This window comes from Rhinolophus hipposideros, assembly GCF_964194185.1.
Source record: "Rhinolophus hipposideros genome assembly, chromosome: 8".
NCBI classification, from domain to species: Eukaryota; Metazoa; Chordata; class Mammalia; order Chiroptera; family Rhinolophidae; genus Rhinolophus; species Rhinolophus hipposideros.
Genome location: NC_138054.1, coordinates 31,742,847 through 32,019,486, shown reverse-complemented (window position 1 = coordinate 32,019,486; position 276,640 = coordinate 31,742,847). Strand labels below are relative to the sequence as shown.

The window sequence follows — 276,640 nt, the reverse complement described above, 5'->3', positions numbered from 1 at the left end:
TTACGTATGCTGCTGACAAGAGACTCACTTCAGATCAAAAGACACACACAAATGGAAAGTAAAGGGAATGAAAAAGATATTTCATGAAAATGAAAACAAACAAACAAAAAGCTGGGTGTCGTGCGGGGCGTCCGGCGGGGTCTCTGCTCCCGCTCCCCACATAAGAACGCAGGACATGGTGAGGCCAAAAAGGAACACCCACGGAGCCATAGATAGGGGAGTCAAACCAATATACTCTCGCTGGCGGCTGGGCTGGAGACACAGGAAGCAGGATCTACATAATCTGCCTAACAGCAGTCTGTGCTTGCCAGCCACCATCTTCTTGCTAGCCCCCATTCTTTATTCTGCTAGCATAGCCACAGCAGTTATATTAGTGGCCAATGGCTTACGGGTTACAGCTGACGGCCAACTAGCCACAGCTGATGGCCATCTGATCACAGTTAATGGCCATTTACTACCCGAGTCAGCACCTTTCTATGTGAGGCCGAGAGCCCGGAAACCGCTTTTTGGGGCTTTGTCCCCACACTGGGATAGCAATACTTACACTAGACAAAATAAACTTTAAAGCAAAGATTATAACAGGAGACAAAGAAGGACCTAGTAATCCCACTCCTGGGTATTTATCCAAAGAAAGCCCAAATACTACTTCAAGGGGATGTGCTCATCTATATGTTCATTGCAGCATTATTTACAATAGCCAAGGTGTGAAAGCAACCTGGGTGTCCCTGAGTGGATGAATAGATAAAAAAAGAGGTGATACAAAGACAGCTCCAAGATGGCGAAGTAGATAAACATGGTGCCTGCTTCCTTCCATGAACACATTAAAATTACAACTAAATTATAGAACAATCAATTCTATTATCTGGCAGAACAGAGGTTTTATAACTGAGGATATAAAGAGGCCATGTTGAGACTTATACGAGGGGTGAAGATGCAAAACAGGCTAGCCCCAAACCTCCGTGTGGTGGTTGAGAATCTGGAGGGATATCTCAGACATGGAGGTTCCCCCTGGAGAAGCCCCACACCAGCCTCCCCAGCCCAGAGTACTGCCAGGAAAAGGGGTCCCCACAATATCTGGCTGTGAAAAACAGTGGGGATACCAACATCCTGGTGGGACAGAAAACTGCAGGAAACCCAGACATCCTCTTAAATAGCCGGTGCAGAAACTCTCTCACCCCAAGGCACTCACCCTGGGCTCCGGCCGAGGAATGGTGACTCTGGAGGCATTGGAGGCGTACGAGGGACAGACTGAGGTGTCTGGCTTTGAGGCAGGGCTGGAAAACAGTCACCATTTTCCCTGTGTGGGTTCCCTTCCCCTGCAGCTGGCAGACGGGTGCCATGTTTTCTGTGTTGAGCCCACCCCCACAGGCCAAATGTGAATCTGATTGGTCTGGTGAGCTCCAATGCTCCACCCTGCTGACTCACTGGGAACCCTCCCCACTCAACTCCCCCAATGCCGAGGCACTTTCTCCTGAGCAGCAAGCTGCCCACATTGCACTCTTTCTTGGAAAATTATCAGAGCTCCCAGGCCCCAGGTGGGCAGCAACGGCCTCATTGTGCTCTGAGACTTTTGCTGAGTAGCTCCAGGCTCAGCACTAGCACTAAACCAGAGAAACCTGGTGACCACAACTCTTCCCACTCTAGTGACTCCCTGAGACTTTGCTTCATCCCATCATGTACCACACAAGGCTTTATCCATGGCTGAACCTTAAGGGAGCTGGCAGGTGGCAGCCGGCCTCAGGGTGTCTTGGCTTTTTGTAGAGTACCAGGCCTGGTACTGGTGGTAGCCGTCCTTGGTTTGCAGCGTGGCCTCTCCTACGTGCCTCCAACTTCAGCACAGGCAGCGAACAACTGCAGATAGCTTTATAGCTCCTACCAGGTAGTCCCTGGCCAATCACAGGTAATGGATGACCTAGGCCTGCACCAGAGTCCCTCCCAAGAGGCCCCAGAACCAACATACTTGGAGGTTGGCTGCAGACCACAGCAGAGCACTGCTCAATTAGCTCTCAAGTGGCACACACAAAGGGTGGTCTCAACAGGCACCAGAGCTTGCTGGGGCAAATCCTACTCAGTGGGGTAAGACCCCCCACACACAGCAGCCTGTAAACCGTGGATGTAGCCAAACCTCACAGCCAATCAGCCTGAGAGCCAATCCCACCCACTGACATGCCAATAGCAATCAAGGCTCAACTATAACAGGAGGGCACCCACAACCCATACAAAGAACACTCCTGGGACACCTGGAGCAGATCAGCAGGGAGACTGTGCCAGGGCCCCACAGGGCACCTACTACATAAGGCCACCCAGCCAAGACTGGGAGACATAACCTATCTACCTAATAAATAGAAACAAACATAAAGAGGCAGTCAAAAAGAGGAAACAAAGAAATATGTCCCAAATAAAACTCCAGAAAAAGAACTAAACAAAATGGAGGCAAGCAATCTACCAGACACAGAGTTCAAAGCAATGGTTATAAGGATTCTCAAGTTGAAGGAAATAGACATACAAGTACAGGAAGTGCAGAGAGTCCCAAACAAGATGAACCCAAATAGGCCCACACCAAGATACAATATAATTAGAATGGCAAATCTTAAAGAGAGAATCCTGAAAGCAAAAAGAGAAATGCAATTAGTAGCTTATAAGGCAGCTCTCATTAAACTGTCAGCTGAGTTCCCAACAGAAATTTTGTAGGCCAGAAGGGATTGGCACAAAATATTCAACGTGATGAAAAGCAAGGACCTACAACCAAGGGTTCTCTACACAGCAAAGCTATCATTTAAAATCAAAGGACAGGTAAAGAGCTCCCAGGTAAGAAAAAGCTAAAAGTGTTCATCATCACCAAACCAGTATTATAAGGAATGTTAGAGGAACTTCTTTAGGATGGAAAAAAAAAAAAGATCAAAATTATGAATAATAAAATGGCAATAACTACATATCTATCAATAATTATTTTCATTGTAAATGGATTAAGTACTCCAATCAAGACATATGTATACATAGTATACAATGGAATATTGCTCAGCCATGGAAGGTAATGGGGTTCTTGCCGTCTGAGGCATCATGAATGGATGGACCTAGAAGGTACTGTGCTGAATGGAGTGTCAGACAGAGAAAGACAGATGCAATGTGATTTTGCTTACTTACATATGGAATCTAAAGATGAAAACAAACCAAAAAGAAAAAACCCAAACAAACAAACCTGAAACACTCAGCTACAGAACACATTTTGATGGTTGCCAGAATGGACAGGAGTTGGGGGTATGGATGAAAAAAGAGAAAGGGATTAAAAAGTATGAATTGGTCGTTACAAAGTAGATATGCGGATGTAGGGTACAGCATAAGGAATATAGTCAACAATATTGTAATAACTATGTATGGTGCAGATGGGTACTAGATTTGTTGGGGTGTTGATGGAAGGGAGTTGGGGGAAAGGGTGAAAAAAAGGTGAAGGGATTGAAATGTACAAACTGGTAGTTACAAAATAGTCATGGGGAAGTAAAGTAAAGCTTAGGACATATATTCAATGATATGGTAATAACTATATATACTGCCAGGTGGGTACCAGACTAGTCAGGGGGATCACTTCTTAAATGTTTAACCACTATGCTGTACACCTGAAATTAATATAAAATAACATTGAATGTCTAAATAAATAAATAAATAAACCATATAAGTAAAAAAGAAACTCCTATATACATATGATTGTAACTTGGGAAATATTGTATATTCATATACTACAGGAATTTGAATTCTTAAACATTTTTTGGACAATATGATAATATGTTTAAAGTGAAATATGAGCTAAATTTTTTTTTTTAAATAATATGGAACGCTTCACGAATTTGCATGTCTTCCTTGCGCAGGGGCCATGTTAATCTTCTCTGTATCATTTCAATTTTAGTATATGTGCTGCCGACGCGAGCACGTTAAAAATTTTTTTAAATAAAATAAAGTACAAATAAATGCTACCATCATTAACACCCTAGCATTTTACTGGGACGAGGAGACTGCATACTCACAAGAGAGACTGTAGAACCAAATGGAAGGCAAGTTTTCCTGCAGACAGAGAAGGAGGCAGACCCTGCTGAGCATGGGAGGGAAAGGCAAGACTGGCTGGAATACTGAGACTCAAGGTGCCAGAGGTGGCGCCTGACCACGGGGGCTTGAGGAGGACGGGATTTATTAAGAGAAAGGAGAATTGCTGAATTTTGGCCACTTTGTAGATTAAACGAGGTGCCCAATGGCAGCAATTGCCTAGCGATTACCTGGGCAATCTTTGCACGTTGTTTTTGGCCAGCACTACACAGTTCATAGCTCAGCATTGCCATTTCCTGCTCCGTTTGACAAAGGACCCCAAAGTTCATCCTGTGACATTTGGTCACTATAGGAGGAAGCAATAGGAGGTAATTGTTAGGAGATAACATCCTGTACTTCTGATGTTTCCATAAAAGGGAGGGAATTCTTCTCCCTCCACCTCTCTTAAGAGGAAAGAATATGGAAGGATCATTTCCAGCTTCTTGCTGCCTCCCTCATTTACTGTTCCCCAAGTCACAAAGCTGACTCAACTGAGTGGCGAACTGAGCAGGACTTAAGCATGCTTGGCTGGGTGCCTTCTGTGTTCTCTCACCCACAGTGCCAGCACGTTTTGTTTGGTTGGTTTTTGTAGCACTGACGGGCTTTACCCCTACCAGGAGAAGCTTGGTTTTAAATCAACTCTGCCAGGGACTGGGTGGAAATGATCAGATTACAGGGGAAGAAGGAAGAAGCACCCTTGGCCATAGGTCCAAGCCATATTCTTGAGTTTACTTTTATTGGTAGTAAACCTGATCTTTTGACCTCCCTACGTCTGGCTCCTGTATCTTGGTTCTCATTTCAAAAGGGAAAGATAGGTGTGTTGTTGGTCTCCTACCACACCTATGTTATCATAGAGGTATACTTTGGAGGAAGATATGCTGGTAGGAGATAAAAGAATAAGAGGAAACAAAATGAAAATGTGGTCAGGGCCGTACCTCTGCGAAGTCCCCAAAGTAGAAACTCAGGATGTGGGGATTGGGCTTTGGCTCTGTTCCTGCCAGAGTGGGGCCTTCAAAGCAGCTGGGGTTGACAAGAGAAGGCTCATGGGCCCCACTTGGGACACAATTTCAGACAGGCTGCAGCCTTGCTGTAGGAAACACTTTACCTCTCTCCATTGCCAACTCAAGGTGAGGCTTAGGCAACTCTGGGTGTGGGGCTTTTGTCTCTTGAAAAGAGAACAGTCTGGTGTCATCTGTGTGTCCAGACTTTTCTTATGTCCCAATATTTGTGATAGAAGAAGGGGACTATAACGCAGTATTTCCCAAAGTATGGTATGCATGCCAAGGTGTACGTTATGAATATATTTTAGTATATAGGAAGAAAATATGGTTATCTTGGTAATGACAAATGATACTGCTTTTCCACTTATGGTATCAATATGAAGTTTGACTCTAAAGATTAATTTAAAATATATATTTTAGAGAAAATAAGAAAATATTTCACGTGGTACTTGAATATGGTAGAAATTGTGAAGATCGTCTGTGAGTGATGGAAGTCTGAGATAGCTAAAAGTAATGTGGGAAGGATCACTAGATAGCCAAAATACACTTTGCTTTTTAGACATTATTAAGAGCAATGTTGGATCTTTCTAACCGTGATGAAATATAGGATTTGTGAATTCATATATTATGTAACTCTTTTAGAAGTTAATTATAATCACACAAAGTTCATCTCCAAATCAATTTTTTGGCTTCCAAAATGACACGTAGTGAAGTGGACTGAAGTCTAACTGGCTTTAAAATGTACCCAAAATTACATATACAAATGGAATATTACTCGGCCACAAGATGAAGTACTGCTATTTGTAACAACATGGATGGATATTGAGATTATCATGCTAAGAAAAATAAATCAGACAAAAAAAGTCGAGAACCATATAAAACTGAAAGCAACAAACCAACAAGACAAAGAAACAAAAACTCATATACACGGATAGCAGTTTAGTTGTTACCATAGTGTAATGGGGAGTGGGAGGTGATAAAAGAGGGAAAAGGGGATCAAAGGTGATGGAAGAACCGACTCCGCGTGGTGAACACATAGGGCAATACAGAGATGATGTATTATAGAATTGTATACTTGAAACCTATATAATTGTACTAAGCAATGTTACCCCAATAAATGTAATTTAAAAATGAAACTAGAAAAAAAATGTACCATAAGTTAAAACACAATGATGGATAGATATATGATCAAATACGGCAAAATATTTACAATTATAGACTCTAACTGGTAGATATATCGGTGTTCACTGTATACTTTTCACCTTTTCTTTATATTTAAAAATGTTCAGAATAAAATGTTGATGGAAAAAGACACGAAGGCACCTTCTTTTATGTATTGTGTGGTTGGCTTTACAGCTAAGTTTTGACATTGAGCACAGATCAAACAGTCATAACCTTCGACAGACTGCACATTATGCTCTGACATTTCTTATCTGCCAGTTTAGACAAGCTGTTTTCACTTACCTAATGATTCAATCTTGCTCGTAGGTTAAAATGTGGGTTTTACAATGGCTACAGGGAGGAAAAGTTAGGCAAGAACAGATTCAAACAGGCTGGCAACCTGCATCCCTTTTCTTGAAAAAAGGTCAAGAACAAGGGGTCACTGTTCAATATCTGCAGCTGTGAAAAAATGTGAGTTGAGGGCTTGCTATCTCATAACTTTCACAAAAACATCTTGAATGTGAGAGACTGTCCCTTTTCTTGATTTAATATCCATTGTACTTTTCTAAAGTTGGAATTTTAAACTTTCCTTGAAAGAGTTTAGTTTGAAGAGTAGAATTTCCAACGAATGTAGCATATTGAGGCCAACACCAAGTTTGCATTACATAAATACCTCCATTAAGCAAAAAAAAGAAAGATGAACTCAAATGACTTAAAAGCATGCCAATGGCCTTATCAAACAAATAAGGATTCAGTTCACCCAACTCAGGGGCTATATTTAGGCATTTTTCTCACTTGCTTAAAACAAACACTTGACATTGAGAAAAATAAAAACATTAAATGTAGCATCAGTTTCCAAAAGTGGCCTCCGCTATTCTATTAAGAATTCTATTTACAAGGTTTGTTCAACTTGATGAAAATATTTTCTTTTAATAAGATGAAAAATAGGTTTTCCCAGTGCTGGCAAAAAGTGCACACTAGAGTGAATTAGACCAAAATTAAGAGGACATTTTTTGGCTCACAATCTTTGTAAAGAAACAAATGATACATTTTAACAAAAGTATTTTAGAGATGCACTTCTTTCTTATGGTAAGGTGCACTTTTTCATACACATGTTTAAATAATTGTTTCTACTGAACTCTGCGGCAAAAAATTACCACAAAAAAATTACCCAAAATTTACCAACCCACTAACATTTTGTCAGTTATTTTCCTAAGTCCACTCTAGGTCCAAAAGAAACACATCATTAAAATAAATAAATATATATACATATATGATAATATATGTATATATATGTATATATGTATGTATATATGTGTATAATAAGTATAGTATTATAGTATAATAAGACCGGGTCTTTATAATACCAGGTCTTATATTAATTTTTGCTCCAAAAGATGCATTAGAGCTGATTGTCCGTCCGGCTAGGTCTTATTTTGGGGAAAACATGGTACATATATACACCGGGATGCCGAAAAATGTATACAAGTGAACACTTTGGTGAACGTTGCTCAAGCAGTAGTTCGCCGTAAACAGAAGTCAATTGGACGCTGGTGGTAACCACTTTGAGCACCTCTTGTAATTGCGGAAGTCAAACGTGACTTGTATTCATCTTTTGTTATTGGTATATATTGAGTATTACAATTTTAATAGTTTTTTCCTTTCTTAAAATGTGTATATACTTTTTTGCCACCCTGTGTGTGTTTATATATATAAATATGATTTTATATATATATATATATATATATATATATAATCGTTACTTACTTAACCACAGATAATTTATTGCTCATGAGTGAATATTTGAAAAATTAAAGACGTTGCATCTCCTAATTCTTAGTCTTTTCCTGAGAAAGACACCCATTCTCTGAGAATCCCTTTACATTTATTCATTTATTAATAAGCTGACTGTCTGTCTTCTATGTTATAGTTCGTAGGCATATGGCAACAAACTAGATATACAAGGTCTCCACTGCCATGGAGATTACATTCTAGAAGGGTGTTTATGGATAATAAACAAATCAACAAGGTCGTTTCAGATAGTGATAAATATCTTGTGAAAATAAACTAGGGTGATATGACAAACAGTGACAATGGGTGTTGATATTTTTTTTAAAGTTTTTCTCCATAAATTTAGTTTAAATGTAAACATTTTCCAAAGTTATAAATGTTTAGAGTTTAATCAAACAGTACTGTAACGATTTGGTACTTGTTAGGAGAAACAGAACTCCTCATGTTCTTCCCCTCTCCCTCACCCCATTCTCAAAGCAGGTTACTGATTGAGTTTTCAGAGGCAGCCTCTGAACTGATGTTTGAGCAGAAAAGTGAAATGATAGAGAAAGAGCTACCTAAGTAAAACTGTACGAGCATTGTAGACAGAAGGAACGGCAGATGCAAATATCCTTAGACAGGGGTGAGGTCCTCAGTGTTGCTAGAGCACACGTAGGGAACAAAGGGAAAAGGGCTAGGAAGTGATGTGGTTTATCTTTTTATAAGATTACTTTAGCTTCTATGGATAGAATGGATTGTGGGTGTGCGGAGAAGAGAGTATGAGAAAAAAGATGAAACAGGAAGAGATTGAGATGTTAGTGGTTTGGACTAGAGAGTAGTGACCAAGTTAATGCACAGAATCAGGATAGAGATTAGTGAGAACTGTTGATGGGTATGGGGAGTGAGAGACATACTCCAATTTCGGAGCAACAGGATGAGATGGAGACTAGGGTAGTGTTGTGAATATTTTTCACTGCAAAGCCTGCCCAGTATCTGAATCCTCTTCTTATATCCATAGAATTTACGGTTGTGTAAGTTTTGGAGAAAGGATACTAGGTGATTGTTCTATGACTCCTGGAAGTCGGGACCCAATCTGATGCTTCCATCAGGGACTTTGAATCCAGAATGATGCAGAAGAGCAGATATGTTTTAGAATTAATTTCAGGGGTGCATATGGAGTGGGGGCGCTGTGCTTGGTGGCAGTGGCAACAGCAGCGACACCCTAATAAGGCATAGCCTTGGTTGCTGTCATTCTGATCACCTAACCTCTTTGTTCTACTTGTTTTCCAAATCCATTTCTGTAGCTCTCCCATTAAAAAAAAAAATTACTTTAAAAAAATTGAAGATTGACTTATGTAAGACACAAATCTTCCATATGCAACTTATATGCAAATACCTATGAAACTTCCCACTTTGATTAAGAGATAAAACATTTTAGCACCCTAAAACAGCCTTCCCTCTGATACAGTATTTTTTTTTTTAAAGAAATTCAATTTCTGCCTGAGTTAACCAGGCAATGTTTAGCTGAGTCAGAATGCAATCAAGAACTGATTTCTGGAATTTCAATTTTTATCAAATATGAGCCTTAAATATGAGGATTAAAAATGAACATTAAGGAAGGAAAAGAGTGAAAGCTCATTCCTTTTTGCACCACAGTCCTCGGGTCCATAAGACTCAAATAAGCACCTATTATTATTATTAAACATGATACAATTTTATCACTATCCAAGGACCTAAAAATTGTTTTCAAATTATAAAATCCTAAGACTCAGTCATTGTGTGGTCTGGAACTAAATTCTTTTCAGGAACCATACCACTGCCCCTACCTGTTTCTTTAGGGTCCCTAATATAAAGCTACACAATCTGAAATTTTCCAAGGACAGTTATGAGACTTTGCTTAATATATATATGAAGTCTTCTTGCTTTCTTATTCTTGCAATGATTCTATCGCCAGCATTACCAGGTACTGAAGCATTAGTACGATGGTTAACAGGAGTTTATAAGACATTTTAATAACTACTATGTTAAGACAGCAACACAGTCTAAGGAGCTCATTTAAAAAACACAGTGAAATTATCTCCATCTCATTTGATGGTAGCTCCATCCTTTGCTTAGGCCTTATTCCTTTCTCTCACAGTCCATTGGCAGATTCTTCTGGCTCCTACTTCCAAAGTATATCCAGAATGCAACCATTTCTCATCGCCTCCATTGCTTCTTCCCTGGTCTGAATCACCATCTTTCTTGCCTGGATTACTGCAAAACTGGACGCTAGAAGAAAATAGAGAAACTCTTCAAAGTTCTAAAGGAAAAATGAGTTTGAACCTAGAACTGTAAGTCCAATCAAAATGAAGTATGAAGACATAAAGTCTTTGTCAGACAGGCAAGGACTCAAAGCTTACCTCCCATGAACCATTTGTGTGTGTGTGGTGGTGTGTGAGGGTGGTTAGGGAGGGGGTTCTTATAAATACACTTCAAATCAAGAAAGAGTGGGATACAAACAATAAAAAGAAGAAAGGCGTGCAAAGAAAACATATCCCAGGATGATAGCTAAAAATCACTTTGTCCAAGTTTGATAAAGTTGATTAAGAAACTTAAAATAATTTTCGGTTTATAGTGAAAATATTTTTCTTCTGTTAAATAAAAGGCAAGAAAATACTTCAGGAATCCCAGGATGAGAGCTGTAACACTCTGAACAAACTTGTAATTCAATAGTATGATAAAAGAAGTGTTTACTGAAGAAAGCATTTTTCTTCTGACCAAAAAAGAAAAAATAGCAATTACTCCAGGGAAAAACAAAAATCTCCAAAAGCCATGACCCAATTATGAAGCAAATAACACATAGCATGATTTGGAGAAGTTGATGGCTATAAGATAAAATAACCCATTTGACCTTTGGCATGGAAATTCTGCTTAAATCAGCATAGACTTTAGGACATAAGATTGGATATGTAGGAGATAAAATCACCTGGCTTACTTCTGAATACTTTTGCATAACCTAGCACATAGCTGCTAATCATTGATTTCTAGTGTTTAGAATCAATACATAAAGGAAAAACCTAAGTTTTTATATATCTATTCTTGTCGATTATATAAACTAACAGTATAACTTAAAGAAGTTAGGAGGTAAAGGGCAGTAATGAGTTGGAAACAAAGTACAGGGTTGGTCATTTCCACAGTGGGAGTCAACAGATAGTTTAAACCTGGTGGATCAAGAAATAAACATTACTAGTTGAAGTTATAAAGGAAACCAAAAGAAGACCTAAAAACAAAATGGGGAGAAGAAATGGAGTGAGCTAAATTGCTTGTCATTCATAATGAACAATCAACAGACTCTGCTTAAATTGCAAATGAAGAAACAGCAGCAAAAACCTCAAGTGATGGAGGTAGTACCTGAAGAATAAAAAAATGTTGTACACCTGAAATTTATATTATGTTAATGTTACCTCAACAAGTTTTTTTTAAAAGTGGTTGTTACTCTGAGAAATGGGACTGGTGTAGACGGTAGGGAGGAATACTTTTACTTTTTAGTTTCTATCCACCTGAATTATTTAAAATTTTTATTCAGGTACATGCATGAAAATTAAAATCGTTCGTAATCCTAAAAAAAACATTAGGGCTGGCAGGCTTTGAAAAAAATGACAAGAGACAGTCTAACAGTGTAGCAAGATCCTAGAAGATTATAAAAAGCAGGTACAAAAACTCAAAAAAGATGAACTAAAAAGCCATTTAAAATAAAGGCACAAACTTATTGAGCTCTCTACTGAATACAGCAGAGTCAATCAAAGAGGTTTGTATTTATGACTCTGATTTAGACAATAAAAATGCTTAGTATTTTCTATGTAAAATGGCAGAGATTAACTTTAAAACTATTCCCATCCAAAATAATATAACAAAATAAGTGTGGCCCATAAAGTATATCAGACTCTGGAAAATTCAATTTTGGACCAAAAAAAGGTGATTACATATACTTATGGATAACATATGATGGTCCATACTTTCCATGTTTGTTTAAAAAGAATGACCATAAAATAAGTGACCCTTAAAATCATTATAATTAATAGCATTACACCAAGGTAATAATATTTTAATAAAACTGTTACATTTCTGGAACAGCTTATTCAATTCATACAATATACATGATATAACAAACAAAAGACTGAGACAGTATTCTTACAAATTATTTAAAGTATATTTCTTTTGACTGTTTACTCAATATATATACCTGTCACAAATTCTTTTGGTAGTCTTCTGAACTGTTATACAAAGCTTTAAAAAATGAAAATTTCATATAAAAATAGTTATTTATCTGTTTTTTTAACAATTGAATTTTCAAATTAAATAACAAGGTATTCTGTTTACCAATGTATATTGCATGGAAATAGTTAAATACTTTAATATTTAGAAAAACATCAAGAAGTCAGGTTTTTTAATGGCTGCTACATCTTTAAGTTGGTAATTGAAATTTTATTTATAATTTTAAAATTACACGTTCTGTAGGTATAAAAGTTTTAAAAAATACATTCCAATTTTATAAAAAAGGCTTCTAAATGTACATTTTCAAACACTGCTGTGATTGCTATAATGACTACCTTGTAAATATACTTAGCCAAAATAAGTTAAAAATTAATAATGTAGTATGCTGGCAAGATTTCTTTAGAAACAAATGACGGTAATTATAAAGTCAATGTTATAAATGTATTACTACAAATAAATATGCTTTATGTATAATTACTTTTTTTAAAAAAGCAGAACATAAAAATGCATAGAATACGTAAAGATTTTTATAATCTGTCACCAGTGCAGAAATCTGGGCACTTAATCCTCTAAAAAGTTAGAGAATTTCAATTTAAAAGATGATTTCTCACATATTGTGTGTTTCTGTAAATCAAAAAAAGAAAATCTATTATTTCTATTCAGATGCGTCTAGCATTTTGGTTCTTGTGTTCCTATGCAACTCCTTTAACTTAAATGTTCTTTCCCTGAAAAAGACATTTTTAAGCTAATGATTTTGGCCTCATGACATATATACTTTAAAGATACATGTGATTCTGCAGCCAATTGCTCCCCCCATTCTAATACCAATACATATATGTACTTATAAATATATACATATTTTCAGGATTATAAAAATACTTAGTTTTTATAAGCTTAAATAATTACTGAATGTTAATACAGAATACATTAAATCACTTTTATTTATAAAAAGGTTTTCTTATAGCAGCATTTGCATTGCAAATGAATGTGAACAAATGATGTTGCAGCGTACGTGGCCTCATACTGCAAATCTAATTGAGCAGCTGCAATGCTCCTCTAAAAAGAACATGTGTTGCAGCTACAGAAGAGCAATTCCTATAAAATACAAAAATCTTAAGAGGCTAATAACTTATCTGAACCTTATAAGTGCATTTAAAGTTATCTCCATAGAATTGGCAAGACTTATTAAAACATTCACAAACAGTACAGGTGATTTTTACCCCAAGTAAAATTTTCTAATGAGATAAGTAAAAATTATATTAATGAGTAGTATTTTTAATTGAATCACATTAACTTATTAGAAATTAACTGGAAGTTTCAAGAATAAAAAAATAAAAACATTACTGTGAGAGTTATAAGAAAGTGAGAAAGATTTGAAACTTAAAAACATTATGAAAAATCAAATAAAAAATCTCAATCTCAAACACTCATAGTAAGCTTGTTTTTGTTGAGCTCACGCTCCAGATTTCCAATCAAAGTATCAATACTGTCTTGTAGATCTTTGAGATTGACTTTTCGATCCACTGTAGACTCAATTGTCTGCATTGTCAAATATGTCTGAAATGTGCACTCTTTGGACATGGGAACTGGCTGTTCAATCATTATATCTGGTCCATACATTTTGCTGCAATTTTCTCCATTTTCTTTATCTTCTGAAGGGACGTCATCATAATCCACATCACTTAAATTTTCTTTTGTATTTAAAAAGTAATTTTCTCCACAGCTGCTCCAGTCTCCTGCATAACGATTACTAAGTGGACTGTCTAATCTGGTTTGCCGTGGCCTAACTACTCTTGATGAATCAGTACCACTCAAATTTAACATGTAAGGTGGTTCTTTCTTCCTCCTCAAATAATTTAGGGAAGACTTGTGCTCTGGGAACAAATCATCTGTTGATTCTCTGACAGTTAAACGTTGCACTAGAAACAAACAATAAATTTGCTTTGTGAGAGTAATCCAACTGGTCTTAAAAAAACAGAGCTAAAGATAAGCTATTTCATAATCAACTATAAAACATGCATTAAAACAAAAACATGCACACTATCAAAAGAAAGCATTCCATAATTATTTTTTTCTATCACCAGACATAATCAAGATTAGGGACAGAAGCAAGTAGAATGCTCAGTGATGGTAATTCATGCTATATCATAACATCCCCAAACAAATCAAATTTCCACTGTTGATTAACTTTCTGTGCAAGTTAATTATTATCTAGCTGTAATTCAAATGGTAGCTAGACTGGTAGCTTCTAAATTAAAAGCTACAGCAAAAAGCAGGCAAGGTATGTTGGTGTACAAACAAAACAAAACAAAAAGTTCCTTTGTCTGCAAACATCCAAATGAGGCAAAGGCATCTAAAGTGCTCACTCTAAAAGTTCTGACCTTTGTGGGGTGTTTTTGCAGTTCTATTAGCAGCAGTGTCATAATTTACTAAGCAGCCCAAATTTCACTTTGATAAAATGCACAAATACTAGACTTGATCACTTGTTACCTGAGTTCGATTACACAGCATTAGCTACTAATAGTCTTCATTTATTGCCTGAAAATAGTACAGATATTTTATTTTCCCATTCTGGTTAGGTATCTAACAATCTCAAATAACATTCCTCATATCAAGACTATTTCTTCTAAGAGTATGCATTGTGCTGGCCACACAGATTACCATCGAGACACACATTATTTCTTAACCAGGCTTCACCATTTACTCTTTCTGTATATTGAACAAAACACTTGTCTAAGGCTCTTCTGTATATAAAACAAACTTAATCTAAATATTGAGACATAGCTATTAAAACCTGTCCATAATACCTTTCTCTTTCTGTTTGTTTAGTCTCTGTTAATAAGTAGCTCTCCATTTATGCTTCCCTTTTCTAAGATAAAGGGAACTTATTTTCAGATAACCCACCAACTTTGCTCTCTCCAAGATACACTGAATGCTTGTTTCCTATTGCACAAAATCAAATAATTGAAAAATAATACAAACATGTACACGGTTCTAGTTTTCCAGACTTACAGTGATATTCATAGTATTTTTCAGAAATCACATAATTTTTTACATAGATTTTAAAATACTTGATAACTCTATATAGGTATGTTTTTAACATTTCTACTTATCTGCATTTTCATAATGGTTGTCATATAACATTATGAATAGCTAAAAGCTCTTAACTTAAAATTTTGTACAAAATAAAGGTCTGGTATTACTTTAACTTGACCTTTAATAACAGTATTAATACAGACTGTCCCATGCCATTAATTGATGTAACTACAGAATGGATACCTAAATTTTTGCACTGTTTAATTACTTATGTTCCTTTTTCTCCTCTAGCTGATCTCTACTAACTCTCCTTGCTTTTCTCCCTTCATTTTCTGGCTTTTCTTGTTCTTCTTAGTGCTTAAGTGTCCTGCCTGTTGTTTTTGCCAACCCAGCTCTGCTAACCTTGAGGTCACCTGTTTTGTGATCCAAAGTAAAACATTTTTGACTCTGTTTAAGCTTGTCTAACTGTGCCTTCATTCTCTGCCATTTACCTGCAAAACTCAGGTTTATTTTGTTGCCACATGCTTAAAGTCATTTAACCAAGTCCTTATCAAACATTACTTTGTATCATTTTCTTGGAAATTATTTACAAAACCAATTATAATGATATTTGTACCTTTTAGACTAAAAATTCAATTCTGAAAAATTAACTTCACTCTTTAAACTACTGATGGTGGAATAGTTTCCTATTAATTATGCAGAGAAAATGGCTAATTTTAACCTTAAAAGAAAAGTCCCAGTTTCCAGCACCGCTGACTACCCACCTTCAACAAAATAAAATGAAAAATGCACTCTACAAGGCTGCTGAAAAACTTTCAAAATATAATGGTAAGTACTAAGAAACTTACTTTTCTTATCTTGTTTTCTGCCAATAGATTTATATTGTTAATCACCATAAAAATATAAAATAGTTCAGAGTATAATTGCCCTATTTAACAGAACATATCGTCTAGTTAGTGACAAGTACTCTGTTAGGACTGGCAGATAAGGGTAAGTGTAGTCCCTGATCTCAGGAAGTTTAGTTTAGTGAGAAAAATGAAACAAAAAGGATTAGGGAAAATTAATAGCTTTTCCAAAAAACTTGCCCCAAATCTACTCATCACAGAAAATGTGATATAGCAAACAGTTGGTCTGGAGGTACACTCTCTCTAAAGTTATTTCCCCATCTATAAAGATGGCCTGTGGTGGCCTATCAGTAAGTTTCAATATTCTTCTTAATACAGCAAACCTATTTTTCAAAAAGCAAAACTTTGTAAAAACCTACTACATGAAAAAGATGAAAAGACTGGGTCAAAAGGAAAGTGTGTCTCCATTTTGATCCCCCACCTGTTGCCAATCTGGCCCCAGCGTTGCCTCCAAAAAACCTTAGGGCTTTGGCAAAAGGCAATCTGGAAAACCACTGGGAGGATGATTTTTAACTTCCAGTGCCAATAGGCTAGAGTTCTAACTTATCACTTTGAAAACAAGATTTATCAAAGGGAAAGCTCAAAGCAAGGTATAAGCTTGCCCAAAAGTAAACGAAACAAAACAAAAAATTAAGAAAGTAAAAAGGAAGTGGGGGGTGGGGGATGGAACCAACTGTTTTTACCTCTGGAGTTCCAAAAAGAAAAATAAGTAAGGTATGTATATCAAGGAAAGCCAAAACCTTCTATAATGCATGAGATAGGCATTTACCAAGTCAATATGCCATGGCCCGATCTCTATGTCCCTTTTCTCAGGCTCAGTAACTACTTTACATCTACTTGATTTCTGCCTTTTCTTGAATTCAAAAATCAAATGATAAAGGGCAAAACTAACCGCTGTTTCCTCTCATCTTTCTGTTCTGTTCTGTCCTTTGTCTGAGGTACTATATAACTAAAGAAAAATAAAAGGTTATATAAAAGGGGGCGATTATTTTTAAATCCAACAACACAAATCTTTGGAATAAAGTATTAATAAACTAGGAGCAAGTTGTTTAAGGTTGTCATTGAAATACAGTGAATCTGAAATCTAAACCTGCTTTTTCTACAAGATAGGACATAGGTTAATTTTTGCTCCTATCCCCACAACTAAGGTGGCTATTACAAAATAATGAAATGACATTAACCTCTGGTATAGAATTAATGATAAAGGACTCAGGTACTGATAGTAAACTTCATGCTATCTCCAGGGAAGAAAGTTTTCATTTGTGATTAGAATGACAGGATGGCTCCTCTCCCAATTCCTGATGTTTTTAAGAATTAAAGCAGTTTTAGGAAAAGCTAGGAAACACACATTGAAAACTTCAACCTGAGAGATCCCTTATGTTGGGTACCACATGATGAAATCAGACCAATTATCCAGAGAATCTTGATTCTGAATTTTTGAATAACTGACTCTGCCTCTGGATTTTGGATAATTAATAATATATACTAATTCTGTTAAAATATAAATTAGAAATGATTTTTCAGCCGGTGTTTAAAAGAAAGTAAAAATTTCAACTTTCCAAAGTTGAAAGCTGAAAATTTTTATTAGCTTAATTTTTAAGTCACTTTTAAAAACTAGATTTATTTTAAAAGACTAAATCAATCATTATGCAGGGGAAATGGCTAATTTTAACCTTTGTACTTTGATCTACCCTCATATATATCTATAAAAGAGTAACAAAGCACATTTACTGGAGACTAACTCTATGCTGAACACACTGTTCATTGTTTTAGATGCTTTAACTCAGTCTTCACGACAACCCTGAGGTAGGCACTATTTATAGAGAAACAAACTGAGGTTTCAGGAAACCTAAGTATTTGCCTGAGCCCACCTGTTGATGCGTGACACAATCTGGATCCAAATCCAAGTCTGACTCCAGGGCCAAAGCACTTTTACCACTGTGCGGGCCACTAAACATGAGTACTTTCATGTTTGGTCTTTTGCAGGGTGAGAGTAGGAGCAGGGGTTACTTCAGGATAAGGAACTTTTGGAACTTAAATACAGGATCCTTTATAGAACATCTAATTAAATTAAATACATATTCCTGTTAGCTCTGAATCTATATAAGAGCTATATTAGGAAAATAACTGTCAGCCTTTTGTTACCGACTAGAACAGGGATGGATAAGAAAGATGAAAAGATTAGAGATCACTGTCAATTCAAGCCTGGATAATTTCACGAATACAGTAAAGATGTCAGGAAGAACCGATTTAAGGAGAAATACAAATTTTGCTTCATAGCAATTGAACTGAAAATGGGAGTACAGAAAATAATATTTACTGAGTACTTATTTGCCAAGAGCTGTGCTGAGCACCTTACATACAAAATTTTTTCTTTAATCCTCCTATAAATTCTATAAGCATATTATTAAATCCACATGACAGAAGATAATACTGAGGCTCTAAGATGTTAAGGAACTTACCCAAGGTCAGAATGCTAATTAGTCATACATCCAGGATTCAAATCCAGGTCTGACCAAGTCCAAAATGTGTACATTGATCTACATGTCTATATTATTATCAGCAAAAGCAGAAAATTTAAATGGAGAAAGCTAAAGGGTACGTATCAATTCATAACTATTTCTAAAAGCAAAATCTAGAAAAAATTTCCTTCAATCATATATGGGCATATTAATGGTTAGCTAACTCAAAGACCAATCACTGAAAGAGAAAAATATTTCTACAGAATCATTTACCTGGCCAGAGTTGAAGTAAGTAATGTAGAACTTCAATATGTTTCTTAAAATCCAAAGCACTTGCAAGTTCTTCTGAATCAGTAAAGACTCTGTTGTTATGGTTGGAAGTCTCTTGCCTCTGACTTAATAATACGGGTCCAAAGCACACGGCCAAATTCTGGCAAGTCATCTTATTTACTTCATGATAAGAAGCCACCAATTTCAAATGATCCAACAACATCTTGAGGGTTGCCTACATTTAATTTCAATTAATATAGTTATATAAGGGTAAATTCAAGAACACGATTTATAGTAGAAAATACAGATAGTCATGTTGTCACTTTTTAAAAGGTTATTTCAAAGACTTGTTTGAAGTTGGATGTTTGGAACTTGAAACACATTTTATTATAGAAATGTTACAAAGGGTCCATGTTTCCAATGACATATTTTGATTCACTAAATGGTTAAAATACACGCTATTTATAAAATGCCCATGAATGCATTCCAAATTTCAGCTGGAGTTCCTAGGTAAACATACCATTCATGTTTTCCTCTCTTCCCTCCCCTAAAATGACAACAGCAAAGGTTATGATGAAAAGGAGATTAGGCTAAGAGTGTTCATTTTGAAGTACAGGTAATTCTGTAGTCATAAGTAAGGGACCAGCATCCTTAAATGTAGGAAGCTAACCATTTCAGAACATGGCCAAGTTCTATCATGATCCAGTTTAGGAAAAAAAACAATGTCCTTCTTAACCAATAAATATTTTAAGTAGACACACCATGGAAAAGGGAAGCATAGTATAGTTAGAAAAGCAAATTTATTGAAAAAATATTTAATCCTTAGAGAAACTAGGAAGAGGAGCTTGATCAAGAAGTGGAATCGTTATTTAGGCTTAAGGAATTATGGAAAGAAATGTTATTTTGAAGTAGTGGCATATGATCAATCATTTAATAAATAAAATGAATGTGTAATTTCTTGTTCATAATGGTATTAAAGAAATGAATGAAAACTGAAACTGTAATTTACAAAGAGCATGAGAAAAAACAAAATGACACAGTAGTTCTGGAGCCAAAAGAGACAACTGGATTTGGTGACGAGAAGGTCATTAGTGACCTTGGCAAGAACAAGTCCAGAGAGATGGGGTAGGAAGCCAGATTACAATGTGTTGAGCAGTACATGAGTGGTAAAGAAGTGATGACAGCTGGAATAAACATCAGTTCAATGTTTGGCTGTGCAGGGAAGAAATGAAGATGAAATGAAAGCTAGAGAAGAATATAATTAATATTTTGAAATCAAAACTAGTCACACACTGGTTAACACACACACACACACACACACACACACACACACACACACAACTGTTTATATTAGGTTCACTCTGAATACAAAACCAAAAAGTGCAACTTAAAGTAAGAAATCTTTTTTTGTGTACTAAAGATGAGCCAGAATATGAAATTGTTTTGCCCATTTCAAAAAGTAATATAAAAATATGCATTAAGAGCCTTAAAATGTTCACATCATTTAAATCAGCAATTCCACTGAGATTCTTATATAAATAAGTAATTCTAGATGAAAAGAAATTTGTGAACAAATACATACATATACGTTCACCACTCAAATACACAAAAGAAAATAGTGATATGGCACATCCACTCAATGAAATATTACGTAGCCTTTTAGAAAGGATGTTAATACATATATAAGATTTCAGGCCAGAAAGACCTAAATACATGTTACAGACATAACACTCAGAAAAGCTACACAACCTTGGGCAAGAGATTTCAGTTCCCTGATTCTCATTTTTCCACTTACATGTAAAATGACACTTACAATTATACCTTTTATTGGTGAAGGAATATGTCTACCCTTTCACCTCACCCTTCTGCATCTGCCCACCTCCTTATAGCTGTCCTCTTCCCCCTACCCAAAGGAGTAGTAATGTCTAATCACAGGACGTTCAGAAAAACTACAGTAAACTACTGAATGAAACTATTGGCTTTAAATTTCTACCCACTAACTCTTGCCCTTTCTGCCCTCACATTGTAAGAAATATAGGTAAAGTTGGCTTTATCTGGACAAGCCCAACCATATCTTTTCCCCTTATTTTTTCCCTTTTGTTTTAAGAAACAACAGATAAAAGTTAGGCTAGGACTGGTTCTACAGACACTGGTCCCAAGATTTAGGTTGTGGGAAGGAGACTAATGGGAAGAGGCAAGGAGGAAGGAAATGGTGGTGGTAAGGGTTGCTTAAGTCTTGAGGCTAAGCCATGTGCACCAAAACAGTTACCATATTTTTAAAATGCTAAAAGGAAATAAACCAAAATGTTAATTATAGTTGCCTTTCGATTTTGATAATTATAATTTCCATTCTTCTTTTCTATACATTCCCAGTTATTCTATAATAAACACATGATTTTAATAATAGAATACTCTTTAAAAACTTATGGGAGTATTCATGCCTACGTTAAAATCATATACAGAAAAGATAAAAAAATTTTCTCAATTTATTCTGTTTAAGAAGCAGTTTCTAGACTTACAGTGTTTAAGAAGCCTTTAGTAAAGAGAGCTAAAACTCATGAGTGCCACAAATGTCAAAATAGCCAAACAATTATTTGTAGCTCTGGAGCTAAGTACAAAATGCATTAGCTGGCTTTCAGGAAAGAGGTATACCGGTTGTACTTACCTTCTCAACATCAGGAAGGCAATCCAGCAGGTCAACAGTATACTTAGAGTCACTTGGGTCATTCTTACAGCCATTGGATGACATTTTCAAGGGATTTTTTGCCATTGCATCTAACACAGCTTCATAAAGCTGCTTTGTTATCAGAGGAGAAGGAAGTTCTCTTAAATAATCCTTAAGAACACCTTTAAAAATAAATAAACCAGAGACAGTTGGCAGTTGGGTTTTCAAAGTGAAATAAAAAACTGTGGTGAATTTCTTTTCAATTTAAGTATTACTACAGCCAACTTTTAATATTCTGAAAATAATGCAATCAACAACATAAAAGTAAGTTTAATAAAACACTAGCATTTTGTATTCTTACAAATTGTCTCACTAATTGACTGTTTTGAAAGCATGATAAAAACGCACATACATAATTTCCAGTTATCAGACATATGGGTTTACGGCTCATAAAGTAAGTCATTTTTTATATATATACCCTATCGATCCTGCCCCCCATAAAAAACTCCTCTAAGTGCATGTAAACAAAAGTTAAGAAAGCAAGACATATTGTTATTAATTTTAAATTATTCCAATTATATGAATTTTAAATTTATAGACTTTTAATTGATAGTGAAAGAGTACCAAAGGTCCAAAGCCCTTGCAAATAAGTGACCTATATAAATATATTTCCTCTTTAATACTGGAGATGCATCTTAAACATATGCAGTATACTGGATGGTTGGATTATCTCTAATGCTACACTATAGAAGAAAACATTCCTAAAAATAAACAAATGAAACCAAAAGCCAAGAACAGAAAACATCAAACTTGTCACTATCCTAGGAGTGAGGGAACTCAATCCCAAATCCATCACAAGTAGTTATGAACTAAGAGATACCACCTATAATAGAGCAAACAGGAAAGGTAATTAATGGTCATTACACATAAGCAAGGCAGGTAAGATACTAGCTAAAGACTAGAATGTGATCACAAGAACAAATAGGCAATATTTGTGACACCAAAAACCAAAATATAGACAATATTGATTCAGAACATGTTTTCAGCTTAGAACTTAGTTTGAAAGCTCAGTTTGAACTTAAACGTGATCATATAGGAAGTTTCCCATCTGATAATCTTTTAAATTTTCATAGTAACATGGTTCATTAGTTTCTTATGCATCCTTCGAGGATTTGTTTATGAAAATATACATACATTATCACCTATTTATGAAAATTTAAATTATATATTACTATATCCCCCTTTGTTTCATAAAAGGTAGCATATATGTCCTATTCTGTTTCTTGCTTTTGTATTTACCATCATAGTCTTTCCAGCACATAGAGAGCTTCCTTTGTATGTATGAAGGTATATCGGTAGGATAAATTCCCAAAACAGGACCACTAAGTAAAAAGTACATTTGTAATTTTGAGGGAAAAGAAGGAGAAAGGTGTTTCCTAAGTTTGGGGCTTCAGAATCTAGTAGTGCCATTATTTGAAACAGAGAAAAAGGAGGAAACCCATGTTTTAGAAGGTAGAAAGGAGTTTTATTTTGAACATATTAAGCTTAAAGTATCTATGGGACATTGGAGACTGCTGGATATAAAAATCTGAGGCTCAGGAAAGAGATGGCTGGAGATACAGATCTGAGAACAAACTTAGAAGATGATAACTGGAAACTTGGGAGTGATTGAGATGATCAGGGAGGCTTGCAGACTGATGTGAGAAGGCCTAGTGCTAAGAAAACGCCCTGAAGTACGTCCACTCTTGAAGGGTTGTCAGGAAGATCTTCCAAAGGTGACTAAGGAAGAATGGCTAAATTAGTGTGAGTCGTAAGAAGAGGTGAGGTGGGGGGAGAGGGAAACTGACAAATATGCTGCTAAGGAAGGAAAGAACGGCTCAATAAAGAGTCTACAGTATTAATTCACACCCACACTAGCTAGGTTAGATAACAACTATGTTAAACACTATGGAGAACAGTGTTTCCTAATCCTGGCTGCCCGTTGAAATAACCTGAGGAACTTTAAAATCAATAGATTCCAGAACCCCATGTTAGTCCTGCTAAATCAGAATCTCCAGGGGTCAGGCCTCATGTCCCTGCATTTTTAACAAATTCCTGTTGTTGTTCTAAGGCAGAACGGGTTTTAACTAGGTATAAGAAACAATGATAGAAATTAAAATAAGGACCAAAAAATGTACACCAGTAAAGGAAATCAGCAACTTTCGTAAGCATAGTTTCAGGAGAATAAAGGACACAGAAGTCAAGTTGCAGTTGGTTAGGAAGCAAATGAGTGTTAAAGAAACAGAGAGATAAAAAAAAGATAGGCAACCTGCTCCAGAAATCTGGCTTTGAGAGATGATAACCACAGAAGAGCAGGAAAGGCAGGAATGAAGCAGAATCAAAGTAGAGATTTTTTTTTTTTTTAAGATGGAAGAAACTTCAACATTTAAATGCAAATGTAAGGAAGATATTAAAATGGACCTAAAAAGATATTTTAAGGTCCAGGAGAGAGAAATACAATCAGTTGAGCAAAGCCTGCAAAAAGGAAGGAAGAAGAGACTCCTGAGAACATATGAAATAATTAAAATTATCCCAAAATGTGAGGAAGATCATTTCTATACTATTACAGAAAGAATAATGGAAAAGTGAAAAAGAACGTATGCCAAAGAAGGCAGGTTGGTAGGTTGGGTCACAAAAAGTAGAGGAAGTTCCCATCTGATAGCTTCTATTTTCTCTGTGAAGTTAGGAGGCAAGGTTCATCACTAAGAGTGACATGGGTAAAATGAGATTTGAGGAGAGTGAGAAAATATTAAATAGACACTCTGGAAAGAGGGAAGGAGGGAGGCACAGAGGGAGGGGGGAGGGAAAGAGAGAGAGAAAGAGAGAGAGAAAGAGAGAGAGAGAGAGAGAGAGAGAGAGAGAGAGAATGAGAAAAAGAAACATAATAATTAGCTAATTATTAGCTACTTCTGTCTATTGTGTTCACTTTCATCCTCCCTCTACTCCCCCACCACTAGAATGTAGGCTCCATGAAAACAGAAACCTTTTCTGTCTTCTCGACCCCTATATTCACAGCACCTAGAACACTCTCTGGTGCATGGTCAACTCTCAATTAACCAAATCAATGACCTCAGTTTCTTTCTTAAGAAACTAGAAAAAGAAGAGCATATTATACTCAAAGTAAATAGAAGAAAGGAAAATATAAAGATCAGAGTAGACATTAATGAAATAGGTAATAGAAACAATAAAGAAAATCAACAAGACCAAAAATTGTTTCTTTGAAAAGATGAACAAAAATGACAAACCTTCAACTAGGCTAAGAAAAAAAGAGAAGACTCAACTAAAATCACGAATGAAAGAGGGACATCACTACCAACATCACAGAAATAAAAAGGATTATAAGTTAATACTATGAACAGCTGTATGCCAATAAATTAGGTAACTCAGATGAAAGTAGAACTCATATAGAGATATAAGCTACTGAAAATGACTCAAGAAGAAATAGAAAATCTGAATAGATGTATAACAAGAAATTGAATTAGTAATTTTTAAACGTCCCACAAAAGAAAGCCAGACCCAGCTTGTTCTACTGATAAATACTACCAAATATTAAAAAAAGATTAATATTAATTTTTCACAGACTCTTCCCAAAAATAGAAGAGGAAAGAATACTTCCCAACTCATTCTACAAGGCCAGTATTACCCTGCTACCAGAACCAGACAAAGACATCACAAGAAAACTACGGACCCCTGTTTAGAAATACAGACAGAAAATTCTTCAGCAAAGCACTAAAACACTAAATCCAGCAACATATTTAAAAAAAAGACACATAAAAAGTATACATCATGACCAAGTGGAACTTATCTCAGGAATACAAGGTTGGCTTAGGATCTGAAAAACAATTAATGTTTTTATACCATATCAATAGAATAAAGGACAAAAACCACATGATTATTTCAACAGACTCAGAAAAGCCACTGAAAAAAGTCCCACAACTTTTCATGATAAAAACACTCAACAGACTTGGGCTAGAAGAGAACTTCCTCAACTTGATAAAGGGGACTCATGAAAACCCCAGGTAACATCATAACTAATGGTTAAAGACTGACTGCTTTTCTCCTAAAATCAGGAACAAAATAAGGATGTTCACTCTTGCCCCCAGTGTTCAACAGTACACTGGAAGTCATAGCAAGGCAATTTGGAAAGAAAATGAGATAAAAAGAATCCATTTTGTAAAGAGAGAAATCAAAACTATATTTGCCAATGACATAATCTCATATATAGAAAATACGAAGGAATCCACTAAAAAACTAATAGAACTAATAAACGAGTTTAGCAAAGTACAAGATCAATACGCAAAGATCAATTGTATTTTTATACACTAAAGATGAACAATCCAAAAATAAAATTAAGATAATTTCATTTACAATAGCATCAAAAAATCAAATATTTAGGAATAAATTTAACAAAAGAAGTACAAAACTCGCATTCTGAAAACAAAAAATGACTTATAAAAGAAGTTAAAGATCTAAATAAATGGAAAGCTATTCCGTGTTCATAGATCAGAAGACTTAATACTGTTAACAGGGCAATAGTCCCCAAATTGATTACAGATTCAGTGTAAAACCTATCAAAACCCTAGCTAGCTTTTTCACAGAAATTTACAAGCTGTTTCTAAAATTCATATGAAAATGCAAGAGACCCCAAATAGACAAAAAATCTTCATAAAGAAGAACATGGGAGGACCAACACCTCCAAACTTCAAAATTTACTAAAAGCTTCAGAAATCAAAACAGTGTGGTACTGGCATAAGGGCAGACATATAGATCAATGAAATAGAATTTAGATTCCAGAAATAAACCCTCACATTTATGGTTAATTGATTCTTGAAAAGGTACAAAAACAATTCAATGAGGGGAAAAATGGTCTTTTAACAAATGGATTCTGGATTGGTCATTTGTATGTTAAAATCTCTTAGGATGATGGCATGACTTTGGTTGGAAATATGACAATAGTTGAGATATCAGTCTTTACTGAATAAATAGGAATGCCCAAGAGCTCTGTAGATGATGTTAAATAAGAAAGGCAGAGGTGGCATAGGAATGTGCCATGTGCTTCAAGAGAGCCTTATTCCTCAAGAGAGCGTGAGTTGTTTTTTATTTTCTTTTAAGGAGGGCGCACCTCAGTGGCCCATGCGGGGACCGAACCAGCAACCTTGGTGTTATTAGCACCACCCTCTAACCAACTGAGCTAACCGGCCACCCCAAGAGCATAAGTTTTAGCAGTGAAAAGGTAATAATAATCTAGAAGAAGCATTAGGGAACGAGGAGAATATTGACCAAACTTCTTTGACATATACGAAGATATGAAGCGCTTGGCATTTCATAACAATCAATACATGTGGATGCAGTGATAACAATGACAAAGCATTCTGTACACAGTAGGCATGCAATAATTGCTCATTCCCATTCCTTAACTTATATCATGTGATCTTTACTACCATCATTAGTTTTGCAGTCTACACCGACCTACAATGAATAGCAACATTCAATGTAAAGAAAACAACTGAGTTACAATTAGTGGAAATAAAATTTTCTGTAGCTTCCAAATAAAGAGACTATTAATGCTCTCGGGTATAATTTTTTTTTAAAAAAGGCCCCACGTGTTCCTTGACAAAGCAAGACTTGTTAGTTCTAACAGAACTCAATATGTCCTGGTAGTTTGACACTTGCCCTATAATGCAATTATATTAAATTAAAACCTAAAAGATCTCCAAAAAAGATAACTTTATAACTTGGTGAAACATACATTTCAAATATCATTATCCTTTATATAATTAATATATTAAACAATCATTAACATAAATGGAATTTTAAATTAATCCAAGTTCAAGATAACTTACTTTACTACAATTTGAGGGCAAATAAGGGAGAATTATTATTAACAAATATTAAGCATTTAAAGTATGCTCAATGTAAATTATGTTCAATGAAGTAAAAGTTATAGTTCCTTTTCTATAAGCAGACAAGAAGTTCATAGGAAGACCAATAAAAGATTTTATAAAATAATAGCGAGAGGAGGTATTGACGTGAGTATATGTTATGACACATACAATGCAACTACTCGATCTAGAAATTAGCTTATGGCCTTATCCCAAAAACTAAGTGACGCACAGGAACATCTCAGGCCATATTGCCTTCTTTATATCTTTCAAACACTTTGGGGACATGAAAATCTTAAGATAATAAGTTTGTGGTGCCAATCTTTAATGCTACAGGAGCTACTTAAGAAAGACTTGAGAAAAACTTCTGATGGAGAAGTTTATTTAGTACAACACAGTAAATATTTTACTATGTACTTGAAAATGCAGGCAATTATATGTAAATACGTAAACGGTTCTCACCACATCTCTGAAGCTGCTCTGTAATAGTTAGATACCATGAAACCACATGCCTCTCACCTTCATTCAGGCACAAGGACTAACTACACAGGAAAATTTCCCATGATGAGATATAGGTATCATTACATGAGGGGGGAAAAAAGGCATTCTAATCACTAAAATTACTTCTACCTTTCAGGTTGGTTTGTAGGACCTGTTTTATTGTCAATCACAAAATTCACCCTGTTCTCGCTGCTGAGAACTCTGGCCTCAGATACTCCGGTGATTAACTCCATTGCATATAGATCTCAGCTCAAAATGCACTTCTTAGAGAGACTTTCTTCTCTGACTTTCTTCTCCTAGTTACAGAAGTCAGCTGACTCCTACCCCCAATCTGTCTCGTTCCTATTGCCCTACCTACCTTACCAGTCACCGGCTTGATTACGGACAGCCATCTCTCACCACTCACCTGCCTGGCGCTTTCCTCTTTACCGAGTGCCACAAGTCATGCAGTTTCCCACCTCCAGATTTATTGCTAACAGAGTGCCCTCCTCCAACCTTGACCTGGCTAAGTCCAACTCACCTTTTAAGTTAGCTGAGGAGTCACCTCTCACAGGAAGTTGTCCCTAGTTTTCCCAGGATAAGACTTCAGAATACAACCAAATTAAATTTAGGCTACAAAATAGTATCTCAATTCTCTTTCTTGCAGATGCAGTCTTTCCAGATTGTGTACATAAAATAAAATCTATTTATTACCTGTTATTACATTTATATCTGGGTACTGGTTTTCACACAGAACAACAGCTTTGCTATCCCTCTCAAAAGCCTCTCGAAGTTCTTTCTTGACTGCTGCCGACCCACATAATCGGTACAGGCCTACTACCTAGAAATAAAATTATGGCCACATTATGGTAAATTGGATAAAGAGAAAATATAATAGTAGTACAGTATGTATAAATCACACAAACGTGACAATCAAATATGTTCTGATGGCATTTAATTAAAAATACCTCAAAAACAGCTTTTAAAATTTCCTCATAGACTATGTTGATTAGTTTAATAGAAACATTCTATTCTTTCATTTAAATTCAAACAATATACTATCATTTCTATAGTGCTGATTATCTTACCTTAGGAAAAGATATAATCCCTTCCCTTTAGTTTTATATGCTCCATGCCCCAGGGTCGTGCCCTTTCACATCTTTTGCTCTAGACTGAAATATTACATTCAGCACAGTGGTTACACAAGGGTTTGGAATTCATAAAGCCTCATTCTATCATTCTTTCCTTTGTGAATTTGGGCAAGTTATTTAATCTCTTTAAAACTCAATTTACTTATCCATAAAAAAGTATATAACTAAAATAAGGTTCCAATATACTATTTGTATAAAATTATCTTTTTAGGAAAAAAGAAAAAAGATTCTCAGAAAGAAATAAAAGCAAATCTAGGATTTTTTTTTTAACTTATCCAGTTAATTGTGATCACAAAATAAAGTGATGGAGGAAATTCAATTAAATTAACATATAGAAGGTAAAATAAAACCGCTAATTCAAAAGGTATATAAGATGTAGATACTCTCGTCCTCCCCTCAATATAGATTTTAAAAATTTGTTTTTTAAACACTGTTAGTTCATACAGGTTCTAAAATATTAGTCTTAAGAAGTTCACTATAAATTCACTGAGAGGAAATCAACATGGTTTATGTCAAGAGAAAGCATTCTTGATTAAGCAACTGAAGTTTTTTAAAACAATAAACCTTCCAGAAAACTAAAGAAAACAAGTGGTTGTAACCTATACCTTCTACATCAAAGACTATTTAGCAAGTTTAATCACCTTGAAATGAAGTTATGGACAAAGAAATTGTCAAGACAGAAATAAAGCAAAAACAAACAATGGAGATCCCCATGAGTTTGGACTAGAAATCACTTTTAAATGTTATAAATGATCTACAGAAAGAAGTCCACAAATGAAATTTCCAGGTTTATTTATGACACTAACCTGTTCTGAGTCACTAACTAATGGACAGAATACACTACAGAAGGTGGGTCTCAATAGGAAAGTATCAAGAATGAATACAGAGAAATGTTATCCAAAACATTTAAGATAAGCTAGTAAGTATTAATTAAAAGATAGTAAGGAACCTACAACTATTTCTAAGAGAAGGTAATGCAAGGTGCTGTTATATTTCAAAGGATCAACATAATGTGGGAAACCAAGTAATGTACTGGGAAGAAAATTCAAATTTGCTCTCTCATCCACATTCATGGTGCATTCACACTGAGAATAGCATGTGTATGCTGGTCACAACACTTCAAGAAAGACAGAGAGAACTATATAGATGGATGGAACAGAAAATTAAACTAAAATGTTGAATAGGATCAAAGGAAACGTCATTACATTAGAAGAAACTAACTTGAACAGAGCCCTTCTTGTGTAGGCACAGGTAAGTGTCTCAAAATCCCATAAGGATGTAACCCCTTGAACTTGAGAAGGAGATAAACCTAGAACAAATTAAGGAAAGTAATACTTCAATAGTAAGTAATAAATTAATCGAACATGTTATCCCAAAAGCTGAAATTACAAACATATTTTTACAGGTGGATAAAGGGGGGGAAAATCTAATATAGATATTTCAAGGAAAACATTTTAGAATACATCCCTAACTTCAGAGGCCGACTTCTTGAACCAAACACTTGAAGTACATTCTTGATACCTCTATCAGAGATGGAATCTGTACTGGATGGACCGTGAGTATGATTTCTATAGTAATTGTTCCCAGTGGAAGCAAGAGATGGGTGATAGTAGCCTTCACGGCATTTGAAAGATGCCATAAACTATTTTTAAGTGACTATCAAAACCTGATTTTCATGGTGAAAAAACAAGATCAATTACTGGCTAAAAATATAAACAAAATTTAAACAGTATGCTAGTCTGTAAAATGCAGACAGAATAAGCCTCTTTCTGTGGGAGTGGGGTTAAAGTAAAAGAGATAAAACAAGAAAAAGGTGTTTAAAAAGTACAGTTCCAAATGTACAATTGCAAAATTTACTTTTCACTTCTTAGAAAATAGTTCTTTATTAAAATAAGTCTTTCTAAACTTTAAGTATTAAAATAAAAAGCACTGCTAAAAATGCTTTGACATTTAAAATAAGTTAAAACAGTCTCATATAACTATTCTTTATAAAATATTTCAGCAAATAGACTATAAAAGTACAGGACGATTTGAGTTACTTATTTTAATATTCAATTGTAAAAGTTTGTTTAATAATTAGCTTTGAAGTCTGCCTAATCTCTCTGACCTTTCTACATGCTGCCTGAAATAAAATGGAGGAAAAACAGAGCAACTTAAGAAAAAAGTAACTGGACCAAAATTTGGATTGGAAACTAAAAGCCACATGCCCACATTGGCAACATAAACTCAACTTGATAGATCAGATATCCAAGAAGAGGTTTCAAAAGTTCAGATGTCCTACCTTTTAGCTTCAGGAAGCTGCTGCATCTATTTTGTAGAGATAAGCAAATAATAAGACCCACAGAGATTAATTGACTTGCCCAACATCACACAGCAAATAATGGAAGAGAAACCAGAACCCAAGTTTCCTGTATCTTAATACAAACGTCCATGAACTTACGCTGTTTCTATAGTTTCCATCTTAAGTTCATGGTGGGTTATTTTAAAGTCCTTTCTATATATAAAGAAATCATATTTCAGATTTTGTGATATTTACCTTTGATGTTTTTAATCAATGTTACAAATTCTCATAGCACTAAAGTAGAAATACCTCAGAGCATAATGATTTTCCAGCTTAATTTGTGTTGCAAAAATGAGTATAAACAATTTCTTATACTTCAGAATAATATCCTCAGTGATATGCTGTTTCTCACTGTCACAGTCTCCATGTATTAATGAAAATAAAGAAAGATGATTTCTACTAACTGGTTAACATTTACATATCTTGTTACAAATAACACCAGGTTGTTTGTTTAATGAGCTGCTTTCACCTTCTTATTTAAAAGAAAAGAGAATGAAATGTGTTTTTATTAGTTGGAGCTCTCCTCATCGTCCATGCTATCCCCACCAGAGACAGATAAATTTAGGCTTTCCAAAGAGTGGGACTGAAGGTGAGTAGGAACTAAGGGCAGGGAGCTAAAGAAAAAGGAGTGAAGCAGGGTTGTAAGATTCACTGTTAGATCTTTCTACCTGAGGAATCAAACCATGGAGAAACATTCCTTAAATTGGTTAATTATTTGCCCATGTTATCAGCTCTGGCTTATCCTAGGAATGACACTGTAAAGCAATTTTGATCTCTAGGTATAAGGCCAATGCAGCTCTGATCACAGCATAAATTGTGGACCCATCAAGCATGTTCTCAGTCATACACAACATACATTAAGGCATGAATTATACTCTAAATAGTAATAAAATATAAATAAAGCATAGGAGAGAGAAATGTCTAGATTTTTTTTGCCTTACTTTTAATTCCTTCCCTCAAGACTTATTATAAATAAATTTAATTAACTGATTAATTAATTTATTTAGATCGATAGATAAAGGGATAGTAGAGAAACACAGTGAAATAATACCTGACAGCCTCTTTTTACAATTTCCATAATACATTTCTGTATCAGGAGTGGCACCATCAATCCCGTATTTTCTTTCTCTACAACTTTTCGAATATCAACACCAAATATTACTGGTTCTCGATTTATATCTAATCCATGAAGAGAATTCTCCCACTGTTCCAAAAGAGTCACTTTCACATAAATAAGACCTCTAGGTTCAAGTTTGACAGCCAATTGATGTGTCTTTGTCACTCTGAATAAGGTGGGGAGAACAACAGTTCCATGACAACACACTCGATTTTTTCTTGGAGTGGGTTCCCAACTGAATACTACTAATTTCAAATGCTGAGCATTTTCAATTTCTATGTTGAAAGTGTGATCCATGTCTAAAAATGTCGTCCGACATGTGAGCAAAGCGGTTCTTGCTTTATTTACTGAATCTACCTGAATTGCACAAAAGACATCTTTTGAATCTATCCGAGGTGGCTTTAAATCCTCAGCACCATAGAAATGCACACTCATGAGCCCAGATATGTACTGTGAACACTTAGGTTGATCAGAAAAGCTGTAATGTCTAAAAGCATCAATGTCAATTTCATTCTTGCTACAACTGTTGGGAATTATTTCTTTTCCCTTTCCAATTTTGTTTTCAGATCCATGTTTGCTGGACTTAGATATAAGTTCAGGAGAATCTCCATCACTGAGGTAACCACCTTTGCAGGAATACTTAGAACTCATAGAAATTTTCTTCTGGTAGCTGTGCTGAGAAGATACACTGGTATCAAGATGGTACCGACTTATAACGTTCCTCTTAGCAGCTGTGCTTGTGCTCCCAGAAGGTAAAATAACAGTATGATGAATTTCTTGACAGTTACATTTAGACAAGGAAGGAGTATTATCTGGACTGTTTATATAATTCAAGGCTCCTTTAACACTCCGTTTTCGGCTAAGTTCTGGCAACTTTTTCATTTTCATGGAAAGTTTCCTCACAGTTCGTGGAGATTTTATTTTATCCGGGAAAGACCAATTAATTGAACTGCCTTTTTTCACAGGGCTAGGGCTTGGAGAAGATGGTTCTATAATTCCCAGTTCAGTCTTATTTGTAGCAGCAAGGATTCCAGGACCTTAAAAAAAAAAAAGATATTGTAAGATGGTATGTTTTGATTCCTATTTTGATTCCTACTTTATAAACCACTAACTTAACGAGCTTTCAAGTAAACAGAAATTCTTCCCTTGTCTCTTCTCAATGGGGATATTTAGTTATATGTGTAGGTTAATATCCATTATCATGTTCAAGCAGAATAAGGATATCCAAATGGCTTACAGGGAAAGAAGAATCTCCCTCTCCATCTGCTTTTCTATTCTGAGGGTTTGGAGAAAGGGCCACATAGGTTCCTTTTAGATCTTTCCCACTGCAACATTCTTCAGTGAGTATGTTAGTTTACAACTATAAAGAATGGATATCAGAGGAAACCAGGAAAGCTTCATATTTTAATATATTAAAACATTTATTTTAACATACTTCCTATTTTGGTGTGTTTATTTAGAAATCCTACACTAATATAAGAATGTTACTTCTATAATTATAATTCTCTAAAAATTAAAAATTTACCACATAACAGTGCTAGTTTAAAAAAGTCGTTAAAAACCAAACAAGTTTATAATTTTGACAACTAAGAACCCCCTCCTTATTCTAAAGTTCTACTAGAAGATATCACCAAATCTTATGTAGAATGAACTCTAGTCAATCAAGAACTGAATATTGAATATCACAAATCTAACTGAATAATTTTCAAAATTGTAAACACATTTTCTTTCTTGTATTGTTTCTATATAATAATTCCTTAGAACTTCAAAAGCTATACTAGGGCCTTTCCTCACAATTTCAACATACTCAACAGACAACACAGAGATATAAATACGTTTTCTTATAATTTTAAGTTTTCATAAAGAGTAAAACATTGAAACATTTTTGAATTTTTCTCCACACAAAAATAGCTTTATTTTTTTCTGCATGTCAAAATTATCCAGATTTACAATAAAGTTTTAAAAAGATACAAAGGAGTACAAGTAAGTAACAGCCTAAATTGTACTACCCAAGAGATTAACCATTTAAATATTGTGGTGAAAATAATATTAAAAGTAGTTTAATATGAAATTAATATTTAATTATTAAAAATAATACCTGCCAACATTTATTGAGCTAGGCAAAATATGACAAATTAATTTAATAGTATGCACAGGCCCTCGCTTAATTCTCATAATAACCCTATTAGTTAAGACACAACTAGCATCACATTCTCCAGATAAGGAACCCCATGCACAGAACTGTCTACTTTGTCTGAAACAGCACAGCTGGTAAGTGACAGAACCAGGATTCAAACCAAGGCAGAGGCCGTCGGAGCTCATGGGCTTCACTACTAGGCTTTCAACCTCTCCATCCTCCTAAACATTTTTCTGTCCACATATTTTATACATATATAATATATACATATATATTATATCTATAATAAATATATACATTAAATTGATTTTTAAATACTTTCTCAGGTTTTAAGAAGTTGAAGTGTTCTAGTTAACCTTAAATTTTCAATACCCCAGTTTAAAAAAAATATACAGACTAATCCATTTTATTTTTAAATTTGAACCTGTTTCTAGTAAGTTTTCAGACTAATAGAGCAAATTAAAATAGCATCTACAACCTAATATTATATAAATATAAACTGTTCTGTTAAAGAAACAATCAAGTATTATTTCAATTATTTAAAATTTAAATTAACTTTTCATACTTGATCTAACTATTCCTTATAAAAAAAATCCCTAATAACCCTAATATAAAAGGCTAGTCTATGTAATACTAAAAATGAGACAAAAAGTATTTATTCATTTTAAAAATCAATAAATTAAATGACCTTTCTTTAAAGTATTAATATACCATTCTCCCTCCACCCCTCTTTCTGTGTCCTAATGACAAAGAAGTGGTTTCTTTATAGAGAAAGGACTATTTTTAAGTATGCCTGCTGGGCTTTTCTGGTACGCAACTAATAAGAAATGGAGTGTTTGATAAACTAGACAAAGCATTCCCTTGTACTGTAAATTGTAGTATGATTCTCCTGGTTTACTGGTCTGAAACTTTCTATAGTAATTGGAGTCCTGTTTTAGTCTACATTCTATTTTGTCATGGCATAAAAAAGCTACCCAGTATATTATACTGCTCTATGTTTTATTAAGTTATTAAGGAGTTACATTCTGCCTTTTTTAATCCATTGTGCATTAAATATTTCCTCCTGAAGTCTTTAACTAATTATTAAAATGAAATACTATGTATGTTAGCAATTTCTATTGCAGACAAGACTGAATTTATTAAAACAAAAATGCTTTGTTTTTATAAAATCCAAAAGTGGAAATATCACTAAATTTAACAATCACTTTAAAATTAAACCACAAGTGTATGTACTAATCAAATCACAGACTGACAATAAGGAGAAAAAACAAAATGAATACATTTAAATATAAATTTATGAAAACGGCTAGAATCAAGTGAAATTGGAATATTCCTTCAGCACCTAGATCAGTAACTATCACACAGCAGAAACTCAATGTTTATTGAATAAATGAATTAATCAACCAACCAATTGTCAGTTGCGTATAAATTAGTAAAGTTTTTAGGAAATGCAATATAGGAATTACCTATTGTAGTTATCAGCTGTAAAGACCCAGTAATGATACTAGTAATTGATCCTAATGAAGCAAAAGATCGTGATGAAAATCTCTGCAATAGTAGTGGAAACAATCTGTTAACACCCAACATCAGGGAACCAGTCACATAGATTAGGGAACATCTACCCAATTAAATACTATAAAGATTGGGGGTAAATAATGTTAAAAAAACACAGCAACAATGTTAAACATGTACAATACAAGATGAGAACACGAAGTGAAAATAACAGAAACCAAAAATAGTCCACTATGATTGCAACTATATAAAAAACACATAGACATCTAGAAGTTAATAAGCAAAAAACAAATCATAATTGGGGTAAGATAATTAAAAAATTGTCATTCATATTCAGATACATCAGCTTTCCTATTCCTTGATAAAAATTTATTTTGAAATTCAACCATTCTCTTTGCCTACTTCTCAACCTCCTCCTGGCAATATTGTTCAAGAAAACAGGTCACTTTAGGCAACTTTTCTAATCAAACTAAAACAAAAAAGATGGCATATAAATAAACTCTCTAAATATTTCCTTTGGTCAATTTGGGATTGTGCTTATTATGTTTTAATATTATGTTAAAGGGAAGAAAGACACTAAGAAAGGAGATAAATGACAGTTCTACTGTACTTTTTACAATGTCTGTCAGCCTTTCCAGGCTCACAATTTGCCACAAACAGACAAAAATAATATTTAAAGACAATAACTTAAGTTAAAGTGTATAACACTTTACAGACACTGACTTTCTAACTTTGCTCTCATCCTTATGCCCTGTTGCCTTTCCTGCCCCATTCCATACCCATCACTATTTGCCATCCAAGGAAGGAGGGAGTGAGGTAGTCCTACGCCACCTCCCTGTCAGCACTTGTTAAGGGGCATTCTCAGGGTGTCCTGCAGAGACTCCCCAACACTTCAGAGAGAGCCTCAAGCACAGATGCAGATACTGATGGTTAGAAGAAGCAGGCTGCCCCCATTTAAATAAGTAATAAAACCCAAGTGATATGGATGAGTTACTGACTGCATCTGCTACACCTCACATCTTTGAATATTCTGTACCATTTGAAATCTTATAAATTAAAATGATGATATAAAACAGAATTGTTTTCTAGTCAACATTTGATATTTGCAACTAAACATGCCTTATGCTCTGTTTCCCGGGTAGTGTAGCTGTCACTAAATTTGAAAAGAAGCACATCAGAAAATCAAAGGCAATCAAGGAAGTATGAAACCATTAGGTTAAACTATATAAAATATTGGGGTTTTTTGCAGATGAAAAATGGTTGAATATCAGCGATTTCATATGGTTCAATCTAATCTAATATGTATCAAACTTCAATTATTTCCTTTCTGGATTCCATATCCATTGTAGAACCTATTTGCAAGGTCTTTACTTCTACCTTTTATTTCCTTTTCTCCCCTTCCTTTGTTCACGGGGAAACATAGGCATAAAAGTGCAAACTAATGACTACTGAAAATACAAATTTTCAGCTGTGGCCATGCTAGGTATGGATGGATGAATGGATGAATGAATGATTGCATGAATGAAGCAAAATGAGATTTAAATAAAGAATATAGCTTTCTCTTCTAGTCCCCATGATTCCATTCTTTCAACTAAAAGAATAATTACTGTCTCAAAAGATCGACACACTAAAAGCACATCAGATTACAAAACCAAGTCTGATGAACATAATCAACCACCATGTATATAAAAATATTTATAAACCTTTTTGAGTTTATTGTCATGAAAATGCATTCACTTAGCAAGGAAAAGTACATGGCCACAACAGACATCTATATTTAGTTTCAGCTACCGCCAAGAATTGAAAAAATGGAAGAAGAAAGAAAAGGCAGCTGTATGCTCATCCTTACCTGTAAAAGGAGATTTCAACATGGGACTGTCCTCCACCATTATACCTTCTTGTGTCTTGTGTCCAACCTTTTGCTTATACTGTTGCACCAACTCTGTGGAATGGATAGAATCTACAGGATTCATTTCATTTGACTGTGTGCTCTGAACATTGCCTGTGTGCTCAGAAGAGCACAGCAAGTCTTCAGGACGCTGCTCGGCTTTCATTAGGTCACTACTAGATGGTACTCTCAAACTGACAGCAGGAAACTTCAGAACAGCAGAGTTTGCCTCACGGAAACTCAAAGAATGTGCCATGCCCAGGTCGTCCTCCTCGGGAATGGGGTTGTACCATATTTCCCCTTCGTCATCCGCATCATTTTCCTCACTGAGGTCTAAAGAACAGTTTCTTGATAATGAAGAATCTGCAGCAGTACACACCACACACGTGCAATATTCTTCAGATGGTCTAAGAGGTTGTGATAGCTGATGTTTAGGCAGAGAAACAGGTGAGATGGATAAATGACTTACATCTTGGCATTTCTTATTTTCTTCTTCCAAATTAAAAGATCTCAGAGGGCTCTGATACAGCCAATTGCGTTTCTTTGACACGGTGATGCTGTTCAGTGGCTTACGACCTCTGAGCCCAATATTACCCTTCAGATTTTCAAGTTCTCTTCTCTTCATCGTAGAACCATAAACATTTTCAAATAAATCTGTTTTAAAGAAAAAAAGAAGGTAGAATATAATGGCTGGTATACCAAGAAAAACATGTCCCTTGAGACTATTTAAATACTATTTTTTAAAAGATAAAAAGAAAGAAAAGTAATATTAATCACATTCAGAAACTAAAACTGAACAAGAAAATTTAGGATTTTCTACCTAAAAATCATTTCTATTATTTAAAAATCAGACTGTGAGTATTAGTGTCATAGAAAAAGGATAGACAAACTCTGAGATTGCCTTTATAAACATGACAGTGCTAACAAAACTTTACCCTAAGGAAAACATAATTTATAAAAAGCTTACATAGAATGGTTTGTACACAGTATGCCTTTAATTAACATTTGAATATTTTCAACTCACTACAAGGACGAAAAATCTTAAAAAAAAAACCAAAAGTAATATTCCTACTTTTATGAAGATTAACTTTGAATAAATCTTTCAAAATAAGTGAGCATTACTCATTAGTAAATGCCTTACTGATAATTAAGATTTCAACATTTGATTGCTAACCATATAATGCAGCATCTTATGAAGAGTATAAATTATAACTACCTAAGCCAAAATAAAAATAAAAATCCCTTAAGAAGGCCCCAGATTAGAACCAAGTATACTGTCTCACAGTGAGCACAACACAGCTGTTATTATTGGCCAGGCACAAACTTAAGCAGCAAGAAAAACAAAAAAGTCCCCGCCCTAGGAATTCATAGTCCAATGGGGAACATCAAATAACTAGATATATGTACATGCTAACATGATGCGATAAGACTCTAAAAGTGTATATATAACATTAATTCCATATGAAGAAGAAAAATTGTTGTACTTCCAAAGAGTTGCATAAAGCAGGCTTTACTGACAATTAATATGTTAAATATATATCCATCATAATAAGAATTCACTGTACACAATTAAAACAAAACCATGTATCTAAAAATTTAAAGTCATGCCAGGTTTGTAAATTATGCAATTGTGTTCTTATGCTCATTTGAATGTGAATATGTTGATTCATCTTAGTATTACTGCAAGTAAAATATAACAGTCTAATAACAGACACTGATAAAAACACACTAAACTATGTGAAATTTATTAACAACCAAAAGATTAGGTTTGCGTATAATGACGGTGGTACGTAACCTCCCTTCAACTGAAAAAATTCTTTAAAAATGTAAATTTGTCATTTTTTAATCGTAAAGATTACCCAACCAAACAGATTAATGATAAACAAATAAATAAACAAATAATTTTAAACCATAAACAAATAGGGTTTCAAGTTCAATTAGTTCCAGAGGCATGAACAGAGTAGGAATTAGAAGGGAACAAACCTCCCATGAATAACTTACTACACCAGACATTTATTTACTCAACACATTTATTGAGTGCCTATTATGTGCCAAGTGCAAGAGATAAAGCAGTAAGAAAGTCCTTAACCTCATTTAACTTTCACAACGATCTTATGACATAGGTATGGTTATTTCCATGAGCCTCACAAAATATATGAGGAATATGGTCAAGGTGCTAGCCCTAGAATGCAAAGGTAAGCCTGTCTAATCCTAAAACCCATGCTCTCACCAGTCTCCCTGGCACTACACTACCGCTGAAAGGAGGGAAATAGGCAACCCTCCCTCAGCATGGTGATAATATCAACCCAGAGCCTTATAGGGTGGCTGCTGGAAAGATTAAGTGCGATAATGTTAGAAAACTATATAGTACTATTCAAAAAAGTCAACCAACCTGCCCAAGATCAGCTAGTTGGTAAATGGAAGAGGCACCACTCACAAACTTCCCTGATTCCCAAGTTTGTAGTAGTACACCTGGGCTACTGGAAGGGATAGTCATCTCCAACTTCCAGAATTTAATATGCAAACACGTTCAGTAAATAACTTGAATTGGTTTAGTTTAATTTAAATCACAAAAACCTGAAGATTCAAGACTCTTTCTTTGGTTCTGTCTCCCTTACACTTAAAATTCAGAACTGAAAATCAACACATACTCAAGAATCACTGGGGCTTCTGGGCTTTCAGTGACTATATCCTTATGCTGACTGCACTAAAATATAGATCTATTTCACATCTAAGCCCAAATCCCATATGATTTAATAGCATTTCAGACCTTCACAGGATATTTTATATGTAGTTCTGACACCATCATAAAATTGAAGCACAAAGTACAGTTATACTCGTATAACTCATGGTAGCTATGAGCCACACATCTCACTTTACGTTTTTCTCAGATGTCTCTAAAAACATGCAAAATTTTATATCGTTTGACATGATTTTGAGTCCTATTGGAGTTTTTGACATACACTATAAACACGCTGCTACTTGTACTACATTCCAAGGAACTGCAATGAGAAAAATAAAGCTACCAGCATCCCGTATTTAAGCAAACTTGATACTTCTACTGATATAAGCATTTAATGAATGTGTAATATTAAAAGGAATAATTACACCGTGAGACGCAATTATTTTTCATGAAACCATAAACTATAAAAACTTGAAACTAAATAGTTTGATTGCTATTGCTGAATAATTCACAATACGTGATGCTGAAGTTTAAATTTAGATAACATTACTCTAAATTCTGATAAAGGCCACATTTAGTTATTAAAACTAAATATAAGCAACACAGTGTTCAGGATAACAAATTTTACTTGAGCAATTATGAGTATTTATAAATAATTTAAACCATTTCATTTGTATCTCAGTTAATTAAATGGATGCATATGAATGTCCATTACACAGAAAGGAAAAAGTATTTGCAATCTTCCCTTCACTCCCTGCTTATGCTAAAATTAATGTTAAACCTATTGGCATAAACTTAAAAGTTATCTTTAGCTTCAGAACACATATATATGCTAAAAAACATAAAGCACAAGTAAAAACTATAAAAATAAGTGTGCAAAGTTACAAGGCAAAAAAGATTTTATTCTCTTGCAAATACACGTTATGTTATAATTGAATTTTAATTAAAGTCATTTTACTTTAAATACCTATAAGAGAATGCAGAAGTGGCAATTAATATTTTCTTCTCAGAAAAATATCTACATAGTGGTGAACTACTCAAGCCAATTTTGTGTTCTTAACTATTATTTCATAATAAATCTAGATGACTTACTATGACTGAACTAGTACCCCAGCTCAAAATCATCAGCAAACTTTTTGAGAAATTATGTATTTCAATCCGCATTGAAATGTACAATATTTACAGATATCTTTGCATCATTTTAAAATTTCTACTACAGAAACAAACTCTGTTGCTTTTCCTTACTTCTCTTTATTAAAAAATCCTGAGTAAAAGTATTGTTATGAACATAGCATTCGAGTTTAAAAATAAGCAGCACTGCTTATTGACTCAAGTCAGGCAGCCAGAAGAAATTACTAGAGTAAACTTAAGCCTTAGCCTTTGGGATGTGTGTGTGTGTGTGTGTGTGTGTGTGTATACACATTTTTTCCCCAGATAAATCTAAATGGGAAAGTGGTACAATGAAAAGGAGAGAAATGCTTTTTCTATCCTTTATTTTTCCTTCCTTGTGACTAACAATAAAAAAAAAAAAAAAAAAACCCTAAGAAACAGGCTGTGTGTTAGCTTTGGGGACAGGAAAGTAAAGAAAACATCAAGACTGTTTTCAGTTCCACAAAAGTAATGAGGAGGAGCAAGAAAAAAGAAGCACAAAGAAAAGATGAGTAGAATAAACAGCGCCCCTAACAGGGTACACTCCAGCTCAGTTCCCAGTGCTCCTCACGGCAGTGCTCCTCAACCTCTGATCATTTCACTCTCCATCCAGAATTCTAATGATCTGGGGCAAGACAGTATTCTCACAAAGCCTGCTTGCCTTTCTCTTGATAACAGCTCAGCAGCAGGCATGGTACCAAATGGATTATCTCTTTTCATCCTCACAGCAGCCTGAGGACTGAGGCTCTGCAGGGTTGGGTAACTTGTCCAGGGTCAAACCCTGAAGTGGCGGATCTGCTCAGAAACCCAGAATCTCTGTTCTGTTAGACATTATACTATATCCTTTCTTGTAGATTCCAAAATCTATTTAATTGATGCAAGATGAGACCAATATGGAGAAAATTGCTTAAACTTGTCATATATAAGTACTAAGTATAAATTCATGCGGTACAAAACTAAAGCAGAAAGAGCTCAAGTGCTTTTCTCTAATAGGGATTAGTATCAAGTATCAGAATAAAGTATAATGCTTTTTCAAAACTTTAACAAATGTATCAAGATAGGTGTTTGGGGAGACTGATAATTCTAGAAGCTTACTACTTAGTGTACCAAATGGCAACATCCTTACTGGGAGTTTGTTAAAATGCAGAATCTCAGGTGTCCCACCCCCACACATATTAAACCTGTATTTTAACAAGACTTTCAGGGAATTCATACAAACTTTAAACTTGAAGAGCCCTGTAGGAGCTCTATAACTGTGAACCACACACACAGAATGGCAAATATCCTTAGTGATTCTCAAAATATAAACACCACTTAGCAATGTAGGACTTTGAAATCAACACATGACTTTCTGCTGAATTTGTAATTGTCAGAGTTTTCCTACCCGCAGCACCTCCAATGTTCTGTGGCACAATTCCCCCCTACCTTTCCACCCCTGCAAAAAAACACACACAAGAAAACAAAAAAATGGACTTGCTTCTAGGGCCACAATGGCAGAATTTCTCACAGAGGGATTTAAAGCTAGAAGATAGTCAAAAATTATATGCTTACAGTTACTAATCTTGAAAGGGCTAATGCATAAAATAATTTATTGGAAAAAATTCATAAAGATAATATATCTCATATAGGTAAGAAATTAGAGATATTACCATAAATACTTTAGAGAAAAAGAATAGATGGAAATTTGCATTAAAAGTGTCAACTTAAAAAAACAATGTGTCAACTTCACTTTAAGATATAATGCACAAGATCATATCAGCTAATTAATACTATTTTAAAAGAACTGTCTAAAGATATTAGACAAAATATCAACAAGTTATATGTCCTAAATTTTTTCTTTCACAGATCATGGAACAAGAAAAGTAGAGTTAAATCCAAATTATTTTCTAAAGCAGTAAAATAACAAAATAGTTCATGCTGGTGCTTTTAAATTTATTTCTGAGTACTATATGCTAATTAAAACTTATTTATAAAGATTTGTAATGAAGTATAGTTGGCAAATAGATTAAAATTCCTTCTTAATCTTAAGGCTTGCAGAAACTTGACAATATTTACCATGTGTAATCACTTTAGATTTCTTAAATAATCATCTCAATTAGGAACAAATTGGCCAATCTGTGAACACTACATACCCAACTGCATCAAAACATTGGCATTATTATACTATCAAAAGTTTTAGTGGTTCCGAGTAAGAGCCAGAAGTCAAAATAGAAAATCATTTTGCCTTCCATTTGTCATATGGTCTAAAGAATTTCCAAAATACCTATATAGGTTAGAGATCTCTACCCCATTATGTTGTTATTCTGTTATAAATTCTAACCATAACTTTATTTTTAAAGAAAATATATTCATAAGTAATACTTTATAGAAAAATGGGTTTAAACCTTTTAGGATATTTATCTGACCTGCCCAATTAATTTTTTAGAAAACATGATTTAAAAGTAGAATCCAAGTAACATCATTTGAACTAAGTAAACATTTAAAGGCAAAGGTTTAAAATGTATACAGCAGTTGATTTTTAAAAAGTCTTAAAATCTATTCTAGAATTCCATCTTCTTTACAACTTTGTGGAAGTCACCCCTCTAAACCTTGTTGAAATTCCATCCATGTCCTCAATCTAAGCAATTTAACAGAATTGAATCAAACCTCTAAAGAACTTTAGAGTCTCTTTGACCTTATATAAATAGGGATTTTAGAGTCATAAAGACCTGAGTTTGAATCCGTATACTAGCATATACAAACCATATACGAGATTGAGAGACCTTGGGCAAACTAGTTAATCTCTGTTTCTTTGGTTGTTGTTAAATGAGTTGTCATACCTGCATGGGGGGGCAAGGGGTGGGGTGATGATAAAGATTATATGCAAACCACATAAAGTATCCAAAATGGTTTTAATACCTTCAACTAACCTTCATGAAAAAGTTATAAAAAAAAAAAATGAACTCTCCAAATCTATACTAGATATAATAACATTGCACAAATTATTTTTATCTTTCCTAAAAGACGAAATGATGATTTGAAAGGAAGTAACATCTGAGAAAGTTGTTTAAACCAGATTGTTTGTGCTTAGATTTCTTGTAAAATACCTAAAAATATTATCACATAGTAATTCTAATATTTCATTTCAATTTTTTAATAATTAGTTTCATTTAGTTTCTTGATGGAAAAAAATCAATAAATTCATTCTTAAACATTACTACATTCATTATTGCTCTTAAAATCCTGGAATGTTTACACTATAACTGAAAGCATTAAAAGTCATCAAATGGTAAATATTTAACCCTTGCAACAAAGCATTAAAAAATACTTGGAAGTTTTATACAGATTTTTGTTATAGCTGAAATTTAACTGTGTTAAAAGAGTTAACTGAACCAAACAAAATCAGAGGAGCTATCATGGCAATAAAATGTAATAAATGATTACAAATACTTTACTCCTGGAAATGCATATTTTAATTTGAACTTAGCATAAAGTACACCTCTCTTGACAAAAATATTACATTCTACTATCCTTTTACTCAAGTGAAATGGAATAAATTTGAGGGGAAATTTTTGACAGGTGTGGATTAGAGATTTATAGATTCAATAAAACTTTTCAAGTTTCTATACATTTTAAATGAATCATTTGATTTGTTCTCATCGTGCGATTAGTAGCTTTCTGAACTCTTGTTTCTCCCGACCGGTTTATGTTTATTGGTTAAACAAAGTTAATGTGTATAAACCCAGTCCTGTAGGAGTTGTCATTTTTACCTGAGAAACTGCCAAGTACTGTGAACTTTTTACATTTCAGCATTTAATATTTTTTAAAATCATTACTGATAATATGTTATTATGTTAACTAAAAGTCTTTATATTTAGGATTCAAAAGATCATGGTTTTGGCTCAGTCTGAAGGTATCATACTTCTTTCAGAAGAGAAGATTTGCTATTTACAACATAATTAAGAGATTTCTAGTATTGATAACCTAAACCTTCAGTGAAAATAAAAAAACACACACATACAAAATAGGCAGCAAAATCCTATTATAAGGATAAGTATACTCAAGTAAAATGACTGTAAATGTCTACACTTTCTTATTTTGATTAAAATACTAGTGCCCTTGTTTTTCCACAATAAAAAGATTACTTGCTTTGTTGGGTTTTTTTGTGGGAACGTTAGGGGAGGGAAAGGTGGAGAGAAGTAGGTGAAATCCTACCTGACTAAAGAGAAATTTTACTACGGTAGTTTGTTTGGTTTGGTTTGGTTTTGGTTTTTGGTTGTATGTGTCTGTGTGCATGGCACACGCGCCTGGGAGAGGAGGGGAAAGAACGGTGTAATGAGTAAAATGACAGCTATGAAGCCCGTTGGATCAAATTCAAATGCACAAACTCCACAAAAGTCTATGATTTGCCTAAAGCTACAAAGAATAAAAATGAAGGAAGCACCGCCCAACCCTAAACGTACTAAAAGTCTGTAGTGAACTTAACCTTTACTCACTGTTGTGCTTAGGTGTAGGCACAAAGGTTCGTAGAGAAGGAAAAAAAGCAAAACCCCCAAGTTCCTCATGCCACTGTCTTAAAAAAGAAAAGAAAGCAAAACGAATGAATGCATTTTACTAAGTAACCTCGAAATCGCATTAAGCTGCCACTTACATGACACTTACTTTGGCACTGGCACGTACCTGTACCTGTCTGCGAAAACAGACCTTATTCTTCCTCTTAAGACAGAAGCTCAGTTAATAAACATTAAGGCTCGAGGTGTTAGTATTTGGATTGCAAAGTATTCTACCTGTCAGCGTAATTCTTTCGTCGGGAGGCACCGAGAGGACTTGGCTTTCACGCATTTTCAACCCGCCCAAATTTGGAGAGGTGGCCTGCGCTCCCGTGACTTTGGGGGATGGCCCACCGGAGCGACCCTTCATTCCCAGGGACAGCAGGCGTCCTTTGTACATCCACTTCTGCAGCTTCTTGACTGTCACCGCGGGCGGCCTGAGGAAGGGGAGCCCCTCCTGGCCTTCTTTGCCGCTGCATATCACAGGGGGGCCCGCAGGATCTCGGAAAGTGCTTCCCGGGGAGCGGCGGGGGTCCTTGGCATCGGGAGCCTGGAGGCCGGAGGGGGCCGCGGCCGGGACGCTGCCTCGGCTCCAGCCGTCCATCCCGCCTCCACGTGGCGGGGGTTCGTCCAGGTCCCCGCGCGCACTGCACCTGATCCAGCTGTCGCTCGGCCACCGCTGCAAGGGAGGCGGCTTGGCACTCACCCGGAGGCTCTCGAGGCTTCTGCTGCAGGACAGCCGCATCCGAGGAGTCCGCAGGCGGCCTCCCCCTGACTCCCTCGGAGGCGACCGGGGCGGGGACACCTGCCGCCAAGGGCGGCCCCCGCCTCCCCGCGCCCAGTGGCGGGGGCAGGCTGCACAGTCCGCAGAGCCGCAGGGGGAGGTGGGCTGGCTCAGAGCCCCGGCTCCCTCCGGGCAGCCGCGATCCGCCCAGCCCCGCCGCGCGCCGGAGTCAGGGGGCAGGTCGTGCATGGCCTGGATCAGCAGATAATAGGCCTCTCGCAACTGGGTCTGCAGCCTGCCCGTCTCCAGGCGGCCGCCCTCCGCCCCCGGGGAGGAGCCCGCCGCCGGGGGAGGCGGGGGCCACCGCTCCGCCCCCGCCCCCTCGGGCCCCGCCGCGCCGCGGGAGCCGCCGGGCAGGTTCTCGTAGTAGTCCGCGCCGTCCCCGTCGTCGTCGTCGTCCTCTGCGCTGCCCTCGGAGTCCCGCGGGGCGTGCGCGGGGGCGCGAGGGAGCCCGGGGCTCCGAGCGGGGGCCTCCTTCCCGCCTCGCAGCTGCGGCCCCAGCGCCCCCGACTGCTCCGGACGCCCGCCGGGGACCCGCGCCTCGGGACCCCGCGCCGGAGGGCTCGGCGGGGCTCCGTCCGCGTGCCGGCGGGGAGGCGCGCCCGGAGCACCCCGGGGGTCCCCCTCGGCGGTGGGGGAGGCCGCCCGGAGCCCGAGTCCCCCGGCTGCGCGGGGACCTGGCCTCCCCCGGAGCCTGGACAGCGTCCTCCTCAGGGGGTCCGCCATCCCCTGCAGCTCAGGAGGCGGGCTCGCCCCCGCCGCGGGGAGTGCTCGGAGCCCCGCTCGGGAGCAGGCGGCGCTCGCGGAGGCGGCGGCGGCTCCCCATGACCGGCCGCGGGCCCTCGCGGGCTGCTCGCATACTTGGCATAACTCTGCCGCGGGAAGGGGGGGGAGGGCGGCGGCGCCGCACAGCGCATGCCCCGAAGCCCCCGGGGCGACGGGCGATGGGGCGCGCGGGCTGCGGGCTGCGGGCTGCGTCCCCGGGCGCGGGAGGCGAGGGGCAGACGGAGGGTCTGGCGGGGAGCTGGGTGACAGTGAGCTAAGGGAGACGGGGGGACGGAAGCGAGCGCACCGAGCGTGGGGTTGCGGTGAGAGTAGAGGCGGGAGGAAGAACTAGCGGGAAGGTGAGTCTGGGCTGCAGGCTGCAAAGTTTGAGTGAGGGACACAGAAAGGGAAAGTGCCCTCCTGGCTGCCACGCATCGCTGTCACCACCCATCACCGCCATGGCACGAGGCGTGTCTAGTATAGCAAGCCCTAGCTTGAGGGAAAACAAAGATTGCTTTGATGGACAAAGTATGTGTGCAGGTGTATCTCATTTAGTACCATGTGTTCTAGAAACGTTCCGAATCATTTTAGTTGCACAATGAGCTAGCTGTTTAAAGGAAATTTGCAGCGATTCCTTTCCAATGAAGAAGAATCCTTTTGTCCAACAACAACAACAAAAATCAACACTGATGTCTCTCTTTAAAGTTCTTTTTTCTTTTTTTTTTTTTTCAGTCAGTGCATGCTAACAGAATTAATTCTGACAGCAACCAAAACTTGTAAAATGGAGCCCAAATGTAGTGCCCCCTCCATCACCCAAATAGCACTTCATTTTTTTTACAACTGGGCTGAGGAACAGTTGGATTGAAATTGAGAAACAATGTTTTTTAAAAATACCAATTAAAACTAAAGTACCTCGTGTTGTAATCAAGTGTTGCCATCATCCCTGATTTCAGTTAACATTTTTTAGTGTTTACATATGAGAAAGGGCCTTTGCATAGCTCGTGAATGTACTCCTAACTCCTAGCACAGTACTCACACATAGTAAATACCCAGGAAATATTTGTTGAATAAATGCTTGCATAACAATAAGAGAATTTAGATCTAACTTACCCACCCTTTCCAGCTATATTTCTCTGTGTAAATTCTTTTTCTTTCCCCACCAGTCAAATGCTCCAGTCTCTAAATGTGCTTTGATCTATACTACTTTTGTTAATATGGTCTCTGCCTGCTGGAATATTTTTACCTGCATCTCTATTTGCAGAAATCTTACACTTTAAGACTCCACCCAACTGCCTTCTCTATGAAGTCACCTCTGATTGCCCAGATGGGCACGATCTTCCATTCTTCCAAACCCCAATAATACTTTATTCATACCCACACATAGTATATGTGTTGTTCTTTGTTTTATACAAGACATGCCCTATCTCCCCTACAAGAAAATGCATAAACTCCTTAAGAGCAGAAACTATTTATAATTTACTTGTGTATTCTCCACAGAGTGTAAGTATAGTATCTTATATACTGGACATGATGAAAAAATATTTTTTAATCAATGTTAAGTTTAAAGGAAAGAAATGGCTTTAATTTCCAGTCGATTGCCTAACTCTCCACTAGACCATACTGTTGTTTAGTGTTGTTTTAAAATTCTTTCAGTGATGCGTTAGAATACAGTTTGTTCAATTATCTTAATTCTCATCTAGGAAAACACCATGAAATGTTACACTATAATTTGCGTACATTACTATTTATAGTTATACACTATTTTTATTCCATGGAACCAAGGCTATTTAATAAACAGTCAAATCATAAAATTAGGTCCCAGTGAAATATTCCCACAGGAAATGACTGAGAGTAAATTTGCCAGTAGTGGTATCTATAAACACAATTTGATCTCTATCTCAGAAATTGTTTCCATTCCAACTCTTGGTTGCAAAATCTTCTTATTCTTTGTGGTTAACATAGTTGTTAAGGATAACATAAATTGCATATATATATGGAAAAATGAATAGAAAAATATAACCTTGAAGGTCTAGGTTGAACTTCATTTTTTTTTTTTTTTAATATTTTATTGGGGAGGGGGAACAGGACTTTATTGGGGAACAGTGTGTACTTCCAGGCCTTTTTTTCCAAGTCAAGTTGTTGTCCTTTCAGTCTTAGTTGTGGAGGGCGCAGCTCAGCTCCAGGTCCAGTTGCCGTTGCTAGTTGCAGGGGGCACAGCTCACCATCCTTTGTGCGAGTGGAACTGGCAACCTTGTGGTTGAGAGCCCACTGGCCCATGTGGGAATCGAACTGGCAGCCTTCGGAGTTAGGAGCACAGAGCTCTAACCGCCTGAGCCACCGGCCCCTGAACTTCATTCTTAATTCAACTGGTCAACCTGTTGAGCTCAGGAGTTCTAAAACCTACTGGCCAATGTCAAGTACTGTGTATCTTCTAGGCATGACTCAGAGCTAAGTCTGACGCTGCACAGCACAGCTGAACTTAATGCCACTTTAAAGCTGGGAATGTTCTGTGGCATAAATTCACAAGTTTTAAGAAGTATGTGGGGTTACAACAGAAGTTAATCTGGCAGCCATGGCTAAGTGACACTACTTAATGACCTTAAAAATGCGAATCCCACTTTTTTTGTATGTATGCTTCAATAAATAACTTATTAAAATGTCATTCTAAGAAGACAATGCCCACAGAACTTACATTATATATATATGATTAAGGCAATGACAAGATATGAACATAAACTGCTTTGTAAAATCCTTTTTGTGTTTTAACAATTTATACCCTATTCCCCCAGTTCGCTCAATTTTCATGTTTCTAATCGACAGATTCCTCTGAAGATTAGGGGGTGGGGATACATTTTCCAGTGTTTGTACTTGTTTCTCACTGACTTGGAAATCATTTTAACTCCCCATGAATTAACAATTATGTGTTGGCACTGTCACAAAAGATGAAACAACGTTGGGATAACACCGCTCCAGTAAGGCAGGGAGCCAAACTGGATAGAGATGGGGCAGTATTGACTCAATCTGGGAGAAGGGGGTAGGGGAGGGAGGGCAGGTTCAGGCAGAGGGCTAAGTTTAACAGTAATAGAAGGAAAATGTCTAGGTATGTTACGGTTATTTTCTAGGCAATTAGAGGGCATTTGTGTCTCACTGCTGCTCAGTCTTCCATTGTACTCTTAGTAAAGCCAACTGCAAGTTTCACTTTGCAAATGTCCAATTTTGTCTAAACTGCCTTCTAGGGACCCATCCTCTGGGGTAGACCTCCCTGGTCTGCCATGCAGTTCCATCAATATTGAGTAAAAAGTGCTTCAGTGCTTCAGCCTAAAGCTGACTACATTACCACTGCCCTGAGAATCAAAGATGGCATGTTCTCAATATAGCAATTTTTACTGTTATTATTGTTATAATTAGCAATATTTGGCCATAGGCAACATTCCTTACCTCAACCCCACCCCTAACCAAAGTGATTAAAAAGGAGGCTTTTGCTAATGGCATATTTATTTTTTAACTTTGAAGAAATGTATAATGTTTGGGATATTCACTGATATTTCAGATTCTCTTATTATATATTTATAATATAGAGAGTAACTTGCTCAAGGTCACTATAATAAGTGAAGGGGAATTCAAATCCTCTCTATCTGATTCCAAAGCCACTATACCCCTGGCACATTTCCTTGAATAGAAAAAGAGAATAGACACTTGTTATAATAGCACTTGCCCTGACTTGAACCTTTGTTTTTATAGATTAGTTAGTTGGTCACCTATCAGAAAAGAGTTTAATATTTTATGAGCTTTTGTGAAATGCAGCTGAACATTGGAAAGCTGCTTGTTGAACCTCTGAATGCTCTCAGCACAGTCCTCTTCAAGGGTGTTAGAATTAAATCCTATAATATATTCCCATTTAACGGTAAATCTATTCATATTTAAGCCACAATGTGAAACTACATCCTGTAAATGTAGTCTAATTTTAAAAGTAGGACAAGCTACAATTAAATACTTTAAAGGCAAAATATACACATCCTTAAAACCACAGGAGCTCTCAGATAAGCCTCTTTCAAAAGTGAACTGATGGTCTAGCCTCTTTCCTAAATGACTTGTACCCATGGTTGATGAAGGGAAGTTGCTCTCTGTCAAGAATTGTCAATCTAATAAAAAATTTGATAGAATATCACTGTTTTGCACCTTAATGATGTAATGACTCTAATAGTGGATATAGGCAAAAACTGCCAATGGCTAATAACATCACAAAGAGTGAAAGACAATCTGATGGTATATGGCCTCTCTGATCAAGCACACACCACTACCTATGAAGTATTCCTAACCAAAAAATGAACCCGAGTCTGATCAGCCTCAAGAGCTAATTACCAATTTCCAGGAATTACAGAGAACAGAGGAGCACATTAAATAACACCACGGGAGTGCAATAAGCAAATCCAGACTATGGGGGAGGGGGGGAAGGTCAGAAGATCCAGTTTCTTCAACTTATTAGCAATCTATGGACTTTCCTTAGAGCCTGATTTAAACAAATTTCTGTTTAAAAATAATTATGACCCAATCAAGGAGGTCTGAACGCTGACTAGATATTTGATGATACTGAAAAACTGTAATTTTAGTTGTAATTAAACAATAGTTCTTTATCCTTTAGACGTAAATACTGAAGTACTGATAAAATGATATGCAATCAGAGATTTGTTTCAAAATAATTGGGGAAAAAGATTGGGGATGTAGAAAAATGAAGATGAGCTTTAGGTTTATAATTGTGGAAACTAGGTGATGCGTACATGGGGGTTATTATACTAGTGCCTCTACTTCTGTACATGTTTGAAATTTTCCATAATATATTTTTTTATTTTAAAAGGAGTCAGACTTTTAAAATATATCCTGTCAACTGTTTAAAGTAACACAACTCTGAGGGCAGCCAAATGGTTTACACTGCAGGAATGGCAAGAGAATATTGGAATCTAGATCCAAGAACTTTAATCCCAATCCAAATCTCAGGTGGTATGATGGATTTGAAATCAGATTGAACTAGTTCAAATCCTAACTTGATCCATCATGCCCCCCAAACCACTTATCATGGTAAGCTCTTGTTCATCTTTGCCAATTCCAAATAATTATTCTTTCTTTCTAAAAATCCAGTTAAAAAAAAAATACACGGCATTAAACTATCCCACCTGCTGCCTCTGCCTTTTGTAGTCATCTGTCAACTTCCCTTTCATTCATTCTACCATCTGCTTCACTATCTCTGTGCCATTTTTCTTGTCATCATTCTTGGTGATTTCATTATTCACAAAAAGGGTCCTGATACCCTGGCTTATTATTTCCTTGAACTCCTCTTTTCCTCCACTCACCTCAACCACCCAATTCCAGAGCCATACATTAGACATTCTCATAACCAATAACTGCACACTCTCCAGACACTGGTTCTTATTTTCCAGCCGACTCCCTCCAGCACCCAAACTCCAACAACACTTTGATCCCGCCATCCCTCCAGTCTATTACTGCCCTTCTGTCCTTTCTTCCATGTTTTCCAGTTTAGATTGCAGGGTCCTCATAGATCCTGAGGATGCCTCCTTAATTGCCTTGTCCCTCTTACCCATTGTCCTACCCACTGGCCATAACTTCAGCTCTGGTTCAGACTAACTTTCCCCACATTAGTTTGCATGGACACATGGGCGGCTTAATGTGGCTGGAGAAAAAACACATCACAAACTTCCAGTGGTTCCTTAGTGCTGCCCGACGATGATACGAAATTTCCTTAGCCTGCTCATTCTCGTCTGTCTCAACTTTTGGACACCACCACCCACTCCTCACTCACAATTATAACTTTTTTTTTTTATTACACTGAGATAAGAGCAAATTCAGGCGAGAACTTCCTCATCCTTCCACCACCAAACCTACCAGCTGGCATTATTTGTTCTCTGACATTCTACCTCCCCCCACTCTTACAATAGATGAGCTGACCTATCCCTACCTGAGGCCAACTCTCTGCCTGGCTACCTCCCTCCTTCCAACCTGTCATTGCCCTACAGTCATATGGCTGCCTGGTTCCTCCAACACGTCCAACACAGTCCTGCCTCCCAGTCTTCACATCTGCTTTTCCCTCTGCCTGAAATGGTTTCTGCATGACTTCCTCCCTCCATCAGGTCTCACTTCAAATGTTACCTCCTCAGAGAGCCCTTCCCTGACCTCCCTATCTAAAAGGATACCCCTGACACTTCCGCTTCTTTTGAAGTATATTTCTTCACTGTACTTATTACTGTTTAATATTATATTAGATGTCTATTTATTTGTTTATGGGACACCACCACTACTTTGCTCTGAGGTTAAATCCCATAACCTCACCTTGTAAAATAGTTCTGGCATGTATAGGTACTCCATACATAGTTGTATGTACGTGAATGAATGTGATTTTCATGCCCAAGAGCAAATATATGTTTCCACTTCCTCTGTGGTGAAATCAGTTTGCTATTGTTTCAGGGAATATTAATAAGAGGATTAAAAGAAGTAACAGATGAATCTTGAAAACTATGCTAAGTGAAAGAAGCAAGACACAAAGGCCACATATTGTATGATTACATTTGTATGAACTATCCAGAATAAGCAAATGCATAGACACAGAAAGTAGATTAGTCGTTACCAGGGGCTGGGAGAAGGAGAGAATAAGGACTGATTGCTAAAGGGAATGGGTTTCTTTTAATTTTTTCCTTTCTTTCTTTTAGGGTGATGAGAATGTTCTAGAATTAGACTGTAGTGATGGTTGCACAGTCTTGTAAATATACTAGAATCCACTGAATTGTACAATTTAAAAAATGGTAAATTTTATGGTAAGCAAATTAAATCTCAATATTTTTTAAAAAGGAACACCATTTTTTTTAACCTTTTATCTTTAGCTCTACTTCCAGCTAATATTCATGAAAAAAATCTCAATGAAAAAGAAAATGTTTTATAAGAACCTTTAAGAGAGGGTTGGAGATGCAAATAAAAACAACTTTAAAGCTGTTTCACTAAGCAATTGCTGTCAGAAATCCTTTTACATACCACATCCTCATTTTTTAATAGAGCTTTCTATTTGAACTCTATGTGTGCAACAAATAGATACCAGTGGCTTCTTAAAGTTGACTTTTCTCTATCAATTACCAAATGAATTTAAATAAAAAGACTTTTCTGATCCCCCTCAACCTTTCACTATCAAGAAAACAGAAAGAAAATCATTTTTAGCATTTAGAAATAACAACTTTCTTTCATTTCCTAACGAAAACTTGTCGTTCCTTTATGTAAATAAAACCAAAAAGCATTACTTACACTTAAAAGAAACTACTGAGGAAATCCATAATTACACTGAAAGAAATAAGTAAACACATCTTTAGCCTTTTGTATTCTTTTACTGGAGGGTTTTCTCTAAGGAACAGGGTAAGGAGCTACATATTACCTAACATGTTGGAAAAGCAGGGAACCAACCACCTTAGGGGAAAAACAAACCAAAAACTTCCTCATAACTCTCTCCTGATTAATATCATCTTCTGATTATTCAATTATATGTAAAAAGAGAACTCCAAATAAGCACTTATTTATTAACTATTTCAGGTAATCTAGAAAAGAACGTTGGACTTTTTTTACTATATAAAACCAGCTATTCTCCCAAAGCTCATTTTTGTTAGAGTGCATATAACTATTAATACTTCTTTAGTTTTACTTTAGAAAAAAATCTCAATTTCATTTGAGTTGCTATTTTATATTGTAGTACACCCATCAATTACGACACATACAAGAAAGAGGGAAGTAGTATAGGCAAGGCCAGAAATGTCTGTTCAGTATAGCAATGGCAGATTCCAAGAAACACGTTCAGGTGGTGTTACGGACTGAATATTTGTGTCTGCCCAAATTTAATATGTTGAAGCCCCAATATGACGGTATCTGGAGATGGGGCTCTTGGAAGGTAATTAAGTTATGAGAGTGGAGCCCTGGCCTGATGGAATTAGTGTCCTTATAAGAAGAGATGCCAGGTAGCTTGATCCCTTCATTAAGATAAGAGCCTTTATCGACAATGTGATGATAAACAGAGCCATTATCAACACTGTGATGGACAACAGAGGGGTCAGAACCCTATGAAAACTCCGTCATTGCTCTGAAAAAAAACTAAAGAAGACCTTCATGCAAAGACAGCTTGATCTCACATATCTACAAGAGTCCAAACTCAGTGCCTACTGGGATCAGGCAGGTCCTGCTAATGAGTGTAACAGCCCAGGAGGGCAACCAGAGAAGGGGGAAGCCATGTAGTAATGGTTACTCAGGCCTGAGGAGGATCCAAGCCCAGTTTTCCAAGCTTCTAACACAAATCCTTTCATTTTTAAAAGCATTTTTTATCTGATGAAAGGGGTAATTTCTTTAAAACCAAAGATAACTTGAAAATATAGAAAAGCAAAAATAAGTGGGATAAAATCTCATATAACTTCTCCCCCCGCCCCCACACACATAAACCCACTACTATTAAAGTGGAGTTCAACCTCACATAAAGGATAGTTGTTTCTGGGAAACTATGATTTTCAATATTTCAACATCATTAGTAGTATTAAAATAATATTCTGGTAGTACAGAACAATTACCTTAGAGTGTGATGCTTGATTATAAATGTTGACATGGTATTTGCTAGTGTATTTGATTTAACATGTCTTGAGGAAGTAAAAAGTAAAAGCTTATTTTACAATAAGAATTTTCAATGACCCAATAGGGAATGTCATTTTTACCAGAATCTCTGAAATTACATTGGAAAAAAAAAAGTTTTTCTTTAAATGCAGAAGAATTTCATTAATCCAAACACCTTTTTTTTACTATACACACCAGTTGGCAACTGCATAATTACATACCTAAAGGTTGTCCAAATAAAAAGGGAACAAAGCTCCTAAACAAAGTTCAATGCATAACTTTTCAATGCCTGGAGGTATGAGAAGTTTTATGTCTCTGTTTACCCCAGGAGTAAATTAAGTAAATGCATATTTAATAAGTGAATCACAGTTATATTTGGTTCACGTACTATAGGCAGGGAGAAGCAAGAGAATTCTTGCTCAGAAGTTATTAACAAAAACTGAACGTACACAGGTCCAGGTAGTTCCTCCTAGAATGCAGTCATGACAAATACAGTAAAACATCTGCAAAGCCAAAAGACAAACAAGAGTTTTGGATAAAATGCACACTCTATCTCTTAATTCTAAAACATGGACAGAATGCATGCAACACCTATTCGAGGACTCTGGAAAGTAAACAGTAGCAGGTGGATTGGGGAAGACCAGAATTCAAAGGACCACCAAACTGTGAGTTTACCTTGTTATCTCCCCAGTATCCCTTGACTTGAATGCAGTGCTGCCTCAAACCTGGAAGTGGCCACTGGGGCCCCCAAAAGAGAGAGCTCCAGGAGAAGCCCTCTCTAGTCTCTCTCATGAAAGAGGAAGGGAACGCCTAATGCGCATAGAAAGTGCAGAGTCCTGCAGCAGTGATGGTGCAGCTAACACTCTAAGGGAGGAAAACCTTTCTCTGAATGTTGGAGCTATGCGCCCAAGAGGGCGGGATAACTCCTCCCCCCCCTCCCCCCCCCCCCCCCCCCCCCCCGCCTCCCGTTGCCTTTTTCCTCTTTTTTCATCCTTCTGCTGCTTGGCCTTGGAGGCAAGCACAGTCATAGAAGTATGCAGCAGAGAGAGGTGACTTACATCTCAGCGTGGTGACCTAAGCTGAGCCCCAGGGAACTGAAAAGAACCTGAGAGACTGTGCCATGAACTGACTGGATATTTATGTCTCCCCCAAATTCATATGTTGAAACATAACCCCCAGTGTGATGGTATTAGGATGTGGAGCCTTTGGGTGATAATTAGGTCATGAGAGTGGATCCCTCATGAATGGGATAAGTGTCCCTATAAAAGAGTCTCCAGAGAGCTCCCTCGCCCCTTCCCTTCCACCATGCAAGATACACAGAAAAAAGACAGCTATCTGTGAACCAGGAAGTGGGCCCTCATCAGACACCAAGTCTGCTAGTGCCTTGACCTTACACTTCCCAGTCTCCAGAACTGTGAGAAATAAACTGTTGTTTAAGGCACCCAGCCTATGGTATTCCTGTTATAGCAGCTCGAACAGACTAAGACAGATTATTTATGAGCGCCTGGAGTCACCAATGAGTTATGTGTATGTGCATCTGATCCTGACTAGCACCAATGATTTTGAGAACTGAACTAACAAATGCACCACCACCCATGTCCCAGCTGACCCCCCAATAACCCATATATGGGACAAATCTGAACAGTGCTGCCAAGGCTTGAAGACCTCAGCTGACATTGAACCACAGCCCATAGAAAATGGGTTGAAACTTGCAGCCTTGACTCAGTCATTTCAATTGTCTATTAAAAAAAAAAAATCGATATTCTCTATAGGGTTTAAATAAGATCCAGAGTCATAATATCCAATATGTCCAGGATACAATCCAAAATGACTCAGGTTACCAAGAACTAGGAAAATTTCAACTTGTATGGGAAAATCAATAGATGCCCATACAATGGTGACAGAGATATTAGAATTATCTGACAAAGACTTTAAAACAGCTATAAAAGAAATTCTTAAACAATTATAAACACTCTTAAAACAGATGGAAAAATTGAAAGATTCAGCAAATAAACAGAACCAAGCAGAAATTTTAGAAATGAAAAACACAAAGGTCAAAATAAAAAACTTCACAGGGTAGGCTCAAAAGATTGGAGATAACAGAGAAAGAATCGTGTACTTGAAGATATATCAATAGGAATTTTCCAAGTTGAGCAACAGAGAAAAAAGATTTTTAGAAAAGTGAACAGAGCCTCAGGGGCCTGTGAGTTAATAACAGAAGGTCTAAGATTCACATCATTAGAGTCCCAGGAGAGAAGAGTGTGGTGCTGAAAAAATATTTGCAGATGTAATGACTAAAAACATGACAAAAAACATAAACATAGAGAGTTAAGAAATTCAGCTAACTCCAAACAAAGCCAAAAAAAATCCATGCCCAGACATCATAATCAGTCTGCTGAAAACAACAAAGGAAAAATTCTTAAAAGCAGCCAGAGAAAAATTATGCACCTATCATCACACAATGATTCAAGTGACAGCAGATTTCTCATCGAGCCATGGAGATCAGAAAAAAGTGGCACACGTTTTTCAAATGTAGAAAGAACTGTTAATTCAGATGTATGTATATACGTACCTAGGTATCCTTTAGGAATAAAGGTGAAATAAAATATTCCCAGGTGAAGGATAATTCATTGCCAATAGACTTGCTCTAAAAAAATATATTTTTTAAGTTATTCAGACAGAAGAGAAATGATACCACAAAGAAACTTCAGAGTTTCTTTAAAAAGGAAGATTATTCATTCCATTTATATTTAATTAAATGATTTCTATATTTGAATTTAGGTTTACCATTTTATTACTTGTTTTCTGTGTGTTCCCTCTGTTTTCCTTTCTCTCCCTTCTTTTAGGTTTTTGAACACTCTTTAGTATTCCATTCTAAATTATCTATGGTGACTTTGACTCTCTTTGTATACATTTTTTTTAATAGTTGGTTTCTCTAGGGATATAATTTTCACAGTCCACTTAAAATCAGTATTTTACCATTTCAAGTGGAATGTAGAAATATATATATTATTATACATATATTATATATATTTATATATATTCTCTTATATATATATTCTCATATCTATATATATTCTCTTACCCTCTCCTTTTATAACTGTCTTATCTCTTACATCTAGATATGTTGAAACCTATCAGAAAATGTTATAATTTTTGCTTTCAACCATCAAACATATTTTGAAGAATTTAAGAGGAAAAGAATAGTCTATTATATTTACCTAGACATATACCAATTCTGTTGCTTCTTCATTCCTTCAATGAAAACATCTAGAAAAATGAAGCGGATGTTTTCCCCTCAGCAAGGCTGAGTTGGTTACCAACTGCTGAGAGTCCAATCTGCCTCCCCGCTAGCTAGTGGAACAGCATGAGCAAAGGCACAGAGGTGGGAAAGTACAGAATGTACTTGGAAATACCAAGGGGTCTGTTTCAGTAAGAATGTGGGGTTAGCTGCTGGGTAAAAAGGAAGAGGGAGAAAAGGTTTAAGATCCTATCAGGAGAAATGTCTGAGGCAAGGCTGGGTATGCAAAGAGAAGTGAGGGCTTTTTCCCCAAATGGAAATCACAACGAAGTAAGGAGCAGTTACTGCCAAGACCTGTCAAAGCTGAAGGGAAGCAAAGATTTCCTTCCCTAGCATTATGTTAACAAAAGAATGAGCCAAACTATAAACTAGTTCTCTGAGCAAACATTCCAAAACTGCTCTTGGAGAAACACAAGGAACTCGGTATGCTCAAGGACCCAAGAAAAAGTGTGAATGAGGTCAGTTACAGGTCAAGACAGAATGGAAGGGGAATTAGGAAGATGAGTTATCACTGAAGAGGCCACCAGAAATCTCCTTTTGGGAAGATGTGGAGAAGGTATTCATCAACATCAGTAAGAAAATTCACAGTAAGAGCAAAGGCTGAAATTGAACTCATAATTTAATGAAAGGTTTTTAGAAAAAACAAAGGATTTCTCTCCAAATACTTAAATATCCTAGAAATATAAAATTCTGTCCTGGAAATACCATTATGACACATAGCAATAGATACTTTCACCAAAAATTATCTCTTGCACCCTTTCGAGAGACAGACATTTCTGCACCAATACAAATACGAAAGGTCAGTAATGATTTCTGATTATCTGTGGCCAGAGAAAAGAAAAGGAATTATATTGTTCTGTGTCCTTTGAAAGACTAGCAATGGACCAAAGCTGCTTACTTGGTTCATTTAATATATCCTCTGAGCATGATGAATTGATTTCAGAAATATAGGTTTGGTCATGGGGATGTAAAGTAAAGCATAGGGAATATAGTCAATAATGTGGTAATAACGATGTATAGTGTCAGGTAGGTACTAGACTTATTGGGGAAATCACTTTGTAAGTTATATAAATGTCTAACCAATATGCTGCACACCTGAAATTAATATAATATTGAATGTCAACTGTAACTGAAAAATTTTTTAAATTAGAAAAAAGAAATATATATATATATATATATATATACACACACATATCTATGTATATATATATACGTATATATATATATGTGGGTTTGGTTCTACTGGCATAGTACAATGCCCCAAACAAAGCTTTAGACTTAAGGGACTGTCATTTCATTTTTGACTAGTGACAGAATTTTGGTGTAGAAAGCTGTTTGATTTAATCATCATATCCACTGCCACACAGATTTTTAATGTAGAGCTCTTTCCTGAATTTTAACAGTTTTAGCACTTTTTCATATCTCCACATCTTTGCATGTGACCCTTAACTCTGAAAACTTTCCTCCTACACGTTCACCTGACTTAAGCCTTCAGGGTCTTATTGCTCATAGAATATATTCCAAACTTTCTTCCTCAGGTGATAAAGGCCTGCGCTATGTGGCTTCTGCCAGCCTTTCCATCCTCACCTCATACCACTCTCCCCCTCACCCTCCAGTCATACTGGCCACCTTTCTGTTTCTCTGACTTGCAAACCATTTCCTGCTCAGGAACATTGCACAAGAATTCCTCTTTGCAGAGAACACATGGCTGGCTCTGGCTCACCTTCAGGTCTCAGCTCAAATGTCACTGCAACAAAGGCTCTCTGGTCATAACAGATATCACAAACCGTAATTATCTTTTTAATTGATATATTTTATTTGTTTACTGTCTACCTTCCTGATGAGGATGTAAGCTCCATGGGAGCAGGGAACAAGCACAAATAGAACCCAAATTATTCTCCAAGTTTCAGCTCAAATATTTTTTCTATTCTCGAAGATGGCTTGTGGTCAATAGTTGGGGAATAAATGAGTGAATGAATGAATGAATGAATGAATGAATGAAAAAATGGGTTAAGAGTGAAGCAAAAGGCAGTGGTCTTAACATAGACATATAAATTAGACTGAGACTGAGAAAAAAAGGATTTCTGGAATAGCGACAACACTGCAGGAAATGTGTGATGCGAATACTATGGTCTCATTTCTGAACCTTGTAGTTATTTGTTGTAGGATAAATCATCAGGGTACCTATTGGTTCAGGTTGTTACAAAATAAATTTCAAAGCTGTTCACTCAATATTAAAATTGTGTCAATTTTTTAAATCTGAAAACCTGACAATACTTGCCATCTACCTCCATCACAAACCTAATATGGAAGCAAATAATTGAAAAATTCTTCCAGCTTGAATAAGAGCCTCTAAATAATAATATCTTCAAAAAGACTGTCTTAAAAAAAAGGAGGGGTAAATAAGTCATTGTTTGACATTGAATCGTTAACTATTTCTACCATAGGGAATCCAGTTCTATTAGAGTATATCTCTAAAGGAGAAGGTACCTTGCTATACATATTCAATGTTCAATATTTTAAAAATAACTTGTAAATATAACTTCTATTTTTGCTTTATAGAATATTAACATTAATAAATAATCAATAAAATGCACATTAAGGAATATAATGCTTTAATAGTTTATATCATTCGTAGAAATAAACTGAGACTGCAGTGTAGAATGACCCAGTTGTTATTCTCTCCACTTCAGAAGAACGCTATCCTGATAAGGGCTTTCGTTAATAGAAAGTGCTGACTTCCAATGGACTCACCAAAGAAGCTGAGCCCATCCTCCACCCCGGAGTCTCCTTATATACCCAGTGAAGAAGATTCAGCTGGCTCTCAAGCTGTCTCAGAAGTACTAGCAAAGAACCTTAGTAACTTGATTCTCAATCCATACCAAATTCCCTTCCCTTCTACCAGAATGTTCACCCCAACAGCAGGAGAGAGGAAAGAACTGGCAGGGTCTCGGACTGGGTCTGGGTCAAGGCACACTCTACAGGAGGAGATGTGGAGTAAGGACATTGGCAACTGCTCTGAAAGAAAGAATGCAAAGAATGTTACAAGTTATTAGATCCCCCACCCTGTCTCTGCTTGGAAAAGGCCTGCAGGAGAGGAACATTGAGATTGAATCATGATTCAGAAGATTTAGATGTAGCTGTCATTATTGCCTATACATGGAGATCTTTCTGATAATATTGACATGGAGTCCGTTTAGCCATGAACCTTATTCTGGTACTGTTTTATTTCTTCCTAGTAATTTTAGGGTCATTATGCAGCAGCTTGGGAAAGCTACTGTATGCTAGGATAGACTATATACCAATATTTTGATAACCTAGGATATAAGTTCTGTGATGTCTTCTTTCTTGCATCTCTTTATGTCTGCTTTGACACCAGCAACTTCTAAGGAATCTATGTAGTTTGCATATGAATGACTTCCATATACTTCAGTTCCACTTTTTTATTTGACCCAAAGAAGCACTAATAGGTCTTGAGTATTGCCTGTGTGTTTCCGAAGCCTTAAGTCAGTAAGATGAAATCCAAGATCAAGAATTAGAAGCAAGTAACTTGTGTGGAAGGAATGCAAAATAGAAAACACTGGGTGGTTTGGCTAGAGCATAATTAAGGCAGGGTGCATTAACTAGATTCTCTGGTTTTCAAAATTTTGAATTGTAACAATTTTTTTTTGATGTGCTGTTTCAATTTTTCGTAGCAAATAAATGTGTGTATAGGGGATCTTACTAAAATTTGAGGCACATTTGAGTACCTCTAAAAACAAGAAAGGGCTAACTGCTGGAGATATTAAAAATATATATTGTTTGTTGAATGGAAATCCTAATCTCTCTTCTAATTACTTTTTCCCCTCCAAATAATCTGTCAATGGCCTTCATAATAACTTACATTTTTTCATAACACTTGAATTTGTTACCCAATCTATCTCCATTTTAGAAATAAAAGAGCAAATCTTAGCTAGAGATTTATTTTCCAATTGTGAATATCAAAGATCACTCCAGTTTTAGAGTTTTGTGTTTGTTGTTTTTTTTGTTTTGTTTTGTTTTTTACAAATTGAAAACAGTTCTCTGAGCTATCAAGAAAACACTAAAAATTGGAATCTTTTTTAATGGAAGCATTAAGATCATAAGTTATGTTAGGCAGAGCCATCTCTAAATAATCTAAAAATCGTCTCAAATATGTAAATCACAGTCCCCAAGAACAGAACACTTGAGCTCAGCTGAAAGGGCATCCATCAAGTGCACGTGTTGGTTTGTTGTTTTAGGGCTGCTGTTGAGAACTGCGGTTATAGGAAGGGATTTGTTCCCATTGGCTGCTATAAATAAAATTTGAATCATTGTATCATCTCTTAAGGGGGGTTTATAGAAATACCAGGCATAGTTTCAAGTATAGCAATTCATACAAGTACATCTCTAAATATATGTCTTAGAATTGTTGCTAAGCCAGGTAATAAGGGGCATTCCCACTTTTGCTAAGGCATATTTGTGTGACAGATTAGACCCTGTTTAGGCACTTATTTACAGGTCAAAGCCTGCAGGCCTTGAAAGAAGAAAGTAGGGAGTTCACCCAGCCAGGCCTCAAACTCCTAGGCAGCTGTGTAATCCCACTGAACCTGTTTGGCAGCTTGCTCAGTCACTGCTGCAGCTTGCAGATAAGACCCTCTTGGAAAGCCTGATAGCCGTCTTCAATAAGGAAACTGCAGAGAGCAACTGGAAATTTCCAAAGAATCAAAACAGATTCTCTGATTTGAAAAAGTGTTGATACCCAGTCATTATAGAGAGCCCTTTGAATAAGATTTTTGTTAAGGAAAGAGAGATGACAATTCTTTGCTTCTTTAAGTCGTATGCAAATCTCAAACTTATCTCGATCATAAACAACCATTGTTTGTTTACCTGTTGTATCACTGAAGCAAAATGAGTCATGAGAGCCATAGAAACAAGACTAACGTTACATTGCCGCTGCTCTTTCAGCAACGGGTTGGAAAATGTTATACACACATGACTGAAATTTCACAACTTCCCTATTAGGTAGGCATTACAGGTCCCATTTTTGACATTGGCCTGAGTTTTCTTGCCTTTAGGAAGGCAGAATGGGTCTAGGCTAGGGAGCAAAGAAGAGCCCTACCCACAACCTATATTAAAGTGGGGCTTCCTGCCTGAGGAGGCATGGAGCTGTCTAGCGCTGAACTGATCCATAGATCCATACTGACATGTCCCTCTCAGGGACCAGAGAGTGTTCCAGTGTCTATATACTCTTTACTTTTCAAAACCCTGGTCACTAAAGACAGACCATGTTTATTAAAACTAGATATCAATAACCCTCTCATTGTGAAAGAAAATCAAAGAACTGGCACATAATACTCAAGAAAACTGTGAAGATGTTTCAGTCAAAGAAGAAAGAAAAAGACCCAGTGAGTAGACAGTGGTAAGATGGCTGGAATGTAGAAGCCCAAGGGAGCCGGAAAAAAGAAAAATGTGGTGTATGTGTCTAGTTAAGCTAGACACAGTGCCCTATCTCCCGTGTCTAATCACTCACGGGTTTATTCTGATAGTGCTTTTCACTGCTAACTGTCCTTTCCCTTTTATACCACTTTTTAGTGTAAGGGGTAGAGTTCCTTTCAGGATTATGATTTAGCTTTTCTTTTCTAAACAGCTTTTCACGTATTTAAAAGAAGTCACATATACTCGTATGAATGAATGGACTCACAAGACAATAACTGAAACTACTATAAATTCTCTGTGTTGACTCCACAGCGAGACAAAGTGCTCTAATAATAAGTTTGTTGTAGTAATTTGATTACCAAAGTAGATTCAAATTTAAGGAAGAAGGTGGGGGGATAAAACCATTAAAGAGCAGGTCCTGGAGAAAAGCACCAGGACATAAGGATGTGGGGCCATTGAAGAAAGAAAATTAAAAGATTTCATTAAAAGTGTGAAAAGAAAATAGATCTTTTAACAAATACTGCTCTTTTGAATCAAAGTGAAAAATTTCTCTCTTAATAAGAAAAACTCAGGTCAAATGAAAATTAAGGATTTTGATACATTTTTGCCATCTATGGGAGAAAACTGGAAAAAAGAATCTTTAAAAGTTACTTACATATCTTTGTTTTAAATCAAATTTAAATAAATTAAATGATTCGATATTATTTAAATATTTCCATGACAACATTTCAAGTTTCTTCCTAAAATAATATCCAATTATCTAGAAGTTTGTTGAGGATTTTCATTCATTAACTTGTTTTCCTCATAATGAAAACAGTTTTATGCTTTTCTGATTATACAATACAGTTTTAGAAACCTGTGAACAACATGTAACCATATAAGGTAAAAAGTAATAATGTCCTGAAATCTCATCAACCTGCCTGAGATAACCACTGTTAACATTTTGGTGCTTATTCTTTTATGCATCTCGTATATCTATATACAAATTTATGTAAATGGATACATATGTGCTATTTTTATTGTGGCACTTAAAATTTTAAAAAAATATTGCTTGGTTGTTTTTTTTTCATCCGAAGGAATCAACATAAAAATATTGTATGGATATGTGCTTTTTTTTCCGCATGCTCAGAGAATCAGATACATTCATGCTGTGGGTACGTGTGTATGAGTGTGTGTTTATATGTGACAGACACTAAATTTCATCTGTCTCATCCAAACTATGTCATGAAGATCTCTCCACAAAAACTAGTATAATTGTAAATTCATTCTTTTTAATAACTGCATAGTTTTTCCATTGTATGGATGAACAATGACTTAATCATTTTTCTATCTAATGTCTAATTTTTAAGGGTTTTTTTCCACTGGCAAACAAGGATGCAATAAACATCGTGTACGTATATTCTTTCATATTGGTGCTTTTATTTAACTGGAGAAATTCTTCCTATGAGTGAGATTGCTAGAAAGAGGGTATGTATGTTTTTAATTCGAATTATGCTTTCCAAAATAGTGTAACAATTCACATTTCCGCTAGCAATGTGTGAGAGTGCCCCTTTCCACATATTCCTGAAAGCAATAGCTGTTATCTCTCTTTTTTATTTTCACAAATCTGATATCTGTAAAGGGATATCTTGTTGTTACTTGAATTTGCAATTCCCCAACTCTTCATGAGGCAGGCATCTTGGCATCTTTTTCTGTATTTAGTGGCCGTCTTGGATTTTCTCTTACATAAATTGCCTTCTATGTTCTTTAACCATTTTCTATTAGGTTACTTTTTTCAAAACCTTTTTTAGTAAAAGCTTTAAAACTTATAGTAAAACTCTTACTCTTCATTTTTCATATGTATTGGAAATATTTTTCCTAATTTATCATTTTCTATTGAATTTGTGTTATTTTTTTCACTCCATATATATTTGAGTAGTTACCTTTACTTTTACAGCTTCTGGGGGGCTCCATCATTGTATGACGCTACCAGTTCAACCAGTGGCTTTAGGGGAAGAGAGACCAGGGAGAGTGCACATCCACTGTAAAACACCTTGCACCAGATGTGATGAGATACATTACTTTGACTCACTGTCCCATGATGAGACGTAGTTGTGAAGCCTTGCCCAAATGCCAAAGGGCTGGTAAGGATAGTCTTTCTGTATTCCTAAGAAAGAGAACCACACAGAGGCAAATAGTAGTTGTCTCTACCACATCCATTCACTTCACTCTTTGCAGTAATTTCAAACTGCTGTGATGTTTTTGTCCATTAATTCTTCACCATGATGACAAAAAGGAGATAATTAGAATTTGGATAAACTTTGTCTACACAAAGAGTACTGTAGTTGTGGTTTATATTCTTGATAAAGGCCATGATAACAATAACATTAACAACAATGATAAAAACAATTCCTTGCGCCTTTATTATTAGTCAAAAATGTCTCTTTTGTGATTTCAAGTTGTAAAAGAGTTTCTAGTGGGAGCTGAACTTTATAGATAAGTGAGGCTCAAACAGCTTAAGCAATTCACCCAAGTTCACAGATGGTAAAGAGCAGGGCCAGGAATTGAATTTATGAGGGCTGAACCCAACACATCCAGGTCTTATGCAGTAGGCCATAGAGTAGTTAATGCATTGCAGCTGTGCCCAGTGACATGCTCTATAAACACAACTACGCTTCAAAGCCTCTAGAACCCTTTAAAGTGGCAAAATTGGGCTTTGATTCACATAAGTTGGCACCGAGAAGCTTATCAAGTACAACCCTTTTGATTTTCTTGAAAAGAAGCTGTGTTCATTAAGGTAAAGTTAAGCCAGACAGTGGCTTAGAAAATGAGCTTCCTTTTTCTCTCATGTAAGAGTCTCAGTGCAAATGGTCCATGTCTTCAGGGTAGCTTTGCTCCTCACGGTCACTCAGGGATCCAGATCCCTTCCAGGGAATCGCTGTGCCTCTCCCAGGGCTTGTCATCAAAGCGAGGCCACCACATCCAAGTTCAGCCATCAGTTAGGGGGAAGAGAACACGCACGAGGCACATGTAAGCTCAGCTTCCAAAACATTAATGAAAACTGAACAGGGAATGAGGAAGAAGGTCTAAAAGGCACGAATATGTGGAGGAAGAAGAGAGAAAATAACAATCTTTTGTTTTGCAGTAGCAGGAGAGATAATGGGCTCAAAGTAGAGCATCTTAGCCACAGGTTAAAAAAATATAAACATCAGGATCGGCCCAGTGGCTCAAGCAGTTGGAGCTCCATGCTCCTAACTCCGAAGGCTGCTGGTTCGATTCCCACATGGGCCAGTGGGCTCTCAACCACAATGTTGCCTGTTCGACTCCCGCAAGGGATGGTGGGCTGCGCCCCCTGCAACTAGCAAGGCAACTGGACCTGGAGCTGAGCTGCGCCCTCCACAACTAAGACTGAAAGGACAACTTGAAGCTGAACGGCACCCTCCACAACAAAGATTGAAAGGACAACAACTTGACTTGGAAAAAAGGCCTGGAAGTACACACGGTTCCCCTATAAAAGTCCTGTTCCCCTTCCCCAATAAAGTCTTTAAAAAATAAAAAAAATAAACATCAGAGGACAGATCTGCTTTTTGCTTTTCCCCTTTTTCCTTTCTCTCTGCTTTCTCTCATTAAAAGTATACACGAAGAAGAAAAAGACTGAAAAGTGTAAATGAGCTAGCGCCTCATCGATCAGTAGAAAAGAACACTGAAGTAGTCTATCCTGAAACAGTTAACTGCGATGCTGGCACTGAGATACTCTGGTTAATGGAACTTTCAGTTTAGCCATTGTTTAATCAGAACTATCTTTGACTTGTTTCGTATTTTAAATTCAATTAAAAATTTTAAAGTAGGCAATGGAGTCACATGGTTCAAAAACCAAAATGACATAAATAGGTTTACTCAGCGAAATCTCCCAGCCTGGTCCCCATGACTGTTGTGAAAATGCACTGATCAATTAGCGAGATAATTTTATTCCAGCTACTATAATAGGAAGAATGTTCATTCATGAGGGATGTCTCAAAGAAAAGGAAGTGGACAAGTAAACAAGGCAGTCACCAGGCGAGTCTTATGGGAGTCATGAGGAAAGGTGAAGATGCCGCTTATTTCAGACAGCAGGGAGGTCCTTTGTTATTTCCTGCAACAAAAAAAGGGTTGGGGTATTTCTTAACCTTCACTGTTTTCCTGGAGCCCAGGGCTCAGGTAAAGTTCAGCATTGTCACTATTTACCCCAAACTCCCCTGCCCACTATTGATAACTACTTTAACTGGTTTCTTGGTATTGTTATAGTATTTCCTTATACAAACACAGGCAAATATGACTACATGTTTTTTTATCGTAAAGACTTTATTTTTTTAGAGAAGTTTTAGGCTCACACCAAAATTGAGAGAAAGGTGCAGAGATTTCCTACATACCCCCTGCCCGACACACCCACAACCTCCCCCAATATCAACATTCCCCCCCAGAGGGGTACATGTATTACAACTGATGAACCTACATTGACACCACATAATCACCCCGAGTCCATAATTTACATTGCAGTTCACTGTTCATGTTTTTCATACTATGGGTTTGGACACGTATATCCATCGTTATGGTGTCATACAGAGTATTTTCATTGCCCCCAAAATCCTCTGTGCTCCACTTATTCATCCTTTCCACTCACCCCAATTCTTGGCAACCACTGATCTTTTTATTGTCTCCATAGTTTTGCCTTTTCCATAATGCCATGTGGTTGAAATCATATAGTATATAGCCTCTGCAGATTGGTTTCTTTCATTTAGTAATATGTACTTGTTTCACATCTTTTCATGGCCCGATTGCTCATTTCTTTTTAGTGTTGAGTGATATCCCCTTGTCTGGTGAAAATATATTCTTATCTTCCTCTTTATTGCACAACAAGTAAAAAGTAGTATAGTATATACACCTCCTGCAACTTCCTTTATTTATTTTATAATATTATATCCTGTGTATTTTTCTATATCCATACAGATAGCTTCTTTATTTTCCTTATTCCCCTCCCCCCCCGCATATTGTGTAGATAAACCATAGTTACCTAACCAGTCCCCTGTGACACTTGAATTACTTTCAATATTTTTCTATTTAATGCTTCAATAAATAACTTTGTACATGTATTGTACATGTGCCAGTATAGGATAAATTCCCAGAAGTGGGAGTGCTAGGTCAACATGTAAATACATTTGTGATTTCTGTAGATTTTGCTCAGTCGATCTCCACAGGGCTAATTTTGCCCTCCTACCTCCGTTATGTGAGCATGCTGTATCCCCATAGCCTTACCAGAGTGTGTTCTCGAGTGGAATTACTCTAATCCAGTTGGTGAAAAATAGTATCTCATAGTAGCATTAATTTGCATTTCTCTTAAAATTATCTATTTGCTTCAACAACTATTTTGAAAAATCACTTAGAAAATACTCTACTGAAGATACTGACCCCTTGAATAATCAATAATCAATGATCAATCACCCGCTCCCACACCCTCACCAGTGTAAACCCAGATGAGTCTAGTCATTCCACATGGTGGAGAGCAGCATGTCTCCAAGTTCATTCCACAAATGTTACCAACTGTTCCTCAAAAGAGTTCTGTGCTCAAATTTGAGACCCTGGGCCAAGAGGGTAAAGTGGCTTCTTTATTGAAGGACTTGTCAAAGTCTTTGGAACTCTCATGTTCACTGTGAATTTCTAGCAGGGAAGAATCCTAGACTTTGTCAATGGAGCCCTTTTCTCAGAGCATCTGTAGTTTTCTTGGAACACACTTCCAGAAACATTGATGAAGAAGCTTTAGGAGGTTGCGTTGGATTTATACCTAGTCAATGGCCAATCCTGAGAAGTGATTTCAAGTTTTGCTTTTTTAAATAAAAACCCCTATTGTTTTCTTTTCCTAAAAATTGAGGGAGTGGGAAGAGCGGGAATCTCAGTTAATTTATTAATAGTTGGATTAACTGATACAGGATCAGAATCAGACTTGGTTAGCTTCCCTCAGGGTCAGCCGGTGGAAATCAGAACATTGGTAAACAGCTCTTTACTTCCCCTCTTTTCCCTTGGCTGCTTTGCTCAGCAACCCCTACAAAAATAGGCTGGCAGGAAAGACCTGAAAACTCATTTGCTCTAAGCTGCTAAGAGTTGGTTCATGTGTTCAATACTCACTGAACAATTTCTAACTTTATTGCTTTGTGCTAGCAGGGTCCCTGAGTTTGTCCGGCAAAAAGCGTAAGGCCCTGCTGACTCCCCAGCAGCCCCTAATCCAGTTAGGAAGATAAGATATGCCCAGCAAGGAGGTAACAATGTAAGTGTGATTAAGAGACAAGATGTGAGTCAGGATAATGTTACTTCTCCCAGGGAGCTCCTCTCTTGGGAGTCTGCTTTTTAACCCTCTGATAAAGCTTTGCTGGGAGCTCTCCTTGTGGAATTTCCCCAATTCCACAAAGCCAGATAAGAAGGCATTTTCTTTCTTTTCTTTACTTTAGGAGGAGGTGTCCCCTGGCATTTTCCTTTCTTAGTTGGTTAGCCCTGGGTGCCTCCTGCAGTGGGGCAAGCCAGATGCTGTGGGGAATCTGAGAGGTCTGGCCTGCCTGAATGCAAAGGGTATTTCTTCAGCAGCCTTTGGCTCCACCTAAGGTTTTTCTCTGTTAATTGCAATAATATTGTCAATATTGTAGAAGTGAGAGGGGAAATAGCTTAGTCTATTTCATTATTGTTTTACGCCAGTCCTCGTTTCACCTCCAAATTTGTCTTAAATTCACAGTGGCCACAGATTCCTTTTGCTGGGGGCAAAATAAGCAGGTTCAAAAATTGAGCACTGGTGAGTAGCTTTTCTGGAGCAGTCTAAAATGAAATGTGGTTTTTCAGAGCAGCTAAAAAAAGGACATATTTTAGAAATGCCAAATTGCTGTTAGAGCTGGCTTCTGGCAAGGGACTTAATATTTAGGACTTCAGGGAGATATACAAAATTTTTTTAAGTACTTGTTTAAATGTGGTTCAACATATAAGGAATAAGTTAAACAAACTGGAAGAACTTTACATGTGACTCTGTCTTGAATTCTTACTCACATAGTTCTATAATCAAATATTGCAACCAAATACTTAATTACAAAGATGTTCACTTTTAGTGCTATTTATAGTGGTGAAAAATATGGAAGTATTTTTAATGTCCAATAGATAAATGAAAATAAAAATGAGGTTTCTGAATAATTCTTAATGGAATCAGTGCTTAAAATAAAATACCTATATTGTTTAGAATAGGTACATATATGCATAGGAAAAGCACTCTTCAGAAAATACTGTATATCAAAACGTTAACAGTAGATTTCTATCCTAAAAATGATTTCTATTTTCCCCCCAGAACTTCTACAGTGAGCATGTATCATTTTCATAATCAGAAAAAACTTTAAACATTACTATTACAAACAATTTATATCTAACATTCATTTTATGAAAATTAATTGAAACAGTGTGACTTAAGTGTAATGATTTGTTATTGTATTGTTGGTGTAAACATTATTCCTGTCCTTGAAAAGGCTAAATATACAATTTGTGGTAAGAAAAGCATTTAAGTTTTGGTTTTCTGTACTTCTGTGACATACGCATGTCTTACTTTTACTTTTGGCATTCATAAGAGGCAAACGAAAACCTGTTCTCCATCATTGTTTATCACCTTTTCAAATACCTGCTGGAAAATTATGTTGAAATCATGGTAATGCTAAGAAAATCTAATCTTCCTTCAGCTAACTCTCTTGGGCTTAAAAAAAACAACAAAATTCAACACTAGGATCTGTGATCTGAAGAAAACCTTCAGGGCAAAAGATTAAATTAGGAACTCTGGTTTAGCTACCCCGCAAGACTGACATAGGATAGCCGTGCTACTGTTACAGTGGAAACAAAAGTGGAAAAAGAATAAAAAAACCTAGGCAGTTCATAATTAGACAAAGTGACTAGATGAATTCAGCTACTTGTAAATAAGTTAAAAATACACAGGGCCCTGGCCAAATTATCTAGAAAATGCCACTTACTGTCTAAGGTTTTAAGTCAACATCTCCAAGTTGGCGCCAGAGGCTACTACCTGGCAATCCTATTTCTTTTTTTAAAAAAGCATCGACATCTTTTCCACACAGGTGAAGCAGTAAGGCTGGGGAGCCTCTGACGTGTGGTGGGGAATCCCAAGTGCTTCGGTTCTGAAGTAAGTCACTTACCTCAGGGGTCCGGAGGGGCAGGGACCCCCCAAGTAAGTCCTTCTCCCAGATGGCAGCTTGGCGTAGAGAACAAAAAGAGCTTGAAAACTCAGAAGCACCCTACATTGTAAGAGCTTATTATCTTTCTTCCCCAACTATGGAGCAGTCTAGAGAAATTAACCCTCTCATTTGTTAACCTCAATAACAGGCTTTAACAGATCTGTAGCCATGGACGGGCTCCGGTAATTGCCCTAATTAGTTTGGTATGGAGGGAGGCAGGGGCAGGAGGGACTTAGAGCTCAAGTCATTAAGCCTAATTTAAAAGAAAAACATGAAGAGTTTATGCCTTACAGATTTGACATATGGATCGCAGATGTTATGGAAGAAATTTTACTGCTGAAACTTTTAGGCCCACATTTTGTAGTGAAGGAGGGTATTGAAGGGGAAAAGCCTAAGGACGGAAAATGGTTCTATTGAATGTTAAAGCTTCAGGCGTGTGTGTGTGTGTGTGTGTGTGTGTGTTGGGGGGGGGGTGTCTCCAAACTGAAAACTAGTAAAAAGTAGCAACAGGGTCTTAAAATTTCCCTGGCACGTGAGCCTTGCTTATTATAGCTTTGCTGGTAGAGGATCACCTCCTTAGTTGGAAGTGACTGTTTTGTTATTTCCTTGCAGTTTCTCTCCGGATTTCTACATTTAAAATGTTAACGCGAGCGAGCTCCCGTGTTCTCCGGAAGGTTGCTAGAATTTTGGTCCCATTTAGAAACAGACAGGTAATTATACCAGGAATACAGCTGCACTTGTACTTCAAAGATAGGCACCAAATCCTGTTTCTTCTCCCTGTCCCAGAAAAGGATAAGCACAGGGAAAGGAACAGGAGTTCCAGACCCTGGGTACCAAAATGTTACAGACACACAGGAAATGACTTTGCAAGTCCAGCCTTTAAACCTGTCATTTCGTGGGCTCAGCTGTGAGACTAGAAAAGAGAGGCGAAGGTCACAGAGACCTTCCTACCTTCCCAGAGGCTTTCCACACCCCAGTGCTCTGACTCTAAACTCAAGCCATAATTTGAAATGCTAGAGAAAAGCCAGTGCAATTGGAGGCAACAATTGTGGCTTAAAGCGATCTTGCTTTGCTTTTAAAAAAATGTAGACTTTGAAAAACAAGTGAAAAGCTAAAATATATTTTTGGAGGGAGAGGGATACATTCTCAGCCCTTTTGCTTTAAGGCTTTCAATTAAAAATACTTCACATATGTCATGAATAAGCTACTGAAATGTCACTGAAATGTGCATTCATCTTCATAACACATTTACGTGTTGACTTTTTTACATTAATCTATCTGAAAGATGTTTCTGGTGTATTAAAGAAACGTGGCACCTCCGGTTAGTGAATTAGTTTTGGATTCTAATTCTCCAAATATTTGCATTCTGAGTGCCTTCTAAGGGCAAGATATTCTTTGAATGACAAGGACTTAAGTAGATGGGAATTAGTAACTCCATCTATTGGCTCATTCAGGCGCTTCCTCCCCTCCCGCGTAGTGAGGAAGCCCATTGGGCCTGGAGCCAGAGTGCATGCCCTTCCCAGCACTACCACCTGAGAACGTCACTGAACCTCTCTGTACTTGTTTTCTCCCCTGAAAAGCACATGCCTCGCTGAATTAGATGAGTTAATACATGTAAAGCACTAAGAACAAGCCTAGCACACAGGAAGTTCTCAGTACATATTGGCCATGCATTTAGTACTGAGCATGGGGAAAAGCAAAACACAGGTGCAGACACAGATAAGCAGAACAAGGTGCATAAAGGAGGGAAAACTTGAACTGCTTCTTGGAGGGTAAGCGGGGGGGGGGGGGGGGGGGGCGGGGGGGGGTTTCACTAAGTAGATGGAGAAGGGTGCAAGTGAAGGCATAGAACCATGAAACTAAGTAGTATATCTGGGGAATTGTAAATGATTCATCAGAGCTGGATTAAGAGGTGTGAGAATGAGAAAGCTCAGGATGTACTGACCGAACCTCTGGGACGGGAAGTGGGGCAGAGGGCAGACTTCTGAGTTGATGGTGGTGCTATTAACCAGAAATGAAATAGGGAGGTGGTGTGGGTTTTGACACAATGTGTGGTTTTGGACATACCGTTATGTGAGGGGCCTTTGAGAACAAAAGGAAAATGTACAATTGGATACACAAATCTGGGGCTGAAACTTGGCTGGACTCAAGAAGCAGGGTGAGAATGAGAAGGGAACATAGGCTACACTGGCATTCCAGGGCAGCTGGAAGAGAAGGAGCCAGAGAAAATAGAGTATGGGGCCCTGCAAGAAATCAAAGGAGTAAAAAAGTTTCACATCAATTGGGATGTTTTTGACCGAAAATAACAAAAAACTTGACTCAAACTGGTTTAAATTGTCAAGATTTATTGGCCCATGTAACTGAAAACACCAGCTTCTGGAAGATCGCCCCTAGGCTGGGGGTGAGAAATGCAGCTTACCATCAACATTTAGCAGATATACTGGGTGCCAGACAATTTCCTAGTCAATGAACAAAGCAGCAAAAAGTCCCTCCTCTGGGGACTGTACATACAAGTGATTCTTGGTATCTTTTCTTCTCCTGCATTAAAATGCAAATGTGATGCCCCAAACTGGGGAAACTATCTAAGTGGAAGGAGATGAAGAGAGAAAGCTTTAGAATTTCATGAAAAGTCCAAAACATTTGCTGGGAATTTAACACCTTTTTGTTGGACTGTCAGGAACTTCTGTACTAAGTGATAACAGAGGGATAAAACAGGAGAGCAGTACTAGTTCTGTATGGATACAAAACTCTAAAATCCAAAATACCACCAATGATACATTTGAAAGTCCAGTTGTGGATTTAATCAGTTTTTCACTTATCTAAGTTCACTCAGATACACGTAAGAATAATTACATCTTTCAAATATCTCCAGTAGGGCTTTGTATCCAACTTAATCATGTGGCAACATGTTTTACATGTAGGTCAGGCCCCAATCTGCAAGAGTCCATTCATATTTTAATTTAAAGTTTGCAATAAAGAAAACCTCACTCTCAGTCATTATATCCAACTGAGTACTAGCAGTTAGTTTCTCACATCCCTGTCTCTTCCCAATGCCTTGGTTCATTCAGATACGTGTCACTCTAGTGGACTACTGCAGTGGGTTTTTGACTTGACTTGTACCCTATGTATCTATTCTCTCCATGACTAGCAATGTGATTTTGCTAAAATGAAGATGGGTCCTTTGTTCCTAACACAATGCTGTGCACCAAAAGGTCCTCCGTAAATCTGGCATGGAACAGAATGCAGATTCTAGCCTGAGCTCCGAAGCTAAGTCACAGTGCATCTGTAGGTATATTGCTTCAGCCGTTGGGCCTATTTTCCATTCTCCAATATGGAAATGATAAGACCTACCTCGTTAGGTTTTTGAAAAATAAAATACTATTCTATGACTGAACTCTGTGAACTCAAAAGCACTACACAGGATTAAGAATTAGGATGAGAAAGTTGCAAGTTTGCAAATAAGTCCAGATACTAGTATTTTAATGGCTAACAAACAGTGTCAATTTCTCAGTAGTGTTCTACTTCCAATCAGAATGTTTTCCATAAACCTCTATAAAGCTATTTACTTTTTGAATTTTAAAACATGGTCCACAAATGCTTACAGTTCTTTTCTTAAATTTTACCCTTATACAAAAGGATGCATGATGTGACTTAACTTCCTTATCCTCAAGAGGAGGAAACAATCGTAAATATCAAATGATTTGATTATCTACAAAGGAAGCAATTTGGACAGAGGATTTTCCTTATCTATATGGATTTTTATAAAATTCTTCACTGGGTTTTCACTAGCTGAACCAAACAGCTCTTTACGTCAGTACCCACACGAACACTTAAACACGTTCCCAAGACATCTCTGAGGGGAAAAGAATCCTTTTTAATGTCATGATCGATGTAGACAGTGACGTGCAAGTTCACTTTCCAACCAAGGATATTTCTGTGGCAAGTGAAGCAATCCTCACGCAAATTCATTTCCCTTTCCATTATGCGGCCTTATTTTGAAAAGAAATCCGAGATACAAATGGCGGAGTGAGACTGCTCCAAAATATTTAGCCACCTTCTTTAAACGCTCTCTTCCCCCTCAAAAAACTAGCCTGACCTGCACTAGCATAGGTGCACATCCTTGGCAACTGCATAATACTCTCACACGTATAGCTGGTACCTGTCCTGACCAAAATGTCAAAAAATACGAGTCCACTCCCTCCAAAAAAAAAAGAAAACCGTATTTGTTTGCCCTCCATTCTTCTGCTACCTTATAGAAAGGAGGCTCAATGCACCACTGGGGACTTAAATTAGTGAGCTTTTGATCATTCTTAAACTAATTGGTATAAGCTGGGAACTGAACCAATGGATGGTAAAAAAAAAAGATTTTCAGACAGTGGCTTGCCGGGCATGTGTGTGTGTGTTTATGGTTTGCTTTCATGCTAATTTCTTAATCTTTTTAATAGTTCAGTAACTTCTGAAGTATCTGCTACAACAATATATCCATCCAGACTATAGATTTCTCAATTTAAAGACTTCAACCTTAAAAAAAAGTTTCTTGCTTTATCAATTACTTCAATTTGGGGGATACACACAATAGTAAACCTGGAAGATAAGCAGCTATAGGATTTTCAGTGTTTGAGATGTACTGGAAACCATCATACTGTTATGTTCCTTAGTCCACAAAACACCATGCCTAGCACATTTTTAATGACTTTTTACAAATTTTAATCTACTTGATCATGTCCCCAACTAAACAGATTTTACAGTTTTTCAATGTTGGCTTCCAGCACGAGGGGAAACAATTGGACTGGGGATTTTTTTAAACTCAAAAGACTAATGTCTTTTTCTTATACACTAAATGTAGTGTCCTATAATTAAATCTCATCTCTTAAAGGCATAAGAATCATGCAAAGACTGATGCACTATATAATTTCTTCTTTTTCTTGTTCAAAATGTTACAAATAATGAATTTTGGACTATAGAAATCAAATCAAAGATTACCTTCCTGACTACAATCTTGTTGATTTTTCTTATTATACGCAAAGGAGCTGGGTAGAGAAAACATACAGAAGTAGTGTTGTCAGATAAAATACAAGATGCTCAGTTAAATTTGAATTTCAGATAAATAAATTTTTAATATAAGTACATCCTAAATATTACATATACTAAAACATTATTTGTTATCTGAAATTCAAACTTAACTGTGTGTCCTGTATTTTCATTTGTGACATCAGGCAAACTTCTATTTAACAGGGAAATTAATGAGTTTTCATAATCTAAGACATACATGGTAAGTGCAGTAATACAAATAGTCAGGTGACGAGAGGGTCTCCACTACCACAGAAGAGTACCTGGGAAGGATGCCGATTGTAGTTCCTAAATTTTGATTGGCAGATAGATGGTTTAGTGTGATGATTTTAGAGTTCAAACATCATGAGCTAAATCCCAGATTCACTGCTCACTAACTATGTAACCTTAGATAAATTAATATCTTTATTATAAAATGAGGCTACTAATACCTACTTTACTAGGCTTTCTGAGGATCAGAGATCATGTACGCACAAAGCACCTGGAAAACAGGAGGCACACCCTAAATGGCAATACCTACTATTAAAACATCACATGGCAAAGAGGGTATTTGTCACAGACAAATATTCAAACGTTATTGTTATGCACTAGCAGTAATGTTGAGTATGTAATTTTATTTCCATGATCTATTTACACTGTACAAACACTGTTGAAAAGCACCCTACAAGTTCACAAGACGTTACCATACATAAAAATATATTCCTTTATAAAAAGTTCATAGAACATTGGCATGTCTACATGTGGCAAAATGCATGCCACCAATTCTGTGATAGCAAGAATGCTTCCAAGTGTTGTCAATTTCACTATCACAAGTCACCATTTGAGTTTTAAATACATACAAGTTTTAAATAAAAAGTGAGTCCTACAGTGGAAAGTTCTTGCAGCAATACTTATTGGTTAATTAACATGTACTTTCATGGAGATGCTGTTTCATAATAATTTACAATATCAATTTATCTGCCAAAAAAACCATTTCAGTAAGTTTTGCAGTCCAAAAATTCTTGTTATTTGTTGTTTTCTACTTTTTCTTCTTTATTGGTTCTCCTGGTTCTACTTTGCGCTTTTTAGAAGTATGCTCATCTTTTTCATCATCTTTAAACAGGAAAGGAAGAGTTTCAATCAGTAATTTAAAAAAAACATTAAGCATTAAATTTCATTGACTTTACACCAATATCATCAGCCTCAACTAATGTTTCAAAGTTTCCCAATAAAAACCAAGTTAACTTTTAGAACCCTGATTTTAAAGTACAAGTAAAAATAAGGAATTTTTTTTAATTGTAGTATTACATAAAATCCACAAAGTGACCCTTTAGTGCTATACTGACATAGCTTAAAATGAGAAAATCAGATTTGTTCTGAAAAAGCTATTCCCAAATATGCACACACATTGTGTATATTTAAATATATAACTATCTACACTATGTAAACACATTGTTTGTTTTACAAAAAAATATCTCAACTTAACCATAACATTATTTAAGTAGCTATCAGCTGTTCCTTCCCTTCCAATCTGCTCTCTCTCCTTGGCAAAAACAACTCCCTTCTCTCTTACCCTCCTTATATTTTGCAGTCAAAAAATCACTCACAGGTAGATTTTCAACTGAAACTGTATCTTTAATTTTGTAGTTAGTTCTACTCTCTTAACCCTCTCCCCCATTCCCAGGAGGATGAGAATATTCTAATGGCAACAGAAAGACAGACATCTTCCTTCCTTCACATTATGAAGAATTTTGAAGAGGGAGGAGAGAGAAGAACCTTACATTAAAACCATGTGCTTTATAAGTTTTCCAAAATGTTCTTAGTGTCTGTAACCACATAAAATTTCCAATTAATGAAAATGTCAAACCTGAAAAAGTGAACCTTTTCATTCAATTTAAAGAATCCAACTACATGTTTCAATAAAAAACAAGGTAGCGTATACCGGCTACTAATTTCCTATCACTCTGAACAAATATGTGGCTTTATTTTCAGAACTCCATATAGATGAAATAAATAACACAGAGATGTTATGATTTATAAAATACAAATTTATTTTAAGCACATTACTGAATTCATTGTACCTTTTAACTGTATTTTTCTCTATCAACAGATACTCATAGTTCAACAACTATCACGTGGTAGTCTATAAGCTATTTTGATGTTGAAAGGGTCCTTCATATTAAAAAATTTGGGAAGCCACTGATACAACCATAAACTATAGAGGAAATATATTGAAAACATCAGCCTTCAATTTCCTTCTGCTAGCTGTACCATACTCAGAACATCTTCTTTGTTGATATGGACAATAATTAGTATCAACAGCAGGTGATTCATCTCCGTCTTCAAACACTGCATGGTGATGTTACTCACATATTTCATTAAGCACTGTGAATTTATGTAGACAGTAAGATACAATACATTTCAGATCAACGAATCAGCCCAGGAATTTACAAACCAAAGTTTTAATCAGTAGTTTATCATGTATACACAAAACACTGGCTCTACAAACCAAGTAATATGACATACAAGTCAAAGAAACTAAGATCTTTGTTTTTTAATTGAAGTTTAATTATCATTCTTGACTTGTGAGGTTATTTTTAATACTAATATAAAAACTAAAATTAGTTCCTAACTGTATTAGAAAACTCACTGTTAACATATTAAAAAGATAATCTTAAGACACTTCTGCTTTTAATCTGCCACTTGTTACAAGTAAATTTGCTGAAATAACAAAACACAAATCACTAAGGTTGGAAAAATAGCAGTGATTTGAACAGAAGAGCTAATGCCATCTAGTGATATAACAAGGTATTGCCTTAAAAACCAGAGCAGAAACAAAAACAAAACCCCAAAAAACAATACCCCAAACCCTGAAATATTCATTCATCAACTTTACTGAGTTTCTATTCTGTGCCATATACTAAAAATGCACTAATAAGAAAACAAATTTATTATGGAATTCACGTCACCTGAGATAAATTAAGTCTAAATTATTAATACAAACTAACTTTTTAAATTAAAAAAAGTATTATCTACTTTAGTTAAGCTTTCATGATTAATTACACATAAATAAAGCTACAATTACTGTGTTTCCCAGAAAATAAGACCTAGCCTGACAATCAGCTCTACTGCATCTTTTGGAGCAAAAATTGATATATATATATATATATAAGACCGGTCTTGTATTATAGTAAAATAAGACCGGGTCTTATATTAATTTTTGCTCCAAAAGACTCTTTACAGCTGACTGTGTGGCTAGGTCTTATTTTCGGGGAAACACGCTAATGTCTAAGCCTTACTGATCTACATATCACAACCATGAAACAAGAGGTGCTGATAAGTAGCAAGACTCGATGAGTTTTGAATCTTTCCCAGCAACTCTCTTAAAATATCTGGAAGAAGTTAACTGGCAAAAAAGGCACAAGGGCAGAACATGGGAAGGAAAAGTAAAAACAAAGTAATTAGATAATCTAAAAATTTAGCTAATTTAAGAGTGTGGAGTTTCTAATACAAGATATTTTATGAATTAAAAAATAAAGGTAAAAAATGTCGTGGAAATTGATTTTACAGTGACTCTGTGAACTTAGTATGGGGGAGTCTGAAATGGCAAAAATCACTTCAAAAGGGAAGGTATTTATGGTTATTTACTCAGTAACCAACAGTAAAGTCAAAATGGAAGATTTCAGGATTATCTTTTAATCTTATGATTCAACTTTAAACTGGCTGAGTGTTGTTGGGTTCTTTTGTTTTTCAATATTGCCAACATTCACTTCCTGATGCAGGACCATCTTATGATCAAAAGATCAGAAATTATTTATGACAATGGCAGTATTATTTGTCTCGTATTTGGAATTCATTCTATCTGAACTCAACAGGCAAGTTGGAAAAAAAGATAGTCCTTTCCACTTGTTTGTCCTGGATATATAATCCTAGACTTTTCCATAGAGGAACAAAGGAGAGCACCAACCTAGGGCACCCTCGTTAGAATATCCACTCTAGTGGCCTTAGTGCCATTCTTCCTACAGCATATTTCTCAAGCACTCTAGCTTGAAAGACAATGAGACTAAATCCCAGTTGAATAAGGCATCATTTCCATTTAACGACTGGAATTTGTGAAGGTACCTACCTATTTTAGAGCTAGCCATTTTCTACTTTTGTGAGCTTGGACAACTGACACTAGCTCTCATTTACACATTTCCCTATCTGCTTTCACGAGGTATTATAAGGATCAAAGAGTATTTATGCCAAAGTGTTTTTATTAATTATATAAAATACTATACAATATGAAGTATTTTAAATGCCCCCTTCATTTAGCCTCTCCAAAAAGATGCCATTTACTGAGGGTGTGCCTTCATTAGTGACTTCTACTCTACATTAGGAAATCAGTGAAAGAATGGAAAAACCAAGTAGAATCAAAACTGGAGTAAGAACTACTAGTTACCCTTTTTCTTAAAACAAACAAAGCTCTCTGCATGGAGCTAAGTAGGTAGCCCTTGTATTATGGGAAGATCAGAAATCTGTTTAACAAAATCTGTTTCATTAAAATGACAGCCCAAAATATTTAGTGCAATTTCATTAATGGTCCACTGAATATTCTCAATGTATATTACAAATAGTTATACAAACATAAATAAGACCTGGACCCTGCTGTTTAAGGAGCTCATTTTCAAAAAGGAGAGGACAGACTTACAAACAACTGATCACATAAAAAATGGTTAAGTACAATTAACATGAGAATACACAAGGTACAGAGGAGTGAATAATTAATTACGGGGAGGTGATAGCTGAGATTTTTTTTCTTTTTCTTTGAGTTGGATTTTGAAGGATGAATGAGTTTCCCAGCCAAAGGGGGAGGGAAGAACCTTTTAGACTAAGATGAAACATATTTTGAAAGGCACGGAACTATAAAATAGTATGTTCTATTAATTTTTGAATTTTAAGATCATGGGAAGGGAGCCATATGAAATGACGGTGGAGGGAAAGTCAGGGTCTATCACAGAAGGCTTTCTGACCTTATGCTGTTTGTGAAGGGTGTTACAGTCAGGTGTGGCTTTTAGAAAGTGTACATTAGCTGCAGTGTGAAGGATGGAATTGGGCAACATGTGGAAGTAGAGATTACTGTGATTATAGTCCAAGTAAGAAATGAAATCATGCTATGAACGAAGGCAAAACAACTAAGTCATTATCTTCCTATTACTATTTTTAATCACTATGTAGTAATACTCAGTTAAATTCATTGTTACACTAATTTTGGCTCTAAAGCACAACTGCTTTAATATAAAACAAAGCCTTTAGCATTATACAGCTGCAGTCACAAGAAAGACTCCATGAACTCACTTGTACTGTTCTAACCAAGGCACCATAAATCACACACACTTCTGGTTGATCTATCAGAGTTCACTGTAAGGCCTGAATAATTTATGATCTCTCTCTAAAACACAGCAAATACTACTGGTGGAGATATCAGAGCTTCAAAGCTGAGTGTCTTTCGCAAAAACGCAGCAAAATGTATTCAAAGATCATCATCATCGGTTTGCTAACCCGCTAGGTTTAAACTTCATTCACGGTCTCCATCTTTTTAAACTCATCACGGGGACCAGGAGGTCTCGCCGCCAGAGACTGCCTGTCCTTACCTGACTCCACCGTCTCCTCCCCGTCCGGTAGAAGCCTAGCTTTCTTAACGTTCTGTGGGGCATCGTCACCATTGTCCTCGTATATGTTAGACCATTTGATTGCCATGTCCAGCTCAGGGGGGGGAGGTTTCTTCTCCGCAGTGTAGGTTTCCGGAGCTGGGCCATAGCTGGACTTCCACATCTTGAATTCCTTTGGAGGCTGTGAAGCAAACACAGCGAGAAGCACTGTGACGAACCGAGGTTCCGACCACCGGTACGGGCACATGCACCTCCCTGCCGTTCGCTTTATTGGTTCACAGGCTGACTTTTTTTTTTTTTTTTTTTTTTTTAAGGTTTACAGACACATTTTTTTTTTTCCATCAAAAATCACAATACCGTTAAAGTGAAAAAGCCAAAGGGTTCCCTATACGAATAAAGCTAATAACTTTTTAGTTACCAAAGAAGAATCCAGTCTCAGAGATACTACGCCAAGGCCGACCCCTTCAGGAGGCTGCAGCAGACACTGTCTTGGAGGCAGCACCGCAGGCACTTCGGCGTCAAAGGGGAGGGGTCTCGGGGAGAAGCTGCAGCGGGGGGCGGGGGAGTCACCACCGTTAGTCCTCGCCGCGCCAGGCCGGGGCACCGAGCGCGGAGATTTGGGTCTCCTCACGAGCGGGCGGGGGCTGCGGGTCCGGGCTGACACCCACCGGGCTGGGGGAGGGGGCCCGCGCTCCCGGGGCTGGAGGGGGCCGGGGTGGCACGGCATCCCGCAGGGGGTGACTGCGTGTGGGGGACGGACAGCCGGTCCCCGGGAGGCGGCGGCGGAGGAAGGGGGCGCAGGCCGGGACCAACATCCGCGAACGGGGGCGGGGACCTCACCTCCTCAGGCGCCTTGACAACGTGCCTCTCCCAGTCTATCTGTTTGTTGAGCGGATTGTACAGAAAGGCCGGGCGAGTCACGCTCCGAAACAGCTCGTCGGGTCCCGGCAGCCGCTTCTCCGTCTTGTTCCCGCAGCAGCTCCCCGACTTCGCAGGATCCAGAGCCCTGCGACTCATGTCCTCCGGCTCGCTGTTCTCCTCCTCTTCCGAGGAGCCTGAGCTGCTGCTCCCGTAAGCCGCGAAATAGCTCAGGGGGTCCTTCTCCTCGGCTGCCATGACGGTTACGCGCGACGGTCGAGGGCTCCACCGGAAGCCGGAAGTTGCTCCAGGTCCCGCCCCGCGGTTGGCCCCGCCCCAAGCCTCGCAGATAATCTCCGGGCCTGCGCCCCCTGGGGGCTGCGTGCCGTTACTGCTCCCTTGCTGAAGGGCTAAGGCTGTGTAGGTCAGACAGCGCACTTTCCCCAGCAGGAGCTTCTTTTGCTCATTTCTGAAATGCCCTGAAAAGAGACAGGTCCTGAGTCAGTGGTCCCAAACAAACTTTCAGCGTTCAGTAAGAATTTATTGAAGGCACAGAACAGCTAAGAAATTTCCCTTTTCACTGCCACCTCACTTTAGCTCTTGCCCAGAGAGACCAGGACTTCGTTCTCATCCTGCCGCATCTCCTCTTAAAAAAAAAAAAAATAATAATGTGTTTCCCTCAGTAGTCATGGAAGACCTCTATGGGTGGTGAACTCATCAAGTCACAAACTGAATGCTCTCCTGGTTGACCTCATTCCATCACACTCAGAACAACCTCTCTCATGAAACTCCTGGATTGCATCCCATCACTCCCGGTCCTCCAAACTCGCTGGGTTCTTATTGTCAGCCTCCTTCCATGCCTGCTTTGCTCTGTATGGCCCTTAAACATTGGGGTTTCCCAACATATAATACTGTTTTTCAGCAATACTAACATTTTGTAGAGAGTTTTACAAAGTTGAAAATCAGCCCATCCCTTTTTAAGGCAATTAACTACATTTTCTTGTGACTCCCAAATCTGGGCCTCCAACCTCAATCTTTTGCCTCCAAGCTCTGGACAGAACTTCTGTCTGGTTCAACCTCTACCTGGCTCTTAAACTTTCCATATGGACATCCTTCCGTCTCAAACACCCCCTTCCTTATAGGACAAGTAACTTGTCTTTCCATATAACTTGCTTTTGCATTTGTGTTCCCTCTTACTAAATAACCATGTACTTAGTTACCAGGGAAACTAAAAATCCTTCACTCCTCTCCGTGAACTAGGAGGGAATGATACCTAAATGAAAATGATAAAAGTTGGTGTCAGTGAAAACATTCACAGACCCCGCTTAAGGAGTCTTTCTCATTTACACAATACACTCATCTCCAGGGAGCAGGAAATGTGTCTATCTTATTCACTCCTCTTTCCTAGTCCTATATAGCACATTGCCTGTGAGCTCCTTGAGGGGAGGAGTTGGATTGTGCTTTGTTCATTTTTATATTCCTAGAACCCAGCTCAGTGCCTGTTACAGAGTAGATGATCAATAAATATTATAATTTATGAGGCTGTGGTATAGATAAGTGTTTCTCAAATTTTTCCATCCAATTACCTACTTAATGGTCCCAAAGTGCAATGTTTGGGAGTCCATCCTCACTTCTCTCACCAATTGCAAGTTTGTGGCTCCCCCAAACCAACACCAGGTTTGCTAATTTGGTAGGACTCACAAAACTCACTGAAAGCTGTTTTCATCATGTCTATAGTCTATTATAGCAAAAGGATACAGATTAAAATCAATAAAGGGAAGAGGTGCGTGGGGCAGAGTCCCAGAGACTTCCACATGCAGAGCTTCCTGTGGGCTTGTCCCAGTGGAATTGCAGACAACACTAACTTCTTGCAGCAAAGATATGTGACAATATACGAGGTGTGACAATTAAGTTCGCAAACTTGTCGCAACCCTGTTGCTAACCTTTTTTGATCTCAGAGGGATTATTCATTATGAATTTGTACCAACTGGATAAACAGTTAACCAAGTTTACTAACTGGAAGTGCTAAAAAGGCTTCATGAAAAAGTTAGATGTCCTGAACTTTTCACCAATTCATGGCTCTCGCATCACAACAATGCACTGTGAACACGGCATCACACGGCACTGTCTATGAAGGAGTTTTTAGCCAGTAAACAACTGTATTGGAACACCCTCCCTACTCACCGATCTGGCCCCCAACAACTTCTTTCATTACCCGACGATAAAGGAAATATTGAAAGGAGGACATTTTTGATGACATTCAGGACATCAAGGCTAATACGACAACTCTGAATGATGGCCATTCCAGAAAAAGAGTTCCAAAATTGCTTTGAAGAGTGGACTAGGTGCTGGCATTGGTGTATAGCTTCCCAAGGGGAGTACTTACTTCAAAGGTGACCATAGTGATATTCAGCAATGAGGTATGCAGCACTTTTTCTAGGATGAGTTCACTAGCTTAATTGCCAGGTCTTATACATGGGAGTATTGCCAACCAGGGAGGCTCACCTGAGCCTTGGTGTCCAGAGTTTTCATTGGGCCTTGATCATGTACACATAGTTGATTCCCATGTGGCTGACCTCAGTCTCCAGCCCTTCCAGAGGTCAAGCTGATACAGTGTGGCCCAAAGCGCCACGAGCATAACATTTTTGGGGAAGATAGTATATCTTGGAAATGTATGTAAACATTATCTAATATAGCTTTTATTGTAATATACAAAATATTTTAAATGACTTACATTGAGTAAAACTGACACTCTAAGAAGATAACCACATTTATTCCATGGCTTTTAAAACTGGCCCACTGCTGAGTGCTTCTGGGGTGTGGTGCTCAATTTGAGTAACATGAGTCCCTGTTATCAAAGTAATGAACAGCCTCCATTTAACCACCTCTAAGGGCCACTTCTTACTTGACCTTTTAACAAGATAGTCCTCCTTGAATCGCTGCTTTCCCCTTGCCTTTCGCTAGATCATATGCTTTAGTTTTCTTCCTATTTCACAGAGCCCTTTCAATTTCCTCTGCTGCCTTCTTCTCTCTTACCTTTAGATGTGAGAGCACCTCAGGCTCAGCCCTGGGCCTTCCTCTCTTTTCTATCAACGGTCATTTCAAGGTGATTTTATGAGGTCCCATGGTCTTCAATACAATTTTTTTGCTAATAACTCCCACATTTATATACCCAGTCCAGAAGTCTTCCCTGACCACCAAACTCCTGTATCCAATTTCCAACTTCAGTGTCTAACAAGTCCCTCAAACTTAACATTTGTGGTAAATTATCTACCAAGATTATCTACCCTGTGCATGTAGACCACTCTTTCTATCAAGAGGTGGAGAACATTTCCTCTTTGAATCTGGGCTGGCCTTGTGACTTGCTTTGATGAACAGAATGCTTCCACTTTGTTTCCTTGGGAGCCCTGAGCCACCATGTAAAGAGGTCCAGCTGCCCTGCTGGAGATACCACGAAGAGATAAAGAACCTTGGCCAGTTCCCAGCTAGTGCATTCACGCCAGGGAGGGCACCAGACATGTGAATGAAGTCATCTGGAATCATCCAGCCCCAGTTGAAGTTTCAGAAGTTTCCAGGATGACCCTAGGACGGACCATTAGAAAAACCATGAAGTTAAATCCAGCCTAATTTGCGGCATCATGAATAAATGGTTATTTTAAGCCACTAAATTTTGGGTGTGTGTTTTATGCAATAGATAACTAAAAAATATGTCCAAAACAGAACTCTTCCCTACCTTCAGTACTCCAAAACTTCCCACATTCTTCCCCATCTCTTTAAATTACACTATTATTAATCAAGTGCTCAGGACAAAAGTTAGAAAGTCTTGTCACTTTAAGTTCAAAATACATTTGAAATCCAGTACTTTTCACCAGTTCTATCTCTATCACTCTCGTGTTTTGCCTGAACAATTGAAGTGGTCTTTTTTATTTATTACTAATTTTTCCTTAACATTTAATAATCTTTAAATTGGCCCAGCTTCATGCATTCCATGTAGTGGTCATGTCTCAATCTCCTTCAACCTAAGATGATTTCTCTGTCTTTAGCTTTCATGACCTTGATATTTGGAAGATTGTAGGCCAGTTATTTTGTAGATGCCTCAGTATGAGTTTGTCCAATGTTTCCTGATGATTAGGTTCAGGTTATGAATCTTTGGCAGGAATATCATGGAAGTAGTGTGTTTTTTTATTGCATTCCATCAGGAGGCATAGGATTTCAATTTGCTCTGGTACTGATAATTTTAACTTTGATTTTTTGTTTAATGTGGTATCTACTATAAAGTTTATTTCCTCCTTTGTTATTTATTAGTAGTTTGTAGGGAGGTACTTTGAGACCATGTCAATATCCCATTCTTCATTAAATTATTTGTTTATATTAGCATTGACTCACGGTTTCCTATTTTATCCAATGAGTTGTAATACATTAATTAATTTGGTATTAAAATTGTTCCAGATTTGACCTGTGGGAGCTCCTTCCAGCTGGCTTCTGCACCCTTTGTAGATGCCCCACCATTCTTTGGACACTTGCCTGCTTTCTGGCACAAGATATTCCAGGCTTATCTTGTTCTTTGCCTTGGCATTAAGACATTTTGCCAAAGAACTCTGATTCCTGTTAATGGAGAAAAATGGTATTCAAAAGCCAAGATCTAGGTGCTTGGTGTGCTCATTATTAATGAGGTGTTAATGTTGCAGGTTCTCTCAGTGGACAAAATTAGATAATGCATTTATTTCTGTATTTATTGAAAACCTTGAGTTCATACTGATAGCTTTAATTTTAATCCAGTACTACAGGATTCCTTTTAGTTTTCTTTCCATATTTGTAACTCCATTTTCCAATATTAAGAAATCTAGCTCCCATTATCCTAAATCCGTTTTTACTTCATCAATCCCCAAGGAAAGGTATGCAGCCAACCTTCCATCACTGCTGCTGGCCACTCCCTCATGAGGATGCCCTGTTTATTGAACTTTGGATCTGACATACTGCATTAGACAGCCCTTCTACAGAGGCCGTCCTCACCCTGTTCCTACCATCTTCTTCAGGCTCTGATGTTGAACACCCCTATAGACATTTTCTTCACCAGCTCAGGCCCTGACACTTTTTGAGTGCACACCTGCCAACGCTGAGCCATGTCCACACTTTTCTTACTATACTCAGGTTCTGAGAGCCCACAGACCACCCATCAGCACTGATATTCTCATTCCATTTGAATCCCAATTCTATATCCCCACCGCCACCTCATGCCATCCATATCCTGTTCAGCCTCCTACACGCCAATCTGGACTCCTACTACTTCCCCTAGCTCTGCTGGTACAGACACTGTACTTTGACCCACATAGTGGCTTGTGGATTGAACTGTCAAAGAAATGCAGGAAGAGAATGAAAGGGAAAGTTAGAGAAGGAAAAGAGGAAGACAAAGTTGATTTTTTAAAACACAAATCAGATTATGTCTCTCACTTGCTTAAAATTCTGCAAGTGTTTCCCACCCTAGAAATCCAAACTTCTTACAATGGTCTGTTAAGCCCTTCCATATCTGATTCCTGCTGTCTGTGAAACCTCATCTCAATCCAGGCACCTGAGTTCCCCCGTCACCCCTCACACTATGTTCCAGCCATACAGGCCTATGTGGTCCTCAGTAACTCATTCCTGCCACAGGGCTTTTGCACCCGATGTTAGTTCTGCCTGAACTTTCCCGGACAACTTCATGCGACTGACTCCTTCCTTCTTATGATTTAGGTCTCAGCTCAAAGGTTACATGCTGAGAGGACTTCCCTCTTAAAGCTAACAATACGCTTTCCTTTTTATCTCTTACATGCCCTATTTTATATCCATGGCAACGACAGTTGTCTGGCTTTCCTTGTTTATCTTCTATCTCCCCCAACTAGAATGTGAGTTCTATGAGAACATACTTTGTTTTATTATTGTATCTCCAGCACCTCGAATAATGGGTACTAAATAATCATTGAATTAATGATACAAAACATACATAATCTCCACTCTTACCTTTCTGCCATTTAAGAAATACTAATAAGAGAATATTGATCTTGGAGTCAAACAGCCCTGAATTTAAATCCTAAAGAGCTGTGTAATTTTGAGTCATTTACTTGATCCTGAGTTTGTTTTCCATCTGCAAAAAAAAAAGGAAAAGAAAAAAAGACAATACAACCTACCTTGCAGGGTTGTTATTAAAAACAAGATCACACATGTGGAAAACAAAGCAGTTATTTGGCACCCAGTACAGTTGTGGTTTCCATTCCCAAATATTGTTGCATATTGGAATTGCTTGGAAATCTTTAGACCTTCACACGCAAACATTATGGTTTAACTGGTATGGGGTACAGCCTGGGGATCGACATATTTAAAAGCTCCCCAGGTGATTCTACCATGGGCAGTGAAGTTCAGGAACCACTGCAATAAAGGACAACTGTCTGATAATTAAATAGTATGGCAAATTAAGAGTAGGGATTTTAGGAGCAGCACCTACTAAGTTATCTGTGTATTGTTTGTGCTTATAATAAATGCAGCTCTCCTTTCAGAAGCCCTCCTAAGATTACCTTTAACAACTTTTTTTCAGAGTTAACTGTACATATTTATCCAGTGACAGAAGGTAAGGCCAGAGCCTTAAAACCCTGCTCCCTTTTACACTGCTTAGGTAAGACAGTTACTAACAAAACTTGACTTCTACCATATACCATATATAAAAATTACTTTGTAATGGATCACAGAGCTAACTGTGAAACTAAAATAGCTAAGGTTCCAAACGGAAACACCATCATCATGACATTGGTATAGACAAAGATTTCTTAAACAAGAAACAAAAATCATGAATCATAAAAGGACTAACCACAGGACTTAATTAAATACACAAACTAAACCAAAAAACTCCCAAACAAAATTAAAAAACTCAAAACAAACAAAAAATAGAAAATGCTGTCCTTATCCTGGCTTGCCCCTAATAATTTGTCAGTGTTTGACCCTTCACTAAAAGTGACATGCAGACCAAAGATGGAACTAACTTCTTGAAAAAGACAGCTTACCGTGAAAAGACATGGAGGAAACTTAAATGCATATTGCTAAGTGAAAGAAGCCAATCTGAAAAGACTATATACTGTACGATTCCAACTATATGACATTCTGAGAAAAACTATAGAGGCAATAGAAAGATCAGTGGTTGCCAGGACGGGAAGGGGGAGGAAAGAGGAAGGGATGAATAAGTGGAACACAGGATTTTAAGGGCAGTGAAACCATTCTGTGTGATATTTTATAATTGTGTATACATATTATGCATTTGTCAAAACTTATAGAACTGTTCAATAGCGTGAACCCTGACATTAACTATTAACTTTAGTTAATAATAACATATTTAAGACTGGTTCATCAATTCTAACCAATGTACTACACTAATGTGAGATGTTACTATGGGAAATAGGAGGAAAGAGAATATATGGGAACTTTGCACTTTCTGTTCAAGTTTTCTGTAAATTTAAAACTGCTCTAAAAAATAAAATCTATTAATTTTTTTAAAAAAGCAAGAAAAAGTGAGCTCAAAGGTGTTTTATATTAAGTGACAATACGGTATCTGGGAAAAGTACCTTCTTCACTGATGCATTAATCAACCTAGTGACTAACTGCACCGTATCATGTCAATCATTCAAAGTTAAACATTTTTGGCAATGCCTGGTTTTCAGTGTTTAAAGAAAATAAATTGACTTTATAGGATTCACAAAACCCAAAAGCCTAAATTTGTTAAAACCTTAATTTTATTGCCTAGTTATTCAACAGTCTGAAAGAGAACTGTTATAAACTATAAATATAGATGCTACAGCATATTTATATTTGATTCTGAACAAGTACTACTTAAATAAAAAAATTGTGTATCAAATTTTATTTTAATTAATGAAATGAAAAGCCTGCTTCTGCTTTTAAAAGATTTCTTAAAATGTAATGCCACTTTCTTATGCTACACTGGAGATGAAATATGTTTCTCCATAATCCTTAGAAAATTCTTCCACTCTTTAAAATATTTTTTTAAACCATCAATCTTCTTCATGATTGATAAATTCATCAGTCTATCCAGAAATGCAACTTGATCTTACAACTTGAATTGTTTTCTATAAAAACTGGCACATATAAGTGTTTCAGATATTTACTTTCTATTGAAAAGTCTGAAACTTCCAAACCAGCACTACAATTTAAAATCTTTTATTACTAATAGCATATTTCCATCTCTACTTTTTGCAAGTAATTGAAATATATTAGGTGACTACCTGGAAATAGGTAGAATTATAATTTAAATGAACACGAGAGCATAATTTATATATGTGTCATATCAGCCAAACTTTGTTATATAACAAAAAGACAAATCTAGCTAATGTCCGACTTGTTCCAAACAGTATTAAAAATGGACTTCACACACACACCATTTTGTTCTAGTTATTTCAACTCATACAGTGGTTCTCATCAAAACAGAATGAAAAGTACAGAAAAAGTATTTTTAAAAATCTCATCAACTTACATGTAATAAGTTTTTGCCAAGATTTTTTTTTAGGAGTGAAAATGATAAAGCAAAGAATATGAAAAGTCTAAAGAAAATAACATTAATTGCAAAGGTTAATAAGAAATGTATTTTGGCAAGTTGAGATCTTACGTGGCTCATACTCTGTCCTCTGCATCAGAAGGGGACTCTGCAAATGTCTATATACCAAACTGAGTGGGAAAGAGATTCTTTTCACTACACTGGTAGTTTTCCCACCTGTGATTGGCTTTATTACTGAATAGAAACAGTTTAATCCTAAAAATTTACTGCTGAATGTTTGGAAAGGACTATTAGACTGAAAATTTCTACCATAAATGCACTGAGGAAAAAAACATTAGTCTCAGCCTAAGACTCTATTCTCAAATAATGTTCCCACATAAAATTAGTCTTAAAACATAAAAACAGTGAAAATACTAAACATCTCAAAAATGAAAAAAATACTGAAAAATACATGATCAACATGATTTTAGCTATCTAAAAGTATGCTTTTATTCCAAAAGTCTATTTACAAAGTGTGCTAACATTGCATTTTAAAAGACATGTATCAGATGTTAATAAGTCATTATTGCAATTTTATAAAAAGTTTCATATCCTTTCAAATATTTTTGTGATTAAGAAATAATTAAAAGGCTATAAACTGTCATTGCCGCGAAGAGCACGTGATCTTAAGGGAAGAAACATCTCACTCGAATTCCCACAAGTTCCTTCTTCTAACTGTAGCTCTGGGGGCAAAGGGGGAGCCCCAGGGTCCCCAGGTCGGGGAAGTGTAGTTGAAGAGAAGTTAGGATTTTCAGTTCTGCCTACTTCTAGAACAGGCAAATTCACAGAAGAATAGGTAGAAAAAAAGGGGGCTGTGCTGGATTCTCCTTCTGGATGGTACATGACAGTGGATGCTGTCAGTTTTTCTGAGAAATTACTCTCATCTGAATTTGATCTATAAAGGTTGTTTGTGGCTCCATCTGGAAAAGGTTCACAGCTGCTACATTTCAGTCCTATAATAAAATTATTCAGATGTCAATGAAAAAGAAACAAACCTCAGTCTATGCCTATCTTGTAACTTCTTAAAGATTACAAGCTAGTGACCACACAAGCAAAATTTAAACAGTAATTTATAAATTCTGTCATAATCCATTTCACATTTCAATTGCTTTTCCCAATAACTATGAAGTGTACTATTATTTAATTTTCCAGACAAAGCAATAGTCTCTTACATTTGCCAGACATGACAATAGTCTCAAGGAAGCTAAATGAAATGCTATAGTCTATATTTAATTTGTATACTTCTATACTTAACTATTGAAGGACCTGCAAAAGAAGTGGCTCCTAAAATTTTTCATAAAATGAGAAATAGCTTTCACAACTAATATTCTTTAGCATTGTTATAAAAATAACATTACCCAATAAAAACAAAATTTAAACGGCATATAATCAAATTCTGAGTTAATGCTAATTACTCATTCTTGAATCATGGTATTTGAAAGGGATTTCCGAGGTCATCTAGGATAGTCTCTCACTATTAGAGATGAGAAAACAGAGACTCAGAACAGTTAAGTCATGCCCAGCAATCCAGGACTTCTTCGTAAGAAAGTGAGAATTAGATTCCAGGTCTCCTCTTCACATTAAATAGATAATGTCCTGGTTCTCAATCTAACACATTTATTTAAATGACAGTGGTTGTTCTTCTGATCAAAGAACTTTATCGTATCTAAAAGTATAGCCAACAATTAGCTTCAGGGGGAAAAGAATAAACACAAACAAAATTTATCTTTCTGTTAAGTTTAGCAAATATTCAACTCCTAACTATCCATAGGCAAAGAGCTTCCAGAGTTGACAAATTTTATGTAACACCTGCAAAGTCTATAAAATACATTTATACGTCATTTTTTCCCACTAGCTTTTCAACTTCACAATACATTCAGCATTTCTGTCCCGTGCTATAAACTTTGTTTTAAAACAGAACTCAGAATGGGACACTTCCAATGTGTTCAAGCATGGATTTAGAGATTGTGAGTTCTTTAAGGGCAGAGTCCTAAATTACTCATTTCTGTATTCCCAGCACCTAGAAGAGCTGGAGTAGAGCTACATCACATTCACAATTAACGTAAGTGCTCTGGAAAGAGAGAGACAGAGAGTGAGATGGGGCTGGGGCGGGGGAGGGGGGTTAAATTGTGCAGGCTAATTACACAGCATTTCAATCAGTGTGTATGCTATGGGGTGAGTGTGAAACAGGAGTGGTGAATTTGCTATTTTCTCCAGCAGTCTCAGTTTCCATGCCTCTCTCATTTTGCCTGACTAAGTGTGATTCTAGTGTTTAAAGTTATGTGTAATTTATACAACATGTTTCTTACAAACATAAGCCAACTATTTCATCCTGTGATCAACTGGTGGGAGAAAAACTATCAGAGTTGGACTTATTAAAATATTTGCCTACATACGATTCTTAATGTGTGATGTGCATTTTCAGGGGTTACTTTTCAATAGATTAATCTTACATTCTGATGACTTTAGAAACAAACCCCTGTGCATACTGGGACTTTATTATAGATAAATTTTCTAAAAATGGTATTGTTAATGAATATAAATACAAAACATTGACTGATATTCCACTTTTCCAATGCAGTGATAGCATATAAGATTAAAAAATGCAAACTGAATATAATTCTGAAGCGTAATTTTTTGAATAAAAGCAAAACAAGAATTTCTGAATTTTTTGTTTTGTTTTGCATTTTACTTTTAAAAGTACTGTTACATTTAAATGAATTCTTTTATATATATTTACCTTTAAGATGTTCTAGTTTTATATTTCGAAGTTTCAGCACTTCATCTGTAATCTTCTGTATCAGGAAGTTCTGTGTTTTTTCTCGTCGAATAGATTCAACCAGGGTATCTAGTCCTTTAGGGTTTTCTTGTAAGTAGTCTAATAATTTTCCAGCCCTTTTTCTACTTGATGTTCGACAAGAAATTTCTTCAGTGTCTTCTCTACTGAGTATTTTTTTTGCACGTAGATGATCAAAATGTCTCTCAGCTATGATTTTTTCACACAGGTACACACGCAAATTTTCTAAGGCCTAAAAGACATAAAATATGCTTCAATGTTATTGTTTAACACCTAAGGAAATTACATAGGTGACTAATTATTAGTTACGAATCTTAACTGATGGGAGAAGACATTTTGAAGTGAGGGAGGCCCAGGCCTACTAAAATGCATGCTATAAAGATGAAGGTCCAAGTAGAAAAAGTAGGTTCTAGACTAGACATTCTTCATAGCTTCTGCCCTGCGCTGATCTCATTTTCACACCTAGAAACCAGGACCAAGCAACTGTGAGAAGGGGCGTTCTAATTTAGAAGGCCTGAGTCCATGGAAATATGGTGGTCTGCTGACGGCTACCTTTACAGGTAAAGATGAGAGCAGAGACTTCCATACGTTTTAGTCACCATTTATCAAGAAATCCAGGATTAGTAAGGACCAGAGAGGATAACTTAATGAGAGGTCTCAGAGTTGAGAACTTTCTCATGTTCGTTAATTTTCCATCTTCCTAGAGTAAAACCATTTTTTTAAACAAACACTAACCTAAAAGGGCCCGTAATGTGTCTATCTTTGGAGTCACTAGGAAAGACACTTCTCCAACTCAGTGAGTCATTTGGTAGAAGGGAGGTAGAAAGATGTGGTGGGGGAAGAAACCTAAAGGAATAGTGAATGTTGGAATTAAAGAACTAAAAAAAAAGGAAATCACAGAAAACAGGGATAGATCTGAGAAGTACCTAAGGGGGTTTAATAAGTAGAAAATTGATAGGGGTCCCAATAAACGACTTTAATAGTTCAGTGCCAGTGACTGTATTATAGCTCTTTCACTTACTAGATATGTGATCTTAGGAAAAGTAACTTCTCTGTGCCTCAGTTTCCTCATCTGAGTGTTATGAGGAATACATTAATACATGCAAAGTACTTAGAAAAGTGCCTGCTACATAGTGATCAATAAATATTAGTGATGGTGACATGATCGCTAATATGACTCACATCTATCACGATGAGCAAAAGGCAATGGAAGATCTCAAAAGTACCCTAGTTTATGGTAGCAGAAAAGTAAGACTAGTTGGGGCCGGCCCAGTGGCTCAGGTGGTTGGAGCTCCGTGCTCCTAACTCCAAAGGTTGCCGGTTCGATTCCCACATGGGCCAGTGGGCTCTCAACCACAAGGTTGCAGGTTCAACTCCTCAAGTCCCGCAAGGGATGGTGGGCTCCGACCCCTGCAACTAAGATTGAACACGGCACCTTGAGCTGAGTTGCCTTCTGGATGGCTCAGTTGGTTGGAACGCGTCCTCTCAACCACAAGGTTACCAGTTCGATTCCTCGACTCCTGCAAGGGATGGTGGGCAGCGCCCCCTGCAACTAGCAACAGCAACTGGACCTGGAGATGAGCTGCGCCCTTCACAACTAAGACTGAAAGGACAACAACTTGACTTGGAAAAAAAGAAAAAGTCCTGGAAGTACACACTGTTCCCCAACAAAGTCCTGTTCCCCTTCCCCAATAAAATCTTTAAAAAAAAAAAAAAAAAAGTAGACTAGTAAAAGGTTCCTGTAATTCTCAGTTGACTCATTTCACATATTCCTTTATTTATTCACTCAACAAACATTTCATATATCTAAATGCCTAATATGCCAAGTACTAAGCATGTAAACCAACAAGACTTGAAACCTGCATGCAAAGGGCTCATGGTCTAGGTATATAGTACATAGCACACGTAAGCCAATAATTATACAACAATGTGATATGACTCAGGAAGCAAAAATGACTATTGGTCAAGTACTGGGGAGCACAGAGTAAGCAATTAACCCTACCTCCAGGACCTGGATATTTAGAGGCTATACCTTTGCTATTTAGAGGCTATACTTTTGGCTATACTTTTTCCTATACAGGCATGAAGGTGTGCAGTGGAGAAAATACTGTGAAGTCTGGGGCAGTTGGAACACAGGCTGCATGTGAGAGGGTGGTGAGGAATGCAGTGAAGGAAAACTGGAGTTGGATTACAGAAGAATTTTTATAACATGCTGAGGAACACACATTTCCCTGTAGCCAAAAGAATCATGCAAGGTTTATAAATAAGAAGCAATAAGACAACTTTTGCAGAGGACCAGGGGGAAGCCAAAACTGGGGTCAAAGGAGACCAATTAGAAGACTGCTGCCATATCTCACGTATGTTGAGTGCATGAATTTAAGCTGTGGGGATGGAGACAGAGACGACTAGATTTAAAAGATGAACTCCTCGTAGCTGGCCGGTTAGCTCAGTTAGAGCGTGGTGCTAATAAAAGATGAACTCCTTGAAAAACCTCACCTGTTGTCCTTTTTATCACCAACGTGGTAATTCCCAAATTTGGGTAGGCGATCAAGACTTTCTCCACCTAGACATCCCAAAGGTACTTAAAATTCAACATGTCTAAAAGCAAATTTATCTTCCCCTATTCTTTTGCTCTAATAGTCTCAACTCATTTGAGAGTATCACCACCCATCCAATCATGCTATAAACCTACCATGATCCTAGACCTTCCCTCTTTCACTCACTTGCCACATCTAATCACCCATCCACCGAGCCCTGACACTCTACCTCTTATATTTATCGAATTCACCCCTTTACTTCATCTCTATTGTTAGCATTACTTTAGTTAGTTCAGGTCTTTTTGCATGGGCTTTTAACCTAGCTATACTTCCTACTTTTCTCCTCCCTCTCAAATTTCCCCTTCACACATGCATCAGATTTTCCAAATTTTCAAGAGAAAATCAGTTAGATGAACTCTAATATTGAAATGCTGTCAGTTACTTTTTAAAAAAATTTAAAACACTGTGTGTGTTCCACCCCTGCCTTAAAAGGATAAATTTCCTCAACAATGGCAGAATAGTAGAAAAGAGCATGGCTCTAGACTCGGAGCAACCGCATTTCAAATCCTCAATCTGTCACATACTTCTGTGAGAGCTGGAGCAAGTTACTTACCTCTCCAAGCTTCTGGTTCCTTAGTGATAAGATGACACTTACTTTGGAGGACCTCGAGGACTAACTGAGACAATGCATATGAAGATTTGACAGTCTCTGATACACAGTAAGTACTCAATAATAGCTAACAAAATGGCAGACAGGGTGCTCCATAGTGTGGATCCTACCTACATTTCCAGCTTAATTTATCGCCATCTCTATCTGTCCTGGTAATTTATGTTGTACCTGAAACTGCTGTTTGTCTGTCTTTCCTTACGATGTTATCTTTGTCTTGTTTTCTCTTCTATACCCCACGTCGCTTTCATTCTTTAAGATTCAGGACAGCAGTCATCTTCTTCAGGAAGTTTTCCCTAAGTTTCCCACAATAAGTTAGGCACCCCTCTCCTCTGTTCTTACAGTACCATGTACACATTTCACTTTTCCATAAACCAGGACTCCACTTCTCATCTCCCGATTCATTCCCAGACCCTTCCATTCTGTCTCACTACTCTTCTCAAAGTCACCAATGACCTCCTTAATGCCAAATCTGGTAATTTTCAGTCTTCACCTTACTGTTCAGCAGCATCGACACAGTTGACCATGCCTTTCTTGAAATGCTCTTCTTTTGTTACCACAATCTCCTGGCTTTCTTCCCTTTTCTGTGGCTATAACTTCCCACTTTAACTTTTCTATGATCTCCCTTTTCCCGTCTAGCTCCCAACTCCCTAAGTGAACTCATTAAATCCCACATTTATATTTTCAGCTCAGATCTCTTTTCTGATCTTCAGACTTGTGCATCTAGTTGCTGATTTGACATTTCTGCATACTAATCTGATTCCACTCTATTCCCAGTTCCTACATACAATCCATCACCAAGGCCTATAATTTCCTTTTCAAAAATGCATCTGGAATTTTCTAGCTGCATCCATTTCCACTGCCTTCAATCTGACCCAAATCACCACCATCTCTCAAATATATAAATTCTAAGAGTCTCCTGGTTTCCCTCTTTTCACTTTTGCTCTCCTCAGTCCATAAAATAGGCAGAGGGATCTTTTAAAAATAGAATTCTTCAATAGGTCCCTACTACACTTGGGGAAAAAAAATCCAAACACTTTACTACCATCTATTAAGACCCTTCATGATCTGGCTCTAGCCCACCTTCCTCCTAATTTCACCTCAGGGAACCCTCTCCTCTGCCTTCTTCCAATTTCCCCAAGTCACCAAGATCCTCCCTGTTTTAGGTCCTTTGCAAATTCTATTCTGCCTGGAATGCTCTTCCCTGAGTTCTGTCATAGCTCTCAGGAACCAATTTAACTGTAACTTTCCCTGACCATATTATCTCAAGTAGATGCCCCCTGTTATTGTTTCAACATCTGTCTGTTTCCTTCATAGTACCTACCATCATTTGTAATTACACGTTTATTTGTTTTCAACCCTAATGACCTATATGTTTGAAGCAGGCAAACACCAGGTATGTTTTGTTCTACTCTGTATACCCTGCACTTAGCAGAATGCTAAGTAGACAGTGTTTTGGATGAATGTAAAATTCATTGCACTTATTTTGTAATTTGTTAATCATCATTTTAAGTCTCTCTCCTCCCAAGAAATCAAGCTCTTTTCAAACTAGGATTGTATCTTAGTTTTAAATTTTTAAACTGTTAGATGCAACTACAATATCAGCCTCACAGCAGCATGTAACCCGTATTTAATTCAACTGAACTAAATTCCACCAAAAAGATGAGGTAAAAAGCTAGATGGGGCAGGATGGAAAAGGAGTATAGTGAAGAAGTGGGAGTTTCCAGGAGGACGGGTGATGGTATACTATTCATCAAGACAGAGACTACAGTAGGAACAGCAAGGAGCCTTGGGGGAGGGATAATAAAAAGTTCAATTTTAGACAAGATGAGGAATCTGCATGACATAAAGTAGATTTCCAGTAGATACCTGGAAATAAGTGCCTATAGTTAAGAGAGAAGAAAGTTCAAATATGTGGCTGATAACTGTCTAAGGCAGGGGTGTCCAATCTGTGGCCTGCAGGCCAACTGTGGCCCATGATCCGTTGTTAATTGACCCGCAGCAAATTCCAAAAATATATTTAGTTTACTTAAACCAGGTGAGGCAATATGTACTTCACCTCGAGTGAGTGGCCCGGCTGTTTGTGTATTTTACCGCATATGGCCCTTGGTGAAAAAGGCTGAAAAAAGTTTGGACACCCCTGGTCTAAGGTCATAAACCATTTTGAAAATATCATGAAAAAAATTTCTAAGAAAAATATGTGCACATACTTTTTTTCATAGACCTCCTGAAACCCATTTTTGACTCCCCAAGGTTATGAATGTCTGATGTAGCTGTAAAATGAAATCATGGAGATGAATATCAACGAACTGATAGAAAAAAATAAATACCTGGAAGCCACTCTTCACATCTGTGTTGGCATACAAGTTTTACATCCTCCCACTTGTAACCTCTCACTGCCTGTTTTATCTGCTGTAAAATGGGAATGACAATTATCTCCCTTAGACATTGCTGTAAAGATTAAATGGGTTGGTGCAACCGCTATGGAAGGCAGTGTGGAGGTTCCTCAAAAATTTAAGAATACAATTAACATGACTCAGGAATCCCTCTCCTGGGTATCTACCCAAAAAATCTGAAAACATTTATCCATAAAGACACGTGTGCTCCAATGTTCATTGCAGCTTTGTTTACAGTGGCCAAGACATGGAAACAACCAAAATGTCCTTCGATAGATGAATGGATGAAGAAGTGGTGGTATATATACACAATGGAATACTATTCGGTGTTAAGAAAAGATGCTATAGGACCATTTGTGACAACATGGATGGATCTTAAGATTATAATGCTAAGTGAAATAAGTCAGACAGAAAAAGTAGAGAACCATGATTTCACTGATATTGTGGTATATAAAACTGAAAACAACAAAAGAACAAGACAAACAAATGAAGGACTAAAAACTCATAGACACAGACAATAAATAGTTTAGGGGTTATCAGAGGGTAAGGGGGGAGGGGGGCTCTAGAAGAGGGTAAATGGGGTCTAATATGTGATGATGGAAAGAGAACTGACTCTGGGTGGTGAACACACAATGTGAGATATAGATGATGTAATACAGAATTGTACACCTGAAATCTATGGAACTTTACTAACAATTGTCACCCCAACAAACTTTAATTAAAAAAAAAAAGATTACATGGGAACATTGTAAATCGTGTGACACAGCATCTGGAACAAAGCAAGCCTAGTTTTTGAAGTTCATGGTTTTACTGGCACAAATCTTGAGTAAGACAACACTCATTTATTCTGTATTAGTTATCAACGTCCCAGTCTTATATCAACTAAATGTAAAGCAGGGGCCCGATCCTCATTTTTTGGTATCTTTCCAGGCCCAAGGACAGCACTTTCCATACAGTAAGTGTTGCATAAATAGCTGCTGAATGAGGAAGCGAAGGCATACTGCTATTGAGTCCTACTAACTGTAATTATGGGTACAGTGTAATAAACCTTACAGGAGAGAGAAAAAGAAGGGATTTGAAGTAGATGAACATTCCCAAAGACGAAATTGTGAGTTTTGTAGTGTTAAACCAGTGCACACTTCGTGCTGTTTGTTTTTCATCTGAATTAACATATTTTAGTGGCATTCACAGAGGTCCGATACTGCAAAACAACTGAAAGCAAAGGAAAAGGAGAAACAAGTCCTACCTCAACAAAGGCATTCTTGAAGAATATAAAGATTTTCTGCAGCGTCCAAGCAACATTTAGCGATTGAGTATTCCCCAGTGTTTGCCTGTCAATCAATTCTCGGCGACACGCATTCATCCCCTTCCCCTCCATTTAAATATGTGGGCGTTCGCTTACGAGGGGAATTCCAGACCGTGCTTTCAGCTGGTGAGCTTCCTTAACCCCTTTTGCAAAAGTGTTTCACGTATTTGCTCCACTGCTTGGGATCCTCCGTCGGGGCCAGCCTCCGGGTCGAGCCAGCAGCCCGGACAGTCCGACTCGAAGGTGAACCCGAGCCGCGGATCCCTAACCGCGCGGCAGCGAAGCGCGGGGGGGAAACCTCCAGGGGACGGTGAGGAGTGGGCGCGAAGCAGACAATGAAGTAACGCTCCACGGAAGAAGGCTTCAGAAGCCCAAGCCCCGCTCTTGGCGATGCAAAACTTGGACTGACACGTCGCCGAAGGATCACTTCCACCAAGGCCCCTCGGAGGCAGGGCCCACTGCCCACCGCTTCCCTCCGCGACCCACAGGCTCCTCCGCCCACTCGGGCTCCGGGCTTCCGCTTGCCTCGCCCGCCCGCGGGGCTGCAGCCCGCCCCCGCCCGCCCCCAGCCCTCGGGGCGCCTGGGTAAGGCTGTGCTACTCACGTCCTTCTTCACTTCGGTCAGGTCCTCTTCTGTGAGGGACGGCGCCATGGGCTCCATGGCGGAGGCGGGAGATGGCGCTTCTTCCGGGTCCGGGAGCTCGGGTTGCGCCGCTCCACCTAAACGGGAGGCTTCGGCCTCGGGACGAGGGACAAGAGCGGAGGCGGAGCGGTTCAGGAGGAAGAGGGCTGCCCCTTGGAAAACAGGGGGGTCTCGGAAGTCACACTGTGGCGCTTCCGGCTCTGCCCGCGGAGCCGCCACCACCGCAGACCCGCGGCAGAAAGACGCGGCCCGCGGCCCCGCGTTCCTTCGCTCTCCTACAGGCTCCAGCGCAGGTGCGGCAGGGCCCTCGGCAGACCCCGCCCCGTCCGTGCGGCAGCCAATCGCCGCCAGCCCGCGGGCCAACCTGTCTCCGCCCTCCCGGCCCGAGCCTTTAAGGAGGGGCTTCGCCCACATCCTCCAGGTCTTTTGCGTGTGACACCGGGTTGGCCTCCCGGAAAGGCATCGTTTCCGTGGGTGGAACCACTTGCTGCTGTGCGGGCGGACCCGCCTTTGCCGACTGCTCACTGGTGGAGTCTGGTCTCGGCTGATCTGTGCTTTTGGGTTCCTCCCCTTTTCCCAGACCTTGCTCTACAATTTCCTGTTGCTGGGTTTGCCCACTCAAGTTTTTAAATTATTTGGTCACACGCAAGCACGCGCGCAGGCGCATACACTCACAACCTACAATACTGAAGAAATTTTTGAAAGAGCAGAACCACCTACCATCCCACCACTTTAACATGTAATTTATTGTATGCATACTGTTTATTATAAACGTATTTCCATATTTATTCTGTGTAATGAAGCTAGATCTACCTCAGTAGGGCTGCTGTGAGAATTAAATATAAATGTAAAGTTCTTAGAGGTACTTGGCACACAGTAAGCATTCAATTTATTATTTATTGTCCTGTAGCATTCAAACATTTATAGAGTCCTTACTAATATGTTCTAGGCATCTTATCCTATAAGAGTTCTCCCATTTTACTGGGGAGACTGATGAACAGCCAGCCATTCCCAGAATGGTATTCTAATAGAGGTTTATACAGAGAAACATGAGTAAGTGGGTGAGAGGCTCAACACAGAACCCTGGGCTCAACTTTAGGGTGGACAATATGCTAAATAAACTAAAAATAAACTAGATGGTATTTGAAGCTGTCATGCAGAGACTCATGTGGGGTTTCTGGTCCCACTCCCCATATAAGAACGCAGGACATGGTGAGGCCAAAAAGGAACACCCACAGAGCCATAGATAGGGGATTCATACCACTATAGTCTCGCTGGTGGCTGGGTTGGAGACACAGGAAGCAAGACCCACACTATCCGCAACCTGCCATCCACATCTCTGTCTGCCAACCAACCAACCCCAGCTAGCTGCAATCCTCCGTGTCAACTGCAATCCGCTCTTGCTAGCTCAGCCACCATCTTCTTGCCAGCCCCCATTTGCTGCTAGTGTAGCCACGGCAGTTATATTAGCGGCCAATGGCTCACTGCCTATGGCCAACCAGCCACAGCTGATGGCCATCCAATCACAGTTGATGGCTATTTACTACCCGAGTGAGCACCTTTCCACGTGAGGGCGAGAGCCTGGAAACTGCACTCCTGGCTCTGTTCCCACAAAAGCTATAGGGTAGATAAAAATGACAAGAGTACCAAAGACAAACTGGGGGATCTGAACATTTAAGGGGAAAAGAAAGGGAAAGAACCATAAAAAAACTGTTGCCAAAGCCACACCAATGTAGTTTTGATCACAACACAGGGATTCTGCATTTAACGTTAACATTGTGTCATATGTCTTTTCCACATTGATACACAATACTTTTTCTGATTGCTTAATATTCCATCATAGTGGTATTACCCAATTTACTTAACCATTTGTTCTTTCATTTCCCAAATATTTATTGAATGTTAACTAAGTGCCAGACTGTTCTAGGTATGAGGAAACAGCTGTGAGCAGCGCAGATGAATTTCCCTTTCCTCCTGGAGTTTAAATTCTAGCGTACTCGTATGTGTGTTTCAGGCAGGGCAGATAGACATTTGAGAAATGTTGTATAAATGATGTCAAAAGACGATAAATACTAAGAGAAAATATAAAACAGGGAAGTAGGATGAGGCTTTACGGAGTAGTAAAATTTAAAATAGGGTAGTTAATAATAGACCTCCCTGAAAGGGGGAGATTTGAGTTACCACTTGAAGCAAGGGAGGGAATGAACCATGTGGACATGGAGAAAGAACGTAAGAGCAGAGAGAAGAACCAACAAAAAGGATCCAGTGTGACTGGGAAGGAGATGAGATCCTTGTGTGCCAGTGTAAAAATTTACTCTGACTTTGTTCTGAGTCATATGGGCTTGCTTACTCTGAGTCAGATGGGAAGCCACTGGAGAGTTCCGAACAGAGGAGTGACTTGATCCGATTTACGATTTGAAAGGGAGCACTTTCACTGTCTCCTTGAGGTAAGGAGATGGAAGAGGGGAAACTAGTTAGGAGCTATTGTCATAATCCAGGCCCCAGGACGTGGTGGCTCAGACCACAATTGGTAGCTGTGAGGGTGGTGAGAACATTTTGAGAAGTGGGGAAGTGATTTCATTTCCTTTTAAAAGAATCACCCTGGCTGCTGAGTAAAGAGTAGACTGTAGGTGTCAGGGTGGAAACAGAGAGACAGGCTGCAGGCTATTACAGCGATCCAGGCAAAGAGGGAGGGTGGAGTGACCAGGGTGGGAGCAGCGATGAGCACTCCTCCATGGTTACCCTAAATTATTCCAAAATTTTCATTGTTATAACATTTTGTCCCCAAATTTTTCATCTACCTGTTCCCCATCTTTTTTCTTTTGAAATATTTTCTTTGCATAAAATCCCAGGGTCAGGAGCACAGAGCCGTAGTAAATGATTATTTTCTGTCTTTTCATATATATTTTCACAGGTTCTCTCCAAAGTACTGTTTCATCCATGTGTGGGAATGAACTGTTTTGCCATAACCATACCAGCTCTGCTGATGAAAGAGGGGCTTCAGTACACATCAAAGCAAAGTGCTTTGAATGATGCCAATTTGAGACACCCATTTTGATCTAGCCATTATGATGTTGGTGTTGTATTTTTTAAATTTTTTTTTTATTGGGGAACCGTGTTTTTTCCAGGATCCATCAGCTCCAAGTCAGGTCGTCGTCCTTCAATCTAGTTGTGGAGGGTGCAGCTCAGCTCCAAGTCTAGTCGCCGTTTTCAATCTTAGTTGCAGCGGGTGCAGCCCACCATCCCATGTAGGAATTGAACTGGCAACCTTGTTAAGAGCTTGCGCTCTAACCAACTGAGCCATCCGGCCACCCTTTCTGTTCTTTGTTAAGTGAAACATTCAAACACACCAAACTATAAAGAACAATATTACAAACACCCTGCGTTCATTACTAAGATTTAACAAATATTGATATTTTGCCACATTTGCTTCTGTTATGGCTTTTGATTACCCAACGTTCGTGGCGGACACCGCTGATTCTTGAGACTTCTTTCATGATGTTACTGTGCATCTGACTCTTTCCCTGTCGCTGACCATCATTTCATTTGTGACACCTCCAATGTTCTTCCAGCCTTGATAGTCATTCCCTTATTTATTTATTTAACTAAAAAGTTGTGTCTGCTATGTGTCAGAAGTGGGGGTTATGGAATGAGGACCAAGGGTTGTGTGAAACTGAGTAAGGAGCTTAGGGATTTTTAACAACTGAAAATTTAATATTTTGTTTTTGAGGACATGTCTCAATGTTCCCAAGTCAAGTTGTCTGTGTCAAAGCAGCCATATATGAATGTCATATGCCTATCACAGAGCTACTTCATGGCAGGTGTAGTTCCTGCTTTCTTTCTAGTGTACCATACTTCCTTCATCAGCAAACTCACTTCCCCTTCTTTGCTAAGTCACATGATCAGACTGTAGGGAAGGCTGGGCATGTTTTCAAGAAAGTAGTCCTGCCCAGTCTCTATTGTGCAATAATTCTACCTCCATCCCCTCCTCAACTTCTAGGTGCACCATCTGCCTCCTACTGTGAAATACGAGGCATCTGATAAATATACTGTGAAGAAACCATTTTCAGTGCTGCAAACACAAGGTAGCATATCATAGTTGTTAAGAATGAAGCTGTTTGGCATCTGACCGACCTAGGCTGGTATAATAGTTTCCTAGGGCTGCTGTAACAAATTACCACAAACTGGGTGGCTTAAAACAATAAACATTTATTCTCTCATAGTTCTGGGGGCTGGAATTCCAATATAGGCAGGGCCATGCTCCCCCCAAAGGCTCTAGGGAAGCATCTTTCCTGGCCTCCTCCTAGCTTCTGGTGGTTGCAGGCAATCCTTGGCATTCTTTGCCTGTGGCAGCATAACTCCAATCTCTGCCTCCATCTTTACATGGCCTCCTTTTCTGTTTTCTTCCTATGCCTCTGCCTCCAAAGTTTCTTCTTCGCAGAGACACTAATCATTGGATTTAGGGCACGCTCTAATCCTAATGACCCTATCTTAACTTGATTACATCTGTAAAGATACTATCTTCAAATAAGGTCACATTCCGAGGTGCCGGTGGACATGAATTTTGGGAAGATACTGTTCAACTCAGTGCAGTTGGATTCTAGATTTGCCAATTATTGACTGTATGACCTGGGAACAATTAATAAGCATTCAATAAAGATAGCTCTGATAGGAATGCGGGGGGAGGGAAGAGGAAACCATTTCTGACAGACAAGACAATTTGAAAGAGGTGTCATTGAACTGGGCCAGAGGATTTTAATAAGTGGAACTTTAACTGTTATTTAATAATTTATTACAAAACTTCCTGTGAGATACCAGGTGGTATGCTGGGCAATGAATTCTATTCCAAGTGATTGTGAATTATGTTTCCTGTAAATATTTTTTGGGGGAAAAAAGTGGCCAGTTCTTAAACAGACACCCCTGGATTTTAATGGCAAGACAATATGTGGTGGAATCCAGACATTTCAGCTCAGGTGCCTATGAAGACTGGAGGTGGTCCTGCTCCCAGGCGTGGCTTCCAGCTCAGGAAGGAAGGACCAGGAGGGTGCGGGTGGTAAGCGTGGACCTGAACAAACTCTCTGAAGACATTCACAAATGTACCCTAAGACTAGTAATTGTTGGGGCTGGTGAGGGACCCAGAGAGAGGGGATCATTTCCTCTGCCTTCCGCCTAGAAGACTGTTGGTTTGGAGAATGAGGACAGGAATTTGGTATTAGAGGCTTATGTGTTTGTGGGACAAGATACCCTGAACATAACTGAGGGAGGCAATATCCCATCTACTAGCAGGGAAATCTTGAGGGAGGGGCTGGATCTCCCAGTTGTACAGCTGCCTGGGAAGAAACAATCACCAGCAATTTATTTCATACTCACTTTGAGCCAAGCACATTACATTTGCTGTTGCAATTTAATCCCTGTAACAGTCCTTCCAGGTAGGCTTTACAAATGAGAAATCTGAGACTAGAAAATATGATTTGCCCGAAGCCAGTCTTCTACCAAGTAGCAGAATAAGGATTCGAACTCAGTTCCGTCTGGTAACAAGGCCAGTATTCTTAATTACTAGCAGTGGACTGAGCTAACTGCTTTAGGGCATAGTGATTCAGAGGAGCTAGGATTCTCAAACATTCCTGGGATAAGGCAAGAGGTATAATGCAGGTCAGTCCCACTGCAGACCAATTTTTTAAAATCTCTGGAAGCCTGAACAGTGATAGTTTTTTTCCTAACAGTTCTGTTGAGATATAATTCCCATATCATATAATTCACCTATTCAAAGAGTAAAATTCAGTAGTTTTTATATATTCACAGAGTTGTGCAACCATCACAATCAATTTTAGAATATTTCATCACTCCTAGAAAAACCGCAAAACCCAAAAAGTGGTACCCTTTATCCTTCACCCTCACTCCTCCCATCTTTCCTAGCCTAGGCAACCATTCATTCACTTTCTGTCTCTGTAGATTTGCCTATTCTGGACACTTAATATAAACAGAATGATACATGACCTTTGCTTGGCTTCTTTCACTTCATATAATGTTTTAAAGTTTCATCCATGTTGTAGCAGGAGTCAGTACTTCGTTCCTTTTTATGGCTAAATAATATTCCACTGTTTGGAGACACCACATTTTGTTTATGCATTCATAAATTGGCAAACATTTGGATTATTTCCACTTTTTAGCTACTATGAATAATACTGTTATTATGAACATTTGTGTATAAGTTATTGTGTGAACATGTGTTTTCATTTCTCTTGAGTATATATTCAGGAGTGGAATTGTTGAGTCACATAGTAATTCTATGTTTAAACTTTTGAGGAGCAGTGGTAGTTTTGAAAATTTCCCAATTGATTCTAATGAGATCATTAGAATCATAGTCAAGGTTGAGAACTAATGATTTCAACGGGATGGTGAAACACAGGACACACTCTGAGAGCTTCAAAGGAGACATTTCATAACCTTGGGGATCCCTGTGGGACAGTGAGGTTGGTTCATAGATGGTTTTCCATCTGTACCCAAGATAATAGTCATTGCTGTTAACATGCAGGGAAATGTGCCTTAGTGCCCTGCTCTTAATTCTATTCGATTTACCATTTATATAAATGACTTTAGGGGATGAATATCCGGAGCAAGAATTTTCAGACTTTTTTTAACTGTGCAATCCTTTCTTCCAGTGAAATCCTCTGTGGAAGCTGAAAAGATAAAACAGGTAAAGGTGGAGAAGAGGTTGGGTTCTGAAGGCCCTGCCTGCTGGGCCTGTAGACTCTTCCTCTTTTGCCCACATGCCCAGCCCCACCACTTCTGAGACCTTCCTCACAACATCCAGGGTTTTATAGAGCATCATTGGAAAACTAGTGACCCAGAAGGTATTTTTAAAATTAACTTGTGGGGAACCCAAAATTGAGAACATAAAATACATTTAGTGACAGACTCAGGGTTAAGATGAACTCTAATAGGGATCAATATAAAATAAACAAAAGCAAACCCAAACCGAACTTCTCCGGAGTGGGTTATACTGAGGAGTAAAAAGTTTTATTTTCTGCAAGGTATTCAAGCATATTCCAGACAAGTTTTTCTATGAAGAAGCCATCGAAGGGGATTCCAACACCAGAAGATGAGATAGTTGGCCTGAATGTTGTTGATAGTGGTCAGAACTCTAAGCCTTTTAATGACCGTGTTCGTACTCCAGAGTCATTTGTACCTTGGGGATCTCTGCTAGATAGGGGAAGGGCCTTGGTCTGTAGGATAGGAAGTGGTTGTTTTTTTCCTTTATCTTTCTTTTGATTTTCCTAATCCAGTTCCCTGGGGGTTTTGCCTTGACAAGAGCTGGCAATCATCATCATTTCTACTATTTTTAATGTTTAATATTTAATCTATTATTATTCAACTAGATTGTAACTTTGGTAAGGCCAGCATGTTTTCAGTACTGCTTCTAAAAGAGCGCCTGGCACATAGCAGGTGTTATGAACTGAATGTTTTTGTCTCCCCAAAATTCATAAGTTGAAATCCTAACCCTCAATGTGATTGTATTATGAGGTGGGGTTTTTGGGGGGCGACTAGGTCAAGAGGGCAAAACCCTCATGAATGGGATTATAGAAGAGGCTCCAGAAAGCTCTCTTGCTTTTTCTGCCATGCGAAGCCTCAGATAACAAGAGTCAGCAGTCTGCCACCTGGAAGAGGGCCCTCACCAGAACCAGACCATGCTGGCACCCTGATCTCAGACTTACAGCTTCTAGAACTGTGAAAAATAAAATTCTGTTGTTTGTAAGCCACCCAATCTGTGGTAATTTGTTACAGCAGCCTGAACAGACTAAGGCAGTAGGTGTCCAATAAATACATGTTGAATGACTGACTGACTAAATAAAAGCTATTCAAGAGGTATACATTTTCGGTTACGCAAGATGAATATGTTTTAAAGATTTGCTGAATAATATTATGCTGATAGTTAACAATACTGTATTGTATACCTAAAATTTTGTGGAGGGTAGAGCTCATGTTAAATGTTCTTACCACAATAAAATAAAGTGAAATAAAATAAAATATTATTTTTAATTTCTTTATGTCAGCATAACTTTTCCATTACACCCATCCAGTCCTTTATGGTTCCTCTCAGCAGCCATTCTTACTTCTATGACACACCAGGATGCAGCTAATGAGGGAGAATTAATTAACTCTTGTTAATGAATTCAGCGTTCTATAATTGTTCCTGGCCTCAGCTCTAAGCCACTTGCCCCAACCCATCCCTTGCCCATCCTCCATTCTGACCTCCATCTTTATGGTCTCTGACTCACACCTTATTCTCTGGTTTTCAGCCTTACTTCACTTGGACTTGAGTTAATCCTTTATCACTTAACTGTTCAAGTTCAGGCAAGTTTCCTAACTGCTCTATGCCCCAGGTTTCTCATTCACCCGGGAAAAAAAGCTCAAATATGTGAAGAGGACTAAAGGTAGAATGTTGGGAAATGCTAACATATAAAGGATTAGACATAGCAACATCTTATCTTTATAGATCGATTGAATGCCTGTAAAATGCTTACTTTCTTGCATATACCATATAGGCAGTAAATATTAGCGATTATCACTTTATTATTTTTGAGACTTATTGTCTTTATTAACTCATCCTTCAGAAGTGATGCTTGTCAGCACCTTCTTCTTGGTGACCTTGATTCTCCTTGGCCACAATGCAGTTTCCCCCTCAACTGTGCTGCCTTGGGGAAACTCAGCCCCCAGGCCACCTCCCTACATGCCGGTTCCCTCTGGGCAGCACCCACACTCTGTTGATCTACCTTCAGAGCAGAAAGAAAATTCTTTTTTTTTTTTTTAATTTTATTTGGGAACAGTGTGTTTCTCCAGGGCCCATCAGCTCCAAGTTGTTGTCCTTCAATCTAGTTGTGGAGGACGCAGCTCACTGGCCCATGTGGGAATCGAACCGGCAACCCTGCTGTTCAGAGCTTGAGCTCTAACCAACTGAGCCATCCGGCCACCCAGAAAATTCTTTATTGCTGAAGAATAGTAGTTGATTCTGTATTTCTGGGCATTGTGTACCTAGTTGAGCTAGAATCACATGCTTTAAACTGCTTGGTGCCAGCTCTAAAAACCCAAAACCAACCACTTGTGATAACCTGGACTGTGGTCAAAATTAATTTAGTTCTCTCTACCACCAGCAGTTTCTTAGAATCTTTGCTGTTTATTTCAACTACAAGTAGTTTCAAGAGCTGTGAAAAGTGCATCAAACTTTAGAAAAAGATTGGAATAGCATTTTGTTCTTTTTTTGAGAGGCAAAGTGATTCTCTTGTGCTTTTTTTTAGATATGATTCTATTGAGAAATAAACCTGTGTCTCTTGGTGTATATATTATCAGGCGATCTTTGGTAAGCGTATTTCCAATGTCAGGAGCTCTATTGTAGGAAAAAGGCAGTGAGAAGATTTGATTTGTATCTGAGGGAATGATCCTTTGGACAATATAGGGGACTGGGTAGAGAAGAGTAAGACTGGCTCTGGATGGAGGGCGGCTTGAAGGCTGAGACCCTGAACTCATAAAGCGGTGGTAGTAGTGAGAGCCAGACGGTGTGAGTTGGAGAGAATCAACGGAACTTGCCAGACCCACATGTGAAGCAACACTCCAACTTTGTTTCCCATAAGAAATTCAATTACACTTGGCATCTTGTGATTCTTAGGAACTTACTGACTGTGTGAGGATACTTCAGGTGGAAATCACAGGTCCTCCTCCCCTTCATAATTTTCTGTTGTCTTCAGGCCTCTGACTCACACTCCCAGCCTACGAAGCCAAGTCCTTTTCCTTGCTGCTCAGAAAGGCAGTTTGGTCTCCATCTTCTAACTCAGTAAACTACATTTACTGAGGCTTATGGCTTATGATGTCTCCCTTGCTATAATATCAACTCCATCAAGGCAGAGGTCTTTGCTTTATTTTTTGATGCATCCAACAGTGCTTAGTTTATAGGAGGTGCTAAATAAATATTTATTGAAATGGAATGAACAACAGAAAATGGTTGTTCAATATGTTGGATGCTGCAGAAAATTCAAATAGAAGGAAAACAGAGAGAGGACCCCTGGTTTTAAAATATGAGGTCTTTGGTGACATTAGAGAGAGTACTTTCAGGAGAGTGTGCTGTGGGAGCCAAAGTGAAATGTTGCTATTTTTGTTATTTTAAATTCAATTTTTGGAAAAGCTAATGAAGACACATGGTTTTGGGAGTTAGGAAATAAAGATGCAAGGGTAGACTAGTCTTCTGTACGATATTTTCTTAATTTATTATGTCTGGCTGATGGAAGTTGAAATATACTGGCTTTTATTTGGTGAGGATGATGGCTTGAGAAAAAAATGTGCCTGGAAATATCGAGTTCTCAAAGGACTGTTCCACTCTGCCTAAGAGAATTGGAGACAGAATACAAATGAACAGGCAGGAATTTTCCATTTTCAATACCATGTTTCCCTAAAAATAAGACCTACCATGAAAATAAGCCCCAGTTAAGATCGTCACCTAGATGGTCACATTTAGTACGTTATGACGATGTTCCAGAAGAAGATGATGTGACTGTATTTGAATAAATGCAGATTGTTGTACATGAAAAAAAATAAGACATCCCCTGAAAATAAGCCCTAATGCATCTTCTGGAGCAAAAATTAATATAAGACCCGGTTTTATTTTCAGGGAAATATGGTATAAGACCCAGTCTTATTTTCGGGGAAACACAGTAGATAAATATACAACAAAAGATTCTGCTTACATAATATGTGGACATTCTGGGGTCAGGTTTCTGCTAGAGATATTTTAGTGCTCATGCTTACTCACATAAAATTGCTCTCTCACATTTGCTCCACACCCTGACAGAGCTGTTTTACGTATTAAGTGTGGTCTGACATCATTGTAAGTCGTGATCCCACACAGGAACATTTTCTAAGGGAACTTATGAATACTGCCAGAGTCAATCTATATCTCAACGAGCCATTGTTTTTCTTAGTTGCTTTCAGAGGCACAGACAGAGGATACTCGGAAGTCATGCTGACTAAAACAGCAGATTGAGACTTAATTCACATGCCACTCATGTGTCCTGACTTGACCACTTTTGCCTATACATTTAAATTTTCTTTTAAATATAGAATTGTAGTAGTTTGCACTCTTTTTGGTTTTATGGCTGGAAACTGTCCTCTGGTTTGTCTGAGGGTCCCCAGGGCCATCTTGTGTGAAAGCAAGGGGGTCACTCATGTGCTTCTGCCCCAGCCTCCTTGTCACTCAGCCACATTGTGATTGGTGGCCCTTGTGAAATTGCCCCTCTGCTGGGCACAGTTGTCTCCACAGCTGCTGCTACTGCTACCACCATTTTGGCCTCAAGGGAGGGGACATGGTTCTGTCCTTTGCTCTTTAGGCTGGAGAATGGACAGACACTTCCCCTAGGTTGTCACAGCATAGAATACACTTTGCTGTAACTTTTAGCATTTATGTACCCCATATAAAAATAGAAGGAAAGTTTAAATTTGATAATAATTGAACAACTAACGTGAGATGTGGCTATGCTTAGAGCTTACAGGCTTAGATCCATCATGTCTTACTTAGGTTGTGTTCCCCAGAAACGGACTCAGGCACAGATTTGAGCAAGCAGCTCATTTGGCAGATAATCCCAGGAAGCATCAGTAAGAGAGTGGAGAAGTCGTTCAGGGAAAAGAAAGTCTAGATAGAGTGCGTAAAGAGAAGATTATCACTGTGGGCCATTTGGGCTCAATCCCATTGGTAACCTTTGAGAGACAATATAGACCTATCCTGGCCAGTATGGTAACCACTAGGCAAATGTGGCTGCTGGGCATTTAAAATGTGGCTAATCAGAAATGAGATATGCTCTACATGTAAGACACACATTGGCTTTCTAACATTTAGTACAAAAAGTGTAAAATATCTCACTGATAACTTTTATATTGATTACATATTGTCACGATAATATCTTATATATGGGGTTAAACAAGATATATTATGAAAATTCATTTCACCAGTTTCATTTGACTTTTTAAAATGTGATTACTAGAAAATGTAAAATTACATATGTGATTCATATTACATTTCTATAGGACAGTGCTGGTGTAGAACAGGCCTCAGAATTGTCTTACCTGAGAATTGAAGAAAGTGGGTAGATTTATCTGCCTGCACCAAACAATCACTAGCCACTCTCCTGGGGGGTGTTATCTTCCTGGTACTTCTAGCTGCCACGTGCAAAGCAGAGTGTGCTTCCTAGCTGGAGGCAGCCCTAGGCAGGGAGTCAGGAAGAAGCGATGGGTGCCCAGGCATTTTAGAAGGACAGTGCCTTATACACTCTCTCATTCACACCTCCCATAGCAAAGGCCATCCTAATCAACAAACTCCACCTCCCCAAACAGGAGGGCTCCATTCCTGTTCATCCTCAGAATCTAGGCCTGACTTACCCCAGGGAAAATGAGAAGGTATTTGCTTATTTTTCCCCCTTCACTCAGCTCTAGCTCTGCTTACCCAAGAAATGATTGACAGGCACATCCCTTCAAGGGGAAAACATACTTTCAGTGCTAGAGGTGAGGTGACCTGATGGTCTTCAAAAGACTAAAGAATGCCAGGCTTACTACCAGTACATTTCCCAAGATCTGGATTTCTCAGTCAACTCTCCAGCAGGACAGCCATAGTTCATCCCAAATCATGCTGAACCAAGCTAAGTCTAGCTACTTTCTCCTCTGTGTAAGGTCCACATGTCTGTCCTTCAGCTCTGCAAGAAACCATGTGAACAAGAACACACAGCTCTACCATGATAAGCCTTATATTACGGGCACAATGCCTAATCCACATGGAGTCGCTGTTTTAAGAAATTATTTTTGTGTTCTCACACATACCCCAACCCTCACAACACTTCCAACTTTGCACTCTGATTTTCTTCACTTGTACCCCAAGGATCTTCCTCCTAGTTCAGAAAACTAGATATGAGTCATTCACTGCTTTAGGGGAAGGATATCACTTTTGAATCAGAGAATAAAGGAGGCAAATTTGTAGTTTAAGGTCAAAAGTCACTGGTGCAGGTGTCAGACAGAAAAGAGCCGGATGTATAACTGCATAATTGCAAAGTGAGCTCTGCCTCTCAGACTGAAGATTCCACAGGCTGGGGGATGGGGAGAGAGGAAGGACCTCAAGAACAGAAAGAGAGATAGCTGTGCTCTGCAGACCACGGCCTATCAGTTCACATCCCTGGAGACTTCCATTTGTCCTAAGGACCTAGATTAGATGTATTCACCAGGGGTGAGGGTTGCTTGTGGGTTTCAGTCACAGTGATGATTAGCTAGGTCCAAAGACAACTACTTGTGCCCCAGGATTTTGTTCAGCTCTCTGCCCGATCCATACCACGGGGGAAGCTCCCTTCCAATAACCTGGAAAACTTAAAAGCCCCAGGATCAAAGTCTTGGTCACCTAGAGGGTCTTCATGGAGTAGTACCTGGGTAAGTAGTACTGTGGGACCAGACAGAACTGGCCCTAAATTGTTCAACAAGCCAGGACAATGATGGACACACACCTGCATTACACTTCTCAGGGTAGGAATATTTCTCCACAGGAAATGTCATCTTTGGAAATCCATCGACAGTTATGACAAATCTTACACGAATGTGCAACTTCTCTTTTTGAAGTGACCTTATTGTAACCCTCATCCCGCCTCGCCCCAGTCCATTAAATAGGCTTTCCACAGCAGAGGAGCATTTTGCTTAAAGGTCAATCGATTGAAAAGTACCAAGTATTCAAAAAACCCAAGGTACGATCTCACCTAGTGTCATCTTGTGTTGCATACACTTAGACGACATAGCCAGAAAACCATTTGAATTAGAAATAGTCCGCGAGAGAAGCATAAGGCTGTGCAAACTGGCCTCATAATTACCTCATGCAAAGGTATGTTTTGGGTGGATTCAGGATACACCATCTGTTTTGTTGAGGTGGTTGGACTCAGTGGGTACATTCCAGGAGTTGTTTTCTCACGTCCCAACATCAATGAAAAGGGAAGGGGGAAAGCTGCCCATAGGACTTCTGTAACATTTGCCTTCCTTAGACTGATTTCAGGCAGCACACATTTCTCTGTCATTGACTCATGACCACTGCTTTAGGTCCACTTACACTGGAAACAAGTGATTAATGCCCTAGTGACCCAGCAAATATTTCAGAGGGCAGCCTTTTATATTTTATGCTTCCAGTACTAGGTAATTGTGGGTTAATGACAGAGAAGACAAATGGAAAATATCTGGACATTTGAAAGGAAATGACACTAAATTGCATCTTAGATATTTTTGCAGTCTGGAGCATACAGTCTGCTGACTAAGGTATAAAGATGGTGTGTTTTGGGATGATCACAAGTCATATACCTCCTTCTCTGCACCCTGCACCAGTTGCCACGCCCATACAATGTGACCCCACCCCCCACTTATTTGGGGGTTCAAGTGTGGACACTTGAATCAAGCTGGACTTATTTGATTTGCCCCGGGGGATTTGTGAAATGGGCCTCAAGCCTCTTGAGCAGCCCTATTTGGTCCTGTGCACAGGTCTGCAGGGAGAACAGAGAAGGAAGCAGATACACAGAGTGAAAGAGAGATGAGGACCACGTGACCAGAGGAGTAGCCACATTGTAGCCTCTGGGCTCTGGCTTTCCAAGTCTGACTCCAGGCCCACCTGAGGCCTCATTATGCCACCTGTTCATGGGTGCCATGGTGTATCTAAAATAAACCCTCCCATCTTCTCAAATGCCTGTGAGAGTTTGCAAACTATGTCCCCATTATCCACAGAAGCCCCACCTGCCCTTACCACACACAGCAGCGTGGCGGGAAGCGTAGCTAGGCTGGCTCCACAGCTCTGGGTCGCCACATTACTTACAGCATTCTTTCTTTACATCTTGAAGGATAAATAGCTTGAGACATTTCTCACTTCCCTCACCTGTTCTCCCACTAAAGATACCTTCGGAACCCTGCGGTCTGCATGGAAGAGCCAAGGCGACAGGTCAGCAAAGGGCAAAAGAACAGCTCCCCTTTTCTCCGCGGAGGTTCCCACGGCTCTCCATTTTCAAGTTGATCAAATAGGGCATAAGGGAGAGAGGAGGCACTCGCTTCCTTCCTGCCTCTTTTACTCCATTGCCTCATTCAATTGAAACGTGTGAGGCACTAACCATGGATGGGCCACGCACTATTTAAGATAGTAAAGGTATAGTACCTGATGCAGCTTACGTTATAGTGGAGGGAGACAGGCAATACATAAACATACAGCTAAAATAATTTCAGGTAGTGGAGAACCATGAAGTAGATAAAACAGGGACGGAGGACAGAGGGATTGTGTGCATGTATACATGTGTGCTAGTGTGTGGTGGCTCCTTAGGAAGAAAGTCAGGAAAGGATACTTGGGGGGGTGGTGATGCTGGATGGACACAGGAACTAGATGGGGGAAATTGTGTGGAAACAGCTTTTTCGAGAAGGGTACTAGTACATTCAAGGGTCCTGGGACCCCATGCCTCCCCTCTGACCTCCCTCACTTCTTTTCTTTCCTTAAATATTAACTGAGCTCCCGCTAGGAGTCAGGAGCTGGTGGAAACAGATCCAAAGAATCGGACAGAGTTTTGTCTTAGAGGAATTCACGGAGTAGGGAAGGAGAAAGAGAAGCAAGTCTTTAAAATACAGGGCGTGTGTACAGAGCAGAAAGAAGTATGAAGTGTTGGGAAGCTGATGGGAGCACCCAGGAGGCTGAAACTACCTGCCAGTGTCTCTTAAACACCTGCCATCACCTGGGTCCTCGAAGGAGAAGACTGAGCCCCTGAAGGATCAGAAAGTTCAGTTTCTTTCCAGTGTAATGCTCTTTATCTCAGATGCCTTCAAAACAGAGTGGGAAGCTCCTTGGAACAATCTAGTAACGCACACAGACCAAACACCAACAGGGACACCCAGGAGAAAACTGGAATTGATTCAAGTTGCTGAGAAAACAGGAAAGGTGACATTTATTTGCAGGACTAGGATGCTGATATTAAAAACAAAAACATAGCACACACACTCACACACACACACACACAATATGCTCAGAGAAAGACTGGGGGCAAAGGGAGGAATTGGCAATCATCCCTGAAAAGGTATAATCCAAGGTTGAAACTTTTACAGAACAAGGAAAAACCTTAACATAACACAGGGGCAGAGTGAACTCTTTGGTCCTTATGTAACTGATTAAGGGTTTAAAGGAAACGGTGTATTTACTCAATGCTATGACTCACTTGAATGGGACAGACTGAAAAACCCACAATGATTAGGTTTTCCATTTACTGTTGTTGTGTGTCCATGTGACACTTAATGACACTGAAGTCCAAAAACATGGAAACTGCCAAGAGAATGCGTCTATGTAAGGACAAAAGAGGAACAGGTTGGCGCATTTAAATAGTTGAAGAGGAAATGCTAACTCAGGCCACTACGTTCTGTGTGTCCTCAGACTACAGCTGGTGGTGAGTAGGTGTTGGGTGTTAGGTAAACGGAAGAAGTGACTGTAGTGGTGGGAGGTGTGAATGCCAGAACGCAAGTTGGGTTTGTGGTAAACACCAGAAAGAGCATGGAATAGAGGTGCTTTAATTATTATGTCAGAGTAGAATGGATTACAGGGTAACCAGATGTCCTTTTTAAAGGAAATTGTCTTTCTATAAACATTTGCCTCAGGAAGACTTGGCTAGGAGTAGTTTATGGCAGAGTTCCTTCTACTTGGTGAATTTGGTAAGAAAAATTGGGAGCTTGGCTCTGGGCCTCACTTTTCCCTCTTGGGAGTAGATTCATCTTCTCTGAGCACATATTCTGCTCTGCCCCTCAGGGGCAGTCTCTGGCCCAGCAGAGAGAGGCTTGCTGTGGTCCAGCAGTGCCTTGAAACTTCAGCTGAGGTTCCGTTTGCCGATAGAGACAATTTAGAGCTTTCAGCCTGAACTTTATCAGTAATAAATGCAATAGTTTGACCTCTAAGTACTTGGTATTTTGTCTTATTTCTCAATAGGTTTAGAACTCAGGCTGGGAAGCAAAACATCATTACTGAGACCCCAACAGGGTCCTGGATGGGGGCACCTCAAAGGGTCCTCCAATGCTGCTGAGTTTGAGATTCAGTCAGAGGCCCATGCATCTGCCACTCTCAAGAGACAAGTCTTACATGTTAGGACAAAGGAAACACTATGTGGTTTCTGAATACAATTCCTAAATCAAAAGTCCCAAGGACAGACACTCTGAGTGCCAGGTGTGAATTGGTAGCTGAGCCACTTCTCACCTGAGCAAGTCTAGGTGGTATGCTGCACAGTGAGAATTAGCTCTCAGGAAACTCATGTCCCTGTTTCAGCCATACTACGAGACCAGCTAGGTTTTTAAAATACCACCAATTCCCTTATGACTGCATTGTGCACAGAAACAAGAACAATAACAACAAAAAAACAAAAAAGCAAAAAGCCCACAAAAAAACAAAAAACCCAAAACAAATACCCCCCCAAAAAACCCCAAAACAAAAAAGAATACAACAAACCAAAACAAACAAAAAACAAACCCAATCAAACAAATAAGAATACCCCCCCCCAAACAAACAAAAAAACCCACCAAACCCCCAAATAAATTAAACCAGCACTTTGACTGATGGTATGTGACACATATAGGCTAGTTTCTGTACTAAAACATAAAACAATAAAACGTAAGTTCTATATAGCACCTTATAGTTAAGAAAGCACTTTAGACACATCTGCTTTGATCTACTTAACAACTTCATAGTACTACTATTATCTCCATTTATGTGAAAGGATGAAAAGAGGAAGATAAATGGAAAAGAATACAGACACAGGGAGACAGGAAGTGAGTTAGACAATATTGTGAGGCAATGTGCCTGGGAGTAACATGTGCAGTTGTACTGGGCTACGTACAGAACAATCATAGATAGGGGTCTCAGACATATGTCAGGTCAGAAAGATCATTGAATTGTGATATTATTGTCTTTTATATCTCTAACCACATCAGATTCCAGAAATAACATGCTACTGAGTGAGACGACAATTCTGCCACTCAGCAAGTCGCAATGCCCAGGGCTCATGCGCAGGGCCCTGAAAGCCAGCACTGGGGCGTCTCTCCTTATCTGGGCTTGTACACTAGAGCTAGATTTTTCCATATATGTCCATGTGCTGCTTTCTGGGACAGGTCTGATCAGGATGGAAGAAAAGTTATGTTTATTGAACACCTTCAATGCATCAGATATATAGAATAGAAATATGCATATTATCCTCTGAAATTACCTTAAGGTGTAGGTATATGTTATTTCATAAATGAAGCATTTGAGACTCACAGAGGCTAACAGACTTATCCAATCCAACTCTAGCATCTGATGGGATCTGAAATCTCTAAGAGGAGATCTCTAAGAGGAAATGGGCAAGTATTAAGATTAATAAAATGAAAGATCCAAGAGGGCGGAGTAGATAAACACTATGCCTGCTTCCTTCCGTGAACATATTAAAATTACAACTAAATAATAGAACAATCAACCTGAAGAACCATCTGCAGTTTGGCTGACTTAGTTTTATAACTAAAAATACAGAGAAGAAGCCATATCAAGACTGGTAGGAGGGGCGCAGACGTGGATCTGGCTAATCCCAGACCTCTGTGGGGTGGTTGAGAACTGGGAGGGATATCCTGGCCATGGAAAGTCCCCTCAGAGAAGCGAGTGACCCTAATCCTATACCAGGCTCCCCAGCCCAGAGTACTGGTGCCAGAAAGAGATGCCCCCACAACACCTGCCTGTGAAAAATAGCAGGGAATTTGACCATCTGGGTGGGTCAGAAGGTGGCAGGAAACCCAGGCATCCTCTTAAAGGGCCCGTGCACAGACTCTCTCACTCCCAGGCACTCACCTTGAGCTCGTGAAGGGACAGTAACTCAGGGGCTGTCAGAGACATACAGGGGCAGATGGAGTTTGTCACTTCGGAACACGGGCTGGAGAACAGACTACATTTCCCTGCGAGGAGTCCTTCTTCCATGCAGCAGGCAGGCAAACGCCATCTTTAATGTGTTGAGCCCTCCTCCTACATTTACAGCCAAATCGAATCTGATTGGCCTGGTGAGCTCCACAGCTCCACACGGCTGACTCACTGGGATCCCACCCTACCCAACTCCCCCAACGCCAGAGATACTTTCCCTAAGAATAGCCAGCTTGCCTGCATTGCACTCTTTCTTGGAAAACTATTAGAGTCCTACAGACCCCAGGCTGGCAGGAACTGGCCTCAGTGTTCTCCAAGACATTTGCTGAGTAGCTTCAAGCTCAGCACTGGCACCAAACCAGAATTTACATAACCTGGTGACGACAACTCTTTCCACTCTAGTGACTCCCTGAGACTCTGCCTCACCTAACTTGCATACTGCAAGAGGCTTTATCAGTGGCTGAACCTTGAGGGAGCCAGCAGGTAGCAGCAGGCCTCAGGGTGTCCTGGAGCTACCCCAGGTCCTGGACTGTGGCAGCCATCCTCAGTTCACAGCGTGACCTCTCCCATGTGCCTCCAGGGATAGCAGAGGCAGCGAACAACCATGGATCGCTTTGTAGCTCTTATCAGGTACTCCCCGGCTGGTCACAAGCAGTGGCTGACCTGGGCCTGCACCGGAGTCCCTCGCAAGAGGGCCCATAACCAACATACTTGGAGGTTGTCTTCAGACCACAGCAGAGCACTGCCCAATTAGCCCCACAAGAGGCACACCCAAAAGCTGGTCTCAACAGGCACCAGAACCCACTGGGATGAACCGCATTCAGGGGGGTAAGCCCCCCACACAGCAGCCCATCAGCTGTGGACATGGCCAGACCCAATCAGCTTAAGGGTCAATCCCCTTCACTGATGTGCCAATAGCAATCAAGGCTCAGCTACAACAGGAGGGCATATACAACCCACAAAAGGAACATTCCTGGAGCATTCAATGCAGGTGATCAGGGAGACTGTGCCAGTGGGCCCCACAGGGCATCTACTACATAAGGCCACCTGGTCAAGACTGGGGGACATAGCCGATTTACCTAATACATAGAAACAAACAGAGAGGCAGCCAAATAGAGGAAACAAAGAAATGTGTTGTGTCCTTAGGAACTTTTTCGATTCAGATCTACAGTGGCCCACTGTCAGTTTCCTAAAATCAGTTTTTCCAAAGCCAAAGACTTTTTAAAATCCTCCAACCTCTTTCCTAAAGTTTGGGAAGTGACCCAGGGATTCCCAAAGAGGAGCTTGTCTTCAAATAGGCTTTGCAGCCTCTTGAGTTTTCAGAGTGACATCCCATGAAGAAACTGGCCAAGCAGAGCCAACTCTTGCCTTTCCATTTTGGGTCTTTGTTTCCAGAACTCTTTCTGTTTTGGAGAGCTCAAAATTTATAAGCTTCATTACTCATTCAATTGATATTCAAATTAATGTTTATCGAGCTCCTTCTGTGTGCCAGGCCAAGAACTAGGCATGTAATGGAGAACAAAGCCAGGTCCTGTTTTTCCCCAGGAATGAGCTGTTCTACAAATCATAGCTGTTCTGTGATCTTTGGGAAACACCATCTGCATCAGCTTGAACTTGGTCCCAGGTATCTGGGGAGGGGTCCTCTCTGCTCTCTCTGTTGGGACCAGTTTATTTCCCCATGTACCCCAGACATTTTCACCCAGAAACCCATTGTCTTTTATTTGAAACCCAGAAAACCAGTCCCATGACCCCTCATAGAAGGCCTAGAGTAGCAATCAGGATTTCTGGATTTGGTGGCCTGCTGGCTAGGATTCTGGCTAGAGTAATTCCATTCTTGGACTTGGATATTGGGCTCCTTTTGGACAAATGACACGTGTGTACAGGCTATGCTGCTTTAATTAGAGGATCAAACAGTTAAGGTAGAAGTTTATAGAACTTTCAAGTAAAAGTCCAGAGATAAGTGAGTAGCATAGGGTGAGGTTATCTAGGAAGCCAGGGTACTTCTAGCTTGTTCCTTCACCAACCCCAAGGGCTTGCCTTTGCCTTCATGACTGAAGTTGCCTCACCAAGATCAGGTCTAAGTTTCAACCCACAGGAAGGCAGCAAAAGAAGAGGAGGGCATATGACCTGTGATTTGTTCATATCACTTTCATTCACGTCCTGTTGGCCAGAACTTACTCCTATGGCTATAAAGGAGGCTGGGAAATATAGTCTCCATGTGTCAGGTAAAATTTCCAGGGTCTATTACTAAAAGGAGGAAGGGGAGAATTACCAGTCTCTATCACACACTCCGTTAGTCCTTTTTCCCACTGCCCAGATTGTTCGCGCATCTTTACGTTATTGGCCCTTAAACCTCATTTCCATGTTCCCCAACACTGTGTCTCTCTCTGGACTCCTGGGCCTGGCCTACTCCAGTTTGGTTCTTTTTTCTCTTCCTTGAAGTTCCTGCTAGGAACTTGCTTAGGCTGGAGGGCAAGAAAGGGCTTTTGATGGGAGGGGTTGTCACCAAGAGAGAAACAAGATGTTGCCAGCCAAGGCTGGGGCCACCCAAGGCCAGATCCACCTACTTTATAGATGTTGCAGTCCTCCTCAGTACATCAGCTTACAGGAATAAAACATGTATGGAGACATGGCTGAGACATTTCAGGGTTCATGGCAGGAGAGGAAACCTCTGAGAATGAGCACCTGAGGAAGGGTCCAAGTATAAGCTAGAGACTCTGCTTACCAGGAGTCATAATTTCATTTTCTTCTTCCTTTTTCATTTCCTCTTCAGCCTCTCCAGCATCATGGTCATAATTATAACTACCATTTATTGGGCAATGCCAATGTCAGGCACGCGAAATGCACCATCTCTTTTAACCTCCGCTCCAACACCAAGAGATAGGTGTTACTATCTTCATCTTACATCTTGAGAAACTGAGCCACAGAATGGTAAGGACTGACTTTATACTATTGTTTTAAAGATTAAGTGAGATAATTCCTATAAAACAACTAGCTCAGTGCCTAGCAAACAGAAAGTACTCAATAACTATATTAGCTTTTATTGTTTTAACAGAGGAGGAAACTGGCTTACAGAAGGCAAGTGCTTTTGTCAGTGTTGGCTCCAGAATTTACATACGGAAGGGGTTTATTTTGTGTTTTGGTTTGGGGTACTCGGAGGACTGTTAGCGGACTTGTCTCAAAGCTGTTGTCATGCTGGGTCTCAGCTCCTGCTCCCCACATAAGAATGCTGGATATGGAGAGGCCAAAAAGGAACACCCACGGAGCCATAGGTAGGGGAATCATACACTATATTCTCGCTGGCGGCTGGTTTGGAGACACAGGAAGCAGGAGCCACCCAATCTGCAACTTGCTGTCCGCTTCTCTGCCAACCGGCCCCACTTGCTAACTGCAATCTGCACTTACTAGCTTAGCCATGGCAGTTATATTAGTGGCTAATGGCTACCCGGTCACAGCTGATGGCCAACTAGTCACAGCTGACGGCCATCTACTACCCGAGCCAGCACCTTTCCACATGAGGTCGAGAGCCTGGAAACTGCTCTCTGGGACTCTGTTCCCACAGCTGTATTTGCATAAAAAGCACACTATGTTAACTTACCCTGTGCATCACAACAAGACCAAAATTTTTTAATATGGTTCTAGTCATATTTTACACAAAATTGATACTATTTCAATTGTTCATTACAAAGGTGATTATTATTGTTTGGAACAGCTTGAGGTGTGATGGAGATCATGGGTGGCTAAAGCCCCTCTAAGCTAACTTTTGGTGTCACTACGATATGACCCAAGCCAGTAAATGACGGAGCCACAATTTGAGAGAAGTCCTGATTCCAGAGCCTATGTTTTCACTACTACCCTGTACCACTTCTGTGAGTTGGCAGAAGATGTGACCAATTGGAGGTTCGGTTTTCCCTGAGCCTGACCTCCCACTTGAGGCATTGGAGGTTGATGAGCTCTCCATGTTTCTGTGACTCTTGGGACCTCCATCAGTGTTTCTCACAAGTAAAACAGAGACACAGAAACCCCAAAGGTAGATTTCTCTTTCGTGCATTCACTAAAGAGCAGAGACTTCTAGCAGATAAAATGAACTTGGACTTGGTCTCTTCACCATTCTCCAAGTTGTTCTGGAAATCTGTCTCACAGCATTAGGGCAACTCTCCTGTCAGCCCACCATGCTTACTGGCTTTGACAGTCTCCATTTAATCAGAATTTTCATTCTCCCCTGGAAAGGTCCAAGGTGATGTCAGCACGAATCATACAGCCTTCCTGGCTTTCCCCCAAAGGGGTCCTATAAGGTTTGACAGTTTCTGGACAACTGTGATGACAACAGGCAAGGCTGGGGTTTTACAAATAAACGCTTCTCAAATCTGAAGAGCATGTCAAAGATATCAGTTTGTAAAAGCCCATGTCAGATTCTGACCAGAGATTAGAATTGTTTTTGATTAGCTCTAAGTGAAAAGTAAAGCCAGCCCCACCCTAAGGAGATAGCCTCTCACTCATTGATTGATCCATTCAGTCTTAAGTCACCAGATATTTATTGAGCACCTACTATGTGCCAAACACCATACTAAGTACCGGGATGTGATCTGCCCCTAATTCAGAGCTCATTGTCCTCTGTAGAGGACACAGGTGTACAATGAGACAAGTACTGTGTTTTCTTTATATTGGGCCCAAATCTGTGAATTTGTTCATTTGTCTGTTTTTGTACTTTTCAAACATCCTGAGCATTTGCTGTGTTAGATGCTGGGAGCATGATGCTAGGAAAGGCTCTTTCTACCCTCGACCTCTCCTACCTAGGCTGAGAATAACCTGGCTTGAACAACCAAACAGCAGTGTGCTGACAAGTACTGTTGCCAAGCGAATTGGTTAATTTTATGTGTCAACCTGACTGGGCTACAGGGTGCCCAGATATTTGGTTGAACATTATTTCTTGTGTCTGTGACAATGTTTCCGGATGAGATTAACATTAGAATTGGGGGGCTGAGTCAAGCAAATTGCCCTCCCCAAAGTGTGTGGGCCTCATCTAATCCTTTGAGGACCTGAATAGAATAAAAAAGGCTGAGTAAGAAAAAACTCTCTCTGTCTGCCTGACTGTCTTTGTGCTGAGATCGCTATTTTCCTGCCTTCAGACTTGGATGCAGACTGGACCTTACACCATCAGCTCTCCCAAGTCTCCAGCTTGACGAATACAGGTCTTGGATTTCTCAGCTTCCATAAGTGTGTGAGCCAATTCCTCGTAGTAAATTTATCATATACCATCTATGTCTATATCTGTGTCTATCTATAGCTATATCTAATATACCTATTTTATCTATCTATCTATCTATCTATCTATCTATCTATCTATCTATCTATTTACATATCCATCCATCCATCCAATTCTGTTTCTCAGGTGAACCCAGACTATATACCAAGCAATGCTGGGAATCCATTGGGAGCCCTTGAAATGTCTGGTGCATTGAACAAAAGTGCCCTTGCAGGTTCTTCATGCTTTGGAAGTGTGGGGCAACGAGGGCTGAGTCAGACTGCAGAAGGGGCTTGGCTAGCTTCTTCCCCTGTTCTCTCTCTCCTCCTCTCTCCTCTCCTCTCTTCTTGTTCCTTCCCTGCTCTCCACCACTTCCCTCCCCTTTCTCTCCCTCTTCTCTCCTCTCCCTTTCTCTTTCTTGCCTTCTCCACCTACTTTTGGTTGTCATTATTCTTAATTTCTTGCCTTTCCCATAAAACACAGGTTACAGGTTAAGGCCAGATGGACATGTTTCATATGCAGATGTGAATAATTAGTAAGAATCAAAGTGTTGCCAGCCCTTACCCTACGTTGGTGATTTTAAATTATTTTCAGCAAGGGAAAAAATTCTTAGCTAAAAAGCTGCTGCTCCATGGGAGAACACGCAGGCATGGGTCAAGGAGTGAGTGGTTTCCTGGCCATGAATCCTCTCGACGCTCCCAGATTCCAGTGTGTATGGATGGATCTTAAATACCCCTGCAGGGACTTGGGCTCTATTTCTGGTTTCAGCCAAGGTGGGAGAGGCCAGACCACAGGATCTGTGCAGGCCACGTCCACAAGCAGGTCACATGAAGGCTCAGTTGACCCACGGTTGCGTGAGCCACAAAGGCCATCGAGTCAGCAGCCACAGACAGCGACCTTCTCTCTTCTCCCAGCCCAAAGGCCCCTTGAGAAAACATAAATGACCACCCGAGGGCGCTATTACTCCACAATTTTCCTGTAAAAACTGCTGTCGGCTCCCAAACATGTTCAGATTTCCTTTTTTTTTTTTTTTGGGTGGGTGGGTGTCAACCAAAGGATGCTTCTGGAAAGACGAGCAACCCATACTCCCAGATCTGTATGAATATGGAAAAGCAGAGGTAGGGAAACTATACATTTTGAAAATGCCTTGATGTGTAATAATTTGAACTTTTACCAGGGCGCTTGGGTGGCACAGAAGAGCACGGGCTGTGCTGCCCAGACAGAATCAGGGTCTGAGCCTCAGTGCCACACGCACTAGCTGTGTGACTTTGTTCAGTGACTGAATCTCTCTGGGCTTCAGCTTTGTCACCTGCTTCATGGTGCACTTGTAAGGGTTAAGAGAAAGAGGCACACAACACTCGCTGGCATCATGCCAGTCAGAGAGTGTAAAAAAAAAAGCTATTATCATGAAATTCTATTTACAAAATTAAAAAAAGTGACCAAGAAGGCATTAGCTGCTTGCAAGCCAAGTGGAGGGTGGGCTGGGGTCCAAAGCTATACAATTAGATGACAAAGAAAGGGGAATTCAGATGGAGGGATTGGCCAGATCGGGCCAAGCGAAGAAAATACCACCAGAAAAGATAACTTGATTTCTCCCTCCTTTTCCTGTATAAAAATGCTGTGTTTTCCTGTATAAAAATGCTGTGTCCATAGGCTCGTCTGGCTGAGAAGCACCTTCTTTCAATATTACTCTCAACCTTGTCACTTTGGGCAAATTTCATTCTCAGCTCCTTGTGCTTATTCAGACTGCTGTTCACCCCAGCTAGAGGAGCAAAGTCAGGGCCAAAATATGATGTGGGATTTGGGAACTTGAGAGGAAAGAAAAAATAACCAGTTAACAAATTATTATACAGGCCATGTGGACTCCCTGGTTGACATAATATGAGGAACTTAGTATGTGTGGTAATTATGTGCACTTGAGTCGAGTTTTCGACAAACATATAAAATGAACATTATTTCCTCTTTTAAAAAGAGGCTGTGATGGCAAGAAGCATCCAGTAAGCAATTATTATGCAACATTATTTCGAGGGTTGGGCTCTGTCAATGAATTTTAACCACTAAAGAACAGAAAGTCTATTTGGGGGCTAAGGTAGTTGTAAGAATGGCAGCTTCTGAGTTTTGTACTGACAGGTGCTGGTGAAAAGCTGATTAATCCCATTCAAGAATATAATAGGGTACATTTGTATAGCACTGCATAGGGTACCAAGTACTTTTATATAAACTGCCTCATTCGCTGTTCTCAACCACCCCTTGAGATGTGAAGAGGACAGAGAGTATTATTACTGTCAATAAGAAAAACAGCTTTATTGAGATATAATTCGTATACCAAACAACTCACCCTTTAAAGTATACAATTCAATGGTTTGAAGCATATTCACAGATGTATGCAACCATCACAATCATTTTAGACTGTTTCAATTATGCCCAAAAGAAATCCGCTATCCTTTAGTTATTACTCCCTCTATCTTCTCCCTATTCCCTTCTCCCCCCACCTCCAGCCTGAACGGCCACTAATCCACTTTTTGCCTATACTGGACATTTTGCATAACTGGATTCATACAATATATGGTCTTTTGTGACTGGCTTCTTTCACTTAACATACTGTTTTCAAGGTTCAGTCATATTGTACAATGTGTCAGTACTTCATTTTTTTATGGCTGAATAATATTCCATTGTGTGGAGGTAACACATTCATCAGTTTGTATACATTTAGATTGTTTCCTCCATTATTTATTTTGAATAATGCTGCTATAAACATTAGTGTAGGGGAGACCGGTTAGCTCAGTTGGTTAGAGCGTGGTGCTCTTAACAACAAGCTTGTCAGTTTGATCCCCACATGGGCCACTGTGACCTGCGCCCTCCACTAGATTAAAACAACTACTTGACTTAGAGTTGATGAGTCCTAGAAAAACACACTTAAATAAATAAAAATAAAAAAAATTATGTACAAGATTTTTTCTTTTCCTTTCTTTTTTTTGTGTGTATATACATATGCTTTCATTTCCTTTGTATATGTTCCTGGGAGTGGAATGGTTAGATCATGTGGTAGCTCAATGTTTAAGTGTTTGGGGAACTGCCAGACTGTTTTCCAAAGTGGCTGCATTTTAATTTCCATCAGCAGTGTACAAGGATTATGATTTCTTCACATCTTTGCCAATATTATTATCTGACTTTTTGATTTTAGCCATTCTATAGGGTGTGAAGTGGTATTTCACTGTGATTTGCACATCCCTGACGACTAATGAGGTCTAATATCTTTTCATGTGTTTATTGGCTATTTGAATATCTTCTTTGGATAAATGGAGAGATTGCCCATTTTAAAATTCGGTTGTCATTTTTATTATTGAGTTGTAAGAATTTTTTATATATTTGAGATATAAAAACTTATCAGATGTATGAATTGATAATATTTTCTCCCATTTGGTTTGTTGTCTATTAAGTTTTTGGGTAATTCCCTTTAAAGAACAAAAGTTTTCAATTTTGATGACCAATTTCCAGAAACTTAAAAAATCAAAAACAAAAAAAACCCTTCATTAATTATGTAGGGGTGCCAGTTCACAGATCTCCTCATGCTGTCATGCTGTGCGTGGAACCCTTACTACTGTTATTTAATAGATGAGGAAAATGTTCATGTATTTGCGAGACTGGGGGTCACAGAGGGGAAAGGAAAGTCACCCAGCATCAGAACAGTAAAACTGTCTCATCATAGAATTCCAAAGTGGTAAAGGACAGTATATGGTATCTATGAGGTTTGACAATTAAGTTCACAAACTTGTTGCAACGATGTTGTTTATCCTTTTTGATATCAGAGGGATTATTTATTATGAATTTGTACCATCTGGACACACAGTTAACCAAGTTCACTATTTGGAAATGCTGAGAATGTTGTGGGAAAAAGACGAAAACCACCTGAACTTTTCACCAATTCATGGCTCTTCCATCATGACAATGCACCAGCTCACAGGGCACTGTCTGTGAGGGAGTTTTTAGCCAGTAAACGAATAACTGTATTGGAACACCCTCCCTAATCACCTGATCTGGCCCCCAATGACTCCTTTCTTTATCCAAAGATAAAGGAAATATTGAAAGGAAGACATTGTGATGACATTCAGGACATCAAAGGTAATACGATGACAGCTCTGGATGGCCATTCCAGAAAGAGTTCCAAAATTGCTTTGAAGGGTGGACTAGGAGCTGGCATGGGTGTATAGCTTCCCAAGGAGAGTACTTTGAAGGTGACTGTAGTGCTATTCAGCAATGAGGGATGTAGCACTTTTTCTAGGATGAATTCGTGAAATTAATTGTCTGACAGTCGTATATGAGCTTTTACTGGATAAAACAATCTCTCTACCACTATTCTCAGATACAGTCCTTCGGTCTTTACTTGAATATCCCCAAACGAAGAACTCACTGGTAGTATTAGTTTAGGTTGAACATTATTCCCACGAGCAACATAACTGTGTATAACCAAAGCTGCTTGTGTCCAGCAAGGTCAGTGTATGTGCAAACAGAAGGGGAAACAGAGAAAACAGGTTCTTTGGAATCCTAAACAACCTCATGTCACCAGCAGGTCACGCGGGCATGCTGTGAAAAGGCAACTGGCTGTCTTTGGACACCAGGTGCCCAAGAGACTGCTCTAATTTTAGAATTAACATAGTGCTTGCTAAAGAGGTCCAGGACTCATGGGTCTGGAATGTGACGTTCTTTCACCCTCAGGCTGTGTAGACTCATGTTCTACCGTTGATTCTGCTCTAATCATTTTCTAATATTGAGAGAGGGAGAACAAGACCTCATAACTGGCATGTGCCTGAGGAATTTGTCAAGAAATACAATTTAAATGACAACCTCAAAAGAGAGTGGGTGACGGCCACTCTCTGATGGACTAAGAGCTTGTTTGCATGGTGGCATTGTGCCACCATGATTAGCCTCTACCTTTTCCAGATCCTTTCTCTGCATGTCTCTGCCAGCTCTGGGACCCAGGGGGCTGACCCCAGCAGGGGGCATCTCCTGGGTCCTGTCACTAGGCAGCTTGTAGTTAGTCAAAGGGGAGCGCCAGCACATGAGTGAGAGGAGAGAGGCAGAGGTACAGCTTCCCGGCTCTGGAACCTGATCTCTGCTAGAGCTGCGGCGCCTCCTGTCTCAGATCCAGTCCTTGTCCTGTTGGGCCTAGGAGTACAGCTGACAGCTGGTTTCTGGGTGTCTCACCATCTCTTGTTTGTACCCTTAACACCCATACCTCTGAAACTGACCTTCACTGAAATCTCTTTATGCGCGTCAAATGAAGGTGAATCCTATTTCCTACCAGCCAGACTCCTTGTTACCACCTTGCCGTGGTAACAATGTTCCTTCCATCTCCCCCAATGATTATCAAGCCTAAGAAGGAAAGCAAGCCCCATGTTGTTATCCTAGCACTAACTCTAGGGGACTTCATATGCTCTCATCTGGGTCCCATGTCAACAAAATGGATGACCTTGTTCACATCCCACCCTAGAATTTCAAGCTTCTGTTGGATTCATGAATCTGTTTATTCCACAAAATTCTTCCACAGGAAGAAGAGCTAACATTTCTATGTGGCTCAAATGTTGCTTGGAATCAGAACTTGTTTGGTTCCTGCACTTTTTCCATCAGTGTGAAGTATGCAGAGTGTTTTGTTTTGTTTTGTTAAGGAGGACGCACCTCACAGTGGCCCATGTGGGGATCGAACCAGCAACCTTGGCATTATCAGCACCACGCTCTAGCAACTGAGCTAACGGGCCACCCCTGAAGTATGCAGAGTTTTTGTACCATTACAGAGTAGTGGGGAATTTCAACACATAGCACCTGGTATCCTAATTTAATTTTTGAGCAGGTGTCCTCTGAGTTGTCCCAAGTCTGAGCTATATAATACGTTTCCTTGTCCATGAGCAGAAGCTTTAACAAATGTATTTGTAAAAGGTTTAAGCACATGAAAAAGCAAACTACCTTCTTGGGTCTGTGTTAATTCACCCAAGCTTGCTCTTTGCATTTACTCGTAGCCAAATGACTAAATCTTCTATTTATAAAAATAAGGGGCTTCCCAAGGCCGAGGGACCCACCAGGTCACAAGCCAGCCGAGGCTATATTTTACCAAGTGGTTAGCAGGCACACCGGTTTGGATCTTGTATTTATTTATAGTGATAGTAACATATTTGGTACTTACAGTTTCTCCTAAAAGCCTGATAATCCGTTATCTCATGCTGTAAGTGGCCCAGCTTTCACTGAGTTAGAAATGAGTGTTTGGAGGGGGAAGGGAAGTGGGAAACATTCCAAATTGCAGACAGTTGCCTAACGGAAGTGAGTCTTTGGAGCAGCTGTGTCGGCTACCAAGGGAACCTGTGAATTTGCCACGGAAGCTGTCAGGCCAGCTTCGAGGCATCAATAATGACAATCCTGAGTTATTTCTGGAGTAGGTGATTGATGTTTCAAATAGAAGGTGACATTTTGATGGGATCCAGACTCAATATGATAGGAGTTAATGAGGATAATGATGACGATAATGATGTTTACATTATACCTTTCTTCCAAAGAACCTTTCAATCTTTTTACCTCATTTGCGTTGGAAATGTCCCATTGGAGGAGGGGAAGGTGTTATTAATCTGTTTTTCAGGAGAGAAAACAGAGAGAGTTAACTGCCCAGCTTTCAGGTTCCATTTTGGTGATGAGAAGAGATGTTTAATTGACACATTGAACTTGGAGAAATTAAACTTAGAAAACGCCAGTCTCAGTTCCCATTCATCCAATACAATGCTGCCACAGCAAGCCCAGTGACATCACTCACTGACCCACACGTCTTCAGGGGATCCTCACAGACTGCCAAATTCAGTCTACCGTAACAGGCAAGGCCCTCACACTCCAATCTACGTGATCTCACTATGCTCTTATATTTTCCCATGATTCAGCCAAACCAACCCACTTGCTTGCCCCTACCATCTGCTCTGAGCCCCTCATTCTGTCACAGTGTTCATCACACTTGCAGTAACTTGTCTCATAACTGTCTTCCTATTTGGATGTAAATCCAGGCAAGCAGGGACTGTCATCACTGTATCCACAGGGTCTACAGAGTTAACTGGCACCCAGTAGGTGCTTCGGAAGGGCACCCTGTGCTCTCCCACTTCCATGCCTTTGTTTATGTCATTCCCTCAGCCTTGAATGCCTGCACCCCCCTCTCGGCCTGTTGAAGGCAGAGCTGCCCTTCCAATCTCACATCAAACCTGAGTCTTCGTTTTTTGTTTTTTTTTTAAACCTGACTCTTCTGTGTGGTCTCCCCTGCTTGGGAACTACCACAATACTGTTCTTTTTAGTTCCTACCTTACCTTCTGCTATGTCATAATCATTTGTTCACATGTGTCCTTGTCCTTCCCTGCCCCTCCCAGACTGGCAGCTCTTGAAAGACAGGGCCTGTTCCTGGAGCCTGGCAGAGTGTGGGTATGTTAAATATGTGCTCATTTATCTAAAACTACTGTTGGCCAGAATTCTTCACTCAGTAAAACTCCCATTTCCTCGCTCATTGCGAGGGGGGATTTTTCTCATTCTTATCTGGTGGGTGAGGGAATCCCTGCCAACACTTCCTTTAAAATGTGTCTCTCTTCTCTCTGAGGAGCACTCTGGCACTTAGGAGGCTGGTTCCATTTGGTACTGGTGTCCATAGCAGGTTTGCAGGGCTGACTGTTGGCATTTTTTTTTTCCTTTTAGCTTCATCGCCCCTATCAACACCAAGCTAAATAAGGCAGAACTAATCAGTGCAACATCAACTGAGAAGGTGGGATTAAATCCAGTGACCTCCCCAAGGAATGTTAGTGCGGCTCTGTGCTTCTGGTGGGCGTTCGTATGCACCATTCCATTACGATAAGAAGGCACCAGGTTGAACGAACTCTGGGTGTGTGTAAAGCCTTGTAGACAACACATTTTTGATAGCTCGAAGACCACCCGCTACCAGCAGTGTGGGCACACCCAACGTCTGTGAGCTAACACTCCGCGTAAACTAGAGACGCATCAACAACATCACCATGGAATATGCAGGGCTGTTAAAATTGATGATGTAGATCTATATTTATTGACATGGACAGATGCCCCAATATATTGCTAAGTGGAGGAAGCCGGCTGTGGAATAGCATGATTATGTAGAATTATTCCACATTTATATCCATAGCTATTCACAGAGGTGTGGATATTCTCTAAGATGTTAACAGTAGCCATCTCTAGATGATAAGATTTTGGGTAATGTTTTCTTTAATTTTGTTTTTGTAGTTTCTTTGTATTGTCTGAATTTTATTTTTACACTGAACAGTTACTTTTACAATCAGAAAAAGAAAACAATGCTACTTTTAGCGTGGAAAAGAAATGTTGAAAATAAGAAAGTCTCATTAAAAAAAAATCTTCAAGTTTCCTAAAAGATGCTCATTGTAAAACAAATAGAAATAAAAAAAATCAAAGTCTTGTATGAGCAAAGAAAAAAATTGTTCAATTGCCTCCATAACTGAGCCATATAATGTACTGACCACAGTTAACAGTCAAGGGAAGAAGGAAACCTTTTTAGGGAGGAGCACGTGTGAAATCAAAGATCTCCTGCCCCAACATGGGGAGTGTGCAAACTTTTTAAGTGCCTGAAGTATAAAGTATCTCTTTCACTATCATTTTAATCCAAGCTACAGATGGTAGTTGATTTACAGGTACAGTGTTTCTAGTCCCATAGCTCATAGAAGAGAGAAAACTTCCATTTCTGATAGTAAAGAAATGATGGCTTGATTCACCACAGCAATTTCTGTTAAAAAAAAAAAGAGAGAGAGAGAGACAGACACCGTTGATCACAGTATAACACACTTTATTCCATCGTGATTGGCGTACTTGCAGGATCAGGACAGCAAGAGACTAACATCAGTGCAGAACTTCTCTGGACTAAAGGGCCGCGAAAGGCATTACTGGTTTTGGCACACAGAGTGTATCACCACACATTAGTTGGAACAAGATGGTCACGAAAATAAAATGCACAAACCTAACACCATGTGGAAATCAAGTCTGAGTTCTGTAGACCGTTAAAGAGTAAATAATTACAAAGACTAACATGCAACTCTAGATAAGTCACAGTATTCATTTATAAACTATCTTCTCCCCTTAGAGATGAAGAGATGGCCTCAGAAATCTGTTCACTGTAGATTAAAAGAACAATCAATACACGTTAGCGAGATCTACCTATTGATTTCTATAGCAATCCATCATAGTTGAAGGAATGATGCTAAATAATGTACTTTCTCTATATTGTCCTTATTAAATTGAATCATACTGACTGATCAAGTAATTCAACTTTTACTTACTTAAATACAATTACTAATGTCTTTATAACATCAAAAAGCAATTTTTGTTATTTATCTATCCTTATAAATCACAACGGACGAGAGGGGAACCTATGTACCAGGTTATCGTTCCTCTTCAAAGATAACATTATGCTGATGAGAACACCCAAGAAGTCATACTACTGTGCTGCGAATATTTTAGATTTTCACACCATCATATCACATAGGGAGTCCAAAGAAGCCAGCCTAGTCCGAGACACAGAATGCAGAATAAGATTCTTAGAAGAGAATAAGATGCAGAATAAGATTCTTAGAAGAGGCACACAGATTCTAAGTGATTTCTTGAGAAAAAGAGAAGAGGGAAAGAAGCAAAGGAAAAGTGAAAAACAGTTTTCCGTAGAACAAATTACTAAAAAAAAAAAATCTATTCACTTGCAATTGACTAAACATAATAGAGAACAAATAGTTCTTTAATTTGGGATGACAGAAGTAAAGACATGGACAATTATATGCCCCTGTGGATTAAGCCAAAACTAGTGGATTGGGTTAGCTCTCTCGTGGTTGTTTTTGAGATGTTGAACTCTTGTAAGGGGATTTCTGCTTTTGCCCACATGAGGCCATATTTAACCCCAAGGGGTAACTGTAAACGCTAAGGACAATTTTTCTTTATTAACGTGGGCATGTAGGTAACATTTATTCTCTCTCTGGTAAAAACATATTACTCACCCATGGTAAAATAGTTGGAAATATGACATTGACCAAGATATTGTTTATTCATAGGAATGCATATAACTAGATATTTGCATGTGAAATAAATTTTAAAGTTAAGCAACAAGGAAGAGGAGTAGGAGAAGGAATTTCTTCAAATTCTGGCAAAAAAATCATCAAATAAATGAAAAAGACAGAGTGGTTAAGGATGTATTGGTTTTCTCAGAGGTTTACCACTTCCATTTACTAAGGGGGAGAGGAAATGAAGGTAATTCTCTCTTGATCTTCAAAAATAAGGAATGTTTGATTACTTACACATAGTTGAGCAGAATAAGACTTGAAGTAGTATTTCTTAATCTCCCTGATTCTCGCTCTTAAACAACCTACAGGCAATACAGGAAAGGTGGGGATGACTAGGAAGTTCGATAACATGCCCGAATCAGTCACCATTCCTTGGAAAGTACCATTTCCCTAGCCTGCTAAAAGGCTGATTCTTCCAGGTTTAAATAAAAGACAATGACCTCTCCCTTCACTGCGGCATTGTTCTATGTAAGAGATTCGTGTCAGTTTAAGGTTGTGCAATTTAAAGGCTAGAGAGGAAAGTTTTAAATTGAATTCCACAGTAAGTACTCATGGGTATTTCAAGGTAAAATTGTCCATTGTTGGTTGCAAGCACCAGGCCAATCACTTCCGGAACTTCCATCTGGCTCACAGATGGACCATCAACAATGGTCCATCAACAATCATTTTTAGACGTTATGTCTCTTTCGAAAGAAATAACTTTACGAGGCTAGGATAATTGCTGGGGGTAGAAGGCTAGAAATAGGATGAGTCACAATAGGAGGAACAGAAATGAGCTGAGGAAAAAAAACGAGACTATTCCCTAAAGTCTGTGTATGGACAATAATGCAACAAAAATTCATGGAATGTGACTTAAAGACTTTTTGTTGTGCCATGGGGTGTTTCCAAGTTTCTTGATCTACGATCCCCTAGCAACCATCTGGTGCTGAATTTCCCTTCCTTGGTGTGATGCCCTACTTCTGGAATTTAGATTTCTGGGGAAACACTGTTAGGATGTGTCTCTGTGCAGTGAGCTCTCCGCCAAACAGCGGCTCTGATTTTGGTCACAGTTCTGCCGAGGGGCCTGTTTGTCCCTCTGGGGGAGAGTTGGGATGTAGCAGAAGATGTTGCCACGAGGCAGAAGAGACAGATGGTGGACAGGGCAAACCTGTAGGAAGGTATCCAGAAGGCAAGACCCCTGATTTTTCCCAAGGTCAAGGTGATTCTGATAGAAGTGGGAAAAGTAAAAGAAAGTAACTGGAAAAAAAGTTTTTAGAGTTCGCAAGAAAAAAAGGGAATGGAAAAAAATCCATGGACCAGGGAATTTCATAGGAAGCAAAAATGATTAATGGTATAAAGAAAAAAAAAACCCCCAAAACCCAGCTTATCTGATTGATCAAGAAGACATTCTTCGGCATATGTTGGCAACTACATGATTTCCACATTGATAACACAAACACTAAATGAGTGTTTCCTTACAATCATTAATCACATTTCAATAATTCATTAGCTCTATATTTTCTAGGTTGCTAAATTCATTTAGCAAATCCACAGCTTCAGTACCACTGTGAGGGGAGAGAAGGAGGTTGCAGAACAAAGCAATTACACTCAAAATTAAACTTTTGTAAACCAGAGTTAGTAGCACAGTGGCACAGTAGATTGTCAATGAAAACGACAGGAGTGGGGACAGCTGTTGGCCTGTGAGTGCAGTATTGCCAGCTGCAGGGAGGGACTGCAACTCAGGAGTCTGCCTTCTTGTTAATTAAAATCGAGCAGCAGGTGAGCAGCCCGTCCACCTTTTCCAGTTCAGAGAGGCTCACAGGGATCAGCATATGGTCCTTCAGCTTTTCATAAACCTAGAGTAGGGATCAAGGAAAGGGAGCAAGGAGGATTATATTTCTGCTTCTGTCTTACCACCTGCTCCCCACCTGGTGTAGAGAATTAATTTGGTTGTGAATGTGGGCTTTTCAACCCATTTAACCCCAAGATGTGCATGGCAATCTAGACCACACACGTGCTCACAGCCATACCCATAGAGCTAGGAGCATTGGTTAACCACTAACTCTGTGCTTTAACCTCAAAGCCAAGATGTGTCAAAAATGTGGTTGGTAAATGTGCCTTTCCTCTGCTGTTGTCACTGGTAGATTAAGTGATACATGAAAGGCGGTGGCCATGTTTTCAGTCTGAATATTACTCTCTCCCCACACTTTATAACCCTTTCAAGTATACTTTAATGTTTCTTTCCTTACCAACACCACTGGGAAAAACTTGACAAAATATAATTTAAGTGAAGCATTTCAGGCCAAACTGCTTCTAAACCACAGGTGTGAATTTTATAGCATCTTCTGACACTCATAGAAAGCATGTGTCAAAACTTCAAACTAAAGATCCACAGATTTTTTTTCCCTGATGATCAAACAAAGCACTTTAAAAAAAAAAAAATCACTTGAAAACACACTGCCTAAAAATAATCTACCATTCTTCTTTAGGAAGCATTTCATTCCTTAAAATTCACTATGGCGTTTAAGAGTGCTGTCGCTGGACAGAGTTGGGTTCCAAACCCGGGGCTGTCAACTTACTACCTAAAGTGTGACTTCAGTCAAGTGAGCCTCGGATTACATCTCTGAAAGACTGGAATAAAAATGGTGGCCTCACAGGGCTGCTGTAATGAATCAATAAGATAATGCATGTAGCATGCCTGGCACAGTGCCTGGCACAGGGGAAGCCCTCGGTAAACATGGAGGTTACCATTTTCAGGGATGACACGGGGCTGAATTCAGAAGCAGTTAATGAGCATCTGCTTGTCAGACGATCAATGTGGTTGGACAGGCATGAAGCATCCAGAGTTGTGAGACTCCAAGTGAATTCTGTGACACGAGTGCTTGCTGATATCACAGATTCTAGGGTGGGGGTCCAGGAACCTGTATTTTTAAACAACCCTGAAGCATATTAAAGTATGACGCCCATTATTTATCAAGTGCTGGTTAAGCGCAGTCTGGGGTCAGGAGTCCTATATTTTTCTGGCTCACATTTGCAGCCATGGAAATAGAAACTACCTATGGCTCCCTGTACCGTTCTCTTTTTACCTGCGAAGAGGGAGACCCATTATGAGGATAAGCCTAGAAATTACACAGTATTGCACATTTAAATGGTGGCATAAAGTACTAAAATTTTTAAAGCTTAACATGTAAAACAAATAAGATCAATGGTCACTAAAGGCTAGCCCATAATACTTAGTATAAATATCTTGTCCCTTTGGGCAGAGATGAAGGTGCTGAAATGATTAAAAGATAGGGACACTTGAAGGATCTGTGGATGAGCACTGTTTTATCTGCTTGGTGGGAGTAAGTTGAAATTACTAAAGTACGCAGATGAGATTGGCAGAGTGCTCTAAAGACCAGGAAAATTTGGTTAGACCAGGAAAGAACTCCATATCTAGGGACAATTCCCTTGTTGGGTTCCAAATGCAGACTCTTAGAGGGACACTTCATTCCAAGTGTACTCTATTTCTTCCTGTTCTATCCTTTCGACAAAGTATTTTTTTTTACTGCTTGTTATGCTGCATGAGGTGTGCAGCCCCTTCTTTTTGCAGTCCTGACAATGAGCACCCACCACTTTGGGTCTTTCATACGTCTATGCTTTGAGAATCAAATGACCCTCTGAGGAGGGGCAGCTCAGATTTGTCAGAAAACAATGACACAGCTGCCCATCTAATCGTAGGTCTCTATGCTTAATGAGTATATGAGTGTGGGGAAGGATATTTAATCAGAGCTTGAGCACAAGGACTGATGTGAAAAGCTCTGAATAGCAGACATGACCATCTCCATTACTGCGCATGCATTAGTGACCGGTACATTAGTGACATCAATGAGTTAAATAAACTCTCCTTGTGCCCGAAATGATAGTATCCTTTCTGCTTTCCTAATAAATCGATATGTGCAGAGGAAAAGGAAGCCCCGGTTAGTTGTCACTCCATCATGAAAATATTCCCAGGCAGCACGACTATAAGGGAAGCCTCCCTAACTGCAGTGGCCAGGAAGGATGGCATTTTACCTTTGCACTTTCTGGATATTCTTCTGGGGTTCGGTGCAGCAAGACGTGGCCTTTGCTAGGGATATTTAGATATATACAGTTTGCAGCCACGTCATCAGGCACAGTGAGTTTGTCGTAGCGGTGGTCACTCATTTGTTGCATGATCTATAAATAGAAACACAGCAGGCTTAAGCAGAGTGCCTCTCCACACTTTCAAGCAGAAGGAAGTCATTGCACTGGAATAATACAAGGTTGCAACCAATGCCTAAGAACTCTCCTCTGGTGAAGTTCCCATCTTCTAGAGGTAGTCACTTAGAACCAGAAGAGGAAAACCTGAAAAAGCTGTGATTCTTTGGAAGAATTGCAAGGGGACTTCTTGTTCTGTTAAAAGTGGGTGGTGTATAATTTTTCTAGTTTTTGTTCATAAGACCTATCAGTAAGACACAAAATGGCCACATACTATATGAAAGGCCCAGCTGGGGTTTTGATGATATCCTTGGCTGCGTAAGCGGGGCTGACCGGGTCTGTATGAAAAAAGACCTTAACAAAACAAAAAACACCAAAAAAACCCAACAAACAAAAAACAAAAAAAGACTGACAGTAATCAGAATGGTCAATAATCTAATTTAGCAATAACTATATACATGAAAACATAGTTTCCTCTTCTATGAACATTTAAATTGAATTCAATTCACCTCTCTGTTGGCAGGTTATGCCATTAATACAATGTGCATAAAAATCACCTGGAGAGAATGTTAAACTCAAGGGGCTTCATCCCATGCCATCTGATTCCGGTTTGGCAGATTTGAGGTGAAGCATTGACATTTGCATTCTAAAAGCCCTCCAGGTAATTCTCAGACAAACTCCTGGAGCACACTTAGATAAAAACTGCTTTAGTGGGTCTATTAATCAAATAATGGGTTTATTAGTACCTTAGTATAAAATAACTTTAAAAATAACACCAAAAACAACCATGCACAAAATTTAAAATATTGATACCTCATTCTCACCTCTTCAACACAATCAAGACAAATCCCCCCAAATAACTCCCTAAACCACACACATAAAAAAAAAACATCCAAACATCAAAAGCAAAGGAAGTATTGTTTTAGGTTTAGTCATGTAGACTCTTTCCATTCTTTATCAATATTCATATATTGTAAGGAATCAGCGTAAATGTCCTGGAATGGAGGTACAACATGGCTTTTTCCATAATCTGGTTCTGATCTACCTTCCCAGCCAGGTGTCCCTTCACCTTTCAATAGTTTTGCAAAAATTTGCTTCATATTACTAGACCCCAGAAGTAGGTAGACTTCCCATTCAGTTGTGGCGGCATTGGGCAGTTAGATTTGTGGTGTGGAAGAGTGGAAGAGACTCTTCCAAGTGTGATCATGAAGAATGGTATGGAATAAGCCCTTCCTGACTCACCAGTCATGTAAACCGTTCACTTCTCCTAGTATGGCATATGCCAAGGGCCGAGAGAGGCCCAGAGTAATCTGATCACGGAATGGCCTTCGGAGAGAAGGAAACATCAGGAATGGGCATGAGCTTCAGCACTTTATCAAAGGCTGGGAGACACAAAGGTGAACAGGACAGAGATCTAGTGTTTGAAGAGGTCGCAGTCTAATGGAGGAAACTGACAGACAAATAGATAGTTACAATAAGAATAAGCAGGACACTATGTCACTATTTTAGGTTTATTATCTCATGTCAAAATCTCCATTTTATAGATGAAGAAACTGGACTGACAAAGGTCAAATAACTTGCTCAAGGTCAAAGAGGTGATTTCAAACCCAGGTCTGTGTAACTCAAAACCTTCTTTATTAATCATCTCACTTTGTTCTCTCTCTCTCTCTTTTTAGATTTTTTTATTAAAATATAGCTAACATGCAATATTATATTAGTTTCAGATATATACAATAGTTATTCAACATTTATATACTTAAAGAAGTGATCACCATAAGTCCAGCAACCACCTGACACAGTATCATGCTACCACAATATTATTGACTCTATTCCCCCTGCTGTACATTACATCCCCATCACTTATTTGTTTCCTACCTGGAAATTTGGACCTCTATTCCCCTCACATTTCCCCCCCTTTTTAAAAATTTTCAATTACAGCTGACATTCAGTATTATTTTATATTAATATCAGGTATACAGCATAGTGTTTAGACATTTTTATAAGAAGTCCCCCTGACTAGCCTAGTACTCACTTGGCACTATACACAGTTATTACCATATTATTGATTATATGTGCTTTACTTACATCCCCATGACTATTTTGTAACTACCAGTTTGTACTTCTTAATCCCTCACTTTTTTCACCCTGCCCCCCAATTCCCTCCCACCTATCACCCCAACAAATCTAGTACCCATCTGTGCCATAAATAGTTATTAAAATATTATTGACTATAATCCTTATGCTATACCCTATATCCCCATAACTACTCTGTAACAACCAATTTGTACTGTTTAATCCCTTCCCCCCACCCTCAAACCCCCTCTATTTGGCAACCATCAACATGTTCTCTGTATCTATGAATATTTTGTTTTATTTTGTTCTTTAGATTCCATATGTAAGTAAAATCACATTACATCTGTCTCTCTACTCAGCACAGTACCCTCCAGGTCCATCCATAGTGCTGCAGATGGCAAGAACCCATTCCCTTTCATGACTGTGCAATATTCCATTGTATACATGTACCACCTCCTCTCTATCCATTCATCCATCAACAGACAGCCAGGCTGCCTCCTCATCTTGGCCATTGTAAACAATGCTTCAATTAACATATGGATGCACATGTCCCCTCGAAGTAGCATTTTGGGTTTCTTCAGATAAATACCCAGAAGTGTGGATCACAGGGTCCTTCTTTGTCTCTTGTTATAGCCTTTGTTTTAAAGTTTATTTTGTCTAGTATAAGTATTGCTACCCCAGCTTTTTTTTTTTTTCATTTGCATTTTCATGAAATATCTTTTTCCATCCCTTTACACTCTGTCTGTGTGTGTCTTTCAATCTGAAGTGATTCTCTTGTAGGCAGCATAGGTAAGGGTTTTGTGTTCCATTCAGCCCTCCTATGTCTTTTGAGTGGAGCATTTAATCCATTTACTTTGAAAGTAACTGTTGATAGATGTGTAGCTATTGCCATTTTATTATTCATAATTTTGATCTTTTTTTCCAACTTAAAGTAGTCCCTCAAATGTTCCTTGTAATACTGGTTTGGTGGTGATGAATTCCTTTAGCTTTTTCTTGTCTGGGAAGTTCTTTATCTGTCCTTCAATTCTCAATGATAGCTTTTCTGAGTAATTTTGGTTGTAGGTCCTTGTTTTTCATCACATTGAACATTTTGTGCCAATCCATTCTGACCTGCAAAAGTTACCACTGAGAAATCAGCTGACAATCTTATGTGAGCTCCTTTATAAGTTACTCGTTGCCTTTCTCTTGCTGCTTTTAGGATTCTCTTCGTCTTTAACCTTTGCCATTTTGATTATGATGTGTCTTGGTGTGGGCCTGTTTGGGTTCATCTTGTTTCGGACTCTTTGCACTTCCTTAATTTGTATGTCTATTTCCTTTGCCAGGTTAGGAAAGTTTTCAGCCATTATTTCTTCAAATAGATTCTTAATACCTTGCTTTCTCTCTTCTCCTTCTGGTACTCCTATGATGCGAATGTTGTTATGCTTGATGTTGTCCCAGAGGTCTCTTAAATTTGCCTCATTTTCTTGGATTCTTTTTTCTTTTTGATGTTCCCATTGGGTGTTTTCTGCTACCTTATCTTCTAAATCACTGATTTGATCCTGTGCTTCATCCGGTCTGCTAGTGATTCCTTCTAGTATATTCTTCATTTCAATTATTGTATTCTCCACTTCCGACTGGCTCTTTTTTATGGTTTCTATGTCCTTTTTTATGCTTACTATCTCTTCGTTGAAGTTTTAAGTTCCTTAAGCATCCTTATAACTATTGTTTTGAACTCTGTCTCTGATAGGGTGCTTGCTTCCATTTTGTTTATTTTTTTTCTGGAGTTTTCTCCTGTTCTTTTAATTGGGACATATTTTTTTTTTTCTTCTCATTTTAGCTGCCTGTTTGTTTCTATGTATTAAGTAGATCTGCTGTGTCTCCCAATCTTTGCCGGTGGACTTATGTAGTAGATGCCCTGTGGGGCCCTGGCACAGTCTCCCTGGTCACCTGAGCTGGGTGCTCCAGGAGTGTCCCTTGTGTGGGTTGTGTGTACCCTCTTGTTATAGTTGAGCCTTGGTTGCTATTGGCACATTAGTGGGTGGGATAGGCTGATTGGCTGTGGGGTTTTGCCACATCCACAGCTTATAGATTGCTGTGTGGTGGGTTTATCCCACTGAGTGGGATTCACTCCAGTGGGCTCTGGTGCCTGTTGAAACCACCCATCGGGTGTGCCAATTGTGGAATTAACTGGGTGGTGTTCTGCTGTCCTTTTTTATGTCCTTTTTTATGCTTACTATCTCTTCGTTGAAGTTTTAAGTTCCTTAAGCATCCTTGTAAGTATTGTTTTGAACTCTGTCTCTGGTAGGGTGCTGAAGCCAACCTCCAAGTATATTCGTTCTGGGGCCTCTTGGGAGGGGCTCTGGTACAGACCCAGGTCAGCCACTGCTTGTTACTGGTCAGGGACTGACTACGTGGGAGGAGCTACAAAGTTATCCAGTTTTTTGCTGCCTATGCTAAAGTTGGAGGCACTTGGGAGATGCCGTGCTGCAAACCGAGGATGGCTGCCAACATTACTGAGCCTGGGGTAGCTCCACAAAAAGCCAGGACACCACAAGTTCTGCTGCCACCTGCTGGCTCCCTTATGGTTCAACCCTGATAAAGCCGCATGTGGTATACAAGTTGGGTGAGGCAGGGTTTCAGTCACTACAGTGGGAAGAGTTGTGGTCAACAAGTTAATACAGACTCTGGCTTTGTGCCAGTGCTGAGCCTGGAGCTACTCAGCAAAAGTCTCAGAGCACCCCGAGGGCAGCTGTCATCCGCCTGGGTCCTTTGGACTCTAATAATTTTTCAAGAAAGAGTGCAATGTGGGAGGGGCTGGCTGTTCTCAAAGTGCCTCTGGGTTAGGCAAGTTGGGTGGAGAGGGATCTCAGTGAGTCAGCAGGATGGAGGGAGAGGAGCTCACCAGGCCAATCAGATTCCGATTGGGTTGGAGGGGGGAGCTCAACACAAAAAAGATGGTGCCCATCTGCCGGCTACATCAGAGGAGGACCCCACACAGGAAAAATGGTGATTGTCTTCCAGCTCTGCCCCAAAGCCACACCTCTCAGTCTGTCCGCTGTGTGCCTCCAATGCGCCAGAGTTACTGTCCCTCTGCTGCAGCCCAAGTTGAACGCCTGAGAGCAAGTGAATCTGTGTGTGGGCTGTTTAAGAGGGCATCTGTGTTTCCTTCAGCCTTCCATCTCACCTGGATGTTTGGAACCCCCATAGTTTTTCACTCCCAGTTGTTGTGGGGACTCCTCTTCCTGGCACCAGTACTCGGGGCTGGGGAGGCCGGTGTGCATCTGGGGTCTCTCGCTCCTCTGTGGCTGAGATTCCCCTCCTGGTTCTCAACCACCACATGGAATTTGGGGCCAGCCCGTTTTGTGTCTCCACCCCTCCTACCCGTCTTGACGTGGCTTATTTTTATATTCTTAGTTATAAACTTTCTGTTCGGCCAGACTTCAGATGGTTCTCCAGGTTGATTGTTCTATAATCTAGTTGTAATTTTAATGTGTTCATGGAAGGAAGCAGGCACAGTTTTTATCTACTCCACAATCTTGGATCTCTTATGTAGATTGCTCTCTTTCTTGACCTCCAGAACTGAAGTGGATCTTTCTCTCCTACTACCATTACCATCTACTTTTTTTTGCATTCAGTTTGTATTTATTATTTATTCTCTTGTGGTATTATGAATTCTTTTTTCCTATGTAAGCCTATTATGATACAGCATAGTTTGGTGTAGCTATAGGACTTGACTGGATATCTCTCTTGAACTTTTTAGTTTCAATTGTTCTCTGAAAGGATAGGCCCACAGAGTGGATCAGCCGCAGGGTGGGCTCTTGTTAGAGAGCCCTGATTGAGAAACCTTGGATCTGTTTGAATATGTGGACAATTAAGAAGTTAGAGACACTCCTAAAGATGTGTCTCCTATTCTATTCTAAGCACTCCTATTCTAAGCAAATTAACAACATATTCAATTTGGCCCTCTTTACAAAACGGATATGCTCAGAAATACAATGAAGAGCCTTATATAAGAGAAAAATAATCCACACCCACGCTGTTCTCTTCTATTATGAATTGCTATTTAATTATGTCTTATGCAGACTTCCTTTAGGGCTGCTTCAAAACACAGTAATAGTAGTTTCCATTTATTATTGTGTGGGAAGGGGCACATTAAGACCATCGAATCTGGAGTAAGACCTGGGTTTGAGTCTCAGCTGTAACTTTTATGAACTATATAAATTTAAGCTTTTCTTTGTTTTTTGACTTCTTGTTTTCCTCACCTATAAAATTGGGATAATAGTCTTTCATAGTTATTGTGAAAGTTTAATGAAGATAATGTACATAATAAGGCACGTTAATAATCCCTTAATAGCCACTAGTATTTTATCACATGTGACTGGACAAAGTTCAAGTTTCCAGTCTGCAATCCCATCTACTATTCTGGCAAGCTTTAACCTTTAACCTCACTCTTAAAATAACTTGTTTTGGAGGTCAATCTTTATTCTTAAAACCACAGAACATGATACCCATCCTATTCGTATGGTGATTTCTTTAGCTCCCTTCTTTCTAAGACCTACATTATTTAATACATAATCCAATGGTCTTTCAGGTTTAGTATCCCTTCTGCCTGGATCCTGTAGAGAGAAATGCTAGAAAGTTCCCAGACTTTTCAAAATTAGGTCACATTTTAATATTAGTTTTTACAAGTTTCTCTTTCTTTTCAAAAAGAATACTAGGTCCTTGAGTGCAGGTCCAGGCATAATGCAGTGAACAGAGCATGTGCTTTGGAGTCAGAAAGGCCTGGGTCTGAAGCTTTGCTCTGCCACACACTAACTCTGGATCTTGAGCAATTCACTTAAGCTCTCTGAACCTCAATCTCCTCAGCTGTAAAATGGGATGACGATGTCATACCTGTTCCCCATAGCGTAACTTTCAAGATTCCTTTAAAAAACAGAAAGAAACAGGTCATGTATGGGAAGTGCTTAGCACGAGTTCCTAGCATATATTAAATGTGTAATAAATGTGAGCACTCTTCCTTTTTTGTTTCTTGCAAGTCACCTGGCATATCGCAGGTGATCAAAATATGTTTGTAACTCATTGATTCATTTCTTCATTCCTTGCAGAGGATATAGGGAACCTCAGGAGCACACTGGGATGGACTTTGTGATCAATTACATATATGAACGACTGCATTCCCTCAGAAAAACAAGGTGTGGTCTATGGCCAGAAATATAAACACAGTTCATTACTTAAAAGTAAACCAGGCTAAAATCAATGAGGCCAAGGTTTGTCTTCTTCTCTATGCTGTACAGAAGGGCAGTAGTATACTCTGGTCCTAACCCAAATGACTTTGGATGTAAGACAGTAAGGAACAGAGGACCTGGGGTGAACTAGAGAGTGCACAGCACCTAAAAGCATTAAAACAAAGGAAGAAAAGAAATAAAACTTTGTGTATATTGCAAACTGAACACATAGGCCTCCTCTGTCAGTTTATAACTCCGGATTTAGTAAAATAGTCCAGGAACCCAAAAAGCAGATTGGTTTCTTCATGATATAAGTGGGGCGGTTTCTAAACACAAGATGCAAGTTAGGATTTGTCTGACTTTTCAGCCATTACTCTTGGTCCGTCTGACCAGCATGCTTCTTTCCAGGTACAGGGAGTAGGGTTACGCAATGTCTGAATCTCTGCTTACTGTGTCCTGTTGAAGGTGGGCCAAGATAGTCAGTCTTCTCATGTCTGCAGTCAGAACTGGACTGTCAGCCTTCACAGGGATCGGACCTGATTTACCCCAGAAGTTCAGGATTTCTTCTGGACCAGTAAGGAGACAGTGCCCTGGGCCAGAGGTCTACTGATTCCCCAGTGATTCAAGGGCCTCACAAAGATCCTTAAAACATGGTATGTACAGCCATTACCTGGTCAAGCCTAGACACAAACAAAACCAAACCCAGAAAATCTCATATTTCCACTGACTTAATTTTCGAAGCTACTGGGAGAACTGTGGGCAGCACATTTTGGTCTATCACATTCAGGCTCCATTTATAAAGCACTAGTTGGTTTATATAAAAAAAATCACCTACGGCTCTCTGTACAAGATGAGTTGAAAGAGAAAGAAGCATGGCAAGGCCACACCTCATAGGCTGACTATACCTTCAGTGGTCCCATAAGCAGCCTGGGCATATTTCCCACCTCTCAGTCTGACTCATGCATGTCCGGTGGTGACTATGAACCAGAAACATGGAATGTTGTACATTCCAGAGGAAGTGTTACCAAGGATCATTGTCGGTGCTGACTTCTTGTTTATCGGTGAGGGAACAAACTAAAATTCCAAGGCTGTATCTACCTCAGAAAGTACCCAGTTTCTTTGGAATAATGGAGACTATGTTTCCTTTCCCCGGTGTGCTTTATTTACTTGGGCTCCAGCTCTCTCCACGCTCCCTCCTCCACCCTCACCTCCTTGAGTGAACAATCCCCTTCCTCCCCAGCCGCCCCCACTCCAGTTCCTATGTGTTTGCTTTGTTCTTCAGTTACGGGCATTTATTTGAAATTCTAATGACTGCTTTTCCTCACTCTTTAGTGTTTCTCTCTTTACTGGGCTTTATATTTACAATTGAAAGCTTCTGCTGGAAGCATTCCTAAACTACTGACATTGGGCCAGTAATCACACGGGGCTAGAAGAGAGCTCTACGGATACCCTGGGCCACCAAGAAGACAAATAGGTGGGTCCCGGAGCAAAGGAAACCTGCAACAGTCGCTGAAGTCAAAAATGACAAAACTAAAGCTGTCCTTCAAGCACATCATGAGAAGGCAGGGTTCTTTGGAAAAGACAATCATGCTGAGAGAAACAGAAGGCAGCAAGAAAAGAGGAAGACCAGACATGAAATGGATTGATTCCATAACGGAAGCCATAGGCGTGAGTCTGAGCAGGGCTGTGAGGACAGCACATGGTGGACATCTCTCATTCATAGGGTCGCCAGGAGTTGGAGCCGACTCAACAGCCGTAACACACACACTCCCAACCTAGCATTTTTTTGAGAATAGTTTCATTTTTTTCATTCCTGTGAGGAAAGGAATTATAATATCCTTACTGGGGAAATAATTAAATGCTGGGAATACATAAAGTAATTCACTGATAAATTCTACTGAGAGTTATTCGTAACATAAATGCCTTAACAAAACCACCAAAGCCACGTGTGGAGAAAATTTTCAATTAATTTATCAAGGCCACAGGGTTATCATTTTAAGACAGGTTAGAAAATGTGCCCAAAGAAATGACTTTTAATAATAGAACAGGCCCCATTTGGAACAGGGACTGGTTCTGCTTAACTGAAAAGAAAAAAAATACAAAAGGTATGTCAGGCATAGCCTTTCTGAAAAAAAAAAAAAAAAAGGGTTTTAGGAAGTGGTAACTAGATAATAAACAAAAAAGATTTTTTTTCCCATCAAAAAGCTAAAGGTGCTTATTCTAAACACAGTTTCTGTCTTTTGGGACAAAGAACAGGTTTCTCTTTTTCCTGTCAGAGAGTTTGTTTTCTTCTCAAGTATATGTTGTTATTGTCTGAAAAAGACAGCTTGCCATTTATTCATACCTTGGTTCAGGAGATAATGTGTATATACAATGCCGGGTGCTCGCTACTCAGGGAGGAACACACAGAAGAAGATTCAGCATGGTTCTCTAACATCTTTCCTCTGTTGGAACGCCCACTGCTCACTTGGCAGGACATCACCTCAGAGAGCTCGGGCTCCCAAGGAAGGAGCCGCGGCGAAATGGAGGAACAGGCTTTGTTTCCGCTTTGTGGATATCCAGAAGCCTTTGTTACAAGATGAGCATCATTTCAAATATCCTGAGAATGTGGCTATTGGGCCCTTTAGTTCCAGGTTCCAACATTTCTTCCTAAAAAAGGATGTAGGCGGTGTATTGCTCCAGAGCTCTGTGTAAATTAGTGTTCTAATTTAGTGGTTCTTTAAACCACAGGGATTGTACTTCTGTCTTCTCACTGTGCGCAAGCCAGAACTGAAAGGAGAAAGCCCTGAACCTTCCTCAGGCACCACAAATTCCCCAGAGACCCCAGACTCTGGATAATATACAGGAATTCTATAGGGCTTTGGGGGAAGAACTGAGAAATCAAGATGCTCCTCTAAATGCCTTTTCTGACTTTTGTCATTGCCCAAAGGAATCATTCCATTTTGTGTAATAATCATTACTGGAATTGGATGTACGTAATTGGTGTTTGGTTCAATTCAACAGTCCTTTAGGGAGGTTCCCCTTTGGGCTACGCACCATGGCCGTGAAAGGTGGGAAAAAGGAAAGAGATGCAAAGGTAATTTAGTTACAGGCTCTGCCTTCAGGAGATGATAATCTACAATTTAACTCTCGCTGCATTAATTGATTTCAAAATATTTTTCCCAAAATGTGTCAGAAATCTACAAAAACCAAAAAGTTGACATTTTGACTATTTTATGCATTTAATAATAATATTCTGAGCTGCTTTATCTATAAATGACATTATTTTTACGTATAAAAATCTATGGAAATATTCATTCGGAGATATCCAATCCTCACGGCAAAAGGGTTCAGGCAGGACAAGCATGTGAAGGTACATATGTTAGCAGGAAAAAGAAAGCCGACCTCACTTCTATCATAGGCAGCTCCTTAATGGGGAGCATGCAGTAGAGAGGAAATGGCTCGGAGTAGCATCATCTTGGCCCTTTCATGGTCTGTTACACAGCTGCTGGTTTGGAGAAACTGGCCTTGCTTCCCAGAGTGGAGCTGTCACAAAGCAGAGTGGGAAATGTCTGGCTTTCAGCCCAAGAGGATTTACATGGCTAGTTGCATTAACAACCAGGCATTTCCGGCAGTTCCCAACATTTCTGGGAATTTTCTCATCCAAAGGACTGGAAAGCTCCATTCTCTCACTTGTTACTCACGGTTTCTTTGTGTTACATTAATTGTTAAAAAAAAAGAAAAATTCCTAGGCTATGTTCTTTCACAGAACAATTTAAGACTTATTGGTCAAACACAGAGGCAAAGGTGCATAGAAGATACTTAGAATATTTAGAAAATATTCAGAGCACATTTTTTGGCTTGCTCATAATTGATCGTTACGAAATAATACGTATGTATCCTCTCAACGTATCAAAACTGAGATGATATTAAATGCAACAGATTATAGATTCGATTGAGACATACAATATATGATCAAGCACTATTTCATTGCTAATGGATATCTAATATTATCCATTCATTTATTTATTGATCCATCAAGAGTTTATTGAGAGCCTGGCAACAGAGGAGGCATCAGGCCTGGGCAGACCTTTTAAGGCTGAATCAATATAGCTATGGAAAATTCTAGAATTGATATCATGTTTTCATTTTTCATAGTCTTTCTGTGGATCAGGTCAAAATGAACAGAACTGGAGAAAGGTTGTCTTTTAAACACCCTGTCTGAATTAATGGGCTGTCAGATTCTAAGAATGAGGTTACATGATTCTTTTTAGTTTAGTCTGGACATACTTTCAATGTCAAATATTCCCTTCAAAGCTAGCTGCCATCTCCTCCACAAATTCTCTCTCATATTTGGAGCGGCTGCATTTGCTCAGCCTTTTCATGTAAGTGCTTTTATTCACTTACAAGAATATGTGGAGGAAGATTTCTGCTACTCCAACAACACCCATAAATCACACAAACCATTTCTGGAAGGGACCCTCAAAAACCATGGTTTCTGTGAAAGGCTGGGAGAATCTTCCATACTCTTGGAGGACCATCCTGAGCTCTGTGGAGGGCTGGGGAGCAGGGCATGGGTAGAAGGAACAAGGGAGATTTTCTGGGTGAGTCACAGCCCTAAATTTCTGATTTTAGGGATGGAGATGAGAGACAGACAAAACCACCCCTTCCAAAATGCAAAATCTGGGATCCTACCCTTCCTTCTTAGTCCAGCCTATGCATTCTCTAAGACAAGCTCTGTGGCAGAAACAAATCTCCCACAGCCTTATTCTCACGTTTGGTATGTTAAACAGTAGACAGCTGCCTATTTGGCTATTGAAGTCATGCCCCAGTTATGCTTCCTCAGATATCTGTACCCTGAATTTAGCACCCTAAAAATCACTGTCAAATATTAATTCTGGGTATTGGAGGCTTGATCTTTCAGGTTCTCTTGGGTCATTTGAGAGCACGAAACAGCTGGAACATTCATTGAGCTAGTTTCTATTTATTTATGGTTCATCTATTCATTCATGCCTCATTCATTCGTTTTTTACAGATGAGAAAACCCATGTTCAGAGAAATTCAGTAATTTGTTCACGATCACATGTTAAGGCAGTCAATCCAGAATTCGGGTTCAGCTACATCAGACTCCAAATGTTTACCTTTTTCTGTCATATCAAACTACCACGTTGCCAATGTCCCTTGCAAAACTAGACTCTGAGCTCATGAACTGGCAGCCTATGGGCAAATTTTTCCTGTAGATATAATTTATTTGACCATATATTTTAAAAAGTTTGACTTTGAATGCATTTTAGACAGAGAAGGTCTGGCCCCTGAAGCCATGTGAGTTTGCTGCTGGACTGCATGGGTTGGTTTCCTCAAAGTTAGCTATTATATTCTTTAAGTAGATAAAAGAGGAGCAGAGTCTTTGAGAATAGAAAAAGACAGAGGGTGACAAGGCATTCTTGTTTCTTGAGCAGCAGAGGGGCAGGCTCCAAGGTGAGAGGCCAGAAATGGCCAAACACACACACTTTACAATGATGCCCAGGGCCAGCCCTAGTCACTCTGACCCAATCACTGGTGGATTAATGCTTATTCTCCATATGAACAAATGATTTCTTGGTTACCTCTTCAGTACGGCATGCACTAAAAAATTTTTTTTTTTGAAATAATTGTGATTGCTTTGCATTGAGTCATTCAAAATCCTCCATCCAGCCTACTTGTCCGTTTGTGGAAGGGTTGACTGTGAAAGGGTTAGGGAAGAGTCTATACTCACACAAGAGCATTCTTTTTTTTCTGAAACAGGATGGAGACAAATGTCACTGGGACCTCCAATTATAGCATTCTATTTAACTGTACTCAGCCTAGGTGGCTAAGAAAGTTTTCAGCACAGGCTCAGTGCCCTGAGAACTTCCATTTCAGGCAGGAGTGTACTGGTAAATGTGGAGGAAATTATATGTGTATATACCCACCTAAGTTTATTATAAAACTTACTGATATAAAGGATGGATAGCATACAATTTATAAATAATAGTAAAGTGTTCAGTACTCTTGACTGTAAATTTCATATTGCTGATTGATTCTCACAGAATGCTTCTGTTTGTTTTCTTAAAGCTCATGTATCTGAGGCCAACCTGTAGTTGCAGTTGACAATCAGTGTAGCTCCAACATGGCTGCTGGTTGATATTTTTATTTACACTAATGAGACAAAGGAAACAATGAAGATATACATTGCAACTTCACTTGTTTGGCAACAATGTGAGTGAATTCTTTTCAGCATAATAGTTTTTGAATACTGGAAGACTATTTCCTCATTTTTCTCCTCAGTGTAATGGATCCACACATGACTTAAATTGAATCTGCAGGATTAAAATTTTCTCCATCTGTTTCTTATGCCTAGTCGATCAATAAAATGATAAACCAAGTCCTGTTTTGTAACATTTGCTGATTCTATAATGTAAACACTCCCATTGTGCCCAATTTCAAGTTACCAATGTGACATTCTGAATATGGAGTTGGGAAGAGATGTGCAATGGCTTACCATTATGTAATATTACTAGCTTACAAAATACAACAGATGTAAATAACCTGAAGAGCACAGCTAATGGTAAAATGTAACATAATTAGGAAGCAATGAGTTTTAAATATTTATCACCTTTGTTTTTTGCATAATTTATTTAACTGTAAATTTATATAATTGAATGTTTAATAATGGCTGTGTTTAACAATCAGCTGGCAAAATTCCTGAAAATTTAACAATTGGCCCTCATCAGCTGGTGGGAGCTGGCTCCAGCAAACCACTGCCCTCCACAGACTTCATGGCTTTATAATACTTGGTTCCTGGATATCAGCATCTATTGGCCGTACCTAAGAAGTTACTTTAAGTTGCCCTCCACCCTCTGTTAATGTCATGGATCACTTTAGCTTTAAAATTTGGCTCTCATATCTTTTGCTTCCTCATGGGCAGACAATATTTAGGGATTAACCTTCAGTAAGTTTATGAAATACACTGATGGTATCATGACCTCTTGGGAGGAATGGCGGTACATTGGATTTGCTAAATAGGAGCCTCAATTCATTAAAGTTCTCAAACACAGAAGAGAAGATGACTGGGTTTCCCTTTTCACATTGACTGACTGGAAGCTTCAAGTCCGATTGTCCTCTGGGTAAACAAGGAAATGAGAATCCATGGTCTGCATTCTTACACTTGGCTCCCATTCAAATCATTGTTTCCCCGTTTACATCATCTTTCCCTTTTATTTCTGGTTATGGTATTTTGCTATAATTTATGTATCTTGCTTGGTAAGCTGCTGTTACAAAATGAAGTGAGGTATGATTATATAATTTCAACCAGTTCTTCTAAAAGCATGTGTTTTAATTATAAACAATAATATAAATTATAAACAAAATTACAAGCTTCATGTAAAAGATGCAAGTATGAAAAAAAGTTCTGTTAGACTTAATGCAACTGAATATATTTGTCAAAACTCACTGAATTGTACATTTAAAATTTGTGAATTTTATTGTTTGACCTTTCTGTTCAATCTTTCTCTTATCTCTTCTCCTTTTCCCTATGGGTAACCACTATTAAAAGTCAATATGGGTCCTTCAGGTCTTTTTTTAATACCTGTATATGCTCAAAACAAAAACTTCACCCCTCCCCGCCACACTGAATTTGTTAGTGAAGGAGTCTGAACACCCCAGTTCAGAGGGCCCAAACTCCGTTTCTCTCAAAGTCTGGTAGACTTTGCAGTCATTAAAGCAGTTACATGTGGTCTTGTTACTCAATTTCTGTGATTGTCTCACATTTATGACATTTTTGCCCATGTAGACTAAGTACCCTGTTTCCCTGAAAATAAGACCTAGCCGGAGCATGAGCTCTAATGCGTCTTTTGGAGCAAAAATTAACGTAAGACCGGGTCTTATTTTACCATAAGACCAGGTCTAATATAATATAATACCAGGTCTTATATTAATTCTTGCTCCAAAAGATGCATTAGAGCTGATGGTCCGGCTAGATCTTATTTTCGGGGAAACACGGTAGTTCTAATGTCTGAAAATAAGGTTACACAAAACCAAACAAATATTGGGACTGTATAGAGCTACTTAATGCCCTGCTACTGAAAAACAGTCTTGCTGGCATGCACTACTTGATGTTCAGGAGTCACTGCTGTCCCTAAATGTGTCAGGGAGAGAAGCACCAGAAACTGAATAAGCTCAGAAACTGAAATTTCTGTGAAGCTCGGTTGACAGATCTTCATATTTTAGGATGGCGTTTCTTAACCTCAGCACTATTGACATTTTGGGCCGAGTGATTCTTTGTTGTGGGGCTGTCCTGTGCATTGTAGGATGTTTAACAGCATCCCTGGTCTCTACCCACTACCTGCCAGTAGCATCCAATCCCCCACCCCCCACATTGTGACAAAAATATCTCTGGACATCGCAAAATGCCCCAGAGTTGCTTACGGTTGAGAACCACTGTCTTTAGGAGAAAGCCATAAAAATCTATTCATATTTTAGAAGAAGAGCAGGCACTCACGGTAAATAGGAAAAACAAGAAAAGAAAGATAAAGAAGTAAAACTTCCAAAGAAGTATACTGTTTACTCTTGTATTCTTCCTCTGAATTAATAAGATCCTTAAAAAGAAATGCATTAGTGTTTAATTAAGAAAACAGCTGTTGTTCCCTTTTACAAGACACCAAAATCCCCAGAAATGACCACAACTAAACCATAGCTAATGGAGAAAGCAGCCATCCCCACTTTGCCTCCTCTTGTGTGGGAAGTTAACTGGGTTCTCTGTGTTTCAAGTTTCACATTTCTGGAATGGGGAGGAGAAACCTTGGTTTCTGTCTGGACACGGTCTTTGTTACTGGCAGACAGTGACTGTTGATAAGGTACTCTGAGCCACAGGGAAAGTGATGTCATTTTATAGAAAATTAAGGAGTTTTGAGAACTAGACAGGGATTTGGAAACTATCAAGCCCACTTCTCTTTTATGGAAGCTCAGAGAGATGAAAAATGAAGCCCTTTACCTAGAATCACACAAAGGTAGTGAACTGCAACGTGAGGACTAACCCCGGTCTCGTGACTCACCCCGGGCATCTTCTAGAGGTCTTGGTTTGGTGGAGAGAATTGAGAGGGACCAAGAGGAACAATGCCAGCTGCTCCTCAGCGCCCTCCTTCTCTACCAAGTCAAGGGATCTCTCTTCTTCTCAAGATCTAAAGATCTTCTTTGATATGTGGAATGTCCTAGGCCAGCAGTTCTGAACCTTGGCTACATGTTAGAAGCATCTGGGGAGCTTTTAAAAAAAACACACAGATTTCTAGGCCCCAACCATAGAGATTTTTTTATTTACTTGATCTGGAGTGGGGGCAAAAAACATCAGTATTTCTTTTTTAAATGCCCCCTAGGTGACTCTAATATGTAGGCGGGATTGAGGACCACCGTCTGTGCCCTCTCCATAATTTCTACCAATTTTGGCGGTAGAAGGTGGGAGGGGGAAAAGTGGTAGCTTGTATTTTCCTGTTATCTCTGGCCCCACTTCCACTGAATTAGATCCATTTAGAGACACAATTGTTTCATAGGTGCTATTCCTCTGAAACCCTGTCAACATCAGTCTTTCTCTACCTCAAAAAAACCCCTATTCTCGTAGGGTAATAGATTTTTCTTAAGTTTGGCAGGTTGGAGTAGTGCAGTAATATAAACACTTAAAATAAAATACTAAATGCTGGTGTTCTTCAAAGACTTGACAACTCTGCTTTGTGGTTCAGCCCTCTCCTCACTCCCTTTTCTCTCATCTTTCTCTGTTCTCTCCATTCCTATTGCTTCTAACAAAGGACACTTTTGCTTTCTCTTTGGCTGTACTGTCTCCTGCTGTATTGTCCCCAAGCCTCCAAGTGTGTCAGTTTTCATGATAAAAGACTTGTATTTTCCTAAACAAAGACAGTTTTTCCCCTAAAATGAATTGAGGGTTAGCTCCCCTAAAATGAATTGTCTGCCTCCCCACATCAATTCCCCGCTTTCTCAGTAACTACCCCGATTTTCATTTGTATCCCCACACCTCCCTGTGCAGCCCACATAGATGGAGAGAAGCTAATTCTACCTCTGACTCCAGGGCTGAGGCTCGCGGCCAGAGGTTCCTTTCGTGATTCACAGGATCCTTAGTGTTTCAGTAAGATATTCGTGGTGTCTCTAGGGCCCCTCAAAGTGACCTGAAAAATTTTGTTTCTCAGGTGAAAAGAGTTTTGAGGTCATAGTGGAGTATAGAGACTTGACTGTCATCGGGGATCCAGACTCACTCTAGATTTTGCTCCACTCTACCTGGAATACAGCCATTTGTCCTCACGATATAAAACAACTGTTGGTGCTCCAACCATTACATCTTTTTTTTTTTTTTCAAGCAGCAAGATTCAGGAAGGGGAGAAGGGCACAATTCCTCCCTTTCCAATCCAGGATGCCTGGATTTCATACCCAGCATTTCTACTTTCATCTCATTGGGCAATAATTAGTCTTATTGTTATACCTAGTACAAAGGAAGCTGAGAAATGTGGACGTTATTCCAAGGGGCACTGTTGCTGATTTAAAACTCAAGGTTCAATCCATAAAGAAGAGAAGTTGAAATGGAAGTTGGAGGAGAAGGCAACTGGCTGACTGTCATCAACTGGTCTAGAGAGTAACATTTTTTTTATATTCCCACTGTACGTCTTTTGACCTCTGCCATGTAGGCAATTGACATACTGTTTGAATTCAATCGAGTCCAAGTATCCAAGTCACCCCAGAAGATGATTATTGAAAAGCTTCCGGCGAGGCACAGTAACAGCACTGGCCCTTGGTTTGGCACCTTGCAGCAAAGCGTGCCATGTGGTAGGCTATCGATACATTTTTTGTTCAGTGCTGAATGTAGGAAGGATTTTTTCAGCATTCCGTTTCAATAACTCTTAAAATCCTCCTAAAATCTGAAGCAATCACCTATAAGACACACTCACTCGGAGCTTAACCTTCAGAGAAGAGCAAAGAGCTGTCAATCCACGCTTGTGCCACATCCTTCTGTGCAATCAATACTGGCCCCTCAATCTCCAACTTTAATCAGCTTCGGTTGCTCTCCGGAGGCCCTTCTCAAATGTTCTGTAACAAGGTCAGGGATGGGAACAGACAAACATCTTATCCACATGGAGACTGAGGCTTCCCTCCTCCTTCCACTGTTCCTACTTGAAGAATTTAGTATCATGTTTGTTTTCAAGCTGGGAAGGAGCGCAGACTTTTCTATTCAAGTCCGAGGGCCTATGCACCTAATGGGAATGAGAGCAATGAGCGCTCACTGCAGGTACCCTGTATTTTACTACACAAATGCTAGCAACAGTGACAAAGGCACTACATGTATGACCAATATCTTTTATCCTGTAAGCATTTCCCTAAAAAGACACAACATTTGAGAGAAAAATTAGCTTTGCATAAGCATTTGTATTTCAACAATCTTGTGGAATTTTGCATAGTTTTCTTTCACGTCAGAGCTCTTTCTCTGAAGTGCCAGTTATTTTACTCAATATGATATTATTCTGAATGATAGTAAGTGGCATTTTCTATTCAAGGATATAACAACTTACTTTGGGAATGAATCTTCTCCCCTGCCCTCAAATGCTAGTGTAGGAACTGATGTCTGGTGAATTCCAGACAGAGCCTGTGTTTCTCACAGTGTGGGTTGTGGATCACCTGCCTCTGAATCATGCAGGGGCTCCTGGGTTCACTCCCAGTCTTGCTGAATCAGAATTTCTCATGGGGAACCCCAGGAATGTCATGTGCATTTCAAATGTGCACTCTACTGTGATTGCTGGGTGCAGTAAAGTTTGAAAACCACTTAAGACTTTTCAAATTAAATTAACATGATCTTAAAGGTGTTAATTACTGCTATTGACATTACAACTACTGGTGGCTAACCTATATATATTGAGCTCTTATCACTTGCCAAGGTGTGTATGGAAAAAGAAATAGGTGTGTATGGAAAAAAGAAATGAATGACTAGAAAATGCACAAAATGTAATAGAATCAACATCTTTCATCTAACTTCTAAATGTTTTTTTAAAAAACTCTGTACCATGAGTCACCTCTGGATATGTGGTCACAGCTTAGAACTTGGTCCCACTTCAGAGAGAGATAAAAGGGAACGGCTGTTGTGACCTATCTCCAAAGCTGACTTTTACATTTGTAGACAGATAGTGTTTGAGTAACATGGGCCCTAACCACAGTATCCAGTGACCATAAAAGAAAAATAGATTTAGAAATATTCTTACAGATTGCTGGACCCCTGTGACATTTTGAAAGATGAAAACAAGGAGAAGTAATAAGCGGTTATTAAGAGCGGGGTAATACTAGCAGAATGGATTTGCAGGAAAGTGGTGGCAAATTTATTTTTAATTTGTTTCTCTTACATGCCATTATTTCTAAGGATGGTCCAAGCCTCATATCATATCAGATAGTGTGGATGTTTTCCCTAGTGACTGGAGAATAATTCACAGTGAAAATGTCACTTCTAATTTAGTATCTTCGTTTTACCATATGCATTATTAGCCTTCAGGCCAGCAATAGGATACTCATCAACACCGAAGGCATTTAATAAATGTGATTTCCATGGAGAAACAGTAACCCAAAACTCAACCATCCTCCCTCCAGCTTAACTGACACATTTCCTAATCCTTTCAACATCATGGGTGTTGGTGTTGGCATGGCCCAGAGTGTCGCATTGGTCATGCGGTGATGTACAATTTCAGCCCATGAGGCAGAAATCATCTTGGCTTTTTTTGCAGTCTTTCACCAACTCAGTTGAGCCAAGAAACAATGGGACACTGCCGGAGATGAAGGGCATACAAATGTTAAAGTGATTTTTTTTTTTTTTTGGTGTGCATTGAGAGTGACTAGATAAAGACAATAAAAAATAAATGGAAAAGGGTAAAGGACAGAGACTCCAAATTCAGATGAGCCAGTGACTGCTGCCAATGGAAACTGAAATGGGAGCCAAGCTCATTAGGGTCTTACAGTCTTAGACATCGGATGTCTACCAGAGCTGCTGTCAGCTGGATGTGTCTGAGTACAGCTCAGTTCCCAAAATGTGAATCTAGGTCAGTGAAATCCAGCAATGTAGCTTTTCGGACCAATTTTCTATAGTTTGTTCCTGTATAGATGAGAAGAACTAAGTTCATGGTGACAGGGGACAGTTTGAAGTCTTTTCCAAAAATTCCACCAAAGGCACCCTATCTGGAAGTCATTTCTGAAGTTATTTTGTTCATCATTGTTCCCCAGGGCCAAGCACAGTGCCTGCTGCAGAACAAGAGTGCTATAAATATCTGTCGAAGTGTTGATCTGCTTCTCTTTTTCTCCCTTGCCCCTTCAGGTCCACCAGTCACAATGTTCTGTTACGTTTCTAAATAGACCTCACTTTCTGCATGGCCTTTTCTATTTTCATGGCTACTTTCTTAGTCCAGACCCTCCTTGCCATTATTTATGAACTGTATGATTGTATCTAACTATTTTTATTACTCCTAATTTTTCTTCCTATTAAATCATTACGGGTATACTACCAGAGAGATCTCTCTAAAATACCATCTTCAGCTTCTATACTTCCGCTAAAAAATCTCCGAGCGGCTGCCCATCGTTTGCACATAAGAAAACCCAAATTCATGAGAACCCAGAAATAAACCCACATAAATATGGACAGATAATTTTCAACAAAAAAGCCAAAAACATACAATGGAGAAAAGACAAATGGTGCTGGGAGAATTGGGAATCCACGTGTAAAAGAATGAAACTAGACTGCTATCTGTCACTGTGTACCAAAATTAACTCAAAATGGATCTAAGAACTGAAAGAATAAAATGCATAGAAAAAAACATAAGTACTAACTTATGGACCTTGTGTTCAAAGAGCACTTTTATGAATTTGACTCCAAAGGCAAGGAAAGTAAAAGCTAAAATAAATGAATGGGACTATAACAAACTTAAAAGCTTCTGCACAGCAAAAGAAACCATCGACAAAATAAAGAGGCAACCAACTGAATGGGAGAAGATTTTTGCAAACAACGCCTCTGATAAGAAGCTAATATCCGAAATATATAAGGGACTCATACAAGTCAACAACAACAACAAAACCAAACAATCCAATTAAAAAATGGGCAGAGGACCTGAAGAGACATTTCTCCAAAGAGAACATACAAATGGCCAATAGACATATGAAAAACTGGTCAACATCACTAATCATCAGAGAAATGCAAATAAAAATTACAATGAGATATCACCTCACCCCAGTCAGAATGGCTATCATCAACAAGACAAATAGTAACAAGTGTTGGAGAGGCTGTTGAGAAAAAGGAACCCTCATCCACTGTTGGTGGGAATGCAGACTGGTGCAGCCGCTATGGAAGGCAGTGTGGAGGTTCCTCAAAAAATTACGAATAGACTTACCATATGACCCAGCAATCCCTCTCCTGGGTATCCACCCAAAAAATCTGAAAACATCCATAAAGACACGTGTGCTCCAATGTTCATTGCAGCTTTATTTACAGTGGCCAAGACATGGAAACAACCAAAATGTCCTTTGATAGATGAATGGATAAAGAAGATGTGGTTTATATACACAATGGGATACTATTCGGTGGTAAGAAAAGATGAAATAGTACCACTTGTGACAATGTGGATGGATCTTGAGAGTATAATGCTAAACGAAATAAGTCAGACAGAAAAAGCAGAGAACCATATGATTTCACTGATATGTGGTACATAAAACGAAAACAACAAAAGAACAAGACAAACAAATGAAGAAACAAAAACTCATAGACACTGACAATAGTTTAGTGGTTACCAGATGGTAAGGGCGGAGGCGGCTGGTAGATGAGGTAAAAGGGATCAAATATATGGTGATGGAAAGAGAACTGACTCTGGGTGGTGAACACACAATGGGATTTATAGATGTTGTAATACAGAATTGTACACCTGAAATCTATGTAACTTGATTAACAATTGTCACCTCAATAAACTTTAATTAAAAAAAAAGGAAAGCAAACACCAATTCTTTGGCCTTTGGACCCAACCAAACTTATATCTTAGCCCTAATTCTCTTTCTTTCCTGGCACATACCCCTTGTTCCTGCCATTGCCTTGATCATAGAACAGCTATTCTCCCGGTTGTCCTATTTGTCATGACCACTTCTCTGTGCCAGTCTGTGGCTTTCTGTTCATTCAGACTTTGACTCCAGCCTCTTGTGATCACTCCGACCTCAGAACTCCTCTCTCACGTCTACTAGGACCCTGTACCGTTTTTTAGGTATTTCCCTGGTGTTACACTGTGACAGTATTTATTGTCCAATCCCGTTTCTTCAGTTAAGCTGGAGGAGACTTGAGTCCATCTCAGTGTCCATCTCCGTGTCTGCTGTGCTTGGGACAGTATCTTTCACATAATTGCTGCTCAGTAAGAATTGCTATATGTTGCTCAAGAATCCCAGCCGTCCAGCTCTACTGTGATCTCTTTTCAACTGCCTTTGTAAAAGTCCTTTTTGCAGAAGAGACAGTAATAAATGGTTTTTGGAAACCATACCTTTTTTTCCTACCAGAGTTTTATGTATGAATTAGAAAATGATGCCATTTGGTAGCTATCCATTTTAATAGTTATATATGCCACTGAAGTCTCCTCGAAGAAAAATGGTTGGAGCACTGGTGGTTTTCTATCCTCCAATGGGCATAAAGGTGCTCAGGTAAGCACCAGTCTTCCATCACTTACAACCACTGAGAGGAGGATATTACGGTGGTCAAGTGTCCACAGTGAATCTACTCTGGACCAATCCCTGGTGCCTTATAATGAAATGATGGCTACTTTTTGCCAAGTTCACTCCCAGGTCCAAAACACAGTCTTTCACTTCTGACTGTATGTCATGGAATTTCCGGTGAGAAGGAAGGAAGCTCTCATTCCCTAGTAAGGCTGATTCAAGTTTGTTTTTCTCAGGATGAGACTGAGTATAGGAGACCAGGGCCACACAGGGGAGCTGCAGGTAGAGCCAGAAAGACAACCTGCGAATCTGGATTTGAGGTTCTCTGCTTTGTCCTCCTGGCCATTTTGGTCCTCTAAACAATTATGCTTCTTTAGTAGAATCAACATGTGATTATTTTTAAAAGTAAGTTCTTTAATATCAATAACGGAATGAAGTTTAACCTTTTTTTTTCCTTTGGCACAGATCTTTACACATCAAGATCAGGTCTTGTTAGAGTTTTCTGTGTGTGTGTGTGTGTGTGTTGGGGGAAGGGATATGGAAACATGAGTCAATGGAAATTTCCTGTTCTCAGAAAATGATAACATTAATGATTTTTGGTAACCCGGACTATTTTAATAAGGAGTTTTAGCATGCCAAGTGGATTGAATGATGGCATTCAAACTTTTACCGACTTAGGGTAAAGTTTATAAATTTTCAGTTTATACAATGTTGAACTCTAGGCAGCAAAAAGGTCAAGAGTTTCTAGCTTTTTATGGCTTGAATGGGGAAGCTTTCTCTACATTTCCTGCTATTTGGAATACGTTATTTTGTACCTACCTATATTACATAGTGGTTGGCTTCTTCCCTGTGCACATTATTCAGGAGGCCAAGCCAGGTGCTATTGGAAGTTGCAGGAATACTTGAAGGCAGAGGCTCTCTACTTAGTCTGTGCACCCAAGTCACCTGTGGCGCTTTAACAAAATGAGCAGGCCTGACCTCAGTTCCAGACCCAGCACAGCAGAATCTTCTGCAATAGGCTCAGGGCAGTGTGTTTACAGGTAGTTCCTCAGGTGATGTTAAACCACACCTCTCACTAGGAATGGCTACTTACAGATCACTAGACACTTTCTCTTTGGTAAGCAAGGGCCTTGGATTAAAAGGCCCCTGAAAAAACCATTTGCTCAGGCCACCCAACAGATACTTAAATTGCCCCTAGAGTATATTGAATACTTTTTGACATCCCATCATTTAATGGACAAAATGAACAGCACTTTGAATATAATTTCTTCCTTGTTTTTTTTCTCTGACATTTTCTTGTAAGCTCAAAAGAAAAAAATAACATTATTCCCTTTCTCCTACTTGGCCAATTTTGCCTTCTTCCTGCCTTGGGACTAGTGCTGAAATTCATCATGACTGTTTTGGTCTCACAGCTTCAGATTATTTATTGCCCTATTATGCCAAAGCATTTTATTTTGGCCACCCCAGCCTTGTTGGCATACAGTGCTGGGAATAGTGTCAGATAAGGCAACTGCAGCCAGGAAAAGGAGCATAAACAGTTGTTACAAACTCAAAGACTATTTGATTTTATGTTAATATTTTAATTCAGACATGGTAATTTTTATTTTTTTATTTTTACTGTTTTGTGGATCTGATAAATACAACCGGAACAGACAAACAGTAATAAGACTGAATTAAACCTACAATGGGATTGTCAGTATGCCTTTCACAGTAGAGACCCAACGTGGGAAATCTTGTGGCTATACACTTTGATTCTCTGTGACAATAACAACTAAAAATTAAGTCTTTATTTTTCTATTTCATTCACCCTGTTATTAGTTAGCTCTCATTCCATCTTTTTGGTTTTTGCTATTGCTGTTCCAGTTGTCATTAAAGGAAATTCCAGGCAATAAAAAAACATACAAAATCAAAACACATTAAGGGTTTTTCTATTTTCATTTTTTATATGACCATGTATAAAATAACATGGACATTTTTGGACATAAAAACCAATGCTGAAGCTGAGTCAAAAAAACGAGAGGAAATACTGAGTGACCTCTGTTATACAGTCATTCAAACGAAAAAACATGCTGTGTGCTGTGCAATTTAAATTAGCTGCAAAGCAGCCCACGTCCCCATTCAAGGAATCTTACAAATGCAGTTAGTTATTTCTGGAAGTAGATAAGAAACTTAAAAGACAGTTCCATAAAAATGCATTATGAATATTTTAATTTAAAATTACAAGTCTACTGGAATTACACTTAACTATATTTCAGCTCCATTTATAAGACATAAAAAATGGAGTGGTGATCTCATGATTCTTTTCTTACCACATCTTTTTAGTACTTCTGTTAAAAGTATTTTAAATAATAATTCCTTGTGATACAGAAGAATAGAATTATTAATAAAAGAAAGGCCACTAAACAAAAGGAGAAAATAACAGGTCTCCTGCATGGGGTTATTAGGAAGGTGAGAATGGTCCTCTTGCCACCCAGCCAGCAAACGGCACAGCCCCCAACTTGTCAGTACTGCAGCCCCTCCAAGTCCGAGCTCTGGTAGGTCAGTAGCTTCCTCTCCTGATTAGTTTCAGGAAAGTTTTAGCTAGGTGTCACTCCCCTCCCCCCATATTTCCCTGACTCCCTCCTTTGTCCTTCCTTGCTCCCCGCTTCCCTCCTCCCCATCCATCCACTGGAGGACTGAATGCTACGAAGGAGATTGTGTTAAAATCATTACTGTGAGTGCCTCTCAAGGGCAGGAATTACAATCGGTCCTCCTGTGACAGAGAGCATGTAATTAATCCAGGTTCCTACAAAGGAAGTCGATTTTGGAATGGATCTAGAAAAGGAACGGGTGAGATGTGATGCAGATCCACTCTTTACCATGTTATTTTTTTCCTCCCCGACTTTGTTGAGGTGTAATTAACAATTAAAAATTATATATATTTAAGGTATACAAGGGCTGGGGGAGGGAAATGGGGAGTTGTTGGTAAAGGCGTATAAAGTCTCAGTCTTGTTTTTTTTTCTTAGTTAAAAAAAAAAGGTTAGGCTGTGGAAAAGACAGGCATCACACAGAAGGTAAAGCAGGGATTTGAGAGTTACACCTTACTATTGGAGAATTACTTCTGTAAGTTAATCATAGCCCACTTCCAACAATACAGTATATGCACATTTTTCTAAACTTTAAAAACATTAAAGTAGAACATACAAAGTGGCCCTGTGGACCACGACTCCCCACCTCCTCAAAGTAACCCCTATTCTGACTGCTAACAACACAGAATAGTTTCGTCTCTTGTTTAACTCTAAATGAATCAAATAACAGAATATGTTTTTTAGAGATTGACTTTTGCTCAAATTATGCTTGTGAGCAACAGTTCCCGCTGTGCAGCACCTGGAGTGCGCATGTCTTTGGGAAGGCAAGGATTCCTTCCGGAAGATCCTAGCAGGTCTATCGCCTGTGCACGAATTAATTAATCTTACAGGATTTTCTTTTATAGCGAGAGGGGCAGGAGGAAGGTGGACGTTGCCCACGGGCATCAAAGGAATAATGGAAAAGTGTGGGAGAAAAACTGCAGAAAGGGCTGGTTGCTCTAAAGACTAATTTTGCTTAGACAATAGTATTTCTAAGATGACTTGTTAAATATCTTTAGGAATTTTTTTCAGGCAACCTAACCTCCAGTATCTTGGCCATATCAACAGTAAAAGGCAGTAATAATGTATCTTTCTTTTTTCGTTCCCTGTAGTAAACATACTGTGTTAAATGTGTATTAAATGTACTCTGTATTAAATGTGTTCTGAAAAAAATGTGTTCCGAGCTTTTTAGCAGAGAGTTGCTGAAGTCTCCCTAGATGGCTGATTTCACTGAAATATACAATGCACACACTATTAAATCTACTACAGCCTAGACAGGTATGATGACTATCTCCATAAGAACCCACTTCATTAGCCAAGAATAGATGGCAAGCCATTACAAAGTATTTTAAATGCAATAAGAAACCCTTGGGCTCTCCACTTTTCATAAATAGGTAAGAAGTGGTTTTCAGACTCTGAAGGAAGCAAGTACTCTGAAAGCAGTGGCAAATGTGGGAAGTAATCAAGCTTTCGTGCATGGCACAGAAAGGCGCAATTCACCTCTGTTTAGATGCTATGCCCTTCAAAGAGCTGCCAAAGTGGCCAGAGGTTTCTTTACAGAGACTAGACTAGACATCAAGATCTGCAAGGGAAAAGCAGACGTCTAGGACCAAACTCACATCTTTCCTGAGACAGGTCAGATCCCGGACACCAGCACAAAAATGGGAAGAGGGAAATAGTTGGAGAGAAGGGAGGAGAAAGGGGATATTCAGCTAGAATCAATTCATGACAAAATCATAGGAAGCGTTTCCCAACAGAAAAAGAATGAGGGTGGGGTGGTGTGGGTGGGCAACTGTGCAGAAGAGAACCAGGACCTAAGAAATTTGTTTTGGAAACCGTAAGATCCTATTCAAAATACTTTATTTCCTCAGATCTCATATTTTCATCTGTGAAACAGAAAAAAAACTGATGAGCTCTCATTACTTGCAAATGATTTATTTGTCTCTATCCATTTGTCTTCTTGCCTACCTCTGTCAGCATTTATATCTCCAAATGAGTAGAAGGATTTATCCCACTATCAATTTAATTGATTGTCCTAATAGAGGATCCCAAACTGTTCTCAAGTAAGTAAGCATTTTGGTTCACTAAATCTGAATTTCACCAAGCCCCATAGTTCTGACCTGAGACCGGGCACGCCCTCACAGAGATCTCATTATTCTTCAGTTCAGTTTGTCCTCCTGTTTCCACTGCGAGGTACGGTGACCTTTTTGATGCTAGGAACATGGTGGGTGGGCGTCTGCCAACTCCACAGGCCTACGGTTTAGGAAGCACATTTGCTGATGGAAAGTACGATCTGCAAAGAATGCCTTTCTTTCTAGTCAGTGAGGATTATTTATGGCTTCTGACACGGAAGGTTTCAAGTATAGAGCAAACATCACTATGAACACTAACTTGAATGAATCTACAGGAAGGAGGACTCAAAAGGCTTAGCTTTCTGTTTTTCGGTCATCAGTGGTCCTCCTTTGTGACTACAGGGTTCCCCCTTTCCCATCCCCCCCTTTCTTTTGGACAAAAGGAATGATGGTCCAACGTCTCTGAAGCAATACAGACCCTTCTGCTCAGAGCCTCATGGGTATCCAGGCTCTTGCTTCATGGAGATCAACTCATCCTCTTCCACACTTTCAAGTCCCTACCTTTTCCGACTTTACCTGACTGACCCAGCTGCATCTCCAGGCGCTCATAAGAAAACTCTTTATTAGTTGGACTAGTTTGCTCACATCTCACGTACATACTTTGCTCAGTCTTTGCTTATACCATGGCTCCACCTGGAACATTCTCTCACTGAATCCCACCCTGCCAAATTCTTTAAGACTCACATCTAGCCCCAGTTTTCTCCATGAAGCTTTCTCTCAATATTTAGCTCTCAAGGAGCTTCTTTCTCTCCTTCTGAATAGCAGTTAGGGTTATTTCATATAACGTAGTGCTGGTTAACCATACTGTATTATCTCTTAATTTGTTATGTGTTAGTTTCTCCAGACTATTTGAGTGAGGGACTCACTGAGTTAGGGATCTGTTGAGTAAGGGACCAGGCTATTTGAGTTAGGGACTCAGTCTACCCAGAATGGCAGATGGGGCTACTTTTTCTAATTTGTCTACCCGGAGGAGGTGTTTTTTCTGCGAATTCACACAAAGGCACTGTATAAGCCAGCTTTAGCTCTCTCCTTCTCTTGTTATCAACTTTAGACATGTGCAGACCAACCAGTTGCCATAGATGGACACCACACTACGGAGAAAAGTAATCTTCCTAGATCCTCTAAGTGACACCATGCATCAAATTCTCTCTTTCAAGACACCATCTTTTTTGTTTGCTGATAGTGGACAAAGCCTTCCAGATGAAGCAGAATAACACATTCTCTAAAGGAAATACGGAAAAGGCCACCAAATTCAGACTGTGAGTCAGAATGTTCTGCAACAATCATTAAAAGTCCTGTACTTCTGAATCATGGCGTTCTACAAGACGGTTATGAAATGTTTCCGATACACAAAAGGATAAGACTTTTGTATATCCTAATGACTCCTTGGGTCCCAATCATCTGACTTGAAGAGAGAAACATTACAAGGAGCTCTACTGGAGGCCCCCTCATCAAACATAACTGTGATAAGTTTGGTGTTTATTATTCTGAATCACAGCCCTTCTAGGAAATTTGGTGTGTGAGTAAGACTGGTTCTTCGGGGAAGAATTCATCCTGCACTTAGCTGTTCCTGGTTCCTGATGAATGAGAAGTCATGACAGTGCATGTCAGAGAAAGCTCAAGTACCAGCCTGGTTTCTCCCTGCCACTCCTGCTTGCTGCCTGCCACCTAGCAGACAAAATTAGAAAAACCAAGTGGCAGGCATGGCTTGTAGCACTTAGGAGGTGCCTGATATATATATATATATATATATATATTTTTTTTTTACCTTGAGAGCCTTCTGTGCAGATTCACTGGATCCAATTGCGATCAGGTTAGGCCCAGCCATGCTGCAGAAACTCTTCAAATGCAAAGCATCGGTCACGGGGACTGTGGAGACTGCATAGTCCTATGCATATAACAGAAACAAGGAGTTCGGCCTTACAGAAGAATTCTAGAAGGGATGTAAATCTGCCTGAAACATGCTTGCTCCTCTGGCACATGCCAGGGGCCTGAATATCTGGAAGAAAAACTGGAACCCACAGGTTTTGGTCCTGCCTGTTAAGTGAAGACTGCTTTTAAGAAGAAAGTGCCGCGCCTTCTTCCAGATGTGTGACTGCGTCAACAGCTTTGCTAGTTGATCTATGGAGTGGGCGGCTCTAGAAGGATGCGTCTGAATATCCTGTGCAAACTAGAGCCTCATGTCTTCATGGGGAACAGAGCTTCATGGGGGTTCTATCCCTTCCTAAGCAGTTTGCTGAGCCAACCTATTGATGGTAACTAGAGTAATGGGAACTTGAGAGGCTATATGTGCACCACCTAGAAGAGTGTCCAGCACACAGCAGGCACTCTGGTAATCCTGGTAGGTAATCCTGGATTCTGATCTGAAAAATCCAATTGGGTCTCCACATTTTTTTTAAGTCATTGTGCCATAAACATCTGTGTTGGTATGATTAAACACTGGGAGAAAACAGAGGTCTACGATAACTTTGTTGCTGTTGTGGTAGCCTATTTATTGAGACATTTGAATTTGATAGCTTCTGAAAATTCTGGCAAACATATAAATAATTAGGAATTATTTTGCAAAGCCGGTAACATTCTTCATGACCTATGGATTCAATGGGTCTATGAATATTCATTAAGTAATTATTCTGTGCGAGGCATAAATTATCTTATACCTACCTTAAAAGTATCAGCCAAGATTTCAGCACCTCGTTGATTTGTCCTTTTGGAAAGGCCCACAAAAAATTCTCTGCCTATAATAATCATGGAATATAGTGAGTGGGTGATACCAGTGATGGCACACTATTTCTTTATCTATAAATAATGCCCTTAAAGCATCACACAGTTCTTTCCTACCACAGAGGGAAACTGTATTTATAGTCTGACCCTTGCTTTCTTTAAACAAATCTGATTTCAAACTATTGAAACCTTAGAAATAAACTTTTTCAAATACATAGAGGCGGAAAGTAGAATGGTGGTTGCCAAGGCCTGATGGGGAGGGGAGTCACTGCTAAATCGGTATGAAGTTTCAGTTTGGGAAGGTGAAAAAGTGCTGGAGACGGATGGTGGTGATGGTGGCACAACAATGTGAATTAATGCCTCTGAACATAAAAATGGTTAAATGGTAAATTGTATGTTATGTATATTTTACCACACTAAGAGAATGACGTTTTTATTTAGGAAATAATAGAATTAAATGCATTAATAATCTATCATCAGAAATTAAGTAATAGCAATCATAAGTTAGCAGTGCTTCCCTTTTTTTCCCCCTAAAAGAACAGTACTAGACATTCTTGATGAAGTTGGATTCCTTTTCTTATAATGATGATATAAGGGCTGAAGAAACAAACCATCTGGGTAAGGTGAGTTTAGTGCTAACTGGTCTGCAGGTCTGACTCTGAGAGCTGTCTTTAAAACTATATATCCATTTATTTCAACCCAAAACATCAAAGATGCCTATCTACATATACTAAAGTTTAGGAGGATAGAACTTTCTTCTCATTTGGCTTTTCTGGAATTCTACATTTTTTTCTTCTCAGAAGGCAAAACAATAAATAAAAATTGTCTCTTAGTTATAGGCAAACTAACAATTACAGTGGATAGAATTAGGCAGTACAAAAAATGTGGGGATTCCTATCCTGCTTTAATTCTTTGGAAAAGAATTCTACATGAAAGGAGGAAAAAACATTCAAAGAGAAATCAGTATATTTTTGCCCTAGAACAGTAGGGTAAAGTATAAGAGGAGCAGCCATGTAGAAAAGACTGCTTGATAGATTTTACAAATGTTACAACTTTAATCTTCATGATGTCCTTATAAAAGGGGTAAATGATATAGGTCAAATGTTATAATATATGTTAAATATTATTATGTTCTTATAATGTCCTTATAAAAGGGGTAAATGATACAGGTCAAATGTTAAATGATATAGGTCATGATGTTATAATAAGTTCCAATGGCTTATGCTGTTGGCAGACAACAGGACTCTGGTGGCAGACTGACATTTTTTGGTAATGGTATGATCATGTTGTCCCTTAAGAAAACTCAATACATACAAACCAAAACTTAAATTATAGAAAGTCTTTCACTGGACAAAAGTTGACTTACTTTATTAAAAAAAGTTAGCTGCAATTAAAAAAATTAAATATCCTTAATTAAGATAAAACCAGATTTATAAGTTAGACTTATACATACATAATTCTTAAGAAAAACATTTAATGTGTTATGCAAATTTAAACAAATTTATAATGGGGCTTGCACACTATTTTCATTTTCAAAGGCTAAGGTGAGATAGGAAAGTACAAAGAAAAATAAACTGCTTATCTCTTTAAAAAGTAAGTTGGACTTCTATGGACTTCTATTTCAGGCAGTATGGGGGATTAAATCCCCTAAAAGTTCTCCCTGATAAAAACAACTGAAGTGCTGGAATTGAAACACTACGAAAATTGTTTTGTTGTTACATGTGTGTCTTTGAAATCATATTCTTCTATACTAACTCGCCCTCTTTTTCTTTTCCTACCTCATCTTACTTTTTTAGAGGAGAAACCAGGACATTTGTCCTATTGACCACCATACATTCTAGATTTGGCTGACTGCTTGCTTCCTTGTGTTATCACCTAACATTACATTGCTTCTTTATTCTTATATTTTTGATAAACTGATATTTTCAGGTAGAAGCTTAATTACATTCTTGTTCAACTTTTTCCTTCTTTTTGATAGGACTACTTCTATTGTATCACATTGTGAAGCACATGACTGACTGCCACATTTTCAGTGATACTAGAAAGATCAGTGTGCTGGGGGGCATCAGTCTGACTGCTCCATTATTAAGTTCCTCATCAGGCTTTCACAAAAAGGCTTTAACATCCTTTGATGATCATTGCACAGATCCATTATTTTATTAGGGATCTACATTTACCAGCTAGAATTCTAAAAAGAAAACCTCAATCAAGTATTTGGTCTACTGCAAATAGAATTCATAAAGAAAAGATAGGCTCCATGCTCGAGTCTTTGTCCCAGCAACTTACAATAATGACCACTATGTGTTTTTTTAAAATATTATTATACACTGATGAGTCAAATAATAAATCATAATGGAATCCAGAAAACATTTAGAAGTAACGATAAAAATATTTATCTCAGAATATGAAAGATTCAGCTAAAGTAGCACTTGGAGGAAAAGTTATATAACTTTAAATGCTTACAATAAGATAGGGAAAGTTTCAAAATTAAAGAAACAAAATTCAAATTTGAAACGTGAAAAAAGAATAGAATAAAAACAAAGAAATTTGAAGGAAGAAAATAAAGGTAGGAAGAGGAGAAGAAACGTATAAAAGAGGTTCAACAAAGTCAAAAGTTGGATCTTTGAAAAGATTTAGAAAATTGACAGGTCATTGGCAAGAAAAAAGAGAAGGCACAAATAAACTTTATGAATGAAAAAGGGAACATAGTTATAATTGCTGCAAAGCTTAAAACAGATATTTAGAAGATATGAATAACTTTATACCCAACATTTGAAAACTTAGATAAAATAGATAAAATATTGGAAAACACAACTCACCAAAACTTACTCAGAAAAACCTCAATAATCATATAATCATTGAAACAAAATGTGTTTAAAATCTCCCCACAAAGAAAGGACCAGACCACAGGACCTGTTTATAGGTAAGTTCTATCAAAATTCAAGGAATGTACAATTCAAATACTACTGACTCTAGAGAACATGAACATAGGAAATATTCCCTAATTTATTTTATGAGGTTAGCATAACTCTTTTACCAAAGCCAGACAAGGACAACAAGAAAGAAAAATTATAGGCCACTGAAACTCTTAAGCCAAATATTAGCAAACAAAATCCAACACTGTAGTAAAAAGGGAATATATCATGATCAAGTTTGGTTTCATCGCAGGGATGCAAGACTGGTCAAATATCAGAAAATCAATTAATGTAATTAACCAAATCCATAGACTACAGGAGAAAATCATATAGTCATCTCAGGGAAGAAAAAAAAAGAGTTTTTCATTTGAAATTCTATTTCTAACTCTTTACTTTAGAGACACTCTTATACATGTCTCCAGGAGAGAAACACAAGAATGTACATTGAAGATAACAGACAAAAACTGGAAAACAAATATACTTCGGCAGGAAAATGAGTAAATACATCATGGCCTATTTTTACCACGAAATACCACATAGCAGTGAAAATGAATGAATTATAGCAACATTCATCGACTTAGATCAAAAGTAGAAAAATCACGCAAGTATGACTCTAATCATATAAAGCTAGAGACAGGCAAAACTAAAGAACACATGATTTAGGAACAAATATATTGAGCTGAGACTCAAAGAAAAACAAGACACTGATTAATACAAAATGCAGGGCACTGGTTACCTCAGGCTGGGAGCTGAGAGAGGTTGGGAATGGGGCCCCGTGGTGCTGGAAATGCTGCATTTCCAAAGCCAGGTGGTGGGTACCGAGCTGTTTGTTTTAGCATTGGTCTTTAAACTGCACATAAACATTTTAAAACTCTTTTTTATAGGTTCCATATTTTATAAAAAGAAATAAATAAAAGTAGTGTCTATTGAAGAGAAATAGGATTGAAACAATTTCTGCCAGAGCTGTTCACCTGCCTGACAGATTTCCCAGTGGAAGTGGAGTTGGAAAGCTGTCCATTTCCTGATCAGTTATTAATGAAGCTCTGAGTTACGAAGGAAGAGGGCACAAAGCACATGAAAGTACGACAGACTGTGTTCCTTACCCAACGCTGTCTAATCCAAAACTTGAGTGGTGATGGTTGTACAATATTGTCTATGTAATTAATGTCACTTGAATTGTACACTTAAAAATGGTGAAAATGGCAAATTTTATGTTAAATATATTTTTCCACAATTTTACAAAGGGAAAAAAATTGAGATGTAGGAAACAGAAGGCAGGACCAGGCATTAGGTGCCAAACAGATAAAAGTTCTTAATATCCCAACAAATCTCAGTTTGAATAAAAATAACTTTTAGGATATTAACAAGTATTGATTCTATATATAAAGTTTACGCAGATAGTGTCAAAGAGAAGCCTGAATGCTTATTACCTAATTAGAAGTTGGTGCAAAAACATTAGGCTTGAGATGCTGTGGAAAGACCTTTGACAATGGAAGAGCTTCCTGGTATAAACTGCCATTAACACTGATAAGATTTTAGGGAATCTGTTCAGCTCAGATGTTAAGATAACGAAATGGCTATGAATACAACTTGTTTTAAATCATACTTCAAATATTATCAATACCTGCTTATAAGTTATTTAGTGGATGGCTATATTCTGGTAAAAAGGAGTTTCATTGTAAAGAAAGTATGATTTACACACTACTTTTTCACAAAAGCCCATTTCCTAAGGAAACAGGCAGTTGTCGGTGCTGCCAATAAGAATGAAAGTGCCATCAATGGGAGACAGAAAGCACATTCTCAGGGGAACTTACTAGGCAGATCCAAAGAATGCCTGAGTCTGCGGGGACACATGTTGAGCTGAGAAGGAGCGTAGGCCTCCTTGAATCCTTGTTCTGTGTTCTTAGTGGGTATGCAAACCGATCCCCGGCAGCAGGCCCATGGCCATGACAGAGGGAGCACAGGGTGTGCCGGGCACCACTCCAGAGATACTGGTCACAAACCTATGATAAGAATGGCGCCCCCTGGAGCTTGGCATCACAGTGGTCCCACCCATAGGTATGTGACACGGAGCCAGTTAACTGCCCAATGTCACCGGATAAATCCTCCTCTTCCTCCTCCAGGGACATTATTAATTTACATCAAAATGTAAGTAATATGAAAGATTTTTATATTAAAATGAAGACGGCTATGTTTTGTCTATATGCATGGGACTCCATATAAAATTCACATCCGCTAAAACATTAGACTTGTAAGAAGCTTCATGTTTTCAGTGGGCTACGTGGGGCTATATTCTCAGCTCCTTGGGGATCAGCCTCTGCTGTTAAGGCTACCTCTGTGAAACAGGTATTCGTTCTCTGACATATAGAGGATAATAAAGTCTCATTATAAATTAAAAATTACTATTGATTGTCTTGCTTATCAGTACAACTAGAACGATTCTGGGGATGCAGATTTTAGCATATGACATTACAAAACCATAATATAACCATAAAGAATTGGAAAGGTTAAATGCTAAAATTACTATTTCTTTAGCAGCTATATTCAACCTACTGCAAAACTGATTCCAGTTAGATCAATAATATTGGTTGTTTATATTTTGTTGAGTTCTGCTGTTCTTCATCTGGCATTAAGCCAAGAGAATTTGCTTTGATAATTATTTAAATTCATCTTGCCGACTGGGAGGAAAATTATTATTTGTAAATAACACATCTTAAGAATCTTTTAAATACAAACCAGGCATACTGTTATACAACGTGAAATTATGTAACCTATAAACTCACATTGTAGAAGAACAGAGTAGACGAAACCTACAAAATGATATGTACATACTGATAACATTCTTGTAAAAAAATATGCAAATACATGTATACAAAAGTACGAAAAGTACATACACCCAAATATCGAAATGTTTATCTTTCAATGAAAGTTCATTTTTGTTTTTTTCTCTTTTGTACTTTTCTGTATTTTCCAAACTCTCTGCATTTAGCATTTTGACTTTGGTAAATGAAAAAAAACTATAATTAGACAAGCGAAAGTAAGCCAGGTATTAGGACTATTTCTGGACAGGGAAAAGTAAATGTAACTATACCTGTGAATAAGACGTCCCCACCATCTAAGGTTGCCTTTTCATCTTTCATCTCCACTATATTGAGCTGAAGTTTTTCTAATGCTTCTTTCACCATGTCAACCTGTTGAAAAAAATTCAGATTAATATCCTGCCACTTTTTTAACAAGAAAAGCAATCATCTAAAAGTTTTGAATACTGGATCGTGCTCCCAGGTGCAAACATGCAGACGCGTGTGCATACACTACACATACCCTTGTGTATATAGCAATATATGTAGTATGGTTTGGACCAGTTACGATCATTTGCAAGAGAAGAAATTATCCATTAGAAAGTGCCCATTTTGTGCCCTTCTAGTCTAAGCTCAAGTCATTATTACATAATATTATATGTGCCCTTTTCCTGTTGGTAGGATGACTAGTTAGGACACTGTTGGAAGAGTGACTAGTTAGGGCACACGAGTCAAACAAGGTGGGAGGGAGAACATTCAAACCTCCTACCCTTGCCAGGAAGTACAAGGTTTAATTTTAAACATTAAGTCAGTCAGTTAGAATTGCACACACACAGAGTAATATGTGGAGGGAATATCAGTGACAATAACCAGTGCCTTGAAATTTCAGTCCATAGGACAGTTCCTGGTTTCTATTTAAATATTTTCTAAAAGATCAGAACATCTAAGGCTTCTCTGTAAATCTGAACTGTTACTTAAATTTAACCTGGGTCCACAGAGGTGGTTAACAAATACAGTAATTGCAATCAAACCAGAGAATATTTGAAAATGAATTTCAGGGACTTTCAATGATTCCAGGCTGTAGTCTCGAGTACAGAGATATGCAGTGCTGATCTAGGGAATACTTCAGTGAGGTTTACTTCACTAGAAGAAAAAAAACTGAGGCGTAACAAATGCCCTTTGAAGTTCAAAATTGAACTCAAGTCCTTCGGCAGCTTAAGAAAATAACTTCAATATTTCTAAAGTTCTGTATAAACTCGAACACGGTAAAGACATACATGGAGCAGGCATGAATAGGGGCTAAGGGAAAAACAAGAATTACATGACATTGGGAAACGCAGGTAGTGCTGCCAAAATACATGCCCAGGTCACAGAGTAAATTGTCAATGAAGAGTTTAGGACACATAAATAAAGCAGAGTAACCTCTAAAGTAATAAAAATATGGAACTACTTTGACAACAAGCCTGACCTTCATGCAGTCAGTAAAAAATGAAAGAGGATACAAAATAAAATAAATACATCATCTCATCCTTGTCCTGGAACTCCTGTAAAAACTCCACAAACCAGAGTGACTCAGAACAATAAAAAAATTATTTCCAAGGATAGATGGTCTTAATGCTGTAGTAAATACACCTAGTGACTTCTTTTAACAGCAGAATAGGTTTTCCTATGTAACAGGAAGTGGAATTCACTGCTATAGCATAAAAAAGAAGCAAAACAACATTTGCCATGACGGGCTGGGTTGCAGTGAACCTAGGAAAACACACAACTGTTTCCTTTTGGCATTTGCCTCTGTGTCCACGGAAAATTCACTCCTTTAGAGAGAGATCATGAGAACTGAGCTACTGTTACCTTTTGTTTCTATTATGAGTGCTACTGTTTCTATTGTACCTGAACATTTCACAGATTACTAGGAATTCAGCAATAACATGTAGCTTAGTGTGAAAAGTATATATGTAATATCTTAACTCAGGAACTTTAGTCAACTCTTAAGAGTTTAAAAAGAGAACAAAAGTGGAGAGGCTAACTTGTGCCAGTTTCGGAAACGTTGTCTTTCTTTAAAAGTCCTATGTCTTTCAAATTAAAGTTTTAGAGGATAAAATACTTGTGGTTTCTTAAAAGTTAAAACAGCTGCACTGACATGAAAAAAACTGGCTTTTGCGCAAAGGCAGTCCTTTTTTTTTTTTTAAATATTCAGTTACATCTATATAAACAAAGTCATCAGGATGGGTCGGTCCATTCCGTGAACACTGATGCTACTGTTACTTTCAGAGTCAAGGGTATGGACAAATGAAAAACTTTTTTTAAGCCTCAAGTAAACAGTTTTGAGACTTGCAACACTATAGGGTATCCACTGGCAATGCTAACCCCCGCGAAATTTCTGGAGAAGAAACAAGAGAGGCTCGACCGGAGGTTGCCCATTGAGAACCACATACTCTTGGCACAGGGGTGAAGCTGAAAAACTCGGCTGCAAACAAGGTCCAGCGTTGCCCTGACACACGGACCCATAGCAAGCCAACGACTCTGACAGTTAAAACACTAAATATAGCTATAGAAGAGGGAATTTTTGCAGGAAAAGATCCAAACCATGAGCCTTCAAGAAACTGCCTGTTCTGTGGTTACATACCCATGGTTAATATTGACTTAATTAACTTTCAAGAGGGAAAAAAAAATGACCAAACAACACACCCACCTTTCAGTGAGACACTGTCAGAACAAACAGTATTAATTCCAAAGGCCGAGTTGAATGGGTCAGTTTAGCCCATGGAATTAGAAATAAAAAGGGTAACTTAGAGAAACCACCTTAATTAGCTACATAATTTTCATACGCTTCCTTCCTTTTTCACTCTACATGTCTTATTTCATCTTCTGACTTTATACTCGTACTTCTTTTTGCCTCTCTTCTCCTTCGACCCTTTGCCACAGCAAGTTCAGACCACCTCTGCTACCTCCAATCACCCAACCCGCATGTCTTTCTTTTCAAGAGCTGGTCTAGTTTTGAGGTAATTATCTTTTCCTTTTCTTCTTCCCTCCCTCACTCTTTTTTTTTTTTTCTGGAGTACTATAATCTCAAAAAATGTAGAGTTATTGGGGTTACACATTCATGGTCACTCCACTGGGAATGTCTGTGTAGTGTAGTATTATGATCAAGGGCTTGGGATTCAAATCCCCGCTCTAACTTATTAGCCAAGGGACCTAAGGTTGTTTAACTTTCTGAGCATCATTAAAATGGGTGGTTAGTCATAACAGTACCAACTTCCTAGGAACCTCCTGACCAACAAATACATGTAAAGCACTTAACACAGAGTAATCGCTCAATAAACATTAGACATGACTTTTATTATTTTGATGAATCCCAGCGTGTGTGCACCCAGTGACAAATAGTTGTACTATGAGACTGACCCACGAGAAAAAGCTGTTTCTCTCACTCGCTCTTTTTTCTTTTTTACATTTGGACAAATTTCTTGTGTTTTACCATCCCTTGACAGATCCCATCTGCTTCCCAGCGAATTAAAATTACAGTCTTTCCTACAAAGCCAATGTAAAGTTAGAGCACAAACACTGAGGACACGTTTAAATTTAAATCAATCCAGTTTGATGCCTTCTAGACCCTGGAAGGTGTCAGGCTACGTGGTAGATTTCTTGCATAACCTCTGCTTTGAAACAGCTCCCAGAAGTACTATGTAAGGTGGGAAGTGAGCCTGGCTGGTAAGATGTCCCACAGGACGCAAAAGAGTGTCAGCCAATTGGATATAGAATGATTCCCGAATGATCCCAGTTACTAAAGATATTACCACTCAGAAGGTCTCAGTCTAAAGAATTCCCTCTCTTTCTCAATGTGTGGTCTTCTTTTCTTACCCTTTCTATTCCACTCTCTTTTCACCTTCTTTTATGGCTCTCATTTCTGTTCCATCATTTGTCCTATCATGTTTACATCATCATCCTGTCTTCTCATTTCACTCCTTTTGGGTTCTCAAGATGAATAGAAAGAACTGGGGATGTGAATACAGGCTCTATTATTTATTAGCTATGTGACTTGGGATGAGTTAACCTCTCTGAGCCTCAGTTTCCTAATGTGAAAATGAGATAATGTTTTCTCTTTAACGGGGAGTATGTGAGTAACAAACAAGCTCATACACAAAAAGCACCTAGTTCGGTGCCTGGCACATTGTGCTCAAAACTAGTAGCTGATGAGATCATTATTTTTTTGCCCTAAATTAACTCAGTGCTTGGTTTGGATGCAGCTACCTTTCAAAAACAAGTAAGAGATAAAAACATACCACTTTCAGCATTAAATACAACTCTTTTCATTCCAACTCTCCTGTTCTTCTTGCAAAATTTCCTCCAAACACAAAATACCAAAACAAATATAAAATCGTACACATTTTCAGTGGGAAGCCATGGCTTGCCGTAGCACCGTAATCAGTTAATACTCTGACCAGTTGGCCCTGCCCAAAGTTGACGTCGTTGCACACGTTAAACAATGTTCACGTTGAATGTTTCGTATCTTCACTTTGGATATTGTGAGTGTTCTCCTGAGGCTCTGCGCGGCGGCTCCATTAGAAACCAAGCTCTGTTTACAGAGCTGCTTTCCTTGAGCTGCTTCTGCTCCATGAGCTGCCAGATGCGAAGACTACAGATGAGGCCCTCAGCGCCGGCCTGTCTGCAGCTGATACGTCTCAGTCACCCACCGTGCTGCCCTGCGCTGGAGGCTGTGCTGTCATTGTCACCACTAGGTTTTCAATGTCCATTTAAATGCTCTGAGTCCCTTGTTACTCATTATACCGTAAGAGCTTAAAAATCACACTGTCATCCTACTTGTACTCATCTAGCTCTCTAAAGGGACGAATTGCAGCAACACCGCCTTGTTGGTCGTCAGATGCTTTCATTTTCTCCACCTGTTGCTGATTCTGTTTTGCCTTTTAATGCGAAGTGTGACATGTCGATAATGCCGAGGCAGCCACTCAAGGAGCTGGAGTGGCGTGTCTAGCACGTGAAAGGGCGGCTGACTTGGGACTTGATGGTACATCTCAGTTACACTGTGTTGTTTGGGTCACATTAATGCTCTTTGTTGATCAACACATCGTTGGTTCTGTGGCCCCTGAGACTAGCACACATGGATGGTTTTATAACAATACTTAATGTCCGTATCATGCTTTCGCATACATTTTCTCATTTGACCAACATTTCAGTTAGACAACTATTAAGTGGATGCCAACTTTTTTTTGTTTTTAAAAAAACCAGGCTACATATATTTAAAAACAACAACAACAATACCCCCACCCCCAACACACACACAAAATTACAGTTCCTATCGCTAAGAAGATAACAGTCTAGTGGGGCAGATACTATACCTTATGAATATATAATAACCATAAAATGAAAAATGTGTTGTGATGCTCACAGTAACTGCAAAAGGTAGGAAGGGTAGGCATCAGTATACCCATTTTGTGCATGGGTAAACTGAGGCGAAGGGAGGATGAATGACTTGCTGACTCAAACCTCCTGAGCCCATGTTCATGTTCACTGCACTCTGTCTGTGTGATTATGATTCTCCTGAGGTCTCATCACAGAGCACAGTCTCATCAGCATTGGAGGTGCTCACGCCTTCTGTTTTCCAACTCTGGACATTGAAGTCCGCTGGGTGTTCATTACAAGATCCTGTGCAAAGGCGACTTTGGGTTCCATCGTCTCTTCCTATCAGTGGTGGATGACATTTCTCTATATGAGGGTCTTAGGATACTAAGGTGCGATGTGATTAAAATGCTTAGTAATATGAATAGAATGTACAAATCACATTAGGAATGTTCACAAAGGATGGCGTATATACTAATTACCACCACCCAACTGTGGGATGCCTTAGGTTCATGTTCAAGGAATGTTCAGTAATTCATTCCTAAACTTTCCCACATGTGCCGATTGAATTACTAAAACTAACCAAAGCCACCAAAAAAAAAAAATCGAAAAGAGGCTTAATGCTAAATGACTCAGTCTTGAAAATTCCTAAATAAAATACTGGAATCCTTTTCTAAACTCTAATTTTAGGACAAAGCTCTTAGGAGGAATTTAGTTAGCAATATAATAGCAGACATTAATATACTCTTCCTATGTGACCGACACTCTACTAAGAATTTGTATTTAACTTACTAAGCTTTATAATCCGATCAAAGAAGTACAAGCATTATTTCTGGTCTATACATGAGAACACTGAGGCAGGGTAGTTGACTCGCCCAAGCTCTTACAGCAGCAGGGCTGAGATATGAACAGGGCTGAGATATGGCTTTGCTCTGAAGCCTGTGTTCTTTTCTATAAAGTTGGTCACTATTAAAAAGATATTTCAGTATCTACTATGCAAATGAAAATAAATGTTAGAGTGACTGTTAGGATCTATAGCACCTCTTCAAAACAGATTATGTTCACTTTATTTGTTTGAACAACAATGTGGATTCAGACGTTCTGGGGGACTGAAGGGACAGAGGCTACAAATTACAGCATCTGAACTTGGGTTTGGTTTCTAATTGTTTCCCCCAAGCATACACCAACTAAGGTTAATTAATTTGAGGAGTCACTACTTCATCTTTGCCATATCTAGGTCAGATTATTAGAAGGAGTGATTTGTGGGGAAATCTTTAAACAGTTGCATTTTAGTTACAGTGAGATTACAAAAGCATATGGACATGTAGACATACTCCAAACCAAGACACTATATACACCCTCCAAACCAATCCAATTAATCTGGAAAGATGAGAAGGGCTTCTACCACACTGGAAAGGATGGTGGGCAGAATTCTAAGACGGCGCCCAAGGCTGCCATCCCCTGGTGCACAGGCTATATGTGTGTAGGTCTCTCCCTTTGAGTGTGAGAAGAACCTGTAAATATGATGAGATATCACTCTCATGAATAGGCTGTGCTTCATGGTGTAGGTAAGATATTTTGCTGATGCAATTAAGGTTTCTAATCAGTTGACTTGAGTTAACCAAAAGAGAGGTTGTTATGGGTGGGTAGGAGAAAGTACGTGGAAGTTAGCAGCTAAGCAGGACCTGACATCTGTCTTCTCATAGGATAGTATATGGATGCTCTGGATAGCATAATTATTCTCACTGTTGGCACGTGATTAGCAGCACCTTGGATTACTCAAAAAAATACAATAAAACATAAGTGTCATATGTTAGTGTTAAGTTGACACACAGCTTGTTTTCTAGATAAAGTTTTTCCCGACTACAGTAGAATCCTTCTGTTCACCTCTGAGGGTTCCCATGCTTCTCGGATTTTTTAATCCATTTTTCGATTTGCCCTACCTTCCCCCATTCATATACCAAACCTCTTACTTATGATTGAATTTGGTTAAATACCAAAATACTTTACTCATGAATAATCACCTAGGATGTTTTCAGTAAACTATTGTAGGGAAATAGAATTACAGTTAAGAGTCATATTTATGAATGCCAAAAATTGTTTTGAGAGTACAACTCTCAGAAATCTCAAGCTGGAAATGACCTCATTTTTAAGCTGTGCCCCCTCATCGTACAAATATGGAAACCATATTTGCTAAATATCCTAGTTAATTTTTAGAACATGTCACTATAAATAAACCAGTAAGTTTAAAAATCCAAGTAATCAATGGGGAAATAATGCAATGGATATTTAATAGTCTGTGGGAAATGTTTCAAGAGCTCTTATTCATGTAACATTTACTATTATGAAAGATAAACAAGAAGAAAATGAACTAGGTGGTTATAAAACATTTATACACGTTAACTAGCCTATAAATATCATCAGCTCCCAGAATGATTACAGCATTAATGACATCTACTTAACTCTGATAACTTTTGCAGATTTTCATGTATTAAATAACTTCCAGTTCTGTTGACCATTTTTCTAATATAGTAAGTTCTTCGCTAAATTTTCTAATAGACTAAGGTGAGCCATTTATGATCTGAAGATCATCCAGAAATCCCTTTTGGCTCTAAGGAAGAATTGTAGGGGGCCCAGCAACAGGAATAGATAACTACTATTAACATTTTGATTTCTTGGCTTAAATGTTACTTCCTCAAAGTGACCTTCTTTGACACCTGACACCCCTCTTATTTCTCAAAGCACACTATTGTTTTCCTTCAAAACACTTATCATATCATGTATAACTGTGTGTTGGCTAGTGTGAATCTTTACTGTGTGTCACCCTAAGGAAATTATACGGCAGAAGCCACGTCTATTTTTTTTTTATGGTCACTGACCATTATTTAGTATGGTATCTGGCTCACAAAAGGCACTCAATATTTACTGAATGAATAAAAATGAGAATAAGATTGGGATGGCTCAAGGCACATTTTTGCTTTGTATTACTCTTTACTTTATACGTTTGTCATTTTAATTTCTGTGAGCAGGTATTAAATTTATAGCTAAATAAAACAGTACTGCGACTTGTTTTCAGCATTTTACAATAGAACTGTACAACCTTTCAGTAAATAACAGATTAAGAAAGTTGGTAGGCCTGGGACCCTAAACTCATTTAAAACATTGTTTTCTTGGTAACTTCTTAGGAAGATCCTAAATTTTGGTGAGCTGTGTTTTGAACAGACAACTTGGAAATGAACATTTGGTTCAACTTTTTTACTTCTGACAAAAGGCCTTTTCTGTTTAAAGTTGGACTTTCTGTTGCAATGTAACAACTTACTATAAACATAGCAACTTAAAAGAACACCATTTATTATCTTAGTTTTTGTAGGTCAGAAGCCCTGGGCACAGAGTACCTGGCTGTGTGCCCATCTGAAATTTAGGTCTTCTCCCAAGTTCATTTAGGTTGTGGGCAAAATTCAGTTTCTTGTGGTTGTGGCACAAAGGCCCCTACTTTTTTTGCTGGCCTCAACTGGGAGTTACTCTCACTTCCTAGAGGCTGCCCTGTAAGACCTCTCCAGGACAGCTCCAAAAAATGATTCTTTCTTCTATACCAGTAGGAGACCATTTCTCTGATTTCCTCTACTTCTGATCTTTCAACCCTCTTTGAAAGGCTCGCCTGATTAGGTCAGGCCCACCCATAACAACCTCTTTTGATTGACTCAAGTCAACTGATTAGAAACCTTAATTGCATCAGCAAAATATCTTACCTACACCATGAAGCACAGCCTATTCATGAGAGTGATATCTCATCATATTTACAGGTTCTTCTCACACTCAAAGGGAGAGACCTACACACATATAGCCTGTGCACCAGGGGGTGGCAGCCTTGGGCGCCGTCTTAGAATTCTGCCCACCATCCTTTCCAGTGTGGTAGAAGCCCTTCTCATCTTTCCAGATTAATTGGATTGGTTTGGAGGGTGTATATAGTGTCTTGGTTTGGAGTATGTCTACATGTCCATATGCTTTTGTAATCTCACTGTAACTAAAATGCAACTGTTTAAAGATTTCCCCACAAATCACTCCTTCTAATAATCTGACCTAGATATGGCAAAGATGAAGTAGTGACTCCTCAAATTAATTAACCTTAGTTGGTGTATGCTTGGGGGAAACAATTAGAAACCAAACCCAAGTTCAGATGCTGTAATTTGTAGCCTCTGTCCCTTCAGTCCCCCAGAACGTCTGAATCCACATTGTTGTTCAAACAAATAAAGTGAACATAATCTGTTTTGAAGAGGTGCTATAGATCCTAACAGTCACTCTAACATTTATTTTCATTTGCATAGTAGATACTGAAATATCTTTTTAATAGTGACCAACTTTATAGAAAAGAACACAGGCTTCAGAGCAAAGCCATATCTCAGCCCTGTTCATATCTCAGCCCTGCTGCTGTAAGAGCTTGGGCGAGTCAACTACCCTGCCTCAGTGTTCTCATGTATAGACCAGAAATAATGCTTGTACTTCTTTGATCGGATTATAAAGCTTAGTAAGTTAAATACAAATTCTTAGTAGAGTGTCGGTCTCATAGGAAGAGTACATTAATGTCTGCTATTATATTGCTAACTAAATTCCTCCTAAGAGCTTTGTCCTAAAATTAGAGTTTAGAAAAGGATTCCAGTATTTTATTTAGGAATTTTCAAGACTGAGTCATTTAGCATTAAGCCTCTTTTCGATTTTTTTTTTTTTTTGGTGGCTTTGGTTAGTTTTAGTAATTCAATCGTCACATGTGGGAAAGTTTAGGAATGAATTACTGAACATTCCTTGAACATGAACCTAAGGCATCCCACAGTTGGGTGGTGGTAATTAATATATACGCCATCCTTTGTGAACATTCCTAATGTGATTTGTACATTCTAGTCATATTACTAAGCATTTTAATCACATCGCACCTTAGTATCCTAAGACCCTCATATAGAGAAATGTCATCCACCACTGATATGAAGAGACCATGGAACCCAAAGTCGCCTTTGCACAGGATCTTGTAATGAACACCCAGCGGACTTCAATGTCCAGAGTTGGAAAACAGAAGGCGTGAGCACCTCCAATGCTGATGAGACTGTGCTCTGTGATGAGACCTCAGGAGAATCATAATCACACAGACAGAGTGCAGTGAACATGAACATGGGCTCAGGAGGTTTGAGTCAGCAAGTCATTCATCCTCCCTTCGCCTCAGTTTACCCATGCACAAAATGGGTATACTGATGCCTACCCTTCCTACCTTTTGCAGTTACTGTGAGCATCACAACACATTTTTCATTTTATGGTTATTATATATTCATAAGGTATAGTATCTGCCCCACTAGGTTGGTTAATCCTTCCCCAGTTCCTAGGACCAACTGTGACCTGAGAAAAGAGGCTCTAACAAGGTCCAGGCTGGTGTTCTGGGATTTACCATTAAGTCATTAAGTCGTTCTTTATTCTTTGTCCCACCTTAGGCCACATACCTGGGCACTGCTATGGTTCTTTTCCTTGGATTGCTGTCCTATCACTTATCCCTGGCTCTTCCTGTGAGTGGGGTCCTTCTCCGTGCTCTCCCTCAGGATCTGCACATAGGTCCGACAACCCTGCAGTGCGATGACTCTCCAGGTGCCTGCTAGGGCAAGTGACCCTGTCATCTCTCTCCATCTCCTCAACATACAATCAACACCACCATGATCTAAGAATCCACCTTGTAACAACTCATAACTTTGGCCCTCTTTTACAATTTGAATGCCACAGACTAACCATCACCCATAGTAAGCAGGATGTACTAAGCTTTTTCTAACTGTCAAGCATTGTGCTAAGTGATTTTACATGGATTATCTCATGTAATTATGACCAGATCCCTTCAGGTACCTCCTAGTCTAAATCAGTCATGGCCATTCCATTGCTCTTGCTCAGGACTGGTGCAAATGACATAATTTTGGCCACCGAGGGGAAGTCTATTGTGAGTTTCTTTGGCATAAAAAGAAACATAATCTCTCTTCTTCCTCTGTCCATTGTCTGGATATGGTACCTAGAACTGGTGCTGGTCTGAGAACAGAGTCATCATCAAGGACGGCAGGGCAGAGAGATGGAAAGAACCTGGGTCCTTAATGACATTGTTGACCTGATGAATCGACCAACGCTGGAGCCCTGGCTCTGAATATATGAACATTTAAAAATTTCCTTACCCATTTTTAATTCAGTTTTCCAAAAATTTTCTGTGTGGCTAAAGCAACTCATTTACTTGGAAAACAAAATTGACAAGCAGTACCAAATCTAGGCAGTACTTAACTGTAGACCATGTTACTAAAACTCATTAAATTTTGACGTAGAAGCAATTATTAACGGAGGATTTTTCTTTCTTTAGGAATACACCATGACTTGCAATTTCACTAATTGCACAATATGTGAGGTGTGATTTTGACTGATAATGCCTGCATCTTGGCTGATACAAATGTTGATCAAATGCCATTTATAACACTAAGACCATCCTGCTTACAGAAAACAGCAGGTTATAACTAATAATTTGCAAAGCCAAGAGCACTCCAGGAAGTATTGTACTCCTCAGTTCTGTAGATAAAGCACCACTGTTACAGTTGCATATGTCAGACTTGGAAGTTAATGCTCCAACACTCCGGTGCTCAGGTCTGGAGGACGTGCGAATAGGAAGGTTAGACTGAAATGCAGAAGGGAAACGAATGGGTCCAGAGTACAGAGGAGAAATAAAGACAGCTCTGAAGAAAACTGGGAAAGGTCCCTCTCGTTATCTGGAGTTGACACAACAACAAACTCCATAATGGTGTCACAGCAAGACAGCTTCCTGGAAAAGGCTGGAAGCGATATTTAGCTTTTTAAATTAAAAACAAGACAGGCGCGCTGCGGATCTTGTCACTCTCCTGCCATACAAGGTACTAATTCAAGGGGTCCAGTGTCTTGTTAATGATAATGACACAACACATGGATTCAGTGTCTAGGAGCAACTGACATGCTATCTGTAGAGAACAAATGAAAATATGATTTATCACCAAATACCAAATGAAAGTAAGTGTCAGCTGCTAAAATGCCTGCAAAATTTAGTATGTTGAGCAGTAGGGCACTGATAAGTTTCTGAAATTTTAAACTAATTTTCCTGAAAGTTGAGAAGCATAAAAATGTGCTGTGCATGTCATCCAAAACAAGCACCAGATAGCTTCAAAAGCGCCCATAATTTTCTGTGAATTCAGAGAAGTTGCATGTTACCATTTATAAAGGCAAACAGCCTTACAGTATGAGAACTACTTTGTATGGTCAGTACACAACTCATGCATTGTAGGCATTAAGCTACCTTAGAAGCCTTCCACACAGCCCTGTTCCCTCTACAACTGCAGGCCCTGGCTGGGTCAGATACGCCTCCTGTGCGCTCCCGGGTCCCCAGGGTATTCTACTAACTAAAGACCTGGCCACAGTAGACTCTCTATGTGAATGAACTGAACTAACAGCTGAACAACTCTGCAAGTTAGACATAATTTCAAGAAATGTCATAAACGTATGCATGAGGCAAAACTATCCACACTTTGTTTGGCCAAAGCATAGCAGCAACGTCGGGTGCGCTGCCCTAGACAACTCCTACAGCATTTCAAGGGTGAGCAGACTCATAATTATTTCTAAACACCTCCAAGTGAGAAAACTACCCTGGGTCTATTCGTCATAACAATCACTAACCGCCACTCTTTTCTGTCCCCTCTCCAATAACACCATTCATTTACCTAGTCATTCAATCAACATCTGTTCAGCATTTAAATATACTTGGCACTCTTCCAGGCCCTGGGGCTACATCACTGAAGAGAGAAGATCCCTGTGTAGATTCTGGTGGGGATATGGAGAGATAGACAAAAAATAATAAACAGAAGAATTATTATTAGGTTGGTGCAAATGTAATTGCAGTTTTTGCAATGATTTGTAATCTTTTAAACCACAATTACTTTTGCACCAACCTAATACATATATTAGACCGTGGTAGGTGTCATGCAGAGATTGAATTCGGGGGATGCAATGTAAAAGAAGTGAGTCAGTGATTACTGTAGAGTGGGAGGTCAGGAACAACCTTTCTGAAAATGTGACATTTGCACTGAGAACTGAATGACTGAAAGGACCATTCCTGGTGCCATCGGGGAGAAGAATGTTTCAACAAGAAGAGCCAGTGCAAAGGCCTTAAAGTGGGAATAAGTGTAACATGTTCAAGGCACAGAAAAACAGTCAGTATGGGGCTTAAGTGAATAGGGCAACTGTTATGGACTGAATTGTGTCCCCCCCGCCCCCCAAATTCATATGTTGAAGTCTTAACCCCAACTACCTTAGAATGTGACTGTATTTAGAGATAGGGCCTTTAACTAAGTAATTAGGTTAAAATGAGGTCACTAGGATGGGCTCTAATCCAATATGACTGGGGTCGTAAGAAGAGGAGATTAGGACATGGAGAGCTACACAGGAAAACTATGTGAAGACACAGGGAGAAGGCAGACATCTATAAGCCAAAGAGAGAGGCCTCAGCAGAAACCAACCCTGCCAACACCTTGATTTCAGAATTCTAGCCTCCAGAATTATGAAAAAATACATTTCTATTGTTTAAACCACCCAGCCTGTGGTGCTTTGTTTTGGCAGCTCCAGAAAACGAACACAGCCAGGTACCAGATAAAGCTGGGGATTCCAGAAGAGGACACAGAACTTAGTAAACCAGCATAAAGGGCTGGACTTCTAGGCATGGTCAGAAGCCTCTGGAAGTCTCAAGGAGGGGAGGGCCACAATCTAATTTACAAAGATAATTCTGGCTAGATGCATTGTGAAAACGGACTAGAAGGCAAGAATGGAAGCAGGGAAATGAGTTCAGAGGTAGTTGCAGTAGTCCAGATGAAAGGTAATGATGGCTTGGGCAAAGGGGTAAGAGCGGAGACAAAGAATAGTGGCTGAATTTGGGATGTGTTTTGAAGGAGAGTTGATAGGACTTGCTGGTAGATTGGATATGGGCATTAAGGAAAGATAGGGATCAAGAACAACACTTAGATTTTTGTCTTGAGTAATTGGGTGAATGGGAGACCACTTTCTGATACAGAAAAGGCAGAAGAAAGGACCAAGTCTGGGAACAAAATTCAAGAGTTCTGTTTTGGCCATGTTGAATTTGAAATGCCTTCTAGAGATTCAAACGGAGGTCAACATATTTGAACATATTAATCTACACTTCTGGGGAGTAGTCAGACTGGAAGTAAGATTTGGGAGTCAATGACATAAAAACAGTATATAAAACCTAGGGACATTAGCACTACCTCAAACTGTGGCCTGCAGTAAGTGACGTGAGAAACCCAGCCTTGACAATTCCTGTTAACAATATTCCAAGACGGAGACTCCTGGATTTTTTCGTCCATTGCTATTGCAAGGTATGGTGGCTGGTTGCAGCAATGGATGGAAAAATCTCCCTTTGGCAGGAAAGGACTGCTAATGAACATTCATTATGATTGCACAGATAAACATCTGGAAACGCATAAATGGATTTTAATGAACTTTCCGAATATAATAGGTATGTGAAGGCTTCAAGTGCTATTTCTTGCCAATTGCCTGTACATTTTCTTGTTAAAGTCAGTTTTGTGGACGTTATAAAACAGAACCGTATTATAAGATTTTATTCTTTCAGAAACCATCAATTTTAAAATTGTGATCACTTGAACAGGAGACAAGGTGAAGTTCATTAAGCAAATAAAGTAAGCATGGCTACAGGAAGAACAACTTTGAGACATGTTTTAGATCAGTCAGTGCAAGATACATTCGCCCTACAGCAGCACAGGACTGAATGAATGCTTGCTGTGCTAATTAAAACATTCTTATTTCCTTATTCAAGTAGGTCCCCTAAAGATCTTGGCTCAGAGACCCTTCATTAGTTTATCCTCAATGACTGCCCCCGGTTTTCACCAATTGAAATACGCTTTCTTAGTAACTGGTATAAATTGGTGTTTTGAGTGTACCATTGCCCAGCGTTTGCATACAATATTTAGGATGGTTTTTAGAATGTTGGGAATATTTTTTTGGAATGCTGTTTTTCTTTTTTTTTTCCTTCCTAGTCCTGGGTTTTTGAGTATGTTGTGATTGAAGACTTCATTAGAGATGGTTGTGACAGGCTCCAGTCAAGGTTAGCAGAGTACATAGTAATTCATTCTGAGAAAGTGCTTTCTGATGCCAGGCTGTAGCGTGGCTAGTGACTTGTAAATATTCACACTTGGTCATATGTTCAAACATTTGATTCTCTTGGAGCTTATTTTTAAAATGCTAATAAAAAACACCAACTGAATATTTGTATGATAAAGGATATTAAGGAAAAGCTTATATCCAACCACAGTTGTACAAAGTGACTAGTGTCAAGAAATTGTCCTTGTTTTTGACGGTTGTCCATATTCTAACATGGTAGTAACAAAAATAGTAATTTCTCCTCTCTGTTATCGAATTTGGGCATGCTCAGCCGGATTGAGACTGGAACAATTTGATAATATTTTCCTAATAGAAACATTCCAGTCAACGTCTTACCAAGGAAAACTAATTATCGTCTAACTAATGAGTTTTGCCTTTCCCAAATTACTTTAGAAAAATATGGTAACCTTGCCCTTATAGTTTTTCCTCCTTTAAAAAAGAAAAGTCTATTTCTGCTTCCAATTATCGCTAAATATTTAACTATTTTTTTGAACAAAACTTTCATTTGAGGAATAGCTACAAGGGATATAACACAGAAGGGACTTCATATCTGGTTTTGAGTAATTTTCAAAGTAAAATAATAACTTTTATGCCATCTGGATTCCCTTCTTATGAGGCAGAGCATGATGAAATTAGATTCTCACACGTGTCATTGCCCCTATTTATTGTCTTTTTCCTTGAACCAGGGCTGAGCTGGCTGGGGTCCACTGTCTCTCAACCAGATTTATTATGGATCAGATGCATTCCATTTCACAACAGGAATGTGCTTATTATAAAATGTACAAAGCTCATGGCCTAACAAAGCACACAATGTGTTGACAAAACACCACTTTGTTTAATAGTGGGTATAGTTTGAAAGTTTTCAGATGTATCTGAACTAAATTTAACATCACATAAGTTGACACTCAGATCTTGAAATAAATCCCTAGTCAACACATAATGCTTACGCTGTCAAAACTAAATGTATTTTGTTATCATGCAGATATACTTCCTAAGTATTTTTTATTGACGATATACTATATAGTTAGCCAGATTTTCTTGTTGCTTCCATTTCAGATGGTAACTAAGGAATTTTGAAAAGTAGACTAACTCTTTCAGGTCTTCAGAGCACAATTTAACAGTCTCTTTAGTGATTAACGTCATGTAGAGTTTGTGCAATGAACTGAAGAGTATCCTTATAAATACCCATGGAAAACATAAGAACTACCTCTAAGAACAAGAAGGATGTGTCTAAATTAAGCAGTAAAAAGACTATGCAAAAAACTAGCTTACGACAATTTTGAAAAAGTATGACTGTTAATAAAGACTAAAAGGAAATGTGCAAAAATGAACAGAGCTGTGGTTCATTGGTGGATAACAGTTGTGTTGCTGGTAGTAGAACTTTAGAAATACCCGAACATTTAAAACTTCGTCTACTATCTACAAGGCCAGTAACACTGTTCATTCTGGCTCCCAAGGCAGATCAACTCGTATGCATAGAGGACATGGCTTGTCAATGCATACATTCTATTATTCTAAACATCCAAATACTAATATGACTCTGGGTAAGGAAGAGTGGACCACTTGTAGCTGTACTAAAGAAGTCTTTTTCGCTTGGGCTATCTGCCCCTGGTTCATCCAAATTTCACTCCATCGAGGCTCTCACTATTGGGGTTCTCTTGCTTCTCTGGGCTAGCCCCTTGGACTGGACTTGAAACAGACACCGCTCAGCTTTTGCTCTTGCAGGACCCATTGCTAGTCCATGCACACACTTCCACAAACTCTGGCAGTGCAGCGATGGCCGACATGTAGTGCTTTTTTGACTCCCCATCCATATAGTTAGTGGCCAGTTTCTCACCCTCCTACAGTGTCGCTCATGGTGTTTTCCAGTTGCAGGAAATTTATATCAACTCTCTGAGGAGTTGCTTTAAAGACCACTCTCTTTAGACATCCATCCACACATATAATACAGAAAAATTAGAAAGTACTGATAAGTAAAATCAAACCATTAAAAACATTTGTAATCCCAACACCATGCAGAGATCCCACTGTTAATAATCTGTCACATAAACTTTCAGAATTTTTTATTAAGTATGTTCATGAAAACATGTTTTGCTCATATTACTATAAAATATATCCTAAGCATACATATTCCATATTTAAATAAAACATGGGGAATTGTTACAAGGTAATTTAAAAATAAATTCACACTTTAAATTGAGATTGCTTTAAAGTGGACTTTCTGAAAAATTATCTTCTGAAAGCCTTTTGTTGTTAGGTAATTCCAAACACAGTAAGTAAAGCTCCTTGTATTGAATTTCAGAATACTTCAAGACTTAACCCTAAATAAAGATTCAAATTTTTATGGTGGTAAGAGAATTTGGGAATAACTTAAAAAAAAAACCCATTTAAATAGTTAAAGAAATACTTCAGTATTAATTGGGATGTATATTAAAATTTGAGGATACAAAGCTATGTCACAATTCATGACTTCTCTGAATATGCATGAATCAGAAAAGAGAAAGAAAAAAATAGAAACATTTAGCTATCAAAAAATATTTTTTTTCTGAGACATCAATAGAGGTTTTCTTCTGTGATGATATGAAGTTCAAATCTTGGACCAAATGCTGGCAAAGTAACCTCACAACTGCAAAAGGATTAATTATTAAATGTTGGATGGAGGGAGGGCCTCTGTTCTTTGTGAATATGCACAGCAGCCCCAGAATGCACTTGGTGAATCCAGGTCCTCATTATTTTGAAGACACCGGATATCCCATTACACCCGACGAGGCTGCCAGCTCCTTGTCCACACTGACTACATGCCGGGTACCCCATTTTATGACTAAAAAGGATTTAGAATTCAAGAAGCCTGTTGAAAGCTCAATTGTCACATTCGACTCATTCCAAAGTGTATGGGAGAAAGAGCAGAGCAGACATTTCAACTGAAGCTATTATTGTGCTTGAATAACCATATTCCATTAAATTGCTAATAACCTACTAGAAGATGTCGATCACATCAGCCATACAGTCGCATTCCTTTCCTTTATACCAACTTGCCCAATTTCATTCTAAGCAGTGTTACTCTTTCTGTGCCCTTTATTCCAAAGTTGCCCAGAATTCAAAGCACTTATTCAGTAAGTTTGTAATCCAGTTTAGTATGCTATTAACAGAATTCTTTAGAGAAGATCATGGAAAAAGAAAACCAAACTTATTTTTGGGTCAACGACCAATTTTAAAGGAAACACATATTAAACCAGTTTCAAGGAAAAGGTCAGAATCCATGAGGTATTAAGCGGGGGGGGGGAGAAAAAGAAAAAACATTCATTTCCACAATTTTCCGACATTCCTTAAAAATAAAAACAAGCCTAAGTATGGAATGGCCAGGTCCTGGTTCCCGTGTACTAACGGTGGTGAACAATACTACCATTCATAGGAAGTTAGAAAGCAAGAGTTTTTCCTCAACACCAGGGAAGCTTTGGCTTCCTTTCCCTTCATTTATTCTGGGGTTCAAAATGGAACCTTATAAATCTTGAGTTAGTCTCTCAGAACAAATAATAATATACAACGAATTAAATGCTTTTAAGATTGCTTTTTACTAGCGTAACTGTCTATTATAAATGGTATATTAAGCCACTGTTGTATTAAAGTGTTAAATTCTGAAAATATATAAAGCTGAATCTATATCTTATAGAACTGGGCATTTTAAAGAACTAATACATTACATACACAGTCTACCCGGTGACTAATTTAGTTTATTCCCCATTAAAAGATTAATTGAAAATGTATGAGGGAACTCATACATGAAAGTTAAGGGAACAAATGTTTTAATTTTAAAATTCTTTCATCAAACAGAAAGCAATTATTTTCCTGCAATTTTTTTCTATTTGGTATATCCACCTACTTATAAGAACCTTAAAAGAAAGGATAGGTCTCCACAAGCTCAGGGTACCAAATATTCATCTCTTTCCAGACAGTTTTCCAATGGGTAGATTTGGGGTAGCATTTCTTTCCATAGGGCAACTGGTTTGGAACAACCTGCACTCAGGCTGTTGTGTTTTTCTTTTCACCAGCAAAGTCAAGTGTAATAAAAGTAAAATTCATTTTCTGGATTATTTTATGATTATGAAAATATTTGTGTCTATCTTTTTAGAGTGACCAAGACTAGGTGTAGTGAAAGAATTTTTCCTCTCTGAGACACCTTAGCGAGAACGCCTAAAAACTAACTCTAAATCATGCACAAAGCCGTAGTAAAGAGAAAGTAAATGTTAAAGCAACAATAATATGATTCAACAAAAATAAAAATGTAATAGCCCAATATAAAATGCTGGGAAATTACAGTAATTTCACAATCCATCAGAAACAGCAAAACACACCATTACTTTAACAAATATTTATTGATCACCTAATACATGTCAAAGGTAGATGGAGATATATGTGTGGCAAATTTCTGGTCCGGAGAGTTAAATGAAAACAAACTAGCACAGGGTATATAACTCACAGAATCATGGAATATTAAAATCAGAAGAGATCTTAGCAGGCTTACAGATCAAGAGACCAAGTCCCATTACGTTTAAATAACTTTCCCCAGTCACGGGGGGGCAGACGCAGGACTAGGACTAAATCCCCTTATTTAACATGTAACAAAGATTCCTGGCTCAGTAGAAAGGTTTTTGAGACTAAAAGTCAAGGTGAAGACTACTAATAAATAGTTGTTTCTATTTAAAAAGTTTGAGAATCATTAATATATTATGAATTATATGTACACATAAATTTAAATTGTCTTCTTATACTGAAGTACAAATTACCAGAGTTCACTTAAAGTTTTCATATTGTTTGGGATTTCACTTTTCATGGCATCAAATGAGTAAGCATTTGCCATCTGACAAAACCAAAGACCACAGGATAAATGTGGCCTGGCATTGGAAGATAAGAATGAGAATCATCCCCCTATGTGACACTTTTAGAGGTGTCCATACAATGCAGAGTTAATGGTACAGGTGTTTTTTGACTGACAAAAAATTTTTTTAAATCAGCTATTCACAATGTCTGGCAGATTTTCCTTAAAAAGTTCTTTCATGAAGTAAAACTTCCCCTTCTTTCCTCCCTTCTCCTCCCCTCCATTTCTCTTCTCTCCCCTCCCCTCCCCTCCTCTCTTCTCTCTCTCTCTCTCTCTCTCTCTCTCTCTCTCTCTCTCTCTCTCTCTCTCTCTCTCACACACACACACACACAATACATACACATACATATCTGGTAATACTTTTGAGTAATCTGAGGATTTAAGATTTGGCTTCTCAAGTAACTTGACAACCTTTCTTTAATATCTGAAGCCTGCCCACATGAAAAATTGGAAAATATATAGTGTAAACTGTGACACAATTTTTGTATTTGGTTTCTAATTTCTGATAGACGCATATTTTGAAACTGTATCTAAAGTGAATACAAAATGTGTCATAGGAAGAAAGTTTTCAGCGTGAATATGAGGCAATAAAACAATTAAACTGATTTTTTTTAGGTGGCTTATTGGACTCTATCATGTTATTTCAACCGTATTCTGCATATTGCAATTTACAATGGACGTAAGTGAAAAATACTTTTGTTTAATACATGTGGGTGGGTGTCAAGTTTTGAAAACCAGAAAGGGATCAAAGAAGTTCATGCAAGTGAACGAAACAGCCCCTATTGGAACAGGCAAAGCGATAGAGCAGGTGTAAGCTATTAAGAGGGAGTCCTTTTGTATCGTTGCTTCTCCATAAAGGTTGCTGCCTCATAAGCTTCGCCCCAAATATACAAAATGCAAATTAGCTTTGTTTATGTGCTTAGCATGTTCCTATTAATAAAAATTTCTAGAAACCTAATGGAAAAGGATTGCACTCTGCCCTAAGATGTTTATCAAAAACTACTAAATTAGCACCCCGTCTTTGGAACCTGGGATTCTTTTCAACACGTGAAAATTCCAGCAAATGAAATATTCTATTACTGCAAATGAAGTAAACATCCAGACAGATGTTTTGTGACATCAATTAAGCCAAGCATAACAAAAGAAGTCTCCCTACATTTATCTGAAACCATGAAGAAAATTTATAGTGACGGGTAAACAGAAAAAGCCAGCAGAATAATGCACAGTTGAAGTTTTAAATTAAAAAAAAAAAAAATCTCCAGATACAAATTTCAAAAATCTTTTTACCTTTACCATGTCTAAATTTCCTACTGTGCTTTAAATGCAAAACTAGGTCTTAGGCTGGACACACAGGTACTAAAAACGTGTCGAACATCATCAATTGCTCTATTATCTGTGAATAAATTATTTCCATTATGGTTTATCTGTAGCAAAGTTTGCTTTTAGCGTCAACACCAGCATACAACAGGGTTAAGAGCTCTACACGGCCTCATAGAGAATGATCCAATCCCTTGTGTTCACAGATGAACAAACTGAGGTCCAGCAGAATCTCTCGCTCCCAGTCACCAGCTATGGCCGTTCAGAGCTGTGTCTTCTGTTCCCCAGAGCAGTGAGCAGTGCTCTTTGCGCCAGGCCCTTAGCACCGTCCTCTCATCCATAACAATGGCCAAATAGCTACATGCCCTGATGGTGCCCTTCTATGTGCTCCATCTGGATGACTTTGTACTCAAGCTTCATAAAAAAATCCATTAGTAGGTGCTATGTTCACCACAATTCTGCAGAAAGGAAACAGCAATGAGAGCGTAAGTAACGTTTGCAAGCGTCTGCCTCCAGAGCAACACCACGCTCTCATGCTGAGCATTATACTACCGCTGACTTTTCACTTCTCTTTGCACCCTACATTCAATGTGCTCTAAACTGAACTCACCTTTCCCCCAAACCTGCGGACGTCCTTACTTTCCAATTCAGTTAATGTCACCACTGCTCTCTTAGTCACCAAACTTGGAACCTTAGAGTCACCTTTGACTCCTTAATTCCTCACCCTTCTCCACATTTCTACCACTGGAAAGGCTCTTGAACCCACCTGCACTGCAGTTTCCTACATATGACCTCACTCCCCATTGCCTTGAACAACTGCAAAGCCTCCTAACTGATCTCCTCCTGATGGCCTTCCCTTCTCCAATCCATCACACATACTGTAGACAGAGGAATAATGAAATTATTCGTAATTTCCTAAAACAACAGGAATCCTATCGGTTTCAAACCTAAGTTTACCTAATATTCACATTTGAAACTTTCTTTTAAATGTATAACATTTTTTCTTCCACAAATTACTCCTTGCAATCTTACACGACTACATGAAATCGGTATTATTTTCCTGATTTCAAAGGTGATAAGCCAGGCCCCATGACATCGAGAATTACGAGTGTGTATAGGTATTAGATCATTTTAAAAACCACAATTTGGTTATGTAAAAATGTAATTTTATTTTCTTATAACTGCATATATTTTCCAGAGACAGAAAACAATCCAAGTAAAAGTGGTCAAGTCCAGTAATTTCTCAATCGTTTAAAATTTAAACTCAGTTAAATTCACGTCCTTCCCCTTCTTCTCCACCTCTTCCTTCCTAGGTGACATTAACACTGAGCATTTACAGACTCCTGTGCTGGCACCGAGCAGGATGTACAATCATCCCACGACAGTCCCAGGTTTTTGGTCACTGGCACTGTCATAGGGGAAATTGTCAGACTCCCATTGGTCCCTCTTACACCATCCATGCTGCCTTTACTAGCCGTCTATTCCAATTCCTACCGTAAGATCCCTTTGCACTGTTGGCTCTTTTCTTGCACACATGCACACACATGCACACATGGGCATGCGTGGATGTGCGCAGGCACACACACATACACACACACACATTCTTCTCTACTTACTCATGGTGGAGAGACAGTAGACTACAGAAGGTTATGTGAACATCAAGGCCACAGGAATCCATGTGTCACACTGTTGCAACACAGAGACCAGGATAGGGTGTTAGTTATTGTTACTCTACTAAAGACTTCCCCTGTCAACCTCTGGGTTCCATGAGGTTTAAAGTGTCTCTGGGATTTGCCAAATGGAGCCCTTGGGTTACATGATGGCAGTGGATGGTGTCTTTGATAGAAGGAGCCTAGAGGATTCCTCCTCTTGGTTTCCTCAGTCACCTCAAAGAGTGGGCAGAGGTTCTTCCTGCTTGGGAGCGACTCCACTGTTTACTTGATCTCAGCCTCCACTTGGGCAAAACTTATGTCATCTATATTCTGGCTTCAGGGGTTTCAGTAAAGTAATTGTGGACCTGAAAGATATTTTCTCTGGATATAGACTTCTAGTCTAGGTTGGCATTTTTTCGTTTTTAGTACTTTAAAGGTTGTCATTACATTATCTTGTGGCCTGCACTGTATCTAACGAAGATTTTGCTGTCATTCTTATCTTTGCTCCTCTATATTCAATGTGTTCTTTTCCTCTGACTGCTTTGAAGATTTTCTCTTCATCACTGGTTTTCAGTAATTTGATTATGTGTCTTGGTTTGGCTTTCTTTATGTTTCTTCTGCTTGGGATTGATTCAGCATTTTGTCTGTGGGCTTATAGTATTCATTGACTTTGAAAAATGTTCAACATTATTTCTTCTGTCTTTTTACTGTCCTCTCTCCGCCTCTGACTGTTCATTTTTTTCTTTCGTCTTTTTTTCTCTCTGTGTTTCATTTTGGAAAATTTCCATTTCAATCTCTTAAAGTTCACTGATCTCTTTCTTCTACAGTGTCTGATCTGTTGTTAAGCCCATCCACTGTGTTTTCCATTTAAGATTCTTTTATTAATTGCTAGAAATTTCATTTGTCTTTTAAAATATATCTTTCATATCTTGCTGAACTTTCCTTTATATCTTTAGGCATATTTATGAGGTTTCATGATAGCTCTTTTAAGGTTCTTGTCTACTTCTTCCACCATCTCTATCGTTTACAGGTCTCTTTCTAATGAATTGTTTTTTCTCCTGACTATCGGTCATATTTTCCTGCTTTTTTTGGATAATTTTTTTTTTTAATTAGATTCTGGCTATTATTTGGGTACTAGATTTCACTGTATTTCTTTAAAGTGTGTTGGCATTTTTTTCGACCTGTACTAAAATAATTTTCAGATCAGTTTTATCCTTTTGAGGATTACTTTTAGGTTTTGTTATGGTGACTCCAGAGCAATCTTTATTCTGGTATTGATTTCCCTTCACTACAAAGGCATTGCTCTTTTGAGGCTCTGTGCAATGCCCTGTGGATTTTGAGATCTCTCCATTCTGGCTGGTGGGAATATCAACTACTCCCATCTATGTGTGGGTTCTGATAATTATTTGGCCTATTTTCTGGTGGTTCTTTCTCCAAGCTTGGTAGTTCCTCTTATGCATGCACAAATTCTCAGCCAAAGACTGAAGGAACAATTCTCCACCTCTCTAGAATGCCCTCTCTATGAAGCTCCCTCGTCTCTGGTACTCTGTCCTGAAAATTCAACCATCTTGGTCTCTCAAATTCTGATCTTTGTCCTCGCAACTCAGCAAGACCACCAAGCTCTGTTCTGTCTCCCACCTGCCCTTCTGTGGCTTGGAAACTGCCTCAGGACAATAAGCTAGGGTAACTGTAGGCCCCATTTCATTTGTTTCTCTTCCCTCAGAGATCACAGTCCTATACTTCCTGTTGTGCACTGTCTGAAAAATTTCATATAATTGGTCAAGTTTTCTAACTGTTTACAGCAAAAGGGCAATTTCTATAGGTGTCAGGGGATGGCAGTGGAAGGTTTAAACCTGTACACTTAAACGTTGTTACTGTGCTTCTCTGCCAACCTCTGTGCCAACATTACATAATTTCTTACAACTCAAATGACTTTTTTCTCATTAAAACAATGAGGACCAACATTTTCCCCTTTAACAAATAAAATGGATGACCTAGAAATTACTTGTTCTTTTGTAAGAACAAGTATAGTGATTCTTGATGATATGGGTGACGTTAGCATGAGAGGGAGTAGACAGTGAGTGTGATAAAACTCTTGTAGGATTTATTTTAATATTACTTAAAATGCTATGCTCTAATATAACTGTTAGCTCTAACAGCATGGAAGCTAACTAAGGGGGCCGTTTGTACCTATATAGCAGTCTGTCTCTGGACTATGTTTGGGAGATGGGCTTGTCGCAAAGTGATTAATAAGCAAACTTAACTATTGTATTAAAATAAACAGCGACTCAGAAGCACAGTTAATAACTGCTGCTGATTCTTTCCCTCTTCTCTTCGGCAATATCTATTTAAGCTGCTGAATAAGGCAGCCTTGGCATGCCAGCGCACCTTTGCTGAAAGAGTCAAAGACACGGCAGGGAGCAGAGCAGCTGGAAATATGGAACCATAGCTACACCTAGGGAGCTTTTCTGACTTGAAGCAAAAACAAATTCAGAATAGCTCAGGAAAAGAAAACATTTCATTTAGTCCTGGTGAAGGAAACCAGGAACATCTTAGAAAAAAATAGAGGATTAGTAAAATAGGTACTTAATGTTATCTTAATGACTGTGTACGTCAATAATTTGCTTTTAGGAGAAATATCTCATTTCAAAAAACATTTTAAAAGAATATTATCAAGTTGGAAAATGTACAGGTCTCTTCTTCAAACCATTTGCCACTGGGAAACCCATATGTTTGGACCACAAGGCCTTACTTTATGACCGTTTAGTTGGCAGTTAGACCAACCTCGCAAGGAGGTGGCCCAGGAGAGTAACTGAGTTCATGGATATTGGAATCAGCCAGACCGCCTTTTGAGTGTAAGATCAACCACTTATTACTTATGTATATTACTTGTGTACCTTGAGATATTAGTCAACCTCTCCAACTTTTGATTCCTTTACCTGAAGCTATGACTCAACTTCTCCAATTTTGGGGTTCTCGTTTTTAAAGTGACTGTCTTATAGGGTTGCTGTGATGCTTAAATGAAATAATGTATGTAAAAATAAGCCTTAGTGCAATGCCTGGCACATAGAAAACTCAATTTTTGCTACTGTTACTATTGCTACTGTTACTATTATTTCCTTAACAACTACTATTGTTACGGAAAAAAAAAAAGAAAGACTGCCTCCTGAACACCAGCTTTGTAAATACAAGTTATATAAACAGACAGTAAATGTTATAAACTATGAGATTGTAGAAACAACCTGTGTGGTTGAATGAAAAGTCATTATGTAAAAATAATTTTAATCATGTTGTTTTCCTTTAGAAATGAAACTGGAAGCATGGAGAAAAACAACACATTTCATTTGTTTTAGATCCCCAAGCCTCCCTCCCCCACTGGTTCCATTTCTAAATGTGTTGCCCAGAATCATTAGGTCCCTTAGTAAACTATAATATTACACTTTATATTAAGAAACTTATGACAGTTTCATTATAAGAATCCATAGGCATCTTCTTTAACTTATCTGGATATAGCACCCAGGAAAAGTCTAGTAGATACTACCATTCTAGGACATCAGTGGCTCTCTGAAAATGAAAAAAAAAAAAAGGAAAATGAAAAAGAAAGTGTCACCTTCACTGTGCTCCTGATGAAGACATGTTTATCTACTTTCAATGTAGAATATTTGGCTTCCTGACTAATAGACGGTTTCTTTGTTAAGATCCTACTGGCCCAGGAGTCACTAAAAGGAATTCAAATAGAGAACTGCCCGAAGTTACAGACAGAAGTGCTTAAATTCACAAGCTTTGGAATCGAAAAACTTGGTTCAAATCCTTGTTCTGATAGTTGCTAGGTGATCAGACAAGCTACTTATACTCTGAGCCTCAGTTTCCTCATCTGTAAAATGGACATTAAAAGTTGTTTTTAATGTCCAGGTTGTTGTGATGAAAAAATGGTGTATACAAAGCACTTAGCATGGTGCCCTACCCACAGCAAATGTTCACTAAATATTGTTTACTTACAATCTATTAAATTTTAGTCTGGGAATCCAGACAATCCACACGAAAAACTCAGAACCTGGACTGTGTACCGCTTCCATCACTAATTTATTCATCCACTGAACAGACTGGATGGAGGAGTGACTGATGCTGTGTCAGGCCCCTGCTCAGTGCTTTGGTTACTTCGTTGAGTTCGTCTTGTCAGGAGGGTCTTCCCCAGAGACCGTGAGGCCTGGGAGGCAGCATTTCTGCTCTCCTGCCGACAGCGACGTCACTATGGGCCTGGCATGCCTTACCAAGATGACAGATGCTAACAAGATGCTGGATTTTTTTTTGGAGGGGACGGATACATGAGTAGGGATGAATGGAAGGTAAGATTCAAAGATGATAAAGATGAACTCCTTGACCTCAGGGAACTCATGTTCCAGCTGGAGTTGGAATTAGACTCCCAAAGGGGAATGGAAGCCAGAGGATTAGGGAGGAAATTTCAGACAGTGGGAATTTCCTCACCTTGAGTAAAATGCCAATATTTTCTATTACACTTATGCTAATACAGTTTAGCCATAATGGCAAAATAATGTGTGATTGAATTGGACATTTCTAGAAGACTTCTTAACTTCTAACAAAAAACACCCCCAGAAATATCTTTATTACTTATCATAGAAAAAAGAAACCAGTCAATTTCGTATCTGAAGTCAAAGGGTAGAAAGGAATAGGAATATACTGGCACATAGTCTTCTATGTTAGTCTTCTATGTTAGGTCAAGCCCAATCCTGCTCCAGTGTCCCTATTTGCCTTTGGGTCGGGATGCCAATCACTCCTCCCTCCTCTCCTCTACCCTATGACTAATTAGGAAGAGACACAGGACAAAAAAAGATCAGATATTGGCTTTTTTCAGGGTCTCCCGGTAATAACAACAGTGGAGAAATGGCAAGGTCTCCTACTTTCCAGATGGAACTGAACACAGCCTGATCTGCAAGCAGGGTGAATCTGATGTAAAAACCCAAAGGCACCATCCTCCACTCCACCCACCTGTCCCAAGACATTCCACAAGGAAACAGGAAACAGGCACAAGGCATGCTCTGCTGAGCAGAGAAAAAGGTGGAACCTGTTTCCTACTTTTGAGGCAGTGACCTGCCAATCCACTCAAAAATGTGGCTGACCAAGGAGATTAGCTACTTCCTGGCATAGACCAGATGACCAGAATGGTTCACTGCAATGGTTCCCTTTAAGGAAACATGAGGAAAAGAAATAAAGGTCCCTACTTCTCATGCTCTATGTGCACCTTTGTATTTAGAAGAGAGACTACCTTGTACTGTTTGGGGATGAAACAGATGTTTGTTCTTCTGCTATAAGTAGCAGAAGCATTTTGATTTGATTTATTGTCCCTAACTAGGAATGGCCTGATAAGACAAACTTATAATAACACAGTAATGACCAAAACAATGAACTACAATTCAAGTATCTTAATACCAAGGTTATTTTATTGTTTATTCATCTTATAAGTAATAATCTGGGGGAAATTATATCATTTAGTTCCCTGGGTGTGCAGTTCTCAAATAGCTCGTCTGGGAGAAAACACAAGGAAACAACATTGCCCATGTTCAACACATGTCTTCTTGAGATTTTATTTTGATCACGAGGAGTCCAAGTAGAGGACCTTAAAATTTTTTTGAAATAGCATCTATGTCAGCCCTGTTAAAGGAACAGAACTGTGGGGTTGTGAAAGCCCCCCCCCCCTTTTTTTGGTCTACTTGTACTGTTATCTGCCTGAGCAGACCCAAAGATTGTTTTCCCCATCTGGCCTTGTTTTGCCGTATCCCAGCCACTTTTTCATAATCAAATCTTGGGCTCACTGGCACTATTTATCTAAAATAATCAGGGAGAATTGCCTGAAGAACACACAGTCTTCGCTTCCAGAAATCCTAAAAAGTGTATTTGAACTAATTCAATGAGTTGCACCTTCTACAGGAATGTGATAAATGATGCTATTTATATCATCACACACTGTCCACACGGGGTCCCCAAGAGGAAATTCCTCTCTGAGCTTAGTAGTAAGAACACTTCCACTTCTCCTCAGCAACTGATGTTTCTATATCTCTGGGTCCTCGCAGGCTGAAACACCTACCAGGTTCACCTCTTAATGCTAGCAGTTAGAAAGCTTACAGTGGAATTCGTGACCCATCTGTAACAGTGTGTAGTTTGTGCATATCATTAATTGCATTCCTGGCATTACGTGATGTTAATTACTCTTATTTTCTCCGTTATCCACATTTTAATTGATTCTCTCTTATATTTGACATATCCCTCTAAACTGGTCCACACCCCTTGTGTAGTAGCATGAGGATGCAGAAATGAATGTCCTTATACAATGACAGACCAGTAGGCTGCACAGAGAACACTTCTGAGGACACGAGACTGACACTCTTTCATCAGTAAATTTTGGTGCTATGTAGACACTGCCTTTTAGTATTTAAAAGTAGCTATAATATACTGCGTTGACACAGCCTAACAGTCAAATGACAGGAATGCTTCCTTTTGCCAAGAGCCTAGAGCTCCAAAGACAGAGGGACACTACTATGAAAACTTGAAATTTATTAAAAGTGAAATCATCCATTATTGATACCTTTTTACCTGGATTTATTCACTTTCTGGGAGCACAAGAGAATGACTCAATAAATCAGAAATACTCAAGATAGTTCTGACAGCATATACAGAATAGCACAATTAACATTTTTCTTAAGGAAAAACGGTTGTGATGAGGCTGAAGTATAAGTTTACTTTGAATGTTAACAGAAGCAGATTTTGAACTATTTTTAAATTTCTACCATTCAACTGTAAAATCAGATATTGTTATATGTATGTTTTAACAAAGACACACTATTACTATCTTATTTGAAAGAGAACTTTTTCATAAACTGTTCTGCACCTAGCTTTTTTTAATGTGTCCTGAAAGTCTAGTCTTTTAAAAGTTCACCTCATTTCTCTCTTCCAGAGTCTGAGAAATTTTTTCTTCAATCAGTCTTTCACCTAGTAGCAAATTAGACTACTTTCCAAAAATTTTTATAGACAAAATATTTTTAAAAGGCAGTATATACGAATATCCCATACTCTTTTAGACTCAGATTAATTTGAAAATGTCTTCTGAAATCTGTCATTTCAGTTACAAACACTAAGTGCTTTGTGGATTTTCTGGTAAATACAGTTGACCTAAAGTTTCATTTCTAGAAAACACAATTAACTCATAAAAATCTTCTCAGAATTCTTGTTTTTGTTCCAAAAATATTAGTTTAACCTCAACAAATACCTGCTCTCTTAAGAGAGTTGAGTATGTTCCCAGGGAGGAGTGTCTGTTACAAGTGATAAGAAGGGATGTGTGTGTGTTGGCAGTGGACAGGGACCCACCCTGACGGCCTTCTAATATTTGATCTGGAGAATAATGATAGCAAGTTTGAGGGAGTTTTCCCCTGGGACATGTCAACTCCCGGGTTTACCAAACAGAATGACAGAAAAGAAGCAAAACAAGATAGAATAGTTACATCCGAGAAAAATCTGAGAAGAACCATTCAAAACGTGCAAGACACACTGTACTTAAAATGTACTTGAAGGCTCATTTCTGTAAGGGCAGTCTACATATCCCCAAGCTCTACTATTCAGGAATCTTATTTCCAGGCACAGTGTCCTGGAGCATTTGCAAATTTTCATTTGGAACTCTCAGCACTTTACTTTAAAAATAGCCTACAGTCAGAAACTGAAATACTGATCTATTTTTCAACCCCCAAGTTGCTCCTTAGTCAACATAACATTGAACGTTTCTGAACAAAGGGATTCTTAAGGCTGGCTGTGGTTCAGGCAAGTCCTAAACTTACTAAAGGGAAAGTAAGTTACTCACAAAAGAAAAAAGTTATGTCCACCCTCAGTTGGAAAAGAGATCCATTTCCCCTCTATTGTTGAATTATGTATTACATCAGTTCAAATTTTATTTTGGACCATTTATCTGTAATTTAACATAGTTGTTAAAAGAATGGATGTTTCGGTCTACTTTATGTCAAGTTGTTTGCTAGAAAAATAATTCAATGGGAAGAATCATAAAGTATAGCTCCCTTTGTGTGATTGCTTACAAATGAATATGGGGTGTACTCTTGGCAAAATTCACATGTTACCTTTTAACAATGTAAGTGCTGACAATAAAACACTTTAGTTAATACAAAACAATTTCTATATTTTAAATCATAACGCTATCCCTCCTGATACTTTTAATAGGATAAAAAACTCTTTCTATAACTAGTTTTCGCAATAAATTTCTAGAATATATTAAAGCCCACATGAAAGGAAAAAAAAGTTTATGAAAATTCCCTTTAAGAACTGCATATTATATTTCACAAATAAAGCGAATCAGAAAAATGCAGAGCAATGTTACAATTCACAAGCTTTCAGAATTCAATGACGCCCATTTCTAGGATCCCCTTCTCAGAAGATGCCACTGGGTCATAATGACCCATTACACATGAAACCTCTACCTATAGGACTGTAGGTGACAAAACCTGTAAGACCACATCCTAGAAGGTACTGCTAAGCTTCATTTGTCCTTACCATAGCTGACTGCCATCCAAAATTGCTTTCGGGAAGCAGTTCCTCCGCAATCTTTTCAACAGATTCCCTGTTTTCACATCCACCTGTGTTACTGCAGAACAGTCTGACCCGGATTGAGCCATGGAGCAAATAATAACACTAACTGTAACTCCAGACAGAAAAAAATAGAAGTTAATTTTCCAGACTCTTGTGGGAATACAGAGCATGTCTGCTGAAACTGAATCCAAGAGTTCAATGATATTGTAGATTCAAGTATTTCTTTATATTCCACGTAATGGCTTTTCCGTTCTTGGTGTTTTATAACACACTACTGAGCCATGATTTAGAAAGTGAGGGAAGTTCTCTTTCTCCCTCCCTCTCTCTCAAGTTGAATTATACAAAAATTATAATTGCGACATGAAACTCTAACAGAACTTGTTCCATCTAGTACTCTCATTGAATGTCACCACTGCAACTTAAGTCAGTTTATGATGATTTTCTTTATTTTGGGGGAACAGCATTTCTTTAGGCATTAAGTGCCTATTCCTTTCCCTTGGGTTCTGTTTTGCTTCATTTTTGCCGGGGAATGACCGACTCTACAGTCTGCCCTTGGAGAACCTAATAGCACATCCGCACTCTACCCGTTTATCTCCTTTTGGCAAGGGCAGACATGTTCTTTTTGCCGATACCACTGTTAAGTTACATGAGTCCTACTTTTTCTAGGCAGGGGCTACAAGATTCTCTACCAGTTCTATTCAGCTGCCACTTCACATCTTTCTGAGAACAGAGAGTCCAGCAATTCTCTCCAGTTTAATTCCATAGATAGGCCAACTGGGCATGATTCCATTTAGTCTGCAATCTAGCATAACAAAGATTATCTAAAAGAAATAGGGTTTAAACTATATCTAAGATTACAGAAGGAAATCGTGAAACACCTGAGGAAAAGATCTTGTTTTTGCCTGACATTAAAAATCTTACTGTGAAAATAATGTACTGGGTTCCATAACAGGTGTCCATCATCAAAGTGTTAGTTCAGACATGGAGATATTTCCTCTAAACAAGCACAGGTGTCAGGAAGCTTAAGCATACAAACAGTGTCACTCCTTATTTTTCTGTAAGTTTGCTTTAAAGTCTTCCAAAGTAATGTTCTGGATCAACAGAACAGTGCTGATACTAAGGCGTGGTTTGTCCCCTGCTCCACATTTGGCGGGGGAAATACTTGATCTTTGGCTGAAATTAACAGGCCTTCAATGAAGTTCTGCTTTATAGCCTTAAATGGTAAACTGGACATGGCATATTAGAGTAGAGGTCTTGAAAGCAGATGAGGTCCCATGAGAAAGAGAAGACCTCATCGAGAACAAGGAGGCAAGAAGTCAATAACCACAAATGTTTTGTTTCGTTTCCAGAAGGAAGGCCAAGGAACAAGACTCTGCCACGTGCTCTTATCCCAAGTTCCGCCATATGAGATGAATGATCTCCCCCACTCACCCAAATACATCTCTGTTGAAATTAGAAGTAAAGCAAACACTAGTGTTGCCAACTTAAACAGGGTTTGGTTATAAGCATGTAAGAGCATATTGAGATTAGCCTCCAACAGTTCAGAAAAGCTGAGAACTGACATTGATCCAGAACCCACCATCTGCCAGGGCTGTGATGTTTACTCAGATGGATCCCATAGCAACCTGGTGGGGTGTGCATTATGTTGCAGATGTGGAAGCTGGGTCCCAAAGAAGGTGAGTAACTTGCTCAAAGTTACACCATCCAGAACAAGGAGCAGCCAGGATCTTAACTCAGGCCTGTCCAACTTTAAAGCCCATGTTCTATCTCAAAAGCTTCATTCTTCATGAGAGATTTATGGAATAGTATTTTATCCTGGGAAACCAAGGAATGGCCTCAAATCCAATAACTTAAAAAAAAATTGTTTTTCAGTTAAGGTACGTTATGCTCCATTTCTTTCTTTTTAAATTTGTAGTCCAAATTATCCCTTTCTTCTCATCAAAATGAAAGATTAACATCTACAATAAATTATGGGATTCTCATTAATGTGAAATCATCACCCAGTCCAAAAAGAACATAAATAAAACAACTATTCTATATCTTTAAACTTGAAATATTCAGGATGGATATACATTATAGAACATAATACACTTTACACATTCATAAATGACAAGCTGAAAAAAAATCACATTTCATTCTTTTATGGTATTTTGTTTTTACATTTAAAAAACTATATCAAAACTTTCAAATAACAGGCTAAGTTACAAAGAAAGTCTTTATGACTCAAAGAGAAATGATGAAAATTAGAGTATATTTAATAAAAGAAAATTTTCACTTGAAATAGATGAGAACAAACACATATTATATTCTTTAAGAGTTTAGACCTTCCTAGTTGAGTTTTTGTTTTTGATGTCTGTGACCACTTTTTAAATGTTTCCATTTCCTCCACACACACATTTCTGAAGAGTTATGAACAGGAAGTTTTCTCCTGTATTTTCCCAAGAAGAACGTCTTCCAGCTACACATTGACTTTCCCATTGCCCCAGTATTAAAGTTCTGGGCAAAGTTTTAATTACTAATTTAGGAAAGATGAGACATTTTAAAATGTAATCGCCCCCCCCCCCCATTTTTAGACCATGTAGAATGAAGCCTCAGTACGCTTGAAAAATCTCTTAGCAACTGAGAGTGGAACTAGCCAACAATGGATGATTCATTGATGTAGCTTGAGTGTGCAGGAATGTCTGCCAAAAGGTCTGAATAAACTCACATAGCTAGACACTATAGTAAAACGTACCCTGACCTCTTTTAAAACTCTATCAGAGTGGAAAGTCAAACTTGCAGCTTTCCAGCAATTCACTGGCATCTGGAAATACGCTTGGATTATAATATTTTGCTTTTGCAACAATCTATACACTTTCTTAGATTATAGTTTTTCACCTAATTAGACAATAGATGCTACTAATTAGAGATTTCCCAGGGGGGATGATGCCACTGTGTTTTTAAGCACTAAAAATAATGGTCGCCCATTCAATTGAAATCTGAAAGGAGGCTTTCTGAAATCTGAAACTGAAAGAACTGATTGTTTTTTCCAACGTTGACTCAAGAATTATGCAAGAATATCCTGAATTATAATTTGCACATTTAAAATTGGTTAATATTATGCAATAGATACCTGGTGTCTGTCAGTTTATGAATATATGTAGGGATTATACCAGAATACCCTATTTTATGGTCACATAAAATGCAAAAGAGGTCAGTTCTTTTGCTTACATCTATAATTTGTCTTCAACATTCTTTTTAGGGGTAAGTATTATTTCTACTGCTTTAGAGCTGGAAGATGATGCACGTGGAATTTTAATTGTTTGCTTGAGCCCATAGCTATTCAAAGGCAGGTTCAAGATTATAATACAGATTTTCTAGTATTTAAAACTGGAAATTAGATTGCACTACTGCACCAATCACAACTTCAGCAGCAATAATAAAAATAATTCACAAAACCAAATCCTTTTTTCCCAGTGTTGGACAAAGACATATTTTCTTTTGCTCTTTACATTCATCCTCCTCCTTCTTCCCCTTCTTTTTCCTCCTCCTCTCTTTCTTCCTCTGTCTTTGCCTTGCATTCTTTGGGGGTAAAATATTCAAACAAAAAAAATGAACTGAAAGATCTTCCCTCCACTCTGGTCTTTCCCTCAGAAGTAACCACTGTTACCAATTTGGAGTATTCTCTTTTACACTGTTTTCTGGACGTTGATGGTTGATGTAATTATATAAGGACATGTAAATATATTATTTTGATTTGTATTTCTTTTTCTGTTTAATACGTTGCTAAATACTGTTCTCCAAATTGCTTAAAAAAGCAACCACAACAACAAAACATGCTTCTTGGAAACCTTTCCATATTTGTATGTATAAATCTACTTCACTTAAAAAAATGCTAAAAAGTATTTCATAATACGTACCTTACTTTCTGAAATGGGGCAAATTATATACATCCACTAAAAACGTAGCTGCACTTTGAGCATAAGCTAGATGGACAAACAGAATGAAACAGAAACGTCTGAAAAAGTACAGACAAGGAAGGATATTTAACTTTTTACTTCCTTCACTGATGACAATTCTATGTATCTGACAGCAGTTAGAAACTGTGAATGGACTTGTTCCATTGGACAATTTAGAGCAACCAGTACAAACTGAGTAGTAAAGTAAAAAGGATGGGAATCTTGCAAGAAAGGGGCATGTCCACTTGGGGTTCACAACAGGTATAGAGAGCTTCATAGAGTAAAGGTGAATAAAACACACACGGTCCCTGTCATCAGAGCCAATAGCCTCACTCTAAATACACCCCCACTTCATCTCTTCTCCCTTCCCAGTCACTATTGGTCCAGACTCTGTGTTTACGAGTCGTCTAGTTACGACTCCGGCGTAAACTAGCGCAGGAGCCCCTATACGGTCTCTGTGAGTCTAGTGTTTTGACCTCCTAATCTACAGCAGAGATAGCCCCAAACAGCAAGTTCTGATCATGTCACAGGCCTAATGAACCCCTTAGTTATTTTCCTTAAAGTACAACTCAGGACAAAGCATACCATCTCAGTGTGGCATTCATAGTCTAACCTCCCAATTTCTCTCTCGTTACTTTAAGTTCTAGTCACATCAAACTTCCGACTGTTCTGTAGACATTCTCCATGCTTTTTCTCATACTGCCTAAAATAGCATTCACCTTTCTTCATCTGGAACTCCTCCTCATCCTCCTAGACCCAGCTCAAACATTGCCTCCTTTGTGAAGGGCTACCTAACTCCCACAGCAGGTATGTATTCTGTGCTCCCAAAGCAGCATGAATTCACCTCTCTGCATTTCAGGCTGTTTCAGTATTATTTGTAATGCATATATGAGCTTTCAATGCTGGGTTTAGGAAATGTTGCTTATTATTATAATTAAAATCAATTTTGAGGGTCCTATGCTAAAGTTTTTATCAAAACTTAAGCTATTGGTCATGACTCACTGTTCCACTAGTCTTTGTCCCTACTTGAGTTGTTGCAATAAAGTTAACCAGGCAAATCCGATGCCTATTGTAATCGACAATTTTCCTTATGTATAGACCAGCCGAGACTATGAAAAGGTAGATCTAAAGAAATTCCTTAAAATGAATGTTTACCTCCTTTTGAGAAAAGGGAAAATGAGATTAATATTGAATATTTTTAGGTTTAGGTACTGAATATGATTTAGTTTAGAATGTATAATTTCAATGCGTTTTTAAAGATAATTTTGCAGGGGTAGGTACGACCTAGTCCCAGGAAAATTTCAGATTATCAATATTACTTAACTTTATCTCATTAAAAATTGAGTCTTTATTGCTCTGATGGAACACCAAAGCAGTGAGCAACACCCCCTTGCTTCTGACGTACAGCCTTGGAGAATGTGGACAAATAAGAAGAAGGCACTCTGATGAGGGCGGGAAGCACTATATAAGCACAGTCTCCATCAAAGTGGGGCTGGGCTGCTGTGGACAGTATATTGTTCACACATGGAGATGGGATGATGTCTTAAGAGCCCCCTCTATCCAACTATATTCTTCAGAGGTCCTCTGCTTGTGGACCCAGCAGGGACCCAGAGAAGCCAGTTTTCGTCTAGCCCAAGTAATCACCGCATCACAAAAACCACTGTGGGGCATGTGAAAATATCCAGCCACCGTCACCATGAAACAGACCACTAACAGTTCCACAGAGAAGTAGGAGTCTAAGAGATTGTAATAAAGTGTTATGAATTGCCCAAATTAAATTTTCACACAGATTTTTGGAATAGAATTATTGCCTAAAGAAAGTAAGCTTGAGGGTTCTTTTTTGTTTTGTTTTGTTTTGTTTTGTTTTTGGGAGGGGGTTGCTTTTGTATGTTTTTAGAAAATAATTTACCTTCACAAAATAGTTAGAGGAGCTAGGACAAAGAATTATACATTAAATATCTGGAACAATTGTAATAAGTAGCTTCAAGTAAAATGAAAGAAAAAACAAACTACAAGTGTTAAGGTCAAGTAGGACAAAGAGAAGACTTTATATAGCTGGAAAAACAATTAGAAGGATAAGGGACCTGCCTTAAGTAGGATGCTTCTTTGCCTGACAATAAACGTTTGGGCTGTGTTCGGAGGTACTGATGCTGGGGGTACTGATGGTGGGGGGTACTGATGATGGGGGTTACTGATGCTGGGGGGTACTGATGTTGGGGAATACTGATGCTGGGGAGTACTGAGGCTGGGGAGTACTGATCCTGGGGGGTACTGATGGTGGGAGGTACTGATGCTGGGGGGTACTGATGCTGAGGGTTACTGATGCTGGGGGTTACTGATGCTGGGGGTTACTGATGCTGGGGAGTACTGAGGCTGGGGAGTACTGAGGCTGGGGAGTACTGATCCTGGGGGCTACTGAGGCTGGGGGGTACTGATGCTGCGTTGATTATCACACTGTGCTCTTACTGTGTCTGTCTTTCATTTTTGGATCCCAGCCCTTAGCAAAATGACTGCTCAGAGTACATCTGTCTAGATCCAGATGCCAGGACAGCAGACGATTAATTCTATTGGGCCCTAAATATGAAGACTGTGAAAAAGACATCTGCAGTTCCTACTAGCTGTCATGAGGATGACTGCTGAGCCATTTGAGGGCAAATGTTGTGTTTCACTATCATTCTGAGGCTCCCCACGGAGGCTGCTGCTGAGGATTCCTTAGAAGTATTCTGATCATACTGGCTTCTGCTCTGAAAGGGAAGAATCTTAAGAAACCAGAAAAAGATCAGCTGACTCGTCAGCTTCAGCACTGTGGAGGCCAATCCACAGCTGCAAAAGGAATCAGAGAGGAATGAAAGCAGAGCCTCTACCCCAGGACTGGAGGGATGTTCTGCACTGACATCTTTGGGGCTGCCATCTAGACTACCTGCCGACATAGAATGTACTTGTAGAATTGAGGAGAAAAAGAGGCATTGGGCGGATATTTTTAATTCCTCCATGTACCAGATTCCAAGCACAATATTAGTGGTAGGAAATAATTGTTTAAAAAAATTAATTTAAAGCATTTTGGTGGAAGAACTGGGATAGTCTCTCTTTTACCATAAACTGTTTATAATTCAACTCTGACAACAAGAATTTGAGTATGAATTCTACTATACCATGCTAGATACTCTAATGTTATTTGTTAAATGATACAAATGAACACAATAATAGTCTGATGTTGGAATACACTGAATTTCACCTTTTAGGATCTTCTACCAATTGTTTCCCCTCTTCACAAGCCTGATGTCCCCTCCACTTAGGGCAACTGCCTTCCTAGAAGTACAGTCTCTTGGTCAGTACTGCCTCTGTGAATTTGCTTAGTCACTCCCCCCATCTCAAAAGTCTTTCCTTCTTCTTCACTACCAATCGCTAAGATGCGGCTCAAAAGTCCTCCTCTGGTTCGCTCCTAAGCCCACATCTCCCTGCCTTCATAATGTTGACAGCATCTGTTGATGATCCCTTTGCCATCAGGTGGAAGGAGATGAGATGGGTGGAAAGGACATGCTCTCCATTCTTGGGAAAGCACAAAGTTGGTTCTCTACAGAATACTGAAGCCTCTCAAGAAAAATACAAATAGTAAACACATATAAAATAATTCAAGGAAAGGTTACTTTGTTAATGTATTCTGGAATATACAGCTAGAGTAAGATGTAAAATAAGTTCATCACTGTGTATATATTGGTAGAAGAAATAAAATTAAAGAAAATTTTAAAGATCTATAGTATTACTTAATAGAACCGACATATCACCACCTTGCTACATGTAGCTTTATCAAGCTACAATTACTTTTAATGGAATCAAGAAAATTCAGTGCCCTTTGAACAACTAAGCTGAATCTCTGATAACCAGGAAGTAAAGAAAATGTACTTATATTACAGTTTTACCATATAAGGACACTAGATTCCAGTCTTGTGAACCTGTGTCTTCGCACATATTTTTTGCAGCTGCTGATATACTTCAGAGCCAAAGCTGAACTTTGAAAGTTTGGATTCCTGTGTGTTGTGATAATCAGCTGGGGTTTGGAAATGCCTTCAAAAATCTAATGCTCTGGCACTTTAACAAGGCTTCTGAAAAAACAATTTAACATCTGGAATCGAGTATTTTGTGGAAGTCCAAGACCAACAGTGCAAAGAACATTTCTTTCAGTAATAGTTAAACTGTGGCACTTCCCTCTCCTTCATCAAATAAATGGGTTTATTTTATACAGAGTCTGAGGTGGTTTATAACAAGTAAAATATGGAATGGAAGCAAGGTGCAGAAAATTGGATGCTCTAGATATTTATCACTGAAAATCTTTCCTAAAGATGCTTCTTGAGTCTTTCATATAATTTTCACTTCCAAAACTCAATTCTGAAAAAGAAAAAAACTACCAAAGTTAAGCTTCCTTCATTTAACCTTTCTAAGAGACTGCAGCGGGAGGATGAGTAAAGAAGCCAAAGCTAGAGAGTTCATCTTTTACATTTCCCTACATGCTTTAGAAGGATCGCAAGGCCAATTACTATGCATATATATTTTTTTAAGTCTCTGGACAGCTAGGTAACGCAGATCAAATGCAAAAAGAAGTGGTTATTTCCACTGAATGTTGACTAATTTAACTATTTACATAATACTTAAATATTATTTAAAACGACATATTAAAATGTGTCCCCTACTAAAATAAAAAGACATGACGTCTACTGACTGCTTAATGTAGGTCAGGCCATGTGCATTTAACTTCCAAAATAATTATTATCCTTTTTATGATGAGTAATTAATACAGTGGCACCGTGGAACTGGCATAGAGAGAGACAAATAAGACAATGAAATAGAGGGGAACAGACCCACACATAAACATGGGGACGTAATTCATGGCAGAGAGCACTGTAGATTAGCAGGTAAAGGTGAGACCATTCAGTCATGATGCCAGAAGAGTTAGTTCTCCGTATGGGGGAATAAAATTAAAAGAAAAATTGAGTTCCTTCCTCATACACTATGTAAGAATACATTTCAAATGGAAGCAAGGTCTTAAATTTAAAAGTCAAAACTCTAACGCTTTTAAAAAGCAATATAAGAAAAGGGATCTGACCACATTAAAATTAAGAGCTTTTGTTCATCAAAAATTTCCATAGAATGAAAAGGCAAGCCACAAACTTGGAAAGGTTATTTGCAAAACACATAACTAACCAAGGATGATTCAGGAACATATAAAGAACTCCTTTGAAAAAAGAAAACAATCTACCAGGAAAATGGGCAATCGGTAGGTAGATCTTTTAAAGAAGTGGAAGAGAGACCCAAACAGTGCCTGAAACATGGGAGGTACTCAAACAGTATGTGTTGAATAAATGAAAACTAAGTGGCCCATAAACGTATGAAACGGTGTCCAACCTCACTAGTAATTAGGGAAATAAAAATGAAACCCACCATGGGATACCATTTCCTATTCACTACACTGGAAAAAAAATAATATCAAATGTTGGAGGGGATGTGATGCAACGAGCACTTTCATCCCTTGCTTGTGGGAACATAAACAGGAACAATCATTTCGGAAAACATTTTGGCATTACCTAGTATAGCTAAAATATATATATATATATATATATATATATATATATATACAGACCTTATAACCCAGATCTACTCTTAGGTATCTATCTACTTGAGAGAATTTCTTGTGTATGTGGCCTAGGAGACATGTTTAAGATGATTAATTATAGGATTGCTCATAATAGCAAGTGTGGACAAAACAAGGACCACATAGTAAACCAGACCAGCTCAGTGGGGCCAGCATGGCAGGCCCTCCAAACTCAGAGACTGAAATTAACCACATACGATGGTCTGAACATAAAAATTCCTAACTAAAAGTGGGTCATGGCGGGTAGTCACATCCTTGGCCTGTAGCTTCCTTAATAAAGGTCAATCTTTACCTTAACTGAGCCTGCCTATTGTCTTATTACATCTAAGATAACATCCTTGGAATGTCAGAATATTCCTTTTTTCTGGACCCCTTAAGGCACAATCTCCCACCAGAGCCCCAGATCACAGAATCCCTCAATGTTATCTTGTTCCCCAAATTACATCTCTATATGCTATAAATGTTAATTGTTAACTATCCTGTATCCACCGATGTAAAAGAAATATGTCTTTCCATTTCACTTTTTATCCAATCCCAGAGATGTCCCCATTTTGCTTTCTCCCACCCCCTTAATATACCACCAATAGATTTCATGTAACCCTCCTTACGTCTCCTCCTTTGATTCTAAGGTATAAAATAAGCTGCAAAACTGCCCTGCTCTGGAGCATTTTCTTAATCCATTGAGATTTTGCTTCCCAGCAATTGTCAGTTAGGCTCAAATAAACTCATTTAAGTTCTCTGCACATTTGGACATTTCTTATGTCAATACAAGAAGCTAGAAACAGCTTAAATGTAAATCAGCAGTAGAATGGATGAAAAACTGGTACATGTTCATACACCGGAATATAATACACAATAATGCTAAGCAAAAGAAGCCACACAAAAAGTATAAAGTATGATTCTACTTATGTAAAGTCAAAAACAGACAAAACTAAACACTAGTATTTTGGAAGATAATACATAGGTGATCAAATCCTAAAGAAACAACCAAGGGACTAGGTTAATACAAAATTCAGATGTGTGGTTACTTCTGTGGGGAAGATTGTGACTGAGAAGGGATATACAGGGGTCTTCTAAATTTTGATTTCTTAATCTGTGTGATAAATATACAAGTGTCCATTTTATCGTTTTTCTTTAAGCTCTTCAATTATGTTTTATAATACTTTTCTGACTACATAATGCATTTTTCAACAATTAAAAAAATTATATGTGAGCTGCATTTTTAAATAAATCAAATTCTACAAGAATCCTACCAAAGGAATTATCTACATTCATAAACTATATCATGAAAGCCTTAGTAAAAACAAACGATTGTCTAACTTATCTATGTTCGTATTCATACCTTTGAGTTTGCTTATATAAGAACATATTTGCATAATCTTTAGTTCAAGATGTGAAGAAACAATCTTTTTTGAAGTTTTTTACTTTAAGAAAGTCACTCATGTTATATATAGTCTGTGTGTGACTGTGATTTTTGTTTCCTTCTACAAATAGTACCTGATTAGGTTGATTATCTGCAGGGAAACGCTCATGAAGTTTGTAACACATTCCCAAATATTTATTTTAAAAATAGGTATCTAATATCTACAAAAGAAAAATTTTAAAATGGTGTGATCAGATCTGGAAGGGCTCAGACAACGGAACTGGCGTGTTTATCCAAGGTTTTTCTCAGTAGCTTTTACTGGGTCGTATTCTTATATGTGACACTACGCAAGATAACACTGGATTATATTTTATTTTCTAGAAGACTATTTTTATGGATGAATCCCACGAGCTGAGAAATGCTGCAATCACCAGATGAAAAAAACCTGGTTTTAGTGAAGGGACTCTGGTAGTACTTGGAGATGAACGTGGAGGCCTCCTAGCCAAGCTGGCGGGGCTGGAAAGCTGAGTGGAGCACAGCGTGCAGCCAGGAGCCGGCTCCGGCCAAGCACAGCTGCCTCCTGGCAGGGCTGGGTAAGTCCTGTGCTGGATGAGGTGGGAGGGGAGGAGAGCGAAGCCAGGCCTGTGGTCCAGAGCTCCATTCAGAGAGAGGCAAGTGGGTTCAATGTGCTTGTGTTCTAGGAATTTTGGTCCCTATCCCTCCCGTCATGCCTTTCTCATTCCTGTCATCACCACCCCCAGAGCCTCCAAATGTCGAAAGGCCCCTTCCTCAGGGTGGGGCTCCTGACCACCATCATCATTTAGTCCACTGAAAAGTCCAATCAGATTTTCTGAGCATTTAAGCAAACAGGGTCCTTTGAAGAAAAGCAAGGTTAGACTGAATCCCATTGCACTCTAGGGAAATCTTAAAAAGCCTTCAAAATGTTCCGCTTTATATGGACCTTTACATACGTAACTCTCCCTATAATCTGTAGCATCTTCTGGCAGAATTATCCCCCCCACACAAAATAAAACCATCTCTACTGTCACCTATACTCCCAAAGGGCATCTATTGAACTTATTTGCACTATAAAAGCCATATTGCTCAGGAATTGAAGAGCCAATTTCAGAAATCAACTGCAATGTGTGCAAAAGAATTGAGAAAAACTCTGATATGAAAACCAAAAGTAAAAAATTCATGTCAAGCTGAGATTCTTTAAGAGATGGTCTTAAACAATGTCTTAGAAATGTATCTATTAAGTATATTTACACACCACATACCATTCTACTAACGATTACAAATAATGGCTGCCTTGCGGAAAGACTGTAGGAAAAGGCAGGAGATAAGGTTTCAAAGAGTTTGATGAGGATGGGCATAAGACCACATCTGCAGAGCTCTTTGAAAACACTAGGGTAAGAGGCTGAAACAGCAGTTTCATCTCTTTGAACCTCATTTGTTATTAAGCTTGCTGCTGCTGCAGGCAGATAAGATCCAAGACCAAATACAAAAACATACATTTGATTCAGCAAGAGGCTTATCTCAGCAACTGGACTTACTCTGTTAAAAAAAATTGGCCCAAGAAAAGCTTTTTCCCCTTTTGTCCTAACAATTCAGGATCGTCCGTCAATGTGAAAAAAAAGTAGAAACATGAAAGTTTCAATTTTTCTTCTGTCCCATTAAAATAAGACCAATAAACCTCAGTAAAACAAAAAATTTATGAAGTTCTTTAAAAACCAAATTCCCTTTTATATGGTTTTCATTACATAATTTGACACATCTGGGGTTTATAATTTATAGGAACAAAAAGTGAAAGAGCATTCGTTTGGCCTGGAATAGGGGAACTTCATGATCTCAAATTTAGTGGAACACAATTTATGGACCAACTACCAGGGGAAGGTCTCACATTTCATGGGGATTTAATATTTCATTACATGTTTCAGTTAAATTCCCAAGTTCTCAGAGTAGTCAACAAAAGTTTTTATCTTTCAGGTTCTCATTGAAGCAGGCTGGAAAATGTAGCATTTCTTTAGATATTGGAAAATCTCTTCTCAGTGTTCAGAAATGTTGCTGCTGCCACTTTCAACATAATTTCCATGTGCCCTGGGCTTTCCTGGCCCATTTGGGCTGGTTCCTGGTTCAGGAAGTTGAAGTACCAGAGTTGCCGTTTGTGCCATGCTGTGGTTCCTACCCCAGAACCGAGGTCAGTGGTGGGTAGGGTGTGGAGTACAGATCGCAGGCCAGGACAGGAGAAGCCAGGCAGATTCCCTAACTCGACTCCGTCTTCACTTCTGCTCTTATGGAGCAGGATGGATGCCTGCTTAACAGGAGCAAGTGTCTTTCCTACCTCTTTCTGAAAAACGTTGGTCACAGATTCAGCCCAACCTTCCCCTCCTGAGGAAACCTGTGAAATAAGATCTAAATCAATCGATGAAAAGTTACACAGGGAAAACATAAGTTGATGCCTGGCAAACGTGATCATTTTTCTTAGGAAAAAGCCACTAAAGTTGGAGAAGTATTGCAGCCTTGCCCAACTCCAGGAGAGACCATTCACACTGAATTTTATATGAATGGTGTGTCCTGGAGTTGTGCAATGCAGCGACCCTTAGGACAGCAGCAGCAAGAAAATCTGGATAACACTTCAAAAAAAAACAAAAACTTTGTAGGACAGTTTTAGATTTATAGAAAAATTATGAGGCTAATACAGACAGTTCCCAAATTATGAAGCTAATATAGACAGTTCCCATATATCCCTGTAATCAGTTTTCCCTATAATTAACATCTTACATTAGTATGGTATATTTATTACCATACATCAGTACTTTGTTAATGAACTGATACAGTTTTTTTAACTGAAGTCCATACTTTATGCAGATTGCCTTAGTTTTAACCTAAGGTCCTTTTTCTGTTTCAGGATCCCCCTCCAGGATACCACACAGCATTTAGTCGTCATGTCTCCCTAGGCCCCTCTTGGCTGTGACAATTTTTCAGACTTTCCTTGTTTTTGATGACTGACAGTTTTGAGGACTGCTGATGAGGTATTTTGCAAAATGTCCCTCAATTTGAATTTGCCTGATGTTTCTCTCATGATTAGACTGAGTTTATGGTTTTTGGGGAGAAAGACCACAGAAATAAAGTACCATTTTTATCACATTTTATTAAGAGCATGTACTGACAACATGACTTATCACTGTTGATGTTGACCTTGATCACCTGGTTGAGATAGTGTTTGTCAGTTGTCTCCCCAGTAAAGTTATTTTTTTCCTCTTTTCTAGACTGTACTTTGGGGGAAGTCACTATGTGCAGATCACACTTAAGGTGTGGGGAGTTTTGCTGTCTCTTTGAGGGCGGAGTATCGATATAAATTATTCGGAATTCTGCATGGGAGATTTTTCTCCCACATGCATTTATTTATTCAGTCATTTATTTATAGCAGTATGGACTCAAGTATATTTATTTTATACTTTGGGTTATAATCCAATAGAACTTTACTTACTTTCTTGCTCATGTTGTTCCATCTTTAGTCATTGGGAGCTCAGTTGGCTCCTGTGGCTCTTTCACATACTCCATCACTGGGGGTGTGTGCGTGTTAAAGTATTTTCTGGCACTACAAAATGCTCTAGGCTAATCTTGTATATTTCCTGATCTAGTCCTAGAATCAGCTAGTTCTCTGAGTCCTGGTTCCTTTCATTGGAGCATGGTATTAGAAGCCAAGATCTGGGTGCTAGGTCTGATCATTGCTGCTGAGGTGTCGTTGCTTCTAGGCCCTTTCAGCTGATAAAGCAAGAAATATATTTGCATGTGTTAACCTATGTTTGTCTGGGTCTATTTCTGGGCTACCAGGTCAGTTCCATTGATCGATATGTCTATTCTTTCACCAATACCACATTGTGCTGATTACTGCAGCTTTGTAGAAAGCCTTGAAATCAGGTGTTGTGAGTCCTCCTACTTTGTTCTGATTCTGTATTGTGCTGGCTATTCTAGGCTTCTTTCCTTTCCATATATTCCTTAGAATCAGTTTGTTCATATCTACAAAGTAGCTTGCTGGGATTTTGTTGGGGACGCATCAAATATGTAGCTCAAATAGAGAATAACTAACATTTAAAAAATATTGAGACTTCCCAATACATGATCATAGAATCTCTCATTCAGGTCTTTTTTGATTTCTTTCAACAGATTTTTGTAGTTATCTACATATAGATCATGCACATATTTTTTTAGATTTATACCTAGGTTGGTCTTCCTTCTTTCCTTCCTTTCTTCATTTTCTTTCTTTGTGTTATTGTAAATGGTATTGTTTTTTAATTTCAAATTCAAAGTTTTCATTGCTGGTATATAGGCAAGCAATGACTTTTGTGTATTAACACTGTGCCCTGAGTTTGCTATACTTCCTTATAGGTTCCAGAAGTTTTTTGTTTGTGTTTTGTCAACTCTTTGGGGTTTTCCTATGTTGATAATCATGCCATCTACGAACAAATGACAAGTTTTATTTTTTCCTTCCCAATCTGTATGTCTTCTATTTCCTTTTCTTGTCTTATTGCATTAGCTAGGAATTTCAGTACAGAGTTGAACAGCAGTAGTGAGAGAGAACATCTTTGCCTTGCTCACGAATGTAGGGGAAAAAATCTAGTTTGTTGCCATTAAGTATGGATTAGCTGTAGGTATTCTGTAGATGTCCTACGTTAAATTGAGGAAGTTCTTCTCCATTCCTAATTTGCTTAGAATTTTTTTTTATCATGAATTAGTTTTGGATTTTGTCAAATACTGTCTTGTATCTATTGATAGGATCATGTGATTTTCCTTCTTTAGCCTGTTCATGTGGTGGATTGCACTGAGTGACTTTCGAATACTGAATCAGCCTTGCATATCTGAAATAAATATCACTTGGTCAGGCTGTATAATTCATTTTTTACATTGTTGAATTCAATTTGCTAATATTTTGATGAGGATTTTTAAATCTATGTTCAGGAGAGATATTGGCCTTTAGTTTTCCTTTCTTGTAGTGTCTTTATCTGGTTCTGGTATTAGGGTAATACTGGCCTCATAGAATGAGTTAGGAAGTTAGGAATGAGTTTCTGGAAGAGATTATGGAGAATTGGTGTCATTTCTTCCTTAAATGTTGGGGAGAATTTACCAATGAAACCGACTGGGTCTGATGCTTTTCTTTTCCTTTTTTTTTTTGAAGGTTATTAATTACATTGGGGTCAAGATGGCAAAGGGACTAGGAGACTAGTGAGACTTGGGTATAGTATGGATTATGCAACCTGACATACCCATTTTTTTTGCACAAATATGAACTAAGATGGTATCTGTCAACACATGACATAAGTACAGATATAAGTACAGAAATGAAGACCTTAGATACATGTAGAATCTAATGAGCATACATTTAAAAAAATTCATTTCTTTTTTTTCTTTCTTTAGCCAGCACCTCATTTTCTCAAACGTAAAAATGGGCACCATTATCTCCCTCCTCTTTAATTCACATGGGTGTATAATTAAAAACTACCAGTCAATTTTGTTGAATTCCTTAAAGGACTTAACAAAAACATATATACCACCTCTCTAAAGAAAATTTCTAAACTCTGAGATTTAAAACTTTTTACATTTTCCAATTTTTTTCTAATGAGCATGTCTTTGTTAGTTTTATAACTAGAAAAGAAATTGCAAAATAAAGAGGAATCAATACATCTTTGGCTTCCCTTTCTAGTTTGTCAATGTAAACAAAGAAATAAGTATAAATACACAAGACAGAGGTAAAAATTGCATTAGGTATACAAACAATAATGTAAATTAGTGCAGCCATACAGTCTACTGTCACACACTGTCAATGCTCTTTTACCGAAACATTTACTTTTGCTTTACTGAGAAGCTTTTAATGTCTCAATTGTCGAGAGCATACGATATCATTTTTAAATTAAGCATTTCTTCACAATTAATTTCCAGGTGAGCTGTCATGTCATATTAACTACTGGCTGAAGTTAGGTGTTACATTTCACACTGCAATTCTTTCACGTTGAAACCAAAATCTCATTTCAGGATTGTGTTTCAGACTTGTACTTTTCAAAGGCAACCCATCACTTCTTTTCTTGTGTCATTTTCCTTTCTAGATTTTCACTGGTTCATCTTTGCAAGCTAGCAACTTTCAGATGACTCAGTTTTTCTTAAGTATTTTATTTTGACTCATCTGAATTTGCATTATTTCCCCGTCACTCCCACCTCAAGCTTCTATGCCTAGTCAAACCATCTCTCAGACATTTATATTTCTATAATGGATAAATTAGAGCTAGACTTTCCTACTTTGTAATGAGCACCTTAGCCAACACAAGCATAAACATCACATATTTAATTAGAAAATACATTCTTAAACAGAAGTACGCGAATACTCAGTTAAACAATTGTTTTCCAAGCCTGATCACTATTTAAGGATTATGTATCAACTCTGGAATTTTACATCAATTAAATGCTTCTTTGCAAGAAACTAAACCTAAAATTAAAAAAAGTTATGATTTTTCCAAAGTAGTTTAAAACTTTCCCTAAAACCACATACTTAGTTTGGTTGGTGGCTTGTTTTGTTTTAATACAAGGATAGCTTCTGGTCTTAAAGAATTCTGGATGAAGCTAAGCTCAGATCTTACATCCACCTTGTATTAGCTGAGTGATCTTGATTAAGACAGTAACTTAATTTTCCTGTGCCTCAGTTTCTCTATTTGAAAAACAGATTCTTAAAAAAAAAAAAATTATGGAGTTCCCATCTTGTGTTAGGTAGTATTCTAACTGCTGAGGATAAAGCAGTTAACAAAACAGATAAATGGTCCTGTTCTAGTGGAGCTTCCAGTGCATTCATCACTACTAAGAATAATTTCAATCCTCATAGGATTGTTGTGAGAATTACATTGGATAATAACATGAAACATTTAGAACATCTGGCAGACAGTGATAGCTCATTAAAAATTAGCTGCCATCATCATTATCATTATAGGATATTTAATTTTCACAAAAAATTTTCCTTTTACGTTTTCCCCATTCTTTGTCTCCTTGGAACCCAGAAATAACAGACTGAAATTAGTGTCCCATGTACATTACTGAGCCTCAATTTCCTCATTTGTAAAATGGTGATAATATCTGCCCTCTCTACTCCACAGTGTTGGCATGAAAAATCAAATGAAATAATCCATATGAAAGTGTTTTATAAACTATCAAGTGCTACACAGATGAAAGATGTCATGCTGCAGCACCTGACATTAAATCCTTGCACTCAGAAATCCCTCGGTTCGTGTTTACTGCATTAAATGTTAATTTATTGCCTGAGCAATTGCACAGCCACTGTTCAAACGGTCCTGGCAATACTTGAGACCCAAGACACCGTCTTCGAAGTAGATAACTAGCTACTGGGTTACTCAAACAACTTTTGCTAATTTAATGTTGGCTATCAATAAATTACCTGCGATCTCAAAGGTGTTCAAAATTTTCTTTGCACACCCACTTGGGCTAAAGCTTCTAAACTTCCTTATTATCTTCTGGATGCTCTTAATTCAAGTTCCTTATCTACAGCTGAGGCAAATAAGGCTCAGAGAAGTGAAGTAACTTCCTCAGGATCATAGCTAGTTAGTGTCGGTGCCAGTTTCCATTTCATATTTGACCAAAGATAAGTATGAGCTGGATGCGTGCACATGTAAAATAGAATACAGGTCTCCGATTCTCATTCAAACCCTATTCAGTTCTGCAGTGTGTAAAGAGCTCATTATTCTTATGGTTCTGGGTTTTTCTTTTTTTCAAAAGAAGTGGAAGAGTTCATGGAAAACGAACGAGAGAAGAGGGTAGCCTATATTACAGCATGTCTGAAAATCTGTTCATTTTCTGAACATTTTAACGGTAAGCTTCAGATTTCTAGCTGTCAAGAGGTCGGCTCAGAAGAAACAAACTAGTTATGGAGCTCTGGGGTTTTTCATTTCAACTGGTTCAAATGATAAGTTGGATGTAAGCAAGACTTTTACAGCTGTAGGATCTCTATACGGAAATGGCACGTGGAAAATGCTTGTGTCTTGCCCGTCCCTGCAGGGCCAGCTCAACAGAACAGACCAGAATCGTCATCTACCTTCCTACATGGTCGTTAAACTATGTGTGTTTACATGACTGTTGTCAATTGCTCTTGGAAAACAAACAAACATGGTGTAAATATGACAGAAAGCAAGAGAGAAAACGTGGAAGGGATAGAAAAAGTCACAACGGGGAACCCTGTTATCTGAGCTTTATTTTTCCTTTTTGCACCCTTCCCACTCATACACATTAATGTGTTTCCTAATGCACTGTCCCTCAAATCTCCCAGGTGTGGGAGGGCTCTGCTCCTTCTGGTGTCAAATGTCTCCTCCCGCACTGAGATCTGAACACGAAGGAGAGAAGCATAGTACTAGGTACTGAGGCCTAACCCTGCCATTCGTGGTACCCATCCCTATCCCAGTCTTCCTGCTCATGGAAGGTCATGGGCTACTATTAACCTGTTGCATCCCAGCTAAAGGCCACGAAGCTGTCTATCCACGTTAAGAACACAAGATGTTATATCACCTACCATCTTTCAAGTTATCCATCTGTCTCTCCAGACTTCTTAGAATCAAGGCTAAGGCGAAGGATATTGTTGCAGGTACAGAGGTTTGCTTAAAGAAGAAAGCCACTGAAAAGGGTAAGGTTGCTGTCAGGTCAGTGAACAGATACCTGAGAAGGCAGTGGGAGCGGTCTGTTCCCCACCAACTTCCAGCAGCAGGCTCAAGACAGCTAACTCCAGACAGCACACACACCAACAGCCTGCCTGTTCCCTCGTGCTTGTCTGGACAGCAAAGAAAGCTTTATTCAGGATGATCAAGCATTTTCGCCCCAGAGGGTTAGGGCCCTGCTGGGCTATAATTTTCTAGTGAAAGCTTCTTCTATTGAGTATGTACAATAAAAGATGAGAATTTGTGGCCACATGGCGAGAGATGGAAACATGGAGAAGTGCAGCAGGCAAAGAAGGCAATGGCTGAAGTCCAGAGCTACAGACGGAAGGCTGGGAACCTGGGGAGGAAGCTTCTGAGTCCGCTCAGGATAACTAGGACAGGCCTGCAGAGCAGGCTGCTGGGCAAATGCCTCGCCTTTCCCGTCTGACAGCGAGAAGACAAAAGTTCCAGGGACTAGGCTGCTCCTTAAGCTGGGATCCTCCTCCTGCGTTTACTAACCAGGAAACCTTTCCTCCCTCCCTCCCTTCTTTTTTAAAACAAAATTCTGTGATAGTGTTTTAAAACTCTTCCGCATGTCTTCCCTCATGCAGTGACACACATTACTCTGTTAGGCGTCTCTTGATCTCTTACTGCGTGAGCAGCACCTCCATGCTCACAAAGCTGATGTGTGTAGGCGTAAGTCATCTTCCTTACCTACATTCGTTTACAGCCTCAGAAAAGGAGCAGAAAAGTCAAGCTCAGTGAGGTGAATGCCCTCTAAGTGCCCTCCACGTCTCACCCAGGGTGCTCTGGGAAGCGAAACAGGAGGCAGAGCACTCAGAGGACCGTATGTTTTCCCACAACCTCAAGCACTTGATTTGTGCTCACCTCTCCCATGAGTCCTATCTATGGGGACTCAAACGTGGTAAGCCTTACAGTTCAGTATTTTATTCATCCCTAAGTATAGTAAAAGTGTTTCTGAAAGAGCCTCAGAAAACGTGAGGCGACTTTGCAGAGTTAGAAAGTTTGGGAAGGATTCTGTGGGATGTACGCTCACTTTCCAGCTCCTTGTCTTTGCGTCCTCTCCGAGACTGCGAGCCGTTTGGTAGTCCTGGAGGGTGCATAAATGAACAAAGGCTCCAGAGAGCTAGATGGAAGGAACACCACCAGGCAGGGAACTCCTTGAGGGTGTGGCCTCTCCACCTTCCATTTTCCTTTCCCATTGGGCTAACACAGTACACGGTATAATGTAGACCCTCCGCTAACCTGTGCTACAGCAGTGAGAACGCCTGATACCCTTCTTCCCAAGGCGATGATTCTAAGATGTCTAAGCAACACTAGCGCACAGGGTGAATGCAAATTCTGTTGTTCTAGATGTTTCTAACTATAGTCAAATCTATTTTATTTTTGTGGATTATTCATGGCCAATTTTTATTCCCAGTGGATTCCACCCGGCCGGGAATGATGAAAGAACACCCATCCCTTAATGTCACAATTGAATTGTACTCAGGAAATGTGGTTATTTTAATATTATTGTAAACCAAATGTAATTAAGAATGTGACTCTTCCCAGGAAAAGATCACATAACATACTCCAGAAACAAATATAAGTGAATTTTAGTTTATTTAATGATTAAGTTATCTACTCCACCTTCCATTAGTTAATTCACATGATTAGTATTTAAGGCATCTACACAACCAACAGAATTTCTCACTTTTAATTCTGGCATTTTAGCATCTTGAAGGCATAGTGTGGTGAAAACAAATTAGGGGCATGATCTGATCAAAACTTGGAGTTGACTCTCACAAACCCAAACCAACAAAACGTAACAATCCTTCTGACCTTATAATTCTCCATTTAGTTTTGGCTTAAACTTTTTGGTTCAGAGAACATAACTCCTAACCATGGAACCCACTCCATGACACTGATACTTATACACTGTGATACCACTCCATGCAAAACACTGGTTTGGGCCCAGGCTGTCCACACACACAGTATTTGTATTTGTGTTGTTATTTTTTTTGGGGGGGGGGGGTTGTTAAGATTCTGCATGTGCCACTTAGTGAGTTTTCGTAGAAAGGCTGAGGTGCCAGGAAGAGTTGTCACGAGGAGGTAAAACATCAAGGACCTGGCAAGAGACGGGAGCTGGCAGACCCAGAGGAAGGGAGCAGCGAGAAAGTTGTGTAGCTTTGAGCTCGGCTAGGGGGAAGAGAAGGGTTTTTCTCCTTCACCTCTGCATATGAATCTACCTCCCCTCAATGATTTCTGAAAAATGCATCAAGTATTTGGTTGACGTCTGTAGAGATTCCTGTCCTTAATTTTAAACAACAATGACAACTGCAATAATGTACAACTAGTACACAGTCTGAGAACATCATTAGAATTTTCTGGAAAAGGCAAATTAATACACACAATAGTAAGGAATTTCACAGGTATTATTGCTAATCCAACAAGTAGGCAAATAAGTAATATACATAAAATTTTAACTCTTAAGCTAGAAAAAAATGGAGCAAATTTTAAAAAATCTCACTTTCGTATTTAATACTATTCTTTTCATTAAAATCGATAGTCTTTCATAAAGACAATACCAACAAGCTAACAACCATACAGTGCAATCTATTAATAGATGTATTATTGTAGCCCATGCTACATTAATTATGAAGGGAAAAACTAGGGAAACTGAAAACTAAAGAGAAAAATATTTTACTATTTCTGATTTATTTAAGTTGAAATCCACGTGTAACATGTTAGCTATTTTTGATATTTGATTTTGTAGAAAAGAAACATACATAAATCACAAGGAATTATTTTAGTTATGTAAAGCAAATGTAAGATTCAAAGACAACAATGTTTTTGTATACCATATTTTTATTAATTAAAAATCAATTTAAGGGATGCTATTCGGGTGTAAAATGTAATCAAGGTGATTGATTTTTCCAATTATGATTCCTTTCTGTTTTACCCTTACATTGCTCCCTCCAACCCCAACGCTAAAGGCACATAAAAATGACTTGTTTCTCTTTTCTTAATGGCTTATTACTTTGCAGGGTTTACATTTAATATTTTGAACCATATAGAGTTTGTTTTGATGAGTCATGAGATACCCAATTTAAAAAAGTGATTAATCAGTTGCTCTAGCCCATTGATTTGTGATGTCTTTTATCACATTTATTAAATTCTTATGTACATTATCATGTTTCCTTAATTTTTATGTCTACTCTTGCAACAGTACCACTTAAAGTATCACTGTACAATATTATTTTTTAATATAATAAGGGATATTCTCTAATCAATCGAGAATATTGCTATTATTGCTAATATTGTTATTCTTTGCTATTTTTACCCACTTATTCTTGAATTTAGACAAACTTCAACTCATCTGTGAAGGCAAAAAATCCTGTTGTGATTTTATTGGAATATTAGATATAAAATATTAAATAATATAAATATTAAAGATTATTAAATATATAAATTAATTTAGAAAAAATAGAATCCTCACAATATATATTGAGATTTAGTGATCATCCAGAAACATACCCTTTTATCTTTTTCTTGTTTTATGTCTCTAAGTAATGTGTTATAATTTTTCTTATATGGGTCCTGTAATTTTTTTAATAAAAGTTTTTCCTGGGCACTTTGTATTTGCAGAAGATTTAAAAAATATTAACTAATAGATTATTGCTACTATATGAAATAACAATTGATCTTTCCATCTGATTTGCCTATTAGTTTTAATAGTTTTCTACTTGATTGCTTTGGGATTTCTAATTAGACAGTTTAGCAAGGCAAATAATCATGATTTTGGACTCTTTCTTTCCAGTTATTATTCATTCATCTAATACATATTTATTGAGCATCTACTATATTAGGCACGATACTAGACAATGGGAATACATGTGTGAGTAATAGATACAAAAAGCCCCACCCTAATGAAGCTTACATTCTAGTGGGGGGATAAAAACAATAAATAAATACAGTATGTAAGAAGGTGATTAATTTTCTAGAAAAATAGAGCAAGGTAAGGGAAACAAGGAATGCAGGAAGGGAGGGTTTGGTTTGACAATTTAAAATAAGGTGGTCTATGCAAACCTCCCTGAGTAGCTTGATGAAGAGAGGGAATGAGACATACGCATGCCTGAGAGAGAAGTGTTCAAGGCAGACAGAGCAAGTAATGCAAAACCCTAAGAAAGGAGTGGCCAAATGCGAGTGAGTGCAGGACATAAAAGTAAATGAAGTAATAAGGAGGCATCTGATTGTGTTGGGTCTGTTATTTTTGTTTTATATTTTATTGCATTGGCTGGAAATTTAAGAACAATATTAAATAAAGGTGAAAACAGGTCTCCTTATCTTGTAATAAATTTTAATAGAAATATTTTTATGTTGATCATTGATTTAACTAGTTATTATTTATCATATTTAAAAACTTATGTCAATGCATCATATCGAGGATAAAGAAATTCATACGATTAGCTCAATAGCTGTAGAAAAGCCATATGAAAACATTTAATACTTATTCATGAAATCAAAAAACTCTCAGCTAACTAGAAACAGAAGGAATCTCTCAATCTGACAAAGAGCATCTGTGAAAAACTTATAGCTAACATCATATTTAATGGTGAAAAACAGAATGCTTTCCCCCTAAGATTGGAAATAGGTAGGAGTTCATCCTCACAACTGCTTTTGATGTTGTATTAAAGGTCCTAGTTAGAGTAGTAAGTCGAGAGAGAGAGAGAGAGAGAGAGAGAGAGAGAGAGAGAGAGAGAGAGAGAGAGAGAGAGAGAGAGAGAGAGAGAGAAGAAAGGGAGAAAAGGCACATTGCTCGAGAGGAAGAAGTATAATTATGTTTTTTTTAAATATGACATGATCACATACATAGAAAATCCTACAATTTTCTCTCTCTCACACACACACACACACACACGCACATGCACACAAACTAGAATAAGTGAATTTAATAAGGTTGCAGATACAAGGTCACCATATACAATTTAATCAATTGTATTTCTATATACTAGGAATAAACAACTAGAAGAGAAAACAAATTTTATGAAACAATACCAGTTATAATAGCACCAAAAATAACTAGATAAGGAAACTACAAAATTACAAAATATTACAGCGGTACATTAAATACAATCTAAATAAATATTTGGGTCTTCTTTGTATGACTCAATATTATTAAGATATCATTTCTCCTAAAATTGATCTACAGATTTGATGTAATTAATAAACACATGGGTAAAAGGTAAATGAAAACAAATTGTGGAATTTTTCATAGGTACTCAGGAATATTATGCATATAATGAATATTATTTAGAAATAAAATGGACAACCTACTGATACTGGCAATGACATGAAGGAATTTCAAAAGGTTATGCTGACAAAGGAAGTCAGAGACAAAGCCCCTCACCGGGCAGTGATGAAGCAGTGTCCTCATCTTTGCCTTGCCAGAACAGTGGCAGAGGAAGCCAGCTAAAACAGAAGGCTTAAATAAGATCCAGCATCTCATAATATAATACCTAAAATGTTCAGGTTTCAACTGAAAATCACACATCATCTCAAGAACAAGGAAAATCACAGTTTGAATTTTAAAAAAGACAATTAACAGATACTAACACTGAGATGATAGAAGCGTTAGAACTACGTGACAAAGATTTTAAAGCGGCCATCATAAAAATACTTGAGTGAGCAATTACAGACATTCTTGACACAAATGAAAAAGAATTGAAAGTTGTAGCAAAGAAATAGAAGATATAAAAAAGAAGCAAATGATCTTGTGGGACTGTAACAAAAGTTCTAACATTCATATCATCACAATCCCAGATGGAGAGGAGAACAAGGGCAAGGCTGAAAAAGCACTAAAAGATATAATGGCTGAAAACTTCCCAAAGTTGGCAAAAGACATAAACCTACATATTCAAGAAGCTTAACAAATTCCAGAAAGGATAAACCTAAAAAAATAAAAAACATCCTCACCAAGACACGTCATAGTCAAACTTCTGAAAACTAAAGACAAAGAAAATTTCTTGGAAGCAGCAAGAGAGAAATGACAACTTATCTATAAAAGAACAATAATTCAAATAAAAGTGACTGTTCATCAGAAACTATGGAGGCTAGGAGGAAATGACACAATATTTTTCAAGTACTAAAAAAAAAAAAAATCGTGAATCCAATATTCTATTGGATATTCTTCAGGAATGAAGGGAAAATCAAGACGTTCTCAGATAAATGAAAACTAAGAGAATTTGTTGCCAGCAAGCTTAACCTAAAAAATATATATATAAAAACCAAAAAAAATAAAAATAAAAAGACCCAAGGAAGTTCTCTAAACAGAAAGGGAATAATAAAAGAAGAAATCTTGGAACATTAAGAAAGAAAAATAGAAACTAAAAATGATAGTAAACTCCATACAATTTTTCTCTTGAATTTTCTAAATAATGCTTAACATTTGAAGCAAAAATTATAATACCACCTGATGTGATTCCAAATGTAAGTACAGAAAATATTTAAAACAATTGTATTTTAAATGAGGGTAGGTAAAGGGAAGTAAAGGAGAAAAAGGTTTCAATACTTCACTCAAACTGGTAAAATGTCAAAACCAGACTGTGGTAAGTTACGTATATGTAATATAATACCTAGAGAAATCACTAAAAAAGCTATACAACGAGACATGCTCAAAAAACATTATAGATAAATGAAAATGGGGGCCGACCTGGTGGCTCAGGCGGTAGGAGCTCCATGCTCCTAACTCCGAAGGCTGCCAGTTCAATTCCCACCTGGGCCAGTGGGCTCTCAACCACAAGGTTGCCAGTTTGATTCCTCGAGTCCCACAAGAGATGGTGGGCAGTGCCCCCTGAAACTAAGATTGAACATGGCACCTTGAGCTGAGCTGCCGCTGAGCTTCTGGATGGCTCAGTTGATTGGAGTGCATCCTCTCAACCACAAGGTTGCCGGTTCAATTCCTGGACTCCCGCAAGGAATGGTGGCTGCGCCCCCTGCAACTAGAAAATGGCAACTGGACCTGGAGCTGAGCTGCGCCCTCCACAACTAAGACTGAAAGGACAACAACTTGAAGATGAACGGCACCCTCCACAACTAAGACTGAAAGGACAACTTAACTTGGAAAAAAGTCCTGGAAGTACACACTGTTCCCCAATAAAGGTCTATATCCCTTCTCCAATAAAGTCTTTACAAAATAAAAAGAATTAAATGTGTTTTAAAAAAATGAAAATGGAATTTTAAAAATTGTTCAAGTAATCCACAGGAAGGCAGGAAAAACACAGAGAAATAAAAAAGAGAACAAACAGAAGATACAAAATAAAATGGCTGACTTAGCTCTAAAATATCATTGATTGCATTAACTGCAAGTGGTCTGAGTATACCAATTAATAGTCAGAGATTGACAAAGCAGATTGAAAAAGCTAACACAACTAAATATGCTGTTCATAAAAACTCACTTCAAACATAATGATGTAGGAAGGTTGAAAATAAAAGAATGAGAAAAAGATATATCATGCAAACCCAACTCAAAAGAAAACACGAGTAGCTGTGTTATTGTCTGAAAAAGTAGATTTCAGAGCAAAGAAAACTACCAGAGACAGAGAAAGACATTACAAAATGCCAAAAGGGTCAATACATTCAGAAGACATAGCAATTTTAAATGGCTATGAACCAAAACATAGAGCTACAAAACATGTGAAGTAAAATTGATAGAACAGAAAAGGGAAGTTGACAAATCAACAATTAGAGTTGGAGATTTCAACACCCCTCTCTCAGCAATTAATAGAAGTAGACATAACATCAGGAAGGAGACAGAAGACCTCAACAACATCAGCAACCAACAGAATCTAACTGGCATAACAGAACACCCAACAACAGCAGAATACATATTCTTTTAAATATATGTTTAACTTGGTATATCCTCAGCCGTAAAACAAACTTCATCAAATTAAAAAGAAGAGAAATTACACAGAGTGTGTTCTCTGACCACAATGGAGTCAAACCTAAAATTAATAACAGGAAAAACTTCAAATACTTAAAACTAAACAACACATTGCTAAATAGTCAATGGATCAAAACAGAAGTCTCAGGGAAAATTGGGAAATACATTGAAATGAAATAGAAAATGTTAAAATTTGTGGGACACAGCTAAAGCAATGCTAAGAAAGAAAATTATAGCACTAAAGGCTTAGATTGGAAAAGAGGAAAAGTCTCAAATCATTCATCTAAGCTTTCACCTCAAGAAGACAGAATAAGAGAAGCAAAACCCTCCTGAAATCAAAGCAAGCAGAAGGAAAAAAATAATAAAGAGCAGAACTCAATGACATTGAAAACAGAAAAACGTTATGAAAGGGTGTTTGAAAAAATCAATAAAATTGACAATCTTCTAACAAGACTGACAAAGGTAAGAGAGAAGACATAAATTACCAACATCAAAAATAAAATAAGGGATATTACTACAGATCCTGAAGACATATAAGGAAAAATAAGGGAATGCTACAAAGAACTCCACATTCATAAATTCAATAACTTAGGTGAAACAGACCAATCTTGAAAAACAAACTATCACAACTCACTCAAGATGAAGTTGATCACTTTGAATAATCCTATAACTATAAAGGAAATTGAATTGATAATTTTAAAGCTTCAAAAAAGAACTCTCCTGGCACACAGTTTCACTGAAGAGTACTGCCAAACGTTTAAAGAAGATTTTACACTAATTGTACATAATCTCTTCCAGAAAATGGAAGATGGAACATTTCCCAATTCATTTTATTAAGCTAATATTATCCTGACACCAAAACCAGACAGCACATGTACACACACACACACCCCACAACACACAATTACAGACCAATATTTCTCATAGACACAAAATTCCATAATGAAATATTACCAAATAGAATTCAGAAATATATAAAAAATTATATACCATAATCAAGTTGGCTGGTTCAATATTCTAAGAATAAATCAACCTAATCAACCATATTCACAGGTTAAAAAAGAAATATCATATGATCATATCACTAGGGCAGAAAAGTATTTTAAAAAAAATCAACACCCACTCAATAATCAAAACACTCAAAAACATAAGAAATGTAAGAATAGAGAACTTCCTCAACTTGATAAAGATTATTAAATTCTTACAGGTAATAGTGGTGCAAGACTGAATGCTTTCTTTCTTAGATCAGGAACAATCTTTGTTCCTGTCACCACTCACTTTTATTCAACATCTACTATATAAGCTTTCAAAGTTTCTCTGGGATAAATGTATACGAATACACACACACACACACACACACAAACAAACACACACCTGAAAGTAACAAAACTATCTTAAAAATAACGAAATGCTCATCTCATCTCAGATGTCACCATTTTTGGTAAGTCTTCGTGGGCAGATCTATTTTAGATGGGGGCCTGTCCCCACCTCAAATGTACTCAGTTTCTCTCAGTCACAGTTCTTATCACTGTTACAGTTGTCTGGTTTTTCTTCTTCCCACCCCCAAGCCCAGCAGACTAGGGTATAGTGCTTAGACATTGAACTCATATAGGTCTTTTATCGTAAGAGCTGGCTGGATGACACCACAAGCCAAAGTCTAAAGAGAATTGCCATCAGAAGTTTGGAGACAAACTCCTCATTGCCACTGACATTAGAGTTAGCTGACAAGGCTTTGAATCCTGATTTTCACTGCTTCTATGTGGATACCAATCTGGGAGTCTCTGCTTCCTCCTTTCTTTCTGCAGCAACCTTGGGGTGAGGTGGAAGAAACACCCTTCACCGTCCAGGTTCCTTATTTTTAAAGGCATTTCTTGCTCAGTGTTCCTTTTACTAGACTTGCTCTTTTACTTTCTCATAGTTTATCATCTCATGGACTCTGCAAAGTCCCCCAACAGTCTCGCTCAGAAAATTGTCCAATTAACACAGGACAATGGGAAGCAGGCGGGGTCCTTCTTCCTTCTTCCACAGTCTCAGTGCAGGGCTGACTATCAATTCCAATGCTTCCCATGAGTTCAATGCAATTATAAAAACATATTCATTATGTGGCAACACAATGTCACCGAACCCAACAAGGCTTATTTGGCCCTCATGCAGTAGAAACTCTGCAAGCTCTCAGACTTCTATTTGGAGTCTCAGTACTATACATGTTACCTCGCAGTACATGAGAGAAAGGATTTATTGCACAACAATACCGCAAAGAAAGAGAACCCTACAGGAACTGGGAATTTTTTGCATTATGGTAAGTTAGTGGAAGACAGTAAAAGGAGGGAAAATTAGTAAATTACTCTACTAATGGTTATAATAGAGTATTAGACTAAAAGCAAGGGCTGTGGAGTCAGAAAACCCAGGTTAGAACCAAGTTTTCACCATGAAAAGTAGGCACTCTTGGGCAACCTACTTAATCTCTCAAAGCTTTGGTTTTGTGCTTGTAAAACATGGATATGAACCCCTGTGTCAGAGGATGAAATAAGATGAAGCATTTCCAGTCCCTGGGCACGCAGTAATCACTCCCGAAGTGGCCACTCGGGATGGTCATAGCCAACTGTGTCTGAACTCAGCCTAGTCACCCGGCATTGTGGTAACACCCCAGGATCCCCGGGGCAGGTGACTGCAGCCTCCTGGGGAGCAAAGAGTCTGGAAGTCCAGTCAAGTAGCATAAGACCCACTGCTCACATAGGATGAAGTGATTAGGAATTAGGAGCTAAAGGTCATGTCTACACACCCCAAGTCAAGCACCATATTTAAAAAACAGAAAATGTACTTGGCTTGTGCCCTCAGAGACCACTATGCAATTTATAAGATGATTAAAAACAAGGTGTAGAGCCGCTGGCCCTCACACCATAAATCCTACAGACTACTTCAGCTTTAAGAACACAGTGAAAATATGATATTTGGGAAATAAGGCAGAAAACATTCCAGAAAAAATGATATTAATTTGTTTTGGTAGCACATAAACCAGTATTCCCTAGTATTTCTCAAAACTCTAGGAAGGTTTAGTACTTAAATTTTCTTTTCTAAAAATGCATTTTCACAAACTTGAGAAAAATATGCAGCAAGATTTATGCTAATCCCGATGTGCTATATTTTATTTTCCAGCACACTGAAATCGTCGGGAGAGCCAAAGAACAAAAGTCCTGCTTTGTCTCTGCAGCCACGGTATTCTTCCTAGAAAAACTGACCCACCTCTTTTCTATGCCATCGAACAGGCGTTGGCCATACCAGAGCTCATGCCTTCTCTTAATGCCATGTTGATTTAATATTTCAGGGAACATGAGAATGCAATGTACTAAAGTGGATGGTGAAGGTTTTGGTAGAAACACCCTTGGAAAGCTGTGGCATATCATTAACGCCAATGAAGCGAAGTAGTGATGTATGGCTGGTGAAAACGTGTGCTAGGGCGACCTTGGCCTTGGCGAGAGGCGGCTCAGGCGGTGGGGGGCGGGGAGGCGCCCGCTGATTGTATTGCTGACGGTGCCCAGCAGCTCTCTGGGCTTCACTGTCCTGCGTGAACTCCTCATCTAGATAAGCATTACCGTGGAGATGCAGGGGGTGGTGGCCTGAGATGGAAAGTTCTGAGCTTGGGAGAGCAGAGAAGCTCTACAGCCACACAGGGCCATCACTGCTGGGAGGAGAGGTCCCGAAAGGGGTGCGGGCCACAGTTGTGCAGTGATGGGTGTTGTTGACAACTCACACTTCTTCCACATTCCTGCCCAGGGCCGGCCCTATTGCTGCAGGATGAGACGGGAGAGGAGCTCCTCAAAAAAGGTTCATGGTACCGCAGTGATTTTCAAACCAATTCACAAATTCTCTGACATTCTCCCAGCAAGAGGTAAAGACTACTTCCCCTTCCCTTGAGTATGGGTCAGCCTTCCTGGCTGGCTTTTCGTGAAAAAAACAAAACAAAACTGGGATGGTGAATAACTTCCAAGACTAAGTTAGAAAAAGCAATTCAGCTTCCACCTGTCTCACTTTCTCTCTCCCACCCTGACTCTCTCTCGGGTGTAGGAAGCCTGGCAGCTCTCACGCCAACACGCTGCAGAGACCACCTGGCAAATCACAGAGAGAAGAAGAGAGAGGCCTGTGGATCCTCAGCTGCATCAGCCTCCAGCTGTTTGAGTCTTTCCAGTATCAACTGCCAGAAATGTAAATAATGATTCTATTCCTCTTTGAGCCACCCCAGCGGACACCTACCTAGTAAAGAAGAGACAAGCTACCCCCACTAAGTCCTGCCCAAATTGCAGATCCATGAGCAAATTAAATTCTGTCATTGCTTGAAGCCACTAAGCTTTGGGGTAACTTATAACGTAGCTTAAATAACCAGAACAAGGATCAAGATGATGATGAGGGAAGATCTATTTTTAAAAGGCCCTTAGCTTTCAAGATATGATATATGGTTACGTGGAGGGGTCTGTTCAGGAGACGTGGGTAGGCCAGAAAACAACTTCTTAGGAGAAACTAGTGGAGAAGGTTAGTCAAAGGTTCTATAACAGGATGATAATAAAGAGAATAACTGGACTCAAGATAGGCCAATTTGAATCTAAATAACTTCAGTCTTTACTAAGTTTGTGGTTTTAGTCAAGTTACTTGACTAACTTCCCTGGACTTCAATTTACATATCTGGAAAACTGTGATCATAATATCAAATTCACAGAATTGTTGGAAAGATAAAGTGAGCTGATAGTAAGTACTGAATTAATGATGACTGTTATTACCTTTAACTAACGGTGACTATTATTATTGCTATTTCTGCCGTTTTCCCATCGTTGCACTTTACCATAATTAGCAGTAATGAAATATGAATGTTCCAGCTCATGCTGGTTACCAAAGCATTCTTTTATGCAGACAATACACCAGTGAATCAAGAATTTCCCACTGTATCCTCTACATTCTCAGCATTGTGCTACAACTGTGGAAACTACTGAAGAATGTAGACTGTCACCGTGGGAAGCCAGCAATATAAACATCCCAAACTGAGGTGACATGTTGAGCAAGTGAATTCAGATTCCCAAGTGTTTAATGCAATTCTGATCTCCAAGTGTTCCTGCCAAAGGGCTACAATGCTGTGGAAAAGGCTTTCATCACAATCCCTGCCTGCTACACAGAGTTCTGCATATTATACATATGTATAATGTATTCACGAGTATTCAGCAATCAATACATTGTACATTATCCCCTTTTTGTATTTTGTAATGTTTGATATTAATATCTAATGTCAAATATTTCTGAAATTATCTGGTCTTTAAAACAAATTTTAACTGTCCAGGTACTACACATTAAAAAATGCTTTTCATGGAAGATTTAGAAGCAACACAACACACAGTTCAACCAACACTTGTTGAGCACCTATTAGGACCTATTAACAATCTAGTGAGAACTAGTAAAGTGAAATTTAAATCTAGTAGAGTAACCTAGTAGCTGATAAAGATAACAAGACAATCCTTGGTAATGAATAAAGATGGAGAATTAACTTTCCTATTTTAAGAGATATTAATAAAAGATATTTTAAAAAGAATGATAGATAAGCAAAGTTTAATTCATAATACTAATAAGACTATAGCATTTTTAAATGCATGTGTTCTAGAAAGGTTCAGATAGCAGCCTTTGATATATCATAGCTCTGCACAGAGGAGTTTATGCTTTTCTGAAAGAAACAGTTTTAATTGAAGATCTGGATAATTATCCAAGTCAAAACAAAACGAAAGCTTTCATGGGCTTTGAAAACCTTTAGTTCCACAAAAAGTTTGCCTGGCTTAAGATTTTGTCTTTCCATTTTTGCCCACAATAACGAATATTGAGTCTTTCATGTTTATGAGCATTTACCTAAAAATAAACATGAAGTATTGTGGTATAATTGAGGCATTTAAAATTTTTTATTATACTTTTTCCCAATCCAGAGCATGCTTTTTCTTTAAGGCAAAATCTGATTTCTTTTTTTTATCCCCAAGACAAATCTTCAATCTTCTTTACAGTTTCAAACTCCATCCTCTTTAGCTATTAGCCTCTCTCCTCTCCAACTTTCCAATATCTCTTGGAAACCAATGTATAACACCCCAATTGCACTGTGAGCTTATCGGGGTCTAATAAGTGGGGAGTAGCCAGGAAAGATCACTATGAATTGTCTCCCTGAAACTTGGAAGTTTATTTCTCATCTCTGGGTCTACAGAGTAATATTCTCATTAATTCTTGTCTTTGAAGGGGCTGGAGAATGTTATGTAAAACTATTCAAGCTCCAACGTTTCATAGGTCAGAAATACACAGGGGCTTTGGTTTTTAATGCAACTTCCTTAGATAAAAACCAGTTTCCGTTTTCCAATCCGGGAAGTGGATGTCTGTAATACAACATAAATTACACAGTTTCTGATTTTACTGTCTAGACACCATCAACCCCCTTAACACTACCTTCTCTGTCAAAAGTCTGGGCAGCACCCAAAAAAAACTGATGTCCAACTAAGCTCGGAAATATATTCCTTCCAACTAAAGCTGGCAGGACTCGGGTGAGCACATTTGAAGCCAACAAAAAGCAGGATTGGAAAATTAAGAATGGTTAAAAAAAAAGAAGAAGAAGAAGAAAGAAAGAAAGAAAAAGAGAAAGAAAGAAAGAGGGCAAGTACAAAACCCTTTCACAAATTAACAAGGCTCAATGGCATCAAGTACTTGAAAGGTTTCCATCTCCACCCAGACTTCCAAACAAAGTAGCTTATCGGCCTTGCAGATAAATGCAGACATTTTTGCAGCCTCACCATCCTCAGTAGAGACTTCCCTGTCTGACAGACACAGATAATAAGAGAATTAAAGTGCATAGCCACGCAAGAGGATAGCCACGCTCACCTGGGTTTTTACAGCGCCCATTCTTTGCACTCAAAGCCATCCTGACAGCACACCAGTGAAAAATGGAGTACAGAGAAAGGAGACGAGAAACCAGTTGCTTGTTCAGGGATAGAGGGTTATAGAACTATATAAAAATTGAAGACTTGCTACTCTTCAGATAACACAACTGGTTTCCTTGGAGCCAGCCAAGAAAATGCTACATTCTCCTAATAATAGCAGTGATAACAGTAATGACAGCTATCATTCACTCGGTGACGACTATATGCCAGGCAGTGTACCAGATGTCTTGTATTTAGTGTTCTCACAACAGCATGGCTTTCATCTCTAGGTCAGGATTCAGCAGAAAGTAGGTCCGTCTTGGTGCGCACACCTAAGAAAGATTATTTTTTAAAATTCCAAAAGGATGTTTCTCATGTTATGTTGCTTAAATACAGCACTTTATAAAGACTTTTCATCTTTTTTTTTTTTTTTCATTTCATCTTCACAGAAGCCTTGAGCAACAGGAATCATTACTCCTATTTTACATATGAGCAAACCAAAGCTCAGGGAGACTGTGACCAAAGCCACACATTCCTAAATGAACAAAGCAAGGGCTGACTCCAAGGCCGGTGCTCTTCCTTCTACACCAAAGTTACCACTTACCAGAAGGGGCCCGGAGAATACTGTGAATGCTGGACCATACTGAACATATGTAGTCCATTCAATTCAACTAACATTCGTTGATTCCTGACTGTGGGCTAGTCACACTGCGCTCCGTGTTGGAGGTTCAGAAGTGAAATAGTCACAGGTGAGTGGGCAGAGAGTTCCTAGACTACTGGGGGAGATCGTCATGCAGATACCTAACTACAATACAGAGTGGTGCATGCTGGCCAAAATGCAGGGGGCACAGTAACTTTAGGATTTTGTGAGAGCTTCAAGGATATGGGGCGTCTGAGCTAGGTTTAGTAGAATGAATTCAGGAGTTCAGCAAGCAGACCCTTTTTTAAGTGCCGAGAAAAGAAGGGTAAAAGATTACTCTAGTGATTTGTGCAAGGTAAGCACTGGGCCCAAGACCAAATATTTAGGAACTTGACCTATCTGGCTTTCCAGACAAGACCATAGGACATTCAGTTAGAAGAGATGGATAATGTTAGAAGCAAGTTAAAATATGCAAAAGAACAAAGACATCTTTATCTTCTTCCTAAAGGGTATATGCTCAATGAAAATACATTTTCTATTTTAAAGCCAGATGAACTTATCCCAACAGTTAAATGTCATCTGCAACTCTGACCGTCGGTTAGAACGACAAACCAAGATATCACAACCCAGTACAGACATCTGGAATCTCCAAATGCTTGTTTTCTGGTACATCTCTAATTGGCACTGGTTTAGAAGCTGAGACACTCATGCTGAGCTGTACTGCCTCAGAGGTTGCTCATGAACTTGTCTACTGGCGTGCTTTCAGGATGAGGGAACACTGAAAGCCAGCCTGGTTCGGTGGTTTGTCTCCATTTTAAGTCCGCCTTTTGTCCTATCCTTTGGCAATATTATTTCAAAGACATCAAGGTGGAATTCCCACCTTCTGAGGCCCACTATCCAAAATCCTCTCCTTCCTGTTGTCTTCCCCCTTGTTTTATCCCCCTCTCCTTCCCTCTTCCTTTCCCTCAAACCTCCTATCACTCCCCTCCACCCCCCATCTATTTTATGGCTTGGCACCATGGAAATGCATCAATTTTCTGAGTGGAAATTGAGGATCTCATTTCCAGCCAGCTCATCCCCCATTCTTCTGCTCCTTTTCTCCCCATTTGCCCTTTTTCTTCTCAGTGATCACTCTCCTGGCAGTTTTTTGTCTTAATTTTTACCTGGGGGCAGGAGAGAAGTGTTCTCACTGAAGGGATATAGGACAGACCACCTTCTAACAGGAGAGAAAAGGTCATTGAATTTCATTGAATTGAATGAAATTCAGCATTGAATTTCAAAACTTGAAAGGAAAGAAGACTAGACTGTGGTCTCCATCCAGAGCATTGGTTTCTCTTTCACTCCAGTTCAGTGTTCAGACTCACGACTAGCATCCATGAAACACTAACCACTACCTGTCTATTTATATGCAGGAATCTGCCCTGTCCATAGCCTCTGCTGCTCTAAACAAACTAACTCTGCTCTTTGACCCTGGAGTAGAGCTGATTGAACAAATATTGGGCTCCTGACAAATCCAGTCTATTCTAAGGCTGACTAAACTACCTGTGACTTGGTTGCCTGGCTCAAAAAATTAGTATGGGCCCATGAGACTCCCCACTTGGGAATTTGAAATTATGAAACTAGAAGTCTGAGTCAGATTGATATGGCAGCTAAGTTAAAGGGATATGAGGTAAGTTCTGGACCACTAGGAAGCTGAAGTTATGAGGAAACAAAACAGAATGAAGCAAATTCACAGAGAGAAGAGCATGAGGAAAAAGAGAGACTCCATGTTCCTAATGATTCTGTGGTTTCAACTTCCCTATATCCGTGCAATCTTCCTCCTTTTTCTTGCAGTAGATGTGGATAGGTCTCTGTTGTTTGCAAGAACCCTAAAAAAATCTGACCAGAATGCAAAATCATTGACCCAATAATACGATTGCTAGTTTTAGCCTGGAGTGAGATCTGATAACTCCCTATCTAGTTCCAAAGCTTGCCAAAGATTCAATGGAGTTACCAGGAATTGTAGGTTTAGTCAGTCTGAATTATGCAATATGTTAACCAAAAGCTACATTGGCCTTTGCTCTCTGAATTTCCTCATCAACAGGCTAATTCTCAATGGAAACACTGGAAAGATTTCTCTTCTGCAAAACTACCCTCTTCCTTCACAAATGTGAACGAAATCATCAAAACAAGCGAGCTGTACCCCTTCTTCTAATCACTTATGCTAACCAACCCAAGGAAGGCATAGAGACCTTGCTCGGTGCTGTGTGTTCAACAGTAAGTATCAACCAATTTTGATCAGGAGTCAGAATCTTTATCAGCCTCTCTGAGGAGAAGATCAGGTCTATTACTTTGAAGTTGTTATCCTACAATATCCTATCAGAATTCATGTTTTTATTATCGTTAATGCTTTTCTTTCATTCTCTCAATCACCTCTGTTCTAAAAGATAAAGAATGGCAGTAATTGTTGAGCAAGATGTTCTGAGAATCTCTTAGAGTCCGATGAAGGATTCACTTCCTCCTCACACCACCCACCTTTGTTTACAAGTGAGTGTCTCTATGGGTCTCCTGCAGTGCAAATATTCACATGGAAAACTATCTCCATAATGAGTGGTGTCATAATCTGAAGAAATTTGCTGAGCATCAACAGCAGCTCTAGTCCCCACTACAGTTCAGGACTCCAATGACTCAAATGACCTTTCTGCTAAAGGATCCGCATCACTTCCTTTGTTCTGGGTTTGAACTATACGGAATTACAATAATGTGAATAATTTCGCTTCTCCAAAAAACAACACAAAACACAGGAAATGTACAAAAACAGTTTTGACAATTGAGACAACACATTTTAACTTGTTTAGTTAAACACAGTAAGATTATTTTTCTACCAGCAAATGCCAATTTACTAAACTGTGCTAAAGTCAGTTTAGTGAGAATTCCAAGAACAAACTGATTTATTACACTGAGCCAGAAAAATAGCATTTAATTGATAGCTAATTACTATAGGAGGTGGGGAAGGAGAACGAAAATTAAGTTTGCCATCAAGTCACCTTACCTCAAACTCCCTAATAGGTTGAACCTAATAAAGACTTTAAAACATATAAGCATGTGTTGAATCTGAGGTCCAGTGAGCAGAATGGTCCACCAGGGCAAGGCCAGTGACCAGAGATGGTTCCAAGTGAGGGCAGAAGGAAGAAGAGTCAGCATGGCGGCAGCAGCAGAGACCCCAGCAAAAGGGACCAGACTGATAGGTTCACCCCAGCATAAGGCAGGCTGCTGTTTGGCCTGACACATTTACCAGGCAGATATACCGGGGATGTCAAAAAAAAAAGGATACAAGTGGACACTTTCATCACCGTTGCTCAAGCAGTAGTTTGCTGTAATCAGAAGTGTCTGGACGCTGATGGTAACCATGTTGAGCACCTCTTGTAATTGCAGAAGTCAAACATGACTTGTATTCGTCTTTTGTTAATGGTGTATATTGAGTATTACAATTTTAATACAGTATTTTTCCTTTCTTAAAATGTGTATACATTTTGTTTGGCACCTTCTGTATAAGAGGCCTGGCATAACATGGCACCAGATGGCTTGGCAATGAGTTTCAGGGATTTTCTCACACAGGGACTACAGGTCAGTCTTGAGGTCTTTCATGGGGGATCCAGGCAGGAATCAGCAAAAGGGATCAAAATATAAAACCAGTTAAAGGAACCAGGGCCCAACTTCAGCATATGAAATGAGCAAGTACCAACAGCAGAAATGATCAGGCTAACCTACTGACCTATTGACCAAGGGGTCCTTTCATTCCCTCTGCTAATAACCAGACTGCTCCAAGAGCTGGGAACGGGACCAAGACAGCTGGCGAGAATGAAGGACTGAAAGTGCTGGTGCACAATAAATACATGATAAATGATATTATTATTGCTGCTGTTTATTGCAGGTGAAAGGATTAGCTGAGAGAAGGTAGTTCACACTGGATGGGGTCCTCAAAGGAACCTGAAACTAGACCCAGGCATACGGAAACACATGTTTGATAGGTACAAGTCCACACCGGTAAGGCAGAATCTCTGGAAAGCATGGTGACAGGAACAAGTGGGAGGTGAGGTTGACAGGTGTGAGCAGGTGGGTGGTGGTGGTAAAGAAACAGGCTGACTGCAGGCTCCAGAAGTCAAAGCTGGCCAGAAGCAGGTCCCCATGTGGTTGAAGTACAGGGGCAGGACTCTAGTCCCCTACAGAGGGGTGAGGGAGTATTTATAAGAATAAAATCAGATCTGTACAAACAAAAGCAATGGCATCAGAAATGCACTGATTTCTCTTGAATATGGGTAACATTGGTCCCAAGAGCAAGACTGAAAAGAGCAGAATAAGGGGTCAAGCAAGAGTCAGGAGCCAAGGGCTTACCCAAGCCATCACAAAAGTTAAGCGTCTTAGTTCTGGGGTTAAGTGATGCTGGGGTCCAAAGCCACGCATGTCAACCTACATTCCCTCCTCTAAGAAAGAGGGAGAACAAGATCCAGGAGACTTTGTTCAAGGTCCAGGAGTGTGCATTTCCACTCTCTCAACCAAAATGCAGGTGCACAGGAATCAGACAAGTTGCAGCTTGCTTGTGTTATTTCTTGTATCGTGATTTATATTATTGTTTGTCTCGTTGACTTGGGCTACCAACTGAGACACACATAGAGTTAGGGTAACATCTATTTCCAGGATGGTGACAATCTGTGTCCCTATCTCATGTATTTTTCACGTAATTTTCCTCTTGATTCCACTCTGGGGAGACTGAACAAGAGTTAGTGTAGGTGTATGGATGGAATTAATCTTTGATTTTTACTCCAAAGAGTCAGGGAGCAATGACCCCTTGAGCTGCGGCTATTCCCGGGATTGCTGTTCAGACTTACTCAGCATGCTCCCCTGTGTGTACAAGTTAAGGTCAAAGTTCTCCATGAGTTGCTTAATTATTTGGCAAGGAACCCTGCTAACAAATATCAAGCCCAGACTAAATGCATGGCTGGAGACACTGGCCAGCCCCTCTGTGATTCTCCTGGGGGGAAGGATTCTGGGCGAGCCTCATGGATGAGGGGTAGAGGGATGAGTATTTGCTGAGCTGAAACCCTATCTTCAGAAAGAGAAACCTTTGTCTCTCGTTCTTATTTGAGTCCTCAGTAATGGGTGGGACAGCTGCCCTTTGGAGGCATCAAGCCTGTGGTGTGGCTTTGTATCAGTAGGGTCTCACTAACCCAAATTCTCTATGGGTGGCATGGTAGTTCATGCCTTCTCTGTGGTATGGTGGCCAAATGCCTGCTCTTTGGAGTCAGAAAGACCTGGCTCCCATCTCAGTTTTACTACTTAGCAACTGTTCAACCTTAAGTAAGTCATGTAACCTCTCTTCAATTGTATGGATGAGATAAAGTAAGGTAAACAAAGCAGCACACATAGCACACAATAAGTGGAAGTCATGTGTGTGCTTAGAGCCTACTTAGCTCCCAAATTCTACTTACACGGTGCACATTCTCATGTATTAGTTTCCTGGTCTCCTGCATCTCTCAAAGCTAGAGGCTTCTCCCCAGGAGTCCCATAAACTAACTAGTCCCTTAACATGGGGTAAAAAGCCAGGCACACTCTGTGCCACTTCTGTAGAGCCTACTATCAAAGATCTGAGAGCCATCTCAGATAGACCAGGGGGCTCCACGTGTGGTTCTAAGGCTCCTGCAGAAGACGTACGGGACTGGGAACCCACGTTAGGTGTGGCAGGGAGGTCTGTGGCCCAATTCTGACGGATGTGAGTTTAGAGTTCAGAGACAGCCACTACATAACACCCGCAACCAAGATCCTTACAAGACGCTTTCACACGTCTGTTACTTTATTTAAACATCAACAAAACAGAGGTTGAATGAGAGTAGCACTATCCCCAGTTTACAGATACGAATCCTGATGTCCACAGTGATCACCTACTAGCCCTCAGCTACAGAGCTTTTAAGTAGAGATTTTAAGACTTCTAGTGCTTAATTTTAACTAGTAGGACCTAGTCTAGGTCCTATTCAATGCCAACCTACCTCTTTCCTGCTGGGAGAGGGTCTCTGGGAACATCATGTTAGACCAGTTATCTATCATTTGATTAACAAACGTTTATTGCCTACTCTTTAATAAGAGTTCTTACCTAAGAACTGATAGTCAGGCCTTTTCCAGCTAACGTCTTATTAATTTTTTATAACCTTTTGAGGTAAGTTATTCTTGTCCTTTGCAGTACTTACCACTGTTTTTAAGTACACATATATTGTTGATTATTTATTTTATGCTTATCTCCCCAATTACACTATAGGTTCCATCAGGGCAAGTGTCATACTTGTTTATCAGTTTCACATATAGGAGGCATTCAACAATAATTGCCTGTTGACTGAATAAAAGTCATGTTACCCACTTTTACAGATGACAAAACTGTATCCAAAGGTTCTTTGTCCAAGTTTACCTTGCTAATAAAGTAGTAGATCTGGGTCTCTAGAGTTTACTGAATATTTCTAAGAGTAACCTCTTTCTATCAGGGTCCCTCTCAAAGGGTTGTCAGAGCTTGGGGATCATAGAGTGAGGGATTGGTCAAATCTAGTAAGTTAGAAACATCGTCAAGAATATGCAGGTCAAATGTCATAAAAAATGGCGACGTGAGGTGAGCCTCCGGAAATCTCCCCTCGAATTTACAACAAATTGAACAACTATAATTCCACAAAGGACTCCCTGCATAGCAGACAGGCAAGACGAAGAGTCTCACTGCTGAATTCACCTAAAGATAGGCAAATTGCATGAGCAGAAGAGGAGGGAAGGGAGAAGTGTGGAGATGGAGCCCCACGGGTGCAGGACGCAGACCTGGGAGCAAAGACTGAAGGAAGAAGGCCAAAAACGGTAGTTTAAGCCCTCACTGCTGCAGAGAATGGATGCCTTAGGCACTGAACCTAGCCGCAGTTCTGAGAACTGTGGTCCACAGACTCAGACTCACAGCCCAACTAGTTCCGGCAAAGGGGAGGGAGCTATGGAAGCAGTACCGGCTGTGGTGGTGGTCACCGCCATTGCTCTGGGCCACCTCTCACAACGCAACGCACTCCACCCCTGTCTCCACCTATTTGTGCAGATCCCTGCAGGAGTAAAAAGAGCTGCTGAAGCACGCAGGCTCTGAATCTGGGTCAGGAAGAGCTTTGAAACCTCAGAAGCTTTCCACATTCCCCCATGGAGGTGGTGCCCTATGACCAAGGTCAATTGTTCACAGAGGAGAAGCCCGCCTTCCAGGGAATCCCCCCATTGTGTGAGAAGCCACAATAGTGCAGAGAAAACATAACAATAGAGTGTGATAAAGAATAAAAGGCTACATTCAGAGAGAAAATAAAACATTCTACCAACACCTACTGGAAAACAAAAGGAAGACCTCTTTCTATGAACCTCTTGCAGAATCCACTCCTGTAGATGTCTAAGAAGAGAAATAATAAATCATTAATGGCCATGAATAACCAAGGCAACAAGACAGCTCAGAAAGAAAATGAAAAGTCTCCAGAAAATGAACTTAAAAATATGGAAATATGTGACTTAAATGACAGAGAATTCAAGATTGCAGTTCTTAAAAAACTCAACGAGATGCAAGAAAACACAGACAGGCAGATTAATGAACTCAGAAACACAATCGGAGAACAAAATTAACATTTTACCAAAGACATTGAAATTTTAAAAAGAGTGAAATAGAATTTCTGGAGATTAAGAACTCAATAAAAGAAATGGAGAACAAAATAGCCAGCTTAGGAAGTAGAGTTGACCAGATGGAGGAAAGAATCAGTGACATCAAAGATAGAAACCTGGAAAGGACACGGGTGGAAGAAGAAAGAGACTTGAGACTTAAAAGAAATGAAAGAACTCTACAAGAACTTTCTGACTCTATCAGTAAGAGCAATATAAGAATAATGGGCATACCAGAAGGAGAAGAAAGAGAGAAGGGAATAGAAAGTATATTCAAAGAAATAGTCAATGGGAACGTCCCAAACTTGTGGAAAGAACTGGATCCTCGAATTCAAGAAGCAAATAGAACACCTAATTACCTCAACCCCAACAGGCCTTCTCCAAGGCACATTGTATGGAAGCTGTCAAAAATCAACGACAAAGAAAGAATCCTCAAGGCAGCCAGAGAAAAGAAGACGGTAACCTACAAAGGAACACGGTAATATGTTCACTTCTAAAACTTCTATGTGTATGGAAATACCCTACAGCATTTATGTGAGGGCGTCCTTGAAATGCCTATTCACTAAGAACCCAAGACTTGCCACGTATTTTTCCACTACCTTTCTACTGTTCGCTTTTCTTCTCTTTCCCTCTGTCTCCTGCATTTTGCTGCATTCAGACAAGTGGCTTTACCTTCCTAATAAGTAACAGGAGTGTCTAAGACCAAACTTCCCATTTGTGCATTGAAAGTCAAGTACCTTTGACACATGCCAAAATTTTATTATTGCTGCAAACAGCAAAGACGGTCAACGAAAGCTAAAATGATAGTTTATTTAAGTTTTGCCTTGGTTTCCTAGATAAGTAGGTTTCAATGAAAATGACACACAGTAAGAAATACACTTATTGGAATCCACAACACACAAGGGAACTCGTATATGTATGTATGTGTATAAATGAGACAAAGGTTATATGAAACAAAACCTGTTGTCTTATGGGTAATGCACTGTGATAGTTTCTATTTGATTCCAGTTCATTTACAAAAAAAAACACACAAAAAGTGGAGAGACCCAGTAGGCTGACTTTATGATCCACTTATGAGTTGAAACTTGTAATTTGACAGTCACAATCCAGTCCTAGAATATGAGGACAAATCCATGATGTTACAGGACCTACCCAATAAGAAGGAAAGGGAAGCTCCAGGAACAACTGCACATACTCTTTTTCCTCCCTTGACAGCTCCAGAAAATGGTGAAATCAAGAGAAAGAGAAGGCAATATGGAGGTGATCACAGACTGAAAGAGCCCGGTGAAAAAGTAGAATTCATTTAAAAACACATTTCTCCTGGCTTGTGGTGCACCAGAACAATGTAACTCAAGAATCCCTCTAATCATTTTTGATGACTCACAATAACATCAGGTATTATTCACAAGGAAGGCATTGGTAGAAAACTGATTTTATCCAAGTCTGATTGGATAAATCTCTCTCTCTCTCTCTCTCTCTCTCTCTCTCTCTCTGTCTCTGTCTCTCTCTCTGTCTCTCTGTCTCTGTCTCTGTCTCTCTCTCTCTCTCTCTCTCTCTCTCTCTCTGTCTCTCTCTCTCTCTGTCTCTGTCTCTCTCTCTCTCTGTGTCTCTCTCTCTCTTTCTGTGTTTTTAAAACAGGCCAAGGGATAGTAGCTGTTACATTTGTGGAATTTCCAGTCAGTGGGCTGACCTCAGGGCAGGCAAGCGTTTCAGGGAATGGGTACCGAATCATAAAGGAGCCCTTCGCTGCATTGAGGACAGTGGGCTGTATCTTGAATGTTTTCCTGCATTTACTTTCAGGAAAATGTTCTAACTTAAATCCCATTAATTCCCCTCCCATCTCACCAAGAAGCTTCTCTCTGGCGTCCAGCTGAGAGGCAATATTAATCCTGTTTTTTTCTGCAAACTACTCAGAGGCTTCAGTTATCCAGCTAAGTGCTCACAAAGAGAAATGCAGACGCGGACATGACAATTGCACTACCCATTTGTTTCTCATGTAATTATAGCTCCAACATGCACAATTCTGAGCTCTATTCCCACAAACGCACGATTTCTCTAGTCACAGCCACACGTTGTTTGCTTCTATTATAAATGTCTCTTATCAAAATTTTCAAAGCACTCCTTTTGCGGGGGCCAAAAGAGCATGTGTGAGGGAATACACTCCACGCTTAGTACTCGGCTGCTCAGCTGTGAAAAAGGGGTTACCACGGAAAATCGGATGCTGTTTCCCTGTAGTCACAGACCCACTTGTTATTAATCAATCAAATACTCTGTCAGAATTAACCACAACCTACGTCAGTCCAAATGTCTCATACTTAATGGGCACAATCACCATCAAATATTGCTGAAATGGGTTACTTAGGGAAAAGAATTTAAACTTCCTTTGGGCATTCTTCCGTAAAGGCTTTAAGTTGGATTTCCGTCTATTTAGCGTTGAAGAAATGTGAGGGGAAAAAATGGTAAAACCAGTGATTTTCAAGGTCCCTTCCGTATCTTTAGGCAGTGGTCTGAGAATGACAAAAACATTATAACTGTTTTAGCACATTCTGTGTTTTGATACATTCTGGGGTTCTTTGGACAAGAAGCCATGTTCTGAGTTTGCATCCCCATTTACAGAGTACCCACAGCCAAACCCTGACATTGGATCCTGAGGCCTCCTGGTCCTGGCCGATCTCAGCCTCCACCTGGGGGCTGCCGATAGGGAGATGGCAAGAGTGTGACCCCTCCTGACGCAAAGGGTGCAGGATGTGCTGCGCCCACCGAATATACTCTCAAAAAATGAAAAAGACGTAAGTTCCGCTGGAAATTGTGCTTTCCTGTATTAATCAATGCAACCTTCCCTTAACTGGTTTAGAATGTCACCAAAGAAGGAGAGGTAGAATCAGCTGCTAGCAAATAGTGAAGTTGACAATCGTCCTCCTCCTTATGTTCTCTAAACTCTCTCCCTCCCATGCTCCCTCCCTTCCTTCCTCCTTCCCTTCCTTCCCTGGATGGACAGGGGTCCAAACAGCGAGGACCTCAACACTGTAAGGAGTCAATGGAGGCCATTGGAAATCAAGCATGACCTGATTTGCACAGGAAAACATTCGGGATTGTGGCCAATTCCCACAACGCCCTGGGCAATAGGCATGGCCCTCTACAATTTTTTAAAAAAGGTTGCGTGGTGGTGCAGTCTTGTTGAAAGGAGATATAGTGAGTGGGTTTTCACACATTTTTTTTTACCATGACCCACTGTAAGAAACATATTTTATATACCTAATTAGTATACATACAAACACAAATGTATACAAATTAAAATAGTTTCATGAAACAACAATGTTGCCCTGTACTCTGACATTTTCTATTGATTTTAACAAAAATAAATGAGCTAGTCACGACCCACTAAATTGATTTCATGACCCCACTGTACTGGGTGGAGAGTAGCAATTTGAAAACACACAAGTGTACAAAATGCCTTGTCTTGAAGTTGTGTTCTATTCAGAGTTAAACTGCTTATATATTTGGGGTACACCTTGGGAAGCTTGGAGATTGGGGAGGCCTAGAGCTTTAAAGATTTAAAGATTTAAAGAGCTTTAAAGATTTGAGGAGCTTTAGTTTGAGAGGAACATAGCAAAAAATGAAGAAATCAGTGCCCTTACTAGGTCACTTCTGTCTCCCAAAATTGCATTTTTCAGAGAAAGGGGAGTTGGAAAATCAAGATCCCTGACAGAGAACTAAGATGGCACACAAAAAGTTAGAGGAATACCAAAAAGCAATAGAAAAAATGATTTGATTACTTCAAAATAAAGTACTAGTTTTAAATTTCTCCACATATAACTCTCAAATTAGAAAACATGTTTATATCACAAATGGCCTAAAATATGACCCCAAACCAAACTAGTTATTCTTTCTTCATAAAATGATGGTTCCCTTATGACTAAATATATATACATTTATTTATTTAACATATATTTATTAAAATAAATATTAATTTATTATATATATTTATGAGAATAAAACAGATGTGTTTTTTTCTATTATTATCTTGTAACTGCACCAAGATTATTTAATGAATTCCAGGTTTTCTTAATCATTTCAGGCTAAAAATGTCTAAGTATACCACAAATATATCTGCAAGTTTTAAAAAATAATTACATTAAAATGTCACTGTGTTAACAATCTTAATTTATACACAGCTTTCTATAGAAAGCCTAAATTTAAATAGTATCTATTTGTGTGTGTGTTTACTCAGAAAAATAATTTTATGCAGTCTGGAAGACAAAAGTCAAAAGTTGGAAAATGAAATGCAAATTTTAACACCAGCAAGGGAAATCAGCACATATGTATGGAAGGTTTCTAAGAAAGAACTGACATGGGCAAGTCAAGACTTAGTTACAACAGAAAACACAACTTACGGCATGTACCTCGTACCCACTTGCTCTCCATTTCTTTTCTTTTTTTCATTTCTTTAAACCATTGATTCGTATTTACTGCATAAACATCGACTGGTAGACAGTGATAAAAGTGATGTGTGGTGGTAGAAATTATGTGGGTCTAGGAATCTTACACTCTCTCAGTGGCTTTCATTTAAAGTTTTCTATAGGAAAAATTATTTATCAAATGTTCTATAAATGGTTGAGTAAGCAGAGCTTTTGAAATAGAGTTAGCAAATGCAACTTCATTTCACAGTGGATTGTCACTAGCAAGGCATGAGTTTATACGAGTGTTTACTGAGTAGAACAAGTATAATGTCTTAGACTGAATAAAACCCAATACTTTTTACTCATCAAACCCTAATCCCATCTCATGAATGTAAGTTATTATAATTTCCCCTTCCGTTTCTCCATCGCCTGTTTTCTTTCTCACCCGCCACTTCCACCCCAACACACCCTGAGTCTTAAAAGGAAAGTATAGCATCTCCAAGCTGGAAAGAACGTTAGATGTTATCACTGCAAAAATCAAAACCAGTGTTCCCTAACCCCCAGAACAGTGTTGCAGCCCTACAATGCTGACTTGTACAGCATGTACAAGATCCAACTCAGGACATTAGATGCCCACTCAGTTTAGGCTGTGCTTGATTTATATTAATGTAAGATTCAATGGTGTCTATTGCCAAGACGGAGATATTTGTGAATTAAAGACAAATTTCTACACACATCAAGTAGGAGATAGCTTTCCCTTACTTGCCACTGAGATGGATAATGTTATGTACAGTTAACACTTGAACAACATGAGTTTGAACTATGTGGGTCCACTTATAATTGCATTTTTTTCATTGAACATACAGTTGGCCATCTGTATCCCCAGGTTTCGTATCCATGTATTCAACCCACTGCAGATCAGTATTTTCCATCCATGTGAGGAATTTCGGGATGCAGAGGTCTGACTGTATGCATTGTCCTGTGCTATTTTATATAAGGGCCTGGAGCATCCGTGGATTTGGGTCTCCAAGGGGGTCCTGACACCAATCCACTGCAGATACTGAGGGACAACTGAGTTTTGGGGGAATCAAAAGTTATACATGGATTTTCAACTGCTCAGGGGTCAGTGCCCCTAACCCCCATGTTGTTCAAAGGTCAACTGTATACCTATATATTACAGATGCCAGGTTTGCCTGACATACCCCAATGTGGCAAACGTTGACCAAAGGAGAACATTACTTCACAGTCAAATGACATTCTACAACCTCAAGAAATGATTCTCAAACTTGGAGTGGACTTCACTTCACTCCAGGGCAGGCTACACTGTGCCCAAACTGTGCTGGTGAAGAATCCTGGAAAGGGTGCCAAACCCTTAGGGAGTATGTGGTAGGAGAAATGTTAGAGATGGGGTGTGCTCGGCCCCAAATTCCTCTAAGCCCACATCCCTCTCGACCAAATCCCTCTAGGCCCCAAACAAGAAGTACAGTTAAAGATGTGGTTCTCTTGGTGAACTTGGCACTGGGGATCCCAAATCTCAGAGATCTGAGAGGGCACAGGAGGGCTTTTTCAGACCTGCATACTTCCCAACATAATGGAATTAATTCTTACTGTAGTATCACCCTCATCCCACCTCATAATGCTCTCTGTCTCTGAAGACTGCTCCTTCGTGCTTTCCCCTGCTCACTTGCAGCTCAGAAATTGCTTCGTCTGAGAAGTCCTGGCGTGGGCCAGACACATCTCCTGGAGTTTCCACAACACCAGACAGACCCCACCAAGCCTGTCCTTGTTCTGCAAGTGTCTGCCACTGACCTGCCTCCCTAGTGGGACGGTGAGGTCCTTGTGGGCAACAGTGGAATTGACTCCCCCTGTACCTCCGCAGCCCAGACACGCCCTGACAAGCGGTAGACAGGTGCTGACTGCACAAACACGTATAAGTGATACGACCTTCACCTTCCAAACTACAGTCGTTTTAATGCAATCATGGTACTCAAAATTACTGCTATCAGCAAATTAGAAAACTTTAATATTTGTTAAACAAAATAAGAACAAAGGAACCAAGGCAAGAAATACATTTAACGAAAGTAAAGGTTTATTTACTTACACATATTCAAATCAAGCCATGTATTGATGTATTCATCCTCAATGGAATGACCACTTACCCCTACACATTGCAAAGGAGGCTGAAAAATTGTATTCCTAATCTGCTAACCTAACTAAGTCATTTTTGCCCTCATGGATTTGCTGGACAAAATTAAACCAACCCTGTAATAGTTTGTACTTCTATCTTCATACTCTGCAGTACTGATTTCTCTGATCATACTTGCGGGACGATCCCGACATTAAGAAACAGGAATCTGATGATTTATTCTTTTCCATGGAATGCCACTGATCCTTTAACACTCGGCTTCAGGAAGACAATGCACATTTTCAAATATTAAATTATTTGACAATGGCGAAGCAAACTAGGATGATATTACACGCACACATTTTTTAATGGAATTTGTTGTTCGAGATTATTCCTGCTCGTTCGTTTGAATGACATGTGCTTGTTTATGAAATGAGCCTGAGGACTTTGACAGATTTGATATCAGTTTAGGGAAAGTAATGAAAGCTAACTTCAAAGGTCAGAAGAGCATTCTGATGAAACATCAGGGATTTAGTTACGGTAAATAAATATTTATTGACTACGTGGGGTGAACAATGCCCTGTGTTCTGTATAAGATAGAAATAAAATCTGTCTCTCTCATTAGATTTCAGTTATTTTATCTTTAATTATGATACAGCTTGATGAGGGGAATAAACTCTACCACATGCCCTGATCTCCGGTCAGAAAACTAGGCTTTCTATGAATGTCAACTACAAGTTTATATATATATAAATGTATGTATGTATGTATGTATGTATATACATATATATGTATATGTGTATATATATGTATGTATATACTTACAAGAAGCGGAGTACAGCATTAAGAATAGAGACAGTGGAAATGTGATTGCTCTGTGCGATGTCAGAGGGGTAGTGGATGGGGGACGGGGGGTCCACACAGTGTGAGGGATATAAATGATAAACGTCTAAGTATTACTTTGTCTTGTGCACCTGATACTAATAAAAAAAACAATATAGGGAGAAAGAAAGAAAACTAGGCTTTCTGAAGTGATTACAGATTTTAATAGCAAATGCCATAAAATAAATAATAACCAACACACACTTTTTAAACATGAACGTCCAAATTTATATTGAGGTTCATAAGAGGCTATGAATAATTTATTTATGATGCAAAGACAATGGAAGGTAAATCTGTACAAAAGTCTTAAGGAGATTTTTCTGTGTTGTGGTTTATATTAGTGGATGGATACCTACCATTACTGTAATAAAACTAATTTTGAAGAAATCTGAGCTCATTAAGAATTCAAAAACAAGCAAAAGCAATTTTCCAGCATATCTGAATTATAAGGGATCCATCCCTGCCTTCTCAGTCTTATAACGATTCTCTAATGATTCTAGGAATCGGTGCAGAAAGCTCATTTTCACAAACAGTATCTAATAGAAGTCACTCCCTGCTCATCATGTTCTTTATTTTCAAGGCTTTCAAGATCAACTGCATGAGAATAGATTACATTACTGGATGTATCCCAATTTCTAAACGTTTATCACCAAGGCCATGGAGAAGAGTTGAGAAAGAAACATCCTGAAAGGGAACAGTTGTTCTAACCAGTTGGAGATGACAAGTTATCAAGAACCGTTAATCTGCTGTCATGTGAAGAGCCGCCGCCCATTAGCTTTCCACCTTGGTGAGAAAGTAATTTCTAATTAAGGTTTACTGCAGTTTCTCACCTGAAGTTAAACAGACGTTTGAGGAAATGTGTGCATTTAAAAAAGCAATCATCCAGTCTGCTGGTAAATAAGACACAATAATGCACAAACTGCCTACGCAATTTTGGGGTTTCATGTAAATGAATGAATGATTATTATTTTTATTAATAATTAAAAGGAAAACAATCATTTATGAGAAAAGGGAAGTAAAATAATTCACTTAGTTAAATCAAAGTTAGATTATATATTGTTAGTATGTGCAAATGGGATTCAGTTAGCTCTTCTCTATTGATTTAATGTTCTGTTATGATTAACTACCACTGGCAAAAAGCACTTCAGGCAAAAATGACCTTTATATGTTCATGAAAATCTCAGGTCTGCCACTTAATAGTGACGTGTGACTTTGAACAAGTTACTTAACCTTAGTTACCTGAGTCTCAGTTTCCTTATCTTTTAAATAGAGCTAGTAATAATACCACCTTTTGGGATTCACACACATTCTTGATACATGTTCATTAGTCATTAGACGTGATCTTGATGCTCATCCCTGCCCTGGGATCAGCATAATTATGCTTTTTCCTAACCAAAGAATAATCCCAGGACCAAAATATGTAGGCATGAATAGTTAAGAGCCCCACTAGAAGGGGAATTGCTATTCAAATACACATCACCCATCCCTTCCATTTATGCCCTCATGTCCCATCCTTGATGTCTAATTCTACTTTTGGGATTTATTACCTTGTGTTAAGCATTGCCTTCTTCCTAAAGAGATCCCTAACAATGCAAATTCTCCAGGGAAGGATAATTAAAGCCACTATCCACTTTGTAAGAATGAGTTTGTGTGATTTTTCTGTTAGACGCAATATCACACATACTAATCCTTGTTACCTGGGAAAGATAAAAGGGCTCTGAAAGAAGAGCAAAAGGGCACAGGATATATTTCACAAATGTGCTTGCCTAAGCTTTGTCATAATCTTTTATTAGGTACTAAAAACCTTCTGAAAGGAAACTGAAGAAAGTGGTGTTAGTAGCTACCTCTGCAGAAGGGAAGTGGGTAGTCACACAAGCATGGAGAAAGGAGGGCGAGGTTTACTTAAAATGCATAGCCTCTTGTGCCTTTTGAATTTGGTACTGAAGGCATGTATAATCTATCCGAAAATTTTAGTGTTTTTTTTTTTTTAAAACCCAGTCTTCATACCCTGTCACTTGTCTTACTTCAGCATTTAGATAGTTGTTTACAGGACTTTGAAATTGACTTTTTTCCTTTAAAAAGTAAGCTGGATTCATTTAAAATATGATTGGCTTATCAAGGCTAATGTATGTTTTCAAAGTATTAAACATATTAAAATATTCATATTCATGAAGACACAGAGTTATTAGACAATTAACATTATTGCTGACTTCCTTTATATACAGTTTCTTCACTAAAACTTAAGCTTCCTGCAGACAGAGCTCGTCGTTTTATTAACCTTTGGAGGCCCCACTGTGGCAAACTTGGAGCTTTTACAGAGGGTTACTTTCTTGAGTTTTGTTCTCAGTTCTTTCTTCCAAGTAAGAAAAGTCATTAAATATAGCATGATGATTTAAGTAAGAAGGAACTTGTCAGGAATTTTATAAAAACAAAACAACAAGAGGCAGAGACAGGGAAAGGGGGAAGGAGAGAAAACAGTTTAAATCACCTATGCTTGTAATGAAACTTTTGGGACTCTACTGATTGGGAATGCTTGCAAAGCACCAAATATGTCATTAGGAGGGAAAACAAAGGTTGACTTTAAATCATGGGCACATTTGTCCAATAAAATATTTGCTGCATGACCAAGGTCTTGCAGGACAAAATGTTGAATACCGCAGACATGCTCTCTGCCTTCACAGTTTTCATAACAGTGGGGGGGATACAGAACTGTAAATAGGCAATTACCATGTGGTGTGACAAATACCATCAAAGGGAATGCACAGGGTTATAGCTGCTCCTAGAAAGAGAACCAAGCCTACGCTTGGAAGGTGATGTCTAATATTACATTAACTGGGACTGGAGCTTTAGAGTTCTTTAAATCTCAGTTCAAATCCTGGTTTCACCTGTTCCAATCTATAACCTTGGCTAATTTATTTAATCTCTCTAAGCCTCAGTTTCATCAACTTTAAAATAGAAATAATGATAGTATTGAGCTCAAAGAGTTGATGTGATCATTCCTTGAAATGCATGTCATAAATCTGGCACAATATCCAGCTAACGATAAGCACCCAATAAAGATTAGCTAATAATATTAACAGTAACAGTAAACTGAGAACTGAAGCAGGCGTACAACCAGGTAAAACGGAGGAGAGGAAGGAGGAAAGAGTGTCCCAGGCAAAGGATAAATGCACACCCAGAAAAGCAATAGCATGGTGAGCTTGAGGCACCTGGAGAGAGGTTTCAGAGATACAGCTGAAGTTGGAAAGGCACTCAGAGCTAAGCTCAAAGGATTTGTCAACCTCATTAAAGGCTCCTCAAGAATTTTAATCCCAGGAGGGACAGGATCAGATTTGAGTTTTAGAAAGACCAGCTTGGCCAGTGTGGAGAATGGAATGGAGAGTCAGGAGACAGGAAGTAAGGGGGTCAGCGATAATCATTTCAAAATAATGCCTTGGCAGTTGTGGAATTTCACGGTTAGGAAGACAGGTGTCACATGAAAAAAATATATAACTATTCAACAAGGGCTTTAAAGTAATTATCATCAGCTTGTTGGTATTAGCTAATTAGCACTCCATTCATTCATTCATTCACTCAACAAGCATTTATTAACACCAGTGAGGTCAGTGAACTGGTGTTCTGCAAGACTTCAAAGAGAGTGAATTACTCTGCATGGCCTGCTTTCCATAAACACCCCATCCAACACCACTGCCTGTATTCCGATCTGGCTGAAAGGTCTGTTACTCTGGCAATCCAGATCACATGCAGTGGCAAAGGCATTTTGGGGAGAAACCACACACCAGCAGGAAACTCAAACTGGGAGGCAGTGCTACACAGCAGATTAGGATGGAACCTAAGGCATGAAGATGACTCCCCTTCACTCTGGGAAGGGAAAATGTCACTATAACTACATCAATGTACAGTAGAGTTCTTACTACTCAAGAAGGAGTAAATCTTCCATGATCCATTGTTAAGTGAATAGTAACAACCAACATTCACAAAAATTTCCTGTTCTGTAAATTTCTGGTGGATTAATAAATTCATTACAACGACTCTATAAATTAGGTATTATTATGTCCACTGCAAGGGTGAGAAAACTGAGGCAAGAGACACTCCCCAAGGCCACAGGATTAAATCCAGCCTAATGTTTTTATCCACGATGCTATGTGGCCTCTGGCAGTGGATTACCAGGCTGATATAAGGGTGAAGCCAATTTAAAATGTATGCCTCAAAATCTGACAGGGAAGAAAGATCACTGCCCACTTTTGGCCAGGAAGGCCAAAACTTGGAAGGTTTTATTACAGGAATAAAATGGAATAGATGAATATGTGACAGAATTTTAACAGGAAATTGAACTACGCTCATCAAGGAAGTACCATTTTGAAAGGGTTTTTGAAATGTATTTGACTCTTTTATGTTTAAACCACAGCTCTGCCATATGGCCCAAGACAATTTAGGAAGTATTCAAATGGGGTCCCACGCTTATTAGTTTAAAATAGAGTGGGTCATCTCACAGACTCAAAGATGGAGGTGTAGCAAAGGAGATAAAAGAGCAAAGAGAATGAAACCTTTACTTTTGGTTTTCTGCTCGAGTAGGGTGAAAAAAGCTGATTATCTCATTGAGAAATAAATGAAATATGCTTATTCTCTCAGACACTGTAAGGTTCTATCAACCAAGTAGTGAAGCATGTGTAAAATAAGCTGTATGAGGCATGTGCAATATGAACTGAATAAAGACAAAATAGAAAAAAAAAAATCCCTAACCCTCCAGATATAAAAGAAACCTGCAATTGCACTGCTGAGTCTTGAGCCTTGGCTCAGAGGACAATGAGAAGAATCCCAGACCAGATGGCGTTTTAAAATCCAATCTCAGTCGATTTGTCTCTCCCCACTAACCTACCTTGTGTTTAAAGCCATCACAGCCATTTTCACAAGCTGCAATATTCTAAAGCAATCGCTATCCCTTGAGAACGCAAAAAGCTCTGTTATGTTTTAAAATATTGAGAATAAAAATTATGGAATTTGTGAAACAACTTTCTAATTAAACACACACACACACACACACACACACAATACCAAGTACGGCTTTTCAAACCTAGGCTATTTCATGCGCACACTGACCCCAGGTCACCAACAAACCACGCCCCTTGTATTCTTTCACTTGCCAGTCCCTTTCTGCAGGTTCACTCGCCACCACTGAAAAGTAACTTGGGACACTCTAGGTCTGTGGGCACCGACACCCGTTCGTTCATCTGGTCCGCCCTGCTCCCAGCTCCAAGCAGGACTTGGGGGCTCCGGTGTAACCAACTGGCACTACCCCCTGGAGTCCTCGCCCAGTCTCTTCCCCGTCGGCCTGGAGCGTGGCACCCCTTACTGCCGCTGGGAAACACTCAGAATTGCACTGTCTTTCCCGCTTTTTAATCTTTCCAAAGAAAAATGGTAGTGAGATGGATTCCCCACCCCACCCACCTGCCCGAGTCCGCACACGCACACTCAATCGGGCTGTCTCGAAGGCACCCACGCTGCGCCCACAGCCGGGAGGCGCGAACAATGAACTTCTCGCTCTCTCTCTCGCTCGTATATACACCACCTCGCCCCGCAAATGGCAAGTTTGGAACCAGCCAGGGATCCCATGCCGCGATTCCCCAGGCAACTCGGGCGCGGGCAGCAGGGGAGGGCCCGGCGCGCGTCCCCGGCCGCGCCCCCCGTGTGGCCCAGAGGGCAGTTACCTCCTTCCTCCGGCTGGGCGCCCCGGGTCGGGTGATGAGGGCAGTCTCCTCGCACACCACGGCCACGTCCTCCACGAACACGCAGTCGGGGAGGCTCTCGTCCGCCGGCAGCGTCACCACCTGCAGCCCCAGCTTACTGCCCAGCACGCCCACGTAGAGCTGTTGCTGCCGCTCCGCGCGGGCGAAATCCACCTCGTCGCCCTTGGCGCGCCTCAGAGCGTGCTGGCTCAGGGACTCGGGCAGCGCCCGCACCACGGCGTGGGTGGCCCGGCCGAAGACAGCAGGGTGCACGAGCGCGGCCATGACTCCGGGCGGCGGCGAGGCGGCGGCGGGGGGCGCAACGGCGGGGGTGGGCAGCGGCTCTCCCCGCGGGCGGCGCGCGCCTAGCCTGCGAGCGCCCGGCGGCTCCCTTGGCAGCCGATGAATGCGCTGCAGCCCGCTCGCGCCCGGAGCCCTGCCCGCGCGACTGAGCATGCCCAGAGCTCCGGGCGCCGGTCCGCGCGCAGCCCGCGCGCCCACCCCGGCGCTCCCGGGTTTTGCGGTGGCCGAGGCCGGACTTGTCGCGGTGAGCACCGCACCAAGAGTGGGGCCGGAGGGCGGGGAACGGGGGTGGACCGTGGAAGCGGGGAGCGCGCGAGGTGGGCGCAGGTGGGGGAATTTCGGCGAACAGTCCCCGTACCCCGACCTGACGTTACCTGTATTCTGCCGCAGGTGCATATCTCGCATCTCCTCCAAGGAGAACTTGGAGAGTGACTGAAAGGCTTCTTGGGGGTCAGGAGGCACAGGATGGGATGATTCTTTTGTGGGTAAATACTTTGGCCTCTCTTCCTACTCTCCACCACCCCGCACCTCCCGCAGTTCTTACTTAGCTTGAGAATCTGCCTTCGTACCCAAGTCCACATTACCTTGACTTTCTCTGCAAATGACCTCTCGCCCCACGTGAGGTTCCAGATTATACAAAGATCATTTTTCTTACAGTCTTTGAGAAAGAGGGAGGGTCCGAGAAACACATACAAGAAGAAAAATAGAGACATAGAAACTTACAGTAGTATTTCAAGGATAAGCAGCGCTCACAATGTGATTCTGGTGTGTTTGTTTCCAGGGCCCACAGAGGTAAGGAGGCAAAGACCAAACTTGCTTTCCCCACAACAGACTTGTGCTCACCGTGCGCGGTGTCCACCGTGTAGCATTACAATTACTTGCTACTGAGAAAAGGTTTCCAACCTTCTGGGCCTTCCCCTCAGCCTCTACAGACTCTAGAATTCCAGTGGTATCTGTTGAACGTTTCTTTTCCCATACCCCTCAGGGAATGCCTTTTCCTTCTTAATGGTATTTCTGCTACTTTTGAGGGGAATATCCACTTCAAAAACCAGGTTGTAACACCAAAATAATCTCAGGTAATAATCTTCTTCCTTCACCTTGTGTAATACATTTCTAATGTAAAGATTGATTAGATCATAGAATATTAGATTTGAATGGAACCTTAGAAACCCTCTCATCTAACTTCCTATACAATGTTCTTGAATTCCAGCTAAAACACGTAGGACCGTCATTAGATCTCCAACATTTTAAACCTCTCTTCCTTAGAAAGTGTATTCCACTTTTGAAGAGCTATATGGTTAAAAACTTCATTTTGGGCTTAAATCCCACTGGTCTGAGTTCTGCCTCTTGGCATTACCCAACATGCTAGTATTCTTTCACAAGACAGCATTCACATATTTGTAGACAGTTCTGATGTCTATTCTGCCTGATACTACCCGCCCCCCCACCCCACCATCCTGACCCTTTCCAGGCCTTGAGCCTGAATCACAAAAAGGAACTAGTGATTTGGTTTTTAAACCCCTTCAAGCAGCATTCTGGTCATATTCCTTTTGATACACACCAGTTTGCCTGTATGCCTCTTAAATTATGGTATCTGGAAATAAAAACAATTCTTCCTGTGTGGTATGACCCCACACAGACTACAATAGAACCCTTTTTCCAGATGCTAGGCTTCTATTAATACTGATTCATATTGTATTTGCTTTTTTGGTAGTCTGGTTCCAAGGCCCAGGTCATAGCCTTCTTGCCAGAACTCTGACCAGTTTTTAGGAAATAAAGGTTTCTTGGAGCAGATCTATCTAAGAATGGTAGAACAGTTGTCCCAGCTGAGGCCAGAGAAGATGTGATCTGCCTTGTCTCCCCTCTCCCGAAGGTAAAACTTGAGTTTACCCAGATGATGTGGCATTTCTCATCTTTAAAGATGAGGGGTCTTAAGTGAAGGACATCTTTGACCCTGACACTGAGGAGTGGGACCAAAAGTAAAATAACAAACCTTTAAGACCTACTAGGTTCTACTTCTGAGGCAAAATTCTAAGGGGACCCAGGATGCGCCATTGGCACCAGCTGAGTGTCAGAAATCACTGAATGGTATCTTCAGACAGTGGATTCCCACCACTGCTACAGGGGAAAGTTGACCCATGTGCTGAGCCCAGGTTAAAATGTAGAATGTTGTTCACCCCTTTACTCCAAATTGAGGCTCCATCCACCTGCAGTTGGCCTCTCCCTAGCAACCTTAATTCATGTCCATGCCTTATTAGAGCCTGCATGCTTTGCCTGACATCCAGTTACTGAACCTAACTGAACAGAGTCCTGTGTACCACCCTAGGCTCATGTCAGCCTTGCAGCCAATTGAAACCTGAAAGTTTTTTTCCTTTAAATTGGGCTGTTGGTTTTTTAAAGGCTAAATTCATACTTTTATCCCTATTAAATGTTATCTGCTTCATTCCAACTTGTCTAGTTTTGATTCTGACATCTTGCACATTATTTATTACTTCTCGTTCTGTGTCATCTGAAATTTAATAAGCACACATTCTGCCTCCTCTAAGCAGTTGTCAAAAAGTGTTAGAATGTGTATATTGGTGAAAAGAATAATAAAAACACCAACTGCTGTAAATTATAATTTACATACCTTCCTGCCTGAGCAATGAAGAACTGTTTTTAGGTCAATGGACTGTATTGAACCTAATACATTTATAAATTCATTTTCCCCACAAATATTTATTGAAAATTCCCAAGGCACAACACCCTGTTATGTACTTCAGAGTCATACAAAAGCATAAGAACATGATCCTTGACCTTAAGGAGCCCATAATCTCACTGGAAAAACAAGACATCCGTATTTGGAGCTATGGGTAAGGGCACAGAAGTAGAGACAACAAAATGTTACAGGAAGTTGAGAAAGAGAGAGATCTCTGTGGCTGATGGGGATGGAAGAAAGCTGCTTAAAGACAGTTGGACTTGGTTTAGGCCTTGAATAATTTTTAGGATGTGAATAATTGAGAATTCTAATGAAAAGTATGTGCGAAAACCAGACACATGTTCTTTTTTTTTTTTTTTAATTAATTTTATTGGGGTGACAATTGTTAGTAAATTTACATAGATTTCAGGTGTACAATTCTGTATTACATCGTCTATAAATCCCATTGTGTGATCACCACCCAGAGTCAGTTCTCCTTCCATCACCATATATTTGATCCCCTTTACCCTCATCACCCACCCCCCACCCCCTTACCCTCTGGTAACCACTAAATTATTGTCTGCAGACACATGTTCTTAAAATAGTTCAGCTCAATTCACATATATTTTGGTTAAGATAACTCTAGCTGCAGTAACAAACCAACCCCAACACATACTCGAATGATGGTACAAAGTTGATAAACGTGTATCTCACGTTCACTTAAAGCCTAACACACATTTTCCTGATTGGTGCCGGACTCTTCTCCAAGCAACATTCAGAGATCCAACCTTCTTCCATTTTGTGGCTCCAGCTCTTCGAAATTTGGTATCAAGTTTACCATGCCCACTTTCCTCAAGCTGAAAGAATGGGAAAGAACATACAGCACCATGTGTGAGAGACTTACTGGGCCAGGTCAGGAAGGATGTCCCTGTGCTCACAATCCTTTGGCTGGAACTCAGTCACACAGCTACGATAACCACAAGGAAGCTCTTGGAAATATAGCCTCTGTGGGCCCAGAAAGAAGATGAACAGGTGGGGGTTCGCTTCTTCTCCACAGTACAATGGGGAAAGTGGGAAATAAAGGTAGAGAGGTGGGCTAAGCTTTCATCACTTGAGCAATGGAGACACATAGGTGTGGAGACTGAGAGTAGCTTCTGGAGCCAGACTTTGTGCGTAAAGGCTTGGTTCTGCTATTTTCTTATTGTATGATCCTAGACACGTTACTTAAAAGCTCTTTGCCTCAGTTTCATCCTCCTCTGTACAAGGGAAAATAATGAACCCATTATCATAGGGTTATTATGAAGGTTAAATCAATAATGCAAAGTGCTTAGAAAAGTGCTTACAATAGTACCTAGCACCTAGTAAGTGCTCAATAAGTATTATCCATTGACAGATTTTTTTTAAAAAAGATTTTATTGGGGAAGGGGAACAGGACTTTATTGGGGAACAGTGTGTACTTCCAGGCCTTTTTTTCTTTTCAAGTCAAGTTGTTGTCCTTTGAATCTTAGTTGTGGAGGGTGCCGTTCAGCTTCAAGTTGTCCTTTCAGTCTTAGTTGTGGAGGGCACAGCTCAGCTCCACGTCCAGTTGCCGTTGCTAGTTGCACGGGGCAGAGCCCACCATCCCATGAAGGAGTTGAGGAATCTAACTGGCAACCTTGTGGTTGAGAGGATGTGCTCCAACCAACCAACTGAGCCATCCAGCAGCTCAGCGGCAGCTCAGCTCAAGGTGCCGTGTTCAATCTTAGTTGCAGGGGGCACTGCCCACCATCCCTTGGGGGACTCGAGGAGTTGAACAGGCAACCTTGTGGTTGAGAGCCCACTGGCCCATGTGGGAATCGAGTCAGCAGCCTTTGGAGTTAGGAGCATGGAGCTCTAACCGCCTGAGCCACCACCGGTCCCTCCATTGACAGATTTGAACAGAAGGTTTTGTACGTGATTTCCTATCAAAGGCCAAGCTCATATCTACATCCACGAAATTATCAGTCCTAGTTATCCTAACACTTTCCAACCGAATCCCTGGTCTTTCTAGGTTGACAGATCAAATCTCACTCACAAATTTTATCATAGATTCAATATGTATTTATTAAACACATGCTACATACCAGGTACTGTGCTAGGTATGGGAATGTAATTGTGAATGATAAGGTGAGGCTTGTGGTCAAATTGCTCCTTTCACTCTTGCACACATTTCAAGACCTTTGTAACTAATTCCCTGTTTAAAGTCCCTCTATTTGAAATACGTACAGCTGTTTCTAGTCTCCTGGTTGAACATGACTGATAAAGGGGCAATATTTCTTTTCCATTGGTAATATTACTGGTACCTGCATTTGATATCAATTTTGGATAGCAAATATTTCAGGATTTAAACAGTTATCCCTGCGTTACTCCTTTCTTACTCTATTTTTAGCAAATACAAGATTTACTTTTATTGAGGATGAGTGTTTGGGGGTAGAGGTTGGAATCCTAAAATAGGATGAGGGCTCAAGGGTGTCCTCATGCACCCTAAGTGCTAGAAATACTGGATCAAGTAAGCACCATACGTCTGCAATCTCACAGTAAATCCTGAGAATCATTAAATTTGACACAAACGCCTTCACTGTGGCAGAAACCAATTGCTGCAGAGCGCCTTTGACATCCAAGGAGTGAGCAATGTTTGGTCAAAGGGGCAAGTAGTAGGTTACAGACTAGGAGATGGTTCCAGAGTAGCCAAGGCTCTGGTTCCTAAAGTCAAGACACGTAGCCTCCTGAGGTTTCTTCAACTTTCATCTGGGAATTCATTTATTAAAGAAATATTTACCAAGCACCTACAATATGTATGGTAGAGGAATGCAGAAAAGTGGTGAATGAGGCGTGATGAACCTGGCATTGACTCCCGGCCCTCCTGTATTCCAGTTATGTAACCTTGATGTACCCCAGACCCATGCTCCCCCATTTCCTGTCTTGCTGTAAGTCCTGGAGGACTGCGCATGATGGACTATGTCACCTGGGATCCCATCATTGTTGGCTTTGGCCAAGGGGAGACACTACAAGAGATTGGAGGGCCAGAGGAGAGAGAGGTCAACAAGGTGTTTACTTCTCTTACTCCCTTTCTGCTTTTTCATGGTTCTAGCAACTGCTGCATCCTTCTACAACCACAGCTTCTGTCTGGTGGACCTTGTTTGGTGACTCCATCTCCCAGCTAGGTTCTGATAACCCCAGGTAATGACCTACATGGAAGTAAGCAGCACAGAAACCCATTTTTAAGCGCATGACATTATATTTTTTGAAAGATGTGGACAATAGGTGATTCAGCATTTTCAGACAGAGCATTTGGCAATATTCAACGCATATGGAGGTTGTGCCTGGGACCGTCAACTCTCTGATCACCTCTCTCCAGCTTCTCAAAGTGTTTCCTGGCATTGCAAATTCTACATTGAGAATGTTGACCAGAGTAGCTGCAGAAGCAATCGATGGATCTGACATAACCATCAAGCACATGTTTGACGTAAACATGTCAATGAAATTAGCCAAGTTAGAATTCCTAACTTCCATGCTCTAGAAAGAAGTGGCCAATTTACTACACCTCACTTGAACTACTTGAATTACCTACATCTAGGGGTGGTAATGGCTTCCCATTTTTGCTAGTCCCTGGGTTCCTCAACATCCTTTGTTGGCTTTTTATTCTGCCCACACCTCTAAAAACATTTCCTTTATTAAACATTCTCTTAAAAATTGTTAGCTGAGTATGCCATTTGTTTTTTCGCCAGGGGCCTTACTTGAGTGAGTCACTTGAATTTATGTGGAAAGTGAAAGTTATAATGCCTTGTTCTCTGAATTGTTTTGAGGCTGAAATGTGACAGCACGTAAAAAGGACCTTAGCATTGCACCTGGCACCAGGAAGTATTCAATTAATGAAAACCACTAATATTAATAGCTATTGGTGCCAGCCACTATGATAAATACCAAAGTTTCCATCTGTCACTGTGTAAAATACCCATTTCCAGTCAATGTATCCAAGTTCTTCAAATAAAATAACACATACAGTGCCTACCTCCATCACGGGCCCACTGGAAGCATTCAGTAAGTGCTCTTGGCTCTTCAAAGGTCCAACTTCTCGTCTCCTCACCTTCTCCCATGTAAGCAACATTTTCCTTTTTTGAATTTCCATAACTCTTTCTATAGTCCTCTCTTATGCTGCTTATTACTTTCTCTTAGCAGTGTAGTGACCCTTTGGTGCCAAAGTCATCCATTTCATTACAATCACATTACAAGCTAATGAGATGATGAAAGTAGACTGAAAAGTACAAAGTACTCTATAAGTGTATTGAGTTTGAACACCCAGTGTGTGGTGTATTATGAGGATTTGCAGAGATTAGAGTGGCCCTGTACATTTATAATTCTTTTTTTTTTCAGTTTTTCAGAGCTTTTTGCAACATTATCTTTCTAAAAGTATTTTTAATGATTATTTCTTCCCAAATGTATATTTGTGGTGGAAGAAATAGATTAAGGGAAAAGCCCTTTCAAAATTTAGGCAGTCTAAATGTGGAAGAATAGAAAAACATTTCTTTACAGTTAAAATTGTTATACATATGGATATGTGCATGTACACACACACACACACACACACACACACACACGGGCACTCTCCAGGGCTCTGATAAGCCCCCTTCATTTCCTTATGAAATGAACTTGCTTCATTTCCTTATGAAAAACAATAAAAATGTCAGTTTTGCAATACCAGGGAATTGTCATGTTTGTTCTTGTGCTACCAATCCACAACTGTTTTAACAGCATTAGAATACACCTGTCCCAGGAATCCTCCTTCATGCTTTCCTCTTTTGCATCAGGGACACTACACTCTGGCCTTCTTTTCTTCTCTCTCTCTCTCTCTCTCTCTCTCTCTCTTTTTCTCTCTTCCCCCCTTCTGTTCCATTACTTTTAAATGTTGGTGTTTCCCAGAGTTCCCTGGCCTCACTCTCTTTTTCTCCAGCAGTACATACGCTCTCCTGCAGGTGAACTGATCCAGGCCCATGTCTTCAAATACCACCTTAATGACAGCAATGCCCAAACCTTCATTTCTGGTCCTGTGCTCTTTTCGGAGCTTCAGAACTGCCTAGAAGACATCTCTGTTTGGCTGTCCAACAGGAAACCCAAAGCTGAATTCATTGCGTTCTGCTCAGAATTGCTCCTTCTCCCTTTTCATTCTCTCTTCCATTTACACCATGAGTTGCTCAAGCCAGAAATCTGAGTGTTATCCTTAGTTTCACCATCTCCTTTGCTTCTACATTTAATCAATAATCATGTTCTGACAGATTAATCTCCTTAAAACGGCTCAAATCCCTCCATGTCTCTCCACACATTCTGCCACCACCTAGTCCATAATATATTATTGGTTTCTGGATTATTGCAACAGACTTCTCTCCAGAGTCGTCTTTCTAAACTGCAAAACTGACCATGTCACTCTCTTGCCTAAATCCTCCAGTGGCTTCTGTCATGAAGGGGCTCTGCTCCCACTCACCACACAAGAACGCAGTATATGGTGAGGCCAAAAAGGAACACCAATGGAGCCATAGATAGGGGAGTCATACCACTATAGTCTCGCTGGAGGCAGGGTTGGAGACATAGAAAGCAGGATCCACACTATGCACAATCCACTATCTGCTTCTCTGCCAACCAACCAACCAACCAACCAACCAAACAAACAAACAAACAAACAAACAAACAAACAACCCCTTGCTAACTGCAATCTGTGCTTGCCAGCCACCATCCGCTGCTAGCGTAGTTATATTATTGGTTAATGGCTCACTGGTTATAGCTGACAGCCAACTAGCCACAGCTGATGGCCATCTAAGCACAGTTGATGGCCATTTACTACCCGAGCCAGCACTTTTCCACGTGAGGCTAAGAGCCTGGAAACTGCACTCCTGGCTCTGTCCCCACAGCTTCCCAGTACCCTCAGAATGAAGTCCAAATGTCTTAGCATGGCCCACAAGACTCCCCTGCCCATCCTCATTCTAGTCACTTCCCCATCCTTTCTCTTACGTGCGCCTCTGCACATGGGGCTCTATCACCTGGAATGTGCTTGACTCATCCCTGTTTGGGTAACTCCTAACCCTCATTTAAGACTCAGTAAAGGCAACACTCCTTCCCCCCACCCCAGGCTGGATGTGAGGCACCTGTATCCGTTTTCACTCCCACCATACAGTACTGTATTACTTGCTAGTCTGAAGAGCTCTTGGCAGATACACACCTTTTTTTTATTGCTGAATCTTCAATTCAGGTGTTTAGAGAATGGCTGAATTAAAGCAGTGGATAGCATTCACCTCTCTGGACTCTCATCAGCCTATTTTCCTAAGAATAAATTTCCGTTCTAACAAAATAAGATTATCCCAGGCCCTCTCCCAACTCCAAGAGTCTGTGATTCTATTGCTTCAGATGCCTGTTAATTGCTGTAGGGCAGTAGAGAGTTCACAGTGTGGGTTTGAATCCTGGCTCTGTGACAGTGCTGTGATCGTGCATGATTTACTTAAACTTTCTAAGCCTCAGACCCTCATATGTAAGACAGGAATAGCGATACCAATCTTAGATGAATATTAAGAGGATTAAATAAAATTAACTTAAACAATGTAAGAAATATGTTCTCCTTATCTTTCCCACTGCTTAATTTTGCTGCAATGGTTCGGATATGTCTTCATGTGGCTTGCACTATCAACAACAAAGATGTTTTGTATGCCATATTGTGGAACATTTTGTAATAATTTTTTTATGTCATAGATTTTAATTTATCTATACTTAAATCTAATTGATGCCAATTATTATGTGTTGAGTATTTTTTTGCTAAAATTCAATCTAATGGTAAATTTATTACCATGTAACAAAGGTTTAAAATAAAAATGATGTCATTTATGTACATAGCAGCTCAAAATGTTATTAAATGGAT

General features: G+C 39.0%; 4 protein-coding genes across 8 annotated transcripts; all 4 read right to left on the bottom strand.

Moving 5' to 3' along the window:
- Window positions 1-8,112: 8,112 nt before the first annotated feature.
- Window positions 8,113-47,553, bottom strand: SYDE2 (synapse defective Rho GTPase homolog 2). Of its 3 annotated transcripts, XM_081057985.1 has the most exons (8): window positions 46,744-47,553; window positions 38,107-38,799; window positions 32,543-33,645; window positions 28,714-28,840; window positions 21,599-21,780; window positions 18,937-19,168; window positions 14,751-14,798; window positions 12,038-14,179 (listed from the first exon to the last, which is right to left on the bottom strand). In XM_081057985.1, exons 1-7 carry the CDS (start codon window positions 47,477-47,479, stop codon window positions 14,788-14,790), a joined length of 3,084 nt encoding a protein of 1,027 aa, XP_080914111.1. In that variant the 5' UTR covers window positions 47,480-47,553; the 3' UTR covers window positions 12,038-14,179; window positions 14,751-14,787. The 3 variants fall into 3 exon arrangements, with proteins under 3 accessions (XP_080914110.1, XP_080914109.1, XP_080914111.1); XM_081057984.1 differs by lacking the exons at window positions 12,038-14,179; window positions 14,751-14,798 and adding an exon at window positions 8,113-10,274; XM_081057983.1 differs by lacking the exon at window positions 14,751-14,798 and having other exon boundaries at window positions 12,037-14,179; window positions 46,744-47,547.
- A 28,425-nt stretch (window positions 47,554-75,978) lies between these two features.
- On the bottom strand, window positions 75,979-92,618 carry LOC308501115 (UPF0690 protein C1orf52). 2 transcript variants are annotated; one of them, XM_081056850.1, is made up of 3 exons: window positions 85,195-85,497; window positions 84,337-84,535; window positions 75,979-79,816 (listed from the first exon to the last, which is right to left on the bottom strand). In XM_081056850.1, the coding sequence occupies exons 1-3, from the start codon at window positions 85,468-85,470 to the stop codon at window positions 79,743-79,745; spliced, it is 549 nt and encodes a 182-aa protein (XP_080912976.1). In that variant the 5' UTR covers window positions 85,471-85,497; the 3' UTR covers window positions 75,979-79,742. The 2 variants fall into 2 exon arrangements, with proteins under 2 accessions (XP_080912976.1, XP_080912975.1); XM_081056849.1 differs by lacking the exon at window positions 75,979-79,816 and adding an exon at window positions 89,737-92,618 and having other exon boundaries at window positions 82,951-84,535; window positions 85,195-85,691.
- BCL10 (BCL10 immune signaling adaptor) lies at window positions 92,470-104,636 on the bottom strand. Of its 2 annotated transcripts, none has more exons than XM_081056848.1 (3): window positions 104,089-104,636; window positions 96,522-96,810; window positions 92,470-94,734 (listed from the first exon to the last, which is right to left on the bottom strand). In XM_081056848.1, exons 1-3 carry the CDS (start codon window positions 104,539-104,541, stop codon window positions 94,373-94,375), a joined length of 1,104 nt encoding a protein of 367 aa, XP_080912974.1. In that variant the 5' UTR covers window positions 104,542-104,636; the 3' UTR covers window positions 92,470-94,372. The 2 variants fall into 2 exon arrangements, 1 of the variants encoding a protein (XP_080912974.1); XR_013993829.1 differs by having other exon boundaries at window positions 93,395-94,734; window positions 103,581-104,567.
- Window positions 104,637-137,137: 32,501 nt separating this feature from the next.
- On the bottom strand, window positions 137,138-267,173 carry DDAH1 (dimethylarginine dimethylaminohydrolase 1). Its single transcript, XM_081057516.1, has 6 exons — window positions 266,724-267,173; window positions 179,057-179,156; window positions 172,991-173,064; window positions 172,098-172,217; window positions 142,445-142,588; window positions 137,138-140,247 (listed from the first exon to the last, which is right to left on the bottom strand). Exons 1-6 carry the CDS (start codon window positions 267,024-267,026, stop codon window positions 140,131-140,133), a joined length of 858 nt encoding a protein of 285 aa, XP_080913642.1. The 5' UTR covers window positions 267,027-267,173; the 3' UTR covers window positions 137,138-140,130.
- Window positions 267,174-276,640: the final 9,467 nt, after the last annotated feature.

Bases quoted from the DNA above. Each gene is read 5' to 3' on its own strand.
- SYDE2 (XM_081057983.1), bottom strand. From the start codon at position 47,479: ATGCACGACCTGCCCCCTGACTCCGGCGCGCGGCGGGGCTGGGCGGAT. The intron at 28,841-32,542 runs GTATTATTTCAC...TTTTATTTCTAG, and splicing joins TTGTAAAAAGAGGCTGTCAG to GTAGTAGGCCTGTACCGATT. The intron at 14,180-18,936 runs GTAAATGATTCT...GTTTGTTTCTAG, and splicing joins CTTACTTCAACTCTGGCCAG to TGCAACGTTTAACTGTCAGA.
- LOC308501115 (XM_081056849.1), bottom strand. From the start codon at position 85,470: ATGGCAGCCGAGGAGAAGGACCCCCTGAGCTATTTCGCGGCTTACGGG. The intron at 84,536-85,194 runs GTGAGGTCCCCG...TTTGCTTCACAG, and splicing joins TTGTCAAGGCGCCTGAGGAG to CCTCCAAAGGAATTCAAGAT.
- BCL10 (XM_081056848.1), bottom strand. From the start codon at position 104,541: ATGTGGGCGAAGCCCCTCCTTAAAGGCTCGGGCCGGGAGGGCGGAGAC. The intron at 96,811-104,088 runs GTGAGTAGCACA...TATGTCTTTTAG, and splicing joins TGACCGAAGTGAAGAAGGAC to GCCTTAGAAAATTTGCGTGT. The intron at 94,735-96,521 runs GTAAATATATAT...ATTTTATTATAG, and splicing joins AAAACTAGAACATCTTAAAG to GACTGAAATGTAGCAGCTGT.
- DDAH1 (XM_081057516.1), bottom strand. From the start codon at position 267,026: ATGGCCGCGCTCGTGCACCCTGCTGTCTTCGGCCGGGCCACCCACGCC. The intron at 173,065-179,056 runs GTATAGTTACAT...TGATTATTATAG, and splicing joins TGGGGACGTCTTATTCACAG to GCAGAGAATTTTTTGTGGGC. The intron at 140,248-142,444 runs GTAAAATGCCAT...TCCCTACTCTAG, and splicing joins AATATCCAGAAAGTGCAAAG to GTTTATGAAAAGCTGAAGGA.